The sequence below is a fragment of the Chanodichthys erythropterus genome, chromosome 15, assembly GCF_024489055.1.
Source record: "Chanodichthys erythropterus isolate Z2021 chromosome 15, ASM2448905v1, whole genome shotgun sequence".
NCBI classification, from domain to species: Eukaryota; Metazoa; Chordata; class Actinopteri; order Cypriniformes; family Xenocyprididae; genus Chanodichthys; species Chanodichthys erythropterus.
In genome coordinates, this window is record NC_090235.1 from 31603055 (window position 1) to 31841238 (window position 238184).

At 36.9% G+C, this 238184-nt stretch overlaps 9 protein-coding genes across 16 annotated transcripts; 2 read left to right on the plus strand and 7 right to left on the minus strand.

Moving 5' to 3' along the window:
- Nucleotides 1–1528: 1528 nt before the first annotated feature.
- Nucleotides 1529–7845, minus strand: pex11b (peroxisomal biogenesis factor 11 beta). The gene is made up of 4 exons (XM_067411722.1): nt 7546–7845; nt 4922–5037; nt 3939–4140; nt 1529–2972 (listed from the first exon to the last, which is right to left on the minus strand). Exons 1-4 carry the CDS (start codon nt 7602–7604, stop codon nt 2546–2548), a joined length of 804 nt encoding a protein of 267 aa, XP_067267823.1. The 5' UTR covers nt 7605–7845; the 3' UTR covers nt 1529–2545.
- A 290-nt stretch (nt 7846–8135) lies between these two features.
- rit1 (Ras-like without CAAX 1) lies at nt 8136–23262 on the minus strand. Of its 2 annotated transcripts, none has more exons than XM_067411093.1 (6): nt 23124–23262; nt 20960–21049; nt 18718–18774; nt 14265–14338; nt 12767–12958; nt 8136–9619 (listed from the first exon to the last, which is right to left on the minus strand). In XM_067411093.1, the coding sequence occupies exons 2-6, from the start codon at nt 21039–21041 to the stop codon at nt 9389–9391; spliced, it is 636 nt and encodes a 211-aa protein (XP_067267194.1). In that variant the 5' UTR covers nt 21042–21049; nt 23124–23262; the 3' UTR covers nt 8136–9388. The 2 variants fall into 2 exon arrangements, with proteins under 2 accessions (XP_067267194.1, XP_067267196.1); XM_067411095.1 differs by having other exon boundaries at nt 20960–21075; nt 23124–23220.
- A 2700-nt stretch (nt 23263–25962) lies between these two features.
- On the minus strand, nt 25963–62661 carry syt11a (synaptotagmin XIa). Of its 2 annotated transcripts, XM_067411628.1 has the most exons (5): nt 62418–62661; nt 39025–39061; nt 37099–37988; nt 29720–29840; nt 25963–29448 (listed from the first exon to the last, which is right to left on the minus strand). In XM_067411628.1, the coding sequence occupies exons 1-5, from the start codon at nt 62418–62420 to the stop codon at nt 29138–29140; spliced, it is 1362 nt and encodes a 453-aa protein (XP_067267729.1). In that variant the 5' UTR covers nt 62421–62661; the 3' UTR covers nt 25963–29137. The 2 variants fall into 2 exon arrangements, with proteins under 2 accessions (XP_067267729.1, XP_067267730.1); XM_067411629.1 differs by lacking the exon at nt 39025–39061.
- A 1135-nt stretch (nt 62662–63796) lies between these two features.
- Nucleotides 63797–92633, minus strand: smad10a (SMAD family member 10a). 2 transcript variants are annotated; one of them, XM_067411082.1, is made up of 12 exons: nt 92330–92633; nt 89749–89989; nt 83985–84159; nt 83789–83812; nt 82348–82566; nt 82040–82246; nt 80467–80562; nt 80299–80352; nt 76304–76487; nt 73387–73555; nt 71816–71954; nt 63797–69943 (listed from the first exon to the last, which is right to left on the minus strand). In XM_067411082.1, exons 2-12 carry the CDS (start codon nt 89983–89985, stop codon nt 69732–69734), a joined length of 1716 nt encoding a protein of 571 aa, XP_067267183.1. In that variant the 5' UTR covers nt 89986–89989; nt 92330–92633; the 3' UTR covers nt 63797–69731. The 2 variants fall into 2 exon arrangements, with proteins under 2 accessions (XP_067267183.1, XP_067267182.1); XM_067411081.1 differs by having other exon boundaries at nt 89749–89994.
- A 2604-nt stretch (nt 92634–95237) lies between these two features.
- On the minus strand, nt 95238–98431 carry snapin (SNAP associated protein). Its single transcript, XM_067411764.1, has 4 exons — nt 98177–98431; nt 97834–97880; nt 96335–96453; nt 95238–96252 (listed from the first exon to the last, which is right to left on the minus strand). Exons 1-4 carry the CDS (start codon nt 98290–98292, stop codon nt 96145–96147), a joined length of 390 nt encoding a protein of 129 aa, XP_067267865.1. The 5' UTR covers nt 98293–98431; the 3' UTR covers nt 95238–96144.
- Nucleotides 98432–98920: 489 nt separating this feature from the next.
- chtopa (chromatin target of PRMT1a) lies at nt 98921–106606 on the plus strand. 2 transcript variants are annotated; one of them, XM_067411855.1, is made up of 6 exons: nt 98921–99211; nt 99869–100315; nt 102475–102625; nt 102862–103039; nt 105509–105643; nt 105770–106606. In XM_067411855.1, exons 3-6 carry the CDS (start codon nt 102485–102487, stop codon nt 105967–105969), a joined length of 654 nt encoding a protein of 217 aa, XP_067267956.1. In that variant the 5' UTR covers nt 98921–99211; nt 99869–100315; nt 102475–102484; the 3' UTR covers nt 105970–106606. The 2 variants fall into 2 exon arrangements, with proteins under 2 accessions (XP_067267956.1, XP_067267955.1); XM_067411854.1 differs by having other exon boundaries at nt 99869–99960; nt 105770–106604.
- Nucleotides 106607–107623: 1017 nt separating this feature from the next.
- Nucleotides 107624–121704, plus strand: matcap2 (microtubule associated tyrosine carboxypeptidase 2). Its single transcript, XM_067361350.1, has 7 exons — nt 107624–107678; nt 111104–111771; nt 117111–117254; nt 118619–118751; nt 120688–120993; nt 121091–121188; nt 121355–121704. Exons 1-7 carry the CDS (start codon nt 107651–107653, stop codon nt 121547–121549), a joined length of 1572 nt encoding a protein of 523 aa, XP_067217451.1. The 5' UTR covers nt 107624–107650; the 3' UTR covers nt 121550–121704.
- Nucleotides 121705–134486: 12782 nt separating this feature from the next.
- On the minus strand, nt 134487–174870 carry eepd1 (endonuclease/exonuclease/phosphatase family domain containing 1). The gene is made up of 7 exons (XM_067412055.1): nt 173800–174870; nt 156059–156110; nt 141142–141252; nt 136338–136466; nt 135600–135735; nt 135141–135335; nt 134487–134980 (listed from the first exon to the last, which is right to left on the minus strand). Exons 1-7 carry the CDS (start codon nt 174630–174632, stop codon nt 134784–134786), a joined length of 1653 nt encoding a protein of 550 aa, XP_067268156.1. The 5' UTR covers nt 174633–174870; the 3' UTR covers nt 134487–134783.
- Nucleotides 174871–183452: 8582 nt separating this feature from the next.
- septin7a (septin 7a) lies at nt 183453–232162 on the minus strand. 4 transcript variants are annotated; one of them, XM_067361559.1, is made up of 13 exons: nt 232065–232162; nt 221673–221779; nt 202965–203065; nt 202692–202826; nt 201016–201133; nt 197714–197806; nt 194764–194860; nt 192450–192501; nt 190774–190899; nt 190276–190296; nt 188124–188259; nt 187182–187327; nt 183453–185012 (listed from the first exon to the last, which is right to left on the minus strand). In XM_067361559.1, the coding sequence occupies exons 1-13, from the start codon at nt 232072–232074 to the stop codon at nt 184976–184978; spliced, it is 1179 nt and encodes a 392-aa protein (XP_067217660.1). In that variant the 5' UTR covers nt 232075–232162; the 3' UTR covers nt 183453–184975. The 4 variants fall into 4 exon arrangements, with proteins under 4 accessions (XP_067217660.1, XP_067217659.1, XP_067217662.1 ...); XM_067361558.1 differs by having other exon boundaries at nt 188124–188262; XM_067361561.1 differs by lacking the exon at nt 190276–190296.
- Between the last annotated feature and the right edge of the window lie 6022 nt (nt 232163–238184).

Consider the following 238184-nt stretch of genomic DNA (forward strand, 5'->3'; position numbering starts at 1 on the left):
GTCTATTAACACTGTATTAGGCTTTTGGCACAGATTCATGAAAAGACATGCACTGTTGGCATGAGCCAAACATTACTCATCCTCTCTCTATCTTTATCAAAGGTAGTGTGGGTCCTGGTTTAATGTTACTGTCTGGGGCACTGCGTGTCCAGATCTTTGTTGGTGGGGTGCAAATGTCTGACTCAGACATGACCCTCACTGGATGTCTTTTTGCTGATCTTAATCACATTCATTGTCTCCATGACTACCACATTTTGGGAGCCTAACAAGATAATAGTTTATTTGATCCCACTTTATGTTATGTGTCTTTAACTGTATGTACTGTATGTAATTGTATTGCAAAACACTTTTACCGCTTTTGAGGTGAGAGGCCTCAGAAGAGAAGGTTAGTGACAGGTTTGTAGTGACAATAAGTTCACTGTATCATATGATTAACCGAAATGTTAATATATAGTCAAGACACCTAAAATAAAGAGGGTCCGTTTATGTACCAGTAAAAATAGAAAGAAAAAAAAAACTATAAAGAGTATATTCTGATCAGAAAGGATGTCGTATGAGATATAAACAGAAAGCTAAAGAGCGAGAAAGAGTTGAGAAAGCATCTGCTGCCTGTGGGTGACTGTGGGTGGTTTTGATGACCACTCTTACCCCTTCCCATTCTGTTCATCATTTATGTCATAAGCTTCCTACTGAAAACACTCAAAATCAATAAAAAACCAACAGACCACGTGTACCTAGCATTTCATAGAACTGCTCCACCAATGCCCTCTCTTGAGAATCTGCATGCTATCCGGTATTGCAAACATGTGGACTACTGGATAGTTAAAAGTGATTTTGATCCTGATAGAGAACGAGAGGGCTGGGGGGTAATGCAAACAAATGCAGCCATGTGGGAGTGACACAGAGCATCTGAATCAGTGTGATGTAGCTAATGAGAGAGTAGGAGAGGACAGACCCCCACCGCCGCTCTTTCACAGCAGGAGGGAATGTACTTTCAGTCTGTGCCATTAAACACATAGCCTACATTACAAACTACTATAAGGACAATGCATAAGCATGTGATCAATATTAAACACTTGAAGCAGTTTTCATAAAATCTACATTTTCGCACTTAGCAATGTTTATCTTAATCATTTGACATCAACAAAACCGTATAAGTCACTCAGTGATCTTAAACTAAGTATTTGAGAACTTAAACTCTTTAGCTGCCGCTATTTTGTGTATTTATCTTATTTTCTTGACAGAAAGCTGCTGCCTTAATGAAACGATTTCATGTTTCCGGTAGTAAATGTTGAGTTTTGTTTCCCTCTAGTGTTCAGATGCAACATGGCAAGAAATGGCAAATGCTGCACAATGAGTGATTCACAACACAAGCACAGATTAATCATTGATGAACTTCAAACGGCAGCCTTGACTCTTGCCAGAAAGTTCAAGGAACTTTGATTCGACTCATCTTTTACTGACGTTGTATAAAATGGTTGAGATCTCACAAGGAAAAATCAGAGCACAGAAGTATAAAATTCAAGGCATTATTTATTTCAAAAGTTAGATTCACAGCTCCATCAACATTCAGTAACCCCAGTGATGCATAGCATTAACATTTAGGAAGTTTCAAAATATGGTTAAGTACCATAAAACTCTATAGGTCACATATACATACATTAAAAAAGTGTCAGTAATGTAGTTTTCATTCAGTTATGAGATAAATTATGCAATAACCTTAATTATTAGATAATTTCCCAAAACTTTTTTGGTTGATAATTTCATTAATCACTTAAAAAAAAAAAGGAAACTCATAGTTTTGAAATGAGTTTGGTAACAAATTGCAGAGGTTCACAACTGCAGGAAGAAACGGCTTCAAACAGAGATATATTTAGAAATAATAAATCAAAAATTGAATTTTTAACAGTAACCGTTTCTGAACTGAAAAGTATCATTGTACAATAGTGTTTGATAAGCACAGTTTATGACACAAAATGTAATTTAGGATGAAAACTGTGATTTTTAACCCCAAAATCTAAAGAAAAAAAACATATATGGCTTAAACAGAATGAAACCTAAAGGTCTTACTGAAGGTTTCTTTTGCGCTTTATAAAATTTATAAAGTTCATGGTAGTATTTATTGTACTACAGTTAATTTATGCAGATTTTTCATTAATTTTGGGATGAAACATGACATTTCTTTATGTGGTTCAATCTCAAGAGAAAGATAGAAATTCTGAGTAAGTATAGTATGTGTACCATTTGTAGTTCTGTGCTGTTCTGTGCTTTTACTACATTAGAACATCCCATACTGAAAACTACACCACTATACAGTGACAGACTAGGACATTTTCAGACCTACATTACTTTAAACAGACTTTTTTGCTTGTTTTAATCAGATTAGGTCAGATCTTGTTTTAAGTCTTTCCACACATAGAAGAATTTGAATGTGCAATTAAACTGGAATGAAGGAGCAAACATTCTTCTTTCCACTATCTACAAAACCTCAAGAGAAGTTCTCTTCAGAAACAAAGCAACAGGATATGTTGTTCTGATCTGTCATTCAGGGCTTGAGTTTGAGCCAGGGGTGAACTATAGTGAGAATGGACAGGATAGAGGACGTGAGGCCGCATGCCCCCACAAAGCCCGACCCCGTGGGGTACAGACCCAGCCGGTCCAGCGGTATGAACACGTCGCACAGGTTCTTCAGAAGGTCCAGGAGCAGCGGAGGGTTGTTGCGCAGCACCGTGATCAAGAGACGGAACTGCTTGTTGAGCTTGGCCGAGAGCATCGGGAGGGGCGGCAGTGGAGACATCGCTGAGGAAGGAGACGGGGTTAAAGGGAACTCTCCGTTCTCTGAGGTCGGCGTAAGTGGGGACGGACTGGAGTTAAAGCTTTTAGCTGAACTGCTGCGGGACTCTCTCTCCATCAGAAGACGGATTTCATACGCGTCTCGGGTTAAATTGAGGATGAGAGCGAACAAATAGTATCTGTTTATAGGAAGTGAGAGAAAGTCAGATTATTACATGGTACTTTTCGCAATGTGCTCAAAATAATAAAATATATGCAACCATCTCCATATATTGTTAGTAAAACATTTTAATACATAAATTGATGGGTGATGCAAAATCATTCACAGAAGTTAATCAAATTTTCACCTGTAAAATCAAATTTATTTATTTATATATATATATATATATTTTATTTATTTTTTTTTCATTATTATAGTAAAATAAAACTAAAAGCATAAAAAACATTTTCGTTACTTGAAATAAAATAAACTTTAATCAAAATAAAATAACATATATATATATATATTAACAAACCAACATTTCTAATTGTTTAACTTAATTTATCCTGATGTACTAAAACTAAAATGGAAATGAATAAAAACTAATATATATATATTTATACACATACACACAGCCAAACCAAAAAACACCTTGAACATTGCATTCATTAATACAGTTTATTCACTATAGATTAAAAAAATGGTAATAAAATATGACAAGATTTCAGAGTTAAACCGTATCAGAAAAAATGTATCTTAATTTTGTCAGATAACACATGGTCAGGTCAAAGTGTCTGAATAATTTTAGGTTCCAAACTTTTATCAGTTTGACTGGTAGTCCACTGTATGAAGAATTTCTACTTTAATAATACAGTTTACTTTATTTTGCTATCCTCACTTATATAAATGAACTATAGTGTCCTGCACCCACTAGTAAAAATATATCAAAAATATAAAAAAAAATATCTGAATAATTTTTGGTTTGACTATATATATATATGTATATATATATAGTGTTATGTATAAATGTTATTTTAGTATAGATACTTTTATAGTTATAGTGACTGATTTAAAAAATTTTTTTTTTACTTTTATTTTATTCACATAATTGGAAATTGTTTAAAAAGTTAATTTTTCAAAGAAAACTAACATAACTAGCACTCACCTAAACGACCTCTGGCTCCATTTATTTTGGTCCAGTTCGGGCAGCAGTCCCGTTTTGCCGGCCCAGAGTACATTATCACAGGCGAAATACATTGCTCTGTTCAAATGGGCCACTGTGATGCAGAGACGCAGCACACAGTCGGACAGATGCACAGTGCGTTTCGCTGCTTCCAGAGCTTCAGCTGAGTTCCCTAACCGCATCACTGAGACAAACACACAGACAGACCGTATCAATCACACAATGAGCCACATTAACATAAATAGATTCTGTGAGTAAAAAGAGATTAGCCAAAAGGGGCCACTTTATGGAACCACTTTATTAATATCAGTATTAATAGGCGTAATCAGTCTAAATTAACCCTTAGAGATCCAAGCAATGATTATCACATTGTTGTTGTTGTTTTTTTAACATTTAAAGGGATAGTTCAACCAAAAATGAAAATTATGTCATCATTTACTCACCCTCAGGTTGTTCCAAACCTGTATAAATGTCTTTGATCTGTTGAACACAAAGGAAGATATTTTGAAGAATGTGGGAAACTGAACAGTTCTGGGGCAACATTGACTTCCATAGTATTTTTTTCTACTCTGGAAGTCAATGGTGCCCCAAAGCAGCCTGGTTACAAACATTCTTCAAAATATCTTCCTTTGTGTTCAACAAAACAAAGAAATTTATACAGGTTTGGAACAACTTCAGAGTGAGTAAATGATGACAGAATTTTCATTTTTGGGTAAAGTATCCCTTTAATGCTATGCTGCAACTCTGAGGGTTAACTATGTCATTATTTATATTTTGGTACTAACTTGCATTGGACTTTCTCTTATGAAAATATGTGATTGAGTTGAAATATTTAATACTGCCATTCCAATCTGCATCCTGTCAATTCAAATTCTCTTATCAAAAGCCATAAGTCAAAAGACAGCCAGTTGGGCCCAACCTCGAGTCTTCTGACCATTGCCTTTGGCAGAAGAGCTTAAACGTACATTTTCTGGTCAGGCTCATGTGAGCTTCCAGCTGTTTAATGGTGCTCAGCAGCTCTGCTCTCGCTCCTCCTCTCTGCAGCGTGTAACCCAGCAGTGTGCAGGCGTACTGGGCAGCCCTGTTCAGACACAATTAATTATTGAAAATGAGCATGTACACTGCACCAACATGTATTTGGACAGTTACATCCTTACAAATGCATGAATATTTTAGCATTAGATCAGGGGTTTTCAAACTTTATGATGCCATGGATCCCTAAATATGATGTTCCCTTTGCAAGGGACCCTATTATTAACTATTCATTTACAATTCTGCTCATACGTTTCCATACCCCAAGATGCTAATAATACCTAAAAAAAAAAAAAAAATGAGAAGCAGAGGGATCATTAAAAATTGCATGTTCTATTATTTGCACTGTTCTGAATAAGCTGTTTTGCATAACAGATGTTGTCCACAAGACAAAATTACACAAATTACCCCCTTCAAGTTTACATACCCTTGAATCTTATTACTGTTAGTTGTTGCCTGGATGATCCATGTTTTTTTTTGTTTTTTTTTTTTGTCCTGAGCAGTTAAAGTGTTCACCCAAAAATTTAAATTCTGTCATTAATTACTCACTCTCATGTCGTTCCACACCTGTAAGACCTTTGTTAATCTTCAGATCACAAATTAAGATATTTTGGTCATTCAAGGTCCAGAAAAGTAGTAAAAACATCATTAAAATTGTCCACGTGTCTGCAGTGGTTTAACCTTAATGTTATGAAGCAATGAGAATACTTTTTTGTGCGCAAAAACGAAACAAAAATAACGACTTTATTTAACAATACCTTCTCATCTGTCTTTCTCATACGCTGCTTACAATCAGCGCTTCCAGGTTCTACATCAGAACGCCGACTCACATGCATGTGTCGTGCTGCACACGTGATCAGCTTCTGCCAATACCGAGCCGGCGTTCGGATGAAGAACCTGGAAGCGCTGGACGTAAACAGCGTTCAAGAATGACAGAAGAGAAAATATTGTTGAATAAAGTCATTATTTTTGCGCACAAAAAGTATTTTTGCCGCTTCATAAAATTAAGGTTGAACCACTGCAGTCACAGAGGAGTCATACCTCTTGGAATTCATCAAAAATAACTTAATTTGTGTTCCGAAGATGAACTAAAGTCTTGTGGCCATGGAACGAAATGAGGGTGAGTAATTAATGACAAAATTTTCATTTTTGGGTGAACTAACCCTTTAAACTGAGAACTGTTCTTCAGAAAAATCCTCCAAGTCTCGCACATTCATTGGTTTTCTAGCATCTTCTGCACATTTTGACCCTTTCCCAACCGGGACTGAATGTATGATTTTGATTATTCTTATTTTATTTGAAGATCTTTTTTTTTCCATTTAGGTCTACCCTTCAGAATCTACCTAAGATGTTACCCCAAAGACAAAATAAGTACGCCTGCAATTTACCCCGATCATCCAATTCAAAAAATTAACAACCTCCAAGGAGTAAGGGGTATTTAAACTTATGAGCAGAACCTGTCATTGGAAATCTGAATAAACCTGCAATAATGTCACCTTCTGTAACTTGTTTATTTTGTAATAATTATTTAGTTTTAGGTAACACTTTACTTTACAGTGTCCTTCCTTGTTACATATGTTACACATACTCAGGGTTCCCACTCTAAGCCAAATTTCCTGACTTTTTCCTGACTTTCACTGACTAAAAAGCTGAATTTCCATGACCTATAATGAACAGAAAAACACTGAGCAGACCAAATCAGCCACAGACAGTATTTTTTTCAATCCATCCATTTGCAAGCTTTATTTACTTGTTCACAAGTTAAACACTCATAAACACTACTTTTTTAAATTATTATTATTTATTTATTTATTTCCACTTTCACCCTGTTAAATGCACTTTGATATTATTCTGTACTATTTATACAGAAATTAATATAGTTTTTATTCTTTCAGGGGTAAACGCTCTAGAGGATTTTCTGTTTGTCATCAAGTTCATAATTCAGTCTTTTTATTTCTTCACATTTATTTTTTGCAGACCGTCTTAGATTGTTTGACATTAGGCTATTTCTGTAAAATGGTTATTTAAGTCTGAAATAATTATTTAATAATTATTAATTATTTAAGTCCTGGAAAACCCATAATATTTTACCTTCAGAAGTAATGTTGGTAGTTTTTCCAATGTGCATATATTAATTTATTTATTCATTCTACCATGGTGAAAAAATAAAAAGCCTAACTATAACAAAACACGTGAAACAATGTGACTAAAAAAATGGTATAAAAAATTACATTTTGATAAATGGAAACTACAATTTAAAGCAACAAACAAAAATCCCTAATATTCCATGACTTGTCCACTGAATGTCCAATGTAGTGTTATTAACAAGGCTATTGAATACGGATGTCCGAATGTGCGAATATAAAACCAACTTTACCCAAGTCACCAAAAGCATGTGAACATTATTGTACTTTGTTGTTAGTATTACTAATTGTGAGGTAGTTGGAGGAGAAAAAAACTATTATTTCTATAATGGCTCCAACTTTCAGTGCAGCCCTTTCATGTGGTGCCTGTAGTAGTAGTGCTGTAAACATGCATGCAGTGAGTGTTTGTGTACCTGAACACGCGTTCTTTGGCTTGACTCTGCGCGCTGAATCTCACCCACGAATCCATCATACACACACTGGGCCTGTGCGTCCTTCACGCGCCTTTCCACTGATATTCACGCCGCCAGATACAGGTTAAACAAGCTGACCGTGAAGACCCTTGATTTATTCAGACAAAACGTACTCTTGCGTGTCGTCTGGTGCTGGAATTATGTAGCATACTTGCTCTGTTGCACTTGATGTTTTCGTCGCTTTGACAGTTCATCCGTAAACGGCAGCTGAAGAGGGACACGCCGTTCGCGTTTGGATAAACTGAAATCGCATTATGCACTTGTCCTTGAATAACACGGTGAGTCATATTTTGCCAAATGTGTTTGAGATGTCAGAGATGGCAAGAAGTTAACACGGGAAATTGTCTGTTTATTTTGTATGAAACTAGATAACTAATATGTAAAGACAACAAGCTTTATCTAGCGAATAACAATAAAAAATATCCACCAGGAGTCGCCAAAAATTAGATTTAATATTACAGTTCATAACTATAACTACAATAAATATCCATATTATTTAGAATAATCAGACCATTCAATAGATTGGTAAAGTGAATTTTATTTGACAATCTCAGATGACAATAAATAAAGGAAATATAGTAAAACCATTCTGGTTAAAAATAAAAAATAAAATCTAATAATCACAAGAAAAATAATGACATGAATTTGCATGAAATGCCAAAATGAACAGACATACCATTCAAATTTGATGCGTAGTAAGTGCACAGCATGTGTACGAGGAAATCCACATAAGGACTCGCCTTCCTAAGCGACATTGACTACAGAAACCATTGGAATAAAAATGACCTTGTGTAAAAAGGAAACAATTTTGCTTTCCATCGTAATCAAGTTGGTAAGTGTGTTTAAATGCTTAAAGGTGGACCTGAATATTGCTCAGCAAGATTTCACATAGTCATTCATACAGTGTATTTTGCAGCTACTTCATACAGCTGTTTCCATCAAACGCAGAGTCATATTTCCACATGTCCAAGTCATATTTCATATCAAAATAAAATAAAAAAAATTTTTGATTCAAGAAGAAGATTATGGCTTTTTAGGAGCATTTTTGCATAGTGACGTTATTTTCATGACCCGGACATGTTATTGTGAGATGTATTTTTTAAAGAAGAGTTGCAAATCAAATGCTCAATTTTATTTTAAAACTACAGCATGGTTTTTAAATGCATCTAACAAAACTACAGCCATGTTAAAGGAATGACTTACAGTACTCTTTATAATGGTAGATTAATATTTCTACCATAAACCCTTGCCTATTTACCCACCTCCGCACACACTTCGCTCTTTCCTTCTACTCTGCACAACATGCTCTCTTAAACTCAACTGACCTTCATATTTTCCCACAAGCAAATCTCTGACAAGTGCCTGACATGACCTTTCCTCTCTTCACTTCATTCTTTTCAAAACACATGTGGCAAATCCTTTCATGCCCTGTTTCCTACATTCCCATCAGTTAAAATGAGGTACAACATTCCCCCTGACATTCACTTTCACAAAGTATAATGCTGTCCAAAAAAGAAAAAATAATAACTACTGTCAAGTTTAATAATTCTTTCTTAATCTCTAATATCAGTAAATCAGCCCACGTCCCATATGACGAGTGCGTGTGTCCTGCACAGTGAGGGTTGTAGTCTAACTGAAATGATTAGGAGTGCATCATTGCAAACAATCAAATAGGAACTATAAATACAGTTCTCAAACCATCTGAGAGAGCTGGGACTAATACAGCTGTAGGTGAGAGAACCATCATCTGGAAGGCCAGGGTATCCCAGCACGTCCTTCTCTCTCAGTGCTCAGACTGCTGTTTCTTATGGAAGGGGGCTTTAAGGCGACTCCAGAAAGAATGGCTGCGTCGGGTTTTCCTCTCGCTTCCCCGCACCATCTCAGCCTCATGCTGACGGATCTGACGCACCAGTGCGGCAAACACCTCGTCGATGTAATAACGGAATGCTGCGGAGGTCTCAAAAAATGGGCACTGGAACTCTCTCGCCAACTGTTTGCCCTCCTCAACAGACACCTAAAAGTGTGGAGACAAGTTTGAAGAATTTTGAAGACAAGTTTGGGGTCTGAACATCTGGTGTGTGAGGTCTGAATGCACTCTGACGCCGGAAGTGATCTCTCGCGCTCATTGACATATACACGCGAGAGATCATTTCCGGCATCAGAGCGCATTTTCTGACCTCACCAACCGGATGCTCAAGGCAGTTGGACATAGTGGTGTATTAGAGGTAAAAAATTATATAAATACTGTTCGGTTTCTCGCACAAACAGATCATTTCGTGTCTTAGGACATCAATGTGTCGTCACGAGCCGCAGGATTTAATTTGAATTTGTCTGTGCATGTTTTTTTTATTCTCATAGATGATGTTACCGTTTCAATGCATTATGTGACTGACAGACGGCAACGGTTGGAGTTAAAAATCATCATTTGTGATCTACTGAAGAAACAAAGTCACCTACATCTTGAATGCCCTGAGGGTAAATTTTCATTTTTGGGTGAACTATCCCTTTAAAAGTAATGTATTTCAATATTGCATTACTCCCTAAAAAGGTAACTAATTGCATTACTTAGTTACTTTAAAAAAGAAAAAGTGCATTACTTTTTCTCACCTGGGCTGGGCTTGCTTGTTTGTTTTTTAATAACAACAAAAAAAATGTTCTATTTCTGGCAAATGTTAAGGCCCTTTCACACCAAAAGTGAAATGAATAAGCCTCAGGTTGAAGGAAAATGCATATTTATGCCTGTACAGTAGAGGGCGCCGCTCAAACAAACCTTTCAGCTGTGCTGCCACTCTGGATTAAAGAAGAATAGGATACACGAGAAAGAAGTTCAAAGCTCTTATTTCTAAATCTATTCTAAAGTCATTTTTGCTCATTAGTATGGTTGAATTAGATCATTAAAAGTCAGCAGCAAGACACTGGTTAATAAAGTGAGATTAAATACATAAAGTGTATTTGTGTGATTTTATATATTTAATTATTACAGGTTTGCCTAAAATTCTATGATTGCATTTCACTGTTTTTATTCATTTTGAGGTATACTGAATGTTTTCGTGCAAGTGAAACGAGTAAACGCATGTTCACATTTAGAACTACAATATCCATCAAGTTTACAAACAACGCCTCTGTAGTTACCCTATTTCTCTCAGCATGGGGAAAAAATGGCTCAGTCAATAAATGTGAAAAAGTAACTTGCGTTACTTATTTAAAAAAGTAACTTAGATATTTTGTTATAAATTGAAAAAAGTAATGTGTTCCTTTACTAGTTACTTTACTCAAGTTACTTGTAATGCGTAACCCCCAAAATTGCTCACGAATGATTATGACAGGAGTTTTAACAAGAGTTTTAGCTCTTTCACTGATTAACTTGCGCTGTGTGATTGACAGCTCCAGCGATTATACAGGGAGCATTCTTTGATCGCTTTCTGTATATGATTTAATCACAATTTAAATAACAGATTCAATTTTCAATAGATTTTCATGCTACTAAAAGAAACAATGTGAAGTTGATAGTTTAGTCCCTGGCTTGATTTCTAACACATAAACAGCAATAAATGATTTTGAGACAAAGAACGTCTGACTGTACATGAACCATTACATATCAGAAATCAATGATCACAGAATATCATACACGCGGCACCATTCGCACGTGTTTTTTGCTAGTTTCAGCCCGACGCAGTTATCATTTTCACGTTTTGCAGCATGTTGTTTAAATAGCAAATGCATTTGCACCCATTTGTGCACCAATGGGCATGCTGGTCTTAAAACGAGGTGTGTTCAGGCGCATTGTTGGCACGATACTATTTTGAGGCAACTGAAATAGACTGCGTTGACCAACATAGAGTGCCCCAGGGATGACGCGTTTTTGTAGGCAAAACCCGGAAGCGAGTTAGCATTTTAGGACTTCCGGTTCCAACGCTGTAAAGTCTATGGGTTTTTTGAATGGGTTTTTGCTAAATCGCCTGAAATAAGGTCTGTGGTAAACAAAGCCTCTAAATACTTTCACGTTTTGATCTATGACATAAAACACACCAGTTATAACCCACTTGTGATTTTTATATATATATATATATATATATATATATATATATATATATATATATATATATATATATATATATATATATATATATATGAGTACTATAAAATACTTTCACAGCATGTATTAATCTTGGTTAATTTAATTTTCACAACCACTATCTAGCAACCACACAGCAACGCCCTCACAACCACTCAGAACACTCTAGAATTGTGGCGAAAATGTAGTAACTTTGTAACTGTGAATGTGAAAAGACTGAGACATCCTGTATACATCCAATAAGAACTTTAGTAAGAGAGGCCATCAAGAATACAGCGACTCTTTAGAAGTTACAGTCTTCCAAGACAGAAACTGTCTGGCTTGTATGAAAGAGTGAAGAACTCATGGTATCTTGGCTAGAGTTTGCCCAAAGGCAAGTAAAGACCAGGAAGAGTCTGTGTTCTTCTCAGAAAGCACAATGTTAGACTGTGTTTGTCGCATATCAAACAGAGCACACCACAATGACACATCATCCCTACAGTGAAGCATGGAGGTGGCAGCACTGTGCATTAGGGATTCTTCCCTCTGGCAGAGAATGGAAACATCATAAAGACAGAAGGAACATGGATGGAGCTGAGAACAGAAAAATGACTTCAGGGAAATGACTCAGAAAGATGACTTGAAAGCCCTTATAAAATAATCTAATACCAAGCACTGGTGGAACAGTTTAAATTGCTCCTCTTCCATGATACTCTTCCAGCTTGATAAGAAAAGAAATTAGTCCCATTTGTTTTGTTTTGTTGTAGGCCAAAACTCATAAATTGGTTGCATTTGAGCACTTCCAGTTCCATTGAACTAAAGTCATTGGGTTTTTAAAATGGGTTTTTAGTTAAATACTTGAAATTAGGTCTTTGGATAACACGAGCGTCTAAATGAGAAACTTACAGGTTGGCCTACAAAAATATGTCATCACTGCAGTGCTCTGTAACTGCTGACAAACATATCTATCATTTTATAGTCCATCGCATTTTGTGTCGATGGGATACATCATGGTTCCGTAACATACGAATCTGAGGGGGGTGAATATTTATACAGTATAAACACTTTATTTCTATAGGTACAGAGGTTTCAGGTAAGGTTTCTCACCTGTCTGAGATGGACCAGGTCAGACTTGTTTCCCACCAGTACGACGGGGGTGTCCACGGTGCGTCGCACACGGTAGATCAGCTGCTTAAAGTGCCGTGCCTCCTGGAAACTGCGGCGATCCGTGATAGAGTACGAGATGATGAAACCTTCTCCTGCTCGCATGTACTGATCACGCATTGCTGTGAACTCCGCCTGTTTTAAGACAAATACATGAGGCCTTGTTCATTCACCTACCCATGAATGTGACAATATCAGTTGATAAGTTATAAAAATATTCCAAAGAGTTCAATGCAGCTCAGTCAAGAGCATATATGGCATGTTGTCTTTACCACAGACAGTTTCAACACTTCCCTCAGTTTGTAAACCAACAAAAATCATGTTTACAGTAATTCAATTATAATGAAAGTCTTTTGGCCAAAGACATTCTAGAGCTTCAGAATCGCATATTAACCCTGTAAACCTAACATATGAAATAATAGTAAAAAAAAAAAAGTAAGTGGGACAGTTTATTGAACCTTTAGACAAATACTATAATATAAAAAAAATCTTAAAAGAAAAATTTGGTCATATTGTTTTTTTGTTGAGTATCATATTTAATACATCAGGCTTTTATGGCTCATATGATATATAGTGAGAATATGGAGCTCAGGAAAAATAAACACCTCAATTTTATTTAGAGGCTTTAACATGAAATTTGCAGCAGTTGCTGATATTTATATGGCCAAAAAGTAAGATGAAATTCTGAGAGCTTGTAATTTAAATCAGAGATTTTTATAACAGACTGCTTTCATAAAATACATATAATTATCAGTTGTCAAGCTGCCAATAATGTGCCTTAGTAAGCTACATGCTTAGTTTTATACTCAAATCTCTGTAGTTGTTATTGTGGGGGGCAAAACATATAGTGAAATGCAATACAATGATGACTGAAAGGAGTAGGCTTTATAGGGTAAATTCTTCTTTACAAAAATATTAATTATTAGAGCAGCTACTTGAACAGGAACTACTATTATAGGCAGATGAACATCTTGTTTCGTAAACCAAGTTATAAGTATAGGTTTAAGATTTCTGTCGTAATCAACATTATGCCACAGATGCATTATGAAACATTCCTTGAATGTTTCAACAATGTTACCAATTGAACCGTAAACATTCAATTATTATGTAGGCAAATTTTCATTTAACTCGTGATGAGATGACTAATGTATTTTATAACAGTGCTGAGTTATCCATTGAGGAAAAAAGGCTGACTCAGAGGGAGAAACATGTGCATGAGTGTTTGTGTCGTGTGAAGTGACAACCGCAAAGACAAGACAGAAAGAGGGAAGTGAGACATATTGTTAAAGGAAAATGACCTTCTTATAGTCTGCAAAACAGAGTGTTAAGTTGACTTGATTTCACTACACTTTACAACGGAGGATTTTGCACTTCAGTGTCTGTCTGATTCTTGTTTTGATTTCCATGTGTTCATCTTTAGCATAACACCCCTCCCGCCTACCTGTCCTGCTGTGTCCAAGATGTCCAGGTTTGCTGGCTCATCATCAATGCGGATCTGTGTTTTATAGGCATCCTCTGAGAACAGTAAAAACACATGCATGAACATAATGCAATGGTTGATGAGAGATCGCAACAACATTAAACAGCTCAACTGAAAAACCCTCAAATGGGAAGGGACATTTGTAATGGGTATATTTAGTAAAGACAGAAGATTCACTGCTGTTCAAAAGTTTGGTGTCAGCAATACATGTATATATATGTATATATATATATATATATATATATATATATATATATATATATATATATATATATATATATATATATATATATATATTATATATACATATACAGTACAGTCCAAAAGTTTGGAACCACTAAGATTTTTAATGTTTTTAAAAGAAGTTTCGTCTGCTCACCAAGGCTACATTTATTTAATAAAAAAACAGTAAAAACAGTAATATTGTGAAATATTATTACAATTTAAAAATAACTGTGTACTATTTAAATATATTTGACAAAGTAATTTATTCCTGTGATGCAAAGCTGAATTTTCAGCATCGTTACTCCAGTCTTCAGTGTCACATGATCCTTCAGAAATCATTCTAATATGCTGATTTGCTGCTCAATAAACATTTATGATTATTTTCAATGTTGAAAACAGTTGTGTACTTTTTTTTTTAGGATTCCTTGATGAATAGAAAGTTCAAAAGAACAGCATTTATCTGAAATGCAAAGCTTCTGTAGCATTATACACTACCGTTCAAAAGTTTGGGGTCAATAAGAATTTTTATTTTTATTTTTTTGAAAAGAAATTAAAGAAATGAATACTTTTATTCAGCAAGGATGCATTAAATCAATCAAAAGTGGCAGTAAAGACATTTATAACGTTACAAAAGATTAGATTTCAGATAAACACTGTTCTTTTGAACTTTCTATTCATCAAATAATCCTGAAAGAAAATATTGTACACAAATATTTTGTACAATTGTACACATTAAATGTTTATTGAGCAGCAAATCAGCATATTAGAATGATTTCTGAAGGATCATGTGACACTGAAGACTGGAGTAATGATGCTGAAAATTCAGCTTTGCATCACAGGAATAAATTACTTTGTGAAATATATTTAAATAGAAAATTTTAATAATATTTCACAATATTACTGTTTTTACTGTATTTCTAATTAAATAAATGCGGCCTTGGTGAGCAGACGAAACTTCTTTTAAAAACATTAAAAATCTTAGTGGTTCCAAACTTTTGGACTGTACTGTATATATATATATATATATATATATATATATATATATATATATATATATATATATATATATATATATATATATATTTGTATATATATATATATTTATATATATATATATATATATATATATATATATATATATATATATATATATATATATATATATATATATATATATATATATATATATATATATATATATATATATATATATATATATATATATATATATATATATATATATATATATATATATATATATATATATATATATATATATATATATATATATATATATATATATATATATATATATATATATATATATATATATATATATATATATATATATATATATATATATATATATATTAGGAGTGTAACGATACGCTCAGGTTACGATACGTATCTCGATACGGAGTTCACGATACGATACGTATCACGATATTTTGAACAAAAAATTAACAAATTTCAATAATTGTCCTTGTTGTACACACAAGATCACATTTCAATAAAATAAATAAATATAAAATTTTAATAAAAACCTTCTGTATTCAAATTAACAGTTGAATAGGGCTGTCTGTCACTAAAAAATTTTTTTTTAAATTTAACATGAACTTAGAATTATGAATAGGGGCCGTTCACATATCGCGTCTAAAAACGCGTGGAAGGCGCGGCCGCACCGCTTCTCCTTCTTTCCAAAGCGCTTGCGCTCCTGTGGCGTCGGTCGTTGCTATGCAACCTTGAACTGGGCTCTCCAAGAGGATCAGAGGATGTTTCTGCAAAGGATAAATGATTTCTAGCCCTTGCATTAGTTTTACTACGAGATATATTGATGGAGATAAAATATAAAAACCACCATGTACAGCTATGATCAGCTGTTCGGCTGAGCTTTTGATGTTTTGTTACGGAAAGGCCATAACTGATCGGTTGATTCTTGTCACACGACCTGCGGTGCGCTTGCAGCATTCTGAGAAGTTGAGAATTGCATGCGCGTCGCGACCGTGTTGATCCCATAATGAGCGCGCCTGCCGCGCGGCTACATTTGAAAATAATAACTGACTTGCATTCAGTCAATGCATCGCAAGCGTCTTTTGCTTTTCTGTGAGCACAGCTGTTGCTGTGCACTGCGGTGAAAGAAAGCCACGACTTTTCTACTGAACTACAGAGCTGATTGAGACACACCATCTACGATAAATCGTTACACCCCTAATACTTATAGTAATTTAAAAATGTGGTAGCATTGGATCTGGACAGGAAGGATAACTCTGGGAGTTGGAAGGGGTGTGTCGCGATTCTGCCTTCTCAAATCGTGATACAGGTTCGTGGACCTGCGTATCGCGATTTCGATTTCATATCGCATATCGTTACAGCCCTAATATATATATACATATATATATTATATAAGAATTTAACACTTTTATTCAGCAAGGATGCATTAAAGGGGTGGTTAATTATGATTTTACTTTTTTAATTTTAGTTAGTGTATAATGTTGCTGTTTGAGCATAAACAACATCTGCAAAGTTACGATGTTCAAAGTTCAAAGCAAAGGGAGATATTTTCTTTTAAAGAATTCGCTGTTTAAGGACTACAATAAACAGCTGGTAGGGGCTACAACAAGCTTCTTCCTGGGGTAGTGACATCACTATCCCTAAAATTTACATAAACCCTGCCCCCGAGAACACGCAACAAAGGGGGTGAGGCCATGTTGGGCTGCTTTATAGAAGAGGAGGAGTTGTTGTAGTAGAATGTTGTTAGCATGCCGTCATTTTTTTATGCCAGACTTCTTCACAAACAAGGGTAAATTCAACGCTGGATTTGCACCAAAGATTAACATGACGGCACATGCTAGTCGATGAGTTGAATCAACAACAACTACATAAATTTATCCACTAACCATTCGGAAACGTCCAGTTGCATTATAAAAGTTGTAACTTCTTCCTGAGTCTCTCCATCAGCGCCTGACTCCGGTTTGAACAATGTAAGGCTGAACACCTTTACTGACAATCCTCATTTTGGCTGCATGAGATTCTTTAGCTTTGTTGTTGTTGAGCTACCGAATCGTGAGCTGTTAAAGCTCTGCCCTCTTTTGGAGTGCGGGAAGGGAGAAGCAGCTCATTTGCATTTAATGGGACACACACAAACACAGCGTGTTTTTGCTCACACCCAAATAGGGGCAAATTTGACAAGCTATAATAAATGACTTGTGGGGTATTTTGAGCTGAAACTTCACAGACACATTCTGGGGATACTAGAGACTTATATTACATCTTGTAAAAGCATTATAGGTATTTCTGAAGGATCATGTGACACTGAAAATTGAGTTTTTCCATCACAGGATAAAAAAAAAATATTATATATAATTTATATATATATATATATATAATTATATAACTGTTTTTATAAAGACTGTAATAATATTTCACAATAATATTACTGATTTTATTGTAGTTTTGATGAAATAAAATATAGCCTTGGTGAACATTAGAGACTTCTTTCTAAAGTGTTACAAAATCCTACCAACCCCAAACTTTTGAACGGTGTATGGGACAGAAACAGCAGCTAACAGGCTTAAGAAAAATGAATGAATCTGAAAACAGATTAAACATAGCAAAAAACATAAAAAACATGGCTTGTAAAAATAACCCAATTTACATTGTAAAAATAAATTAGACATCAACTCAAACATAAAAAGTGCAATTTCTGTGACTACAAAAAAAATTTTCAAACAGGTTGCACATTCAACTTGGATAGCAGAAAGTATTATAGCATAAAATTTAATATGTTGACCATCTAGACTAAGATTCACTTGGCCACTTTTTGACAGTTATCGTGAATTCATCCTATTTCTTTATGAAAATTTTTCGGTCATCTATACCAGTGGAGTCACACTATGGCCTGGTTTCACAGACAGGGCTTAGATTAAGCCTGGAGTAGGCCTTAGTTAATTGAGTACATTTTATAAACGTGGCTTATAAAAAAAACATTCTTGAGACAAAACAAAGCCACTGACATATTTTAAGATATGTCAGTGCAAGCTGCTTTCAGTTAAGACAGCTCAAACATGCAGTTTAGTCTGGGACTAGGTTTAAGCCTTGTCTGTGAAACTGGGCAAATATCAATATGAATTGTAAATTAATTGTGTAAATTAATTGTTAAGTTAAGAAGGCATGTTAGTTATTTCCTCACCGATAGTAGGGTCATGATCCTCTGGAAATCTGTGACTTATAAACTGCATGATGATGGCTACGAGACAAAGAGAAAAAGACAAGCAGAGTTCTTACATAATTGTGGTATCATGAAATTTAACAAGAGGAGTGTAAACATCTCCCCCTTCTCCCTCATGCGGAGCAAACACACCCTGCTGTCGGCATGTATTTGCTCTGTATGCGCTCTCTGCTCTGTTCCCATGGAGACAGCGATATAAAGAGAGAATATCAGTCACCTTAAAGAACCTTCTGCAGTGCACTCTCAAACAATGAGAGCAAAGCTCATGCATCCTCACCAGGTGACCTCCTCTCATCTCCTAGGCAACAGACTCCTGGAGGGGAAGGAAGTTGCTAGGCACCTGCTCCTTCATAACGACCAGACTGAAGCACTGAGCCAACACCCACACTTTTATTGTCTGCCTGCCTGGGACTGTATGTCTACAACTGTAAACCAACCCACAGTCTGACCACAATAATGGGCTGCAGTGAAAGAGAATGGACAAAAATAACCCAACGAAAGAGCATAAAGAAATTATGTGCACATAAATATTTCACGTCAAATGCAAATGAAGAAAATGTTGATTTTTTTTCAAACTTTCCATTATTCTGAAGTAAGATCATGTTAAACAGTCAATACTGTAACAAAAGTATGTATAGACAATTATAAACAAGCCACTCAAAAGTTGATTTCCCCAAAAAGTATGAAAATTGTGGTTTTGCTGAGCTTTCAACTACTATTTGAATCAGTCCGTCCCAAAGAGGTCCATAATATCTGGAGAAAGTTATGCATTAGCATTATCAATGGTCAGTTGCTCAGCTTCAAATCTGCCATCTTTGCTTATGGGAAACACTGGATGATGGCACCACAAGAACACATACAGTCCCAAACCCTATTAAAGCTGCAAGCAGAGATGAAAGGGCCCTCGCACACAGGCTCACCGCCACCCAGTGGCCTTAGAAAAACCATGAATGCATGTAAGCGAGTAAATGCAGGAGAAATATTGCAAAGTCATTTCAACAAGCCACACTTCCTTCTGCCAACAGGTGGCGCTTTGACTATAACTGAATATTGCCATGTAGATGTCTTTAGGCCAGGACTATTATCAAACGTGAAGTTTGGAGCAGATTGGACATTGTATACCTGAGTTACAAAAACTTTTTGTGGCGTTAATCGCATACATTAGCACTTAGCCAAGTGTTGCATGATTTAACGTGTTTCTAGTATGTTTGGTATTCGTGGCATATTGAAATGTGTTTCTGGGAATGAATTACAGTGTAATGCATGCCATTTCCTGTTGCCAGCAGGTGGCGCTATGACTAACTGAATATTGGCATATAGATGTCTTCAGGCCAGGACCAGCTAGTAGCTAGTAGTGCAGGTAAACCTATCTCAAGAGGTGCACTGACGACCGCTAGAGAATGCGGTGTTTAGGATCATTGTTAGTGCACTCGGTGAAAGGGGTTTGAGACTGGGTGCAGGGATTGGAGGGTGAGTTTTGGAGGCGGAGCAATAAGAGTGGTGTGTTTTGTTTGGGTTTATTTCAAATATCAGCAATGTCCAACAGCACTTTTGAAATATCGCTTACCCCACCTTTAATGTTAGGATCACAAAGATGGTAATGCAAAGACTGTTTTTCCACAACATTGCACAAAACGTCTTGTAATCCTCAGAGGCATCTCTATCGTTTTGTTGCTGGAGTAATCCTGTGTTTGCATCTTTACTACTACGTACATGACACATGCAAATCAGTGGGTGGGGCTAAAGAGGCAATGATGTAGAAGTAGGCGTTGATCTTTTTCTGAAGAGGCGGTCTTTTGATGTGACAAAATCCGAAACGAGTCGTTTTCTGAGCTTGGTTTCAATAAAAGCTGTTTTTGGACTAATGAGGAAGTTCTGAGTTCTGAAACTTACAGGATATTTTTATAGTACAATGACCTCTTATATATCAAAAGATCAAGGGAAATTTGAATTCTCAATTCATAAACCCTTTAACGCCATAATTTATATTTCTCAACATCATCACTTAAAAATGTTAAAAGCATTAACGCATTAACATAGACATCACAGTATAAATTTCTATAAAGCTGCTTATAAACATGTATTGTGTGGTGTGAAAAGCACTGTAGAAATAAATATCACTTTGAATTTGAAAAAAAAGAAAGAAGTAAGCAATAGAGAGACAAAAGTGAGAGAGAGATGGAGAGAGAACTACATTACTTACCACTTTTGCCCACACCACCCTCTCCTAACATCACCAATTTGTACTCGCGGGAGTGACCCCCTGTGCTCCGCGAGGACTCCATCCAAATAACTGAAACACACACCACACAAAACAAACTAAAATCTTGTTTAAAACTGTTTTATCATAAAATAGTTCATCATAATAAACAATTAGAAGAAATTAGGCATAAGGGTCAATTGCACAAAATCATTTCAAATTCAAAATGTAGAATTTTTTTCATAATTTCCATCATTATAAATTATGATCATGTTAAATTGTCAGCATTGTAGCAAGCAACTCAAAGGCTGAGTTCCCCAAACGGTGTGAAAATTGTGGTTTTACAGCACTTTCAACATTGCTATTTCTTTGAGCATTTCAATCAGTCTGACCAAAGTGGTCCATAATATCTGGAGAGAGTTATGCATTAGCATTATCAATGGTCAGTTTCTCAGCTTCAAATCTAGTTGGATGGATGGATGGATACATAGATACTCATTGGTGATTTGTCAAGCCATCATAATAAACAATGAAACACTCAGCACAGTAATTCCACAGCTGGCCCATAGCAGAACATAGAAAAACCACCCAGAAAAAAAAGCACTTGTCGAGGCTGTATTTGACACCAGAGCTTCTGTTTGATGGAGAAGAGGAAGTGAGTCATTCTGTCGAGCTATTCATGTGACAAAAGCGAAGCATCCACAGGGTGGGTGTTACATTAACCACGGTCAATAATAGATTATCTGCCAGTGTACCCCTGTCTGATGCATTTTCCACTGTCATTGACTGTGATGCTGCATTGGTTACTTTAGTTTAACAGCCCATCTATGTGATTTCCAACAATGGAAATAATAACAGACCTGAGTAGAAAGTTTTGATCAACATGCAGCTCCCCTCATTCTCATTTTATATATCCATATAATGTTATTATTTTGTTTGAATATTTGTGTTGCTGTTGTAATTGTCATTGTTTATGGGAAAACAATAGAAAATGTTATTCATGAAAAAAAAAGGTTTTGTGTTATCCACTAAATGGATTGAAAATTACAAGTTGGTAATAAATGGCTCAGCAATTTATTATCAAATAAACACTAAAAACGGCTTAAATTATTTAAATTGACACAATCATTATTCTACAGCCACTATTATTGTCACTTTCCTAAGACAGACAAACATAAATTCAACTAATTGTGTCCAAATTTTGGACATTCTGTCGCCTCTCATTTACCATGGTAACCATTTGGGGTACCATGTATGTTGAACTTGATTTATATTACAGTATATCTTATGTTTGCTGTTAGAAAATTGCAAAAACACAAAAACTGCTGCACATTTGGTAACAAAGTTGGAAAATTATAAACATAACAGAAAATTAACAGAAAATCAAGCATATAATAGAAGACTTAGTTTGGCCTCTTGAGCTTCAAATAGGCTAATCTTTTACTGACCTTTCAATGACCGAAACCTTCATAATGTTTGTTACATTATTTATTGTTTAGCCTATATATACTGACAGTTTTACTGTAGCTACTTAATTACTGTAGAAGTAACTGTGTTATGTTGGCAGTTACTATAGTACGTTTGAAAGGGAACTTTAATATTAAGGCCTTTGTCATTGAGTGGCACAAATGCACCTTGAACCCAAAGCGTTAAATATGTCAAAATTAAGAGGAAAACTTACACGACCACGAAAAAAAAGTATTTAACTATCAAAAGATGAATAGCTGGTAATGATTTCATGACCGAGTTTGAAATGAACAACACGACAGACTGGATTAACTGCAGTGAAATCATAGTTTGTGATATTAATAGACAGTACGCCAAGATTCCGTGAGTTAACCTCAATGCATCATATGTGTATATAAATAACTTAATTAGTTATATTTACAACGTTTATTTTATAAACTTTTAGTGTTCATCAAAAACGCAGCGAAAGTTTTAACACTCTTTTGAAGTTGGTGAAGAACAGCCCACAAGTCATCGATGTAAGCTTCTTTACTACAGCGGCAGAATAATTGCATTAAAACAAACACTTGAGTCGTTAAAATAAAATAAACTAATGAAACATAGTAGCCGCCGCCGTTACAGTCATTTTGCTTTCAAAAAGTGTGATTCTGTACATGATAAAACTATCGTAAGAAGCCGAATGAGTTACTTGGTGGCTTACCTGTGTCACAGGATCTCTGTCTCCATTGGTACTTTTGTATCGATGCAAATTATGTTTAAATATTTGATGTTAGAAAATTCCTGCCATACAATTCTCACTGTAAACATACAAAGCCATGGACGACTGGAGCAGCGCGCGGATGGGTCCTAAAGCCCGCATCATTACATTCAGGCTATTGACTAAGTATAACATAAAATGTTATAGAATGAAATATAAATATCATAAATAAATTTACATGTAGATTAATCAATTAAACACTATATAGCTAGTACCGTTATTGTTAGCTACTGTAAAACTATAATAAATTAAAAGTGTATAAGTAAAGATACAAATATAGAAGAATGGTATATAATCTACATACTTTAGATGACAATTGTGGCAAAAATACTGTGTTGGTACCATGGTACAGTAATGTAGCACATGATACAGTATTCAAGTACCTATATTTAATTGGTGCTCAAATGTATTTCATAAATACCATGTCCAAAAAAACCTTGGAAGTGAACAGTTTTCTTGTAATGTAACTACAGAGGACATTTGACTAAACACAGCCACTATGTTAAAGAGTTAGTTCACCCAAATATGAAAATTCTGTCATTTATTACTCACCCTCATGCCGTTCCACACCCGTAAGACCTTCATTAATCTTCGGAACACAAATTAAGATATATTTGTTCAAATCTGATGGCTCCCTGAGGCCTTCATAGGGAGTAATGTCACTTCCTCTGTCAAGATCCATAAAGGTACTAAACTCAGTTCATGTGAGTACAGTGGTTTAATATTAATATTATAAAGCGACGAGAATATTTTTGTAAAAAAATAAAAAAATAACGACTTATTTAGTGATGGCCGATTTCAAAACTAGCCCTGCGTTCCAATGTCCATACTATCCATCCTAAATAGTATGTGAGATTAAAATAAGTGTGTCCCAAAGCATAGTATGTTGAAAAGAGTATGCCAAAAGTCCCAGGATGGTCTACTATTTCCGGTAGATTTTCGAAGTGTGGATCCGTGCACACTATAGAGGCTAATATTGCCCACAACCCATTGCGCATTGGACGAGGATTCAGTTCAGAACTACAAACACGAGTAAAAAGTGTTAAAAAACTACAAAACATGGCGGATATATGCAATCGACGCTGAGCGATTTGAGTGACTAATAATCAGTTTAACCTGATAGAAAATATATATTTAATGTTACCCGTGTTATTTTTCATCTGCAAATACCAATGTGGACTTTTATGAAGATCTGATTGGCCATTAACTTTTAAATGCATCATTATGCATTAATATGAGGAGAGTTCTCCACATGAAAGACCCGCGACTGCAGATCAACGTGCTGCATTTCACTCCGATACGGTAGGAAATTAGCTAAATGAAATGTGGAGGATGTAAGATGATTGACAGGCCAGTTTACGGTGACAGGATGCGACAGAGAGAAAAGACGCGATTGTATGACGTGTTAGTATGTCCCAAAGCTTGTCTACTCTTTTACTACACACTCAAAAGTAAGTACTTTTTGTTCACAGAAAGAGTACATACTTTTAGGGCGTAGTATAAGTAGGCGAATTGGAACGCAGCAAATGCTTCAGGAAGCATCGGAGCACAGTGAATCTGTGTATCGAATCTGCTGTTCGGAGCGCCAAAGTCACGTGATTTCAGCCGTTTGGCGGGTTTGAAACGAAATGAGGGTGAGTAATAAATGACAGAATTTTCATTTTTGGGTGAACAAACCCTTTAAAGATTACATGAAACGAAAGTTGTGATAGTCTTTTTTTTCCTTATTGTGAAGTATATCCGAATTAAACAGTGTGGCGACCAGGGCGGGCGAGAGCCGTGAGGGAACGGCGCGAGGCCGGTGACGCGAGTGTTAATGAGCTTCACCTGGGAGGCGCACCGGCCTTGAGTCCCTCACGGAGGAGCTCCGGGAGCATAAAAGGAGGAGCGACTACCGTGGAGGACGAGAGAGGACCAGGCCTGGACTTTATTTTATGTTTTATTATGTTTGTGTGGCCGGCAGATGTCCGCGAGGGTCTGCCGGCATTACTTTCGTTTTGTTGTTTGTTTATTTTTGCTATAATGAACATGTTTTGAAAAACACAGTTAAAACAGCCAAAGAAAAACAAAACTTTAATATAAAATAAACAAAGAATAAACAAGACAAAAATGTTGGCCAGATCTTGAATTTTTATTAGTCGGGAATTGATTGGATGGTTGTGGTTTGCTATTGTTGTGATCTCATGTGATTGACAGGTTGCCCCGCCCTCACACCAGTAAATACATCATCAGAGAAGAGATGATGGTGCAAGTGGGAGGGGAAGTTATTTTGATTGAAGATTATGAGGGTACATTAATTAAAAAATAATAATAATGATATGCACGGATAAAAAGTTTATAATAAATACAATGCAATATTGAATTAAAAAATAATAATAAAAAAGAATGGTCAATTTTGATTTCATGATGACTGTAGAACTGTCATAACTAGTCTGACCAACTAGCAGTTAACCAAAGGGAAATCAGTTTTACTTTTTAGATTCAAATTAGACTAATCTATGTTTTTATGTAAGTGAAGTTATGACGTAGTTGACTAACTTGTAAGACTAGTCTAAGCAGTTTATGCAACCAGCCACAGTTCTTTGTCAAGTGTAGCTGTTAATTTGAAAAAAAAAAAGAAAAATCCTTTTTTTTTTTATCCACCCGCTTATAATGGAAACTTTGCAGTTGTAAATTGAGGGGCGAGTAGGCGACAGATTACAACTCAGGTTACAACTTGAAATGATTTTGACAATTTATCTTTAGAGCAGAGAAAGATCTGAGGGAGATCTGATTTAGTGTATCAGTTTTTATTTTATTTGCACGTCCATTGTGTTAACAACTTCAACATACAGTACAAGTCAGCATTAGTGTAACATACTGTATTTAGCATAAACTCACAGCAGTATGCAGAAAATTTGCCCTCAAAAGCATTACACTTTACACTTTATGTTAGATGTCCCTGAAGTTCATGTAGTGAAATGAGCAGTATTAAGCTAGATATGTAAAGTACATGTTATTACACTGTACTTACATTATACATAGACAACTTGCTTGTACTTACAAATATTGAAAAGGCCAGGTAACAACATGAATCACACTACAGTTGTGGTGAACTAACACTGTTTATCATCTAGGTCGTTTTAGGGACACCTAAAATAAAGCTGAATCACTAACTTCACTCCACCTTCACATATCGACATTGCATTATTCAAATGGACTAATATATTTATTACAATAATTTTCTTCTCAGTTCATTTTCATCTTTGTTCAGCTTTCAATGTATTTGTACAACACACAACAGCAAAAAAAAAATCGAGGGATTTTAGGGACGAGTGGTAGAGAGAGAACGAGGGGCAGATAGTACTTCAAAAGATTGGTTTACACAAAAAGAAACCATTTCCATTCCAAGTAAAACAGTTAAGATACAAGAAGAGCAGAAAGTGCTACTGCCCACCAGTGCATTGGAACAAACACTCATTTACAATTGGTTATATTCTTCTTTATGTAGTTATTGATATAAAACAAGCTTTTTATGCCCAAAAGATCAAAAAAGTTCCAAGTAACACAATGAGCTGAGGGTTAAAATAAAGAAAAACACGCATGTATCATTTCACTTAGGTTGCATTGTGTAATTTGGGTTGCAGTTTTTACAAAAGTGGGTCTTGCTGTCATATATAAACCACTAAAAACTGTAATATATACACCAGTTTTGAAGCAGAAATTTGAATAGTGAATGCATGCAGGGTTAAAAAAAAAACACCATAGAAGGTGGAAGAGTTCATTCTTCTATTGTAAATGTATAGCCTGGAAGTGTAATAGCAAGTCTGGACAAGGATGATGGGCACATGGTTTCTTGATCTTCATGAAAATGTGATTGGAATGTGATTCATGTTTCCTAATAAACAATGGCTAATCTCATTATGTGGTCTTTAAAACTCACAATGAGCTTGACTGCAGAGAATGCTTGGGCCTAATTTACTGCTATATTAATTTCACATGTTAAATACGAAATATCTCTAATGAGCCAGTTGATATCTTTTTCCTCCTCTCACCCTCCCACTTTCTGCTTTACTAACTTAATATGCGCTCATTCGCACTGGGAATATGTGATTTAAATCTGCCTCAGTGGCTGTGGACACCGAATAACATAATTAGGAACACATCCACACACACATCGCATGCCTTCAAACATAGACACCGGGCCTGTGTGAGACTGCAGTGTGAGCTGTTTCATCGCGGTCACCAACACTCAATTATCTCAGGGGGTGCGATATCCACACCACAAAATGGTGGTCCATCTACTTTGGTTAGTTTTCGACAGCTGGCGCTGACTTATGGTTACTGGCTCATGCCAAAATCCTAACTTTGATATGGTAAGTTATTAGTCCTATCATAATTGTTAGGTTTTTGATATACCATATACATATATATATATATATATATATATATATATTCTTTCTTTTGAAAACAAATCATAAAAATAAATACAGTACTCTACGAAAGTGCAAAAATTGGTTTGAATCTGCATATATCTGCTATAATTCATAGACTAGAGAATAGACTAGCTTAATAATCTATCAGGTCACTAAAGTAATCAAGATTTCAAAAGTTGGGGTGGTTAGAGATCTGGCTAAATTGTGTTTCTGTTATTTCATGACACCATTTATGTGTCACAAGTTTGAATGTATATTTGGCGATATTCAATTTAACTGTAAAGAAAAAGAAATTGAAGAGTACTAGTGTTACGCCCTATGATACATTATGTACATCTTGAGACATTAAGAATTAGTTGCATGGCCTTAAGAATTAAGTGTGGCCTTAAAAACACGTTTGATGGTAACAGAAACTGTGATGTTAGGTACACTTACAATGTACAAATTTGCAGACAATACGCACATATGCTAATATCTGTCACATTTGGCTTTGACTGTTATTCACTGTTTCCCTCCAACTTTTTTGACCGAACCTTCCCTGATCTCTGTGTTACAGTAGCACAATAACTGGGTCAAAAATTCCTTTGCAGTTAAATGTGCATAGATATGCCTAAAGAAAAAAAAAATCAGTCAATGATTAGTGGATATGTTAAGATATGCGACAATATGTCATAGAAGTGCTAAGTCATCAAGATGGAGAAATTAACAATGAAGTATAAGTACAGCTACAAATAAATAAAGCAGCTACAGTATGGAGACAGTGTAGACTGGCTTCACTGTATGGAACATTAGAGTGTTTTCATACTTGTTTAATCCTGAGCTGATGATCTAATTTTCATTTGGTGGTTGGCTGAAAACTTGGCCTTAAAACCAGGTATTGTTTAACAGATATTTAGAGTTTTATTTATTTTCCAGAGAATTTACATCTCAATTTCAGCATCATCAGGCTAAGCGTTAATAAAAACTTTTTAGATATGAATAATAGCCATATTTCTACCTTGCTTTCTGTGGTAAATATTAGCATGTTAGCAAAAAATGTTCATGATGGCAATGGCATCCAGTTTATATCACCATTCATCCGTATTTATTATGAAAAATTCAGTCTATTATTTTACTAAAAAGTGTGCTTGAAGCTCACTTTTTCTTACAGCCCTCCTTTATCCTAAATATAAAAGTGTCTCATTATCTCATTATTAGCATGCGGCTAACTGAAAGTAGTGTATGTATATTGTGAATATGCCGGTATACTGGTGAAAGGCTCTGTGGATACTGTGGTACTCATACAGGTATAATTCAGAGCCATAAGTAACTTTTTTTTCTTTTTCTTTTTTTGCTATGGCGAATAAGACTTTTTTGCTATTAGTTCCTTAGAGAACTTTATAAGTGGTTCCGTTAGACTGCTCCTGGTCCTTTGTACTCATTCACTCATACAACTATCTGTATAGGGAAAATGAGATATTTTAAATGGGCTTTTTCTATAGAGGGCCTGACAAGAAGGAAGTGGTATAATACACTTTGCTTTCCCCATGTTTAAGCCAGATACTAGTACTCTGTAAGGTTATGCCACTTGGCAATCTGCCGCCTTGGGTTGTCACAGACTTCCCTCCAGTGAGTCACCCCTGATGGAATGGGGCTTTGACCACCCAGAACCAGGCGACCCACAACCTCATTCTTCGTGGTGCGGTCAAAATCGATGACCAGAAACTCCACAGAGATGTCCGGCATTAGCTCAGCGGGAACATCGTAGATAAATGATTCGTTGAAAACAGGATTAAGTGTGCATTTCTTGACATGCGTCTTCTTCTTGGCTATGCGCTTGCGGCCATAGAAGACGTTCACTTTAACATAAGGGTCTGTAGGAAGAGAAGTGAAATAATGATGTGAGAGGTTAGATACTGATACGTTTTTGACATCATAAACAGGATTATAAATAACCTTTAAAATGCATGGACCTTTCCATTCCATCTTTTCTTTATAGCGGAAAAAGGTTCTTCAGATTATTAAAATGTTCTTCATACTAAGAAAAAAAAAGTGGTTTTCTATGGCATTGCTGCAAAACCCACCTTTTGAGACCTTTATTTTTAAGAGTATTAATTGTTGTGTATATGTATGCTGTGTACTTACTGCCTGACAGACCACTGATGTCCATGGTTGGCAGGTGTTTGGCCTTGAGGACCACCACATTTAGCCTGTGAGTAACAGGCTGGTAGGACAGTGAGACCAGCAATTCTCCGCGACTTTCACACTATGGAGAAACAGAAAAGAAATTGAACAATTGTTTATTAGATGACCTGTCAGTGATCACAGCACTGAAGTAGAAGGATTGCCCCAATGGCTCATGATACTCAGCCCTTTCAGACTCTGTCCCAAAGCCTGGCGCAATTATCCATACTTCCCAGAGCAGTGCCAACAAGGGGAACAATGCCCAACACCCAGTGTTGTAGTCGAGACCAGCTCTTTGGAGTCCAAGTCCATGCCAAGCCCAAGGGCCAGATTTACTAACAGATTCCACCAGCTGACCTTATTGCATATGCATTTGTAGGAGTTTCCCATTTCAGACAGAAAATTTATGGGAGGAGAGTATTTAAATTAATCATGCAAGGTGATTTACTAAGGTTTGTGCTAGTCAATTTACTGGTATTTGCACCTATATTTAATGCCCAAAAAAGCATGTCTTAAACCAGATGCTAATTTGCTCTGCTCTTGGTAGATTGCGTTGGTCATTATGGAAATGATCTGGCTGCGTCTGTGTTCTTTAATTTGTGCATCGTCAGTAGATCACTTGCAGAACTTTCCACTCCCATCTGCGCTTTTGTTTTTAAGTACACTCTCACGCTAATTTGCCCTGTTTAGTAATTCTGGCCTCAAGACTAGAAGAGGGTTGAATCAGAGACAAGACAGAGACCTGAAGAGGGTGTTAATGATTCAGGCAGTGTCAATAAGTTTGGGGTGAATAAAGCCTGGTTTTGCATCAGTGTTACATCATATAGTAAATCATATGTGCAAATCCGCAATGAGTCAAATGCTCTTGGATTGGTCTTGGAGCTCGGGCTTCAGACAGAGGCCATTTTGGGATACTACAACATGACCATCAACCTTGTCCAAGTGCTTGCAATGCCCATGGCCATCATAGCCAGGTCAATGTCTAAGTGTTGAGAGACCTGGTACCCCTGATTCTGGGACAAGGTAGAGTTTGAAAATTATAAGATTAAGAGTTAAGGAAGTGTTGCAATATAGGAACACTGTTCTCCTGGCACTCCTGACCTCTGGGACAAAACCAGACTAAAAGTAAGATGTTTTTTGGAAATTGTCTTTGGAGGGTCCCCTTGCCAACAGCAGGGGTTTCAAATCTTGCTCATAGAGGACCACTGTCCTGCAGACTTTATCCACAATTAAACACACCTGAACCAAGGTAATCAACGTTCACTAGAAATTCCCAGGAAGGTACGTTGGGAAAAACTGTAGCTACACTCTTCAGGATCTTTGTGCTGCTTAGGACAGGATTTGGATACAACTGGCCAAAAGGATGACTGCAAGATGGACTGCTGGTGTCAAGTCTTCAGAAATACTGGCAAGTACCTTCTGCCACTTAGCAAAGTCAGGGCCCTTCAACACTCCAGGAGCATTGAGAGGTATAGGGGCTTTCCTTTCAGTATGCATGGGGTCCATACCTGTCCCATATGATATATCTTTGACAACCTAGATGACGTCATTATCCACCTGGGGTTCTACCATGAAAAACTACTTCATCTTCTGGACAGTGAAATGGACCATAGAGGAGGAGAGGGCATTTGCTGCAATTTCACCAGAGCATGTCCTGCTCACATGATTCATTAAATTGCCACTTATTCTCTAGATGGACAAGTGTGAGGGAGAACTGCAATGGTGAGCCATCTGTGCAGCTGTCAGTTCTCCCTGGGCAATGGTGATCATATGTTCATGTGGGTAACCAAGGTGAAATAATCAAAGGCACCTGTCCATTATCATAAGAGAAGAGGACAAAAAGAACATTGGTGTCTCTGCAAACCATGCTTCAACTCCCACAGGACATTCATTTCTAAACCCGTCTCTACGAATACAGTCTCACAACCTGACACTTATGAGCACTGAAACCTCCAGCAACAAACATCTTAAGGTGACTTTTAACCCAACTCTTTTAACTTTTTTTTTAATTATTATGAGTTATGAAGCTCTGCCTCATAAAAGCAGTGTTAACAGCAAATTGTGATGACACAACAAGTTCTAAATGTAAAACGGCAAGTTGGCAAGTTGTTTAGCAATAAGCAACCAAATATAAATTGTCTTAATATTTTCCTCATTAAATGTTCATGTACTTTTTACAGTTTCTGAGTGTAGTTTCAGTGCTGAACATTCACTGCCCCTCAATGGCAGAACAAGCATCCAGCCTCAACTCGGTTGCTGAGACCACAAAAAAAGAAGAAAAAAAAAAGAAGAAGAAAAGGAAGAAAACAGCTTAAGATATAAATAAAGCCACTCAATACCATTTAAAAGGATATCCTTTTCTAAACTGTTCCTCAAATTAATTTCTGGTCTACACAAATAATTGTTGCCTTATTTTCCAGGAAAAATATCGAAATTAATATGAGCAAAATTGTTGACGAGCAATAAGTTGGTGCCTACTGTTAGATTTATGCTCAAAACAAGAAATAAAAACAATTTTAAATTTATTTTAAACTGTTTAAATGGGATAAGAAAAATTAACTTAATTCAAGCTATTTTTTCAAGTTGTCTTATGGAATTTTGCTACTCAGGTAAATGTATCTTGTTTTAAAGTTGTTTGGATATTTAAAAAAAAAAATAGACTGAAAAAGAAAATGATGCCGATTTAAATTCTTGTTCTGTTTTATTCTTTAAATAGGATATTGTGACTGCTAATATTTTTGGCTTCTTTATCCATGCTTTTCCTCAGTTACTTTGTATCCAAGCATCTGCTACATTTTTTTTTCTTTGACAAAAACCTTCATCCACATCATATGCAAAGACTTTGCTTCTATAACTAGACATATAAACATTGCCTTTTCGCTTGCTTTTCTCTTGCCATCCCTGTCTTTGTTTTTCTCTTCTTTTAGAGTAAAGATTCCAGTCCTGCTCCTGGTTATCACCATGGCAACTTGCATTAGGTGGCATCCTGGAGCTAAACATGGATTTAAAACAGCCTTCACTTTAATGTGTAATGCCTGTAAGTGTTTGTGATTTTCTTTAGCTGTAAAATGAGACACAGTCTCTATGGGTGACTGTGCTTGTTAAATGCTTAAATGGGGGTGTGGATATTTAACAGTGTGCCTATGTTAATGTTACACCATGTTTCACTTATATGCCATACTTTTATGATAATCAAATTTATCCATGTAAAGAGTCCAAATAACTGGATTTAATTTGTACATAAATTAGCTATTAAAAAGTCTTTGTCACGGTTGGTGGCTGTAGAGAAGCACACAAAGACAGAGTAAGAACAAAATTTAAAATTAAGAATCTTTAATCTATGATATTATTTTAAACAGAACACTCAGGAGATGAACTTGTAACATAACCAAATAAACTTAGACGTAAACATTACTGGACAAATAATTAAGGAGAACTTGGTGGTTTCTGTAAATTCCAGGATCTGTTGTATGTCTCTAAAGTTATATAAAAGGGATTACACTTTAGATACATTTAAGTGTCTATTCAAATACAACTATATACATGAACACTTTAAAACAGATACCTTCAGATTTGATTGAGGTCAACCTAGTTTGACCTCAGCTAAATGTCTTTAGGCTACTCTTATTCTGCACACATTCATTTTCTTTATCTTCCATGAAACTATAAGCGAGGGTAACGAGCATGGCGCTGCCGCAGTATGTCACGCACTCTTTATAATCACCCATCTCTCTTTCCACCACTCTCTCTCACTGCACAAACTGCACCCCATCTGTTTCCTGAGCTTTTTCTCCTTCCTTCTCTCCCATAATCCTCTCTCTCTCGCTCTCACTCTCTCTCTCTCTCTGTCTTTCTCTTGGCGGAATCGATTGTCCACCACTCCCAGCCAACACCCTAATGCTCCTGTCTTGTGGAGCCATAGGCACTGATTCAATTTAAGGATAGAAGAGTAGAAAGCAGACAGGAAGTTCTCTGATTTGAACAAGCTTACTCTGCATAGCGGGAACACAATCTCAAATACTCATTTGCCACCAAGCACTAAAGATTTCCTGCCGCCAGAGAGAATGAGATTATGAACATCGCTTATAATGCTATTGTTCCTGTTTTGATGGAAATACAGCAGCGTATTAAACTATGATTACTTGTTATGCAACAACTTTTAACAGTGTTCTGCTTGTGTTTGAGTGAAAATGGATGCAAAGCCTTCATCATGACTCAATCGTGCTTTCTCTCTTTATTTCAGTGGGTGTTCATTTAGGTCTCTTTTACACCTGCTATCTGTCTTGTGTGACCCGTTCACAAGCAGAAAATCGATGTTCTAAATATAGGTGTAAAAGAGGTTCAAAACATTTTGTGATCTCAAAATATAGTACATTACAAGGTAGTCAAAAATGCAAGCGATCACAGTGAAGTGTAGAAACTCATCTGTTCTAATGTCTCTCAGAAATTAAAGGGATAGTTCACCCAAAAATGAAAATTCTGTATAAATTTCTGCTGTACGCAAAGGAAGATATTAGGAAGAATGTTTGTAACCAAGCAGATCTCGCGCCCCATAGTATGTTTTTTCCTACTATGGTAGTCAATGGGGGGAGAGATCTGCTTGGTTACAAATATTCTTCCTAATATCTTCCTTTGTGTTCAGCAGAACAAAGAAACGTATAAAGGTTTGGAACAACTTGAGGGGGAGTAAATGATGATTTTTTGGTTAACTATCCCTTTAACTGCCTAGACACCTATCAATCATCCATTACTAAAACATAAATATTTCCATTTCAAATATATGCTGTTCTTTTGAACTTTCTATTCATTCAAATAATTGATGATATTTAAATGTTTCTTGAGCAGCAAATCAGCATATTAGAATGATTTCTGAAGGATCATGTGACAATGAAGACTGGCATAATGGCTGCCGAAAATTCAGTTTTGCCATAACAGGAATAAATAACATTTTAAGTAATTTTAAATTGTAATAATATGTCACAATATTACAGTTTTTGTAATCTTGTTACCGACCCCAAACTTAGTAGTGTATATACAGTATTGTTAAAACACCAGAGACCCTCCCTTCAAAACACAACCACAAGTGGTTACAGGAAACACATTTTACATCAATAACAGGCATCAATGCCATCTGTAAACAGGCATAAGAAACTACAGAAGCATAGAAAGTATCAATAATTTCCATGAAGTGAATAACTGAAGAGATACTAGTTGTTTTGTGTATGGGTATCATTGCTAATGATGTGAGTATTAGCACTATAGTTTCCACATGGTTGTACTGATGGATGCCCCCCCTGCAGTCTGTAACCTTTATGGCTACATTCTTTGTCTGCAATAATGCCACTTTAATGGGCCATGGATCAATAGACGCTCTCACCAACCATAAAGCCCAGCCCGATATGCGTAAGGAGCAAAATGGTATACAGCTACATAATATTACATCTATAGTATGAAACACAGGATGATTTCAGTAGAAAATATGATTGATGTTTGTTCATGCAAAACTCTTTGCCAAAATGCTAAGAAGTTCTAAGTGGTTAAAAGGGCAATGCTATGTGGTTACTAAGGTGTTCTGAGTGATTTTTAAGTGGTTTCTAATTCCCCTCCCCTAAGTCTCTATGATATTCTGGTCTCTAGATGTGGCTCAGGTAACTTCCCATCACTTCCCATAAAAAAGTGTGCTGAAGTGTGAATTGCACTGAATTTACACTTAGTGTACTTTAAATCTTAAATATATATTTGTAAATATTGTACTTGTAGATAATATGTCAATGAAGTAAGTGTACATAAAGAGAATAAACTTGTTTCTTAATATAAACTGCTTCATAACTCTTGCATTTTATAATAATCTTAAATTAAAACTTTTATTTTAAGGTACATTTTAATGTTTTAATAATATTGTGTCATTCTTTAAAGTACACTTATTTTGATATGCTGACTAACATACCATAGCATATGTAAAGTACTTGATTATAATTTGCACTGGGTTATTCGATAATACAAGTTAATATATTTTAAATGAACTAAACTGTAACTTCATCTTTACAAGTATGTAATTACAAATACATGTCAAATAAATGTGACAAATAAATAAAAAACATGACATGACAAATACATGAAGTTTCAACAAATTGTGTGTGTGTGTGTGTGTATAAAATTACTTTGTATTCTCACATTTACAAATGCAGCTGCAAAGGTCTCAAAAATCACAAGTCGAAAGCTCATATATCATCTAAAATGCAAAAATAAATAAATAAATAAAGTTCAAAATGTCAACACAATAAAATCAGCACCTCTGTGACTTGGTCTCAAAAAAAAACTGTGGGATAATAGCTTCAATGAACTGGAATTGATGGAAGTGCTGTCACTCTGAAACTGCTTGTATCAATCACAGAGACGCTTAACCTGGGGCAAAAAGCTCAAAATCTTTTCTTTTACCCTATTTCCTATATCAGGTTTATGTCTCGAGAAGCTGGAGAAAGCCTTTCACCCACAATGACTGCCACTAACCGTAAAACATCTTGGGAGATCCATAAAAGGTTCGAGCAGCCATCTCATGGGAATGATTAAGTTTAACGATCGCTGCGTCGAATAACAACTGAGGAATATGATGCCTTTTGCAGGGCCAGCAGCACCCAATACTGATATTTTCATGTTTCCAAATGATTTAAGTGTGGTTTTATGAAGATTACAGACATCTAAGGCCACATACAGCTAAATTTGTTTGTTCTGAACACACAAAGTTCGGTAATTTACAGGAGTGACAATTGCATTCTACAAAAAATCTGCATAAAAATCACATGGCTTGACTCATTTTCATTGCCAGATTTTGCTAGAAAAAACACAGAATAATAACAAGCCCAAAATAAACCGAAATATATCCAAATGTTTTATATTGAAAACAAGACCAAAATATCGCACCTTGCACCTGCTTGCTTTAATAACTCCACAAATGTGATCACTTTATGATTGAAACCCAAACAACAATTCTAAAAAATACTTAGAATAAATGGACGTGGCAACACTTTAAGAGAGTGCTCGGTGAAGCAGCTTTTTAAGCAGAAACAAAATACATTGTCTCTGTCGAAAATTACAGAACACAATGAGTCTTTAGTGGCTGGAATATTAAATTTCCTCAAAAATAGCTGATACCAAATACACAAGACACCAGAACTCTGTGGATACCACAAGGTCAATTATCGCAATTTAAGGAGCGAGTCATGTTCCGTACACACACAGAACAATAATTTAGGTGATTCACTTCTGTATTTAAAAGCGGCTGAACTTTACAGTGTGTATGTGGCCTAAGATATCCCTGTGCAAGGTCAAGAAACACTTACCTGTGTGTTCCTCTTGCTGATTTGCTGGGTGATGTGTGCCCGTCCCGTGCTTGGGTCCACGCCCACCAATGGCACGACCGCCTCCCCAATGACATCATCCCGTGCAAAGCGATCAAAGCTGAGCACCAGGAAGTGCAGGGTAAGCTCAGGCAGCGAGCTGTACGGGATGCCGTAGAAGGTGAACGTCTCGTCAAACACAGGCTCCAGAGTCTTCCTCAGTACACGTGTCTTCACTCGGTGCTTCTTCTCGGGTAGGATGGTCATCTTCACGTAGGGGTCAGAACTGCTTGCCTGTTCGTCCACTGCGGGGAGCCCCTGTGCTCCTACGATAGTGACAACGAGGGCCTTCTTGGGGAAGTTGTAGTCAATGGCCAGACTGAGCGTTCCCAGAGAGGGTGAGTTGAGACTGTAGGGTGATGCAGTTTTACTGGGTGCTTCACTGCTGCTTCCTGAGCTGCTCTCCATACAACAGTAGTCCGCCCGGATGGGCAGCGCCCTCTCCAGTCTGGGAGGACCCATAGGGGGGACCAGGTGGTTCATCTGTAGGTGCGCAGTACCACCTTCGGGATCTGCATCCACAAGGAGCACATCGCCATTTCTGGATCCACGACTCCATTCTCTTAACAAGGAACTTGATCCTGAGCGCTGACCCACCCGTACAATCTTCTTGTTGTTGCTGAGGGTCTCAGGGTAGATGCTGATGCCTTTGAGCATGTGGATGAACTTGTAGGGGGGGTCAACGGGTGGGTCGTAGGGGCCGCTGGTCAGCTTGTACGCACCTGTCATTTGACGATATCGCCGCTGACAGCATGTCCACAGGAAAACGGCCACTGTCACGGAGACAACCAAGACCCCTGCACCCAGAAAACCCGCAAGCACTGGGGACACATCTGAAAGAGACAAAGACTGAGAATTAGATCGCCCTTATGGAAAAGAAGTACACTTCTGCATCCTTTTAAAAAGGGTATATTTTTTTACAAATATAATATATGTAAGTGTAATTATTTATATATATATTACATTCAAACTGAATGTAATGTTTTTGGGAGACTTGTGAGAAAGACCAAACAAGAACAAAAGAGTCTCTTGACACTCTCTGTCAAGGAGGATGAAGGATTGGACAAGAATAGCACACAACAAGCATGCGACCTCTATTTTTTATTTTTTTAAAGATAACTTTCCTATTGATATAACTCCTATTGAGTAGGATTTATAGAATAAAAAAAACATCTACAAGTTCATTGTTTCATTTTTCAAGGGAATGGCCCCTTACTTTCCACCTAGATAATAAATAAAATTATCTTTTAACATTATATGTCTTCTTTTAGATACAAATGATGTAATATATATGTAACAAACAAGGAAATTACTAAAATGTCCAGTAAAAAGGTTTATAAAACTATTACCACAGGGAATTTGAGGCTAGACTTGGAGTCTATAGCAGAGAGCTATGAACATGTCTGCATTCACGGTAATAAAAAAAAATACTTCTACACCATACTACAGCAAACTATCTTCTGTGAGTTTGAATAAATAAATAAAGTTTAGATTTAAAAGCAAAGCACAGAAACATTTCACAGTTTGCAGACACTTGCTCATTTAAAAATGGCAGTTTCTACCCTCAGACTGCAGATTTAAGATGCCAGAATATTTCAGAGCAAAGCAAACATTCAGCAAGTGACATACTAAATAAATATACTCAAACTGAAAAGGTCATCATTTTATTTTTTGCCTTTGCATACTGTAATGTGTTGCTTGTACTTTTAATACATATTTTAGACATGCAGTTATATAGAAATGATTGTGAATATGTTATTATTTATAGCCATTGTTTCTAATGTTGTCTTTTGTCTATTCATAAATCTTTATATACAAATTAAAGGGTTAGTTCACCCAAAAATGAAATTTCTGTCATTAATTACTCACCCTCATGTCGCTCCACACCCGTAAGACCTTCGTTCATCTTCGGAACACAAATTAAGATATTGTTGATAAAATCAGAGAGGTTGTTTTATCCTCCATTGAAAGCAATGAAATTACAACATTCAAGGTCCAGAAAAGTAGTAAAGACATTGTTAAAATAGTCAGAGTGACTACAGTGGTTCAACCTTAATGTTATGAAGCAACGAGGATTTTTTTCGTCCGCAAAAAATAAAAAAATAATTAAACAAATTCATCTCTCCCCTGTCTTTCTCCTATGCTACGTTCAGCGCTTCTGTGTTTACATCTGAACGCCGGCTCAGTATTGGCCGAAGCTGTTTACGTGAGCAGCACAATGCAAGTGTGTGATGCTGATGCAGGAGCTGGCCAATACTGAGCTGGCGTTCTGACATAGAACACAGAAGCGCTGGACGTAAATAGATTAGGAGAATGACAAGGGAGAGATAAATTTGTTGAATTTGTTTTGCACACAAAAAGAAAAAAACACCTCTTGGATTTCATCAAAAATATCTTAATTTGTGTTTCAAAGATGAACAAAGGTCTTACAGGTGTGGAACGACATGAGGGTGAACTCTTTAAGTGTGCAGAGAACATCAACAATTTTAACAAGAATGAATAACATTACCAAAACGCAGAATAACATTTCATGCAGAAATCACCAACAAATCTTTGCATATTATTTTTTACATTGAAAAATGGCACATTAACTTCAAAATTTGGATAAAAAAAGCATAATTACTGCTGCAGGACTGTAACTACATCTAACTAAACACTGTGCACAAATAATTTTCTTCATAACTCATAATAGTTTAGTTTGGATTGTGTTTCAAGAGAAAAACATCTGGTCTGAAAGTGAATTAAACAGAACAACAAACATGGCCACCGATGGCCTCAAATTGAGGTAAGAGACTGACCCAGTTAGATGTAGAACAGAGAGTAACAGGGAAGAGAACTCCGAAAAACAGCAGCAGTGCTTCAGGTCAGTCTAGGCAATTGCAAAAACATGAATATGGAAATAAAATAAAATAAAAAATAAAAACATTAAAGATTTATGGAGTATACTAGTTTGTGTGAGAGATTAAAAAATGAGCTTTCTAGGTATTGAAATTATCCGTGGTAATGAAAAACAATTTTCTGGGTATATTGCAGGATAATTCTTGCTCTTGGCTGCAGCTTAGATTCTTTCCTGTTTAATTCATGACTGTTTGTTTCTTGCTAGTTTCACAGCCATTTGCTACCTAATGGGGCTGATGCTGAGCACAGCAGTTATATTTATGATCATGGATTCTTTATTACAGTCCAGGAGAAGATCCAGCAGTAACATTCACCTGGCTGGAGCATTTACTGTTATTCACACAGACCTAATCTCAACACACAGACATCTCTTCTGTTTCATTAAAGGTGACAAAATTGACACTGCCGATAGAATCTGGTCATTTATATGGCTGTCATATCTGGCTCATTAAAACAATTCCCCTGAAACTTTCAAATGTCAGAAACAGACTATAACAAGCTTAACCAGAGCTGGCAGGTGCTACTTTTTCCCCAAGCTGCAGGGCATTCAATTAGGAAACATCACACAGTGGGTTCCCTCTGCCCAAACACCTTTCATAACAGACATGGTAACACGCTATTGTTCGGAGAGCTCTACACATGGCTTTATGACAAAATCAAACAATTGCCACCCATTTTACTTCAATAATATTTGATTAATTGGGAAATGGTTAGTTCCAAAAAAGTTTGTGTTTCACAATATCTCATTTTGTGGGGGCATGGCCTGCGAATGCCGACTCTGATTCTGTCAGGTCAATAGTGGCATTCAGAGGTCAAATATTACGCTGTTGTCCATCATCTAGAGTTTCAGAGCATTGTAAAAGCTCATAAGAATATAGCATGTCAATTTACAGCACCTTTTTTTAAATTGAATAAAAACATAGAGCAGACACTTTTTGTAGATTAAATTTTTTTAATTTATGCAGAAAAGAAACATCTGCATTTTGCTTCAACCAAAATTATTTGAATGTGCCTGACATTATAATTAAGAATTCCCAACTCGTACATATGAACTTCTCAGGACTTGAACGCACAGACTTCAGTCATTACTGCAGTACTGGTGAAGTGTCTTGTTAGTAGGTTGATTGTTTTGGACATTGTTTTTTCTTTGAAATAACAAGATTTAAGGTAAAATACAGATACATATAATTATTACACAGCAAAATCACCAGAGTTAAATCAACTCTGCTCGGAGTACATTAGGTCCCTCTCAAAATAATGTTAAAGTAACACTGAAGCAGAGTTAAAGTTAATGAGATAATTAAGCAATTAATTAAGTGATGATTAAGCATTAGTGATGAACACCTGCTGTTAACAAGCACAATCAATGAAGAAAAGAGACACACAAGAACAACAACTGACTTCAGCCACAGTCTTATGCCAAGTTTACACTACAGGATTTTAAGCCAGATTTAAGCCGATTTGCAAGTTAGCGAGCTCAACAATAGGTCGGGCTGTGATCGGGGGAAATCAGCGGGCTCGCCAATCTTTATGTGTGAACTACTCAACGACGCATCAAAGAGACTCGCTGCCACATCGCCGACACCTCACTGATGCCAGACAAATATCTAGCATGCAAAATATCTGTGGCTGTCAGCCGACTCGATATCCTGTGGTGTCACGTGTCGTGTAACAGCTAATGAAATATACACTGATGTCTATAGAAGCAGCAATAATAGTCCATTCAAATAGCCTATAAATTGCCGACGTTTATTCATATCAGATATACACCGGACACATGTATTTCGGTACAAATGGAAGAATTCACGTGCTGTAGCCTAAAAAACCAACTGACAGGAATCTCTGAACTAAAGTGCAAACAAACAAGGTGGCGCCCATCTCGCGTTATAGATTAAGATCAAGATCATGATGTAGGTTTTTAAATGACAAAACACTCATTTGCAAATACATAAGAATCTGAATATCAGATAGTTGATGACATGGTGAGAAAAGCGATACATCTGTCATACAGTGTGGCTGCGGTGTGTCACGTGACAATCATGACGCGTCATCATGGAAAGAGTAAAGGAAACATTCTAATGGTGGCCTTTCTGGGAGGTCAGCCAGAATATTTTAAACGTAAGGGGCTAGCACACCGGACGCGAAGCTCAGCATCGCACAGCGCCATGCCACGTCTTTAAAATTCGAACACATTGTTTTCTATGAGTGTACGCACACCGGCGGCGACATTCGGCGCCTGTCCGCGGCACCCAGAAAACAACAGAAAACAATGTGTTCGAATTTTAAGACGTGTCGCGGTGCTGAGCTTCGTGTCCGGTGTGCTAGCCCCTTTATGTCTGAAAGGGTTATTTTAATTTATGAATTACCTTTTCTTCAGTGATTCTGCTTGTTAACAGCAGGTGTTCATCACTAATGCTCATTCATCACTTAATTAAATTACTTAATTATCTCATTAACTTTAACTCCTAACTTCTCTGTTACTTTAACACTATTTAGAGAGGGACCATATGTACTCCGAAGTTGATTTTGCTGTGTACATTTCTTGTACACATATTTATTTGTATTTTTATTAAAATTTTTATTTTATTACAATTTATATTTTTATTATTTTATTTTATTTTTATATTTATTACATAAGGCATTTTTTATGACCATTAGATGACACACATATATATATATATATATATATATATATATATATATATATATATATATATATATATATATATATATATGTGTCATCTAATGGTATCTATATATATATATGTTTGTACATAGTCCTGAGTGTGTAAACAGTGGATCAGACCAATCCATGGAGCACCAAAACACTCTTGTAGCCAATCAGCGATAGGGGGCGTGTCTACTCATGATAGGGGAGGAGAGAAAGTGAGGAAGCGGGACATTTGTAGAAAAACTGTAGAATAAGAGATGGCTGAGCCACTACCAAAGAGGAAAAGATCAGAGGAATATAAATGGAAAAAAAAGGGTTACAGACAAGAGCTTGGACCTGCGTTAATATTGGAAAAGCTTTAAAGCGGAGCAATGAACGGAGGGGTGTGTTTGTCAGAAATCGCATTCTGCACCTTTAAATTCATATTTATTTTACATAATACTTATTGAAATAATTAAAAATAAATGATTTGCAGGTGAATCAATTTCAGAAAATAATAATCTGAAGAATCTGTAATATAGATGCAAATTTGAAGATATAATAGATGGAGTTTGCAAGCTGTGACATTAATTGTTTATTAGATATTCAAAGGCTTGTTCATATGATAGAAATGCATATTTGCTGAATGCCGACAGCATATGAAAAAGTAATACAGCATTTGTCTTTCTGTTATAAGACAGAACTGCTCAACAAAGACAATAACCAAATGAAGACTGATAATGGGTGCTAATGTGCGCCTGCACTCAGGCGCCGAGTTCTCAATGCTGCCAAAATAAAAGTTGACCACTATTAACTACTATTAAATTATTGCATGAACTATTCCCTAGAACAATGCCAAAATAGCTATTTGGCCACTTGTAAACCAATTAGCTTGCACAGACATCAGCAGAAAACTGAAGCTGTTTTAGAGATGGAGCATTTCATGTTAACTTATGGAAACAAACTTGTTCGTTTTGTGTGTAGCACAGTCAGTTTTAAGGGCGCATTCTTTGATAGATTTGCTGCCACAAGCTCCATTTTCTTTGCCATTCTCTGCTTTTTCTGTCTCTGTCTCATTCTCTTTCATTTCTCCATTTACTTACTTGACACTCTTCCCTATTCTCTTTTTGTTATATTCCTTTCACAGCCTTCCACCACTCTTTCTTTTCCCCTCTCTCTTCCCTTCCCCTTCTCTCATCTCATCTTTCCTCTTGCCAAACTCCAAAGGCCTGGGTGGTGAAGTGTTCAGGTCACCGTGGCAACAACAGGTCCCTTTCTTTCGTCATGCCAGTCAGAGCTGATTGGAATTCTGAGTTGGGCCCGAGTTCAGTGAGCTGATGAGAACAGGATGTGCTCTCCTGCCCCACACAACAACCTCCTTAAGAAAATGCCAGCCAATGGGAACACAGAAACTAACCACATGCCCGAGCAACAAAATACAACAATAAAGTCTGGGGAGACAAGCCACCTGCTGAAAATGTCATTTTCACAGTCTTAAAAAAAAAAGAAAGTTTCTTTATTTGCATCAGTTGTTCTAAGGAGAACATCTATAGAATTACCATTGTAAAAAAAAAAAAAAAAAAAGGTTCTTTATAGTGAAAAAAACATTCTTTAGATTATTTAAATGTTCTTCACACTAAGAAAAAAGTGTTTATTTTAAGAACTCTTCACTGAAAGATTCTTTGAGTTCTTAACCCAAAATGGTTCTTCTGTGGCATTGCTTTGAAAACCCTTTTGGAACCTTTATTTTTATAAGTGTACAGTATCCCACAAAAGTGAATACACCCCTCACATTTCAGCAACCATTTTATTATATATTCTCAAGGGACAATACTATAGAATTGAAAATTGGATATACTTTTTACAAGCAGCACACTGACTACTGTAAAATATTTCCAAGTTTCATTTCTATAGTATTGTTCCTTGAGAAGATATATTAAAATGGTTGCTGAAATGTGAGGGATGTACTGTATGTCATGAAATAGCACAGTCAAATGTGTTGTTTGTAATTTAAAATAATGATAAAATAAACTAGAAAATTACAAAAAGTAATAATTAAATTACCATTCTAGTTTTAGAAGTTTAAACAAAATTGCTGTTGGCTGATAGATTCTAAAATTCATCAAAATTTTGGGGAAATTTTGCAGACAAAAAAGGTCCATTGCCTTTCGCCAAAAGTGTAGTGATGTATGAAGCACAGCTCACACAGAAGTCGCTTTCAAACCAATCAGATTTCTCTTAGTCTACATGGCCAATTTGTATGACCAACTTGTGCAATTTTTGCATAATTCCAGATCACATGGTTTCCTACTGAAATTTCACTAAACAGATGTAAATGTAACTGAACCTTAAAGGGATAGTTCACCCAAAAATGAAAATTCTGTCATTTACTCACCCTCAAGATGTTCCAAACCTGTAAGAATTTCTTTCTTCTGCTGAACACAAAAGAAGATATTTTGAAGAATGTCGATAACCAAACAGTTGATAGGCCCCATTGACTTTCATAGTATTTTTTTATCCATACTATGGAAGTCAATGGGGCCCATCAACTGTTTGGTTACCCAATCTTCAAAATATCTTCTTTTGTGTTCAGCAGAAGAAATAAATTCATGCAGGTTTGAAACAACCTGAGAGGGATGAGCTCTGCGTTTTACCCAAAGTTGAACATTCTTCAACTCTCTGTAACCAGAAAAAAAAAAAGCAGAGTGCTCAGCTCCTTATCACGCTGCTGGCATTTCAATAAAAGCAGCGCTTTCATTGAAAACAACTGGAAAATCTGCTAGCCTCAAGAAAAAAAAAAAAAAATGGTTTGGTGGACACATGGCCTAAGACTTATGCAAACACAAATTACCTCAATTGTATCTGTCTCAATTTCAGCAAAATATCTTTTCATATTCTTTTCACCATAACTAAGACTTTTGTCTGTTTATCACAATAGAAAGTTTATTATGTCTCACTAGTCTCATTTATAAACTATACAAACATATACAACCACACTCACACACTCCTTCACCCACAGAGTATTCACCACATTTCTGACAGGATTACAGACAGCATAGTTTGTTGCTTTAATGTAAAACATCACTAATGCTCTGCTGGCCTCAATCTGAGAGGAAGATGGTGTGCTGCATAACCTCACCTAAAGAACTCGCCTTTTACTGTAGCTCACAGACTACTCAAGAGTGACTCATCCAAGACTCTACAGGTTTCCTGAAAATGAGAGATGAAATCCTGAGACCTCTATTAAATTAATGTCATAAAAGATTAAATGTAGGTTGTTCTAGTTAATGAATGAAAACTTGTCATCATGGTTGCCGAGGCATTGCTAAGCAGTGTTTATAGAGTGCAACAGTTGGGTTCTGGAAGTAAAATTATTCATTTTCTCCATTAAGAAATTGATTTTGAATGATAACTTATAAACCTTTAAAAACAGACCTACTGTGATCTACAAGGTTGTTAATCTATGGTATTTGCTTCTGCTGAAGCTGTCAGCATGCATTATTTTAGCTTATTTTTAAAATAACAATGTTTAACAGTGGAATTCCTTTTTAAAAACTGCATTACCCATGATGCTGTACAGAAAATTACACCAATCAGAGAGTTGAAATAAGCAACACGCTCCAAAATAGCTCTTTAGCTCCGCCCACTCCCATGAAGCACTCTCAAAATTCTGAAATGTTTGCATATATATTGTATATATATGCATATCTTGCAGTAAACTTAAAATATATTGTTTTTATAATCAACATTTTGTCAAATAATAGTTTTTTATTTTATTTTTTTCGTTTTTAATTTTGATTATGCTGTTTTCAGTGCTTCATGGTATTGTAGTTCTTTCCCTCACTAAAATGTTTTTTTTTTCTTCTTCTTCTTTTTTGTCTTCTTGAATTTTTAGAATCTTTTTGTAGTGTATTGAGTTAAATACATAAACCCAGGAATAAGCACTGACTCACGACTCACGAAGACTGAGGGGTAGATTCAGCACGAAATAGTAAGTGAAAACAGAAAGATGGCAGGATATATCGGAAAGATAGATGCATTCGACAATGCTACGGATGACTGGACTTTGTACTGTGAACGAATCGAGCAGTATTTCAAAGCTAATGACATTGAAAATGACAAGAAGGTGTCAGTGTTGTTGAGTGCGATAGGAGGGAAAGCTTATGCACTGCTAAGAAGCCTCACTGCCCCCACAAAGCCTGCCGATCTTAGTTTTGACAACATTGTGAAAGTAATGCAAGAGCATCTACCGCCAAAACCGCTGCTAATTGCAGAACGATTCAGATTTCATAAATGGAATCAGAACGACGGAGAGTCAATCGCAGTTTATGTCGCCAAATTAAGTTTGGGGATGGACTGAATGACGTGCTGAGAGATCGTCTAGTCTGTGGCATTTCACAAGAGAGTATACAGAAGAGATTGCTCTCTGAGGCAGATCTAACATTCAAATGTGCAGTTGAAATTGCTGTCGCCATTGAAATGGCTGCCAGTCGAACTGCGATCAGAAGTAAAAGTGTCTGTAAATAAGCTGGCCACTGCAGGTAAACCTAAGAAGACAATGCAGAAAGTTGAACTGTGTTACCGTTGTGACCGGGGTGGACACAGAGCAAATCAGTGCAGATTCAAAACCGAAATATGCAGAAAGTGCAATAAAATTGGACACATACAAAGAGCATGTCGATCTGATGTACAATATAGTGAAAAGGAGAGACAGTACAAGGCTCAGAAAAAGAAAAGTAGGAATGTGTATGTTGTCACTGAAAAAAGTGAAGAAAGTGATAAGGGTTTGGCGAATTTAGAAATCTACAGCCTGAAAAGTGACTTGAAACAAGCAATCTGGCTTACACCTCAAGTGAATGGACAGCCAATTAAAATGGAATTGGACACAGGTTCCGCCGTTTCAGTGATGTCCCAGCGAGAGTTTGAAAAACATTTCAAGATGGCTAAGTTAAAGCCATCGCCTGTCAAACTGAAAACATATACTGGTGAGCCCACAATACCTCTAGGAGTGTTACCCGTGACTGTAAAGTACAATAATCAACAGAGTGAGTTGGATCTGTACATAGTACGAACAGAGGGACCAGCACTTTGGGGACGTAACTGGTTGAGAAAGTTGCAGTTGGACTGGAAATCCTTAAAAAGTCTGCAAAACACAGTTCCTGCGTCACCTAGCACGCAATGGAAACTGGAAAAAGTGCTGGATGGAGCTTCACCAGTGTTTCAATTGGGAATAGGAAATCTAAAACATATCAAGGGGAAGATAACCTTGGATGAGAACGCTGTTCCAAAGTTTCACAAAGCAAGGCCCATTCCATATGCCTTTCGCCAGAAATTGGAAACTGAACTGGATCGGTTGGAAGCTGAAGGAATAATGACGGAACTGTAAGACTGTGCGGGGATTTTAAAGTCTCGGTCAACCCTGTATTGCAGGCAGAACAATATCCACTACCGAGAATAGAGGATGTTTTTGCTACACTTTAAGGAGGACAGCTTTTTAGCAAAATAGACTTGGCGGAAGCATATTTACAAATGAAAATGGAGAAGGACTCAAAAGTGTTCTTGACTATCAATACTCACAAGGGCTTGTACCGCTATAACAGGCTTGTTTTCGGTGTCGCCTCAGTACCGGCCTTATGGTAAAAGGCTATGGATCAGGTACTTCAGGGTTGCCCTGGTACCCAATGCTACCTCGATGACATCATTGTCACAGGTGACAGTGACAGTAGTCACTTGGAGAACTTAGCACGAGTCTTAAAGAGATTGGAAGAGTATGGACTGCGTGCAAGACATGATAAGTGTGAGTTTTTCAAGGAAACAATCACATATTGTGGGCACAAAAGTTTCGCAAATGGTCTGTACAAGTGTAATGACAAGCTAAAAGCTATTGCAGAGGCTCCACAGCTGAAAGATGTCTCGCAATTTATGGTCCTTCCTTGGATTTATCAATTACTTCAACAGATTTTTGCCAAATCTAGCCACTGTTCTCCATCCTTTAAATGCCTTGTTGCAAACAGGAAAGAGATGGATGTGGTCAAAGCAATGCATGCAAGCTTTTCAGGAAGCAAAGAAACTGGTGATGTCAGATACAGTTCTGACTCATTTTGACCCTCACAAACCATTAAGGTTAGCATGTGACGCCTCACCATACGGAATCGGTACGGTGTCGTCGCATGTGATGGCTGATGGAATGGAGCGCCCCATAGCTTTTGCATCACGCTCCCTTACTGCTGCAGAGAAGAACTACGCACAGATCGACAGGGAAGCTTTGAGCCTGGTATGGGGTGTGAAACGATTCAATCAGTATCTGTATGGAAACAAATTCACCTTGGTTACAGACCATCAATCAGTGGTTTCCATCTTCAGTCCTCAGGAGTTCCACTGACAGCAGCAGGATGGATGCAAAGTTGGGCGTTGTTTCTGGGAGGACATAGATACCAGATTGATTTCAAAAGAACGCACAAACATGCTAACGCTGATGGGCTATCACGCCTACCATCGGATGGGTGTGATTCAAAGACAGAGAATGTAAGCACACCTTTGGATGTTTTCACAATTGCTCAGCTTGAGAGTTCTCCTGTTACAGACGAAATGATTAGGTGAGAAACCAGGAGAGATCCTGCATTGTCCCAGGTATATTCAGCTATACAGTCTGGCTGGAATGCAGAGCAGAAGCTTCGATTCACACAATTCTATCAGCACCGTGATGAGCTCACTCTAGATGGTGGTTGCATCATGTGGGGTATAAGGGTTGTTGTATCACCTAAGTTGCGAACTCGAGTCTTGGAGGAGCTCCACGTTGGACATCTTGGAGTGGTAAAGATGAAGTCACTTGCAAGAAGTTTTGTATGGTGGCCCGGTATAGATCAGCAGATCGAGCAACTCGCCATGCACTGTTCAGGATGTCAATACGTGCAAAAGATGCCAAAACCTGCACCGCTACATCCTTGGGAATGGTCTGCATTACCGTGGCAAAGGATCCATGTTGACTTTGCGGGTCCTTTCATGGGCACTACATTTCTGGTTGTTGTTGATGGATGTTCAAAGTGGCCAGAAGTGTTCAGCATGACCTCCACAACCGCCACCCAGACTGTGATGGTTCTGAGAGAACTTTTCGCAAGGACTGGTGTACCAGAACAGCTGGTGAGTGGCAATGGTCCTCAGTTTATATCTGAGGAGTTCCAGATCTTCCTAAGGAACAATGGAATCAGGCATGTGACCTCAGCACCCTACCACCCAGCAACTAATGGCTTAGCTGAGAGATTTGTGCAAAGCTTGAAGAACGCACTGCGAGCCATGACACATGAGAAGCTCACACTAAGCCAGAAGCTTCACAATTTCTTGTTTGCATATCGAAATGCAACTCATGTCACCACAAATCGAACACCTGCCATGTTGTTCCTTGGTAGACCCTTACGTTCAAGGCTGGACTTGCTGAAACCCAATTTGAGGAGAACCGTACATGACAGACAGATGAAACAATCACAAGGGGGAGGAGAAACAAGAAAGTTAGAAGTTGGAGAGAGTGTGCTCGCTAGAAACTACAGAGGAGATCACAAATGGACACCTGCAAAGGTCAAGGAACAAACAGGACCGCTCTCACATACAGTTGAGATTGCACCAGATACCATCTGGAGATGGCACATTGATCAGTTGAGAAAATCAAATGTTTCTCTGGAAAGTGGTTCTGTCAGTGTTCCATTTAGCTCTACTGATACTGTTACCAGTGGAAGTGACAAAACAACACCTCAAGATGGCACTGTATCTTCCAGTGAAGCACCACAAACACCAATTCCAACCTGTGAAGAGAAACGTTACCCTACCTGTATACGGAAGCCACCAACCCATCTTGATTTATAAAAGAGAGAGAGTGGAAGGAAAAAAAAAAGAAGAAGAAAACTTAAATGGGACATTATAGTCATAAAGTAGCATAAGTTTATTTCTTTTGTCTGTGGAATGTTTTGTTAAAGGTGAAAGGTTTTTTTCTAGGGGGGGAGGAAGTGTAGTGTATTGAGTTAAATACATAAACCCAGGAATAAGCACTGTTGGCCACTCTGGGTTAGATATTGGTTGGCCAGTGAATTGTTCAAAGAGACACCTGTGTTAACGGAGTTTGTGATTCAGTGATTGCACAGTAAAAACTAAAAGAAGAACTGCCCATCGTTGACCTGACTTTTATTTGTGTTATTCGAACAAACACAACACTTTTTTGCCTCAAATCAATGCTTGTAGTGTTGTGATTCACCTTGTAGCTGATGGGCTTGGTTCATGGCTTATACCTCTTTAAGGAATACTATTTTAAAATCCCTAAAACTGAATGGAAAAAATACTATTGCGTATTGTAAGGTGGTATTCTGGGTACTTACTTACCGGGCCAGGTCAAAAAAGCCCACCCTCAAGTTTCTATATTCTGGTCTTGTGGAAAAGAAGTACACTTTAGCATACTTTTAAAAAGAATATTAATTATACAAAATAATATACTTTAAAAGAATATATTTAAGTACTACCTGAATGTAATGATTTCTGATTCTTAATTGCATGGGCCCTGGGGGAAAGCATTATATGAATATACTGTTAGACAGACAGAGAAGAAAGAGCAAGAGAGTAAGTTAGAGTAAAACAAACAGGGTCTGTCTCCAACTGTCCAACACTGTATGTGTTTGAAATTCCTGATTGAAATCAGCATCTCTGATACAAAACTTTATCTGTCATTTTTATGTAATGTTATCCTGCAGGCTTTATATTTCCTGACATTTTACCTAAATTATTCTTGCTTTCTCTTTCCCTCTTTTATGTCTTTTTTCCACCAACCCCCAGCCTCAGTCGACCCCTCCCTTTTTCTGTCCACACAAAGGCTGTACCCCTCATCGCTTCAGCTAGACACTACCACCCCCAGAGGGATTCAGAGTCAGATGATGTCACTTTTGGCTGCATGTTTAAAAGCCAGCTGCTTCTGTTGCTTAGAAACTACCCCTCTGAGAGAAGAAGCACAGGGAAATATTCATTTCGCCAGCTGATACACTCTGGTAATTGCTTTATAAATGATAAATTAGTGTCACTATTCTAGCTGAAATCTGACATACTAGGTAATAAGTATCTAAATGACTTCTGAAATAACTATTAGCAGTGGATGCTCAAGCTAATACTATTACTGTTGTTCATATTTTAGTTATGGATTGAACAAACACCTAACCATAAGTATAACACCAAACCGTTTCTGCTACAGACATGAATGAGACCTCAAATCATGCAGATTTTTGAGAAGTGTGCTGTTACTTTTCACTAATAGTAATGTCGTCAAACTTATATTATTTGTCAGGTAGATGAAAAAATGTTTGCAAAAATAAAAGAGAGGCTCAAGCCATTATCCCTTGTAAAAAACTTAAAGGTTCCCTAGAACACTATTTCACAAGATGTAATATAAGTCTCTGGTGTCCCCAGAATGTGTCTGTGAAGTTTCAGCTCAAAATATGCCATAGATGTTTTATTATTCCATGTTTTAACTGTCTATTTTGGGGTGGGATTAAAAATGCTATGATTTGGTGTGTGTACACTTTTACACTGCATTCCAAATTATTATGCAAGAGACAAATCAGTAAGATTTCTGTACAATAAACATTCCGATTTTAGTTTTTCTAAGAAAATGTTTGTTCATTTATTTATCCATGTCTTTTTAGATAACTGGTATCAACCTCAGACAAAATAATTTGCCAGATCTATGGAAACCCTACTTAGAGGTTGTTCCACATTATTAAGCAAGTCACAGTTCTCATGCAACATGGGGAGGAAGAAAGATCTTTCTGAAGATGAAAAGCATGAAATGGTGTAGTGTTGTGCAAAAGGCATGAAAACAACTAATACTGTGTGAAACTAAATGGAGATTATCGAATTATCATAAGATTTGTGAGTGATTTATAGCACAGCAGAACTCGGTCAGATAAAGGCTTCAACTCAACTGATCTTTACAAACTGTTCATGATGCAGCATATCAGATCACGTAAGTATGCCCTATTGTGTGGATGTTTACATTTGATTCTGAATGAATTTGATAATGCTGCGTGGCTAAAGCTACACTGTTGGAGAGATTTATAAAGAATGCAGATGCATTTATGAATTATACAGACTACAAGCGAGTTAAAAATTAAAATAACAACATGGCTCTGATCTCCGTAAATAAAGTAAGAAACAATGGGAACTTTAACCACATTTATTAGTACATTAGCAACGTGCTAAAGAAACATTTAGAAAGACAATTTACAAATATCACTAAATATATCATGATATCATGTATCATGAACAGTTATTATCGATCCATCTGCCATTTTTGCTATTGTCATTGCTTGCATACTTCACAATACCTGCATAACTTCTGATGATTTCGGCTGTGCAGCTCCAGACGTTAATACTGGCTTGTCTAATGCTTAGAACATGGGCTGGTATATGCAAAAGCTGGGGGCGTACATATTTATGATCCCGACTATTACATCACAGTCGGTGTTATGTTGAGATTCGCCTGTTTTTCCGTGGTGTTTTTCACGCATGAGATTTACATATGAAGGAGGAAACAATGGTGTTTGAGACTCACAGTATGTCATTTCCAGTTCAACTATGCCAAGGTAAATTCAATTTTAAATTCTAGGGCACCTTTAATTGTACTTAATGGCTTTTGTACTTTTGTACTTCAAATCTTAAAAGTATATTTTTCAAAACTGTACTCGCACATAATATAATATTAATTAAATAAAAAGCCAATTAAGTGTACTTAAACAGAGTACACTTTCATTACTATGTTTCTTAAAACACTTTAGTACACTACTTTGTAATAATATCACTTTAACGGTTCCCTACAGTGCTCAAATTGAATTAATTCTTATAGGGGGTCCCGGATCCCCCCAGCCCACCCCGTAATTCGAGCACTGGTTTCCTATCAGTCAGTCACGTTTGACATAACATCAAATTATTGGGATCTCACTTGACAGCCCAATAAACTTCGAGTGGTAACAAAACAAGCCGATAGATATTGGTGAGTGAGATCTGCATTGCAAGCCACTCCCTAGGACATAAGCTTGCCAGCAACTCACTCATTCAGCTTTTTGCTTTGGAGCCAAACGATTGTTTCTGCTTCCACTATCTGCCTTCACTAGAAAAGAGAGTTGTCCTGTGTTGGATATAACGGAGAGTTGTTCTGTGTTTCACCATACAAGAGCAAACCTTGCACGGATAAGTGCAGTGATCACACCCCTGGGCGCTTCAACAGCTAAAAGAGCTATTTCCCCAAAAGAGCAAGCACGGGAGATGTTGCATCTTTTTAAGGATGGTATTCCACCTCTGTGTTTCTGGATGCGGTCATTTCCGGATTTCACTGCCTCACGTGTCTTGGCCAAAATCATGCTGAGGCAGTGTTCGTTTATGACTATCACAACGTTAAAATTCCTTTTCAATACCTTGAAAAAGGTTTAGTTCCCTCTGCTATTCCCCATTCTGTCACAAGCTGTGGAGTTTCCTAATGAGCCTGCAGGTCCTTCTCATGGGAGACCCAGCGTCTCATTTGGAGCTCCCGCGGATGACCAGATGTCTATCGCTGCATCAGAAGATGGACTTGAGTCCTCTGTGATTATAACTCGGCAGCGCTGCCCCCTTCGGGGAGAGAAGCGCAGGTCGAGTCAGACCCTGAGTTGATTGTCATGTTTTTTCGGGCCCGCCGCGAGCGTCAGGCTCGAGTGGAACCCTCCACCCTGCCCTGACTCTTGTGGTTGGACGACTTGTTTCTCGGAGTGGGGCGTGCTGCAGAGCATTGTCCAGCCCTGCTTCTTTTCTTCCCAAAATTGCATGAGGAGGTCATGAATTTGTGGAAGGCAACTTTCACTGCCAGAAGCCGCTTCGCTGCCTCCTCTGCCTTTAATACCCTCAATGGTGGGGCAGCCAAGGGATACGCAGACATTCTTCAGGTGGAGCTTGTAATTGCGGTCCATTTATTATTCAGCCAGATGATGTCCACCTTGGTGGTCCAGGAATGCCATTTCTGACTGAATCTGACTGAGATGATGGAAGCCAACAAAGTTCGCTTTCTCGACTCCCCCACCTCCCAGGCTGGCCTCTTCGGCAACACTGTCAAGGACTTTGCCCAGCAATTCTGCCTTCCCATCACCAAGGGCATCCCCCTGCGGCATCTACATCTGCTCCAGTGCGGGCTGAGCAGCAGGTACCATCCAGGCTGCACCGTTGAGCCACCTGCAGGAAAGTGACACAGCCAGTCTCAGCTGCTGCTAAACCCTCCAAGCGGTTGGCCAAACAACATCCCTGTGATGGGTGAACCAGAGACGGAGGTAGCTGATCTTGCCTAGGAGGTGGTGAGTGCACTGCTCCTTCCACCAGAGAAGGACCAGGTGGAGAATCTTCAGTTAAAGGGGGGTGTAATGCTATTTCATGCATTCTGACTTATTTACACTGTTAAAGAGTTGCATTCTCATGCTAAACATGGCCAAAGTTTCAAAACACAAGTTGGATGTATGACGGAGTATTTCTGTGCCAAATACACTACTTCCGGTTTCGGACCAGGTTTCGGAGAGTTTTTTCAAGTATGGCCTGTATGACGTCAAAAGAGCGGAATTCTTTGTATAAGCACTTCTCCTTTATATGCGGGCACACACACATCACCCAGAGCAAGAGCATGCCTACGCCTATCAACGTGTTTCGTTCGGGATACGGAAGCCGAGAGATTTTTCAACAATGGCTGTGTCCCAATTCAGGGGCTACACCCTTTGAAGGCTGCATACATCATCAAGGCAGTCTCATTTAAGAAAAATAAGTGTTAGATTGCAACGTAAGAATAAAATTACAGTATTTTACACCTCACAATGAATATCAGTCAATTTTATTACGGTTACTTTTCTTAAATATGACATCCTTGATTAAGTATTCAGCCTTCAAATGCGATCTCCGAAGTTGGCAATCGGCACGCAAGTGCATAAAATGTAAACACAGTGAACATTTTTGTTCCCTTTGTATTTAAAATGATGTCACAGCTAGCAGACGATCTCTACGCAAAAACTGCGAGCACTTGTGACTCTTTAGCTTTGCCCACGGCACTGACGGCAGGCACACCTCCAGGAGCTCTGCTTTTTTTGGAAAGACTCGGTTTAGCACATCTATCTTTTATAAATATGATAAAACTAAAGACTTTTCGGAGATATGAAGGATGCATTGTTATTCTAGATATACTCAAGATTAACACGAGATAGGCAAAAACTGTGTGATACAACGTGTTGCTACAAATGTGATGCTACACTTCCTCACTCTCATCCTCTTCTTTCGCCACAGTGCAGGAGTTTGCGGTTCAAGGATATAATGCCTCCTCACGCACCTCCAGCCACTCCCTTGCGAGAACCAGAGAGCCAGGTAAGTCACACCACACTCACTACCTCTACTTCGGGATGCTACATCTCCCAGTTTTGGCTCCTCTGCAGGTGAATCTGTGATTTCAGCACATCATGATGCAGTAGACGGTAGGTCTGTGGGAAAACACAACCAGGTCATCAGATTCCTAAGAGGTGTCAGGAGGCTAAACCCTCCTCGGCCATGGCTCATTCCCTCTTGGGACCTCTTTATGGTACGTATAGCCCTACAGAGAGCACCCTTTGAGCCACTGCAATCAGTCGAGCTTAAGATCCTGTCTTTCAAGACAGTCTCTCGTCTGTGCTCACCTCTATCAAGAGGGTGGGGCACCTGCAGGCATTTGAGGTCAGTGAATCATACCTGGAATTTGGGCCACTTGGAGTGTTACGTTCTCCTAGTTGTTGGCGCACGGCGCCTCTCTGGCAGACATCTGCAGAGCTGCGGGCTGGGCAATACCTAAAACCTTTGCAAAGTTCTACAATCTCCAGGTTGAGCCAGTTTCTTCCTGTGTGTTGGGTACAAACAGGTAATATGTGGGAAGACTGGCTCAGTGTTTCGCTTGCAGCATCATTCCCCTCTAGGAAGGGGATATGTGCACCTTCTCACTCTCTAGGTGAGTTCCCCACTTGGCGAACCCTGGATGGAGTTTTCTCCAAGCACCCTTCAGCAGTCAGTTGTGGCGGAGGCATCTGACACTAGGCCCAGTACTCGAGATGCATGCCCAGTCGGTCAGCCCCTGTATTGGGCTAGGTGCCCATATGTTGTGATTCCCTTTGGTAGTCCCATATGTGTATTCTTCGACAGTACAGTTTCCCTGTTGGCAAATTCGTGTCTTTCCCTGAGCACATTCCAACTCTGTCCCATCTCTGTGCCGGTAATGGTTCCATTCCTGTCTAGGTAGGACCTACCGCAGAGATCTTCCATATGTAGCACTGCCCAATGGGTCAGTCCATATGTGTATTTCCACATGTTACCTCCCTATGGGCAGGATGTGGCCTCTGTAGCGTCTCTTTCCATCTGGACTCGGCACTAGGGGTGCAACGGATCTTAGTTGATCCGTGATCTGTACGAACCAGGCCTCACAGTTCGGAATGCATGGGATTCGTTGATTAATTGCATTTAGCCATTATATAGTAAAAGTTTATTATTTGCTTGTGTTTGAAAGTCTGAACAATTTAAAACACTCACGTTCTATTTTGCGACTCCTCAAGCTTGAATGGATACATACACACAAAATAATCTCAAAATCTTTGTCTCGACAAGTATTTATGTATGCAGTTGGTTATAAAGTCTTAAATGAACCTAAACAGTTGAGATAACAATGGGGCTGGCTCCAGACGGGGGCCCCGGGCTTCTTCCGGGCAGGGTAACTCCTCTTCTTCTTTGATGTTCCATGGAGTATTTGAACCATTTCTAGTTTGGCCCCTCACCTGAGACCACTTTGCCATGGGAGGCCCTACCAGGAGCACCTGGCTCCAGACAACTCAGCCTTCAAGTTCATAGGGACACCCAAACCTCTCCACCACAATAAGGTGATGGTTCCTGGAGAGACAACCACTTAGTAAAACATTAATATAACTCTAAACATAATGCCCTGGCAACCACCCAGAACACCCTAGCAACTACATGATAAAAGAACTCAGAACACCTTATCAATGACATAACATAGTGATGGCAACATTTTCACAGGCAAACATCACTTTTTCAAAAAAAAAAAATGTAAAAGGTGTATTTTTTTTTTGTTGTTTATTTGTTTGTTTTTTGAATTAATTAGAATTTTAAATCAGACATTTTTTAAATGCTCCAGAATGTGCGGCACTTATCTCAACAGATATTAATGTACGTCAGCACAGATCATTTTTCAAAAAACCAATACATTATCTGCGCCAAACACATAACTCTGATTATGATACACTCTACAGTGTGTCAGAGTTGCACAAGTACACACAACAGTGTGTGCTGAATATGAATGTGTATGCGTGTGGGCCCACATGATTAATAAGCTGGACAAAACTGCCCACAAATGAGAAATTATCCTATTGTCTGTAGTCACTACTGAGCTGTACAGCAGGGTGGGATTCGTGATGAGCAGAAATTAAGAGAAAGCAGGATAGGAAAATGATGAGGTTAAGAAAAGAGGATGTGCTGGTCACGGAGTGGAGAGGTGTGAATAATGATGCTCAGCACTGCTAGATTCTCAGTTTTCACCCTTTCTTTTGTTTTCGCTCATGCGCCACCCACAGTTTTGCTCTCTGTTCAACAGGATCACAAAGAGGTTTAGTTAGCTGCCATGTCAAGATGGTTCCCTCTCTATATCTGCTGTCAGTGATAATCTGTCAGTACCAGCAGGGTGAAAATGAGTATCACCAGCAGTCGTGTTGTAGAGAGACACTGTGTGCTGGATTTCAGCAGGGACAGAGAAGACTTGTCACTCTGACACCAGTCACATGCATAAATCAACCCATTGTTCAATCACTGCAGCTTCACACACCCTCTACACACACAAGAGAGAAAGAGAGAACAAGACATATACACTTTGCAGATATGTGTGATCAAATATAGTCAAGGCTAGAACATCACTTCAAAGCCTCTTAGTCTTCAAAAAACAACTCTTGAATTGAATTATTAATGATTTTTACTTTGGAGTAAAAAGAGTTGGAACATGATCCATTTAATTGCTATATAACAGTACAAAATAAAATAAAATAAAAAATAAGGGCACATAAAAAATTCTGCAACACCATCTAAACTACTGAAACCTGTCTACAAAAATGTTAACCTAAAATGTGTTTATGTGATAATGTCAAAATTATTATTTATATATTTAATAATGTTATAATTATAAAACAATTTAATAATATATTTAATAATTTAATTCAAAGCAAAAATATTATCACAGAATCAACCTAAAGCCATTAGGATAGACCAAAAAAAACCCCAAAAAAACTATAGGTAACAATTGCAGGATGCCAGTGTAGGTTACAGTGTACATTAATGCATACTATATTACGCAGATAATCATTTCTGAATGTTACCACTAAATTAAATATTTTTTAATCAGACTTATTCAAATAACATGACGTCACTCTATCTACTTCTGCTGCCCATATTAATAATCCAAATTAGACTGTGAATCTCCAAAAAAAAAAAAAAAGCAAAAGAGAGATGCTACTGACGTTTGAGACTTGACCAGGTCACCTTCCTTCAAGCATATTCTTGATCCTATTTTGCCCATGAAAATTATGTCCTGAAAGGTCATTCGACTCTCTGCCTAATCAATGAAGGCAATGTTATTATCTGAGAGAACATTTGATTAATATTGATATAGCCTTATTCTGACAGAATTCAGTTTGAATTCAGAAACCAATTGTTTCAGCATTTTCAATAATTTACACCCTGTTAACCAGGTGTGATTTGTCTTTTCACACTGAAAGAAACAATGCTATATAAAGGCAATGCTATAAGCTAAGCTTTCTAATAAACAGTTATGTGGAATGGGATTTTGGATCAATGATATTCCAATGTGGGTGAAGCTACTCAGTGTAAATAGATGGCAAGCTACCAACAATATATCTGGTAGTTTGTGTCGTCAATATCTGTTATCACTTATCAATTTATCATGTCAGACCTGAATAAGACACAGTGATATACAAACTTGTTTGATGTCATATATCAGCAATCTCTATAAAGATACCAATCCTTGTGAAAAGTACACTTATACATACTTTTAAAAAGAGTACTCATTACGGAATTAATATACTTTTAAAGAATATAATTAAAGGTAAGTTAGGCAATTTCAGAGAGGCTAGCAATTGCAAGCTAGCTTTGAAAGCATAAGATCCCAACCTCCCTTCAGAGCGCTCTCCAGAGCCACGCCTTCTCCAAAACACATGAACGCGCACAGCAGAGTCTAATAAGTGGCACAAGAGACGGTGTTACATTGCCTCATGTCTAAAAGTACGTAATATTACAATAATAATGAACGTAAACAACTCACAGAGCTCGGACACGTATCATTACATTCGGACCGAATTCAATGATTAGACTACATTTTTGGTCCTGTGACTTCCACAGAAGATATATGTATGTTTTAATACTTAGAGCACTTTTATTATTGATTGCTATCAGGATGTAAAGAAAGTTTCAACCAGTAGCCTATAACAAAAGTGTTTTAGAAAATTGCCTACTCTACCTTTAAGTGTGAACTGAATGTAATGTTTTTGACACTTAATTGCATATTAATTGTGTCATGTACTATATTTGTAATTACACATTTCTAATGAAGTAATTTAATACATTTAAATTATATTAAATTTCAATATAATATTGAATTACAGAGTTAAAATTATAATCAAAGATTTTACATGTGCTTTAAGTATGTTAGTCAACACATCAAAATAAGCTTACTTCTTTAAAGCATGACAAAAGATTATTAAAACAATGATTTTTTTCCCTTTTATTTTATTGATATAGGCCTATATTATCTGCAAGAATATACTTTTAAGATTTAAAGTACATTACAAGTGTACAGTCAATACAATTTAGCACATTTCTTTTCCACAAAGGTAATCATCAGGATTTCCAAGCAATAAGATATTTTTTAGATGCTTTGTTTCTATTTCTGTGGCGTTGTATTGGATAGCCCCACCCACAGTCTAATCTGTCCAAAATCCCACTTCACAATCATGCATGAATACATCCAACATGTTCTGATTTGCTATTGCTCTGTCATATTATATAGAATTTTCTCTTTAAGAGTAGACAGACAAATCATTGGAAACTTGTAATACTGAAAGAGTATATTCCTATATGTATATTCCTGTATTTATATTCCTACATGGCTTCAGAAATCTTAAATCTCTGTTTATCTGGTTGGACTGGTCCTGATTATTTTCTTTTCGAGCACACATCTTGCTGCTGATTCTGTCTCCAAGCAACTCCCACGTGGTGGATTGTGATCCAAGATGCCTCAGACGTGTTCCTAAAATACTTGACCCAAACTACATCACACACACTCACCAGGAAACGCGTCAAAACTGTCCACCTCCCCCAAGCGTATGATATGATCCTCAGAAAACTGAATCTGACCCTTAACGATTTTAAAACCATTGAATGTAATTTTGAACTCAGATATTAGATTGGGATCATGTTTATTTTTCATTAATATTCTGAGCAGGAGCTATTTTCTGGGCAGTATGTTCATTGACTATTTTTATATTATACTTAGTAAGTTGAAAATTTTTAATATTCATTTTTGCTATTCAAACATTAGTCGTGTTTTTGACAGTTAGGAAGACTCACAACATATCTATTCGATCATGTTAAAATCATATATACTCATATCATATATACAGTTATGACAAATAAAATGTGGTCATAACTTCTTTGTGGCATATCAAAAATTTGATATTAATAATGGGTATCATGTAGGCTACTGGTATACTTAAAGCTTATGAAAATGTGTATTATTCAGTACTTATATACATACTTTTAAATAGTAATATATGATAATATCATGTGTTTATTATACATTCATAACAAGAATAGGCTAGTAGGCTAATGTTTAACTGTAATTTGACTGGGGTTACCACCATCCCTTCTGAAAACATGTAGGCCTAATCGCAATTATACAGATTATTAATAAAATATTGTTATAATACATGATGTATAGAGGTTTCGAGTAAAGTGTAACCCGTGTGCAAATTAGGAATAAAGCAGCAGAGCACAAACTGATCCAGCTGACGCCTCGCGCAGTGAACAGACATGACGTCATGCACGCAGTGTTATCAGGGATGCGAGAATTTTAGTTTATCTAAACGCGCCTTTCCTTAGATAACGAGGCTTAAATTTGTTTCTACTTTGAGACTGATTTAAATTAAATAAACCAGCATATAACACAGCATGTGTGACATAAACACTCTTCGTGAGTCTCAGGTGAATCATCTTCATGTGCGTATTTCCGGTCCTGCACTTTACACTTTACAGTCGACTGGTGAATATTAATATTTACAGTGTCTATTTTATTATAAGCTATTATTATTAAAAATAACCTGCCCTAACTGACTATAATATAATATAATATAAAGTGATAAAAACAGCGTATATTAGGCTACTGTAAATAAACATACTGCCCAGAAAACATTGCTTAGATATGTATTAAAAAAATAAATAAAACAAAAATCTAAAATCTGACTCCGAAATTAATTAAGAACCAAATAATATTTATGTCGAATCATTTAACCAAGTAATAGCATCGACGTTTCTATAGCGTATCTATTCACTAAAAGCTCATCATTACGTAAATATAGATAGATTCACTTACCATAGGTTGGTTTTAAATTAGTAATCTCGGCCATTTTGAAGTCCAATGGCTTGGTTGTGATCAGAAAACAAAAAATAAAAAGCAAAGGGAATTAATTTCTATTTTATTTCCATGAATTTCTTCAGGCCGATCCTCCAGCTGAATGGGTGGCCGAGCTGTAGGATGTTTTCTTCTGTGCCTGCGCGCTCCTCAAAGATGCGCTCGGTGACGCGCCCGCGCTCCCGCCTCCTCCTCCTCCGCTCCAGATGCGAGTGTGAGCGAGAGATGCAGCGCCGACTCAACTTTTATTTATATACAAGCCCTTCAGCGTCCCCTACAGTACATAATGGGGAAAAACAGACAACACTGTGAACCTGAAGTGTTGCACTGCCTATTTCTTTCTTACATTATAGCCTATTATTATAAAAGTTGCATCCCAAACGACACACTATACACTATGCACTTATACGAATCATTCCCTATTCTCTATATAGTGCACTATGTGCCATTCGCCATGTAGAAACTAGTAAATGTGTGTGCAAATGACCGATTTCGAGTGTAGGAGGAGGCGGGACTTCAGATTCTAGAGTGTATTTGATTGGACAGAAGATTTGATGAGCAGCTGAAGTGTGATGTGATGTCAGGAAAATCTGTGATTCATTTTAACGGAAGTGAGAGACTACAGCACACAATTATATTTAATTTTAAAAATAAATATGAATTATATAATATTTGTTTTTATATTAATAATTAAAATTAATTATTTTATTGTATAAAATAAAATATTACTTTGAAATGTATATAAACACTAACTTTTTCACAAATTAATGAATTTTCATGTCTTTTTCAGCTGTTTGTGATTACTAGATAAGTATTTTTAAAACTCATTTTATGGATTTTGCATAGAATTACATGACTCAAGATTCTATTAATTCAAGTCCCGTGAAGCACAATTTTAAAATCGTCTGATATTTCGGTAACACTTTATTTTGATGGTCCCTTTTGAACATTCAGTTGACTAACTTTGTAACTACATGTCAACTAACTCTCATTAGTCTATAAGTAGACTATCTGCTCAGTATCTGCTAACTCTTTATTGTGATGGTCCCTCAACAGACATTCTACTGACTATAAGTAACTATGCAACTACATGTCAACTTATGACCCTACCAGACACTCTACTAACACACTAATGATAGTTAGCAGACATGTAGGTGCAATGTTACTTACAGTCAACAGAATGTGTTAAATGGACCATCAAAATTAAGTGAAAACGATATTTCCAGATTTTCCATGACTTTATAACCCTGTATTTAAAATTATATAACTGCAGACTTTGTATAAGCATAATTTGACCACATGTCACAAAGAAATACAACTCAAAACATATCTGTATCAAAATGATTTTTTTTTTTACTTTGGTGTACAGTCAACATACAGGAGCAGAATGTCCTTTAACAATAGAATAATTATAATAACAACAAGAATTGAAATGACAATATCAATAAAATAGTCAATTCAAATATATTCACACTGGATAACATACTGATAAATACTTGTAAGAAATAGGTTTCATATATGGAATGCTGTTGATTTGACTTCCAGTTGGGTGATTGTCATGTTACTGACATACATGTTGGCTTTCATCATGTAGTAACCTTACACAATACAGTATGCCCATCAGTGGAAACACACAAATTCTAGAAGTTAAAGTGTTACAAGGGGCTAGGCCACATATTTTTGAGAAAGAAAAAAAAGCTGGACTTGAACAAAAATATTTTCTAAACCTCTGATACAATGAAAGAAAGTCTAAATTACAGTACAGAACACAGTAGCTAATGAAGGAGAAGTAAAGTGAAGTTACTCTTCAGTGAAAATAGTAACCGCACGTCTGTCACAATGACATCTGGGGTCGATTGTAACATATTTTCTGTTTTTAAGGCAAAATAAACCATACAATGACTGAGGACCATGTGATATTCAGTGTTGGGTGTAATGCAGTATTAAGTAATTAATTACTGTAATTTAATTACTTTACCCTTTAAAAAGTATTATATTTTTTATTACTTTTGATGTAATTCCATTAAATACACTATAAACTATAGAACAATTTTATATAAAACTATAGTGGATTTAAAATGTAAAATGTTTTTAATGTAACCTTCTCCCTTTATTTAAAAAGAATTAAAAAAGCAGTTTCATGCCTATCCTGGTCAAGGCTGATATGGGATTTAGAAAGTAATTAGTAAAAAGTAATTCATAATAAGTAACGCAATACTTTTTGGGAGAGAGTAATTAGTACAGTAATCCAATTACACCGTTAAAGATGTAATTAGTAGCTAGTAATTAATTACTTTTTTAGAGTAACTTACCCAACACTGGTGATATTTTTGGCAAACTCTTTAAACCAACAAAATGTTTCGAATCATACCTGTAATTCTAATCAATCTATGCACTGAAGTTGCTAATGACATTTAGATACCTGTCTAAGTCTATTATTATAAATGTTTCTATCTTTAAATACAACAAATATGTTATTATGTGTATCGGATGTGTAATGCGAGAGCTTAAATCTATTTCACCCAAAATGACCTCAAGATAGCATACCGGTTTAAAGATAACTCAACACTGATTGCGTACATTGCAAAGTGCCTTTGAAATTTGTATTAAAACTACAGCTTTACTGTAATCAGCCTTTAATTTGCAGTTTATGTATATGTAACACATATCCAATGAAATACAGCACAAAGGCACTCATCAAAACAATGAGTGTACCTGACATCTAAATTCAATGTTTTATAGCATCTGACGTTCAAGAAAAAGAAAGAAAACAAGGCATTATGCTTTACAATAAATTTCCCGAAAGGCTCATAATTCTTAACGTGACCTGAGCCGATGTGAACAACCCTGAAGATGAAGAATTTGCATCTTTTGCATCGCCCAATTTACAAACGTCATGTTTGAAACCCGGAAACACTCTATGACTGTAAGACGACTAAAACATCCCTGACGTATTTCATTGCTTAAAACTATTGGAATATTTCAGACCAATAGAAGGTTTGCTAAGTTTATAATCGACGTGAGAATAACTGGGAAGGGCTTTTTAGTCATTTCAAAATCTATGAACAAAGGAGCACAAAGGGAAAGGCACAAAGATTATCACTGTGGAAACTATACTGGGAACGCAGAATATCGTACAATCCTCTACTAAATATTTTCTTTTAAGTTGTGACTAACCACAGCTAACACTTGTCAAGCGCTAAAAATAGTTAGGATCTGATTAAAGTCAACATAAAATGGCATTCGCAACCCATTTACTTCTGTAACACAGCCAAATACTGTATTACTGTAAAAAGTGGGCGTTACTAAAGTCTTGTTAAAAAAATGCTCACCAAGGATGCATTTAGTCGATCAAAAATACAGTAAAAACTATAGAGCCCCTAAAGGGACATGGTGATGGTAAAAAAAGGAGCACTGAGGATAGCAATCTGCTGAAATGTCTGCTCCTCTGTTTTTAACTCACTTGCACTTTATTGCACCATGCAATGATATAATAAATTTAGAATTTTTCTAGACTTCAGTCTTTTTTTGGATTTAGTGTGCGGCCAGACACTTTTTTTCTGTTTTGCTCAAGTTTATCTTTTTTGGTTCTATGCACCTGAAGGAAAAAATAATTTTTCAAATGAGAGCGCAACAACTTTCTTTGATGGTAAAAAGAAAGAACGATTTATATTTTAAATGCTTTGGCATTCTCTCGCAAAACTTTTGGGTTTCCCAGAGAAACTCTGCATTCATTTGCAAAACTTTTGTGATGGAAAAATATGTTGGAGGAAAAACTACACCGTAAAAAATGATTGCGATTTTAACGGTAAAAGACTGTAAAAATGCAACGGTGAAAAACAGTAAATTGGTTTACAGAAAGTTTACATACTATATACAGTGAAAAACTGTAATAGAGCTAACCGTATATTTAATGTAATTTTACAGTAAAATAAAGCTAAATTTACAGCTTTTGGAAGTGAAAAATGACAAGTCATTGTATAATTTACAGTGAAAAACGGTAAATTGGCATTCCCACAATTCCTTGCGTGACACTTCACATTTGATGTATTTTCGCTGAAATTAGTTGTTTTAAATTGTTGTTAAATTAATGTTTATTGCATTTTTAAAATGTCATGTGTATTACCATGATGGTGTTTAGTGTTTGTGTGAATGGCACTGTGTGCACCTTCTATATATTAGTATTGTCCTTCTCAGCTTTCGGAAAAAGATGCTTGTGATGAATTTTGATTCATTCTGTGACTTTCATCACCACTGTGTTTGGTGGTTGTCAGTGTATTACAAAGGTACAAAATAGATATTAGTACTTCAATAGGTTGGTAAATTAACATTATATCAATTAATGAAATGCGTTTTTTTTTTTTTTACCGTAAATTTAAGTTAAATCTGTAAAACCTAAAATGTTGCTACCATATTTTTTACGGTAAATAACAACCACAGCTGCCAGGTTTTTAAGCATAAATTTAACAGCATTTTTTTTACAGTGTGTAAAATAAACAGTTATGAACCGTAATTATTACAGTATAAACCTTTAAATTATACGGTTTTGAACTGTAAAATAGACAGTAAACTAAGTGCTGTCGCTGTCCTGTAAAACCTAAAATGTTGCTACCGTATTTTTACAGTAAAGTTCCACAGCTGCCATTTTTTTTACTGTAAATTTTACAGGGATTTTTTTTACAGTGTATACTTCAGTGCTTTTGTGAGTGAACAAAGTTTCTCAGAGAAACAATATTTTCATGAAAAAAGTGCAAAAGATCTACAAGCAAATTCAAAAGCATTGAAATATAATTTTTTTTCCCCATCTTACTTTTTTTCCCCTTTTTTTTTACATCACCAGGTCCCCATTGGGACTCTGTAAAAAACAGAACATTTGTGAAATATTGTAATTTAAAATATCAACACATATTTTCAGGATACTACGATGAACAGAAGGAAAGTTCAGGAAAAAGTAAACAGGATGAATGTTGATTTCATGTTGACTTTAACATACTATAATGACGTTCCACTTTTATTATTAGATTTACATTTGTATTGGATGTTCATACTAAATAAACCAATACAAAGGGTCTTTCAATAAATGCATAATTTCCTGTAAGTGTACAGTAAAATATAGACATTTCAATTTGGGAAGGCAGCAAAACAATAATGTTTAATGTTCAAAGTTTGAAGTTTAGATGTTCTACCCGTTTGCAAAAGGTTATAGTAGTATGGGGCTGACTGACTGAATTTTGCTCACAATCCAGACAAAAGTTGTTGGGCGAGATAAATGATAAAGCTGAGTAACTGGTGTTGGCAAAAACCCGTTGTTTGAAATCGGTCAGTCGGTGCATCAAGGCTCTACATTCGGTTCAAGACACGCCCTGTTTTGATTTGGTTAAAGTATGAGGTGAGCATGACGTCCGGAAAGTAGAAGATTCCAGACACATTTTGGCATAAAGAAAAATCCACTGGGTTCATGCTTGATTATCATGAGGTATTCTGGCTTTGGTGAGTTACACCACATGGCAAATGATTTGGTTACAAACACCGAACTGCGTCACAATACTAATACCACCATTTTAAAGCTGAACAATTCAGGCTTGTTTTTTTTTTTCTTCTTCTTCTTTTTTTTTTTGGTATGAAAATAAAGGAGCTGGAAGGCTATTGCAAGTCTAACTAATAAGATGCCTGGATAGTAAGCCGCGTAATAGCTGAGTTGAGGTCCACATGTAGAGGAACACAGCACAAGCACAGAGATGATGAGCATTTTGTTTTGACAGTTTGTCCTGTTATCTGTCTGGTACAGTTTGTCTCTCAGAGGCAGGTTTGCATCTACATCAGCTGGTCCTTTCGAACGGTTCCTGAAGTGACCAGCGCCAACATAGCGATTTGCTCTGAGGCATTTAGTGCTACCAAACCCGTGGATCTCAAGATATTCTGAGTTTTTATGGTTGGAGGTTGAACAGTCTCTTCCTCACTTGTATCGTGTTGTGTGTATGTGTGTGATACCAGAGTCTAATAGAGCACAACACAATGGTTCCGCAAGTAAAAACACCATTCATTTTCTCCACAAAGATTCGAGTCAATCTCGCTACACTCTCAAGCTAGTAAATACTTGAACATATGAACAAATATTTTGCAATAAACTTCAAATATATAGTATGCAAGCTGATTTAAATTCACAATGCATATTTTTTGTAGCTATTTGGTTTGGTTCAAGGCTCAGAACTCTTGGAGCAAGTGAATGGCAAAAATACTTTCGGAACCAAGGCCATTGCAAAAACGGCAGTTTTTCACGCTTTATTTTATGTTGAGACCCTGACCCATAAATTAATTTCTTGCAAAGACAGATTGTAAGCATTTTATACCAGCATTGCAAAACTATTAGGCTCTAATATTCTTAGTATAACTGCATGATGTGCAAAGCTAGAAAGGCATATGAACAATAAAGCTATTTCCCTGAACTTAATCTGCAATCAACCCTGTGTAAACTTGCATTCATTAGTAGACCTGTAGCGCTAAGGTATATACATCTAATTTGAATGGATGAATCTCACGAATCCCATCAAGAACACGTCCAGATCATATTTCACCATAAAATCAATAGAAAGAAATAGAAACAGATATTTTGTTTAAAGTGAAACCTATTTTAGATTTCTTCATTACGACATTATTTTCATAATAATCAAGCATATCCCTTCTAATTATCATTAAAAATATATATATAAAACAAATCATGATATATAATATATGATTTTATATATATTTATTTATTTGTATTATTTAAATTAAGTATTGTACATTGTAGTTACATTGTAACAAGTTACATTGTCATATTTGTTGGACTGCATTTAATTTACACTGATTTTAATAAAACAAAATCACTGTATTACAGTTTTGTTTTTTTAAATAAAAATATGCAGTACTCTCATCAGAATCATCATTGCATAAACTTAAAAATAATACATTTGGAAACATTTCAATAATGTTAATTTGTGGGGAAATTAATTAAAAACAATGTCACAATAAAAAAAATATTGGAGTGAAATATGACCTAGACATGTTTTTGTGAGATTCACCCAAAAAGAAATGCAACACTATAGAACAATAAAATGCGCTGAAATACCTTTCAAAAACATGAATTTTAGAGTAGTGAATTTCTGTGGTGTTTTCATTGGGATTCTAATGACTGATAAAAGCGCAAACCACACTGTAGCTTGTAATGTGGTTCGCACGCTTACTGTAGTGAGTCCAGTATCTGTGTTGTGAGTGTTTTCTGTGTATTGTTCCCTCTCAGTTAGCTGGTCCAGGGTCTGCAAGTGGCATAGTGTGCAGCACCTCATCTAGCAGCTGCAGTGCCCGGTGCAAATGCACCTCCACCCAGCAGGGGGTGTGCTTGATGCTCTGCCGGGGGTAATCAGGCCCCCAGCCCTTCACGAAGCTCAGGCGCAGGATGCACAGCCTCCGGAGGTCATCCACACCAATCCCTGCTGCTGCTGAGAGGCCTGGAAAAAAAACATTCTTAAATTCACCAACCACTCAGTTTTTGAATTTGCACCGATTCTACAAAAACTTTTTCTATAAAGGAATTAGGTAATCTGATAATACCTCAATAAAATTGCTTGACAAAAGTACTTTTTTATCCTATGACTTATTTCCTGTTGAAACAGTAAGTTAGATGCATTTAGAAATGGTCTTATTATTGGTAGATAGTATGGTCCACATTACAGCCTTGATGTCATTGAATTTCTTCTCTAGTTAAAGGGTTAGTTTACCCAAAAATGAAAATTATCCAATGATTTACTCACCCTCAAGCCATCCTAGGTGTATATGACTTTCTTATTTCAGATGAATACAATCTGAGATATATGAAAAAATGTCCTGGCTCTCCCAAGCTTTATAATGGCAGTAAATAGAGGATGAGATTTTGAAGCCCAAAACAATGTAACCATCCATCATAAAAGATAACCACACAGCTCCGGTGTGTTAATAAAGGCCTTCTGAAGCAAAGCGATGCGTTTGTGTAAGAAAAATATCCATATTTAAAACTTTAAAAGCTAAAATAATTTGCTTCCGACAGACATATAGCGTAACTTCTGACCCGACACAAGACGTATTGACGAATGCGGAAGCGCAGAGGAGAGAGCAAAACAAAACATTAGAAGTCTAAAACGAGAATTTTTAAAGAGAAATGTCAGAGGATTTCGATAAAAGAGAAGAGGAGCTTGAGTTTGTTGCCCAGCCCTATTTGTTAGAACAGCAATTCACTACCATTATAAAGCTTGGGAGAGCCAGGACTTTATTTAATAACTCAGATTGTATTCACCTGAAAGAAGAAAGTCATAATTATACACCTAGGATGGCTTAAGGGTGAGTAAATCATGGAGTAATTTTCATTTTGGGTGAACTATCACTTTAAAGATTAGCAGACATGCTGTTAATTCATTAAGTGGTAAGCTTTTTCCTCACAAAAGCAGTTTATTAAGTGTTCTGAAGCCTCTCCTCCATTGACATCCATAAAAAAAAAAAACGGCCTCTGGTCTGTTTGCCTGTGTACCGCTGCGTTACGTTGTTGTTGTTTTTTTGTTTGTTTGGGTTTTTGTTCTAACCTGGGAGGCTTGGCTTAAAGCGGCTTTGTTTATTACATGGCTCGCAGAAATGCTTGATTCTGACTGGTCAGTCACAACATTCTGAGGTCAGTTATTGCCCGATAATGACCATGATCAAAAGCAATGCTGTGTAATGGCGGTCATCCGGTTATCTGAGGCGGGAGCTTCTTTCATGTCTCTCGTATCACATGCTCTCGAGCGCTCTCTCACTTCATTCAAATGCAGCTGCGCCTCAGTTATCAACTGTATTTTCTGTAAAATATACCCGGAGGATTTCAGTATTAATAGTAGGCCTACTATTATTGTATAATAAAGAGATAAGATTTTGAGTTTCTTCTCAAATCAATATTTCATATCCCAGTCATTATTCTTGTGTTGAAGAGCTGTGTAATAAGTAATACTACTGTATATTATCCCTTAAAATCCATCTAGTTTGAACTTGTTTGTTCCTCTATGCTCAAAGTTTCTGTTTTTTTCTTAGCGGAAGCTTTGCGTTTAATGAGCTAATAAAATATTTGAACTCAAATGTCAAATCAATATTCCGTGCATGATTATTTACTTATGTGGCAAGTATCCGTGTAATAAGAAGGATAATGTACATTCAATCAGTTGTTATCGCAAATGAAACCCCTTCAGGGTTACGTAGGGACCTGATCACCCTGTTAGGGTTTATTTTGCTGGATGTACATTATCCCTTAATTGATGACCTCAGAGCTAACAAACATCTCATTTTGATTTCATTTTGTTGTGAATGAGGCAGACACTCACTGACTGCAGGCGCGATTCCGCCAACACTTCCTGGTCCTGGAATATTCCCTGCCACTGCTGCGGCCTGCGCTGCAGCTGCCGCCTGCGCCGTGGCTGCCTGTTGCTGCATCTGCCTGTGGCACTGCCTGAGGTCAAAGACCTGCAGGAACAAAACAACACACTAACTCTTTCTGCTTTCAACACAGCACTGAGGCACACAGACCTTGCTGCCATGTCATAAAACAATGGCTGATGAGAAGTCATTTGGACAGGCTTAAAAAAAGTCAAGCTCTGGATCAAGCAAATCTAATGTGACAGGAAGCAAAAATACACACAGAGCTCTCAAGTGTACAAAGGCATTTACAACCCATCGAGTCTGGCATTAAGGGGGTCATATTATGAGGACTTTTCCTTGATCTTTAATTTAATAATAATAATAATAATAATAATATTTTAATAAATTGATATATTATGAAAACATACTGGGATGAATTCATTAAACACTGCAGCACAAAAGAGGTCATTCAAAAATTAATGCAACTAAATTTATCCATTTATTTGTCCATTTGAAAAATGATTTTTTTCATATTTTAATTATTGTTTTTTTTACATTTAAAAATGCTTTTATTTTGTTACATGTAACTACATTTTACATTTTAACTACAAAAACATAATTCAAAAATGTAAATAAATCACTTTTCAAACTGACAAATAGATATATTTAGACAAGTTACTTATTTCATTTTTGAAATATTGTTTGTGTATATAAAATGTAACAAGTGTAACAATAAAATAAACTTGTCAAACTGATATGTAGACACATGTACAGTATTTAGACAAGTTGCTTGTTTTTTATTTAATAAAAAAATCAATAAGAAAAATATACATATATATATATATTTATTTATCAATATTTTTTATATATTTTTTGAATAATTGTTTTTGTAGTAAATATGTAAAATATAGTTATATGTAACAAAAAAACCAAGCAGTTTTAAAGGTAAAAAAATAAATAATATAAAAATGCATCTTATTTATTCAATATTCACATATATAAAGAGAAAGCGGGAGAGAGAGAGAGAGAGTTGCTTATTTAATATTTAAAATATAGTGGGGTTCTTTGTAGTTGAATTTGAAAAGTGATTTATTTACATTTTAAATTATTGCTTTTTTGGTTACACTTTATTTTAAGGTGTCTGTGTTTCACTGTAATTATACTTTTAAGTACTGAGTAATATTAAGTAACTACATGTACTTACTATAGGGTTAGGATTAGGGTTTGGTTTGGTTTGGTTTAGGGTAAATTGCATGTAACTGGTCATAATTTATACTTTATAATACATGTAACATACGGAACAATGACACTGTAAAATAAAATGTTACCCTATTTTTAGTTAAAATGTAAAATGTGGTTACATGTAAGAAATAAAATAAGCATTTTTAAATCTTTTCAGGGCTATAAACAAATCAAAAAAATTCCTAAATGCCCACAATCTAATTTTCTACAAAAGTCAATTCTATTCACCTACCACACTATTTCTGCCCATAAGTAATTAATAAAATATGATGATGAAGATTTTACGAGCTTTTACCTTTATGTAGGCCCCTGGGTAGATTTTGTGCACTGCATCTCCTGGTGCTCGGCCTGCTTCTCTGTCCAGGTAGTAACTCTGCACAAAAACGGCGTGATCGCTCATGCAGCGCATCCATACGTCACCCTCTCCACGACACTCTAGCTGCACGCCTTTACCTATGTGCAACCTACAGACAGGATGAAAAGACAGCAGCAGAATGAATGACTACAACCATTGCCTTTCCAATATTTTTGGTTCCATCAGAGACTTACATAACACAACTGAACACATGCCACTGAGTTTCATAACCGAAACCAGATGAGCCTTTGTTGACATGCTTGCATTCCATTTTCTCAGGTTTTTAAAACCAGTTATTTCCCGGTTTTTATCCTTGCATAATCTGTTTGTTTATTATTGTTCATCACAGTGTCATTCTGGCACAGTAAGCAGTTTTTGCAGCGTGTGTGTTAAGGCAAACATGAAACCTGTGAAATTCATCTATACACAAAACAAAGACTCACACACACACATATATACACATATACACATATATATATATATATATATATATATATATAGCCATTTGGTCTGGAAAGTATAGCTTGATATTTTTCAGCCTTTTGTTGATATTAAGAGTCTTCATCATAATAATTACAGAAAAAAAAAATGCTTTTCCCACAGAAGAACCAAAATTTCAGCCTTGTCCATTGCTGCCAAGACAATACCATATTTAAATGCACATCATTTTCTAAATAAGGTTCATATCCTGTTTAGACTTTTATTTTGAAAAAGCTTTTTGAAGCTTTTTAAGCTTTAGTATTTTTGCTGTGTGCTTTTATCATTTTTATTAGTTTTAGTAATATTAGGCTTTAGTTCAATTAGGATATTTAAGTAGCTTTTATAAACACACACTAGAAAAAAACATTACCGGTGTGCATCTTGAGACAAAACAATGGCAGTGACATATTTTAAGATATGTCAGTACAAGTTGCTTTCAGTTAAAACAGCTCAAACCTGCATTTTAGTCTAGGACTAGCTTTGTCTGTAAAACTGTGAGGATTGAACTTCAATTTAAAACAACTTATTTCAATAATTTATTAATTTCAGTTAGTTGCCAAAGCAACAATTCTAATTTCCATTTCCTTTTTTTTTTACCTTTTCATCTAATATTTATATTTCAGCTTTATTTCAATTAACAAAAATGATTTTTAATAGTTTTAGAAAACAATAACACCACTGTGCATTCAGTTTTGTCATTAAATAAAACTGAAACTATTAAAATCATTAATTGAAATAAAGCTGAAATCAAATTAAATATAAATATTAGATGAAAATGAAATGTTTAGAAATATTGCCTTAACTAACTTGAATAAATAAGTACTAAAAAAATTACTAAAACAAAAACTAAAACTAAATAGAAAATATGACATAAAATAAAAAAATAAAATATATAATTCAAAATATGAATAAATACTATTAAAGTATATAAATAATACTAAAATAACACTGAATTCATATCCTTAACAACAACACACCAGAGCATGATGAATTACAAAATGTAGTCAATTTGAATTTGTGTAAAATGTTTGTTTTTTTTTGTTTTTTTTGTTTTTTTTTTGTCAGTGTGTCCGAAATCAAATACTTCCCTACTATGTGAAAAACAGTACGCCAACAGAGTAGTATGTCAGAATGAATCGTATTCAAAAAACAGTAGACAAAAAGTCCCCGGATAACTTACTACTTCCAGTGAGATTCTGAAGTGCGCATTTAATGGACACTTTACTATCCCATGGGGCCATGGGAGAGGATTTATGAATGGCAGTGAAGCAACGCATTCATACCAGTACCTGCATTCATACTATATAGAACTTACTTTCTTAATGGTCGCAAATTCAAATGTAGTACCTACTAGAGCCCTGCACAGGACTGTTTTCTTAATCCCACTCCCACTGAATTTCCACTCTTACCCGCACCCTCAAACATTGTGTTATAGCTTGTAGAAATTGTGAAAAAATTAAACCAACATTAGGGCTATGATAAATGTTCAGAATAACAGAGATAAACATTGCATTTAATTAAACTGACCATAAGATAATGCTAGCACCACAAATGACAAACACATTCAGCCAGCATTTTATTAGCTTTTTCAAACTCTATCAACTGCTAAAACAAAAGTGGTCACAACTAGTGGAGCCTATAAACATATTTAAAGGTATGCGTAACAACAACACACACACACACACCTAACCATAACAGTTAAACTCTGTTAACCTAACAAGGCACAATATGTAATTGTATTGAATGTTACTGATTGACTGCGATTAACTTCATTTATTGAATCCTTTCTTGTTACGCTGCATCCTTTCTTGGATCCACGCTGTATTTTTTGACCATCCACTCCCACCAGCAGCAAAGTTAAAAACCGCCCACTCCTGTGAGATTTGCATCGGGTCCCGCGGGATCCATATGATCCCAATCCAAATGCAGCCCTCTAGTACCAACTCAAACAGTATGCTATTTCGGACACAGCACATGTCTCCTCCTTGCTCCAAAACTGTCTTTCTTTACTAGCTGAAAACTGTCTGCATAATATAACACCAAGAATTACCTTTTTTTTTTGATGCCATTAAAACCAGTCATAAGTAACACAGGTATATTTATAGCAATAGCCAACAATACATTGTATGGGTCAAAATTATCGATTTTTATTTTATGCCAAAAATCATTAGCATATTAATTAAAGAACATGTTCCATGAAGATATTTTGTAAATTTCCTACTTATTTATTCAGCTTTCAGATGACGTATAACTCTCAATTTCCAAAAATTAACCCTTATGACTGGTTTTCTGGTCCAGGGTCACAAATGAATCATAAATATTCAAGATATTTTTCACAGCACTGGCTGGAACAGTTGTTGGATTACGGCACGCATACCTGGCCCGCTCACTGGCGTCTGTGCGGTGCACATTACTAAGCTGACCCAGGCAGAAACGGTCACCTCCTGAGGGGTCCACATATCCGTCAATCGTCACCACCGGACAGCTGGACAGGACTTTAAACATCTCCCCCACCTGCACATCCATCTCAAAGTACGAGATGGAACACCAAAACTCAGGACCTGTTGATGTATTGCATATTGAACTGTGAGTCCGAGAGCATGAATGGAAATTAAAGTGTATAAAACAGTTCAAAACTCTGGGGTCAGAGATATGTTTAATGCTTTTCAAACACTTATGCTAAAAGGCTGCATTTATTTGATCAAAATATAGGAAAACAGTAAAATTGTGAAATATTATTACAATTTAAAAGAACAGTTTTCTATTTGAATATATTTTAAAATATAATTTATTCCTGTGATGACAAAGCTGAATTTTCAGCAGCAATCACTCCAGTCTTCAATGTCACATGATCCTTCAGAAATCTTTCTAATATACTGATTTGCTGCTCAACAATCATTTCTTCTTATTATTATTAATGATGTTGAAAACAGTTGTGCTGCTTAATATTTTTGTGGAAACCATGAAACATTTCTTTTCAGGAATCTTTCATAAATATAACATTCAAAAGAACGTACTCAGTTACTAACGTAACCTCAGTTCCCTGAGATACGGGAACGAGTACTGGGTCGCTAGACGCAGCAGGGAAAACTCCTTTTCTCCGATTACTGAAGCCTTTTTCAATCACAGCAGTGCATCTGCACTGCCATTGGTTCAAAAAATGTACAGAAATGAACCAATGATGGCGCGACAGAGCCGCGCAAGTCTATGGCGAAGCAGTGCATCAGAGCCCACCAAATTGAGAGGGACATCTGGCTATATAAGCGGGAGCTTGGCATAGGATCACTGGTTCATATCGACTGAAGTGACAACAGCATCGTGCAGCGTTATAGCACGGTTAGCTATGCAGTACTTATTCCCGTATCTCAGGGAACTGAGGTTACGTTAGTAACAGAGTACGTTCCCTTTCGATACTTTACTCGTACTGCATCTCTAGACGTGGTAGGGAACCTATTCAATCACCCCATGCTATGATAGATGAACGACTTGTAAGTAATTGTCCGGGGCATCCAGAAGGGGGCCCCATAGGTCAAGAAACCCAGATTTTATCGGGGTCAAGAGAAGGCAAAAAAAATCGTTATATAATCGGCCTCATATAATCGTTTTAGAGCTTCGCACAGCCTCGAACTAGATAGGGCCGAGAGCATGCAGGAAGCTAAGCCCAGACATGGGAATTTCAGTGGATTTGAGACATAGTCAGACCCAGCAAGGATTAAATCCAGCCTTAAGGCGGGAATATGGTTCCCAGAGCTTTGAGCTCAGAGAGACAGTTAAGCAGAAAGGACCTGAGCCTGCAGAGCAGGAACATCCAGGTTGTAAAACCTGACAAAAGTGGATGGCGAAGACCAGCCGGCCGCCGCACAAATTTCTACAATGGATACACCACAGGATCACGCCCAGGATGAGGCCATGCCTCTTGTGGAATGTGCTCTGACCCTGATGGGGCATTGAAGGCCCAAGGAGGAGTATGCAAGAGCTATTGCGTCAACTATCAAATGGGATAATCTTTGCTTTGTGACAAAAAGCCCCTTGATGTGGCCACCGAAGCATACAAAGAGCTGCTCCGATTGCCTAAAGGAGGCGGAGCAGTCTATGTAGATTTTTAACGCCCTAACAAGACAGAACAAATTTAGCTCCTGGTCCTCCTACGAGGGAGGAAGTGCTTTTACTTACTTGTGCTCTTAACGGAGTAGAGAACACCTTAGGTATGTAACCATGCCTAGGTTTCAGGAAGACCTTAGAGTCGTTAGGCCCAAATTCAAGGCACGAGGGGCTTACAGAATGTGCCTGTAAATCTCTAACTCGCTTAACTAATGCCGAAGCTAATAGCAGAGTGATAGGGGTTGAATATCGGCAGATTGCAGCGGTTTGAAGGGGAAGCATTTTTAAGCGCCCTCAGAACCATAGACATATACCACGTAGGGACAGTAAAAGGGCGAGGGGGGTTCAACCTCCTAGATCCTTTTAAAAATCGAACAACGAGGTTGTTCCTGCTGACCGATATCCCGTCTATAGGAGCATGAAAAGCTGCTATAGCCGCCACATAGACCTTAAGAGTGGAGGGGGTGCAACCCTTATCTAACAGCTCTTGAAGGAAGGACAATATCAAAGATATGTCACATGTGGGTGGATCTTCACCTCAGTTTGTGCACCAAGCGGTGAAGACCATTTGAGAGCATAGAGGTGCCTTGTGGACGGGGCTCTAGCCTGAGAAATGGTATTTAAGACACCCTCTGGGAGGTTCATAGGCTCCCATCGAGAGGCCATAAGTGTAGGGCCCACAGCTCGGGCTGTGGGTGCCAAGTTGTCATGTTCGTCTGACAGAGGAGGTCCCGTCTCAGGGGTATGGGCCACGGAGCTGCCGTGAGCAGCTGAGACATCTCTGAGAACCAGAGTTGGTTTCTCCAGAGCGGGGCCACTAGAAGAACCTTGTGTTTCTGTTCCCTGATTCACCTGATAACCTGAGGAATCAGGGCGATCGGGGGGAAAGCATAAAGGAGAAGGCTGGGCCAATCGTGGGTCAGCGCATCCTTTTCCTTTGAAAAATAGATTGGGCAGTGAGAGTTGTCTTCTGAGGCAAAGAGGTTGACCTCTGCCTCCTCAAAGATCTCCCATATTTTCCGAACCGTCTGGGGTGGAGCATCTACTCGCCAGAGGGGACGTTGCTCTGAGATAGCATGTCTGCTCCCCGGTTCAGTGTGCCTGGCACATGTGCTGCTTTCAGAGAGCGCAGGTGACATTGTGCCCACTCCAGAATGCGCTTTGCCATCGTGAAGAAGCGTGGGGAGGAATGGTCACCCTGGCAAATTATGTAGGATACCTCCGTTATGTTATCCAATCGGACTAAGACGTGGCATCCCTCTAGATGTGGTAGGAAGGACTGTAAGGCCTGCCACACTGCCAGCATTTCCAGGCAGTTGATGTGCAGTTTTGTCTCTTCGCTCGACCACGTGCCAAAGGCTGGTCTGCCATTGCACAGGGCTCCCCAGCCCGTATTTAGCACATCTGTGAAGATGACCTTCCTTTTGTGTATCAGCTCCAGGGGTAGACCCTGTTCGAACCACGAAGGGTCCTTCCAAGGGGAAAGGGCTGCGACGCAGGCTTGATCCACCTTGATACGAAGGCGCCCGTGACGCCAAACTCGGGATGGAACCAGGGGTTAAAGCCAGTGCTGAAGGGACCGGATGTGAAGGAGGCCTAACTGCAGTACTGGCGATGCAGAGGCCATAAGGCCCAGAGGAAGGGACGCACCAATCGTGAAGGCGGTCATCAGCTGCTGTATAGCCAGGACACGTTCTGGTGAGGCTACAGCTCTAATTTGGGTTGAGTCGAAAACAGCCCCCAAAAATGAGATTAGTTGGCTGGGAATCATTGAGCTTTTGGCATAATTGACCATGAGCCCCAAGCACTCTAAGTGGCTGAGGAGGAAGGATCTGTGGGATATTAGCTCGGCCGCTGACTGGGCTAACACAAGCCAGTCGTCAAGGTAATTCAGAATGTGGATTCCCAGAATGAATCAGTGATCCTATGCTAAGTGCCTGCTTATATAGCCAGATGCCCCGCCCAATTTTGCGGGCTCTGATACGCTGCTTCTCCATAGGCTCACACAGCTGTGATTGGAAAAAGGCTTCAGTAAAGGAGTTTTCCCCGCCGCAACTAGTGAAGCAGTACGAGTAAAGTATCGAAAGGGAATTCATTTATTTGAAACAGAAATCTTTTATAACATTATAAATGTCTTTACTGTTACTTTTGATCAATTTAATGCATCCTTGCTGAATAGAAGTATTAATTTCTTTTAAGCAAACTGTTACTGACCTCAAACTTTTGAACAATGTGTGTTTACATAAAGTGGAGATTATATAAAGTAGAAACCTGGATGGTTGGAGACTGGAGGAGGGAAAGATGCTGAACTGTGATGTTGAGACCCTGGTAGAGGAAAACATTATAATGGATTAAATTAGTTAGATATAAAATAATGGTATATTTGCATACATGCACTTTTAAGTAAAGCATTTGTAGTAATGTTTAAGGCAAACGTACAGAAGTGTGGGTGGTGGAGAGGAGGTTGGTGGCCACGCCCATTTTGCTGGGGTCCTACAGGAGTGTAGGAGGCTGTGCTGCTGCCTGTCCAGGTTGCTGCAGCAATTTAGAGATTAAAAATGTTTAGTATATAAGCAGTGGGTAGTAATGAGATCATAACAGCCAAACAGGCATGATACGACAAGTTTCCAGTGACAAGTATTTTATCCGTCTTCACTGAAAGAGAAAATACCAAACAACATTCCAAAACCACAGTAACTTAGAATATATTTGAAGGTTAATATACAGCTTTGTGGAATGGAATTTGGATCAATGAGATTTCACTGTGGGCATGGTTACAAAAACAGATATCAACTAATACTAAAACTATTAAAAGATTTTCCTTAATTAAAATAAAGCTGAGATAAATATTTTACATAAAATATAAATGTTAGGTGACAATCTATATTTAAATGAAAAATACATTTAAATTTAAAGGGGTCATGAATTTAGAAATCAACTTTTCCTTGAGCTTTTGAAGAGGTCATCATACAATAAGAATATCCTGTACGTTTCAGAACTGAAAACTTCCTTGTTAGTCCAATAAAAGCTTTTACTGACACCAGGCCCAGCGAACGTCTTTCTCTTAGTAGGATGAAAATAATCTGCTATTTAAATGGTGATTAAATTATATATAGAAAGCGATCAAAGAACGCTCCCTTTACAATCGCTGGAGCTGTCAATCAAACAGAGCGAGTTTATCTTGTTTAACTTGCGCCAAAACTCCCATTTTATTCAACAAATCATTTAGTTACATCACGTTTGAACTTTTAGTTATGATGAAAGCATTCATTAGTGTGCAGAAATTGAGTTGCAATGATGAGATCACTGCTTGCATGCGCTCAACATGTCTGTGATCAGCTACAGTGTTTATCACTGCAACCTTTGATGCCATGATCTAAATATAACGTCATAGATCTAAATGTATTGCTATAATTAACACATTTTTTTTATTAGTTAACCTTGAGAGCTGTAGTATTAATAGTAATAATGTGCTAAACGTTTTTGAGAGAGTAATACTTAGCTATTTCATATGCAAAGATGTTAGCCAATCACAGCAGTGGGCATTTACACTAAAGTCTCACAGCAGACACACCACTTAAAACAAATAAGAGGGTTAAAATCAGGGTAGGAAAAAATGCCTTTTATTTCTAAATTATTACAATTCTTGATCTAAAAAACATACTAACTTTATAATTGCACCCCAGGAAACATTATAAAACAATAAAATAATGCAGTTCATGACCCCTTTAAATGAAAATTATAAGTGTTGCCTTGACAAATAACTGAAATTAGTAAGTTCAAGTTGAAATTACTAACTAAAATAAAAATTAAATAACACTTTTTTTAAAAAACTAATACATATGACAAAAGCACATAACTACTAAAATTAAAATTAAAAATAAAAAAAAACAACAAAAAAAAACGCTATAATAGTATATAAATAACACTGGTCAAAAACTCAAATGAACATAAACAGGATTTATCACTTGACGCGTTGTGACTGATTATGAGGACAAAGTGTAATACTTACTGTGAAAGGAGCCTTGTGTCTGGGAGTGTTTGGAGCTGTTGTAGCCATTCTGGTTTGGTGGAGGCTGGGGTGGGACAGGGGTCTGTGGGGGTCCATGTGTGGGGGTGGAGGGGGGAGGTGTAGGGGTCATGACTTGACCCTGAGGAGATGCAATCTGTAGTAAGCCTTCACCATGACCTCCCTGCATCGGCATCATAGAGCCTGAAGCTGAAAGACATGAGAGTTTGGAAGATGACACAACGACACTATTACAACTGCACAATTTAACCTCCTAGAGTTCTCTAATATAGCCAAAGGTCGGCACTTACCAGTGGGGGAGAGGGGCATATTGGAGTAAAGGGTGACTGGTGGGGGTGCGCGGGTGGGTTCTGAAGGCAACTGTAGAGGAGGCAGTGGCTGGCCGTAGTGGTCTGGAGGAGGAAGTTTCATTGCCCCCTGGTGGTCCTGCTGGGGAGGAAGGCCTGGGGGAACGTCCATCTGAATGCAGTCGTGGCTGTACTCTTCCTTTATCAGTCTGCCAGTGGGACCTAGATACCAGCCAGGGGACAAATTATGTTCATTTTTCTGAATCATTTACTGATTCATTTGGGACTTAAAGGGTTAGTTCACCCAAAACTGAAAATTATGCCATAGTTTACTCACCCTCAAGCCATCCTAGGTGTATATGACTTTTTTCTTTCAGTCAAACACAATCGGTGTTATATTAAACAATATCCTGGCTCTCTCAAGTTTTATAATGGGAGTGAATAGTAACCGATATTTTGAAGCCCAAAAAAGCACATCCATCCATCATAAAAGTAACCCATAAGACTCCAGGGGTTAATAAAGGCCTTCTGACCTAGGATGGCTTGAGGGTGAGTAAATTATGGGATAATTTTCATTTTTGGGTGAACTTTAATCAAATGAACTTTAATAAAAATCAGTGAATCTTTTTGAACCTGTGTGGAATATAATAACCTGGTTTACCTGCAAACTCTCACTATCTGGCCACTGTTACACACGCAATGCGAGAGTGGATGTCTGTTTATCACAGATGACACGCAACAAACGCCTCACGAAAAATAAAGCGCAGATGATGAACGAACGACAAGGAAGCACAAAAAAATGATCATACAGTACACAAAAGTAAATACAAACAAGTGTTCATTGTTAGTCGCCAACAGCACAGGAGCTCCAGACAATCAATGACACTCAATCCCAGTGTTACTCACACGTGAAGCGGAATCAAAGCAGCCTCTGCGTCTGTTTTCAGGCCTTCCCACTTAGCTCTCTCTAGTGCTGGAAAGCTTTTCTAATATTAACGCTGGTCCTAAAGTCATAAACCTTCATTGCAGTGATATTCTTTTGAGATGTTTTGTATTGTGTCTCATCATCTCTCTTTCTGCGTTTTTTTCTTTTTCTTTCAAATCTCACGCTTGCTCGTTCTGTCTCCACAACCGCCAATCATTGCTGATTGGTTAGACGTTTGTTGTTGGTGTTGGCCCAACTAACTTCTAAACAGTGTTGTTGAAAAAAATACATACCCCACTTTTAATGTTTTCATTCAAATTAAGATTTTCAAATTATTTAAAAAAATAAATTAAAATCTAAATTAAAACATTTTACATACACTACTGTTTGGGGTCGGTAAGATTTTTTAATGTTTATTATAAAAGTACTATATATATAACATTCAAAAGACATTTATATTGTTACAACAACAACAAAAAAATCAAACAAAATAGAGACATACAAATGTGTGTAACTTACCCGTGTTTTGCAGACTGAGCCCAACTTGAGAAGAGTGAAAGAAAAAAAAGAAAATCATTTTATAAATTGACCAAACAAAGTTTTCCTGCAATGATTAAAAAATGCATAACACTGTATTTTTGAGACACAGAATGTGCTGCGCACAGCTCAGTAATGTCTTTGTTCATGGTAATGAATAAAAAGATAGCAGACTCACCGATCCCTGGTGACACCACTCTCTCATAATGGTAAGGGTTGACACAGACATTATCGTATTTGAGGTCAAATGCGTACTGGCAGAATTTCACGTGCTTGAGCTCATTCTTGTGAAGGTCAGGCCAACGCCACAACCGTGCGTAGATTACATGAGGAAAACCTTTGCGACCGGCAACCTACAAAAAGAAAAAATAAGAAAAAAAGAGAGAAGGGTAAAAGAAATGTTCATGAGGAGTAAAACATAGTGTAATAATACTCAGAGAAAACAGTATAATCTGTGTATATTTGAACTGTGTGAAATACATGTGATTTTGAAATTGCAGATGCAATTTAAATAATGCAGTTTTGGCTAACTATTGATTCCTCATACTCCTCAGCATAAGCATTGTTTTAAATTTTATTTTTAGCCAGTATGTCAGAGAGATGGGAACCAAGATCAGGAACTGAACATTGGATGACGTGAACTATTGCTTGTGACAAACACAAGTCAAATTTCTGCTAAAGACACAGCAACATGACCAAACGTTTTAACACAGCAGCTATTTGACAGGTATGCAGTAGAATGACAAAAGAGCATCACATGATCCTGAAAACACACTGAGCGTAAGGTCATGTGTTGAGTTTTGAGTTCGTATCACAGCTGCCTGTGCTTGTTTAGTGTAGTAGAACAGCAGGGAGGACGTGTGTGTGATATGATAATCCGTTGTAGATTAACACTAGTGGCATGACGCTGCAGTTGTGCGCTAGCAGCATGATACTAGAGCTGAGCAGAGGGATAAATCCAGCTGTCAGTGCCATTTAGGACTGAAGACGGACTGAAACAAAGACAGAAATGTGGTGGGGCTGGTAACCAAAAGAGCCAGGGTTCAAACCCCAGAGTGGACATGAAAGCTGCTGAGTTCCCACTGGTGTGACCTTGAGCGAGACACTACAGTCACACCAGGTGGATATCTCCTTTACACAACAGAATTTCAGAAGTTATTAATTACTAAAAATGATAAAAGACATTGTATGGTTTGTGTTTATAAAACCTACATATTAAAACACATCTGACAAACATTGGTGAACATGTTTTTGTGTTAGTGATTTTACTGCGGTTATGGGTTGTTGTTAGGCATGATGCTTTACAGAGTACCTAAAATCCCCTTAAAGGAACACTCCACTTTTTTTGAAAATAGGCTCATTGTCCAACTCCCCTAGAGTTAAACAGTAGAGTTTTACCGTTTTCGAATCCATTCAGCCGATCTCCGGTTCTGGCGGTACCACTTTTAGCATAGCTTAGCATAGTTCAATGAATCTGATTAGACCGCTAGCACCGCGCTTAAAAATGACCAAAGATTTTTGATATTTTTCCTATTTAAAACTTGACTCTTCTGTAGTTAAATCGTGTACTAAGACCGACAGAAAATAAAAAGTTGTGATTTTCTAGGCTGATATGGCTAGGAACTATACTCTCATTCAGGCGTAATAATCAAGGAACTTTGCTGCCGTATCATGGCTGCAGCAGTGCAATGATATTACGCAGCGTCTCTCACAAACGTCTCCATGGTTGCAAGGCACGTTCCCTGTGCAAGCAGGGGCTCACGGGTGCTGCTTAATATCATTGCACTGCTGCAGCCATGGAACGGCAGCAAAGTTCCTTGATTATTACGCCTGAATGAGAGTATAGTTCCTAGCCATATCAGCCTAGAAAATCACAACTTTTTATTTTCCGTTGGTCTTAGTACACGATTTAACTACAGAAGAGTCAAGTTTTAAATAGGAAAAATATCAAAACTCGTTGGTCATTTTTAAGCGCGATGCTAACGGTCTAATCAGATTCAATGAACTATGCTAAGCTATGCTAAAAGTGGTACCGCCAGAACCGGAGATCGGCTGAATGGATTCGAAAACGGTAAAACTCAACTGTTTAACTCTAGGGGAGTTGGAAAATGAGCCTATTTTCAAAAAAAGTGGAGTGTTCCTTTAACATAGGACTGGGTGATAAAATGACATCGATATGTATGGGGGAAAAATCTACATCTAAGTTTACAGTAAAGTTAAATAGCCAGATAGCCAGCGTTCTGACGTAAACACGGAAGCGCTGAACGTAAATAAACATGAGAATGACAGGGGAGAGATGAATTTGTTGAATAAAGTCATTATTTTTGTTTTGTTTTTGCGCAAAAAAAGTATCCTCATCACTTCATAACATTAAAGTTGAATCACGTGTACTATTTTAACAATGTTTTTACTACTTTTTTTGGACCTTGAATATGGTAATTGCATTGCTTTCTACTGAGGATAAAAAAAACTCTTGGATTTCATCAAAAAATATCTTAATTTGTGTTACGACGATGAACGAAGGTCTTACGGGTGTAGAACGACATGAGGGTGAGTAATTAATGACAGAAATTTTATTTTTGAGTGAACTAACCCTTTCAGTAGGACTTATATGTAATTTTATAATTACTTTTATTGTCTTTGAAACATGGTTAAAGTCTACTGCCGAATGTAATGACAAGCATTTATGGTAAAGTAAAACATACTTCAATGTCATTTCTAATGAAACTTGTACGTCATGGATTTAAATATATTTGTAATTACACATTTTTTAAAGATTAAGTTGCAATTTAGTACATTTAAAATATAGTAACTTTAAATGTAGTATCAAATAAAAAACTGCAGTTAAAATTATAATCAAGGACTTTGCATGTGCCCAGCGCTAATCATGCACAGCTATTTTACAATTGTAAATTAATGTCTCTTTTTCCCCATGGTCTCACTGGGCCTCATTTATAAAATGTGCATATGCACAGATTTGAACTTAGAGTGTTCATATGCTAAAATCCACACCAGCTTTCATATTTATAAAAATGGTCTTTGACGTGGAAAAGTGCTTAGTGCCACATCAGGTTCAGACGTATGCACTTTTCCTTGTAGCAGAAAGTCGGGGTAATAGGCAATTCTTGACGCTCGCCATTCTCAAGTAAAGGATTTGGATGCTGACTGGTGCTTTATAAATGTTAATTACATTTATTAGTCAGCGTTTACAAGGCGGAGATCTGAAACTATTCAACTGCGCACAATTTTAAGATCATTTGTAATTTATAGATTTCACATCTGGAAGAAAGGTGTACGCACATTTTTTTGGGTATGTTCGTTCTCTGAATCACACGTACGCACGTTTGAGAAATGATCATAAGATCAAATGTAGAGCAGTTTATAAATGAGGCCCACTGTCTCTGGCAAGGTCAAAAAAGGTGACGCATTACTACTCACTCAGTAGTTCAGCTTTATTGCACCAGGTTCTCTATTACTGTACATACATGTTTTTTTTCACTTGTGTTGCCTGGATATCATCACATCTTGTGTGTAAAGAATAGAGTGTACTATCTACCAGCAGCCTTTCTACACAGAGGAAAAAATAGACGGCCTTAAGTTAACCCGGCCCCTTTCCTGTGTTTTAGACAAAACAACCTTCACAACCTCTCCTCCACCCCTCCTTCTAAATCTGCCCATACGAATGGGTGGGGAAACTGCGCAGAGACCGTTCTACTCCATATAAACCACCGCTTTAACTTTGAGGTTTACAGTCAAAAGGCCTTGTGATGAATGTCTCTCTTTGTAGCTGCTGTCAATCATCTAGTATCCATGGACACCGACGCTACAGGCAGAAAGCTATTAGCATTGGCTGAAGCTTCGACTGCATCCGTCTCCCATATGAAAGCCTTATGTTCACTTGTGGGTGGTGTGGATGTGATTAGCGCTGGGCCCTAAAGCAACACCCAATCACCAAGTTTATTCAATGGACAATGCCTTGATTATTTATATTGTCTAGCTTTATTTATCGCAGGATTCACAAATAGATTAGGGGAAACACAATTGTGTGAACAATGTAGAAAAACTTTGAAAGTTTTTCTAGGCAGGGGAAAGAGAGTTTATACAGTTGTTGACCGATATGGGTTTTTTAAACAGCCAAAGCCAAAACCGATATCTAGAGAGCAGGGCGGACGATGAATCTCAGGCAGAATCTACAAACGCTCTCGCATTTTGCGCCATTTTTTGAGGGGGAATCTGTGGTATGGATTCATATTATCTATCAAAATAAGTTCTATGTGTGGTTCTGTGAAGTTCTGTGTGCTGCTGATGACCAATATAATACCAACATACACTACCATTCAAATATTCAGGGTTGGTTAGATGTGGGTTGTTGTTGTTTGTTTATTTGAAGGAAATTAATACTGTGATGCATTATATTGATCAAAAGTAATATTAAAGACATATATACATGTATAATTATAAATATAGATTTCTATTTCAAATAAACACTGTTCTTTTGAACTTTCTATTAATCAAATAATCCTGAAAGAAATGTATTATGGTTTCCACTAAAATATTAAGCAGCACAATTGTTTTCAACATTGCTAATAATAAGAAATGTATCTTGAGCAGCAAATCAGCATATTAGAAAGATTTCTGAAGAATTTTGTGACACTGTGACAAAGACATTTTAGCTTTGCCATCATAGGAATAAATTACATATTAAAATACATCGAAATAGAAAACAGGTATTTTAAATTTTAATATTTACAGTATTTTTCATCAAATAAATGCAGCCTTGTCGACCGCAAACAGTAGCGTATATACAATACAATTTACTGATACTAAATGAGATTACATTTTTAAACAATTTGCCACAGATTTCCAGAAATTCAATATTTTAATTATTTATTTATTTATTTTTTTCATGTGACCACTGTTAAGAATTAATGAAACAAATGTGCTAAACATTTCTATTTCCATAAAATATTATTATATGTGTCCCTGGACCACAATACCAATCATAAGTCGCTCGGGTATATTTGTAGCAATAGCCAACAATACATTGTATGGGTCAAAATGACCATATTTCTTTTATGCCAAAACTCTTTAAGATATTAATTAAAGATCATGTTCCATGAAGATATTTTGTAAATTTCCTATCATAAATATATCAAAAATGTATTTTTGTGAGTGAACATGCATTGCTAAGGACTTCATTTGGACAACTTTAAAGGCGATTTTATCAATATTTTTATTTCTTTGCACCCTCAGATTCCAGATTTTCAAATAGCTGTATCTCGGCCAAATATTGTCCTACTCTAACAAACCATACATCAATGGAAATCTTATTTATTCAGCTATTCAATTTCAAATATTATTATATTATATACATTTTATTTCTTGAAAGGTTGAAACCATTCGGGTGTGCAGGGGATGTGTGTTTATTATTATGCTATATTTACTCACATTTTTGAAAATCAAAAATGTGCATTATTCATTGACAGCACTCAGCAGAGTGAACACAAGCAGAAACTACCACTTCTTTTAAGCAGGGAAGAGGGCAAAGTTACTGCCTATGGCCAAATATATACCAAATAATTGGCTTGGACAATCTATCAGTCTATTGCTAGTTTTTTTTGCCTTGGGACAAAGACACATGCTCAATTTACAGATCCCTGAACTCTGATCTTATGAACTCTATAAACACCGTGACCACTGTGTCATGTCCAATGAAACCTACACATTGACAGAATGACAACCTAAACAGCTATAAGTCCATGTCTGATAAACCTATCTAACACTTAGTAATGCAGACAAGAAAAATGTTTTCCAAATGAAGAAATGACTCATCCATTCAGTCCATTCAGCATTAACATTTGGAGGGATTCCTGTAATTCACTTCTAAGAGCATTAAAGCAAATGTTAATGGTTCAGCGTCAATTACTGTAACTGTGGTTCACCTGTAGGCGTCCGTCCAGCGTCCTCTGGATAGTCACGCACTTGCTGGGATGGACTCCGTTGGTGGTGATGGCGGTGATGAGGGAGTCCAGCTCGTCCTTCTTCTCCTTCAGTTTCTTGACCAGGCTCTCGATGGCACGCTTGGCAAAGCCTTCGTTTTCGCCGCCTTGCCTGTGGCACATGAGACTGTGCACGATACTGAGGCAGGCATCATTACTGTTGGGAGGGTTCACGGACATCCTGCTGCTCTGACAGATGGGAAAACAGAACAGCAGCATCAATACACAATACTCTTACACACTGCATGTAGAATGCTAACACACAGTCAGTACTGTAATAATGCTTTGTGGAAATTAGTGGTAGAATACCTTATAATATATCCTTTATAATGTATAGTACTTCTAATTACATTATACACTTTATACTGCCTACTATTTGCTGAATATAGATTTCGAAACAGTAGGCATTGCACCACAAAAAAAATAATTTATGTCACATGATTCATTGCCTTGCATGTAAGTGGCATCCTGTTTTCATCTTGGAAATAGATTATTAGGTTATTTTATATGGAGATAAGCACATGACAGGGTAAAAAAATAGATATCATGACCATAAATTATGAATTTGTGCTCCCTGCTTTTTCATTTGCTTAAACTGTGACCTTGTACAAATTTGTTCCCTCGTTTTAATTAAATCGTGGTTATGTTGTACTTATCTGTTCCCTCGTTTTAGGTAAATCATGGCCACCTTGTACAGATTCGTTCCCTCATTTTAATTAAATCATGGCCACCTTGTATAAATTTGTTACATTATTTTAGTTCAATCGTGGCCGATACTGTATTTGTTCCCTCGTTTTCATTTTGTTAAATTGTGGCCACATTGTAGGCCTACTAATTTTTTCCCTCATTTTAGTTAAATCCTATTTTTCACCTACGTGTCGTGCAAGGCTCTGTAATTTTGCATTTTAAATTATATTTTGTATAAAAATGCCTTCTCTTTTGGCAGTCTGATCAAAAAAGGGATAATTTGTTATGGCAGGACAAGTCGTGTGTATTGGATACACTATTCCATAATGCAGCGTGCTTTGTCATATACTGCACATTTTGACAACATAATAGGTCATCTGCTCCATGTATACAGAAAAAAAGCATACTTTGAACAGTATGCATACTGTATACAGCAGAAATAGTACGAGTAGTAGATTAGTATGCAAGTCCAAAAATAGCAGGCAATGTTTGAAAGAGCCAAAAAGCAACAGCATTTATAATGGGGAGCCACCCAACCAACAAATAGCTTACTTATAGTTCTCTTTGCACATTAAACTGGGATAGGAGAAAGTGTTTTAATATCCAAAAATGTATATGCTACAAGCGACTTTAAATTCGTATTTTGTACATAAGAAGCAGAACTTCATGGAGTTGCTAAAAACCCCTGTGAACATGTTGCAAAAGTGCAAGATTTCTGAAGTGCAGTAATTGAGAGCTGGTGGAGCGCTGACGGATCCTGGCACTTCAGATCTCTGAGCATCATCAACTCTAATCTGGGGGGAGCTTCTCTGAGACCCTTATTATCAGACTCAGTGATGCTCTTCATGTCTGCACAAGTGGCCCTTGAGGCATGAGTGCCAGAGGAACAACTTTACATTAAGACAGAATGTACAATACTGTTCGATGAAGTAACGGATTTCATACACTGTAATATTTGAGAAAGGGGCTTCTTCTTAGTTTTGACTGACACAGTCATGCATTATTCCTTTTTTTTTTTTTTTTTTTTTATCTGGGTGTATTACTCTGTTATTTCATCATATAGTATAGTGTACTTGATTCTAGAGGACATTCAGACCCAGTCCCTGCTTTAGATATCAGCTAGAGTATGATGAAATCCCAAGGTTTATGATCCTATCATAAGATACTGGCCCTGATTAATAGATTTAATATGCAATAATGTCTGTATTAGGTGAAATAACAATGATAGTAGGCCTACTTCTACAGGAAATGAACAGAGCCCTAATGTTTAAACTATATAAAACCTTACCCAAGATATCCCTTCTTACAGTAGAATAACAGTTAGTATTCATAAAATGTCATGCAAAGTTAAAGCCAAACTGTTGATTGCTCTGCGGGCAAACAAATGCAGCGGCGCAGATGCCATATTTGGTCACATGACGTCATCGAGTCTGCCGTCTAAACATTTCACGAGCTCCCGCTGGATATGAGCACAGTTGAGATGACATGCAAAACGTTTATGCGTTCCGTTTAACTAGTCGGGATTCGGATCAGTAAAATCAAGGTGAACTGCTGAAGGCACAGCCTCTTGGTTGTGAACTTGCAGTGAGAAGGTGGACATGTCAGTGTCTCGAGACGGTATTCAAATGCTAGACAGTTACGAAATATTTCAAAGCTCAGACAAGGGCAAAGATGAGTTATTACGACTAGAGCAGGCACACCTTTGACGTCATGTGTTTTTAACGAGCGAAATGTATCGCCAAATCGACAGTCCTGATCAGTTTCTCATAGGGTCTCAAATGGTGCAACGTGCGTTTAAAAATTAATATAATAAACATATACATGTAAAAATACTCACACATCGGTCGTATTGTTAGAGAATAGCAAAAGCAGTCTTCTGAACAAGGACGGAGAGGTAGAAATCCGCGTCCCCTTCCCCCTCCAACATCTAATTTGAGTCTATCGTAGTCGATACCGGACTATCAGGCTCGCTGTCTCCGTCCGCGCATCCTGCCGCTCTCCTCGCGCTCGCTACAATAACAAAAGCGGGTAGACATTGTGCGCGTGAGCGTCTCGTTCGGCTCCAACCAATAGGAGGCTGAGTATCAAAAGGACGGCGGCGCTCATCCAATCACGGCGCGGCTCTCACGGCTGGGCCCCCGGGCCGAGGTCTGTCTGGGTCGCGTCTGGATTGACATATCGGCGCGACTGTTTTTTTAAGGTGGCGCCGCTGAGATTACTCCGCCCCATATCAACTCACCCCGCCCCATTCATCCCTGCTCAGTTTCCATCGATGATTGAAATTTACAACAGCCAGTGATGGCTACTTTTAGACTAGCACCCCAGTGCCGCATGCAATAGGCAGTAGAAAACTTGTATCATATTCTTTTTAAAAGCTCACGGACGGCTTTAATAAAGGAATAAAATATGCAATGGGGCCCAATGGTCTGAGACCACATTGAAAATCTGTGATTTTGTTCATTTAAAACTGGAAATAAACAAAACATTGTAATTATAAAACAAAAACATGCAAAAGAAGACTTAAAGGGTTAGTTCACCCAAAAATTAATCATTAATTACGCACCCTCATGTCAGTCTACACCCCTAAGGCCTTTGTTCATCTTCGGTACACAAATTAAGATATTTTTGATGAAATCCGATGGCTCAGTTAGGCCTGCATAGACAGCAATGGTACTTCCTCTCTCAGGATCCATAAAGGTACTAAAAACATATTTAAATCAGTTCATGTAAGTTCAGTGGTTCTATCTTAATATTATAAAGCGAGGAGAATATTTTTTGTGTGCCAAAAAAACAAAATAATGACTTAGTGATGGCCGATTTCTTGAAGCTTTATGAATCAAATCAGTGGTTCGGAGCACCAAAGTCATGTGATTTCAGCCGTTTGCCGGTTTGATATGCGATCCGAATCACTGATTCGACTCAAAAGATTCATAACACTCTGAAGCAGTGTTTTGAAATCAGCCATAACTAGATATTGTTAAAAAGTAATTTTTGGGTTTTTTTGGCACACAAAAAATATTCTCCTCGCTTTATAATATTAAGATAGAACTCACATGAACTGATTTAAATATGTTTTTATTACCTTTATGGATCTTGAGAGAGGAAGTACCATTGCTGTCTATGCAGGCCTTGATGAGCCATCGGATTTAATAAAAAAATATCTTAATTTGTGTTCCAAAGATAAACGAAGGTCTTACGGGTGTAGAAGGACATGAGGGCGAGTAATAAATGACATTATTTTCATTTTTGGGTGAACTAACCCTTTAAGTTGGGGGTTTTCAATCTTTTAGATCAGGCAGCTATAGATTTTCATATATAAAGACTAAATTAATATTATAAATATGTATATACAAATTTGTAACATTAAGCATGTGAGGACACTAGTACAAAGGATCAGATGTTCCAGCATTTTCACAAATTTTTGACAAAAAAATCTGTGTTTTACAGGAGCAACATACAGTAGCATGTTATCTTTTAGTCAAGTTTGCATGTGCAGTCACCATCAAATATAAACAGACTCCAAATGGCTTTCATTTTACTTTTTGTAGTCACATGATTTCCAGCAATCTGTGTTTAATCTCTCATCAACAGAGCGACTTTTAGGAGGCCCCTCATATAATTCCAACTTCCTCCTTGATAGATTCCCTCCCTTGACCTTTCACCTGTCCTGAAATCTTTTCCTAACCCTCTCCCTTTCAGCTAAAACAAGAGGTCACCTTCATCTGCCCTTTCTCATATCCTCTTACAAAGCATCCACTATTTACATAAGACATGTGCATACCTAAAATTTTACTGCTGATTCAATTATAATGCAATGCAATGATTCTGGGGAAGTTCATTTTTCCCTATGTTATATCTAAACATTTATATTGGCTTGATCTGTGATTTCTGACCTGAATCTATATATAATTATAACACACCAATTTATTATTATAATTGGTAAAACTTTATTTTGAGGTGACATACACATTACTACACGTACTTACTATAGTTATAACAGTAAAGTATGTGTAATTACAAGTAACTAACCCAAACCCTAACCGTAACTCTATAGTAAGTACAAGTAGTTAATTAATATTACTCAGTACCAGACAGTGTTGGGGAAAGTTACTTTTAAAAGTAATGCATTACAATATTGCGTTACTCCCTTATAAAAGTAACTAATTGTGTTACTTAGTTACTTTTTATGAAAAGTAATGTGTTACATTACTTTTGCGTTACTTTTTCTTACCTGGGCTTGGCTGTTTGTTCGTTTTTTTAATAACAACAAAAAAAGTTATATTTTGGCAAATGTTAAAGCCCTTTCACATCAAAAGTGAAGTGAATAAGCCTCAGGCTGAAGGAAATGCATATTTACATATGCACAGTAGAGAGCGCAGCTCAAACAAACCTTTCACCTGTGCTGCCATTCTGGATTAAAGAATAGGATATACAGGAGAAGGAATTTCAAAACTATTATTTGTAAATCACACAACACCTCTGCACTTTATTTCTCTCAACATGGGGACAGTAGAGCTTTTTTTCAATAAATGTGAAAAAATAACTTATATTTTTTTTATAAATTAAAAAAGTAATGTTACTTTACTAGTTACTTGAAAAAGTAATCTGATTACATAACCCGTTACTTGTAATGCCTTACCCCCAATATTGCTCAGTACTTATTTAAGTACAATGTAACTACATCACCTTAAAATAAAGTGTAACCTTATAAATAAATGAACAGTAACATCAATGTCAAAGAATATTATCCAGTCTTCAGAAGACTTTATTTGTAGAAAGTCTTTTTTACATTTCAAATGTTTAAAAAGTTTTCATTGTTTTCTTAAAGGGATAGTTGACCCAATTTGTGACATTTTATCTCACAATTCTGACTTTTTTGTCTTGCAATTGCGTTTACATCTCACAATTATGCCTTTTTTCTCAAAACTGTGAGACATAAACTCGCAATTGCGAGTCACAGAAGTCCATATTGCGAGAAATAAACTCGCAATTGCAAGTTATAGTCAAAATTGTGAGATATAAACACGCAACTGCGAGTTATAGTCAGAATTGAGATATAAGCTTGCAATTGCGAGAAAAATGGTCAGAATTGAGATAAAAAGTCACAATTACATTTTGTATTTTTATTATTATTATTATTATGTGACAGACACAAGCTTGCATATAAAACCAAGAAAAAAAAATATGGTAATAAAATAATTCACTAAACTGCTAAGTGTGGATCATTTCCAGCAAAAAAAGTACAATGATCTGCTCTCACTGACTAAATCAAGACTGGCAGGAGATTTCCTTATCTGGTACATTAAACTGGATACTATCTCTGACAGTACTGATAAATCATTTTATACATTTGCAAATAATTAGCAAATCCACAGCACTGCAATATAAGAGCATTTTTCAGCATCAGTTACACTCATACAGACAAATCCTTTTATTCAAAAAGTCATATGTTCAACAAATAAATGAGTGCATATTTACACTGCTGTCTCCCTGACTACTCTTAAATGAACGGACATTAATTCTGCTGTAGCAGTGCTTTGCATAGCCCAGTGCCCTTTAACAATGTGAGGAAGATTCTGCAAATCTACAGCGTTGGTCCTTGGCATTGAGCACAGTGTAATGGTGCATTCCCAAAATGTGAGATTCAGGACATCATGGTTTGCTAGGAGAGCGTGGAGTAAATGCTCCAGATGCCTCAAGCATGGTCTTCCTGCGTGCTGTCTCCTTAGCAACATTATGGTTCAACCTCCGCAAACGTTCCTGGAATAAAGATTTGAGAAGATGAAGTAGAAAATACCAAACAATACTGTGCATGATGACTCAAAGACTCTGTCTCTTTTACCTGGGCATTCTGGAGTATGTTATTGACAAGCACCACTCTTCTCCTGGCATTAAGAAGTTTTTTAACATATGGGTCTAAGTCTAGTGCCACCTTCTGGTGTTCGTTGATCCTACACAACTCTGCAGAAGAAATGTGCACACATAGCATACATGAGATGACACAATATTCATGAATTCTGCAAAAATGGGAAGGAGAATTGTATTGTATATATTTTGTAATGTGGATGGATTGCTAAATGTGTATCCTGTTAATTTTATTTATCCTTTTAATGAAATTTCCCAGTAAAGAATTACTGGGAAAAGTCCATATTGTAGTACACTAAAAAAAAAAATAATAATAATAATAATAATAATAATAATAATATGCACATTTGTATGTATACAGTAACGGTACATTTAATTTTGTAGCATTGTGTTAGATGTAAACAGAAAATTCATGTTTGCATGTCAAGTTCTACACATTTCCTGGATTCATACAGTGAACAAAAACAAAATGCCACAAAATGACATCCAGACAAGCTCTATGCTTCCAACCTTCATTGGTAAGATTGAGATTAACATTTCATTACCATAGCAGGTCATTTGTCAATTAAAGGTACAATTTGTGATATTTTTTTCCGCTAGAGGTCGCTAAAAGCCTATTCAAAACAAAGGCGTAGTTTGATGACGCCAAGTTTTAGAGCGGAAACTTGGGACATGTGGTCTCCATCTCAACGGACGGTGCAAAAGAATATGGATTTGAGTCTGGAATAACTCATGTTCGTGGATGCGATTACTAACGTTACTGTAGTATGAAGCAGAGCAGGACCGAGTGTTGTGGAGATGAACGAGGAGCTGGAGCGATTGATCAACACACGCCTCACGAGCAGCAGGGCTTTTATTATGACACAGTCGCCGGCGCCGCTTCCGCTTTTCCGGTCATGAGTTTACGGGAGCTGTCCTTGTCGACAGAACCAGCGGCAGATGGTAAACAGTAATTACGTTCCATAAATAAGTAACACAATCCACCATAAAACGTGCAAGAAGTAAATAAGGAACTGCTTGAAGCAAGCTGGTGGTTTGCTGGACGCTAGACTCTACTTCCGCATTTGTCCACGGCACTGTTGTCATGTGGTTTCTACGTCAGTAAAGGCGGTAACAAAGGTAACTGACGTCATTGACAGGCGACTGCACTGCCCCGTGTCACTGTTTAGAAAGGGAATTTTCTCATGATTTACAAGTCGTTGAAAACATTAGAGATATTGTTAGTAATCAGCTGGACAAAATATATAACACTAGCTTAGTGTTTTTTTGATATTTTACTGCAAAAATTTTACATATTGTACCTTTAAGCAGACATCACATCATGCCATATTATAGATATTTACAGAACATACATGTATGTTTGACCAGTTTTGATAAGGGAAAGGATAATTTTGCTTGTGATGGCTCACACACCTAAAAAGGTTTAGCAGTTGTTAATATTATGACATTCATAATATTATGGTCATACCAACTTACCAGATGCCAAATTATCAATGTGTTCCCTAAGTTCCACTTGGCTTTCTCTGTGAAGATAAATTTACAGTATATTGTAAACGATATAGCCGTCAATATTTTGAACACTTAATTCATGACTGTGAATCGTATCTTAAAAGCATGAATCGTGCGATAGTCCTAAAAGTAACAAACGAATAATTGAACGTCATTGTTTTACATGGAGTAAATGGTCACAAGCATCTCTGAGTCACAAGACCTGTCATGTTGACAGTAATTAGCATGCTAGCAAACAGAACTGCCCATTCTAAATTAAACATTTCTTGGTTTTAAAAAAAAAACACATACGTTTCACAAAATATACTACCTGACTGAGTGCACATGTAAGTCAAGTTGCTGGACCGCGGGTCTCAGGAGGTCCAGCAAACCCTCCGCGAGAGCATCTTTCCCAGATGGGGTTTCCACCACTGCTAACGCTGCCATCTTTACTGAGCTTTGATTTTATACAACAGTCACTGCGCCTTTTACACATATTATGATATGTATATTAAAACGGCGACAGTACATGAACAATGTGATGATTTGTAAATCAGCGAATCTCCAAGTGTGCGTCCATTCTGCGTCACACGCATATGGCTGTGTTCAAATACACTAGCGTACTGCTGTACTTACGCAGTATACATGTGATGTATACTGTAGAAATAGCTGGGTAACTGACACAAAATTTCAAGCAGTAAAATGTATATTGTATACGCTCACGTACAGTCATATAATTTAATATTAATTTTTCACAGTATACATTGTAGGATGGGGATCCTTCGCACAAGGATGATTATTTTGGGGGGTTCTTGGCATCGTATATATATATATATGTGTGTGTGTTTATATTGGGTTATACGACATGCAATATCTGTAAAAAAAAATGTAATTTAAAATGGTTAAAACTTCAACTTTACTTAAAAAAGGCTCAGAGTACCTAAATATATCGTTTCCCTTGTACATTTATATACCCTAGTAGCCTACTAGTTGGAAGTATGCTATTTACCACACACCCTTTTACGCTAAAATCTCGCGATATCTGACGTAGTAAGTAGTGCTCCATTTTCCGAGCTCGCGCAGTTGTTAGCACCATTTTGTGATGAATGAGGGGAGGGTAACGTAGGCCGATAGAGTTGCAGATTAAAGTGAATTGGTGTTAAGTAACCTATTCTGTGGGATATAGCTTTGTTTTTAGTTCTTAAATATATTTAGAAGTGTGACGATAGTTGTACAATTTTTGGGCGTCAAATAGGGAATTTTTGAGTGGGGATTTTGTCGAGTCAGTCAGCTTCTTCAGCGACGCGCTAGCTCCACAGCTAACAGATCTGCCCTGACTCAACTGCACGAATCGTCCAGAGAAAAGGTAAGTTAATATATTTTAATTCTTAATACATTTTAAATATGTCTTAAACATTAATGAATATGGTATTGAATTGGTTAATTTGTAAACACGAAAGAGTTTTGTGTGAGTTACGGTGATATTACTAGGGTGGTGAACAGTCAGTTATGCAAGTAACGTAAGTTACATGAAACCGGTAAAACTCGTTGTTGCTTTTTCCATGTTGACGCCTGGTATGGATAACAAAGTGTTTTAAAACCTTTCTGCTAAAAACATTTTTGGTCCTCATTTGTACTGGCAGCCTTCCAGCATGCTACAAACTCTACAAAAGTTATTTCTTTTAAAAGTATTGTTAAAACAGGGTATAAAAAGAAACATAATGACTTAATAGCAACGAAATATTTTCCAATTAATTTTTTAGACCTATTCATAATATAAATTTTCACTTTTCAAAACGAGTCTTTATACAAGAATCTATATAGATGGCATTTAAATTTTAGAATGGGGGTTCCTCACACGAAGGTGATCACATTTGGGTGTTTGTGGCATATGAAAGTCAAATTGTTTGGTTTTAAAATGCAGCCAATTTATTACAATTTGTATCTGACATCCTTGTGTCTGTCTGAAACTTTCACTTTCGTTTCATGCAGTTATGTTACATCTGCTGTGTTTCCTCTACAGGAGAGATCCCTGCAAGTCTGAAGAAACATGAGTGCCCCTTCTTCTCAAAAAGTTGTGCTGAAAAGCACCACCAAGGTGTCCCTGAATGAGCGGTGAGGCGCTACGCATCCTGACAGCATTATCTCAAGGCCAGGGGGAAAAGCATACAGAGATAACTAAGGCATGAAGCCTCAAGACACGTGTACTATGGAGGTCATTGAGGGGGAGACATCAGATCTGACATGGACGCTAGACTGCCCGCACGGTGTGCTCTGCTTACCCAACATGACGGCGGTTACTTGAGTCTGTGTAAAAGATCTAATAATGTGCCATGTTTGGCGAGGCGTCACTTGCGTAAGCAGCGCACACCTGGAGGTGAGAGGGTAATGGTGGTGAGGTAAGCCGACTGCACGAGTTCACTGCAGAAGAGCATCCTCGGCCATGGGAATGAGTTGATAGTGCAGGATGGTATGTGTGCCATCCATATTTCTTGCCCTCTCTCACACAAAACACACTCTCTCTCTCTTAGATGACCTTTTTCTGCTCCTTTGCGTTTCTCAATTTCTCTCTGTCTATGGAATAAAGGTGCCCAGTCCATACTTAGACGTGACCTGTCCCCCAACCCCCTTCCCTTCTTCTCAGAAGAAGCGTCCTACAGAACAATGTACCAGGTCACGGTCTTGGTTGTAAGTGGCTGGGTGGCCGGACACCCCTCTAGCCCTGGGCCAACTCACCGTGTGGTGTCTCGGACTGATGACATCACAGTAGGTTGATGGTGGCCTGTAAGTGGCAATCACTCTGAAAGAAATCTACCTGCCTCTTTTCTGTTTAAGGCTACATCTACATTAATCCGGATACATGGTGTTTTTATTTCAAAACGCTCTACACTCACACTAGTGTTTCCGAAAGTTGCTTGTCCACACTGAACCGTTGAGAAATGCTAAAATCGTCTTATTGCATTTGCATAAAATTCAATAAAAGCTCAGTGAGATGATACCGACAGAACCTATTCAGATGCTATTCTTCTGGCACAATCATTTTATTAGCACAATATCTCAACATTTACTGGTGTGTTCAGGTTGCACTCAAAATTAAGATTCCGTGTATGGTCTAAAATGCAATTGCCCTCATGTTTTGCCACAGGACAGCAATTTTCTTTCTTAACAAGAACGTAGTATGAAGACTGTACAAAGTAATGTTTTTGACACGTGCTGGCAAAATGAGTCACAATGAGCAAATTTTCAAAAATTAGTTATTCTCACATTCTCTATTAAAAAAACCTTCAAAATGATGTATTTGTTGGAATTTGACAAAAAAAAAATGACTGAGCTACACCTGCTTGAAGTCGATAGTCAGCAAAGTCAATTTTGAGAAAAATTGAGTTTTCTGAAGGCTATCAAAATCACCTAGCAACCATACCTTTAAAATCCCTGTTAATAACATGAAATTTGGCACAAACCAAGTCAAAACCCATATCTATAGTGTGTGAAATTTTATATATATATACTTTTTTTTTTCCCCTCCATGATTCCACAATTGTTTGATTAACATTAGTGAAATGGACAGCCTGTATATTAAGACCTACTGTATCACACACATCTAATATAATGTTACATATCAGATGTTTTTCCCTAACACTTAGCTAAACATTCACTTAAGACATAGCTGATCATTTTTTGCGTGAATACTGAATACTCGCCTAGACTTTTTTGAAATGCTGTAATTGTGTATACACGTAGATCGGGATTGCACGCTAAGAGGTGTCTTGGTATGTGTGCACGCGTCAGATCTGTCAGTCAGCGTAAGATCATTTTGTTTACATCAGCATGAATTTGAAAATCACAGTTCAATGGTTCAGAATTCATGCCATCGTGAATTCGCTATGAATATTCACAAAGTTGGAATGCTGCGCTTTACAACAAATACAGTCTTGTGCTGAGGGAAGCGCCAGTCGTCCAGAAGGGAGCAGAGAAAACTGCATTTTTTATCGTCAAAGGAAAGGTACTACTTCAGAAAATGTACAAATAAAGATACTTTTAGATATTCTATTGCTATTTGGAGCATTGGGCTCTATAGACAAATGCTTAATGAACTTGTTTTTATGAAAACCTCAATTTCAACCAACATTGACATTTTTCAATTGTTTTGCCTGTAGCTCGAAATTAGCCCGTGCGCGTTCTGACTCATTTGGCCAGCACGGGTCACACATTTAACACATTCGGTTTTCAAAAGGCCCCATTTTCGCAGGACAGATGTTGTGTCGGTGTGAACGGAAGGTCAAAACATAGAAGGAAAAGATGTTCTCAAATGTATCTGGATTAATGTAGATGTAGCCTCTGTCTTCTCTTCTGCCATCCCTGTGTTCTCGAAACCATATTATAGGCGTTCATTTTAAACCAAACTACTGATTTGTTGGGGTGTCTCCATATGTAACGGAGAGAGAGAGTAAATAACAGCGTGTGTGGTCTAAAAAGGGCATTCACTAGATTGCTACACGATCCGCTGTAGCTGCGTCCATGCTGTGTGAAATGATTTGATTTGGAACCCTCCTTTCCTCGTATCCCCCTTTCCCCCATCTTTCTCTCTCTCTCTCTCTCTACCCTCCTTCTTCTGTTGTATCCCAAAAGCTTCACAAACATGCTGAAGAATAAGCAGCCGACAGTGAGTAGCATCCGGGCAACCATGCAGCAGCAGCACATGGCCAGCGCACGCAACCGCCGGCTCGCTCAGCAGATGGAGAACAGGCCCTCTGTGCAGGCTGCCCTGCAGCACAAACAGGTAAGTAATGAAATGCACAGAGACGACTAAATCAACTGATGGCTGAATCATTAATCTGAAATCGCGTAACTGCATGCTTGTTCAGTTCAGACTTCATTCTAGAAACACTTTTTCTTGCTCATGTTTCTGTATTCTTCAGTACAATACAGATAGGTTACGGAAGCCATTTAATGCTGACTTTAAATGTGTTAATGTGATTTTCCTAATAAAGGAACAATTCTTTATACCACCTGTAGAGCCTGAAGCAGCGACTTGGGAAGAGCAACATCCAGGCCAGACTGGGTCGGCCCATTGGCTCATTGATGCCGGGCGGTGGCAGAGGACGAGGTTTTCCCGGAGGATTGCGTGGAGCTGGACGAGGACTGCGAGGAAGAGCGAGAGGCGGTCCCATGAGAGGATCACTCTCTCTTAGAGGTGACAAACAGTCTTTACTAGGGATTAGGGCTTCCCTCGACTAAAGATTTTTCTAGTTGACTAGTTGTCGTTCAATTAAGTGATTAATCGCATGTGTATATTAATAAGCCATTTAAATCATAATAATGAGCCTTTAATTGCCTGTATATAATACCTAGCCAAACCACTGCTGAAGCTCACGCATAAAGCTTGTCACAGCACACCAGCAAAAGTAATGATTATGAATGTTATGAAAAACGGCAGAGAGACTGTCTAAACATTTGAATAAATTGATAATGTTTTGTGTTTTCGGCTGCAGAGATTAAGTTGGCAATGCTGACTTGTCATCTCCGCAGTAGTGGATATCAATAAAAGTAGATGTATTACTTGTATTATCTGTAAGATAAGATTAGATGTATTATCTGTAAGACCAAAAATTGAGCACTTTAAGTTGTTTCCACTGTTATCAGGAAAAAAATGCAAGTGATCGCACCAGCGCCTTGTGCAGTAAAGTGCGCTATACTTAAGCGTCCACACAAACACTTGGATATGCACTTAACACATTTATCTAGGTTAATGTTAGAGCAAGCAGCCATGCAAAGGTGCTGCTAACATGTTTCAAATAAGCCATATTTGAGGTTAAGTGATGATTTCCTGCCCGACATACTGTAATTACCATAAGGAGGTTCTTTTCTGACCAATAACATTTTTGGTCGACTAATCCTCTTCTAGATGACTTAACGATTAGTTTATTATTAGGGGGCAGCCCTACTAGGGATGCACCAAATTTTCTGCCACCTAAAGTTATCAGTCAAAAATGGCATTTCCGGTTTTTGGCCAAAAGAGAGAAACGGCTGAAAATATATGCAGCCCCTCAGTGTTCAGCTCTCAAGTTTCGCTCTAGCCATTATCACTGTGTGGTGTGACACTGTTTTATGCATGTGCGCTTGGCTCAGTTGCTCATGGCCCATGAAAACGCTCGTGTACCGCTCATGCTCATCTGAAAAGCAAAAAGTCTGCTCAAATAATGCGCCGACATAATTTCTATGTAGTAGTATATTTGTTACTGTTTGCAATAGCCTTACTGTTTTGCAACATGGTGTGGAATAGTTGTATAATTGGTCAAAAAATAAATCTGATTCTGTTGAATACAACCAAATAAAGTATATATTAATATTTAATATTAACATATTTTCTGTCCAATTTTAGTGTTACTTTAAATAAAAGTATGGGTATTTTATTGGCTTGCTTTTTTTTTTTTTTTTTTAGTATCAATAAAATGATTGAATTTCATTAATAAGGCTAATATTAATAGTTAAACAACAACAAAAAAAAGCTCATTTAAAATTAGAAATCATTTTTAAAAAGCATTGTTTTCGGCCAAGTGCATCCAGAATTTTCAGTTTCGGCCCAGAATTTTCATTTCGGTGCATCCCTAGTCTTTTTATGACACTACTGATTTTTTTTTTTTTTTGTTTTGTTTTCTCCACTATAAAGCTTCCTTTTCTGTAGGTGTAGTGTCAGCTTCTTAACATGTCAAAGGAAATTTGTTCTTCATTTGGCGTTGTCAATCATTGCAGTACAGCTGATGCTTTAAAATGGTAATGTTCTTCAGTAGTTTAGTCACCCTCCTTCTAAACTTTGACATGCTGATTGAGCTAAACTGTCATTTTATAGCTGTTGGGAGAACCCCTGGTGTCGTGCTAGATTTGTAGTTCCTGCACCTGTTGTGCAGCCTCTAGGTGGTAACCGAAGGAGACAGCTGAGCCTACTTTACTGTTTCCCTAAGCAATGTAGATGATTAAGAGGTTGTTTTTCAGCTATAATGAAATTAATAGTATCTACTTGTAATTTTGTCCACTTGACTCATTGTCTCCCCTAAAGTCTCTTTTAGCTATTGAGAGAAGTGCATCTATGTTACCATTAGTAGACATGACATGGGCCAACTATGATCCCAACTTACTTGACATTGCAGGTCCTTAGATGTGACTGTCAAGTCGCCTTTATTTATATAGCGCTTTATATAATACAGATTGTTTCAAAGCAGCTTCACAGTACTAAACAGGAAAATAAAGATTCAGTGATGCAAATGGAGTTCAATTCTGTTGTAAAGCAGCTCTAAAAAGAAAGTGTGATTGTTCAGCGGAGGTCATTTCAGTGTTAGTTTCATTCAATAAAATATGAAATTAGTTAAATTTAGCTACTAAATGGTTCTAGAAAAAAACGGTAATTTCATCGCCCAGCATCATGGATGCGTACATCACAATGTTGATACTGAAATCATGAATTGTGCAGCCATACCTTAAATCAGTTGTAAAATTACTCTTTTATAGTATTTCAACTTGTTACTTACCAAGAATATAGGCATGGAAGCTGCCATGGCATTATAACACCAACCAACCAACACTGATTGTATTCTTATGCCTTCTGCATTCTGAAAGTATTTTTCCCGTTAATTTTCCTTTGGTGAAATGATTGTTTATTTCTTAGGTGCAGGTCAAATGAGAGGTAGGGGTGGTCCTGGACGCATCGGTCTCCGTCGAGGCATGCGTCAGCGCGGAGGAGCTACAGGACGAGGAGCTTTGGGTGGCCGAGGCGCAGCACGTGGAGCCGCTGGAGGAAGAGGTAAGAAGTGCCGCCGCTGATGTATAATACTGCTAGATTGCCTAAACATAGAAAAGTTTTTGCCAGTTAGTGTTTTCTGTATTGCTCTTGCATGCTTAAATGTTTGTCTCAATGGTTCTCTCTTAGGCCGTGGAGGTCTGAGAGGTCGAGGAGGGTTTGCTGGAAGAGGTCGTGGACGCGGCAGAGGCCGAGGAGCAGGTCGTCCCATCGTCACACGTGAGCAGTTGGATAACCAGCTTGATGCTTACATGTCCAAGACCAAGGGCCATCTGGATGCTGAGTTGGATGCATATATGGCCCAGGCAGACCCCGAGAGCATGGAGTAACTGCAACTGAGCTGAGGGCAGCTCCCCAAAGATCTGCAAATAATAGACTGAGTGACAACAGACAGAACCATTGAAGCTGTTGCTCTTGGACACTCCCTGATGAGACACTTAAACTTGAAGTTTGTACAAAGTTATGTACCCATCCTAGTTATGTTCAAACATCTGTGAGTCACTGCTACTCACATTTCCTAAACTGAATACTGTACCGTCATACAGCCTCGCAACAACTTGTGGTTCTAAAAGGTCCTCTTAGAAAAGTTTTGGCCGTGAAGTGAAGGAAAAAATGTTTTTTTCCATTGAACTATAATAATAGAGATTGTACTTGACATGAGATTGGCCGAAATTCTGAAAATGATGCAATGAATGAGGAACTGTGAACTCTAAGCAGTGACATTTGATCATCTGGTGGTAAAACATGGTTTATATGGATGAACTGATATTAATTACAGTAATGTTCTACAATTGTCATTTACCTTTTATTATTGTATTTTTATTGTTTTAAAAAGTAGAACTTTTACTCAGTATACACGATCTTGATATGTCATTTTTTGTCAATGTCATAAAAGATGTTTTAAAAGTATATTGTAACCCACAACCTTTTTTTTTTTTTTTTTTGGCTCAAATAAATCTTGGCCAATGAGAGATCTGTGCTTGAAGTGATTTTCCAAACAATATTACCAACATTACATTTCTGGACATTTTCTAATATTCAAATCTGTTTTGTGGTTCAGAATTAACTTTTTTTTTTTTCCTCCCCTTTTTGAAATAATGGAGCCTTTTATGGAAGTGTCTTGCAACCTTCAAATGTTCAATATCTCCACTAGATGGAGGTAAAATGCTGCCGATTGTACCCTTTTTTTTTTTTTTTTTTTTTTTTTTTTTTTTTATAAAGCATAATTTATATTTTAATAATTTAAAGCTTCTGGGGAGTATGGATGCCTGCATGCACAATTAATGAGGACTTTGGATGGTCCAAGTGTCTAATTCTGTTCAGTAGTCTATAAATATCACAAATATTAAATATTGTTTCAATATACAGTACACAGGAGTGTTGTAGCCTTAAAAAACATGAGAACAGAACTTAACCAAAGTGTTAAATAGAAATGATTAATTAAAACATAAAACAATGTCATAATAGTTATAAAATGTTTTTGAAAATTAATGACATTTAAGAGATACTGTATGAAAAATTTCAACTGAACTATCAGGGAAGGCATTTTGTCTTTGTATTAAGTATAGCCTAATTATTTGAAAGTAAAATTATTTAACTTAATGTATTTACAGCGTGGTCAGAACTGTGACTTGTTTTATTAAATACACTATTTAATCTTTTATTTAAAAGTATTAATTCAATAAAATATGAATTCACAGATTATAGGCGCACGACAGAAGCATCTTCGAAACGGAACTGACGTTTTGGGGGCTGACGTTGACAGCGCACCATGGCAACGCTCTTATGCGCTCGCTCAGTGTACACCGAAGCAGCTGTTCTGTCGGAGATTGCCCGCGCTCAGATCTTACAAGCGGAGATTTGCGAACTACAGCATTACTCGGTGCTGGACGTATGCAAGATATTATCACAGTATCACTGGATATTCGTCGTGTCGTTTGGGCGCTTTATTATTTTAAATAAAAACATTTGCTTTACGGTGAAAAGTTGAGGCTTCACAGCGCGAGCGAGATGATGCTTGAATCGATTGAAGTTACAGGTGAGTCTGTCAGTATATGCTAATGTGAAAACACAATGTTATTCAATGTTATTCAATGTTATTGCATAATGACCCACTGCTTTATGGAACTGAAGTGCATATTTAATTAAAATGTGATTCCTTAGAATGAATTGCAGGGAGACTTGTGTGAACTTGAAAGGAACTGATTTCATAGACTATAGGCTATTTACCAAAATGAATGAGAAAAAGGGTGAAAGGTTTGTGTCTAATGCACTGAGATTCAAACATTAGTTTAGTGTGTTCAAATGTGCTTTTCAATTTAACTTTTGCATGCTACATCAGCCAATGAAGCCCCAAAGATATTAACATAACGTTACACAGACAGTTTTATGTGCTTCTTGGCTAGTTTGGCTCTCAGATGCTGAGGCGGTGGTCCTTCTACTTCAGTGCACCTGTCAGAGCTGTTCTCTGTTGAAGCGTGGGATCATTTTGCAGAGGCATGTGCCATTGAGTTGCCTGACATAACTGAATGTATCCTTAGTCTATCCTCCTGAGATTTAAGCAATTACATTCAATGATTTTGCAGATACTTTTATCCAAAGCGACAAATGAAAGCCTGCAGGATCACTGAATGTAGGGAGGGCATGATTGTCCAGAAGTACATATGCTGAATGGGAAATAGTATTTGTTTTGAGTTCTAATATAGGATTAACCTGGTCCATGAAGTCAACTCACTGACTAGACAGTGAAAGAGCTGCTTACAACAAGCTTCATTTCACTATGCTGTTCGGATCTGTTTCTCGTCTTCTGTTGAAGTCAAGGGTAAGTGGGCAAAGGAGATTTTGTTTCCAGGGAAATGGGGACGCAACACTGAACTGACAATGGCGGGACTGGTCTCAAATTTAAGAGTAGTTGTATTTCCTTTACTTGAAATTCCACCTGGTGCTCTCAGCTCTTCCCTCATAATATATTTCACAGTACAAGTGGCTGTGATACTGTGAATATAGTAACAGCTAAACCATTGCTAGGCACATTCACAAAATAAGTATTGTTGTATTAGTACTCGAAAAAGACTGGAGTTCTCTGTCAGCCCACACCACAGGAAGTCTACCATCCTCCTCACATCACCATTGGTGGGACAGAACTGAAAACAGTTCATCGCTTCAACTACTTGGAAAGCGTCATTTCGATGGATGCCATGGTCGATAAAGAAATTGACAGTAGGCTAGGAAAGGCCAACAGGACATAAAATATACCGGAAAAACAAGCACCTGAACAGTAAAAAGAACAAGTGCAGTCTCCAAATCATCCTTAACATTCACTGGTTTGATTTTGTTGCGAATACTGAAATCTTACAATCATTTCTCAGATTTGCGTACATGTGATTCATAGAATGAATGTACACACAGAAAACGGGCGTACGCCTCTCTTTCATATGTGAAATCTATAAATCATTCTCTGCGTTGTAAATGACACCTAATTAATGTCATTTACATAAAAAATATCACCAGTCATCGTCCAAATCTCGTGCACTACGGTGAACTTGCTACTAGTCATCGTGACAAATGAGCACTAATGAAGGGGTTTAAAGAAGAAAACCCTTGGTATGTGTCAAATTGACCACCACCAATGGTCTGCATTAGCCTCCGATCACATAGCCTGGAGACATACCATTCACCCAGTTATCAACTGCTTTGATTCATTCTTGAAGACAACAGAGCTTGAAGAAAAATTGTGTCACTGCAGCACCAAACTTAAAACAGTCTTTCTCTTGTAGTCTGTGGCGGAAATGTCTCGCATTGGCCTCGTCATACATAAAACGCAGACAACCACCTTCCTAATTCTTCATTCGCAAATTAAAGCCATATAGTACTCGAGACCAGGGGCCTCATTTATTAAATGTTGCATAGAAACCGTCCTACATTTGATCTTACGATAATTTCTCAAATGTGTGTATGCATGATTCAGAGAACGAAAGTATGCACAAAAAACATGCGTACGCCTCTCTTCCAGATATGAAATTTATAAATCGCAAATGATCTTGAAATAGTGCGCAGCTTCATGGTTCCACCTTGTAAACCCGCCTATTAATTAATGTCATTAACATATAAAAAGCACCAGTCAATCTCTAAATCCGTTACTTGAGAATCACGAGCTGGAAAAATTGCAAACATTTCCCAATACTCCAAGGGCCTCATTTATAAAATGTTGCGCAGAAACCGTCCTAAATTTGATCTTACGATCATTTCTCAGATGTGCGTACGTGTGATTCAAAGAATGAATGTACACACAGAAAACAAGCGTACGCCTCTCTTTCAGATGTGAAATCTATAAATCAGTTCTCCGTGTTGTAAACGAAACCTAATTAATGTCATTTACATATAAAAGATCACCAGTCATCGTCCAAATCCTTTAATTTAGAATGACCAGCTGCAAGAATAGCTTAGATTTCCAAAAACCTGCAGTAATCTGACAAAGACTGTTTTTATAAATATGAGCATTGGCGCTTTATAAGTGAGGCTCTGACTCTCTACCACAAGGAAAAGTGTGTACGTCTGCTTAGACCCTGACATGGCGCTAAGCACTTTTCCATGTTTTTATAAATTTGAACGTTTGTGTGGATTTTAGCATACGCACACTCTAAGTTCAAATCTGTGCGTCAAACGTTTGATAAATGAGACCCCAAATTTTCATGCTCTTGGTCTTGTCATGGACACTAGAGCATTTGGTCTTGACTCGGATGGGATCCTCTTCTGGTCTCGGACTTTACTCTGACATGATCCTCTTTTGGTTACGGACTTGACTTGAATGTAGCCCTTGTCTTGGACTTGACAAGGAAAATACAATTTGTGTCTCGATCTTAGACATGACCCTCTTGCGGTCTCATCCATGACTCGGACATGATCCACTTCTGGTCTTAGACTCGACTCAGATACAGCCCTCTTTTAGTCTCAGTCTTCATTTGGACACAACCCTCTTCTGGTCTCTGTGATGACTCAGATGTGACCTCTTCTGGTCTCTGTGATGACTCGGATGTGACCTCTTCTGGTCTCTGTGATGACTCGGATGTGACCTCTTCTGGTCTCTGTGATGACTCGGATGTGACCTCTTCTGGTCTCTGTGATGACTCGGATGTGACCTCTTCTGGTCTCTGTGATGACTCGGATGTGACCTCTTCTGGTCTCGCTCTTGGCTCTGACTTAGACTCAAACTTAATCTCTGCCTGGACTCGAATGAGCTGGTCTCAACTACAACACTGAAATATATTATAACACATCCTTGAGTATATATTGTATATGTATATTGTTTTTTTAATGGTTTCTAGAAAATAAAAATATCAAAGAAGCATGACCCACATAGGTTTTTTTCTTCAAGCCATAGTCCTGTTATGCCTCATTGTCAAAGAGCCACTAGAGAATTGAAAAGACTACTCTAGAATTCCATCTTGTGATATTTCCTTCCAGAACTCCTCCATTGGCCAGGGCTGGAAACATCTAAGAGTTGTGTCCTGAGCCCCATGGAGAAGCCTGTGAGCCCCAGTCAGCTGCGTCTGGAGCGCATACCCTCTGGCGTTCTAAAGGACTTGTTTAACACGGCCACCAGCAGCTACAACACACTGCTGCAGAAAGAGTCAGATACTCAGGAGAGCCCTAAAAGCTCCTCCTACAAGTGCCCCAAAAGAGTCTCCACGGCAACGCATCGTGACAGACCCCTGCCGACCCTTGCGCCTCTCACAATGAGTGGGCTGGCTTTTGGTTGCAGAGACACCAGGCACGCTCAGTCTGTGTTCTCCTGTTTCTCCACCAACAGTTCCAAGCAAACAAACAGCATCACTGTGCTGGGAAGTGCCATCCGTCTGTCTCCGTGCCCCATCTCCAGGCCCAAAAACGGCTGCCCGGCTGGCACAAAACTCCCGCAGCTTTCCAAAGTGCTCCCTACGGCACGTGATGGAGAGAACTCAGTCAAGAAGCTGTGCATCCTCTCTGCCATAAAGCCATCCAACGTGGAGAAAGAGAAGGCCAGGTTTTTCAAATCAGACTTTAAATACAACCCTCAGTTTGAGTACAGCAATCCTCTGCCTCCACAAGTACTAGCAAAGCACAGCAATGCTTCAGACCGGTTCCTCACACAGGTAAGTGCACATACTCTCATAAATATCATATTAAGAGCTTATTTCATATCAATAAAGACATTTTTTGTTCACTGTAACTTGTGGTATCCATCATAATCTAGTCATATGCACAATGTGAGGATGAATGATTTCCCCATGCAGATTCTGGTTGAAGTCGGTCACACAAATTTGCCACCCTGACCAACAGAATGGATTTTTTTTTGGCCACTGCACCACAAGTGTGCAAACAAATGCTTGTCCAATGCCTTGCAATTGCACAGTCCCATTGTACATACTTAACACGTGTTCCTGCATTCGTGTGGCGATAACAAACCCCAGTACTCTAGGGGTCAATAGCATTTCCTTCAGTGGTTTTCCTTCTGTATTGACCAACAAGAATGTAAATCATACTTGTCGCATTATGATTGCATTTTGAAACATGTCATGTGAAAATCGTGTGAGATCATGCTAACTAGAAGTGATTACATTCATGAACTTGCATAGATTATGTTTTGGGCCCTATACTAGTATGCACTAAAAGTATAAACTTCACTAGCATGCCATTATTAGGACATAGTACATATTGCATTTTCAACTTGCACACACGTTTGCATTTGCATGGAAGCGTTAACATTTAGCTAATTTCATTACCCTAAAATTAATAATTACTTGATTAAAGATTCATATTCTTTGCCACTTTTTACAACTGATAAAGTCAATGGAGAACCATCCCAACCACATAGTCTTCCATTGTGCAAGGGGTGGGTAATAATAGATTGAAAATTATGCACTGTTGCACACTTCAAAAACTAGCCAAATAATAATCTGGCAACATGTTCTCCAACCAATACGCCTATATAGGTCATTTGTTACTTCCCTGAAATATGACCCATAGGAGCGTTTACTAAAGTTGCGCCCCTATCGACAACAGGACACTTTCATTTTAATGCATTGTTCCCTTTTATCTGCATCATATTTCGGGTTTCGTGTAGCTCAATTGGCAGAGCTTTGAATATATAACAATATGTAATCATGCAATCATTGGTTCGATCCCAGGGAATGCTTGTGCTCATAAAGTGTATATGCACTATAAATCACTAAGGTTAGGTTTAGGGGTGGGGTGGGTGTAGTCGTTGATAAAAAAAAAAAAAGGGTTTTGCTATATGGAAATAGGACAAATGGTGTAAAAAGTCCACACATTGCATTTAAATGAACACGCATTTTGATTGGTAACGACAGTCATACATCATTTCATGACGACAGACGTAACACGACACTGTCATTAATTTTATTACAGCTAGAGGGCGCATGACTTTAAAACGTAAATATATAGGTCGTAATAAGTTGGTTGAAAACGGGGGGTACGTGAGGTGACAAAAGGGGGTACGCGAACAAAATGCTGAGTAGTTCATTTAATTCTACATTAAAATAATATTAAAATAGAGCATGTATTTCTAACTGCCAAACTGTCGTAAATCCAGTACATTCAATCAAATTACCTCATCATTTGCAGTCAAAAATGACTGTATCCACACAAGCAGAATGCATATGATAGATTGCGTGCAGAATCTGCTGCCTTAAATCGCACTAAATTACTGTCGTTCTCAACAGTGCACCTTTGTAAAAGTGGGGATTTAGCACTTACTTGCATGAAGAACAAATATAGACACAGATAATGAATTAATTTCGATTTAAGACTCAAACTTTCTCCGGTACAAAAAAATACCTTGTGTGAGTTCTTGTATTTAATGATGATAACGAGCAAGAATGCAGTTGTTCCCAAATATCCACATGACTGCAAACGTGACATTATTATACAACAGGTCAAAAAATAAAACGTACATTTTAAACACAGTACTGTCAGTATTTACTCTATGTTGCAATGAAATAATAACGAAAACCACAGCAGAAATACAACACAGGTCTGTGTTTCGCGAACAATTCTGCGGCTTTGAACGAATTGTGAGAGTCGATTCAATGATTCATTCACAGCCACTTGCTTCGTTACTGAATGAATGACTCGATGACTCACTCATAAAAACAGTGACTCGCTGCCACCTACTGGCGGTTTTAGTTTAATATTTAAAAGTTTTACTTGGTTTTACCATCATTGCATATTTCTCTATTGAACATTTTTATTTAAAACATTATTTATTTTATAAAGTTATTCATAAAGGTAAAAAAAATGCACTGGAAAATCAATTTAGGGGACAAATATTGTCCCTTAATGGTAAAGGTGTGACTGCAGTCGAAGTGGAAGAGAGGGAGTACACGGAAGGTAGGGCTGGGCGATATATCGCATGTGATTGTCACGCGCATTTTGTCAGTAAAGCCGGTTCCCTGATTGCCGCTAAATTGCCATCACCTGCTTTCAAATGAAGCGGCATTTAATAGACAGAGCCGTAGTTCACTGATAAGCCACGCAAAATCACGTTCATTATCGAAGGAGATACATCTGCGATATGAACGCGATATTGCATGGCTTATCAGTGATCTACGGCTCTGTCTATTAAAAGCCGCTCCATTTGAAAGCAGGTGATGGCGATCAGGGAACCGGCTTTACTGACAAAATGCGCGTGACAATCGCATGCGAAATACCGCCCAGCCCTAGCGGAAGGATGGTAATGCCTTCAGGGGGTACTCTACGCTAAAAAGTTTGGGAACCACTGGCTTAGAGGTAAAAGGTATGAAGTACCTTTGCAGCAGTATACTGTTAGCGAACATCCCAACACCACCCACCCGCTGCTGGGAGCGACGTTTACATGAATATATAAACACGTGCTGTGCACTTTCCTCAACAACAAAATAAACACAGAACAATTCAGAGTCAATGACAATGGCAGTGGAAGAAAACAGCAGTTCAGAAAGCATCTGACCGTAGCAATTTGGATGTTTGCATGAATTTGGCACTCCAATGGTCAAATCAAGTTTATTTCGCACTTTATACAATGTCTTGCAAGCAGCATTACAGTATTAAACTTGAAAAAACAGTATCAGTGTCGCTTTCAATGAGAATTACAACTTTAAAGACAATGAGAATACCTCAGAGCACACCTACCTATTACGTAATGGCCACTGACCAGTGGTAGTTCAAAGGCGTTTACCAGCCAGAGCTACATTTTCTGAAAGCTTTACTTGTGATGTGGTATGCACTAATGCTACTCTATTTAAGATGGCTAGTATTCAAGTTGAGATGCAACCTTTAAGTAATTAACAAATGCTATTATGTCAAATGGCTTTATTGTCTTTTATTGCTCGCTTTGCTTTAAGAAGTATTTGGGAGAGAATTAGCAGATGTACATAAGTACTCTGCCATGTTTGTCTGAGATCTCTGAGCTGACCTGGCCTGAACTTGGTTAAAGTGCTGTAGTGTGCCAACAGTCACAGCAAATCTGCCATCAAGGTCTTTATTTCATTCTCTCCCACGTTCTGCCACATTTAGCACTTGTGTTTATTTCCTGTCATCCTTTTATGCTGATCTCTACTGCAAGGCTTTGTGCTAGTTACTTTCATTCACGTCCCGCAAGGTCACCATCTTCTAAATGAAATGAAATTGAATCACTCCTGAAAAAAAACCTTCTGATTCTGTAGTTCTGTACTATAAATCTGGATTAAGTTAGAAACAGGTGCATTACCTTTATAGCTGCATATGAGACTGAGATCCAGCAGCTTAAAGCAATGTGCTACATTTGTATGTTTTGCCGACAACACAATCAGACTAATAAACCACTTTGAAGGATAAAGAGTTAATTCATTAAATTTAATTCATTTTCCCGCTAGCTATTAATATAGCCAACACAGAGAGGGAGTTTGGAAAGGGGTTACAGAGCACTTTGTAAATTGTGTCAGAGATCCCACGATAGTTTTCCTGGCACAACTGGCTGCCAAATCCAATAACAACAACATAGCAAGTTATATTTTACCAGCAGGTTATAGATAATGTTTAAAAGAAAGTATAGTGGCTGTGTTAGACTTTTGTGTGCTGGAACAGAGAATGAATGGAGTCATTTCAGACCATTATATTGATTATCTCAGAGTGCTGAGTTCACTGTGGATCACCCTCAGGCATGTCCTGACGGATCACAAATCAGTTCTCATAAATCCACACGCACAGCCCCAGAGCCTCAACTGTGGCCTAGTTATTTACTGAGGTCTATACATTTATGACATAACAATTCAGCATTATCGAGTCATGCTTCTGCAAGCATGTCTTATTTCACTTGTGCAGCCAGTGTTTCATCCCGAAGCACAAACAGCAAAGACAACAACAAACACAAAGAGTAGCAAATATCAGTCCAACTATAATTCTAAAGCTAAAAAGGGAATTCTAAAAGGGAACCTTATTTGCTTTGGCTACAAAAGGTGATCTTAAATACCTTGTTACTATGCTTGTTGAAAAATGGATTTTAGTAAAATTATCATAACCTTTTAACACATGACTGGTAATCTCTAATCAGTGTTGCCAAGTCTGCGGTTTTCCAGCGGAATTGGTCTACTTTTACACTGTTGCTGCGGGTTGTTTTTCATGTCCACGGGTTGAATTGACCCAAAATAACGTGATATTTAGTCCCTGGAATGCATATTTTACCAGGGGAGCCCCGCCAAAAAAACCCTGAAATGCCATTGGGCTACTTTTGAGAAGCAATTGGGCAGGTTCTGTTGTGAAAACCTGGCAACCTTGTGTCTAATTCATTGGTTCTCAACATTTTTGACTCAAAGGCCCCCCATTATCAAACACAATATTCTAAGGCCCCCTTTACATATGCTGTATTAATATAAAATGGTTAATTAAATGAATAATAATAAATTAACAAGGATTCTTTCTGTGATTCCAGAGGTTATGTCTGTATCCCAGAACTGTATGTTTTTCTGTGAAAACAATAGTTATTGAGGGCAAATAAAAGGAAAATTATTTTAGTTTACATCTTGATTTTATGTTTTTATATTTTTTGTATTTTAATTTAGATTAAAGTTATATTTAAAATGTATTCATTTAAAAACTACTATCTTGCGGACCCTTGTAAGTTTGCTAGGGTCCCCTAGTGGGCCCCTGCTACCTTTCTGAAGGCAGCATTTTATCCTAACGTATAAATACACATTAATTAGCATTATAGCTATAAATTAAATATATTAACACTTTTCCAAAATAATCATTTAAAGTTTTGTAAAGTAAATTTACATTAGAATCACTTCTCAAATTGACAAGGGGGTACCTGTTTTTCAACAGAATGACCTCTGGCATAGACAGGGAACCATCTAAACCATCAATGAGCCCTTGCTTTGCTGAATTTATTTTTGTTCTAAAATGTTCTATAAGTTGCCTCCTATTGCCTATCACTGAGTGCTTGCTGATATCTCAGGCTGTGAGGATCATGGAGTTGGCCCTACAGAAGTACGGCTCCTATGAGAAGTTTGAGCAGGCTACAGGAGGAAACCTCCTCACCAAGACCCGCATCTGGTACCACGTCAAAAAATACATGGAGAAGGAAGGATGCATAGGAGAGGTGAGAGAGTGTGATAATTAGAAAGAAATGTTTAGATGGATATTCAAAGATTTTAACTGCCCTTTTAAAGGGTTGGTTCACCCAAAAATATAATTTCTGTCATTAATTACTCACCCTCATGTCGTTCCACATGTCGTGTAAGACCTTTGTTCATCTTCATAACACAAATTAAGATATTTTTGATGAAATCCAAGAGGTTTTTTATCCTCAATAGAAAGCAACAAAATTACCATATTCAAGGTCCAGAAAGGTAGTAAAAAACTTTGTTAAAATATACAATGTGATTGCAGTGGTTCAACCTTAATATTATGAAGCGACGAGAATACTTTTTGTGCGTGAAAACAAAACAAAAATAACAGATTCATCTCTCCCCTATCATTCTCCTACGCTATTTTTATTGCAGTGCTTCCAGGTTGTACGTCTGAACGCCGACTCCGTGGCCGACGCCTTTTGAGCAGCACGACGCATTCGTTTGATGCTGACGCAGGAGCTGGCCAATACTGAGCCGGCGTTCAGATGTAAACATGGAAGCGCTGGACTGCGTTCATTGCGTCAACTGCGTAAGAGTCTGACAGAGAAGAAATTGTTGAATAAAGTCATTATTTTTGTTTTATATTTGCACACAAAAAGAATTCTCGTCGCTTGATAACATTAAGGTTGAACCACTGTAGTCACGTTGACTATTTTAGCAATGTCTTTAACAATACCTTTCTGGACCTTGAATGATGGTAATTACATTGCTTTAAAAGGGGGATAAAAACTTTGGATTTCATCAGAAATATCTTAATTTGTGTTCTGAAGATTAACAAAGCTCTTACTGACATGAGGGTGAGTAAATAATGACAGAAATTTCATTTTGGGTGAACTATAAAATTAGAGAAACATACAAGACAATGTACACAAACGTTTAAAAGCTTGGGGTCAGTAAGATTTTTATGTTTGTGAAATAAGTTGTTATGCTCACCATTTGATCAAAATACAGTAAAAACAGTAATACTGTCAAATATTACAATTTAAAATAACTTTTCTATTTTACATGATTTCACACAATCCTTCAGTAATCATTCTAATATGCTGATTTGCTGCTCAAAACAGTTGAAAACAGTTACTGTTATATTTTTGTGGATTTTTTTAAGATTCTTTAATAAATAAAAAAAGTTCAAAAGAACAGCATTTATTTGAAAGAATCTTTTGTAACATTATGAATGTCATTACTGTCACTTTTGGATCAATTTATTGCATCCTTGCTAAATAAAATTATTTCAAAACAAATCTTACTGACCTTAATATTTTGAATGGTAGTGTAGTTTTTTTTAGTTTTTTTTCCGAGCATTATGAAGTTTAAATCTAGAATCTCTCTGTAGATCGTGGTTCATCTTACTGATGACCTCCTGTCCAGAGCGTCTATGACTGTGGTGAACAGCAGACCTACACTGACCATTAACATCTCTACTGCTAGAGAGCAGTGGCTGGAGGGGATGCTGAGGCATGAAATCGGTGTGTGTTTATCTGTATGCATCTGATAGTCAGTTGAGGCTCATATTACATAACTGAATAGAATAGTGAGACCCATTCAAGACTTTCATGGTCCACCAGCTCCACTCTCTTGTGTTCTGTACTTTGGATCGTGTCTCGGTCACCCCGTGAAAATCAGCCATCCGTGTCGGCACCAGCTTGTGTTCCTGCTGTCAGGGACTATTACACCCAGAGCGTATCAGAGCTCAGTGTCAGGACCACAGTAATTACACTCCCACGCTGTGTGTTCTCTGTCTCCTTCACTTTCTCTGCACAAAATTCAGTTTACCATAAATGCTTGCTGGTACATTCGGCAGTACACTTTAACCATATTTCAAAGACAACAGAAGTAATATATATATATAATATATAAGTGTGAACTGAATGTTTTGTTCTCAGACTCTTAATTACATGTTAATAGCAATTAAATGAAAATATATTAGCTATCATTATAGTACATGCAATAAGCTGAACTTTTTAGAACTTTCTAAAACTTTTTAGAGTTTTTTGACCCACTGAAATAGGACTTAAATACATCTTCATTTGTAATCTCATTACTTCTATTGACTATGGTTAAAGTGTACTGCTGAATGTAATAATGCACATCAAATGCAATAATAATCAAAATGTAAAATTAAATAGCACTCTAAAATGTTAAAGTACTTTACTTTAGTATGTTAGTCGACACATCCAAATAAGTGTACTTCTTTAAAGACAAATGATTTTTAAAACACAATGATTCAAAATTTAAGTAGTATTAGTAAAAGTAGTACTTTAAAGTAATACTTTTAATTTGAAATTATTACAAAGTGTACATAAGCGTGTTAAGAAACAGTCATAAAAATGTACTCTCTTTAAGTACCCTTAAGTGGACTTTTACTTATTTTCTGCAAGTACATTTTGTTAAAAATATACTTTTACAAGTTGAAGTACACTACAAGTGCAATTAAAGGGTTAGTTCACCCAAAAAATGAAAATTCTGTCATTTATTACTCACCCTCATGCCGTTCCACACCTGTAAAACCTTTGTTAATCTTCAGAACACAAATTAAGATATTTTAGTTGAAATCCGATGGCTCCGTGAGGCCTCCATAGGGAGCAATGGACACTTCCTCTCTCAAGATCCAGAAAGGTACTAAAAACATATTTAAATCAGTTCATGTGAGTACAGTGGTTCAATATTAATATTATAAAGTGACGAGAATATTTTTGGAGCGCCAGAAAAAATTAAATAATGACTTATTTAGTGATGGCCGATTTCAAAACACTGCTTTAGGAAGCTTCGGAGCACAAATGAATCAGTGTGTCAAATCTGCTGTTCGGAGCGCCAAAGTCACGTGATTTCAGCCGTTGGCAGTTTGACACGCGATCTGAATCATGATTCGATATGCTGATTCATAGCGCTCCGAATCTTCCTGAAGCAGTGTTTTGAAATCGGCCATCACTAAATAAGTCGTTATTTTGTTTTTTTGGCACTCCAAAAATATTCTCGTCACTTTATAATATTAATATTGAACCACTGTACTCACATGAACTGATTTAAATATGTTTTTAGTACCTTTATGGATCTTGAGAGAGGAAGTGTCCATTGCTCCCTATGGAGGCCTCACGGAGCTATCGGATTTCAACTAAAATATCTTAATTTGGGTTCTGAAGATTAACGAAGGTCTTACGGGTGTGGAACGGCATGAAGGTAAGTAATAAATGACAGAATTTTCATTTTTGGGTGAACTAACCCTTTAAGCACACTTCTTTTTCACAAGGGTAGACCGCAATGAGCTTAATCTAGGATCTTGGTAACTATTAATAATTAATACTTATTATAAATCTATTAATTTTGATCTTCTTTTGATCTTTAATTTTGATAAAGTTACAGATTGTTCTGATATTTAATTGGTGAAGTAAATCTTTGGCTCAGGTACGCACTACTTCCGCGGCATCAACAACAGTCACCAGCCGTGGGGCAGCTGCGGGGGCAGAAAGAAACATGGTCTGCGGCCGATCAACCCCACTGAAGAGGGTCTGGCAAGTATCCACAGTGTGCTCTTCCGCAAGGACCCCACCCTGTGGCGCGCCGCCCTGCTCTACTACACAGTCTACCAGGCAAGCCGCATGTCCTTCTCACAGCTGTTTCACAACCTGGGCCGATTCGTCCATGACCCCAACACACGTTGGGACTACTGCGTCAGAGCCAAACGAGGACAGACGGACACGGCACTTCCAGGTACCACATCCTGATTGTCAGAAATACGGACTTAATAACGTCTCACAGAACTATCATTGTGTTTATACATGTAAATAATAAAATGTTTGTTCTTAAGGTTGTTTCAGTAAAGACCAGGTTTATCTAGATGGCATCCTGAAGATCCTCAGACACAGAGACAAGATTGATTTCCAGCTGCTAATGGCTCTGGGAAAGGTTAGTTTGAAGTCAACATTCAAAACTAACCTTTATTAGATAAACAAAGTGTTACGCCCAAAACACACTCTATTTCAGAATGCATAAAATCGTCAGACTTTTGTGTGTGTGTGTGTGTGTGTGTGTGTGTGTGTGTGTGTGTGTGTGTGTGTGTGTGGTTGTCCAGGTGTCTTATGAGGATGTGGAGCGTCTGAAGGGTGTGGCTCTGATGGATCATGTGCGGATTCCTCATTTCCTGCAGGACCAAGTGCGCTACACAGAGCAGCTTCATAAAATCATGGAGGTCAATCAGTTAACCGATGAAGAGCTGTGCTTGATTATTCCTGAACATGTGACCTTTGATGGAAGGTTGTGTTGTTAGATAGGAAAGAGCTGGAGTGTTAATGGGTGAATCTCACAAACCTGTCAAGGTCATATTTCACTTAAAAAACTAAAGAAAGAAAGACCAAATTAAATATTTTTGTATTTTTAGGTTGTTTTATGGCCCTTTCCGACTTCCAATTCTTGTAATTCTCATACCCCAATTGACATAAATGTACAAAAATCTCATTCTGATTACTGTAATGTAAAGATTAATTATATTATATTAGAATTACCATTAACAATAAAAAAAAAATAATAATAAATATATATAATATATTAAAATATATATAATTGGCAAAATTACTAATGTTTCAATGAAAAAAATATCAATAGTACACTTTTTTTTACTAATTTTGATTTTAGGGCATCATGTGACCCTGACATGTTTTCATGCGTTTCACCCTGGGGAGGATTGGAAAATAAAGATATCAGTCTATATAAGGACCTGTGGAGCTTTATTTGCTTTTCTCTGGTAAATGTTAAACTTTTTTTAGGGAGCATTAAGACCCTTCCGAAGGTTCTCATGATGTGTGTGTTGTCCTTTGAGTGGATATTGAAAAGAGAGGCCAAATTACATCATTTAAAAAATGCCAAATATGTTTATATGTACTACAAGTTCTCTATTTCCTGTTTTTTTTTTTTTTTTTGTGTGTGTATGAGTTATAAACTCCTTGTGTGACATAAATGTTTACATCTTTGTGATGGCATGTATTTAAAGGGGGGTGTGGGGTGGGGGTTATCACACACAGTTTCTGCCAATCTCATGTTAATCTTGAGTACCTATAGAGTATCTCCAGATCTCCAAAAAGTCTTTAGTTTTATCATATTTATAAAAGATACATACGCTGTACCGAGTCTTTCCGAAAACATCCGAGCACCATGAGGCGTGCCGTGTGAGCGGAGCTAAAGAGTGACGAGCACGCACAGCTTTTGCACAGCTACAAGCTATCAATATTCAGCTAAACAAATATATTTAAACACGCAATACATCATCACATTATCCATGGATAACTTTTGAATCACTATAATGAATATAACGTATAGTGAATGATGAATAATGAATTTATAAATGCACTACTTTCGTGTTGTTTACATTATATGCACTTAGGCGCCTATTGCCGACAAAACGTTTGAAGCAGTTTTACTCACCATCTGCGGTACCGACTCATGACTGGGATCATTATCGCTGTGACCGCTCCATCTTTCAGTTCCAAATGATCTGTACATCCAGCGCAGAACTGGGCCTTGTTTATAAAACCATAAGCGACAATCCTGAGGGCTCGAGCAGCCACGGAAAAAACAGAAATATTCTCAGTTCATTTAAACCAATAAAAAGTGATTGCAACTATCAATTTCTATGGTTATTTTAATGACAAATATCGAGAGCGCATTAATGTAATGCGTGAGCTCTCAGCTCCACTTAACGCTGGGTTCTTTGGGAAGCAAGGTTATCTTTCCCTCACAACCAAAAACACTTCTTTGGTGACATTGTTGATTTTGTGGTCTAAAAACAAAGTAATAAATCTTTCTCGAGCACGTTCTGTGCAGCGCTGCCGACTACTTCCGTAAAGCCGAACGAAACGTGTTGATGGGCGTGCTCTTGCTCTCTCGCTCTGGTCGACGTGTGCGTGTGCGCTCTTCCAGGAGAAGTGCCCGTACAAGGAATTCCGACCTTTATGACATCACACAGGCCCATACTCTGAAAAAAGATTGCGAAGTTTATGAGGATTTGGAAGAGTATTTTTGGCACTGAAATACTCCGTCATACATCCAACTCGTGTTTTGAAACTTTGGCCATGTTTAGCATGAGAATCCAACTTTAATAGTGTAAATAAGTCAGAATGCATGAAATAGCATTATACCCCCCTTTAACAATATATTCAAATTTTAAACAGTTAATTACAGATCTGGGTGCCAAGATGTTAACCTTAGTTTAAAAGTGTCCTTTATGGAAGTAGACAATTATATATATGTCACATACTAAATATATATGAATAACTTCTCACTAGCACAGCTGCTCTAACTTGACTGTACTGTTGATGTGTATGACCTTCGACTTTGCTCTTTTCCTGCCATTTTCCCATAGATCAAAAAGCACTTTAAAGGAACACTCCACTTTTTTTGAAAATAGGCTCATTTTCCAACTCCCCTAGAGTTAAACAGTTGAGTTTTACCGTTTTCGAATCCATTCAGCCGATCTCCGGTTCTGGCAGTACCACTTTTAGCATAGCTTAGCATAGTTCATTGAATCTGATTAGACCGTTAGCATCGCGCTTAAAAATGACCAAAGAGTTTTGATATTTTTCCTATTTAAAACTTGACTCTTCTGTAGTTAAATCGTGTACTAAGACCGACGGAAAATAAAAAGTTGTGATTTTCTAGGCTGAGCCCCTGCTTGCACAGGAAAGCGTGCCCTGCAACCATGGAGACGTTTGTGAGAGACGCTGCGTAATATCATTGCGCCTGCTGCAGCCATGATACGGCAGCAAAGTTCCTTGATTATTACGCTGGAATGAGAGTATAGTTCCTAGCCATATCAGCCTAGAAAATCACAACATTTCATTTTCCGCCGGTCTTAGTACACGATTTAACTACAGAAGAGTCAAGTTTTAAATAGGAAAAATATCAAAACTCTTTGGTCATTTTTAAGCGCGATGCTAACGGTCTAATCAGATTCAATGAACTATGCTAAGCTATGCTAAAAGTGGTACCGCCAGAACCGGAGATCGGCTGAATGGATTCGAAAACGGTAAAACACAACTGTTTAACTCTAGGGGAGTTGGAAAATGAGCCTATTTTCAAAAAAAGTGGAGTGTTCCTTTAACAGTTGCCTATAAAACACTTTATGGCCAATGACAATTTCCTCTCAATATGATCTTACTATATTTAAATGAATAAAATAAATGTACTCCTCGCATTCAGAATGTTCATTTTTAAGCATGTTAAAGATCATTTTTCTTTTTTACTTTGTGTCTTCTTGATTGTCCATGATCATTCTTTACTTATAAATCATCAGTTTGATGTGACATTATACTGCATTTGACCACAGGACACTGGATCTTTAATTACAGGATGCAATATTGCCAAAGAATGGTCATTGTTTACAAGTAAGCAATGATCAATCTCCATTCCCACAATGCCCTCTCAAACACACTGTAAGTGATCTTTTGGCAAACTCTTTCCACAGGTGTCTGTTCTCGCATGTCTTTGTAAGCAGATCCTGCTGTCGCTCACCTGCTGATTGACACCTACAAGGACGGACAAAGGGTTTCTGTTTTCAGCTGCGCTTCACGACCGACACACATGTGTCAAGGCTCATTAATCTCTCTGAAGTTTTAGCTTTCACACTTCCTGCAATCTGTGGGATTAAACTGGGATTGTGGGTAATCATGTGGACATTCATGATGCTCATGATATATGAACATAAACACCATTATAAATGTTGAAATGGAATATATTTTTACTGTGATTTAAAAGAACTTGATGATGGTGTGTGTGGAAATCCAAGGTTTATATTTATCTGCCACTCTTGTTGTGCATGCAGATGGGTTATCCTCATAATCACATAATAATAAGACTATAAAATCATCCTGTCCTTGATATATCAGCATTAATTAATATCATATAAACATGCAAATCACAAGCACTCAACTTGAATGGAGGATGAGTACCAATTTAAAAATAATTATGTATTAATTTGAAATAAAATGTAAATAAATTAAGCATTTTACAAATTATTTAATTCCTAATGTTTAAAATGTTATAAGATTACAATACTACACTAATAAATTACTACCTTTTTCTTTTGACAACTGCTTTTTTTTATCTATTTGCTATTAAGTTATGAAATGCAAGTTTAGGCAGTGAGGGTAAAGTGTAAAGGTGGCCACTAGAGGACACCAGAGTCACTGCCCTGCAAGAAACAAAAACCCATAAATTCATGTTTTAAATGTTTTTATGTCCATAAAAAACTTTGAAATGCTTTTCCAAGACTTTAATGCTGCCATTTTCAACTGTTGCTTAATTGTTTTGGATAGTTTCTGACTTTAGTCTCCTCTTCAGCTGGTGAAATCCATGTTCAGTAGTATTTAACCCTTTCAAGCGTGAGTTTAATAATCTAGCTGAACCCCCAGAGTGAGTTTTTTTTTTTAAGGCGAGCATTATTTTAGTACGTTTCCATGGCGACACATCATGCGTGTCACGTAACACACCAATCGCTATTATTTTGTTTTTCATTTTTTATTTAAAATATTCACAAACTTGCTTACCATGTCATCAACTATCTGATATTCCGATTCTCAACTGTGTAAGTGAGTGTGTTTTGTCATTTAAAAACCTTTATAAATTATCTTTATCTTATCTTAATGCGAGATGGGTGCCGCCATCTTAGTGTGTGCCGCAGTTCAGACAGTCCTGTCAGTCGGATTTACAGCACGTGAATTCATCAGTTTCTCCCGAAATATATGCAAGTAATGCTGCGTTCCAGGCAGGTTTTTGAGCCAGTAAGTCATGACTTCAAACCACGACTCACGACTTCGTAGCATTCCAGGCAAGTCACACCAAACTGCCTGACTGTAAACAAAGTCCCTTTAAGACAAGTCATTTCACTCGGCGGCCATCTTTGAAACGCCTCTCGGGCATCCTGGGCATCATGCCCTATCTCTTTGAATGGGGAAACATCAAATTCTCCAAAATTGTTCGCCAACCTTACGATTAAATTTCATATTTGAAATCACCAATGAAATCTAACAACAACCGGCTCATAAATTTAGTTTCTAAACGCTCGAATCATGACAAAAAAACTATTTTTCAGGCTGGATCAAGCTAATGCGCATGCGCAGACCTAAATGCGCGTCTCTTCGGAGGCGCGCGTCTGACTGTTTCTATAGAAACCGGCTATTCTAACGGCCGCTGAAGTGACGCGATGACTTTACCAGTCGGCGATTGGCTCTTATTTAGAAGGCGGGACTTATTCCGCCATATTGCGCGTTACACTTTCTCCCATTCAAAACTATACGAGTGACACGTCTTGTGTTATTCTATAGTCTTTGGTGTAAATAAATCCGCATGGCGGACTTATGCTCATCTACAATTATTTCTATCGCCAGATTGCTTACTCCTTGCTCATTTGAGGGAAACGGAGGAGAAAAAACGGCACATAAGGCAAGAGAAGCTGTTATACCTTTTATTTTACATTATTTTACCGTCCATTTGCATTAACACTGCATCCATAGGGGCTGCCATTGTTGTTTCGCGGGGCATGTGACGTCAGCGTGTGGAACTTACGACACATTGATGTCGTAAGACACGAAACGATTGGTTTGTGCAAGAAACCGAACATTTTTTTTTTCATCATAATTTATATTATTTTTTACCTCTAAAACACCACTATGTCCAGTTGCGTTCAGCATTCGGTTAGTGAGGCCTGAACGCACTCTGACAACTCCTTCTGACACTGCCAGAATTTCGTTGGAGAAAAAAGTTGATCGCAATGGTCATTAATCGGCTGTCGGTGTACAGATTTTAGCCTAGGATTACAGGAATCTTTTAGGATCTGTTTCTCTTTAGGATGATGAATGCACTCAAATTGGTCACACCATGACTCACTTCATAAGATTTAGCAAAAAGAATACATTTGCTGTTACTTTCCTTTTATCAAATAATTCAAATATTAACAACACATCATGGGCTTGCATTTTACATGCTTTACAACAGACAAAATAAACTGTGCTGCTTCTGAGTGTGTAAAGTTCACTGATCATGTGTGTCAGAACCTGACGTTCAGCAAACAGGTGAATGTTTGCTAGATAAATAGCGGAAGTCTAAAAGTAGATAGACAGAAACATGACTCTAAGTAGGACTTTAATCTTTAGGCAATTTTTCTACTTCTACATGCTGGAGTAGGTCCTGGCCTCAGTCCTTACCCCAGTTTTATTTTTAAAAGTTTGCCTTTGCACAATTCCAAACTTTAACCAATAAAAACAGGAAAAAAAAAAAAACATTTGTAAAAGAGGGAGAATTGTCACAACACAAGATTAACCCCCGGTTTCACAGACGAGGCTTAAGCTAGTCCTAGACTAAAGCCAGGTGCACACTGTGCGATTTATAACAGTCCTTTACGATTGTTGATTGTCAGACTGTACGAACATGATCGTCATGTCACACTGTGGGATCTCAGCTGTCATTTATGTCAGACTGTATGACAGTCAAGACGCGTTAAAAACTAACGCGCGCATGAAAACTCTTCCGGCGTTTTACATCATCAACCCACACACATTCGGTGACAGTGAGCTGCATTACACGCGGGACTGAAATGGTGGCTAACAAAGACATCTCTAGCGTTCATTTTGATCACGGCTTATCTTGAAAAACGAAGACAATGTGACGTTTGTCGTAGGAGAAGTCACACTGCAGGACTGTGCTCCAAATCTTCTGACACTGCCACAATTTCATCGGAGGAAAAATTTGATCGCATCGGTCATTAATCGGCTGTCAGTGTACATTTCAAACTAGATACAGATTTTAGCCTAGGATTACAGGAATCTTTTAGGATTCTCAAAATTTGTCTCAGACGACCAAATCGTGGCCAAAATCGCACAGTGTGCACCTGCATTTAAATGCATGTTTGAGCTATTTTAACTGGAAGCAACTTGTACTGACATATCTTAAAATATGTCAGAGCCATTGTTTTGTCTTATATGCACACCAGCTACAGTGCTCAGCGTAAATGATTACACCCCCTTTGAAAAGTAATATTTTAAAGGTGTCCTAGAACCAGTTTTTACAAGATGTAATATAAGTCTAAAGTGTCCCCTGAATGTGTCTGTGAAGTTTCAGCACAAAATACCCCATAGATTTTTTTTTAATACATTTTTTTAACTGCCTATTTTGGGGCATCATTAACTATGCACCAATTCAGCGCGGCCCCTTTAAATCGTGCGCTCCCTGCCCCCACAAGCTCTCGACTATAAAACAGTGCATTTACAAAGTTCACACAGCTAATATAACCCTCAAATGGATCTTTACAAGATGTTCGTCATGCATACTGCATGCATGTGTCAGATCATGTGAGTATAGTATTTATTTGGATGTTTACATTTGATTCTGAATGAGTTTGATAGTGCTCCGTGGCTAAAGCTAACATTACACATTGTTGGAGAGATTTATAAAGAATGAAGTTGTGTTCATGCATTATACAGACTGCAAGTGCTTAAAAATGAAAATAGCAACGGCTCTCTTGTCTCCGTGAATATAGTAAGAAACAATGGTAACTTTAACAGTACATTTAGCAACATGCTAACAAAACATTTATAAAGACAATTTACAAAAATCACTAAAAATATCATGTAATCATGGATCATGTCAGTTATTATTGCTCCATCTGCCATTTTTCGTTATTGTCCTTGCTTGCTTACCTAGTCTGATGATTCAGCTGTGCACAGATCCAGACGTTAATACTGGCTGCCCTGAACTGTAATGCCTTGAACATGGGCTGGCATATGCAAATATTGGGGTCATACATATTAATGATCCTGACTGTTACGTAACAGTCTGTGTTATGTTGAGATTCACCTGTTCTTTGGAGGTCGTTTAAACAAATGAGATTTACACAAGGAGGAGGAAACAATGGAGTTTGAGACTCACTGTATGTCATTTCCATGTACTCAACTCTTTTTATTTAACTATGCTAAGGTAAATTCAATCTTTGATTCTAGGGCACCTTTAAACAGTTTCTCAATGAACACAAAAACAATTTCCAAAATGTTGACAAGACTAAGTTTAATATAACATCTGTTTAACTTATAACATGAAAGTAAGGTTAATAACATATCTTAGAGAATAACATTTTCAGTTTTACTCAAATTAGGGTGATGCAAAAATGAGTACACCCCACTGAAAGTCTCTGGAGCAAAGCTAAATTTTAGACTACAAATGTCTAATTTAACAAGAATTCAACCACATGTGATTCTAATTATTCATTACACAGGTGTCCAGCAGACAGCTGACTATAAAAGGGTGTTAAAACCCCTTCCCATTTCATGCTGTCAGCAATGGCACCACATGGAAGAGAAATGTCACAAGACCTGAGAAAGAAAATAATTTCTTTACACCAGAAAGGTGAAGCTACAAGAAGTTCAGCAAAGCTTTACTTATCAGTCAGAATACTGTAGCAAAATTTTAAAAAGATGGAACTGCAACCATCTCACAGAGACGTCCAAGTTGTCCACAGAAGTGAACACCGCGACAGGAGTATCTTCTGATGAGAAGGTTTAAAGAAAATAGGCATGCAAGTTCACTGCAGTTATCTAAAGAAGTAGAAAGCCAAACTGATGTGACTATTTCCCGTGACACAATACGGCGTACATTGCAGAGGAATGACAGGCATGGGTGCCGTCCATGAAAGAAGCCTCTCCTAAAGCCCAGCACAAAAAAAGCCCGCCTAGAATTTGTAGGGCCCATTCTGACAAAGATGAAGACTACTGGGACTCTATACTCTGGAGTGATGAGAACAAGATAGATGTTTTTGGAATAGATGGCTTCAAAACTAAGGTGAGGAATACAAAGAAGGATGCATGGTGCCTGCAGTGAAACATGGTGATGTCAGTGTCCTTATGTGGGGCTGCATGAGTGCTGCTGGTGTCGGGGAGCTGCATTTCATTGATGGCATCATGAATCCACAGATGTACTGCTCTATACTGAAAGAGAAGATGCCACCATCACTTCGTGCCCTTGGTCGTTGTACACGTTTCCAACATGACAATGATCCTAAACACACATCCAAGACCACTGTGGGATTTCTGAAGAAGAACAGGGTGAAAGTGATTCAGTGGCTCCTGATCTGAACCCAATTGAACACCTATGGGGAATTCTGAAGAGACAAGATGAGCATCACTCTCCATCCAGCATCCAGTCTCTACAAGAGGTCATTCTTGAAGAATGGAAAAAGATAAATGTTGCAAAATGTCGGCAACTTGTTCATTCCATGCCTAGAAGACTTGGTGCTGTCATTAAAAATCATGGAGGCCATACAAAGTACTAGATGTAGTAGTTTTTGTTGTGGGGTGTACTCATTTTTGCATCACCCTAATTTGAGTAAAAATGAAAAATGTGTAATCTAAGTTATATTATTAACCTTACTTTCATCTTATAAATTAAACAGATGTTATATTAAACTTAGTCTTGTCAACATTTTGGAAATTGTTTTTGTGTTCAATGTGATAGTTTAAAATGTTACTTTTCATTTACACTGAGTGCTGTATGCATTTTTCTAGGGTACGTTTACAAAAGCTACTTAAATACCCTAATCGAACTAAGGCCTAATCCTGGCTTAGTCTAAGCCCCGTCAGTGAAACCAGGCCTAAGTGTCTTAATCTTCACTAAAAATACATTATTTCAAAGTTAATGAAGTGAGTCATGATGTGACTAATGTGAGTGAATTCACCACCCTAAAGAGGAAACAGATATGACAACCAGTAGGTTACTTATTCTATTAAAAGGGGAAGCATTCAGTTTACAACAGCTCCATTATCCTCCAACAACATGCAAATACACTGATCAGAAGCTTGTAATCATTGGTAAGTGTTCTCTCACAAGTCTATTGCAGATATAGATATTCATACATGCGTCTAACTACGGCTGCAGATGGCAGTCAGCTTGCTCTTGAATGCTAATAGCAACTAATAGAATCTAATAGCTATATCACCCACAAAACACCGGCAACCACACATCACTTGCAAGCAAGTGGTGCTCACTGCAGAGCCAGACATTAGGTGGAGCTTGACCTATTCCAGCTCCACTTCTGTGCACATAATGGATGGAGTTATGTTTAGCGATAAGGAGAAAAACCGTATGTGACAAAATCATTTACAGTACTAATAAAAGAGTAGGCAAAAAGTAGACCAACTACTTCTATGCGCATTCTGAAACGCATATACAATGGACACTTTATTTGCCCATGAGGCCACAGGAAAGGATTTGTGAATGGCAGTGAAGTGACACAACTGACACTGGTAATGATAATGATAATGACAACATGGCGAATGTAGTATGTCCAGATTACATTCATACTACACACACTCTAACAATATACAGTAGAATGTTCTTAGCGGTCGTGAAGTACCTACTCAAGAGAATATGCGATTTCAGATTTGACGTACTGTAACTGATATTCAGCATATTCAAATGAATTGATATTGAATCAAGTTTTGAATCAAATTGCAAGCTTGTGAATCGGAACTGAATCAAATGCCCAGCCTTATTTAAAACTACCTCAAACCAGGCAAAACTATTGAAATGCTGACACACAAAAAGTACAGTTAAGTATTTATTAAAATAACCCACCTTTGCTAACCACCAGTTGTTGCCTTAAACTGCCAGCCAGTCTCCAGATGTTACAGTATCTGTATATATTTCCATATCAGCACATTTAGTCCTGCTTCATCTCTCTTTCAGCATCAGAAGGGATTGCAGTTCTTCTCTCTCTGTGGATTCTCTCTGCTTACACTGACAGTTCTTTTTCTTTTGCCTTCGTTTTCTTTTACTCTTTTAACTCCCTTATTATTTTCCTTCCTTCTGTCCTCTTTTTCCATGTTTGTCTTTCCTTCCTCAAGAAACCTTTTTTTATTCTTGATGACTGTTGAGTTTCTCCCTACATTTCCTTTAGTGTTCTGTTTTCCAACACTCTTTCAGAGGCACTTTTTAACCATATGGACAGCTGAAAAACATGAGCATAAGGGGAATTTCACAATAAAAAGGCCGAAACAGCAAGCTCTGATTAAAAATGTTTTTGTCTGTACTCGGTAATGGGGCTGTACTCATGTCAAACATTTAGATAATACAGACAAATCTAGCATTCACTGCTGCCATTTAGAATGAATTGAGATGGTTCAGACTGATTGTCAGCTCCATCTATTATTGTCACGGTCATGGTGACATGGTGTCGACAAAACCATATTTTGCAAGTCAGAAACCATTTTGTTTGTCTGGTGCTGCTAGCTGATAATAACAAATGCTGAACAGTTTGTTGATAATTTGTGTGATGGAAATTACAAAATATGAGCTCAGCTAACTAAAATGGCAAAAAACATAACACCCACTTGATACTTGTGACCTTGTTGCTGAAATATGAACAGGGGACCTTTGGGATGAAGACTGACACTGCCTGATTTTTATAAATATCTATGTAGCCTATTTTCCTGATTTTTAATAAATATCTGATGGTGTTGACATGAAGCATCTACACAGCTGTGAAAACTTATAAAAGAGGCATGTTTTTAATTTTCAATTGTATTCTTCACACTTTCTTAATAGTGTCTATCTAGTCTATTTTAATCTATGTGAAGTCACTTGAGTACTGGACTGGAAAAATTATATTTATATATTTATATATAATATATAATATATATATATATAATATATAATATATATATAATATATAATATATAATATATTATATATAATATATATATACACACACACACACACACACACACACACTATATTGCCAAAAGTATTGGGACACCCCTCCAAATCATTGAATTCAGGTGTTCCAGTCACTTCCATGGCCACAGGCGTATAAATCAAGCACTTAGGCATGCAGACTGCTTCTACAAACATTTGTGAAAGAATGGGTCGCTCTCAGGAGCTCAGTGAATTCAAGTGTGGTACCGTGATAGGTTGCCACCTGTGCAATAAGTTAATTCCTGAAATTTCCTCACTACTAAATATTCCACGGTCAACTGTTAGTGGTATCATAACAAAGTGGAAGCAATTGGGAACAACAGCAACTCAGCCATGAAGTGGTAGACCACATCAAATCACAGAGCAGGGTCAGCGCAATGCTGAAGCGCACATTGTGCAGAAGTCGGCAACTTTCTGCAGAGTCAATATCTACAGACCTCCAAACTTCATGTGGCCTTCAGATTAGCTCAAGAACAGTGCGTAGAGAGCAATGCACCAAGTGCAATGCGAAGCGTTGGATGCAGTGGTGTAAAGCACGCTGCCACTGGACTCTAGCAGTGGAGACGTGTTCTCTGGAGTGACAAATCGCGCCTCTCTGTCTGGCAATCCGATGGATGAGTTTGTGTTTGTCGGATGCCAGGAGAACGGTACTTTCCTGACTGCTTTGTGCAAAGTGTGAAGTTTGGTGGAGGGGGATTATGGTGTGGGGTTGTTTTTCAGGGGTTGGGCTTGGCCCCTTAGTTCCACTGAAAGGAACTCTTAATGCTTCAGCATACCAATACATTTTGGACAATTTCATGCCTCCAACTTTGTGTGAACAGTTTGGGGATGGCCCCTTCCTGTTCCAACAGTGCACCAGTGCACAAAGCAAGGTCCATAAAGACATGGATGAGCGAGTTTGGTGTGGAGGAACTTGAACGACCTGCAGAGTCCTGACCTCAACCTGATTGGAACACCTTTGGGATGAATTAGAGCGGAGACTGCGAGCCTGGCCTTCTCGTCCAACATCACCTCACAAATGCGCTTCTAGAAGAATGGTCAAAAATTCCCATAAACACACTCCTAAACCTTGTGGAAAGCATTCCTAGAAGAGTGTAGGCTGTTATAGCTGCAAAGGGTGGGCCAACTCCATATTAAACCCTACGGATTAAGAATGGGATGACAGTTTGTGTGCACGTAAAGGCAGGCGTCCCAAAACTTTTGGCAATATAGTGTATATATGGTGCTCAAAGAACATTTCTTATTAGCAGGTTTGAAATATAATATGAATTAGATATTTTGTATCATTTGTAACATTATAAATGTCTTTACTGTCACTTTTGATAAATTTAATGCATTCTTTCTGAATAAAAGTATTAATTTCTTTCAAAGCATAAATAAATAAATAAATAAACTCCCCAAACTTTTGAAACTTATTATGCCATTTCTAACACAGCTTATGTGTTACTGTGCTTAAATCACTGCATGAGACAAACTCAGGTTGTAAATAATGATTTATTGTTTGCACTTAAAAAGTTTTGGCACACTTGTCATTTGTTTCTTCATTTCACTTCATTTTATGTACATGTTTAATAAATCTGTGTTTAAATACCTCATTATATTGCTCTATATTAAAATTAAATGTTTGCTGCTATAGAATCTCTACTGTACATTGAACAGACAAAACAAAAAGGCAATCATGGTGCGTTTCTCGCGTTCTTTCATTTATATTCAGTCAGTCATTGTGTCAGTCCAGAGGTTTGTGACCTTTTCCACAGTGACTATGTAAAAGGTCATCGCTCATGTTTGGACATGGTGTCTCCTCTCTCCACCACTGCCACGCCGTTCCCACTGCACAGGTGCTCCTTCAGGATGATGTCCACGAAGAACTCTGCCACTATAGGACAGTGCTCGGATGCCACCCCACCCCACGACCAGTTATCAGGAATCCAGGGATTGGTCAGGCCCTCCCGCACCACCAAGCAATGACCTGAAGGGGGCAGCAAAACACATACACATATAATAGTCAAAAGTGTGGAATCAAACATGATTTTAAAACTCTCTTCTGCTCTCAGAGCTGACTTGTTTAAAGAGTCTGTTATTTTTATCATATTAAAATATTATCTAATATTAAATCCTACACCACCCACCAGTGTAGATCTTTTTGAGGGAGCGACTGGCCCAGATGTTGTCCAGACAGTGTGAACCCTGCGGGGTGCGAGTGCTAATGTTCGTAAAGACGGACGGTGCGAGGAGGGCGGACAGTTTTTCTTTCCTCAGGCATTCCATCTCAGGGCTGTCGGGAGCCATGCCAAAGTGACCCAGCACCAGCAGCTCTCTCTCACCTACAACAGCAACACCAACAGAGAAATATTGAGGTGGTGTTGGCGTCATTTTTGGTTGCATTTATGTCCTCAACCCTTGTTAATTTCTCTCCTTGCACTAGAACACACAGTAATAGTCAATACACAGCACAAACATACGACCATAAAGACTATGATTCCACCTGATAGCACCATGGAGCTTGCTGACACAGACAAAGAACAGATAAAGGGCTCTTGTAAGAGTGACTTCTGCAATGATGCACAAAGTATCATGTTGAAACAGACCTTTGAGAGTTTCCTGGATACCAGAGCTCAATCTGTAAGCCTTGAGTTCGTCACAAGTGTTTTTTCCTTTATGTTCTGCAGGCGATGGTGCTGCTGTCAGGTGCAAATTGATCAGCGTGAGCTCAGACGATCCAATCTGGTTACAGAGAAAATTGGGTGGGATTTATCATTCAAATGATCAAAAGTGTACACATTATCTGTTATACAATTAGCTGAGATGAAAGAGACAACATATTTAGTTCAATTACATTTATGACGAAATATTTGGGGTTAGAAAGATTAATTTTTAATGTTTTTGAAAGAGTTATTTGATCAAAAATACAGTAAAAACATTATTATGAAATATAATTTCAATTCAAAATTGTCTATTTTAATGTATTTTAAAATATAATTTATTCCTGTGATGACAAAGTTACATTTTTAGCAACATTACTCCAGTCTTCAGTGTCACATGATACTTCAGAAATCATTCTAATATGCTGATTTGCACAAGAAACATTTCTTCATTATTTTCAACTTTGAAAAGAGCTGTGCTTCTTAATTTTGCTGAAACCATTATACATTTTTTTCAGGATTCTTTGATGAATAGTAAGTTCAAAAGAACAGCATTTATTTGAAAATGTATTTTCCTTAATTATTAATTATTTTGATCAATTTAATACATACCATGAAAATCTGCATAAAACAAATTGCTTGGTAACACTAACAGATAAATAGCTGTATTCCAGGTTTACTTACATAAAAATGTCCCAGGTATGGCTGAGGATGCTTCCCATTACCATTAGTCGCACAACTTTCCAAGACAGCGGCATCCTTCATTTCAATCCCAGAAGAGCTGTCCCAAAGGAAACCAGAGTACTCAGCAACCTACAGGATTACAGCAAAACCATAATGATTAGGATCTGACAAATAACATTCATAACCCAACAACCGTACCTACCTACTATTAAAGAGAACAAGCATTTTAATCATGACAACTCTCAGAAAAGTTTTAGCATGTTATTGAATATGGCAGTGTTAATGTATTTGGTATTGGCGGACTAGATCTGCTGCTGCAGAGCAAGTATGTGCTCGCTACTGCTAATAGATACACAAAAACGCTGCAGTAAGCATGTAAGATATGCTGTTGCTGCTGCTTAAATAGACATACATAAATCCCATAGCTGGGGAATGTGGAGGGTCTCAGAGGAACTCTGATAGCGAGCTGCAGGATTAGCTAACAGCAAACAATGAACCAGACTCATTGGCTGCAGGTTTAGCAGAAGCCAACTGAGAGTTTGATTGACAAGCGATCTAACCAATCATAATGGCGAATCCGCCATTTTGTCCGACAGGAGTTAGAAGATTAACCTTGGTGGGATTGAACTTGAAAAATGGTGTGTACTGACGTCTTTGCGCATTTGAAACAACATTCCTTCTGATGTTCATTCATGTTTATTTGATGCTATAAATTAACTAGTAGGAAGACATGATCGGTTTACGAGCCGTTTGAGCTGAGGCGCTACAGCAATCTGTCACAACACATTAAAGAGCCACAAAACGTTTTTTATTGTTCTAATATCTTAAAAAATTACACAATTTGAAAGCTGGGACAATTTGTAACCTGCTCTGTCATGTCTGTCGACGTGTTGTCAGTGTCCTCTTTGCTCCGTGATGTATTTTTCACTCTGTGTGGCATGACAGCGTCATAGCTTGTCGGACATAGCAACAGTAACTAAGGTGGGCAGTTCTTTGCGAAGGGTCAATTGCTTACAGATTGTAAAGGACCAATCAGTCTGTGCCATCTAGAGTTTCATGACTGAACTAGATATGACCATATAAGGAGTCTGTATAAGCCTGTACAAGTTTTCTGAAGTCATATGATAGCTTTGAGTGAGAAAAAGCTGAAATGTAAGTATTACTTCCCTAAGAACTTAAGTATGAAAAACCACAGCCAAGACATTTTGCTAAATATCTTCTTTTGTTTTCCAGAGAATAATAAAAAATAGACAGGTTAGAAATAAATGATGGCTGAATTTTCTGAATTAAATTAAACAAAAATCGTTTTCATTAAGTGAAATAAAATAAGATATAAATAATAGATGAAAAACGTAAACTTAAAAAAACCTAAGAAAAAAAGTACTGAAATTATTAAAAAACAAAATTAAAGCTATAAAAAAAAAATTATATTATATTATATATATATATATATAAATTTGTATATTATTATTATTATATATATATTTATATATATATAAAAATTAAATTACAATGAATACTGAAAATATAAAAATAAAAGCCAATTCAAAATGTGAATAAATACTATAAGAGTAATTTAAAGAATAATACTAAAATAACACTGGTCCAGTACCCTTCGTGACAATGGCTGCTGCATAGGACAAGTGAAGCCTTTCTTTGCAGCACAACAAGACAGCAACTCCATATTTGCATAGGTAAAGAGTGCATGAATTGTGGATCGTTCATGTGAGCTGTGTGTGTTTAACTAAAGGCCACTGAATCATCATGACTGGAGTGTGTCAGGTTGGTTTAACAGCCTTTGTGCCTGATGTCCCATTTATATGCAGTGCACAGAGAAAGCGCCGCTAAGAGATCAGGGGAAAAGTACACACCGTTCGTGTGCATCACAACACATCTCTATTAAAAGTGTCTTCAGGTGTGGCTTTAATAGAGTTCGTATTGAAAGTGGTGATTGTGCTTATTGAGGTGCATATGAGAACCAGGATTCAGCCTACGTACTTTTAAAAACAGGAACCTGAATTATTAGAAAACTACTGTGTCGTGTAAAAGCACATGAGGGCTTATAGACACTTTCTCTCTCTAAAAGCACACTGCAGATTTCACACATATATGGCTCAACTACAAGCAAATACCTGGTCCAATACATCCTAGAGCACCTTGATTAATATTAATATTTACAGTAATGCTCCGTGATAAAAAGCAGACCTCTGTGAGTCAAGAACTTTCACTCTCCTGCGTAATCTCATTCATTTATCCTACATGACAGCACAGTCTCTGTGGAGTTTATATCTGCCACATGTCACTGCAAAGTTTCCTGTGTGGGTAAACAGCGCTATCCAGGGAACATCTTATGTTTGGCCAGACACCTCTAGACAAGGTCAAGATCTTTAACTATCGTTTAAAGCTTTTTTATTATTATTCATGCTCACAATCCTTAAAAGGTAATTTTAGATGAAACATACGCCTTTTTTTTTTTTTTAATGATTAACCAAGACCTTACAGACAAGAACATTGTTTTTTATGCAATGGTCAATTTTAAGATTTTGGGCTCTTTTGCTTCCATAATGTAATCTTTCAGACTTGTTTTATTTTATTTCAATTACAATACATATATTTAAAGATTTTTTTATATTTAAAGTCCAAAATCTCCACTTCAGTAGCACTTAAAAACACCAACCCCTTTTATTCCTAATTATATTCTGAAAGTTCATATAACATTTGCTTGATTTATGTTACATGTTTTTTCTAAAAACATGGTGATTTTGTTGGCTGACAGTATTTTCTGATTTATAGGGTAATAAAAAAAAAGAGATATCCGAAAACCCCCATTAACTCTATTATGTCAATAAAACAAAACAAGACATTTGAAACCTGGCTTTATCCAATATTCAGATTTCTGTTCAGGAAATATATGCAAAGTCATGCATATTTGACTAGTGCCTCAATTATTTAAAGGGATAGTTCACCCAAAAATGAAAAATCTTTTATTAATTACTCATCCTCATGTCATTCCAAACCTGTTCATTCGGAACACAAATGAAGATATTTTTAATAAAATATGAGAGCTTTCTGTCCCTCCATTGTCAGCCTACGCAACTACCACTTTTGGCTCGTTTCTACTGAGCGGTACGGTTCAGTTCAATACAGTTTGGTACGATTCGGAACGGTTCACTCTGATTCAGGCTTGCGTTTCCACCGCCAACAGTACCCTTACTTGATAGGCATGGTGTAGCCAGAAAGAAGAAGAAAATGGCACAGTAAACGACACTGGATACAGCAGATCTTGTTCTTGCTTCTCGGCTTGAGGCGGTCTGTCACAAGAAGACAAGCTTTGCTTGCTGCAAGCCAACATTAGGCGTTTCTCAATACCAAGTACGCAAAGTTCAGACGTCCATGCCGCAGCAACTACCAGCAAGCGTCAATAGCGGAGGAGAAAACCCGCATAATTTAAAAACTACTTTATTGTGTCATGAAATGTAGTTTTAAACATTTTCAGGTGAGAATGTAGTTGTTTAAAGCTCAAATCTGTGGTTTATTTATAAAGATTGCGCCTATTTGAAAATTTGATCTGATGTTGTTGGAGTTGTGAGATCCAGGCAATCACCGCTCGCTCAGTGCTAATGTACCCAGCCGAGAGCAGCTGTACCTCAGCTAGTCCTTCTGACAGTTGTTAAAAACGAGATATCATTCATCTTGTGTATAACGGGCAATCTTTGGTCTCAGGAATTTATAATTTGTTCTCGGGCAAATCGTTTTGGCTGAGGGCAAAGTGAAGTTTCATAACTTTATATATTTATTTAACTTTACCGTTGTACTAGTGCGCTGACTTTGTACGTTTGACTGAATTGTTTGCTTGTCTTTATTGTACAGCTTCTCATACTTTATACGTAAACTTTTATAATGGTTATTACTGATAATTAAAACTGACTTTTAACAAAAAAGAGGGTTGTCTTATTTAATTTTATTATTGGCTACATGTAGGCTACATATACAGTGAAGATAATCAGAGTACATATGCATATATTGCCCGAACCACACATTAACAGGTTTAATTTTTTTTAAATGAAAACGAAAGGAGGCAGGGTTAGGTTTTATATTTTGTTTTGTTATATAGCTTACATAAAGTGAAGATAATCAATGCAAGCGTTGCCTGGACCGCATTTGTGCGGCACCTCTTGTAGCCATTCCTCTTGTAGAACACGCAAGTGACGATTCTATCAACCAATCAATATTCTGCAGAGTGTAGCTCCACCATTGCGCAAAACAAATTTGCCACTATGTTTACAAAATATTAAACTCCAATGTGCACGCCACAATGACTGCTCTTGTGTCAACACAACACCCATGAGCATGTTGTGGTGCTCTTGTAAATTTTTTTTAAATAAATGTGTGTTTTTTTGTTTTTTTTGCGCAAACAAAACACTCGTGTTGCTTCATAACATTGAGGTTAAACCACTGGAGTCGCATGGATTACTTTTATGATGTCTTTACTACTAATTTTCATTTTTAGGTGAACTAACCCTAAACATAACTTTTCAGAAAACTTGTTATACAAAACAATTTTCTTAAAGTACTGTGATTAATCAACTGGGAAAGTATGGTGACATCAGTTATTTCAGCTTTAGTGTCTTGCCTTAAAAGAGATTGAATCAGTGGACAGCTTTCTGTCTGCTGCAGCAGCAGATATTTGCTAGTTAAGGCTGTTGGTAAACATTTTGGACCTTCAACCCCATATCATGTGTATATATATATATATATATATATATGTGTGTGTGTGTGTGTATGTGTGCTACAGGGAACCTACATTACTGGACTGTCCGGTGGGTTTCTCTGAAACGGCACATTTCCACAGGCCTCTGGCACTCTTCCACTTGCGCACGCTGCAGAGAGTGGGCTGATTCAGCTCTGCACAAAACTGACACAAACAAACACAAAGGATAGTTGATTACCAGTGGGAAAAAAAAAAAAGTATTTCACTCCCTTGTGGGGATGCCCTTTCATGATTCAACATATCTGCAAAATGTTACTGAAAAAAAAAATCTTTGTTGTTTATTCACATATGTATCTCTTTAGTTTTTGGCCAATTAAAAAATGTAATATTACACACATGGTAACACTAATTTGTTAACACTAGTTAGATAACATTACTTCTTCAGCATTTATTAATCTTAGTAAATCTACATTTATAAATACATTGGCAACACTTTACAATAAGGTCCCATTATTTAACGTTAGTTAATGCATTAACATTAACAATGAGTAATACATTTGTTACAGTATTTATTAATCTTGGTTAACATTAGTTAAGAAAAATACATCTGTTCAGTATTCAGCTGAGGTCCATTAAATAATATTAACAGATTCGACTTTTTTATGTATTACTAATTGTTGAAATTAACATTAACAAAGAATAATAAATGCTTTAGAAGTATTTTTCATTGCAAGTTCATATTAACTAATATAGTTAACTAATTTTAACCAATGAAACATTACCGTCAAGTTTAAGTAAGGGATAATCCACTGCTAGCTGTGGAATAAATGATTTTAATGCATGACATGGAGGCAAAGAACCACCTGAAGTGCAGCAGAGTGCATTTAAATTGTTTAATGGACAGGTAGCTCTTGATTAACCCCACTTATACCTTGGCCGTTTGCCAGCATTGACACGTTAATGATGTTTGCAGCGCAAACATGGATAAAATTGATAGTTATAGCTCATTAGATCTAGCATTTTGCCGGCTTTAAAGGGCACCTATTATGCAAAATTCACTTTTACATGCTGTTTGACCATAAATGTGTGTTGGCAGTGTGTGAGCAAAACCACCCTAGAATGAGAAAAATCCACCCAGTGGTTTTTTTACAGTCTCAATAATTCATAAGCACTGTCTCAGAACGCCGTGTTCTAAGATTGCTCTCACTGTGACGTAGAATTGCGCTAAGCCCCAGCCATGTGGTTTGATTGACAATCTGGTTTTTGCATAGACCCCGCCGTCGGTGATCTGTCAACCATCCTCCATTGTTTCAAGGACAGCCGGTAATGTCTCCTAAGAAACATAAGTGTTCTGTTGTGGGATGTAATCATGAACATAGTAGTTTTCACTTACTTCCGACATCAGAGCCACTCAAAATCCCAAAATACGTTTATGTTTGCGCGAATAATTTTTTGACTGACTGTTTTGAGAATGAGGGTCAATTCAAAGCAGGTCTTGCTTCAAAGTTAATCCTCAAGTGTGGATCGTTGCCTACTGTTCGCAATCCAACGTCACCTCCAGAAGAAGTAAGTGTATTTAATGTTTTTTGAGCAAATACTCATTTCAGCCAATTCAATAACAGAAATGCGTCTAAAGTTGTTGTCGTCGTCGTAGAATGTCTGTGTATATAATTTAAACCTTGTTTGTATAGTGTGTATCTAACGTACTTAGCAAACGTTATCACAGTATTTGTGTTTGTAGTTTCAAAAAATTGCACGAACGTTATCACAGTGTGTGTGTGTGTGTGTGTTGCACATCCATAATTGCAAAAGGGGCGCGATTAAAACTCTATAAGTACATAAATGTATCAAATAACCATTCAGAGACGTCATGCTCCATTCTCAATTGTGTTTCTTCTGCCGGAGTCTCTTCATCATCTGGGTTTGATTCCGGTTCAAACATGTAAGGCTGAATGCCAAACAAAACAGCGGGTCTCTCATTCTCAGACATTCTGCTTCTACCGACTGTTTATCGCCATATGTATGCAAGTTACGCACTCATCCAAAGGCAGGGCGGGGATATGCAGCTCATTTATATTTAAGGTGGTACACACCAAAACAGCTCTTTTTAAAACAGGCCCCCAAAATGACATTTTCAAATGGTTATAATAAATTAACTGTGGGGTATTTTGTGCTGAAACTTCACAAATACATTCTGGGGACACCCAAGACCCATATTACATCTTGTAAAAAGGGGCATAATAGGTGCCCTTTAAATCAGACACAGAGATAAAGTAGTGCATAAGATTACATTAATTTAAATGAATGAATTTTAGCATTCATTTGACTTATCGAGAGAGAGAGGAGATGAGACATGCGTGTGAAATACCTGCATCTGTGCAGAGTCTCTCTCTACTAACAACTCGTTCTATGAGTTTAATTCCTTCAAAAACAGCGATAATAACAGCGTTTATAAGTTTCTGTGCTCCTGAATGTTTCTGTGCATGTGCAGTGCTTTAATGAAAGCAGCGCATTAATATAGAACAGTGATTAATCTGACTGGAACTACCTGTGCATTAAACAGTTTTAATGCACACCTTCCAGCCAGGTGTTTAGACAGACCATTAACAGTTAATGCAGTGTAACACAAAAAAACAATGAACAATTGCATTTGTATTAAATAAATTAACAAAGTTTAATAAATGCTGTAAAAAATATATTGCTAATGGTTAGTTAAAGGTGCTAAAGAGGATGTTTTGTTTTATTCATTTTTGCAATATTACTTGAAACTGTCTTTACTAACTGATAAAAGACTATTTATTAGGTGCACTGAAAGGAATAATATTAATATACATCATCTGTGCACGAGGTAGGGCCTTAAAAACATCAGCCAATCGTTTACGTGATCATCGCGTAAACGATTGGCCCTCTGGCTTGTCAATCACTGCCGTGACGTTCCTTGTGAGAGACGTGCACGTATTGGTCCTCTGGCTTGTCAATCACTGCCATGACGTTCCTTGTGAGGGACGAGCGCGCTCCAGTAACTTTCCACACTCCACAGGCGCCGAATGCGATGTTTGCGATGTCAGGAGACAGGAATAACAACTGGAGATTATGAGTTACCTGCGGTGAGTCCCACATAAAGAATCCACTAACACGACACAGCGAATACCGGTGGTAAACACTCGTGTTCCAATACGAGTGTTTACCACCGTGCACGAGTGCACGAGTGTTGGGAGGCGTTCCCACGAAAGGGGGGGGGTTGTTGTTACGCATGCGCTCATTTAAAAAACTTACTAACAGTCTTTGGTTCAGTCGACGAAAAGATCCTCTTTAGCACCTTTAAATGTTAAATAATGCATAAACTAATGTTAACAAATGAAAACTTAATACAGTATAAAGCGTTACTGTACACAGAAATCTTAAAATGGACAATTTGACAACATAGTGTAGCTTTTGGACAAGATAACTAATTCTGTGCTTCCTATAGCCATCAGTGAAATTCCTACTATAAATGTATGTTATATCGCTTAACTGTCTGAATTGAGAGATATTAGAAGATGATAATATCAGGGTGTGTTTTTCCCAAATTAAAAATTAAAATTAAAATTTTATTGACTTATTTTGCTTGCCACCTCAGTAAAATGCAAAGAAATTAGTGCTTTTTGAAGAGTTTAGGGTATTTTTCCTACTGGAAGACAATGGGCCTCAGTCATGTAACAACAGCAGAATGAATTTGTGTGTAATTCATTCATAAAGCCATTCTGAAGTAAATTTTCGGATCCACGAACATGTTCGCATTTTCAAAATGTTAGTTGGTACTAAAGAAATTTACACCTGCGCCCTATTTACGAATGTTTGGAATTCATTTATACACACGTTGTATACAAAGCATTTGTGAATCCAATGTATTTTTTCCAATGTCCATTTTATGAGCAAATTACTCCGAATTCAATCCCATGTTTATGAAAATTTCATGAATGAGACCCAATGCCTTTGATGGAGATGCAACTTTCTGATGCTGTAGGCCGTTTTTCATTTTGATCACCTCAAAACAGAGAAACCAAAGCCTCTGTAAGTTTGCAAATAGATATCTTTATCTTCTAGCAAACACAACCTGGCCTTATCCTACCAAAGAGTACGTGCTGAGCACCCTCACTGGTGCTGGGAAATCTGATAACTACATCTGACATTCCCATTACCTCAGACCCCCCCCCCCCCCCACTTAGGTCCTATAATTAACCAGGAGCAGAAGGGGCGAGTTTCCTGCAGGGTACCAGGGGACCGAGCCAGAAGTTCAACAGAAGCAGTGCCATAATCAGCTGATCTGTAAAGAATGCTTGAGGAATGTGCCCAGGACAGAGACATTTAATGCAACACCCGTCTCCACTGACGTCAAAACAAACTAAGAACTAAAACAAGACCCCCAAAAATACTTCAGTCCAGGTTCCAAATATGTATCTGCTTTGCATCTTGTCTTGTTGGTAGTTGTCTTGTCCTGCTGGAGTTCTTCAGAGTTAATGGAGTTTCCATTAAATATGTGAAAAGCACAAAGGGGGACAGGCGGCCGGTAGTCACTGCAACTAAGTACAGGTAATGACGCCAAAGAGGGCTTTGGCATTGTGTTTGTCAATGGATTCGCTAAGGCATGTACAATCTAATTCAGCACAAGATCAAACCACCTGAGGAAGTAGAGTAGGGGATTCCCACACGATGACGGAGATGATGGTGAGCACTAAACTGTTGAACATGCACCATTATGGACATCACTGGCAGCTGTCTGGCATCCTAACCCTCATAAATTATTGATCTGCAACACTCTTCAACTCTGCCCACTGCAAAAATAATGGTCCTAGCTATTAAAAAAATTGTAATAGCTGAATTCTTGGTGAAGAATTACAATACCTAAAAACTTGAAGAGAGATATACCAGAGAACCAGTGTTATTTTAGTATTATTTATAGACTGTTCTACTATATACGATTAATCATTAAAAAACAGCATTCTTGATTCAAACATCCACACAATCTTATTCCTAAATGACAACGAATCACCTGTGTCTATTAAACCTACAACCTACCTACAAAATCACACCGGAACAATCAAATCTGCTTTGGCGCTGCTGCTGACCCAGAGAAAGCAGTTGTCACATATAGTTTTTAAACATCTTCTCAAAGTCTTTTCAGCCACACAGTATCATTATTTCTGTTCAAGAAGTACTGGGATAAAAGTTTCAGATTTAAACGCTCTACACGTTTATGGAAGCGATCAAAAGAAAGAGCAAATTACCTTTTGAAAGTAACTTGGCACTTCTAATATTGATTATATCGTTGAGTCACCAAGTGATGACAAGGTGTTAAAAATATGTATTTATTTATTAATAATAAATCTATTACTCAGAGAGACTGGTCATGCAATTACAGTATAAATGTTAAAATATTTACATATTCTCTCATTTCTAAAGCCACCCACTTATTGACCTCAACCAGTACACCAGGATCAATATATCAATATGTCTGTCTGTATATTTTATAATATATATATATGAGAGAGAGAGAGAGAGAGAGAGAGAGAGAGAGAGAGAGAGAGAGAGAGAGAGATCTACATGTATTATTGATAAAAACCCCCAAAAAAACACAGATTCACACTGATGTAGAGACTTTACTTTTAGTTTCACTAGGCGAATGACTGACAAATTCCATGAGAGCATGCAATGCATTATTTTGATCTGAGAGAGACAGAAACAGAAATTTAGCAAGATGAGGAGAAAGAGACTGTAGAGAGTGCTTTTGTTGTCTTTTCGAGAAGTTCTTTAACGATAGGTCTGGGTTCTCTTGCCCGCTAATAAACTCAATGGTGACGCACAGCTCTTAAGTCTGAGGGAAGTCGCTTGAGTTATGAGAAGTTCAGTGGAAATATCTGTTATAGCCGAGCAACAGCAAAACCACAAACTCCATGGAAACCAAGACAAGCTATAAACAAACAGCCCAAAACACACTCAGCGTTCTTTAAATCTAAGTCCAAGCATCATGGCTTTTTGTCCATGTCTATTAGCTTTGAGGAGATCTATATGCCAGTGTACTCTAAATGTGTAGGTCTGGTGAATGTTTGCTTTAAGTCAATAAAAAATTTGGTCTAACTTTATTTTAAGTGGCCTTAACTACTATGTACTTGCATTTAAATTAATCATTTGATACAATGCACTTATTGTGTACATACATGTTTTTACATTGTACTTATATTTTAAAAACACCTGCATGTAATTACATTTACAATTACAGTCTTGACCCATCCCTTACACCTTACCCCTACCCTTAAACCTACCCATACCACCAAAGCTTTCCCTAACCTTACCCGTATCCACCTCAATAGCTGCAAATGTGTTTTGCAATTCAATATGAACCCAATAAGTACATTGTACTTATTTTTTGATGTAAGTACATAGTATTACTTAATATAAAGTGGGACCAAAATTTGAAATTCACCCTATTTTCTAAATGTTATTATGGCACATTTACACTACAACAATGTACTAAAAGCGGGAACGTTTTTTCTTTTGCTTTTTTCGTGTATAGACGACAACGCTGTCAAAATGATCCTCAATCACACAGATCCACAAAAATGATTAAAAATGCTGTATTTCAAAAGTTTGCATTTTCAGCCTCCAAAACGCTGTCGTCATGTAAATGCATGGCCAAAAAGCATAAAAAGATTTCCACTTTTTATTAACGGCCCCTTAATCTTATTTCTCTATGAAATGTGACATTTTTTTTTAATTGTAATTTTTAATTAAAATATAATGCATTGACAGATTTAAAAGGAGACTCAGCTCTATATATTAAAGAGAGATGGGAAAAGGAAACCAGTTTGGTAATAACAATTGATATGTTAAAATATGTTAACTACAATGGACAACTTCCCTCTCCTTATACTGGAAATAATTTAGCTTTTTTTTACTACTCCTAAACAGAAAAATACATTTTTAGGTAGCATTAATTGTTGGAGACAGTGTGATTGTCAAGATGCCAACCACTTCCACATATTTTGGGATTGCCCTAACAGAAATATTCTAGGCACTCCAAAAGTGACAAATGTAAACAGATGTGAATTCTATACTTTTGCAATGAAAACTTAAATATAAAATATAACATGAAAGGACAGACTTCTCCCTTGTGATGAATGACAGACTTTTGCAACCATGTAGTTTGCTTAAACACCGGCCCTTTCTTACAATCGACTGCAAGCTTGCATTCAGATCTGCCTCCATTCAATCAACAAACGATGCATAAAGCCAAGTCCCGGCCTACATTTTTTTCTTTTTGGATAATATGTTTGAAAGTAACTTGGTGCTTCAAATAACGATTGTATTGTACAATCTATACTGTATAAAACGTTATACAAATAAAGGTGACTTGACTATTGATTACATTTTTACACCACTAGGTGAGGACAATTGCCTGTTAAAAATGTGTTTATCATTTAATCATTCATTGAAGAGATTCCTTCAAAAACACTGATTCATCCAGTATTGACAAGTAATTATGAGCGAGTCATTGAATCATTCTAATAAAGCCAAGTCACGCCCTACATTTTTCTCTTTTTGGATAATATGTTACACTCAGATTGGCGTTACAATACCAAAGTTTATACAATACATTGTGACTTTTACAGTTTTTTCCTCCCAGGAAATCAGACCAAAAATATTTACTGCTCGCACTGTCACACATATAAAACACGATTCAAAATGCGAATGTCCTTCTTATAATACCACCCACAACTGACTAGCAATAGGCGTAGCAAGATGATGGTTTTGCTGAGCTGAGTTTTGCTGTGTCCTAAGCCTAAGCTACTGGCTATTAAAATAAGTACAAGCCCAATTTCCTGTTTCAACAAGAAATGTCAACACAGGAAATTGGGGTTTTAATCTACTACTTTATGCTCTGCTCAACATTTATTTTTTTTTTAAAAAGTGACAAATCAATTAAAATTAAGATCATTTGCTGTCTTTGAAGTCATAATATTAATTAGAAGTGTCAGGATTCGATGGATATTATTTGGGCAATGATGGAATTCCAGACGCTGTCTAAAGACTAAGTCCAGAGAGACATTCAGAACACTATGTCATTTCATTCTGGGCCAAAAGTCAAAGAAGCATGCCTTTCCATCTCTGTCCATCCAGTCAGCACTTGCAAAAACAGTCTGGAGGAAAGAACAGCACTTCGGGTTCACTGCGGCATAACACCAGCAGACAGTAGTGCTGTTAAAATCAGTCATTCACGCCCCATATGACTATACACAATAACGCCATCAAGAAAAAAATGCAAGGAGAAGGAACAAACATGAAGACTGCAAACAGATAATAAAGTAAGTAGTAAATTACCAAACACTTTTATCCAAAGCATTATACAGTACACTATAAAAAATCTATGAATTTCATAAAAAAAAATAAAAAAAACATCAGTTGAGTTTGCCAAAAATTTACTGTTAAAAATGGTAGAAATATTTAACTTTAATTTACAGTAAAAAAATATTAAAAATGATGCTAATATCCAATGACTAAAATAAATCATTTTTTTCACCTCAACAAATCAAAGTTCAAAGTTCATCCCAAGGAGCTTTTTTGTCATGCACACAAATACAAACAACTATCATAGACACATGTAACACTAAAATAATGCAATAAACATTAATTTAACAACATAAGACCCTAATGCACATAACTGATAACTAAAAGCTAAGAAGAAACATAATTATTAAAAAGAATAACCACCAAATGTATTGTAACAGATTCTGGAATTGTCAGTTTACATTTTATTCACTGTAAATTATTAGATGACTTGTTCTTCATTTCCAAAAACTGTACATTCAACAGTGATTTACTGTAAAATTACATAAAATACCCTATTAGATCTATCACAGTTTTTTATTTAGAGTAAAGGAACTCGTTAACCAATGTTTACAGTCTCTTACTGTTAAAACTCTGATCATTATTTACAGTTTATACTTATTAAGGGCCGTTCACATGGAGCGTTTAAACTACTGCGCATTTACAATTGAACTCAAGTCACTCATGTCATCTCAAAACACCCACTCTTATTGAAAAATAAGAATTTCAGTTTACATTGTCATTGATAATTGCTGTCAGTGTGTACACCTCTCCACAGGAATAATTGGCCTGGACCTCAAGGGCGCAATGGTGATCAGGTTCATAGCTTGCACACAGCTGGGATTGAACCAGCAACCTTCCAATCACCAGGCCAGAGCTTTTACCATTATACCACACCAAATCAACATGATGTGTCCCAGAAAGACAAGTAGGAGAGTAAGAACCTCTCTAGTCTGTAGTGATAGAGACAGAACAGGAAGAGAGTGAGAGCGAAAGAAGAGAGAGGAGAAATATTGGTTGACTCAGAACCTTCAGAACCTTTAACCAACGTAATTTTCCCATGCCGGTTATTCCGTTTTTTTAATCCTGTTAATACTTCCCCCTTGAAAACATACTATCGCGTGTGTAGCCACGTGACTCCGTCCTGTCCAGTCAGTGGCATAAAAACAACACGGAGGTGAACGCCGGTTCAACTAGTCATGGCACGCGAGTGGTGAGCCTTGCGTCTTCACTAAACTTTGTCAATTGTATTTGTTATGAGGTGTACCAGTTTATTCAAGCGATTTTAGACAATTGGATATATATTATTCCAAGCTACCCTGCTTGCGCAGCTGCATTGTGGCAAGAACACTCATACAAACAGTAGCTGCGCAAAACATGAAGATCGCGCGCACTGAGAGGAATGCAGAAACTAGTTGTCAGCGCTGTCCTGTGATTTATCACTAAAGTAGCGTAGAAACTCAAAACTAATTTTGGCATATATTTTTCTACTTTTGAAGGAACTATTTACAACCCACAGCTTCACAATTAATAATTGCTAATAATATACTATAATATATAATAATTACTGGCACTGTACTGTACTATATTTATATTTATCTGATTTACAATGAGCAGAAATCTGTAAGAAATGTTACAAACCATAGAAAAAAAAAACTGCTGAAAGTGAGCTGTTATGTCAGATCACTCTCCCACCTTTAATAGTCGAGCATATTTACAGTACAAACCTTGTCGGAAAAAATAAATAAATAAATAATCGTTCATTAATCGTAATCGAGGTAAAATGTTCAATTAATCAAGGTTTTGATTTTAGGCCATAAACGTGCAGCCCTAGTTGACTCTGCCCTTGTCCTCTCACTGACAAACTGCTGCCCTGCTAACCTACTTTACTGGTCTATTTCCAGCATCAGACATTGTGGGGAAGACCTAAAACACTTACAACACACACACACAGCTATTTGTGTACACGGTCATGCTGGTCTGTTCAAAAAGACAAAAGATATAGAACTGTACTTGACTCCTTTAATGAGAGAAAGAACTACAATCTCACGAAGCAAACAAATTGAGAAATATAAACATTGGATTTTGTACATATTATTGTGCAATATGCATATTATGCATGCAATCTTTTAAAGGAATACTCCACTTTTTTTGAAAATAGGCTCATTTTCCAACTCCCCTCGAGTTAAACAGTTGAGTTTTACTGTTTTCGAATCCATTCAGCCAATCTCTGGGTCTGGCAGTACCACTTTTAGCATAGCTTAGCAGTTCATTGAATCTGATTAGACCGCTAGCATCTCGCTCAAAAATGACCAACGAGTTTCGATATTTTTCCTATTTAAAACTTGACTCTTCTGTAGTTACATTGTGTACTAAGACCGACAGAAAATGAAAAGTCGTGATTTTCTAGGCCGATATGGCTAGGAACTATACTCTCATTCCGGCGTAATAATCAAGGAACTTTCCTGCTGTACCATGGATGCAGCAGTGCAATGATATTATGCACCGCCTGTGACCCCCTGCTTGCACAAGGCACAGGTGCCTTGCAACCATGGAGGCATTTGTGAGAGACGCTAAATAATATCATTGCATAGTTGAATAATAAGGGTTCTGTACATGGAAATGACATACCGTGAGCCTAAAACACCATTGTTTCCTCGTTCATATTTAAATCTTGTGCGTGAAAAACACCACGGAAAAACATGCGAATATCAACATAACACCAACTGTGATGCATATCATTAATATGTACGCCCCCAACATTTGCATATGCCAGCCCATGTTCAAGGCAAGCCAGTAATAACGTCTGGAGCTGCACAGCCGAATCATCAGAAGTTATGCAGGTATTGTGAAGCATGCAAGCAATGACAATAGCAAAAATGGCAGATGGAGCAATAATAACTGACATGATCCATTATATCATGATATTTAGTGATATTTGTAAATTGTCTTCCTAATGTTTCGTTAACATGTTGCTAATGTACTGTTAAATGTGGTTAAAGTTACTATTGTTTTTTACTGTATTGACGGTGACCAGAGCCACGTCGTCATTTTCATTTTTAAACGCTTGCAGTCTTTATAATTCAGAAACGCATCTTCATCCTTTATAAATCTCTCCAACAGTGTAGCATTAGCCCCGTTAGCCACGGATAGGCTACTATCAAACTCATTCAGGATCAAACATTCAAACATTCAGGATTAAACATCCATAAAAATAATTACCATACTTGCGTAACCTGATATGCTGCATCACGAACACTTTGTAAAGATCCATTTTGAGAGTTATATTAGCTGTGTGAACTTCTAATGTTTATGCAATGTATTATAGAGTTACTTGAATCACCCTGAAGGGGTTTATTTTGCGATAACATCCGGCTGGATGTACATGATCCAGCTTACTACATGACTACTTGCCACACAAGTAAATTGGACACAAAATGTTGATCCAAATTAAAATATTTTATCAGCTCATTAAATGCCCAGCTTCCGTGAAGAAAAACAGTTCAAAGAAGCTTTGAGCCAAGACAAACAAACAAGTATAAATAATGATTGGGAAACTGTTTTAAAATCTTACTTATTCATTATCTTATAATCCATTATAGTGCACACAAGTTAACCTCTAGTTATATTTTACAGTAAATCCATTCGATAACTGGGCCACAAAATACACCAGCTACATTCGAATGAAACAAGATAAGGCATGTCCACAGTGTGGTACGAGAGACAAGTGCCAGCCTTAAAGGGATAGTTCACCCAAAAATGAAAATTATCCCATGATTTACTCACCCTCAAGCCATCCTAGGTGTATATGACAATCTTCTTTCAGATGAACACAACCGGAGATATATTTAAAATATCCTTAGTCCTTCAAGGTTTATAATGGTTGTGAATGGAGGGGGGCTACGTTTTAAAACAAACAAACAAACAAACAAACAAAAAAACAAAAAAAATGCATCCATCCATAATCAAAGTAATCCATTCGGCTCCAGAGGGTTAATAAAGGCCTTTTGAAGTAAAGGAATGCGTTTTTGTAAGAAAAATATCCATATTTAAAAATAGATAAATTCAAATAACTCGTTTCCGGCGGACAACTGCCTGTACATGCTGCCCTTAGGAGAGATAATTAGGAAGCATGGTGTTAGTTTTCACTGCTACGCTGACGATACTCAGCTCTATATTTCCTCGCGCCCTGACGAAACCTACAAATTCACAAAACTAACAGAATGCATAGCTGACATTAAAAACTGGATGACAAGAAATTTCTTATTATTAAATTCAGAAAAAACTGATATCCTAATCTTTGGACCAAAAATTTCCTCACGAAAAAACCTTGAATACTCTCTAACACTTGACGGGTGCTCCATTAAACCTTCGCCCTCAGTTAGGAACCTGGGTGTGCTCTTTGATACCAATCTTTCATTTGAAAGTCATGTTTCTAGTATCTGTAAAACCGCCTTCTTCCATCTAAAAAATATATCTAAATTACGACATATGCTCTCAATGACAAATGCGGAACAGTTGGTTCATGCATTCATGACCTCAAGACTAGATTACTGTAACGCTCTACTGGGTGGTTGTTCTGCTCGGCTTTTAAACAAACTACAGTTGGTCCAAAATGCGGCAGCTAGAGTTCTTACTAGAACCAGAAAGTATGACCATATTAGCCCAGTTCTGTCAACATTACATTGGCTCCCTATTAAACATCGTATAGATTTTAAAATCTTGCTACTTACTTATAAAGCTCTAAATGGTTTAGCTCCCCAGTATCTAAGTGAGCTCTTGGTGCATTATAGTCCTTCACGTTTATTGCGATCTCAGAATTCAGGCCAGTTGATAATACCCAGAATATCAAAATCAACTGAAGGCGGCAGATCCTTTTCCTATTTAGCACCTAAACTCTGGAACAATCTTCCTAGCATTGTTCGGGAAGCAGACACACTCTGTCAGTTTAAATCTAGACTAAAAACACATCTCTTTGCTCTTGCATACACATAACACATTATCAATACATTAACATTTTTCAAATCCGTTAAAGGATTGTTACGCTGCAATAATTAGGTCGGCCGGAACCAAGAACATTTCCTATAACACTAGATATACCTGTACATCAGAACAAGAATGGCATCTACGCTAATATCTGTCTCTCTGCTTATCCTGAGGTTTGCCGGGTGCTGGATCCAGGCCGTATCCAGATCAGATGGAGAACCTGCGTCTGGACCTGACTACAACATAGCCCAGGAGACAATGGGCCTAAATGGATCCAATTCTGGCTGCATCTATAATTCAGATTTTTAATCCCCGTATCCGCTTACATATATTTATATATAATCGATTTTTAATCTCTATTATAAAAATGTACAATTCAGATTTTGATCTCCATATACATTTACATATATATATATCTTCCAATGGGTTTTTTCCCTCCTATGACTTTTTTCCCAGTGCTAGCACGCTGGGTTTTTCTCCTAGGGGTTTTTTTCCACCCCTGGAAGTCAGCCGACATTGGCTTAATGTAGCACCATCTTGTATATGTTACATATTACCACGCTTGTTTGTACAGTTTTAACCACTTCCCTTTTTTTTCTGTGCTTCTAATATGTAAAGCTGCTTTGAAACAATTACCAATTGTAAAAGCGCTATATAAATAAACTTGACTTGACTTGACTTGACAACTGTACATACTGCGCAAGTCCATTTGGGCGGAAGAGCAACCTTTGACCCGATCTCAATGATGAACACGGAGGAGAGAGCAAAACAACAAAACAACACCAGTCACAAATTAGAAGTCTTAAACAAAAATCTTTATGAGAAATGTCAGAGGATTCAGATATAAGAGAAGAGGAAGTTGAGTTTGTTGCACAGCCTTATTTGTTTGAATCGTGGGAGGAGTTTAAGCTTACAATACTCCAACATCCTGTGTCATACATCGCGTCAATGGATTACTTAAGTCGACTTGCGCAGTATGCGTGGCAGTTAGTTATTTGAATTTATAAAGTTTTAAATATTTTCTTACAAAAACGCATCCCTTCGCTTCAAAAGATCTTTATTAACCCTCTGTAGCCATATGGATTACTTTGCCCACACACGTTCGGTGACAGTGAGCTGCATTACACGCGGCACTGAAATGGTGGCTAACAAAGACATCTCTGGCATCATTTTGATCACGACTTATCTTGACAAATGAAGACAATGTGACGTTTGTCGTAGGAGAAGTCACACTGCAGAACTGTGCGCCAAATCGCAAAAATTTGACTGCAACGGTCATTAATCGGCTGTTGGTGTACATGTCAAACTAGCGATCAAAGACTACAGATTTTAGCCTAGGATTATAGGAATCTTTCAGGATTCTCAAAATTTGTCTCAGATGACCAAATCGTGGCCAAAATTGCGCAGTGTGCGCCCGACTTAAGGATATGTTTAAATATATCACTGATTGTGTTTGCCTGAAAGAAGATAGTCATATACAACTAGGATCGCTTGAGGGTGAGTAAATCATGGGATAATTTTTGGGTGAACCACCCCTTTAAATACCCAGATGAGTGTCATAATACAGCATTGCTTTTGACAACGGTTATTATCGGAGAATAACTGACTTCCGAATGTTGTGATGAAAAGAAGTGTGTTGACTGTTGAACTGTAACACTACCTTGTCTAGAGCCTCCCGATCAGCCAAGTCTTGAACTGCTAGCAGCTTAATGCTGGAGAGAGGGAGAGAAAAACAAGGCATGTGAGACTTATATATATATACCCACTAGTACATAAATCATAATACCCACTAGTACATAAAAATAATTGGATATTTAATCAACCAAATTAACAAGAAATTCTAGGTGTGGTGCATACCATACAAACAGATCAATAACACATTCCCTGTTGTCTTCAACTGCATCATTTAAATAAGCTTGCCAGCACTTTTACCTCTTGCTGTGTGGCAGATTCCTTTAACATAAATTACGTATCTTGCAAACATAATAACAAACTCAAGGTGACGACAGTGGGAAAAAAAAAAGCTCTGGAAGCAGTGTTGATGATGAGCTGTTTGTTTTCAAAAGTAATTCTCCTGGTTATTGCTCAAACAATATAATACAGCAAAAAGCAGATGGTTCTGCGAATATTCCAGTAATAACAAAGACTATAGAATAACACAAGATGTGTCACTCGTATTGTTTTGAATGGGAGAAAGTGTAACGCGCAATAAGTCCCGCCTTCTAAATAAGAGCCAATCGCTGACTGGTAAAGTCATCGCTACTGCAGCGGCCGTTAGAATCACCGGTTTCTATAGAAACAGTCAGACGCGCGCCTCCGAAGAGACACGCATTTAGGTCTGCGCATGCGCATTAGCTTGATCCAGCCTGAAAAATAGTTTTTTTTGTCATGATTCGAGCATTTAGAAACTAAATTTATAAGCCGATTGTTGTTAGATTTCATTGGTGATTTCAAATATGAAATTTAATCGTAAGGTTGGCGAACAGTTTTGGAGAATTTGATGTTTCCCCTTCAAAGAGATTGCATGATGCCCAGGACGCCCGAGAGGCGTTTCAAAGATGGCCGCCGAGTGAAATGACTTGTCTTAAAGGGACTTTGGTAATAATTACTCAAACTCAAACACTCAAGCAGAAATGTCAAAGCTGTGCAAAGTTAATTGGAAGTTAAGAAGGCATAATAGACTGTCAAATGACACAAAAAAATGAAGACATATTGGTGGGACCTAATGTAATATTGTGAGAACGCCACACAGAATGACCACTAATCTCAATATGATCTTAATGTCTATGGCGATTACATCCCTCAGAAGTGTTATTGTACACATAGCAATGCTAAAACAAAACATTCAGGAAGGTCAGCTCTATTCCCAGACACACCTTTGATATAGTCAAAAACTCCGTCCCCTGAACCCAACTGTCTCTGTCCAGACATGAGAACATCATGCCCATTTTTTCGTTTTTGTTTCATGCCATATAGATTGCAGAGCACTTTCCACGACACACTTCGGCCTTTCACCTCACATTTGTTATATTTTTAAATAAAAATAAAATCCATATAAAAGCCTGAGAATTTGCTTCGCCCAGGGCAGTGTTATTTTCTGTATCTTATTATATACTATAGTATCAATATTTTGAGTAGCATATTTTTTACCATTTTAATTTTAGTTGAAGTTTTAGTAATGTTGTTCAATTTTTTCTATTTTTTAGCATTAATTTATTTTTATTTCAGTCAGTTTTAGTAAACAATAGCAACATGCTAATAAATGTAATGTATATTTAAAATGTAAAACTTTTACAATGAAGCTGCAGAAAACATTGTTAAACAATATGTGCTGGACACTGTGTTGAATATGCAAATGAAAATATTCAGGAAATCTTTATTTAAATCAAAATCTCATTAAAAAAAAAGGGGGGGGGGGGGTGTGTAGTGCACAACATAAGCAGTTTTCCCATTTTGAGACAAAATTCATAGAAGTCATTAGAAAGACCTGCCATACCATCTTTCCCACTCCAATATTTACTTCTAACTGCTTTGCATACCACTCATGAATTTTCATGAGCAGATGGCATGACTGACTGGAATTCGGCTCATGGTGGAAATACCCAGGTTTCGGGCACGCAAGCACGATTCAGGTCCATTGACACGCAACTCACAACATGAATGACATGCTGGTAAAATGTATAAGACATACACATTCATTGTCTACTTAAAACATACATACATTGTACATTCTAATGGGTACTACTGAAGTGTATGACTTCATTTTGACCTCTTCTGAGGTCCCCGTCTCTACAGGGATGTTCATCTCCACTGGAGCTATTTGGAGCCACAATGTTGACGTGAACTAGAAGAGCTCAGAGACCAACTATAAAACACAAATCAATTATACTGTACTTTCAGGAGGCACAGAACACTCCTGCAGGCTTTCCCAGAGTTCAATGCATTCACTGCACTTCATTATATAGTAAAATACAAGTGCAACATTCATCCTAAAGCTGAAGGGTTTCATTTTTTCAATGTTAAATACTGTTCCAGTCGTAACTTATGCAGTCAGCATAAGACATATTTCTATATTAGCATATAGACATTTTTTTTTTTTTTTTTTGAAATGGGCTTCAGGTTAAAAGCCTAAAAATGACATATTTTCACATTTTATTCTATGGCATAACAAGTGTCTAAATGGGACTACAGAGGTTGTCAGGGACATTAAACGTCATCACACCGAACAAACAGATAAACTCATCTACTCATTAACCCGCTGTTTATAATTGCATGCTTGCAAACTATTTAAAATGATTTTTATTTATTTTTTATAAAAAATAAAATAAAGACCAAGAGAGTTGTTGGAAGTTTATTGGTGGTGATGTTAAAGTCATCCAACTGCGGTTTAGTTTGTATTAAGCCTACGTTTAGCGTTTTAATTCTGGTGATTGTATTTTAAACTTCATAAAAGTTGTGTTCACAAAACGTGTAAGAATCAAACTTTTGCTGGTCACAGAGCTAAAATGTTTTATTTTATAACCAAAACTTGTCATACTTTGATAACAACTACTGTTAATTATTGATAATCCAATCTAGTGAAACAGACATGGCCATTCATTTGTTATTCTAATGTTATGTTTAGGCTTTACCTAAAATCATGTTCAGACTAGCGCTGCAACGATTAATCGCGATTAATCGTTTGCAAAATAAAAGTCTGTGTTTACGTAATATATATGTGTGTGTTCTGTGTATAATAATTATGTATATATAAATACACACACATACAGGTATAAAGTTTAGAAATATATGCATGTATTATAAATATATATATATTTATATATATTTTATATTACATATAAACAAATATTTTATACATAAATATAACATTTTTCTTAAATATATACATGAATGTGTGTGTATTTATATATACATTATTATACACAGAACACACACATATATATTACGTAAACACAGACTTTTATTCTGTAAACGATTAATCACGATTAATCGTTGCAGCCCTAGTTCAGACGGTGATACACAAATGTGCATATTTAAGCATTTCATACAGTGGGCTTAACCACCTCACTCTTGCAGCAGATTTAGTTCACAAACAACGGACAGTCGTGACCTAAATATGAATTTCATTTACAAATAAATTCTAAAATTCAGCATTAGTAACTTACTTTTCACGCCATCAGTAGCGCACACTCAAGCTAGGAGGATCTCCTGTTCGTGGCTCAGTTTGAGTCAGACTTGTGAATTCAGTGAATTGTTAACTGAAGACTCGCTCTGAATGGATCAGTGAATCAGTGAGTTGTTGAATCGAGAACAGATGCAATCGGATTAATGCGATTCACGAACGACTCATTCAGTGCGATTTGCGAACCAATTTAACAGGTTGATTGAAAAGAATCGGCTCGTTCACTATGCGGACATCACTATCAGGTCACTCAACGGGTGATTATTTCATCAGTTCAAAAAAACTAAAATTTATAGTTGAGTAAAAAGTACAATATTATGCTTTGGAATATAGTGAAATAAAGTTTTCCAAAATAAAAATACTTTGATAAAGTACAGATACTTGAAAAATGTACCCAAGTACTACAGTAACTGTCCACCACTGTAAATTACACACTTCACTTTATCTCTGATAATATTCGCCTAAAATTGTCCTGGTCTTGGGTCATAAGTACAGTTGCAGTGACTAGTATTCAAAAAAGAGAAACACAGAAGAAAAAGATAATCCATCTTTATTTTCCAGCCAATGCTAGAGCCGATTACACAGATCCTGTTTTGAGAACAAACAGTTAGACAACACCCTGTTCCCTCACAGGTGAGCACATGGTGTGTGTGTTTATTTGATTATTTGGTATGCGTGTTATAAAACTCTATGATCTTTTCAAACCTTGACCAGTTATCAAAACTCAGATCAATAAACTTTAACATTGAAAACCAAACAGCTGCTCACTCATAAAATAATAATAATAATAAAAAAATCTCATAAACATTAATGGTCATTAAACAATAAAATGATTATACAACCAACCTTGACAACATTTTCATTTAAACCATCACGTATACAGGCATAAACGGCTTTAATTTTCTTTTCTTTTTTTTTTTACTGTCTGTATATACAACTCTGATTGAGGAGCGAATTAATGCCAACAGTATGCATTCAATTATTTTCTCATTTTATTTTTGATTTAGTAAAATGTATAAAAGGGCATTAACCAAAATTAATTAGTATTGTATAGGTATTGTTTATTGTTAGTTGAGGTTTACTTCATAATGTGTTAAATATTAATCCTCCGGAGCCTTGTGGAATATGTTTATGATGGATGGATGTGGATGGAGATACTTTCTTCAGCTCATACTCGTTTGTAACACTTACTACCATTATAAAGCTCAGATGCGTCAGGATATTTATTAATATAACTCTGATCGTGTTCATCAGAAAGAAGAAAATCATATACACCTAGGATGGCTTGAGGGTGAGTAAATCTTGGGGTAAATTTAATTTGAAAGTGAACTAACCCTTTAACTAATGATAAAGTTTAGAACATCATTACAAAATTTTAACATCTCAATGTTCCTTTCACCTAAAACAGTCATAATTTAGTTTTACATGACCATGTGCCACCCACTCTCTGACCTTTTGAGTTAAATTAGATGTGTTTTGCTTCTGTGCCTTCTATGTAAACACCTTCTTTGCATGTGAATTTGTGAAAAGAGGAACAATGCTTACTGAGCTTCCAATTTCCTCCTTATTCACTTTGATTGAATGGGCCAAGTCTCCGGCCAGCAAACGGGTATTGTCAGAAATCCAATTACTTTTGCAACAAGATATTCCGAAGAATATTTAAGAAAAATAAAGGTAACACTTTACAATAAGGTTCATTAGTTAAACATTAATTAATGTATTAACTAACATGAACAATACATTGTTACTGTATTTACTAATCTTCATTAATGTTAATGAAAATACAGCTGTTCGTTGTTTGCTCATGTTAGTTCGCAGTGTATTAGTAAATGTTGAGATTAACATTAACAAAGATTAATAAATGCTGTAGAAGTGCAGTTCATTATTAGTTCATGTTAACTAATGTTAACTAATGAACCTTATTGTAAAGTGTTACAAAAATAAATATATGCAACTCAAATGATTGTGGATTCTTCTGTTTTATAGGTAACCAATTATATCAACAGAGAACATTTACAATGTTTTACACAGATCTCTAATGTTTGTTAAACAGCTTTTATTATCATAAGAACTGTGACTCATTGATACATTTTATTTGATACATTTTAGTTTTTCAAAAACTTTTTTCTCTCTCTCATATCTTTAGATAACTGGTATCTATGGAAGCTTGTTTCCGCCACTAAATAAAAAATATAAAAGATAATTGCGACTTTTTAATCTCACAATTGTGACTTTATAGCTCGCAATTGTGACTTTATAGCTTGCAATTGTGACTTTATAGCTCGCAATTGTGACTTTATAGCTCGCAATTGTGACTATAGCTCGCAATTGTGACTATACTTTATAGCTCGCAATTGTGACTTTATAGCTCGCGATTGTGACTTTATAGCTCGCAATTGTGACTTTATAGCTTGCAATTGTGACTTTATAGCTCGCAATTGTGACTATAGCTCGCAATTGTGACTATACTTTATAGCTCGCAATTGTGACTTTATAGCTCGCGATTGTGACTTTATAGCTCGCAATTGTGACTTTATAGCTTGCAATTGTGACTTTATAGCTCGCAATTGTGACTATAGCTCGCAATTGTGACTATACTTTATAGCTCGCGATTGTGACTTTATAGCTCGCAATTGTGACTTTATAGCTCGCGATTGTGACTTTATAGCTCGCAATTGTGACTTTATAGCTCGCGATTGTGACTTTATAGCTCGCAATTGTGACTTTATAGCTCGCAATTGTGACTATAGCTCGCAATTGTGACTTTATAGCTCGCGATTGTGACTTTATAGCTCGCAATTGTGACTTTATAGCTCGCGATTGTGACTTTATAGCTCGCGATTGTGACTTTATAGCTCGCGATTGTGACTTTATATCTCGCACTTGTGACTTTATATCTCGCACTTGTGACTTTATATCTCGCACTTGTGACTTTATATCTCGCACTTGTGACTTTATATCTCGCAATTGTGACTTTATATCTCGCAATTGTGACTTTATATCTAGCAATTGTGACTTTATAGCTCGCAATTGTAAAGTGTTACAAAAATAAATATATGCAACTCAAATGATTGTGGATTCTTCTGTTTTATAGGTAACCAATTATATCAACAGAGAACATTTACAATGTTTTACACAGATCTATCTCTAATGTTTGTTAAACAGCTTTTATTATCATAAGAACTGTGACTCATTGATACATTTTATTTGCTTAAGAGGGATAGTTTACCATTAACTGTATAACTTGCTTTTTGTGCCACTGTGCGTCCGCATGATGTCATAAACGTTCAAGTCGGAGCTATGGATTTCCACACAAGTTTTCCAAGTGGTGCTCAATTGCACTTTTCCAAGTAGGAAACTGGAAATTCTGACTCTGCTCGTTGAATAGGAAACAGTATTTTATGTCAAAATATGCAACAAGACCAAACATTTTGTGAATTATGTGAGTCCATTACAGGCAAGTCATTTCACCCGGCGGCCATTTTGAAACGTCTCTCGGGCAGCTAATTCAGTCATGCAAGTATAGCTCCTATCTCTTTGAATAGGGTGACATCACTAACCTCATGATTAAATTTCATATTTGAAATCTCCAATGAAATCTGAAAACAACTGTTTCATAAATTTAGCTTCAGAACGCCTTAAATCATGACCAAAAAAAGTATCTTTCAGGCTTGACCAGCCAATGTGCAGTCATAAACGTTCGTCTCAGAACACTGACTGTTTCTAAGCAAACCGGAGCTTCTAAGAGCAGCTGCAGTGACACAATGACTTAACCAATCAGTGATTGGCGCTTGCGTGCTTCACTGGGACTGCCATTGCGTGCTTCACTTTCGCCCATTCATAGTAATATGAGTCTTTGTATATCTAAAGTCTTTGATATGACTCAACATGCATAGAAAGACAATATACTGTAAATTATCATACAGTAATACAGCCCAAATTAACCAGAGGAGTAATCACTGGTCTTTGACCTCTGCAGTGAAACACACTATTGGTCATCCACCAATCAACACCACCATGTTCTCCATTATCTGGCTAAGATCTCCTGAAACTGTTTGACATTGTGATGTGATTGTGATTACATCGAACGAGAGGTTTGGCAGCATAATTTCATCAAACTCAATTGTCTTTGCAGAATAAAACACTGTTCTTCAATTTAGCTGATGTGTGTGTTTCTGTTTAATAAAACTACTCAGATTCTTATTTAAATAAAAATTAAAAGAAGTTTCTATTGTAGATGCAGTCAGTTCTGAACAGTGCCATTATTGCTAAATAAAACTAAAAAAAATTTTTTGTTAATTGAAATAAAATATAAATACACTGTGTTCTAAATTATTATGCCAGCAACATATCTGTAGGATTTTAGTACAATAAACATTCAGAAATGAGTTTTTCAAAAACTTTTTTCTCTTATATCTTTAGATAACTGGTATCTATGGAAGCTTGTTTCCGCCACTAAATAAAAAATATAAAAGATAATTGCGACTTTATAGCTCGCGATTGTGACTTTATAGCTCGCAATTGTGACTTTATAGTTCGCAATTGTGACTATTGCTCGCAATTGTGACTTTATTAGCTCGCAATTGTGACTTTATAAGCTCGCAATTGTGACTTTATAAGCTCGCAATTGTGACTTTATAGCTCGCAATTGTAACTATTGCTCTCAATTGTGACTATTGCTCGCAATTGTGACTATTGCTCGCAATTGTGACTATTGCTCGCAATTGTGACTATTGCTCGCAATTGTGACTATTGCTCGCAATTGTGACTATTGCTCGCAATTGTGACTATTGCTCGCAATTGTGACTATTGCTCGCAATTGTGACTATTGCTCGCAATTGTGACTATTGCTCGCAATTGTGACTATTGCTCGCAATTGTGACTATTGCTCGCAATTGTGACTTTATTAGCTCGCAATTGTGACTTTATAGCTTGCAATTGTGACTATTGCTCGCAATTGTGACTTTATTAGCTCGCAATTGTGACTTTATAGCTCGCAATTGTGACTTTATAGTTCGCAATTGTGACTTTATAGCTCGCAATTGTGACTTTATAGCTCGCAATTGTGACTTTATATCTCGCAATTGTGACTTTATAGTCCGCAATTGTGACTTTATAGTCCGCAATTGTGACTTTATAGTCCGCAATTGTGACTTTATAGTCCGCAATTGTGACTTTATAGCTCGCAATTGTGACTTTATAGCTCGCAATTGTGACTTTATAGTTCGCAATTGTGACTTTATAGTTCGCAATTGTGACTTTATAGCTCGCAATAGCAAGTTTATATAACGCAATTCAGAGAAAAAAGACAGAATTGCGAGATAAAAAGTCGTAATTATACATTTTTTATTCAGTGGAGCAAACAAGCTTCCATGGGTATCAATCTCAGACAGGTTAGTTAAGTAGTTTGTCAGGTCTTAGGTTAAGTAGTTTGTCAGGTCTTAAAGAGAAACCTACTTAAAGAGGCTGTTCCACATTATTAAGCAAGTCACAGTTCTCATGCAATATGGGGAGGAAGAAAGATCTTTCTGAAGATGAAAATCATGAAATGGTGCAATGTCTTGCAAAAGGCATAAAACATTTAATATTTTGAAAAAACTGAATAGAGATTGTCAAAAAGTTTGTGAGTGATTTAGAGCACAGAAGAAAATGGTCAGATAAAGGATTATTAAGGGAAGTTTCTGTCTAACAAATGAATTGTATTAAAAGGGTCACTGTTGAGCAGCAAACAGGTATTTGAAGCTGGTGTTGTCTCTGGAGTCTCAAGAAACTCTCCATGCAGGCTGGCAGTTGTGTGTAAAGTTGCATTTCAGCACCCCTAACCAAAATGTACAAAGACCGTTTAAATACAAAATGACAAATGCACATAACGTGACTTTTTCCTGCAGCTCTAAAGTGATTAGTCACATGGTATTTATGCATCAGTTGATTGAAAAACAGTATGGGAAAGACAGCAGATTCCAAATCAAAATTTTCCATGGGTTCGTCCACGAGTCAAGTAACTGCCATTTAAAAAATGGCAATGCTAATGGATAGCTTTCAGTTTCTCCAAGTATTACAGACCACTCTCAAGACTACAAGTATTACAGAAACGGCAAATAAACTGCTCAGCGCTAATACAAGAGTAGTGACAGTTCAATCAATAAGAGCATGACTCTGACAAGGTTCAACTCTGTCAAAATGTAACTGGTGAGTCTGCAGTTTCTAACGTGTTTGGCAGTTCATTACAGCACTAAAGGAAAAGAATGGAAAAAATGTCCTATAGACACACACACACACACACTCCAACAAATAGGTCTAAACATCCTGTCACATTGTGCCACTTCCAGTACTTGTTTATAATGCTGCAATGCCGTTTCGTGTCAGCAGAAATGGAAAGGTTTCCAGAGAATTGAAAATGATGACTTTGATCCAACCGCGCATGTGACCCTGAGGTCAGTCTTGGGAATAAATCAACAGCAACTGCTTCTTTCACACAGCCTCTCACTCTCGTCAAACTCTCCGCAACCCACACATGTCAACACCTTGTTTTTGTTGCAAGGAAACCTTTCAAAATCCAATTTATTTTGCAATAAAAATGAAAGCTCTTGCAAAAATGACCGACAATCAACATCCTATGTAGGGCAGGACTTGAATTTTGGGTTGGATTGTGGGTATTGTGCAGAATTTTACTAATTCCCGCAGGTTCCGCAATTGTAATGCAGGAAATTCTTGCAAATATTTTCACTATAGGATATAGGTGGAATGAGAGCATTAAACAACATAGATTGTTAGATCAAATCAGTAATTTGAAAACTTTATGCAAACTTTAATGTCTTAAGTGAATGTCAAAGGTCATTTACAGCATGTTTTCAAAAGTGCTTCTTTACAAAATAGTAAAAATAGTAGCAACTACAGAATAATATCAGAAAGAAAGGGAAAGAGAATTAATAGTTAAATGAGGAGCTTTTGCACAAGCAAGCACCAAGCACTCTTTTTCTCCAAATAATGAAAAAAATATAGTTTTAGTCTCATATTCATGGCAAACCAAAATTATACTTTCAGGACATGAGATTAGAGATCTGAAACTGTCATTTTTGTAGATGGGTCATCATAATGTAGTACAGCACCATGGAGACTAAACACATGACGTGTGCCACACTCACAAAGTAAGCTGACAGATTAGTCAGATTGTTTGGCTTGCTGTGTGTACTGTGAGGTTACTACAGGACGTCTCTGCGTACACTTCTTTTCTCCAGAGTGAACTACAGTAACCTCTGATCAAGAAGTCTGATGGCTTCCTCCACCCTGTGTGTTTATGAAGCAAGATTAGTTTCAGCATTTTACCCAAACATTTCAAGCACTGTGGGTTTTAATGTGTCCTTTTACCCTGATAACAGATCAGACGTCTACTAGATAGTGTTTAACTTACGAAAAAACAACCCAAAACAGACACCAGATCAGTAGCTAAAGAGTCTGTTGTGTTACACAGCAATGGTGAGCATGTTGGCGGCTGACTCAGTTGTAATGACTGGAGACGGGCGGCTTTGGTTGACCTACAGTGACTCCTAGATAGAGATGTTTGTCTGAGATGTTTACCCATAACAAAGTATTTTGGTGTATGCCATTTGGCTATGGATATGAATGATATTGCAAATCATGCAGCTTGGTGAGGAGAGTTAGGATATTACTTTAATGCGATGTGACAAAATGAACGAAAAAATTCTAATTTAAAGTAAATGTTTTCTATTTTAATATACTTTAAATGTAATTTATTCCTGTGATGGCAAAGCTAAATTTTCATCAGCCATTATGTCAGTCTTCAGTGCAACATGATACTTCAGAATTCATTCTAATATTCAGATTAAAATCTTCTTTTTAATGTTTTTGTAGAAACTGTGGCATATTTTTCAGGATTTTTTAATAAAAAAAAGTTCAGAAGAACAGCTTTAATTGAAATTGTTTGTGACATTATTAGGGGTGACCCTAGTTAGACAATGAGAAGAGGCGAATTAGTCGGTTAGTCACATAAAAAAAATTCCTCAGAAAGTGGAGAAGTCTCACAGTCTGTGACGGACAGATAGTAAAAGCTGATTCATGTGGTTTTATGTCAGACAATTCCCAATGTAATACCAAATTTAGCATTTTAAATCAACAGTACATTTTTTGTTAACCTTTTACCATATTTGAAATTGATTAATAAGCTTTCCATTGGTTTGTTAAGATAGGACAATGTTTGGCCGAGATACAACTATTTAAAAACCTGGAATCTGAGGGTGCCAAAAAAAAAATCAAAATATTGAGAAAATCTCCTTTAAAGTTGTCCAAATAAAGTCCTTAGCAATGCATATCCACTCACAAAAATCAATTTTTGATATATTTATGGTAGGAAATTTTCAAAATATCTTCATGGAATATGATCTTTACTTTACTTTATTGTTGGCTACTGCTACAAATATACCCGTGTGACTTGAATGGTTTTGTGGTCCAGGGTCACATATGTCTTAGAGTATCGCAATAATATTGTATCGTGAGTTCAGTATCGTAATATGTACACCCCTATAAAATACTCATTTTTGGTCATACAGATAAGATAACATTTTAAACTGTAAAGGGTCTTCTTTTATTTAAATGCAATAACAACAAGACTTTGTGCTTTTGAAAATAAAAAAACAGAGCGCTTTTCATTCATCTCGGTCTTCGTGTACTGGAGCTATGGCTTAAATGGATGATTAACAGTTGTCTACAAAAATCTTTAGTCAGGGCAGCCCAAGACATTATAAATGTCTTTACTGTCACTTCTAATCAATTTAATGCATCTCTTTTGACCTTCACTCATCTGTTCAAAACTCCTTCCCCAAATCCAATCAGACAGTAAAGTGAGTTTTTATGGTTATCTAGACAAAAGGACAAAGCATCAGAGAGGTTGTATAGATTCTAAAATTTTCCCAAGGGTTATCATACATAAGACCGTATTCATCAACAGATAATGGCACTTTTGCTGTAAATCATTCCTATTTGTATCAATATTTACTTCCAATTCATGTTAAACCTCACATGTTCTATCACTAGAGACCTGGATTTGCCACAGACAGCAGAAGAGTGGCTGATCTCAGGGTTAACCAGAGTCATGCGTGCAGTGGAGAGAGCGACTGTAGTTCCTGCAGAAGTAAACCTCTGATAGGATGTTTGATTTAAGTAGTCATTTACAATTCAAGGTCTGTTTTGATCCAACTGAATTTATGATAGTGTTATTGACATTACAACACTTGCGATTTCTCAAAAGATGGAGTTTGTACGTTTGTAAAGTTGTTCCACCAACACTTGAGTCAATCGACAGTGATAAACCAAACTTGTTGCTGTTTTGCAAGCTGACTTGAGCTTTTAAATGCAGCAATATGCTTGTGCGTCAAAAGGAATATTTCTAGCTCAGCAATATTAAAGTATCTGCATATGACCTTGTGTGGTAGAATTAGGTTTCTATATAGCAGTGTTTCCAAACCTTTTTTCTTACAGCCCTATGTGTAAGGCTCAAGTACCCCTCCATCACATTGACATTTCAGTATTATTTAACTATAGTAGGTGTTATTAATAGTTTGAATGAGCATTTCTTTTTATTTTAATTTGTTGTTTTATAGTTATATACTTTTATTGTTTATTTAGCTTTAATTTATTTTAATTGCTTTATTACTAATTATCATTTAAGTTTTTACTTTAGTTTTTCATATATATGAAAAATAAAATCCTTGATCAAAAACTTGATCTTTTGAAATAAAAGACATCTATGTAACATTAAAACATCCTGCAAATTTCATAGCTTAAAATGTCCTTCTAAATAAAGAATAAAGCGTTTCTTTATTTACGCTTTATTTTCATTTGGATATTTTGGGATTTGGATCAAATGGGCAAATAGTTTTTTCCTCTTTGTCGCCATCTCTGTTTCAAACCTGCAATTGCAGTCATATGCGGAATAGTTGTCTGTACGTGCGTTGTGCCTCGGCACGGCTCGTCAGCACGGATGAATCTAATGCTGTCAGTCACCGCACCAGTGTGGATACTGCACTTCAGAATCACAGATTCTACGTCTTGAAAGTATGACCAATATAAGAATTTTCATTGGAAAATATCGTCCAAACAAGTAAGTAACATTTCTGCCACTTTTGTTCTGACCAACTGAGGAAAAAAGGATTAGGCCTACAATAAATCGCGCTGCCAGTGATGATCAAATCTAACGATTGCTTAGCTTGGATCACGTCAAACCGTGAAATTTATTATTACTGTTATACTTTGTTCTCAAATTGTTAAGTGTTAAAAACATCAGCATTACGTGACTATGTGTATTTAGTGTACATTAGCGTTACCTGTAGATTTCAATTTCTGTAGCCACTCCACAGTCCAAAGTCTTTTGCTTTTTGACTACGGGAGAATAATTGATGATTGTCATTTGGACCTTTCTGGATTACAATCCGCCATCAAAATGATAAGTTTAATTATTCCAGCTGCTGTGAGAACAGGCTATAAATGATCCGCTACAAGCAGCATCCTCACATAATAAAACCGACTAGCCTGGACGGGACTCCTTCCTTTCTGTTTACGGACGTGACGTAATGACACAATGACGAATGGTTGCATGCTCGAATTTCCCGTGGAAATCCACCATGTCGCTCTTATTATAAAACATTAGTACAAGCTTACCGTTGTGAATCGAGACAAGATAATGAGTTAGTTTTGAACACTGGCTGGTTATGTACTTGCTCAAAAATTGACTAATTAATTTTTAACCAAAAAAGTTACAGACTGCAGCTTTAAATAAGCAAAAAAATAACTGATTTGAAATAATAAATAAATACAAAGTTCTGTCATGAAACTATAGATGGCACAGCCTAATAGGTCCTTTAACTGAACCTGCTTGTAATCACTTTATTATCTATAGGGCACAGCTGACAGGCTACTGATACAGCAGGAACCAATAAGCTTGCGTGCTAAACCCTCCACCTTCCCCAGCTCCACCTGCATAGATCTGCTATGGGTAATTCATGTATGCTATATTGTACAGCAGCAGCATGTCTTACTTGCTCACAGCAGCGTGTTGTGTATGTATTGGCAGTACAAGTCCCGTACTTGCTCTGCAGCAAGTTCTATTCCTCCAAGACCAAACACATCAACATTGTCATACCCATTAACATGCCAAACAAGAGTTGTCACGACAGACCTGAAATTCTTAATGAAGTAAAGTAGCACATAATTTTTTCTGCCAGTGTAATCTACACACTCACATTTTTATTTCTTTGTTTAAAACAGAAATAAAAATGAGCAATTATTACAACTTATTATTTTAATTTATTAATAAAACAAAGAAAAAAAGAAAGATCTTTCCAAATGCATTTTGAAAATATTACATGAGCCTCATTGTTGAGAATCACTGCTTTATAGGGACGGTTGCACTACATGCATTGCTGTTAAATAGTGTACAACTTTCAGTGCTGATGTAATTCATAACACTGACACTCTATTCTCCCTTCCAAAGCACCAATACTACTACTATTTCAACCTCTGTCAACACACACACACACACACACACACACACACACACACACACAAGATTATATAACCATCCCTGAGTCATGACAAGAATGAGGGCACGTACCTCAGCAACACCCTGAGTGAATTACAGTGTGTGTGTGTGTGCATGTGTGGGGACCATAAAACAACCAACAGTACAAACATTTATCTTCTTCAATCGATAACACAATAAAACATGGGCAGTGCTGAATTCTGATAACATGCAGTTAGATATGGCTTTACCACGATTATCCACTAAAGACCTCAGTGTACTGCATGTGCTCAGGCTTGCATGTGATCCAGCACTGCAATACAAGCCAGCTGGACTTCTTATATCCACCACACTAATAACCTGCCACACTGTTCCTTCTTCCCTACAAAGATCTTAAAAGTTGCAAAAAAAACAAAAACAAAGTATGTGATTTGAGAATTACGAAATCACACAATTGAACTTTTGCTATATTGTGAGTTCAGAAATTATCATTCTGAATAAATTAAATTTAAACAATCCCCTCCCCCTTTTTATTATATGAGTCATTGACAAATAAGGTTCTTAAAAGTGGAAAAAACATAATGGAAATAATTTATTAAGTGCATTAACAATGCCGTTTTTATAATAAATTAAGGCTGCTTTTATCATTTTTGACAAAATGGACAAAATGTGTCACCAAAATTTCGGTTTTACCGAGTGACTTTTTTGGTTATACCGAATGCCGATATTTTCAAACAATGCTAAAAGGCTCAAATCTAGCTAGCTAGCTAGTTAGCTAGCAAAAGTACAATCAAACATTTTATATTTAGTACAAGTTTTTAAAACATTACATTTTCCATGTTTTATAGCATTTGTACCAAATTACCTGATATTTCGAGACATGCATATTAGCAAGTGAAAACATGAATTTTTCAAATAGTTAAAAGAGACCATGTGATCCTTTGTAGGTGTCTGAATGATGTCACATCCTGTGAGCGTGATATTGACCACATGACTTGATCCAAAATGGTCCTTTTATATTGGTTACTCCAAATGACATCAATGAAATTAATTTTTCCGGACATTCTTTCTTATAACAAAGCAATGACTTCTACACATATTTTTAATACCATTTTTGCACTATGTTGATATATGATGTAATAAAATCATGCCAGAATAAAAATATATATTATTGCATTTTAAGATATTTAAAAAACAAATTAAATGGCTATATTGGCCTTTGGACGGTTAAACAGAATGACCTTTTGACACTTCAAAATCTTTAAAATACCTTTATATGTAGCAAAATGTAATTAAAACTCAATTCAATAACAGATATCTAGTTGTACTACCTCTCATACTTTGGATGTAATATCTTTGTTTTTTATTATTATTAAGGCCTTTAGACAAAAAAAAAAAAAAGACCCGTCACATCATTGACCCATATATGCATATTATAATATAATATAATATAATATAATATAATATAATATAATATAATATAATATAATATAATATAATATAATATAATATGCATATATGGGTCAATGATGTGACAGGTCTTTTTTTTATTTTTATTACATGCATGATTTTATTACATGCATATTATATATTATATATATATTTTATATATATATATTATATATATTTTATATATATATATATTATATATATTTTATATATATATATATTATATATATTTTATATATATATATATTATATATATTTTATATATATATATATTATATATATATATAAAATAAATATAATATATATATATATATATATTATATATATTTTATATATATATATATATTATACATTTTTTATTTATTTATATATTATATATATTTTATATATATATATATTATATATATTTTATATATATATATATTATATATATTTTATATATATATATATAATATATATTTTATATATATATAATATATATTATATATATATATATATTATATATTATATATATATATATAATATATATATATATATATATTATATATATATATATAATATATATATATATATATATTATATATATATATATATATATTTATTATATATATATATATATATATATAATATATATATATATATTATATATTATATATATATATATAATATATATATATATATTATATATTATATATATATATATATATATATATATATATATATATATATATATATATATATATATATATATATATATATTATAACCCTATTCAGGGTCCAAATGTCCAAATACCTTTACAAAGAAGTACTGTGATGCTTTAGGGTGCAGTGATGGTATCAGATAGTAATACCATGGTCCTTTAATATGTAACTGTACTGAATGATTGATTACCATACTCATGTACCATATGTTTACGTGGTACTCAAAGATACTTCAAAAAAACAAAAAAACAACAACTACAGAACATGGCCAAAAACTTGTGTTGCCATAGCCCATGTCCGAAAACATGGTAATATGAGGGTTCCTCCAAGTTCCTTAATACAGTACACATCCAAAAACATGGTATTACTATGGAACATGCCCACAAACCATGATATTGCCATGGTAGTGTGTCAAAAACATGATAATGCCATGGTACAAAAATCTGATATTATCATGAATACTATGGTACTACCGTGGCACATGTCAACAATCATGTCTGAAAAAGGCATTAGTGTTGTAAAACAGTTTACTCACTCATTTTCTAGTAGAGTCATACAGACGACCTCTTTCACCCCAGGGTTGTTGGCCTTCTCACTGGAGCAGCGCTGCAGGTTCCAGGTGGCCACTCGCACCACGGGCTTCCCATCACGCGTGCCCGCTGGAGGCTCCACGCAGGGCCGAACAGAAGTGACAAGCGGCGGTCCTCCGAGCGGAACGTCCATCTCATCGCTGCGGACACTGAAGGACGTGGGGCTCGGGTGCGTGAACCCTCCGTTCGTGTTCGTGGAAGGAGTCCTGGAGCGCTCCACGAACACCTGGAAACGGATCCGGTCCAGCAAAGATGAATTTATGTTGGCCACTTTAACCAGGTCTTCGATGTTTTTGAACGGGCCGTGCACGGAACGGAACTCTACGATGTTCTTGGCGATTTTCTCTGTGATGCCGCGGACGCTCATGAGCTGCGGCGGCGTGGCCGTGTTTATGTTCACGCCGGTGCACGGCAGGTGCTCGTGCTCTTTGCGCAGAGACGAAGGCGAGTGATTAGACGAGCTGTTCTTGCTCGACACGCATATCTCTAGTTTAATCGCCTCTAATTTAGTTGCACCGACTCCACTGACTAGCGCCAGGTCTTCTACTTTCTTGAATCCGCCGATGCATTCCCGGTACTCTACGATGTTCTGAGCCACTCCGCGGTTCACGCCCGGCAGAGTCATAAGCTCCTCTTCGGTGGCGGTGTTGATGTTCAGCCGCTCCTGATTCACTAGTATGTTGCTGAAGTTGCATGCCGCGCTGAACTTGCGCTTGCCCTGGCAGAAATCCGTGGGGTCCTTGGGAATGGACCGGTGGCACCCGAGATTCCCACCCATGTGTCTCGGTGATTCAGTTCGGGAACTGAGAATGAAGCCCGTCCGGATCCAGGTGGCACATGGACTAATCTTGATATTTAAACTTGATATTTAAAGCTATTAAATCTTTAACGACCTCTCGTTAAACATACACAAACAGATATCGCTGTAATCTCTCCTATCTGTGTCAGTTCTTGCAGAATTCCCTGTGTTTTCTCAGTCTCGAAGCAGAAAGAACAGCGTCCATGTCAACGCTCATCCAGGCAGACTGAACTGAAGTGAACTCTAGCGCGGTTTCTCTGTCATGCTGTCCGATTCGCGAACGAACGACTCTTTTTAATGATTCAATGGAATTTATTCAAGCAGCATTACTGTGAATGAACTTTCTGTGAGAAAACTGTAAATGAACCATGGTCAACATAATATCAGACAAGGTAGGTAGGCTAATTTATTTGAAAAACACACAACATAATTAGAATTTATGTGTGAGGAAACTTTTGATACGACAAATATTAGGCTAAATTACGTGCAAAAATGTCCAGGGAACTTTTGAGCGACGACTCAACGGACCGTCTTGTTCGAACGAATCGACTCTCTAAAGCGAATCGCACTTCACAAAGCTATTTGAAAGCACTCCTCAAACCTGAGGGGGGCGTTTCCTCCTGTCTATTTTATTGGCCATTGTCTGTGACTCTCTCGAATTGTGACACTTGATAGAGACACGGAGCTATTGTGATTATTTGATCCCTCATGAACATTTTGTTCAGATTTATTGTACATGCAGTAGCTAATAGGAATGAAAAAGTAGGCTAAGTACAACAAATCTGAGCTTAAATATCCATTCTGGAAGGCTTATGTTTTGAATATTGTCTAAAAACGTTGTCTAATGAAAGTTCCTGTATGTATGACATGTCACAATTTATATAGGCCTATCTTGTTGTCAAAGTAATTATCACAATGTGCATCTGATCTGAATGCCAGATGATTAACTTTGGTTGTGATAGCAGCAAATGGAAGATAAAATGTGCCTCAGGATTTAAAATAGTTTCTTATCAAGGACATGTAGCTGTTTAATAAAGAAAATAAAATATTAAAATAAAACTATACAAAGTCCAAATCCTAATCTCACAATTATTTAAATATAACATTTATTACTTTGCATTTTGGAACACAAATTGCCTATTGTGTTTAAATGTGCCCTAGCAGCTAAACAATTTCTGGAACAAGGTGTGCTTGGGGTTGACCGACACTGGCATTCATGTGTTGAGTTTACATATCTGACATTCTCTATATGTTGACTTGTTTAGGTATGTGGCAATGATCCAGCACCATTTCCTCACAACTAGTACTGAGATGTGTGTTGTGATAGGTCATGACTAATGTCTTTTAGTTCCAGGTTAGAGCCATATTTTTATTGAACTCCATCACCACATCACATGTATGTACTTCTTTTTTTTTTGCTCTCCCCTATTTCCTATCTCATACACTCGTACAACAATACTACAATGCATATAAGAGGTCTGCTCATTTAAAGTAAAGCACATATGCATGGTTATCACACAAGATAATCTGCCAACATGAAAGCCACAAACATTTTGTATGTAATATGTAATTTCACACATAAGTGTGCTGTTGTTTCTGAATATTGAGTAAATTACATTTAAACACAATACTGCCCATAGCATGTGCTGCCCAATGATGCACTCACTTACAGGTGTGTTACTGGCCACTGGTTTAATCTACTTATGTCAAATGCAAAACACATTTCTATGGACGTATTGGATTTTTGGGTTTACTTCAAGTATTGGGTTTACATGAGGTAAAGTTTAATCGATATATTTCTAGTTATAATCGCTTCATGAGGGTGCATGTAAACGTAGTAATTGATGGTGTCCCTGAATGAATCAGTGTTTTTCACTGAATCAGTTTAGTGAAAGATTCATTACTTTCTCACCCATAAAGACAGCGGCACTTGTCGCCATCTACTGGCATAACAATGTAACCTCACTGAAAAATACCCAGTACACAAGACTGTAGTTTTGTTCCAAATTACAGACTATAGACTATGCACCAGGTACTCTACCGTCTAGTGTATAAACGTTATAAAGTTATTTCATTATTCGGCATTGGAGTCTGATAGCTCCTCCCCCTCCCATACGTAATTAAATCTGCACAGTTGAGTGCATTAAGTCAAATCCTCTTTAAGGCAAGCCCCCTAGGTTATCAATAAAATAAAGAAAGAGAGAACGAAAGCGTACCTCAGACTAGAGGCCATTTTTGAATGGATGTCAATGGTGGAGAGGCTTCAGTACACTGAATAAACTGCTTTTGTGAGGAAATAGCTTATCACTTAATGTTAAGCGACAGAGAGGATTCAGTTTATGGCACTATTCATTGTATGGTACCGCAATCTGTTACTGCATCCGAAATCACATATAGCAGTTACTACATTTGTTTTGAAACTTACTTCGTGACTGTTAAAAAAAGTATGTTATATAGAATGAATGTGTGTGGTATGAATGAAATTTGGATGCATTACTTCTGCCATGTTGTCACTGTCATGTGACCTATGTAATAGAAAAGTAGTAGTAGTAGATCATTTAGGTACTTTTTGCCTACTGTTTTTGCATATTATGTACACAGACATACTACTCTGGTACTGTTTTTCGCATACTATATAGTAGGGAAGTATTCGATTTCAGATGCAGAGTGAAGGTCGCACAACTGAAATTCAATGAGGTCAAGGATGTAATATGATTGGCTATCTAGTCATACGTGAACCAAGCTGGCCGTTATGCTCTCTCCAATGGTAGAGTCACATACCTTAGTGTTTCCCAATAATAAGACCAAAGGTGTCTTCCAATTTGTGGACTTTAAATACTTAGATAATGCGCTTAATTAACCAAATTAGCAAAGTGTGGAATGTTGTACACTTCATGCACACAACTGTTGCAGCTTTACTTGTGTAGTGGAGTGGGAGGGGCTATAGAACTCCAGTGTTGACAAAATGACATTTATACACTAGACGGTTGCGTACATAGTGCATAGTATATGTGCATAATGCTGGTCCCCTTACATCAAAGTCGCCATTTTGCGCCGGCATGTTTCTACAGTAGCCCTAAATGGAAAAACTGCTCTATACAGAGCGCGTTTGCTTGACTGGCTACTCTCTTCTGTCTCAGACAACGACATCTTTGTCTGTGTTGGCCACCGTAGTTTCTCTATATTGCAATTCGCATCCTCACTGCTAGATGCCGCTAAAATATACACACTGCACCTTTAAAAAGTATTTTCTATATAGAGTGAATGCATGTAGTATGAATGAAATTTTGAAACATTACATCTATGTTGTCACTGTCATGTGACCTACGGTGTCAGTTGCGTTGCATGACCGCCATTCACAACTCGTGATAGTACACGAGATAGTAAAGTGTCTGTCGGACACACACTTCAGCATTTTAGCGGAAGTAGCAGGTCATCCGGGTACTTTACACCTGCTGGTTTTTCGATATGTATTCAGACATACTACACTGTGTTTTCGCAGTTTATATAGTAGGAAAATATTCGATTTCGAACACAGTTTACAATCCACTGCATGCCTCTTGTGTTTGCAAGCAAATATTTACCAACTAAGTCCTTGTTGAATAGACTTCCAAGTGCACTTGAGGTTCTGAGTTTGTGTGGGTTTGAGTTGAGTTCAGGGGGTTCAGAAACAAGTGAAATGAATGTAACTAGGTGATGTAATTATATTTCTTGGTAACAAAAGGACAGTATCCATGGTGAGAGACTACAGGTGGTGAAACCTAATTTAGACAGGCATGAATATGAACTCATCGATCCTTTTGGATTCGGAGTTTTAGATGTTAGAGCGTATCATATTATACAGCATGGAGTTAAATAATGACTTCATCCTACGGTAGCTGTTATTAATTATATAAAGACACTCTGTGGTGTCTGTAAAAAGTAAGTATCAGATTCATTGGCTGATGAGTCTGCAGATTTGTCTGCCAGCCAGTCATGTTGCACAGAGCCTGATGGGAATGAGGTCACCATTAATCAGGACATTACGATTGGCCAAGCCACAGCAGCAGGCAGAAGCCATTGTCCGCTCTGCTCAATGAGATGTCATGGTAAGGGCTTGTATTTGGCAGGAGGTGTCCAGCCTTGGCATGAAATAAAGAGCTTTGTGTTGGTTACATAAGAGTGATCAGCCAGAGGGCTTTAGAGCGCTGAGGGAACACATTAACAACCTCACACATAGTACAGCCTCCAGACTACCACAGCTGCCAACATGGACACAAGCCTAATCAGACATTAAGTTGAACTTTATAGAGGCCTATATTACCACATACTCTGTGTGCAGGAGGCAAACAGGGGGCCAGTAAATGATACTGTTTATATCAGTGTAGCTGTTTAAAATGCAATTTACTGTGGGCCATTCTCAGGACATGGTGCCATTTGTCTCCCTGACCTATCCACTCCAACTTACATTGCATTCAAGGTGTACATTTTATGAGTTCATGCATTCCCTAGGATTCAAATCAGTCAGTGTACTTTGGTACAGTGTACTTCATTTAAATAAAAGAAAAGCAAGTCTTGACTAGTCAAAACTAATGAACAGAAGATACACGGACCTACGGTGGCCAAGAGAGCTCAACACGCTGCAAATAAAGAAAACATCTTCATCAGTTTGACAACACAAGCGCTGCAAACTCCACAACACTTACAAATAGTGAAACGCGCTGCAAATAAAGAAAACGTGGAGTTTGCAGCGCGTGTGTTGTCAAACTGATGAAGATGTTTTCTTCATTTGCAGCGCGTTGAGCTCTCTCGGCCAACGTACAGACCTATAATTTTATTACTAGATATATGAGTAATGCATATAGAACATTGGTCTCAAACTTAATTCCTGGAGGGCCACAGATCTGCAGTTTTGCTCTGACCCTAATCAAGCACACCTGATCCAAGGTCTTCAGGATTACTAGAAACTTCCAAGCAGGTGTGAGTTGGAGCTGGTTGGAGCTAAACTCTGCAGAGCTGAGGCCCTCCAGCCAGGAATTGAGTTTGAGACCTCTGATATAGAGCATTTGGAGAAAAAAGAAAAAAAAAATTATATATTATCAGAATATATAATAGCCCATTAAAGTTTAATCGATTGAATGGGGACATAATTGGTATATTGTATATTAGTATATTGTTTAAAAAATATATATAATAAATTAAAAACATAAAACATTACTTGACATTTACTAAAATGAGCTTTCTAGATTTTTCTTTTTAGAAAATGCAGAATTTCTCTTTCAACCTCTATACATTTAGAATATAACAAAAAAAACACGTTTGAAAGTAATAATTCCCCAAATTTGTGTAATTTATTTATAATCTTATATTTATAATCTGAGTGATCCTCCTAGAATTTATCTAGATTTAGTTTATTTTAGTTTTGTCTTTATTTTAGTTTTGACTTTAGAGTTTATTCAATAACTATATGAAATCCAAATGTAAAAACACTAAAAGCCTTCCTTCCACCAGAAAAAAATAGTCCCTGAACAGCAACAGAAGTTACATTATTACGCCATAAGATGGCGGCAAAGACTGTCTTTATGAGTGTGTCAGTCAGTAGCGAAGACTTTTACATTGAAAAGACTGAACTGTTGTGAACACGGAACAAGACGCAACTGACAAATGCTTTGACTAGCGCTGTCAGTCACGGGAAAACCCCTTAACTGTTAAAAGGACAAGATATTGCAGTGGACATTTAAGCATATTTTTTATTATGAACATAGGACTGACCTAAAGGAAAATGCTAAATCTGAATGCAGGTAATAAACTCGCTCACTCTTTCTCATACTATTCTACAGAACCGATGGGTGAAGCGGTCATAGCCGTGTTTTATTGTGAATAAAACACAGCTATTGACCAATCAGAATCAAGGACAGGAATTTACAGTTTTATAAGTGCAAATATTACCCTTACTAGACCACGCAGTATTACATTAGATTAAACATATTTTGTTGCAACCAGTGTTTTTTTGTATGGTTGGTTATTTAAAAGGTTCTTTGTGAACTCTTTCTGGTCCATGTTCATGGGTTTGACCAGGTTGCAGTGACAAAACAGATTATCCGATTGACCGATAGCAGGTTATCTGATAATAACTGATTATTATCTGCAATTCTTGTAATTTTAGTGTGAAAAGCTGCAGCATCTCATATCAGATTGAGTTTACTAGTCATACCTTAACACATTATTTACTGTGTCAGTATCCATCTATGAACCTTTGGCACATTGATTTTTCTTTGGAGTCTTCAGAGAGCACCTCTATGCTTTTATTCCAGTCTAAACAGACTGCTGGGGAGTGTTTAGTTTGAACAGTTCTCTCCACAGTAACCCTATGATGTTAAAAATGAGTCAGCACTGATTGGCTGAAACAACATCTATCTTGATGATCAGGGATAACAGTGGGCCAATCACAGAGTCGAGATTAAGTCACATCACCTGATGAGCGAGTTCTCCCAATGATTACTGCAAGACTCCATTAGTTCAAAGTTCTCCATTTGTTTGAGAGTTACATTTAGAATGGGGGCAGAGTTTATACGTGATAGGAAAGACCAAACACACTCAAATGTCATTAGAGGAGCTCCTCTTCGAGTGCAGAGGCCTCAAGACTGTGTTGTCAAGCCTGATGAAATCCCATGACTGAAATTAAACAATTTCTTGGTGAAAGTACTAGTACTAGTGTTCAAGTAAACAGTTTTAATACACGATGAGGAGGCGGCAAACAGCCACGCGGCGACTTTCAATGGCTCTGGTTTCAATGAAAACAGTGCATTTATATAGTGATTACACTGACTTCGAACAACCTGTGCATTAAACGTTTTACACCTTCCAGCCAATCGGAATTGAGTATTCAGACAGACCATAGTATAATAGGAGTTTATAAAAACAAACAACAGTAAAAACAGTGAACAGTACAGCATATATAATGGACATCTAATTTTAAAAACAAAACATTAATTCTTCTGTCCTAAAATGATTTGAGCTCTAAATCATCCTTTTAGCATTAGGACTATTGTTCTGGATGAACTTGAAGCTATGCGCCTCCAATGTAACAACCTGCAGTAACTGATGGCAGTTAACTGTTGCATATTTTGTGAAAGTTACTCTTTACTTGAGTTAAAGATTTCATAACTATGCCCTTAAGTAAATCTGATGTTAACACATAAATTTAAGTCTAGTGCAGTTATTCAACATTTTTGACTCCAAGGCCCCGCCGTTGTCTAAGACAATATTCAAATGCCCTTGTATCTAAGATGATATTTACCTCGGGGACTTCTGCAGTCATAAAAATGTCATTATGTCAACGTTGTACATCTTTTTTTTATGTTAATATAACTTTGAGGCCCCCTAGTGGGCCCCTGGTGTATGCAATGTCATACCCCATTCTTCCATTGCAAGTACATGCATTTTTAACATTAACCAAAAATCAACATTATTTTCAGACAGTATGCCACAGATACTGTCCATAGAGCTTTACTTTCACTGAACCTGGAACATTCCTTTAAGCAGGGTTATTTTCATTAAACTAAAACCATTATTGAAAAAACATTTGTTACAATAAAATAAACTTTAACTGAAATAAAATATTATAAAATCCTAAAACCTATTTTAGTTAGTTGAAGTTAATATACAAAAATAAAACTGAAGAAAAAACAAAACAAAAAAAAAAAAACTAGATATTTAAGGGTCAATGACGTGACGGGTAATTTTTGTTTTTAATTAAGGCTTTAATAATAATAATAATAATAATAATAAACAAAGATTTGACATCCAAAGTATGTAAGGTACTACAACTAGATCTCTTTTATTGAATCTAAAAGGTTTTAATTATATTTTGTTACATATAAAGGTATTTCAAAGACTTTGAAGTGTCAAAAGGTCATTCTGTTTAACCGTTCAAAGGCCAATATAGCCATTTCATTTGTGATTAAAATATCTTAAAATGTAATAAATGTATATATTTTTAATTCTGGCATGATTTTATTACATCATATATCAACATAGCGCAAAATGGTATTAAAATTATGTCAAGTCGTTGATTTGTTATGAGAAATAATGTCCGGAAAAATGAATTTCATTGATGTCATTTGGAGTAACCAATATAAAGGGACCATTTTGGATCAAGTCATGCGTTCAATATCATGTGACAGGATGTGACATCATTCAGACACCTGCAAAAGACCACATGGTCGTGAAGTAAATTAACTAGCTCTCTCTTAGCGCTTTGAAGAATTAATATGTTTTCACTTGCTCATACACATCTCGAAACATCAGGTCATTCAGTACAACCACTATAAAACATGGAAAATGTTGTAATATTTTTAAAACCTGTACTAAATATAAAATGTTTAATTGTCTTTTTGTTAGCAAGCTAGCTAGATATCAGCCTGTTAACACTGTTTGAAAATATCGTCATTCGATATAACCAAAAGTGTCATTGGGTAAAACCGAAATTTTGGTTAAACCAAATGACTTTTTTGGTGACAAATTTTGTCCATCTTGTATATATAAAAAAATAAATAAAAAATAAAAAAAAGACAAAAGCAGTTTTAATTGATTATAAAAACCACATGATCTCATTGTTAACACTTAATAAAATTTCAAAATTAATTATTTTTTGACCTCGTCAATGACCCTTAAACAAATGACACAAAATTACTAAAAATTTTAAAATGAAAATATATATATTTTATATATAATATATTAATTTTAAAAAAAAATTGTATTTAAATTATACTAAATAATACTGCCTTTAAACAAGTATATTAATTCAGAAAGAGACAACAGTGAAATGTCAAGCAAATCAGGTGGGTGAAATATCAAGCAATTTTATATATAATGCTGAATAAAAAAAAAATTACAAAAAGGAAAAAAAAAATTTAAAAATATGAATGAACAGATTACGAATTCAGTCACAAGACAGCAATAGGAGGTTGACACCAAGTTGACCTACATTTCATGCGGTATTTGCTGCCCCCTTCCTGTCAAACCCGTTTCTGAACATGACACTCAGTGTTTATAATTTGCATTCACTGAATAAGCAGCCTCTGTAGCATGATGTCAGATACCACAATACATTTGACTCCGCAGTGCAAAATGAAATGCACTTACAATAGATGCCTATGGCATAGATGTAGCCTATATACACTGTTTAATATCTGTTAATGCATCTTGTTTGTCTTGATCGCTTACAAACAAAACAAAGCAACTCGTACTATTCAAATGGCATCATCACAAGTTTATTGTGACTTTTTACAATAAAAATGAAAAAGCAAAACAAGAGAAACAAAATTATAAAAGAAGCTGCAGAGGTACATGACTGAAAGCTAAGTGTGGTATTGGGGGAGGCCAGCTCAGGTGGAACTCTGTGCCTATAGAGAGAAAAACAAAAAACAACTGGCCAAGAAGGACAGCTCACTATTCCCAGGTCAGTTTACATGACAAAGAACAGGAAACGCACCCGACGGTAGGCAACAGGCATGAACAAATCATTTTAAAAAGCCTCATAATGTGTGATGTATCCTCCATTTTTTTTTTTAGACTTTGCATAAATGTCATACAGCACTTCATTATAGGAGGATCCATAAACAAACCATGTGACATTCATAAACGCTCTGTAGATGACTATGTGCTACCGCTTAAACAGTGAACTGGAAAATTATATGAGAAACAAATTAAACATGACAAAATAATAGTAACTGAAGAAACAATTCATGAATGGCTAAGGTCCATGGCTAAATAATTTAATTTACACAAATACTGGAAGAGCTTAACATTTCAGGAAGGGAAAAGAAGCCACAAAAAAAGTTGTTTAAAGGACAGAAATGCCTGAGGTAAGATTCAGCCTTTAGGTTTTATTGATGTGGCCAATCAATATGCAGTTGGAGAGGAGGAAGTGACCTCTGGATCTAAAAACACTGAACAAACATATGATGCAGGATGGGAATTTGACGTATTACAAATTCAAAACAGACCCAAAGAGGTTATAGTTTCATACAATATTGCATATCTCTGAGAACTTTCTGTTTTTATTCATTATAGATTAAGTGCGCTTCGGCGCTCTCAGTTTCTGAGGTCTGGTAAATGAACCGATGCTTTTAGATGTGGAAAAAGAGCATAATGTGTGGACAGTATTAAGTGTTTCCAGGTCAGCGGGGTGTGCAGAGGCACACTGTCCCACCAAAAAAAAAAAAAAAACCTAACAAAAAACAACATGGGGCTTTAAATGTATGATTTTGGTCGACAGACTGACTGAGGGTCCAGGCTGGTATAATTGGCAACTAGAATATGGTGATGGTCCAAGTGGTTTAAAAGATCTTTTTCTTTTTGTTCTTTTCCAAGGTCCTTTAGGATTGAAAAAAAAAAAAAAAAAAGGAAATTAGAGAAAGCAGTCAGTTTAAAATATAAAGGATTGCACAATATTTTTAATTACATGGAACAAATGATTAAATGAATAAAACATGCATATAATACTACTAATAGTAATAATAATAGTAATAGTAATATGCCACTTTGTTTTAATGCACTGTTATTACATTGTAATTACACAAATAAGTACTGAGTAATATTAAAGTGCCTCATTTTGCTATTTTAAAGGCTTTTAATTTTGTTTTGAAGGTTTCCTACAATGTTTACAAGCATCCAAGGTAGGGCTGACAAGCCACGCAATATCGCGTTCATATCGCAGATGTATCGCCTTTGATGATGAATGTGATATTGCGTGGCTTGTCAGTGAACTATGGCTCTGTCTATTAAATGGCGCTCCATTTGAAAGCAGGTGATGGCGATTTAGCGGTAATCAGGGAACCGGCTTTACTGACGAAATGCGCGTGACAAACGTATACGATATATCGGTTAGCCCTAATCCAAGGACTAAAACACTGTAAAACACATAATGTAAACACATAACACAAAGTTTCTGAAACGATCCGATAAACAGTCAGATGGTCCAATCTGTTGTGTTTGGTTTACCGCTTACAGTGCATGTCAGAAACAAATGTCCATTACCATATTGAATTTCAGCGCCAGAAGTTTCCTCAGCACTTACAAATGGCATCAACATCAACAGACCTTAGTCATGGTAGTGTCATTTTTAATTTTTGACCGGAATGAAAACAAGGATTGTGAGGGATAGAATAAAGTACATTCAATGTACGTATGTTCAACGGATTGTACTGTTGTTTAACAACAATCCGATTGTTCAGTTGATGAAACATCTTTCAGAGAAAAAAAAATACAGCATACACACAAATTACATGAAACACTTATTACTACATACAGATTTCATGCCTTTTCGGGGGATGCTTAATAATTTGACAAACTTTAAATCTACAAAATATCTCTGAAGAACCCGTATAGCTCCATAGACTAGAAAACCCGTCAAAATAGGAGTCCCGCATTTGTAAAGGAGATTCTAAACATATTTAAACTTACAAAAAAATATTAAAATGTATACAAAAGCTAATTAGAATAAACATTACATTAATACATACATTAATATGTATTTAATTTATGCAGTGAAGAATATGCAGTGTTATTTTACATTTGTTTACTTTATTTCTGTACCTTAAACCTACCTAAAAAGCACTGTTTATTTAATATGTATCTTTGTTCTGTTGACTTTATGTAGGCCTGCTGAATGTTAAACGGATACAATCCATGTGCGTTAGAAATTATATGATGATGCAGCAATAAAATTGCTAGTATAATGCTGGTGTTTTTGAGCTTTGCTGATTTAAAACATGATCAATCCATTTTGATGACAAAATTTCAAATAAGAGAGGAAGTGACAAGTATCGGTATTGGCCAATAATTGTTTGTAAAATTGGTATCGGCCCCAAAAAATCCAATTGGTACATCCCTACTGTTAAACAAAGGAAATAAGCGGTATATGAAAAAGTATTATAGCGTTTGCCGTGTGGTTGATACCCAGTGTCGCTAGCTGAGCAGAAATACATAATCATGTTGTTTCGCTTGGTCCCATCAAAGTCATGATGGATTTCCTTCTTAGTGTAAAAATTGAGAAGTGCCAGGACTTCAGCGTCGGTCCATCCATCGCTATTCAAGGAGTAAATATATAGGCTATAAACTGTTTTCACGCTGCTTTTTAAAAAGTGTTTCGCATGCGTTCGGCCAATCAACGTACACTTATGTCACTGATAGTTCCTATAGTGCTGGGTTAGACTTTACTCTGGAGTAGGAGCTAAGTTAGTTCCCCAAAAAGGCGTTCCTAAAACTAAAATCATTCCCAGTTCCTGCACTTTGAACACTCCAAAAAGCGAGTACTTCCACCATTAGTTATAGGAACTATGAAAAGGTTCCTCATTTGTCATGTACTTTGATCTTTGCAGACATTTTACATTCACAAACAGCTATAATACACACTACATGAAAGCTAATATCTGAAAAGCATAATAGAGGCACTTTAACAAACATCATGTACTTATTTTAGGACTAAGGTTTGGTTTAGTGTTAGTTGCTTGTAGTTCACTAGTTTTGTAAAAGTGTGTGTACCTGGAAGCGTCCAGTTTCTGCTGCTCCAGTATGCGCTGTTGGGCCTCCCAGCTGATCTTCTCCTCCTCGAACTGACGTCTCTTCTCCTCCAGCTCCTTGTGCTGGGCCTCCAGGTTCTTCTTCATCTGTTCATGACGCCGCTGTAGCTGAATAAACAAAGAAACCCCACCAGATTTACTAAGAATCATTTATCATGTATACAGCATAATATGTCTTCAACAATTAAATAAACAATTTGAAACAGCGGTACGCTAGTGATGCTAGAGTACATTGTTGTCATATGACCTCATTAAACTTGGATAAATACAATGGTCCCACTTTATATTAAGTGGCCTTAACTACTATGTACTTAGATCAAAGAATAAGTACAATGTACTTATTGGGTTCATATTGAATTGCAAAACACTTTTGCTGCTTTTGAGGTGGGATACGGGTAAGGTTAGGGACAGGTTTGGTGGTATGAGTAGGTTTAAGGGTAGGGGTAAGGGTTAAGGGATGGGTCAACAGTTTAATTATAAATGTAATTACAGAAATTAATTACAGATGTAATTACATGCAGGTGTTTTTAAAATATAAGTACAATGTAAAAACATGTATGTACACAATAAGTGCATTGTAGCAAATGATTAATTTTAATGTAAGTATATAGTAGTTAAGGCCACTTAATATAAAGAGGGACCAATACAATTAATGTGCAATATTAATGAAATTCTGTGAAAAATGTCTTGGGTTGTCAGATTAAATAATGCTAAAATGGTCTTTCATATCACTCATTCATCATACAGGAAATTTGATACCCATTGCGTTGTGGGATAATGTAGTACACCCAGTATCTCATCCAAAAAATCTGCATACTGTGCACAGTGTACATACTGCAGAAACAGTTTGAGTAGCACAGCCAAATATGAAGTATATATTGGGTGTGTGCGTGTGAGATGGTACCTCTGCCTCAGAGTCTTTGAGTTTCTGGATCTTCTCCTTGACCTTCATCTCAAACACCTGCTCCATCTCCATTTCCATCTTCTTCATCTTTGCCACATGATCTCTCCTCTCCTCCTCCATCTGTGCCAGGGGGCTCCTACTTACACCCACACACACGCGCAAAAGCAGCGCAAGGGCAGATGCACAAACACATTCCTTAGACTGTTTAATCAAAAAATTTTGAGTTTTACAAACAAAGGAGTAGTAGTGGAAGAGAGGACCCTGGTGGGAGAGGTTTTAGGACCCAGTGCGGTGCAGTTGTCTGAGGAATGTGAGTTAGTAGGCTGAACTGCGGTTGTGTTAGTGTGAGGCCGCAAGATCAACATCGCTCAGATAGCACAGGGAGCCACAAAGCCAAAGTCACTTATCAAACAATGAGAGCAAATTAACCAGGCAATTAACATGAGCTGCAAAACTACATACAAATAACAAGTCAAGATCATATCCAGATAGTTAGTCCGGAGCTGAATTACAGAGGACGAAAGCCTGTACATACCAAGTGTAATGCGAACATATGGAGCAAAAGGAAATAATTTACACTAAGTTTGATGCACATTATTATTATATTCTGGACAAAAGTTATACACCTGGATAAAACAGGGTTCCTTCTTCACATTTTCCATTTCAAAATTCCACAAATTTTCCACACTCAAATTTCCAAAGATCTCTGTAGATTTTTCCATACCATATTTGATAGAAATGGTTCTTTAAGCATTATTTTCAGCATTATATTTGGTATATGTGACCCTGGACCGCCAAAAATACATTGTATGGGTCAAAATTATTGATTTTTCTTTTATACCAAAAATCATTAGGATATTAAGTAAAGATAATGTTCCATGAAGATATTTGTACATTTTTGTGAGTGGATATGCACTGCTAATGACTTAATTTGGACAACTTTAAAGGGGATTTTCTCAATATTTTGACTTTTTTGCACCCTCAGATTCCAGATTTTCAAATAGTTGTATCTCGACTAAATATTGTCCTACCCTAACAAACCATACATCAATGGAACCTTATTTATTCAGCTTTCAGATGATGTATAAATCTCAATTTCAGAAAAAAAAATTGACCCTTATGACTGGTTGTGGTCCAGGGTCACATAGTACAGTCATCTGTAAATATTTTTATTTAATTGGTTTTCTCAAAGTGATAATATTCTCATTTGATGAGAAGAAACCTAAAACACTTTATAAACTGATAATATATATACCTCTGATATATCAGATTGATATTGTAAATATGGTTTTATGTGACACAATCAAACAGCAAAGTACAGTCTGAATGAAGTTCAAAAGAGACTCACTTATGGTTTTGCATGATGAAATGTGTGCCTTGAATTCAGTCACTAAATGATCACTAAACATTTGCTATGAAATCACTCAGCTTCTATGATACATTTATTTTTTTTATAAATTCTTAATTGTATATTTTAGAAAGCTGAAAAGGGGGAAATAGTCTGGAAACACGATTTTTATTTATCCAGGCCTGGAAATTACTCTAATCAAATTCTATACTTTTCCAAACTGTGTAAGAACCTAAAATGAAAAATGCACGTTTTGACGAACAACCCACAGATAAATTAAAGATAAAAAAAATAAAAAAACAGAACAAAACCAAAAATCACTTGCTCCAAAACAAAAACTAAACAGCTCCCAAATAACAAAACAAACATGTCAGACAGAGGTTTTTGCATCTGAACTCTTCATATGGACACACGTTTCTCATTTGAAAATGATGCTGTGCCAAAAATTTGGTATGTACAGGTCTTAGCTCCCATCAAGCAGCATCCAAGACAGTTTACCATGAACATGTCCAGAGTTACCCAGCTTCTTATACAGTACTAACTTAACAAATCCTTTTAAATTTGTATCAAGACTGCCAGCTAATGGAAAGCAGGATAAACCTTAGTTAAATAAAGGAGGACATAAGAGGTACCACACTACAGAACAGAGGTTTGACAATGTTCCTAACACAAAGCTGGAACTGCAGTTACAGACAATAAGGAACATTGAACTAGATGTCTGACTCTGAACAAACAAGGAGAAAGGGGGAAAACAGAGAGCAGAGGAGAAGACGAGACAAATGTGAACTTGTGCATGACACTTACATGCCTTCAACTGTGTCAGATCTAAAATAAAAACACACACAACACACTTAGCATGCTCACAGTGCATCATGTGTTAGAAAAACAATGTTAGCAGCTGTACTTTTTGGCCGCTCTTATGCTCTGGTTAAGATGGGGACTCTTTAGACAGAGCTGTACACGTGTGAGGGTGGATGTGAATGGCCGGTTAGCGAGCGTTTGGACTGTATTTGAGGGTTAGTGTTGAGGGTGAACAGCTGCGGCTGTTAGGAAGCCTGGATGTGTTGATCGGTTCAGTTTCATGGCACTGACTTCCACACCATTAGCATGTGTCAGTCTAGCTCTGGGGTCCAGACACTCTGGTTTACACTCTGATTCTTTACCGCCATATTTTAACCACAGACCTGACACCATGGTGATCTGCTTCATGTTCAGTAGACTGACATCAGGAAACAGTACTGGTGATGTTGGTGTACACTTAAATAATGGACTCTCAAACTTGTATTAGTAAAAAACACTCACTTTGTGAGTTGGCCTTTGTTCTTGTTGTTGTCTACGCCATTGTAAGTGACAGCAGCCAGCTTCCTACTGCGATAGTTCTCATAATGGACATTGTTGGTCACGTCCTTCAAATCCTGCATGTGAGTTCTACGATTGAGGAGATGCAATAAAACAAATAATTGACAGATTCATTTCACAGCATGTTCAACTCAGACCGTTTAAGAAAAAACTCTACAAGATCCAGTTCTCAAAAATCTTGTTAGCAAATGTTTACTATGTGTTATATAGCCTTATTTCAGTGACTTAAAATGTTTAACCTAGCATAAACATTGTATTCAGCACAAAATGGGCTACAATAATATGTGAGCATCATGTACATTTTTTTGAGAAAATAATGTAATAAGACCTTAGCTATTAATATGTTTATAAGCAACTGAAAAAAAGCACAAATGTCAGGGGATGTCAAAAATTCTCCAGGGCCCAAAAACATCCTCAGACTCCAGAGGGTTAAATTGTAATAATATTTCACAATATTACTGTTTTTACTGTATTTTTGGTCAAATAAATGCTGCTTTGGTGATCATAAGAGACTAATTTCAAAAACATTAAAAATCCTACTGATCTCAAACTTTTGAACACAAGTGTATTAAAAGGTGCCATAGAATGGAAAATTGAATTTACCTCGGCATAGTTGAATAACAAGAGTTCAGTACATGGAAATGACATACAGTGAGTCTCAAACACCAGTGTTTCCTCCTCCTTATGTAAATCTCATTTGTTTAAAAGACCTCAGAAGAACAGGTGAATCTCAACATAACACCAACTGTTACATAACAGTCGGGATCATTAATATGTACGCCCCTAATATTTGCATATGCCAGCCCATGTTCAAGGTATTACACAAGGGCAGCCAGTATTAATGTCTGGAGCTGCACAGCTGAATCAACAGACGTTGTGCAGGTAAGCAAGCAAGGACAATAGCGAAAAATGGCAGATGGAGCAATAATAACTGACATGATCCATGATATCATGATATTTTTAGTGATATTTGTAAATTGTCTTTCTAAATGTTTCATTAGCATGTTGCTAATGTACTGTTAAATGTGGTTAAAGTTACCATAGTTTCTCACTGTATTCTCGGAGACAAGACTGTTGCTATTTTCATTTTTTAAACACTTGCAGTCTGTATAATGCATAAACAACTTAATTCTTTATAAATCTCTCCAACAGTGTAGCATTAGCACTATCAAACTCATTCAGAATCAAATGTAAACATCCAAATAAATACCATACTTACGTGATTAAACATGCTGCATGACTAACACTTTGTAAAGATCCATTTTGAGTGTTATATTAGCTGTGTGAACTTTAAGGCAGTCGCGAACTCGGGGGGCGGGGAGCGCAAGGATTTAAAGGGGCAGCAGCCTGAATCGGCGCATTTTTAATTATGCCCCAAAATAGGCAGTTAAAAAATTTAATTAAAAAAAAAATCTATGGGGTATTTTGAGCTGAAACTTCACACACATTCAGGGGACACCTTAGACTTATATTATATCTTGTGAAAACGTGTTCTATGGCACCTTTAAAGAAGGAAACAGATGAATCTATGATGATATGATAATATGAACAATGATGTTTTTGAAAAGACAGTTTGGAGAAATTATGAGAATTCCACCTCCATCATCACGTATTAGTACCTGATGAGCATGTTTCGTAGGATAGTGAAGTCACAGTGCTCCCCATTCTCCACTAAAAACAAGAAAAGTATTAAAGTGAATAACGAAACAGAGACAACATTACACTACAATATCCACCACTTCCTAATGTGAAATATATACAACAAAAGTTTGCAAATAAATAAATAATTCACACTCAGTTTAATGCACAGTATCAGTTTTTGAAAGTTATACACCTAGATGAAAGGAAAAATTACATGCTTTAAAGGCAAATAAAACGCACAGATAAATCAAAAACAAGAACAAACAAACAAAAAACTAAAAATCACAGAACAAAAACATAAAAACAACCAAAAACAATAAACAAACCAAACTAAACAAAAATTAAAACAAAAATAACAGATTCATTTAAAAAACAAAACAAACCAAGTAAACCAAACAAAATCCTTTGATAACTGAAGTTCTGAAATGGCTCATAGGCACAAATTGGCATTGATCATTACTGTGCTACTGTAATGTATAAACTGAACAGCAGGTGGCACCCAATCTGGCACCGACTTGTGTCTCCTGCTACGTGTGCGTCACTTATCGAATGAATGAAGCAGACCTCTCCTTCCTTCCCAACCACATGCCATCTGTGTGCTTACATGCTGCTAAAAGCATCTCAGGCATTCAAAACTCTCCCTCTTAAAACAGATAACCCTTGGTTTCAAATACAGCAATCAAACCCATGGCCTTCCTGATCACACTCTGTCTAGAGCTGACAACTGTAAACTCTGAGCTCAGACACAATAACCCTGCTCGCAATACGGGTCGCTTGAGAGGATTTGGCTTAACAACTCTGGTGTTATCAGAGGTTGAAAGTCTAGAAAAGAAGAGGAAGTCTACCCTGGCATCAGCTCCAGCCAAACTGATTTGGTGAGTGAACAGATGTGACCGTCAAATCAGCATCCCGATCTTCTGCTTGAAATGCATGAGCTCTGAAGCGTCACTGAACCTTCATCTACAAAGCTTCATTCATGGTCATATTTCATACTGTTGGTTTACAGCATATCATGTGACAGGCCCTACAGGAGCTCTCGATGAAACATCAAAAGACACTCACTTCCTGTTTGCAGATTTGCAGACCCAATGCACACCCTAGAGTGTTGATCACATGACCCCTAAACATGCTATGAAGACAATTACTTCATTATGTCTTTCATTTATTAAATGTCACTTGTTTATTCTTTAATTTCTGTTTTCTAAGAGGATTTTTCAACTAGCACCAGTGTTATTATACTATGGTTATACAGTGTATGTTAATTGAAACCAAAACTATATTGCTAATTAAAAATTAAAAGCTGAAATAAAAATAAATTATTTTGAAATATTAAAAAATAATAATAAAAGTAACAAAAGCACATAAAATGAAAATAAAAACACCCAAATATAAAACCTAATTCAAAAATAGTACACAAATACTAAATATGACATTGACCAGCACTTCAGTTCAGAACTGAAAACATAAAATTTTTTTATTACAGCAAAAACATGGCATTAGTTAGTTATCAGCGGAAATGTTCCTTCTGACAAAAATAAAGTGATGAAAGGTTCCTTTTTATTGTTGATGGGATTGTGAAAGGACCACAAGCTGTTTTTATTTATATTAATATTCAGTTAATATTTCAATTTTTTAGTTGTTTATTTAGATTTTTATTTATTTATTTATTTATTAGATTTAGAATTATTTAAATTTTACATTTTTATGATTTAATTAATTATTAAGGTAATTAATTAAAGTTCCAGTTCAGTTTGGAAAACCCTGAATTAAATAAGAAATAAAATGATAATAAATAAAATTATGAAAAAAGAATCCTGAGCCAAGTTTAATACAGTTGTCCGACATCCCAGCCATCTGACTTTGATGTGTATATAATGAATGCCATTATGATGTAATCAAAAAGAAAATCATTATTGCTGGTATTCATTGATAATTGCAAGTTACTTTAATGCTCTTATGAGCAGAAATGATTTATATTTATCCATCCTGAATGATTCATTGGAGGCTAGACATCATCTGCTGAATGTGTCAGAAGTTAAAGCTTTCTGTGCTGTCACTGGTCAAATGGACTGCTTTATCTTATTCAATCTGCACAATATTGCTGTCCGTAGCACAAACGTTATGAGACGGCAGCAATAGTCTTGGCATACAACACTATACACACATCTCTCAGACTCAGCATTGCTGCGTTATGGGAAAGATCTGCTGTGTACTTGAGTAGATCAACACCCTCAGGTTCCGTTCTACCCTATAAACACACACATCAAGGGGACGTGACCTTTCACCCCTTACCTTCTGCCACGCCCCAGGGGTACTGCCTCCCTCGTACACGCTTCCCATTGACCTCGATGATGGTGTTACTGCCGACCACAGCCAGGGGCAGACGGTCCTGAGGGACACAAATACACAAGCACATATAGTATACAGGCATGTTTAGAGGGAGAGGGAGACTGGGAATGTCAGGTGGCCGATATCGACTCTTAAGGCTCCAGTATACTTCAAACAAACTTCTTTTTCGTTCTTCGTTTAGGGGTAAAACGAGGTCCGAAATGCATGACCAGCGATATACTATAAACGAACATCTGACGCCGCCCACACTGCTAAGAGCGACGTTTAGATGAATATGTAAATATGTGTAATATGTAAATATGTGCCGTGCACTTCTCAGTAACAAAATAAACACAACAAAAATGAGAAAACAGTAAGCATTTATTGTAGAAAGCATAAGAAAAGGGTCTGATCATAACAGCATGGGAATGTTAGCACGAGCTCTGCAAAGTAGCACTCCAGTCACATCACATCTTCATATAGCACTTTATTCAATGGATTGCTTAAAATCAAGCAGCTTTACAGTGTCAAACATGAAAAACAGTGTCAGTGCCTCATTTTATCAGAAGCACAACTTCATTTTGTACTATAAAGCGGCTATCCAGTGTGTTCATGTTTTCACCCGCAGAGATCTTACCTCAACAAAATCCACAGACGAAATGAGTCAGAGACACGCCCACGCAAGTGAAGGCGGAGCACCTCCTGTTATCATCACAGACCAATGGTAGTACAAAGGTGTTTTGGTGCTGGAACAAACTTTTCCTGAAAGTTCCCTTTGGCAAGCCGTTTCGAACTTCCAAAAAGAACACAAAACGAACTTCGTTTTGGCCTGATTTTGTTCGAAATGATGTCACATCAGTTCGTTCTTCGATTTTGGTTGAAGTATACCAGGGCCTTTAATGTGTCTGTGTGTGAGAGAGGTGGGGAATGACGATAATGTGTTCTGTGAGTGAGTGTGTTTCTGCTTGACCTATTTCCCTGATGGGCTGAATTAGAGAGCCAATATTTGAGTAGTTAAGTGTAATCTGTGCAGGGTTATTATCGTTAACTAAAACTATATAAAATATATTGAAATAAAATAAACATTAACTGAAATAAAATATAAAAAGACTTATTTCAGATTGTTATCAAGGAGACTCTCATTTTAGTTTAATTGAAGTACTAAAATAACTAAAACCAAATAAACTAAAAAATAAAATGTAAAATAAAACTACAATAGTATATAAATGATACTAAAATAATGATTGAGTTTCCACAAAAGCAGTCCATAAGTGTTAGGAAAGGGTCAGGATGGTCAATTTGTCCAACAACAAAGTAGTCCATTAGTGAGCTTGACTAGTGAGTATATCTAGATTTTTTTCCCTAATAGTGGTGCTTTAGCACTTAGTCCAGATCTAGCATTTTTTTTAAAACGGTTTCCTAACAAGATGTGACTTGGTGTCAATATGATCCAGTCCATTTTAGTATTATTTATATACTATTATAGTTGCATGGCTTATATTTTTAATTTTCATTTTAAGTTTAGTTTCCTTTATAGTCATTGTTAGTAGTTTGTTTTTGTTTTTGTTTTTTCCAGTTTTAGTTTTATTTCAGTTATACATTTTAATATATCTACTTAAACTTGTATCAATTACTTGCCATGGAAACACTTTACTTTTCATATATAGTTTAAGCTTTTTATCTAATATTTAGATTTTATTTTATTTTAGCTTCATTTCAATTAACAAAAATGTTTTTTAATAGTTTTAGTTAACGATAATGACACTTATCTGATCTATCTAATCTCCATGAGTCTTCTCGACTCCATTCTTGATTGTTTCAATATACATGAGAAGCACTTTGGTCCAATGGGAATCCAAAATGTAGTACAACTCATCACTTGCAGTTGATTGAGACAACAATGGGATCAAATACCTGGTTATCAAACCAGGACAAAGTGTAAAGGCCCCGATATCCTCTCAGCAAAGTTCTTTGCTCAGGGCTAAACCGAAGAGATGGTTGTGCAACGATAAATTGTTGTTATGACTATTGCTGCTGGGAGCGGTGTTTAGATTTAATGCATTTAATACATGCTGAGCGCAATCGTTCTTAACACAACAAAAACAATTCAGCACAATTCTTTTTTTTTCTGAGGCTAACAAGCTGATTCGAACCACTAAAACAACCTGTCGTTTCGGACAGATTTTGTTTGAAATCACATCACACTCATTCCTTCAATATATTTATTATTTTTTAAAGTATGTCGGCGCGTTAAAGGGTTAGTTCACCCAAAAATGAAAATTCTGTCATCATTTACTCACCTTCATGTCGTTCCAAACCCATAAGACTTCCATTCATCTTCAGAACCCAAATAAATATGTTTTTATGAAATCTGAGAGATTTCTTTCCCTCCATTGACAGTCTACACAACTACCACTTTGATGCTTCAAAAAGTTCATAAAGAGATTGTTAAAATAAAATCCATATGAATTGAGCAGTTTAGTCCAAACTTTGCGAAGAGACATAAACACTTTATATGATGAACAGACTTAATTTAGGCTTTTATTCACATATAAACATTGACCAGTGAACATAAACAAAAGCTCAACCGAACCTGCTTGATGCGTGAGAACAAACTTCATTGGTTTTTACGGAAGCTCAAATGTGCTGCTTAACTGTGTCAAAGCGGTAGGTGCATGAACTGTCAATGGAGGGACAGAAATTGCTCAGATTTCCTTAAAAATATCTTCATTTGTGTTTCGAAGATGAATGAAAGGCTTACAGGTTTAGAACGACATGAAGGTGAGTAAATGATAACAGAACACTAACCCTTTAACAGTATCTAATCATTCAAACAACCTACTAATTAGCCAATTTCAGTGTCAGTACAGAAAGAATCATTCATTAACATAAAAATATATATGAACACACAAACCTTAATCTTCTTCACTAGCTTGCTCTCCTCCTCATCATCAGTCTCTGGGAACTCATAGATTTTGATCTTATGTTCCTGGATCTCTCTCATTATCTGCAAACAAGAGGAAACAAAAAAAGACAGAATGAAAAATAAAGAATAAAATTGGTGCTGACAAATAAAAAGACTTGGTATCTCCCAGCAGCCTCTAAAGGTTCACAGTGTCACTGGTCTGAGATTGCATTTACTCTCAAAGGAGTCAGCAAAAACCATGTGCGGAAAGATTTATCGCTCGTGTTATGATGTGTTCTCACTGCAGCCGCTGTGACATGCACACCAGTCACTTCAGATGTTTTGCAGATGTTAAACTGTCCCACATGCATCATTTGAAACACTGGGAATGCTTTCATGATGCTGTGATCTGACATAATTCCTGTATCTCTATGTAGAGCTGTTCAGTGAGGTCAGTCAATGTCAAACTGAATAGAGGCTGAATGTTTGTTCATGCAAATACAAAAAGGATTATTTAATGAAAACAATACTTTCTTTGCTTTTATTAAATAAATATATTTCAATGTAACATGGGCTCTGTTCCAAAAAGTGAAGAGCTGCCTAACTAAAAAGCATTTTAAGTTATCACAGATGCAATAGCTGACACAAAGGCTATTAAGCCAAATTATGATGTGTTATAAGATATTGGGTCTCATTCACTAATAACTGTGTAGATTATTCATAATTCTTCTAAATTTCCACCTAATTCACAACACATGCGTACGTACATTAATTTGTTATAAACCTCATTGTCATATTTTTATATTATATTTTATATTATATTATTTATTTTATATTATAATATATATATATATAATTAATATAAATTAATTATATATATATATATATATATATATATATATATATATATATATATATATATATATATACACACACACACACACACACACACACACACAGTGTTGGGGAAAGTTATGTTTTATAGAAAGTAATGCGTTACATTACTTTTGCGTTACTTTTTCTCACCTAGGCTGGGCTTGTTTGTTTTTTAGGAAAACACCAAAACAGTTCTATTTTTGGCAAATGTAAAGAACCTTTCACACCAAAAGTGAAATAAATACTATAAGCTTCAGGCTGATCACAAATGTGATGTTTATTTAAAGTTTTGCTTATTAGTATAGTTGAATTGGATCATCAAAGGTCAGCAGCAAAGACATTGGTTAATAAAGTGAGATTAAATACATAAAGTATTTTTGTTTAATTTAATATATTTAATTATGGCAGATTTGTGCAATATTCTGAGACTGCACTTCACTGTTTTTATTCATTTTGAGGAACACGTGTTTGTTTGTGTAAGATGTATGAGTGAAATTACATTTAAGATGAAATAAGTAAAAAATTTGATCTTAACGCATTTATATTTAAGGCCACCCAGGGTATGCGAGTTTTGCGTACAAGTGGTTTCAGTTGTTCCTACTTTTTTTTTGTTGTTGTAAATTTAGAATAAATTTTAGTACAAAAGTTATTGTGGAATCATGATTTGTCCGTGAAAAAGTTTGTACACAGATTTCACGCACAAATGTGTGCGTAAGCATGATTGGTGAATTGTTTTACCCATTGTTTTGGGTAAAATTCATAAGGGGCTTTCGCACAGAATAGCTCTAGGAACTCAGTTATAGGAACTAGCCACTAGGATAGATCCCCGAGAACAAATTTCTCCCCTGGGCCATGTTCCTGTTTGCATTCATACCGGGAATAGGAACTCTGAAGCGGCCTACAGCGGCATCTTTAAGCGCAGCATTTACAAACGCTAAAAACCGGTAAATGGAGGAGGCTGTGATCAGAGCTGTTTTTGTTGTGTGTTGTGGGTTTCGTGATAACTGAGATGGAATGTAAATGCATAATTTATGTGACTGAAAGAGCAAAAAGTTGGGCTAAGAGACGAAATCGCCTCTGACAACTTTAAGTACTACATATCATCCAGGTGGAGAAAAGAACACAACTCTGCAGACAAGAAGTAAATCCCGTTATCGCCGTTTTCAATATTCGTGAAATAAATATGTTTGCACAACTTTTTAAAAATGCCAGGTGCTGGTGTTTGACATGCATTTGACCAATCAACATAACTCACATCACTGATCGTTCCAGTAGTGCTATAGATTATGGCTGCACGATATATCGCATGAGATTGTCACGTGCATTTCGTCAGTAAAGCCGGTTCCCTGATTACCGCTAAAACCATCACCTGCTTTCAAATGGAGCGGCATTTAATAGACAGAGCCGTAGTTCACCAACAAACCACGCAATATCGCGTTCATTATCGAAGGCGATACAATTGCGATATGAACGTGATATTGCGTGGCTTATTAGTGATCTACGGCTCTGTCTATTAAATGCCGCTCCATTTGAAAGCAGGTGATGGCGATTTAGCGGTAATCAGGGAACCGGCTTTACTGACGAAATGCGCGTGACAATCGCATGCGATATATCGTGCAGCCCTACTGTAGATCCTACTCTGAAGTAGTTCCCCAAAAGGAGTTCCTAGAACTAAAATCGTTCCTAGTTCCTGCGGTGCAAACATGGCAAAATCAGAGCAGATAGTTCTAGGAACTATGAAAAGGTTTATTATTTCAGAACACAAGTATTCATTTTTGTAACATTGTTGGTGCCAGTCTGAATATTTTTCTAATATTCCAGTGAATTATACTGATTAGAATAGTATCATAACACAGTAATATACTTCTGCAGTATTGTCTCACTTTGACACAGATTTCTTAGGTGTTCCCAATAAACCCTTGAGATTTGAAGGATAACTGAAGGAAAGACTTGTGGTTCTTTTTATAGTTGACAACATTTTTGTATTATGTTTCGATGTCACATTTGTAAAATAACTTGTAGCGGTTAGAAATGTTTGGAATTATGTAAATGTAAAAAAAGTGAACCTGGAGTACTCTGCATTTCACTATGCATGCTATTTAGTGACCTGCACAGCATAATTAAAGCAAACTGTTCTGAGCCTGCTGAAAATCTTTATTTTTTCAATTCCATTTAATTTATTGTTCAATATAGATAGATGCAACTGTGCAGCGCTGATACCAGCACCTATTCAGGATTCAGTAATGTGGCTGGTCTGTTTACAACCAGCTTATGTCTAAGAGTCATAAAGTGGGTGGAAAATGCTAAAAAAAAAAAAAAAAAAAAAAATGAATTATGATATTTTTGTGGCAAGAAGCCTAGTTATAAGTGTACTTTGGGGGAGAGAAAAACCATAAAAACTACAGGTACAGTGTTTGGCATTAGCACACTCTCACCTGCTTCTTGAACTGTTGGCACTCCTCTGGAGTCAGTGTGTCTGCTTTCGCGATGAGCGGGATGATGTTCACTTTTTCATGTAACCGTTTCATGAACTCAATATCCAGTGGTTTCAGTCTGACAGACAGAGAGAGAGAATGTGAGGGTTTAATGTTTCAAACTAAACACTGAGCATGGGTCCAAAAACAGCAGCAAAAGTCTCCTCTGTAGTGTAGTAGTGAGGTATCACATTCACACTGCTGTTTGACAGTTTGGCTGAACTTGTAGCTCGGCTCGTAGTAAAACCACATGTGCTGCAAAAAGAGCAATAAATAAATGGCAGGAAATTCATTTGTGCTTGTCCACTCAGGCCAGTGTAACTTTCACAGCTTTAGCCATTATACAACACACATGCACATACTGGATTCCCACCAGCAGGTGAAAATATACGTTTCAAAAGGAGACATTTGGCATTTTATTTTTGTGAGAAACGCTTGTGTGTGACATTTACATTTTCTGAAAATGTAACTGGTGCATTTACATGCAAAACTAACAACTGAGGTACTGGGGAGTTCTGACTGGTTGGCAAGACATTGCTATGAGTTTGCTAAGGTGTTCTGACTGATAGCTAAGGTCACGTGGTTTCTAGAGCGTCGTTTTTAGCACTTTTCTACGTGGTTGTGTATGGCCCAAAAGAGGTCTTTCAAACCAAACAAAACTAAACAACACCAATCAATCCCCCCCACCCCCCCCCCCCAAAAAAAAAAAAAAAAACACCACCAAACAAATAGACCAAAAACAAAAAAGAATACATCAAACAAAACACCAGGCAAACCACCGAACAAATCAACTGAAAAAACAAACAAACAAAAAAACGACATGTCTCATCATCTGATACATAAAACAGCGTTAGAGACTTCAAATTCAAAGTCTCAAGTATGTGCGACAACAACCTGCCTGACAAACAAACACAGCTAAATATACTTGTGCTTTCTGACTTCCTAGATGAGCAGACAAAAACAGTCAGAGCATGACTTAAAGCCACAGAAAGAATCTCTGTTTTAGGCCAGGTTATGTTTTTTGTTTTTTTTAACCACTGGATGAATACGAGATTTAACTTGTTTTAACAACAATACAATAAGTCATCTGATCAACTTAGGCCCAGATTTACTAACAGCTTGCATCAGCGCAAACCCTTAATAAAGACACTGAAAGGGCGTGGACAGGGTTATTTTAGCAGCTGACCTTATTGCATATGCATTTGTAGGAGTTTCCTAATCCCTAAATGAATCATGCAAGGTGATTTACTAAGATTTGCACTAGTCAATTTACTGGTATTTGCGCCATTATTTTCCTCTTAAACCTGATGCTAATTTGCGCTGCTCCAAGTAGATTGCGTTGGTCATTATGGAAATGATCTGGCTGCATCTGTGTTCTTTAATTTGTCCGTCGTCAGTAGATCACGTGCAGAACTTTCCACTCCTATCTGCGCTTTTTTGGAATTGCGCTCTCACGCTAATTTTTCCCGTTTAGTAAATATGGCCCTCAGTTTGAAAACATCGACAGTGCAATAAATCTTCATGTACTTGGCATTACTTTAGAGTTCACCTCTAAAAGCCTCCACTGAAAAATAACAAACCCACAAGCTGCATATACAGAATTTGTGTGTGTCTAAGGCTTGAAATGGAGTGCCTACCCATGACCAGAGGGAGCGATGAAGTACAGACAGCAGTGCACTCGACTGTCGGGCATCTGGCGTCTATTGACGCGTGACTCCGCATTGAGGTAATCCTCAAATTTGCTGTCAATGTGGTCGGTGACAGGCTGCCAGCTACAGAACACATAATCGACATTGAGTTAACAAGGAAATGTAATATAAACAAATTAGCCAATTATTATTAACGCCAATATGAGGAGACTCTCAGCTTTTTACATGTGAAATGCAGAAAATACACTAAATCACACTTACCAGTTACTGTTATCAACGGCATCTCCAAAGCCTGGCGTGTCCACGATGGTGAGCAGCAGTTGAACTCCACCTTCTTTAATCAGCACCTTGGATTGCTCCACCTGAAAAAAACACAACAACACCATTCAAATGACCACAAAGCAACAATACATTAAATCACTACTAGCAAAACGCATAAAGCACAAAATCATAAATGTTGGTTTCTAAATTAATTCAAGGCTATAATAATAAAAATAAAAAGGTTACACTTTATTTTACAGTGCCGTAGTTACATTGTAAATACTCAAATAAGTACTGAGTACTATTAATTATCTACATGTACTTACTATAGAGTTACAGTTAGGGTTAGGGTTTGGTTTAGGGTTAGTTACTTGTAATTATGCATAATTTACTGTTATTACTATAGTAAGTACATGTAGTAACATGTAACTACGGCACTGTAAAATAAAGTGTTACCAATAAAAAAATGCAATAATAATAATAATAATAATAATAACAAAATTAATAATTAAAACAAATTGAAAAAAACAACAACAACCACCTGGCATTCTAGAATGAACAATCTGCACTGATAAAATGTAGGGCCTGTTCACACCAATCCCAATGTGACCAAAATACATGCTAATTCTCTGGAAAAATTTGCATTCACACACTTAGATGCAAAAAAATACATCTCATCTCATAATACTGATTTCACTTATTTTCATTTAAATACATTCAACAATAGCTTGTCATACCGTCTTATCTCTTATTTTAACTCCAATTGTTTGTAGCCTTGATCTTCTCAAAAACCAACATGTTCAGGTCAATGCCTTCCTTGAACAAGTTTTGGACACATGATCTGAAAGCTAACATCTTACTGGTTGACTGGGTTTTTGTACTAGATATGAAAATACACAAAAATTCAGGCTTGATGTAAACAGACCTTCAGCTTACAATCATGATGCTAATACAAAAAAGTCCTAAACTGAGCACAGTATCTGAACGATATACTGCAGTGGTCTCAATCTCAATTCCTGGAGGGCCACAGCTTTGCAGAGTTCAGCTCCAACCAGCTCCAACTCACACCTGCTTGGACGTTTCTAGTAATCCTGAAGACCTTGATTAGCTGGATCAGGTGTGCTTGATTAGGGTTGGGGCAAAACTGTTCAGAGCTGTGGCCCTCCAGGAATTGAGTTTGAGACCACTGATATACTGAAACCGCAAAAAACCCTCATTAGATCTACATGAATGAGCTGTTTTCAGAGAACAGATATGCAAACAGCATGATGTCCAAAACTCGTGATGAGCACATACGCTCAGATTTCCATTCAATCATGAAGTCAATATCAGGGCCTGCAGGGCTCAAACCATCCATTCAGGAGGTTTTTATATGCACAATTAAGAGCAGCAAAAAAGGGAATTTTCTGCTTCTGACATGAGTGTGGAACAGCCGATTGGCATTAAGCCTAACCCAAACCTTAACCCAAAGTTATTAAACCCTGCCATGAAACTTGCTCTATGGACAGGAATGATAACTCAAATAAAGTTGAAAACTCTTCTATCAAAAACAGGAGCTTCTAAGCCCATTACACATATTTTGAAACAGTCCGAGCTCAACAGATTCAGCCCACATGTGTGTAACCTCAGCTAAAACAAGCTCAAGCCCACACCTTTCCATGTGCACCATAAAGCAGCTGTGGTCTGAGATTGTGGCTTCTGGGTTTGGGTTGTTCAGGGCTGCATTTTATGATTTCCTCCTAAACAGCCCTCAGCGTTCCACAGCTCGGATGGACACCACTAAGCCCAGTGCAGGACATTCATTTCATGAAGCACAACCCCAAAATAAGAAACTTGGCCATGGTCGTCTTCCAAACAGCTGGGATGGAGGATCTACACTCATCTTGAACTGAGGCTGTTTTTAGACAGCATGCAAGCTCAAACTGATGACTTGTGTCCTTCATGTTGTGTTTTAAAGAGTTAGTTCACCCAAAAATGAAAATTCTGTCATTAATTACTCTCCCTCATGTCGTTCTACACCAGTAAGACCTTCGTTCATCTTCGGAACACAAATCAAAAATATTTTTGATAAAATCCGATGGTAGTGAGGCCTGCATTGACGGCAAGTTAATTTACACTTTCAAATGCCCAGAAAGATACTAAAGATATATTTAAAACAGTTCATGCAACTACAGTGGTTCAACCTTAATATTATGAATGAAGTGACAAGAATACTTTTTGTGTGCCAAAAAGACAGTATAATGACGTTATTCAACAATATAATAGTGAAGGGCAATTTCAAAACACTACTTCATGAAGCTTCGAAGCTTTACAAATCTTTTGTTTTGAATCAGTGGTTCGGAGCGCATATCAAACAATCTCAAACAAGATTTCAGTAAACAAGATATTGTTACATCATAAGTGTTTCGAAATTTCAATGGTTCACGTGACTTTGGCAGTGCTCCGAACCATTGATTCGAAACAAAAGATTCGTAAAGCTTTGAAGACTGTGAAGTAAAAAAATTTTTTTACAGATTTTTAAATAAAAATAAAAAATTTGATTCATTTTAAAATAATCTATTTCCCAATTATTTTAACAAGTATCAGGTAAAGAAATATAAAATTAATTAAAGCTGCAAGCAGCGATGAAAGCGCCCTCGCACCCCGGCTCACCGCCACCCGTTGGCCTTAGGAAAACAGTGAACAGTGGTCGACATGCATGTAAGCGAATGAATACAGGAGAATTATGCCAAAGTCATTTAAAAATGCCACACTTCCTGCTGCCAACAGGTGGCGCTTTGACCATAACCAAATATTGCGATATAGATGTGTTCAGGCCAGGACTTATCAAACACGTGGAGTTTGGAGCAGATCGGACATCATATGCCTGAGTTACAACAACTTCCTGTTTCATGGCGTTAATCACATACATTAGCACTTAGCCAAGTGTTGCATGATTTAACGTGTTTCTAGTATGTTTGGTACTTTGTGGCATATGATAACAATTGATGTGTATCTGGTTAAATCTCTATGAGGAGTTAATCACAGTGTAAAACATTTCATTTCCTGTTGCCTGCAGGTGGCGCTATGACTGTAACTGAATATTGTTATGAAGATGTCCTCAGGCCAGGACTCTAATAAAACATGTGAAGTTTGGGGCAGATCGGACATTGTTTGTTTGAGTTACAACAACTTCCTTTTTCATGGTGAAGCATCAGACTTTGTCATGCCACCATGGACACGCCTATCAGTGAAAACTCTAGATCTTCGCAATTTAACATCTCAAAGGCCTTTAGATTAGACTGACCAAAAATGACATTGATCTGATTAAATCTCTAGGAGGAGTTCGTTAAAGTACAACGTCTGGAAATGGCAAAAACTGCACAGATTTTGCAAAGAAAATTCAAACTATCTGACTTCCTGTTGGTTTTCAGATTTCACTCCAAGAGACTTTTTTGTAAGTAGTGGGCTGTTAGATGCGTGTACCAAATTTCATACCTGTATTTGAAACGTAGTGTCAGGGGCACTTTGTTGAACTTTTTTAGGTTGCGCTATCGAGCCATTTTGCCACACTTCATTCTGAAACCCATTTTAGACGTAAATTTTCACCACTTCTGACGCATCTGCAAAGTTTCATGAGTTTGAGTATATTTCGGCCCTCACAAAAGTGATTCACCTTACATGGCGAAACATCAGACTTTGTCGGTCACCACGGACACGCCCTTCAATGAAAACTCAAGATCTTTGCAATTTAACGTCTCAAAGGCCTTAAGATTAGACTGGCCATATATGATGTTGATCTGGTTTAATCTCTATGAGGAGTTAATCACAGTGTAAAACATGTCATTTCCTGTTGCCCCCAGGTGGCGCTATGACTGTAACTGAATATTGTCATATAGATGTCTTCAGGTCAGGACTCTAATAAAACATGTGAAGTTTGGGGCAGATCAGACATTGTATGCCCGAGTTACAACAACTTCCTGTTTCATGGCGAAACATCGAACTTTGTCAGGCCGTCACGGACACGTCCTTCAGCGAAAACTCTAGATCTTCGCAATTTAACATCTCAAAGGCCTTTAGATTAGACTGACCAAATATGATGTTGATCTGATTAAAGCTCTAGGAGGAGTTCGTTAAAGTACAACATGTGGAAATGGCAAAAACTGCCAACATTTTGTAGAGAAAATTCAAAATATCTCACTTCCTGTTGGGTTTACAAACTTTGCACCCAGGGGCTTTTTTGTAGGTATTGGCCGGTTACATCTGTGCTCGGGCCCTAATTAGAGCAATTGTTGTGTTATTTACTATCAAATTAAATATTGTGATATGAATGCTGGCTTTATATCAGCCACACTGCTCACACTGCTTTGCCATCAAAACCTATAATTCAAGTGAATTCCGATTCCACGAAAATCCTCACAAAGCACTCAATGGCTTATTTTAAAGAATTAGAATGGAAAAGGGTAGCGTGAGCATTCTTCAAAAAATCTTTTTTTTTTTTTTGTCCACGGAAGAAAGGCATTATGAGGGCAAATATGAAGACAAGCAAATGTGGACAGTTTGATTTTTGGGTGAATATCCTCTTGCTAGACACACTCTCTCCCTCAGGCACCGCAGTAGCCTACCAATGGAAAAAAACACGCAATATGAGAGCACATTGGCTACATTTCTTTCTTCTCAGTTGAGGTGTTGTTTTCTAAACCATTAGCACTAGCTGAGAGGCCAAGGGGATATTTTGGAAACATGAGCAAGACGAGGCGCAAAGGCATACGTGCAACCACCACAGATCTGTCATTTGGTAAATTACCAACTCCACAGAACCAGGGAAAGAAAAAACCATGCATAAATGATTTTAAGGCTAGGAATGTAGAAGAAATCGCAATATCAGGAGGTCATCGGTTCTGGAATGCAAACTTTTTCCAGGCGAGCGTGATAATGCCTGCTGCCGCACACCTGCTGCTGGGTGTGTGGCGGATTCCTGTGCGCTTTACTGTCTGTGGTCAGCAGGTGACCTCAGATTAATCATACTACACTGTTCTGGTGAGCATTCCACTCAAGTCTCACTGTGAGCACTCGCCAACATACATACATCATATGCAATACTTATACAGCTGACCTCTGACCTGATGCTGATAAAAGTGCAGAGACCTGCTTATCTATAAAATCTAACAAGAACACATTCTTAAATAAATGTTGCATGTGTATAAATAGTTCAGTTTGATGGAATGAGATACGGATGGACAATGTCATTGAATTGAAAAATTCATATAGGTTCACCACTAGCATAACCATTTAAAAGTACAGATTTGTTTGGCTGGACATGAACTTTTTTAAAGACAATAAACAGTTCCATCGAGTCTCAAGGAATTATTTTGTGTGCTGACACGGCACTAAAACGGCACCCACAGAGGTGTACCGCAGAACATTTGGGGTGAAGTTCAGGTTGGCACGTCAAACACTGGAGCTTATAAATGGCAAGTGCAAAGACAGACAGCACTTTAAGTGTGATTTATCGCATAGCAAGACACCTTGCTCACCACCTGCTTGTAAAACGGTCCAAACGAGACACCTTGCCCCAGTAACAAACCCGTAAAGTTTTCTCTAACTTCCTCTGTCTGTACAGTAAACCACATTGGTTTCCATCAGACGCATGCTACTCATTTCATCACAAAAGTTTGTCGCAGAAATAAAAAAAAGAAATATAAACCACAAAAAAAAAAAAAAAAAGCTAACAGCCTGAGAAATGGGCAGAAGTTCTCACCTTTGCACCTTTGCACTTCCTCTAAAGAAATTCAATAGTCTTCATAAAATGATCTCCATCACACATACAGCTGTAAATTTTGTTTGCACAATTCTGTATGTAAAGACCGACAATCTGACTAATGCACAGACTTATATCAGTCCAGTGTTTACAAGTTTTCTTAACAGTTAGCAAGTGAGAAGTAAAAACTAATCATTGAATTTCACAAAGCTAATGAAGTATCAAAGCATGGATTCTAGCATAGCATTAAGATTTGCAAGTGAAGTGATTAAAGATTGCGCCCTATGCAGGGCTAATACCCCTGGGCACTGAAGTAAACATCAAAGCAGAAGCTAGTGGGTACACATTTCAAAAAGTATTCACTTCCCTGAGAATGGTCTAATTCCTTTGACAAATTGTGCCACACTTACTCATTTCAACAAATGAGGTATTTTGGTTGAAGTAAAGTGCTCACAATATGACAGTCAAGACTGTGAGATGCAAGCTGTCGAATGGAAAAAGGTCTTTTTAAAAATTGAACACCAACATTGTTCTTCTATGTAAACATGGCTAGATGCATGTCTGGCCGTTGTGCTTAAATCTTTTGAGGCATCTCATTTAAAAGTGGTACAAGTTAAAAGTCATCCAACTTTTTAAAAAAATGTCTTCAAGACCACAATTCATTTTTACTTTTTGCATTCCACAACAATGCAAAACGCTTTCTGTTAGCTCTTTTCTACCAAAATAGTTTGTGTTCTCTAAGCCAGAGCCTGTTTTTAGTCAGGTGAAGTGGAGCCTGTCGCAAACTGGCCGTATATTTCCAGACATGAGGAACGAACAGTGACATAACGCTGCTACGTGTTGTTTTCCTGACTATAAAGTCCAAAGTATATTTAACTTTTTACACATACCCAAGTCAGCATACAGTGCGCGTGACGCAAGTATGAGTGTACTGTACATGCACAGTCAGATTTTTGTAACTGTGTATACTGTGTACGCACAGGTCGCACATGCATACTTAATTCTTTTTGCAGTAATTAGTTGATCCTCAAGGTGGCAACGGTGTCCTAGGGGTGTTGATTCACAAGATAGACAAAGAAAACCTGCATAAACAACGCATGCAAGGTACAGTGACAATGGAGGCCTACACTGACAACAGATTGTGTGAAGAGGTTAGAAAGTACCCTCATTTGTACAAATACATCATTAAAGAATACAAATATATTTACATGGGTTGTAACCCGTGGCAAGAGATTGCTCAAAACTGCACATGCTTCAAATTCTTGTGTATGTTTACCCAGGGCTTAAACTGTCTAAAAATCAAACAGTGTGCATCACAGTGTTTGTGCAGGCAGTGGGACACTTCTATTTCACAGTACTGGGAATTTGTTTTAGTGGAAGTGTTTTTACTATCATCTGTGCTTTTTGGAGATATATTGACAATGAAACAAAACAGTTGATTCATTCATAGTGGAACGTTATTACATTGCTCAACAAGACTGCCATAAACAGCGATGGCATTTCTCCGCACTCAGTCCCTGGCTCCAAGACTGGCAAGTTTTTAGGACCAGAGTTAAACCAATCTTTCTGGCCCAGAACCCCATTTTCTGCAGTAGAAACGCATGGAACGGTTCGAGAACGGACAAAGGCCGGGAACCCGCACTGGAACCATGTCAATGGAAAAGGGGTATGTGTGAACAGCTAAAAGGGTGCCTACTAGCATTATGCTCAGTCAGAGAACAAGCAAATCCATTGATTTCAAGGCATTGCAAGGATGCAGAGGACAAATAAAACAGTAACCAAAACTTTTGCTGCAATGCAGTTTGGTATTTGTTGACCAATGAGAATTTCAGACAGGCGGGTCAAGTTGTGTTTTGGAAAAACAATTGGCTGTATTCTAGCATCCCTTCCACTCCCTTTAAAAGGGATCGCACACATTCCTATGCTCAGTCTGACTACACAGCAGACATCACATTTTGGTAACATATTCTGATGAATGTAAGTAGAAGTCATGGAGTGATATGGGTCCTGTACAATATGGAAGGGTAAAAATTAACGTGCAGTGACATGTAGATGATATAGCACCGCTGTTATCCAGCTATGCTGAGAAACCAGAAAGACAGTGTTTCCTCTGCAGCCCTCTGATTCCTCTGCAAATAGATGAGCGAAGCCACATGCTGCAGGCAACAACTGAAAAAACATTTGGCTGGGTTTGACACTAAGGAACACTCTGACAGAGAAACTATGGCACTTTGACGTCTATTCAAAAATGAGCTGCCGTTTTAACATCTATTGGTGAAGACTTCAACCGTTTATTCACATCATCATGACAATGTTTGGAAAAGGAAAAAGAACATAAATAACTACATGGGCTTGATATTCACCTTGCCATGTCATAACCTGCCTTTGCCAAGAAACCGCAAGACTAGCACAGTCAATGGTACTTCCTTATAATACTTCCTGTGTTTGATTTTTATCACACCTCTGAGAGCTGCCTGTCTTAGACCTTGCAGTCTGAAACAACACTCGTCTTAGTAACTCAAGAAAGCAGCTGGACTTTAAACACACTTTAAAAAACCCTCTGACCAAAGAATTTCCATGATTTTCTAACAACTTTTCCTGTTGTTTAGATTACTAGATAAAAAAATCTTGACAATTTTATATAGATTGTACCAGTTGATGAACCATTACAGAAAAAAATAGAAAAAAAAGGTGAAAAGAAATGCATACTTTTTCAGTGTTAACTCATTTTCATGACTCTTAAAGGCCTGGAAATCACAATGTTCCTATTTTCCAAACAGAAATACAAGAAATAATACTTCAGCAACATTTTACTTTAAACATTTGTCACTTTTCAAGACTTTGTGTGAGCATGTGACTCAACAAACCAGCATGTGATTGATTGCTGAGATTAAAAGACTTTGTAAACACACCTCTTCATTTATATATGCAGTATCATAGATGTGGCAAATGCAAAGCCAATCCAAAGCATGTTAACATAAAGACAACACACTTGCAGGCTATAAAACATGTGAACAGACAAATCTGTTGTTGAACCAGAACTGTGAAATTTGTAAGGAATAATTGACGATGAACCTCTGAATTATTCGAAAAATAATGCCCAGCGAAGTGGACAATGTTTAGGAGTTTTATTGAGACATTTGACAGGTTTTTGTCCTTAAAATGCTCTTGTGTGTAGGACTAACAGCACACAACAAGTTTCTGTGAGAATTTTTCAGTGTGTCTGTACTGTATGTGTGTGCATTTGAGAGTGAAAGCAGGAGAAAGCATGCTTTCCCATAGATAATAAAGGGGATTTTTTTGAAAAATCATGAAAATAGTTGCTAGAATTATTCGCTCAGTCAATGTCTTTGTGGGTTTTGGTTCTTTTGCTGTTGTAGTCTGTAAGGAGCTTTTAAATAACTGCACACCTTGTCACTGCCTCGTAGTCTAAATTAAAAATAATGTCTGAACTATTAGAAAAGTTTGTTCAAATCCTACTTTTGCAAACATCCCTAGTAAACAAGCACTGTATTGTTAAGCTACACGTTTATTGTAGTAATAAACAATGTTGTTAGGAACTTAGGTTAGATTCATGTTCTTAAACGTTCAGATGCATAAAATGTACCATGTTGGACTGATGTGTCATGATTTTGGTAGATGATGACCAGTTTTATGTTCACTTCAGGACGCTGTTGTTTTAGGAAGTTGCTTCAACAACTGCTTGAACAACAAAAACAAAAAGCATCACAATGACCTGAGGTGTGATCACCCAACCCATGACTTCTGTCTTACGAAACAATTCCAAATCAATGACATCATCCTGATAATTACACCACACCAGTGTAATCACTCAGCAACTATGCACAAATGGTGAGAACATCTTGACTGGCTTTAAACGGTCTGAAATTCCATCTGTGAATGGACTGGAGTGGGAAAACAAGCACAGTTATGACTCGCCAATTTTGATTGGTCTTTGTGCTTCCTGTGTTGATGGAAAAAATGATAGTATTCACCAAGCCACAAATAGTCAGCAGCTAGCGTGGGCTGTCCTCTTCTCACCTGACCTGATGTCAACTGAGGTGGTGAGGTCTGGATAAATGTCTTAAGCAACTGTCAGACATATGGTGTCAGAAATGGCAGCAGAAACCAAGCAACTACAGAGCATCATCAGCACCAGCCCCAATGAAGTCACTAATTTGGGGTGTGGTTTAAAGTCAACAGAAAAACCCACTCGATAATAACATACTTCTCATTTGAACAAGTAAAACTGGTGCACATCACAATGAAACAGAAGTTTCGACAGATCTTTTATTCAGTATTGTGACGTGCATCTGAGTGTAGCAGATTTTCAGAAAAAAGTAAGACAGGGACTTGACAAAAGTGCAGGCAAATGAATGGGAGTTTGCAGTGACAGGGTTTAATTGGACTAAATGATTAGAGAAGTTCAGAACACTTTACCAAAGAAAAGACTGTTGTTTCACAAAAAAGAAAAGATTGAGTTATGACATTTTGATTAAACATTACAAGGTCCAAAAAATTAAAACATTAAATAAATAAATGAATAATAATAAAATAAAATGCATGGACGAATCATTCACAATAACAGCAATAACATCTATTTTCATTTCACTTTAATTCACTTTTCCCAAAGTAATTTGTGTTTTATGTTTGGCAGCCCTAAAAAACTAAAATCAAGAATAAAAAAATAAGTAAAAATAATGATTTAGAACGCACTAAAATGAAAAATCAGTGCCGAAATTTCAGGATGCACTTGGCTGAAAACCGAAACTGAACAACAACTTTCAGTAAGCTGTAATGCATCTTTCAACATACCTTCTGATGTTCAACCATGTTTATTTTGTGATGTAGTAAAGAGGAGATGAGATGATCAGTTCATGTGCTGCTTGAACTAAGTGGCTACAGTGATCTGTCACACCATATTTAAAGAGCATATTAGTGGTGGGCCATTATCGGCATTAACATGCTGCGTTAACGTGAGACTCTTATCAGGTGATAAAAAAAATAATATCGCCATTACTCTATTCTCAAAGTTGGGTTGGGAGCTGGGTCTATACTACGCAAGCTATGATGACTTTCACCTTGACATTTTAGCGCGGATGTACACCTAGCCGAATTGACCCTTCGCAAAGACCCGCCCCCCCCTTAGTTACTGTTGCTTTGTCCCACAAGCCATGGCGCTGTCACGCCACACACAGTGATAAATGCATCACGGAGCAAAGAGGACACTGACAACACGTCGACAGACAAGACAGAGCAGGTTACTTATGATATTAAACAAAGTCCCAGCTTTCAAACTGTGTAGTTTTTTTAAGAAATTCAAACAAAAAACGTTTTGTTGCTCTTTAATGTTGTGACCATGTAGCGCCTCAGCTCAAGAGGCTTGTAAACCGATCATCTCTTACTACGAGTCCATTTATAGCATCAAATAAACATGAATAAACATGAGAATCAAACGGGGAAAGATGTCAATATACACAATTTTTCAAGTTTAACTCAACCAAGGCTTTGTCGGACAAAATGGCGGATTACTTTTAGTCATTATTTGGGTAGCATACATATTCTGAATGTTTTCGGCAGAATTCAAATGAGCCATTTTAATCTAGATTAATTCCAAGATTACAGTGAGATTAATCTAGATTTAAAAAATTAATCTATGCCCACCACTAATTTTTTTATATATATATATATATATATATATATATATATATATATATATATATATTATATTATATTATATTATATTATATTATATTATATTATATTATATTATATTATATTATATTATATTATAATTATATATATATATATATATAATTATATATATATATATATATATATATATATATATATATATATATATATATAATTATATATATATATATATATATATATATATATATATATATATATATATATATATATATATATATATATATATATATATATATATTATATATATATATATATATATATATTATATATATATATATATGAAGAGTTTGGTTCCAAAACGCGATAAACGCCATTTTCAAAAAATTGAGTTTCCGCCAAAATCAGTATTGTATCTGGTCGGTATTGAAAAGTCATTTATTAATTTTGCGCAAAATGCGATATCCGTCGTGTTATTCTGTCATGTTTTCTCCCTTTCTTCCCAAAACGCGACAAACGCCAGTCTCCTTTTTCTGCAGAACGTGATATATCCGCTCTCAACCAATCACAGCGCACCATTCCACGCACTGTAAACATTAAAGGCTTTTTTTAAAAGCCGTTTTTAATACAAATGTACTCGGAAAAAAAGTGTGTTTATTAAACCGTGCGGTGGCACCAGATACTCTTTAATCGGTAATGACAAATAATTCATAACATTAACAAGATGACCATTTTGGGAGCGACGGTTGAATGTATTTTTAGTAACATGGGTGAATATAAGATAAATATTGGCAAAGTTTAGACTCTGTCATATATGTGAATCAACTTACTTTGTTGTGTATTTTCAATTTGAAAAATAATTTTTATATTGACGAATTAATTGCATTTTGAAAAAAAAAAAGTGTCATGGATTTATTGCATTTTGGGAAAAACAAATAATACGTTTTTATAATAAACTTTTTAAAATCAAAATGTAGATTTGATTTTTTAATGTTTTTATATCCAAAAGATGCTATCTGAAAGTTTGAAACAGAAAATAGGGGTTTTCATCTTGCCACTTACTTGGTAAAGAAAACACCTTTTTACTCAAAATAATCAAAATGGAGTTATTGCATTTTGGAACCAAACTCTTCATATAACTATATATATATATATATATATATAACTATATAACTATATAACTATATAACTATATAACTATATAACTATATATATATAACTATATAACTATATATATATAACTATATATATATAACTATATATATATAACTATATATATATATATAACTATATATATATAACTATATATATATAACTATAACTATATATATAATATATATAACTTTAAAATGCAATGATCAACTGTGTGCAGTTTTATTTAATTTTTTAGTTTATTATATATAAATATATATATATAAAATAAACTAAAAAATTAAATAAAACTGCACACATTACAGGTCTTTTATTGTTGAAAAATTACTATAAAGATTTTTTTTAGAAAGATATTAACTGATGAATCACAGCAAAACCAACATGTATTAAAGTAAATGAGGCTGATTTTGATTTTATACTGACTTTAAATGCAATGATCAAGTGTTTGGGATGAAAACAAACTTCTGTAATCTCAGAAAAATTACCACAGGACATTGCCATTAAGAAAGTCTCAGTAAACAAAAAGACATTTTATTTTGAAAATGATCTAAATGTCATTTTGTAGTCTTTCAAAGAGGTCAATGCTTCAGTTATCCACGCTCCAATGAAAAGGTCAGAAAAGGTAGAGTAGAACAGAGGATAAAGACATGATGAAGAGCTTCACTGCACCTTCAAGCATCTCTTGACAGAGTCTGATATCATAGAGGGCAAAACTCTGTTGTCGGTTCAGATGTCCGCAGGTATGAAGTTCTGGACACATCACTGCTCTGCCAAACCCTCAGCTTTCAACACACTCATATATCTGACCGCAAAAGTCTACAGTACTTTTTTTTTTACACTAGTATTTCATTCCAAATGTTGCCATTATCACTCACTGACGATTAGCATTATTGACATACTACTTGAGTTTAATACAAACAGACAAATTTTTGTATTAAGGGATTGAACAGACACACACACTCATCTTTCAAACTGTCACAACATATTCACATCTCAATGGCAAGCATATCCAGTTAGAGAGCTGCCAACACTTTACATAAACAACATAACTAGTCTCAATGAGCACTCCCGAATAAACACACATAAGACTGAAATAGTCAGGACACTGGTGCCAGACCACAGAGAGGGTAGTTAACGTGTGCCATCTTAATCACAGCTATTAGACACACACACACACACACACACGCACGCACGCACGCACGCACACACAGAGCTGTTTTGAGCTGTTCAGTTTGACAAGAGTGATGCAACAGTGTGAAACGTCAGTGATGAAGCTTCTCTTTCTGTTCTGCTCCTCATGTACAAATCACTAAAATACTGATTGTCTGAATCACTTCCCAGAATTCTCTGAGGCAAACAACCACACACAAGTTCATTGTTATTGTGCAGGACAGGACAGAACAGACACCAGAGATACAATCAGTTTTATCTGACAGCAGAGGCTTCAGATTCTTAGACTGGTATTTCATCAGCATGTAAACTCAGTTCACACACTCAAATTGTAATGTAATTTATTCCTGCAATGGAAAAGCTGACTTTCAGCAGCCATGACTCCAGTCTTCAGTGTCACATGATCCTTCAGAAATCATTCTAAAATGCTGATTTGCTGCTCAAGAAACATTTCTTCTTATCAATGTTATCAGATATCGCCCAGCCCTAGTCAATAGTCAATCATGGAACAGACAACATTTAAGGTTATAGGTTTATGTAATATAGTTTGTGCAGTTAATATAGGTCATATAAATCCCCTATATACAGTAGTCACATTATAAATAGATATACTTCTGTTTTATTTATGCTGGTATATTTGATTATTAGATTATCGATTACAAGTACAAATACTTTTTAAATTGGCTCAGTATTGAAAGTAATAACTGTGCAAGTGATTTCGGTTATACATTGTAGTCATGGTTGCCATGGTTACATCTTTTTATGGGGGGAGGGGGTATTAGCATTAATAACACATGGCATCTGTCAATTCACTTGCATGCATTTATGGGCGGATTTTGACCTTTCCAATATGGCAGACTCGCTGATGTAGGACAGCAATTAGCAACAGCTGCCAATGAATCATCTAGTTGTTCATATCTATGGTATAACAGCATGTCATGTTATTCAGTCAGTATGTTAATCTCATGTGGCAGTGGTGAAAAAAAATGAAGGGCATCTCATCAATGGAAACTATGTTTCCCTGAGATTAATCCAGATATAAACCTAGCCCTAATCCTTCACCTGACATTAGCCAAGAGCAGTATGATATCAAAACTGACCCATTTCTACTAAAGTATCACTTCCTGAACTATCAGCATAAACATTATTAAGCTCAATGGAATCATTCTGATTAGAGATTAATTTGTTTAGCCTAGGGCTGCCCGATTATGGCTTAGTGCAATTACCAAATCTCAAACACTGTGATTTAATTAAACATATGCACTGTGCATTTCAGAGTAAAGTGCAGCATTGTGTTCATTTACACGATTATCTGCCGGTGTTATTACTATTATAAAGCTACATTGATATATAATATCACAAAATTTGGGCCAAATTATGAAGCCCTGCAAACAAGCACAGCAAACCTGGATTTAAAAAATGGCTATATGTGACAGCCATCTGCCTGAACATCAAGTATATGTGGTTAATTTCTGTGAGATTGCAAAGCATTTCAGTGCATCATGTGCAAACACATCTTTATGTAACCGTGCTATCATATGACTATCAAGGACACAATGTTACACAATCTTCTCAATCTTTTGCATAGTTTTTCTCAAATCTACAGATTCTAAGAAAAAAAACAACACCTCATGAAAATGGTCCACATGACCACTAAGGCTGCGTTTACACTGGCACAAAAAATCCGATCTTTTGCTCAAATGTGACACAGATCGGAATTAGCGGCACACGTGTAAACACATGAGATCCAATTTTTTCGCATCCGATCTGAGCCACTTCCAAATGTGGTTTTAAATCCAATACAAATCCAATCTCTGGACATGCGACCGAAGCTCAGCGCCGCGTCTCAGACAACTCAAAGGTATCGCACACCGGCTGCGCACATTATATACGCGCGAGCTCAATTTTGAATCGACTCCTGATAAAAGAGCTGCATGATGGGAGTGTTTTATGTCAACTGGGAAACGTTACATATGCCTATGCATTAATATTTCGCACTGAGGTTAGTGTACATGGAAAAATGGCACAATAGAGCAAAATGAAAGAAAAGTCTACACTTATTATACATCTTTAGACTTTATTCAAGCTGTTAAACTAAGAATGTTAAACTGATATATCTTGCAGCACAGGGTGAAGTCAGTATGTACATTAATGACAATTTGAGAGAAATATAATATACATTTAATGTAAAACAATGTACATGGCGCTCTGTGGTGCGGCAGGATTTTGAACAACTTCCTGAGTCGTAGCTGGGCGCCGCGGACAGGTGCCGAATGTCGCTGCCGGTGTGCGTACACTCATAGAAAACAATGCGTTTGAATTTTAAAGACGTGACGCGGCGCTGAGCTTCGCGTCTGGTGTAGATAAAATAACAAACGCAAATTACCTTTATTTTCCAGTCTATATTCGTTCAGTCAAAAGATCGGATCTGTGCATTAAGCCTTGCAGTGTAAATGCAGCCTAAGAAAACACCTGCAAAAACACCTGAAATGTGTGAATAGTGTGACATTGTAATCACCGCATTCTTTACAATAGCTGACATACCACATACCACAAAAGCCTGTGAGGGATCATGGGTAACACCTGTGTTTCATAGTGATTGACAATGCCTGTCAATCCAGTTCTAATGCTCACTGAATAGGTTGTTTGCACATGACGTCACAGCAGCAGCGCGAATGAGTCTGGAGGGCAGGGAGTGATTTTTCTATATAGGAATCCTATTAAAAACTCAAAATTCGTATGTTTTGCGTCGTTTATGGTTGCTCAAATCGATAAAACCGAGAAGCCAGAAGGTGTTTATATCGTTTACATAACTTTTACCATTTTTATAACTTATATCATTTTTTACCTTTTAAAGTTGTCGCCTTTAATAGCGTTTTGCGTCTGCTGATACTGAAATGAATATGGATACCTGCTTACCTTATTTGTTTTTGACTTGGTTAAATATCCACATTCTTCATGGTATCATTTGCAGGGAAGAGAAGCTATTTTATCCCATTGAATGATAATTTGGTGTTTTCGTTTAAGTTTTGTAGTATTCCGTTCACAATATTGATCTGGTTACCATGAGAACAGTGTCAAGCGCTGCTGCTTCAGCCATCATATGGTAGAAAATGTCCAAATAAATAAATGTTTAACAAGCTGACAGAAGTTGATTCAACAACAAAGAAAACACTTTCAAAAACACTCAGCTATGTGATTATTTTATTGAGTGATAGGGAGTGGGTTAAATCAGTGACATTATTAGATTATATATACGGCGTCTTCCCGTCACCTCCTCAACCTGCTTCCCTTAGTGTGTTTTTACACGTAGGCTATAGGCAACAACTGTATTACACCGTCCAGTTTTTTCTTTGAACGATGATGTGAGCTCCTGTTGCAATTCTCGATTCAGCAAAAATGACCAACAATGGAGACATTTTTCACAATCACGACAGAAAATCAAAATATTGCCCTAACTTCACTAGTAGAAAGGCAGCGCGATATAAACAAACACAGACTAGAACTGAACACGTGACGGCAGCTTCACATTCTCTATATCTACCTCCTCGATGGCAGGAAAGTATTTCAATTCAGTGGAAAAAAGTTTGATACTAGGCTGACACCAGAATACTGCTGATTCGGCAAGAGATTCAACTCTACACACAGCAGACTGAGGCATATGTGATCCAGATGCGAGAAACAGCTCTATATAGTTCTGCAGGGATTACATATTATTGTAGGCCAAAACCCAGAAACAAGTTGCATTTTAGCACTTCTGGTTCCATTGTCCTTAAGTCGATGGATTTTTAATGCGTTTTTTGTTAAACACAGACTTTATTTCAGGCATTTAACACAAACTAGTTTCACATCTTATTCTATGACATAAAATACATCAGTAATATGTTTTTTTTCTTAAAAGCTTTTACTCTTTTTGAAAAAGAAAGCTGCTAACAAGTGTCTAAATGGGACTACAGAAGTACAGGTTTTCTGGGACATTAAGGGTGTGTTCACACTTGGTTCGTTTGGTTCATTTGGTCCGGACCAAAGCAGAAAAAAAAAAAACATTTAGTTCTAGTCCGATTAGCGTTCAGATTGGCAATTTTATCACCAGACCAAAAGATACTGAACCTTAAGGCATGGGGATACATTCACAACGTGACTGGATTTTATGACGTACTGCCTATTTTGAGACAGAACTTACCGAACATCCAAAACAATGCTGTGTGCTGAGGTAAATGGGCTTGTTGTGTGTGTGTGTAGCGGTGCGTGGCCTGCATGTGATGGTATTTTGGGCAGCTGGAAAATCGTGAAAGCTTATAAAATGTGTAAAGTAGTCAAAACAGCGGCGGGAATCCATCCGTCATACACACAAACGATCTGCTGCGTGGAGACGCGCGTCTGATGCCTGTCATGGGCAGACTCGCGTCTATGACGAGAAAAACCGACATGCGTGAGGATTCTGTCCATTTTAGGGTCTTGTCTTCCTGTTTTTGGTTCATTACATGTCTTTGGTCCGTGTTGCGTTCATATATCATCCGAACCGAGTTCGTTTGGAAGCAGACCGAGACCCATCTTTTCAGCGGTCTCGGTCCGCTTGTTTGGTGCGCACCAGGGTTCGGATGGCAGCGTTCACATATGTTCACATGAACCGCACTAACCGAGCAATCGCACCAGGGTTCGTTTTAATCGAACCAAACATGACAAGTGTGAACGCACCCTAAATGTCATTACACTGAAGAGGTAAACTCCTAGTCCACTTTCACAGCCTCATTGTGTTTATAATAATGCTTTTGCAAACTATTCTAACTAAACATTTCAGGGAAAATGTTTTTAAATTAAGTTGTCAGAAGCTTAATGGTGGCGAGTTCCAGAAGCCAACTTAAAAATCCTAATGGGTTTTTGTCAAGGAAACCAGGGTGATGCGAACTTATGGACTGGCCAACAAAAATTTAGCACTTTGTAGTGATCTCATGGTAAAAAGAGGATACATCCGTATGCTGAGTGGATCTTACCTGAACAGTTTTCTTGATTCTGTGAGAGGGTCCAGGATACTCTGGTGAATACAAGTCTGTCAGAAACAGGGAGTTGATGAGTGTAGACTTCCCCAAACCTGATTCTCCTGCAGGACAGAGAATAAGACATTACGTCAGGATGTGACTCACTCATCACTTCTGTTGTTTGTGAGGACTGTGTGGAATTTCAGTCTGCAAATTTCCACAGAATCTGAAGAGCCATCATTTTTTCTGGATTCTGTTTTAATGGTTTAATATTACGTTTTAAATCACCAAAATGATTATTTTTTATTATTTTTTCCATGCTTATTTTTTTGCAAATTCCAATTTTTTACATTTTGTTTTAATTTTTCTGTGATTTCTTACAAAGAAAGAAATCAAAAAAGAAAAAGTGATTCAAAAAGAAAAACAATATATAATTGCTTTCCTTATTCAAACTGACTTTTTCTCCTATGAATATATGATTGATCTGAAGAATGAAAGCTGTATTATATACACTTGGAAAATTATATGAGCAATATCACACTCATAGCCATGCAAAATGGCACTATATCTATATCAGATGAGCTGCAGTGTTGATTTTGTATGAAAAGATTACACAAAAACTCGAATTAATGAAAGGCAATAAATGTGAAATTAAAGCACTTTCAAGTACCTTTTCATAAAAATGGCTGTTTTCAAGGGTTTTCCAGGAAAGAAGTCAAATTCAAGTACTTCAAGCTCTTTAAGCACCTATAAGCAACCCTGTACTTTCGATTGTTAATTCAAAATTTGCCAAATTCTGTGACATTTCACGTTACACAATAAATTCTATTTTAAGAACTGGATTCCATGATTCTGTCCACGTTTTCCACATGGCAGAAATCATAGGGCCCTATAAGGAACATCATTGCAAATCTACCAAACTCAGCGCTTGGAATGTCTGAGATTCTGCAGTTTTTTAAACTTTAAAAACAGGAAATCAGTCTGGAGGAGTGGCATAATGTAATCAGCTTTGACATGAACTTATATGGGGTCGCTTGCTGAGTGTGGGAATCGCAGACGGCATTTGAAATTTGTGGAATTCCATGAACCACAAGAGAATACTATTTATCTGGATAGATGGAGAGAAAATCTAAACAGTCTGAAACTCAGACTCAATATGATAAAGTGCAAACCAGGAGAAGAACCAGAGGGTGAGCTGAGAACCAAGATAAACAAAGAGGATGCTCAAAAAACAAAACAAACTTTATTAGTGGTGTTTGCTAAGACAAGCATCACTATCACCATCACTCATACTTAACCTTTGTTGTGTTAAACTGTGCTGGATTAATTGAATTAAAGTTTGTGCTATAAATATGAATAACTCAAATTACCAGGGTTGTTTAAAAAAGGGACACAGTAACCTGTAAAACCAACTAGACTTATGATTTTTCACCTAGTGGACAATAAAATTATAATGAGGGTGAACTCTTATGACTTACACTACTGTTCAAAAGTTTGGGACTTTTTTTAAGTTTTTTTGTTTTTGAAAGAACTCTCGTGCTCACCGAGGCTGCATTTATTTGATCAAAAATACAGTAAAAACAGTTATACTGTGAAATATTATTATAATTTTAAGTAATGGTTTTCTACATGAATAGATTTTAAAATGTAATGTATTTCTGTGATGGCAAAGCTGAATTTCCTCTCTCAAGATCCATAAAGGTACTAAAAACATTTAAAACAGTTCATGCGAGTTCAGTAGCTCTGCTTTAATATTATAAAGTGACGAGAATATTTTTGTACACCAAAAAAAACAAAACAACAACGAATATTCAAAAACAATATTCAACAACAATTGCAAATCGAATCAGTGACTCGGAGCGCCAAAGTCACGTGATTTCAGCAGTTTAGCCGTTTTTTTGATAGGAGATCCGAGTCACTGATTTGATTCGTAAAGCTCCGAAGCAGTGTTTTAAAATTGGCCCATCACTATATTGTTGAAAAGTGTTTTTTGTTTTTTTTTTGCCGCACAAAAATATTCTTGTCGCTTAATAATATTAAGGTAGAACTACTGAACTGTTTTAAATATGTTTTTAGTACCTTTATGGATCTTGAGAGAGGAAATGTCATTGCTGTGAATGCAGGCCTCACTGAGCCATTGGATTTATTCAAAAATATCTTAATTTGTGTTCCAAAGATGAATGAAGGCCTTATGGGTGTAGAACGACATGAGGGTGAGTAATAAATGACTTTTAAAAACTACAAGCAACAGCACAAATAAATACAAATATATATATATATTTGGGTGTATGTATATGGGGCAGACATACAGTCTATGGTGGCAGGGTAAAAAAACTAAATGTAAAAAAAAAATTATATCCGGGGAACGGTGCGGTACGTCGTAACGTCAAGACAGCGCATGTTACAATAACAACACTGCAGCGAGCTAACAAATATTATTAGCATTAGCACCAACTGCCTTGCCCCCAAACAGCCGACCATGGAGTCAAATGAGGTCGAAATTGAGGACGCTCCACCTGGATAGTACAAGTCATATGTCTAGCAGTATTTTGGCTTTCTCATTAAAAAAGACAAAGACGGCAATAGAGTAACTGACAAGACTAAGACTCTGTGTAAGCTATGCCATGCTGTCATTCCATACACCACATCCAACACATCAAACATGAACCACCACCTTCAACGTCACCATAAAAATGTGAAGACGGCCCCAGAGAAAACGAGCCTACCGAAGGGACAGCTGACCATGAAACAAGCGCTGACACCAACTCTACCTCCGTCAAGTCCGCGTGCAAAACAGATAACCAGGCTCATTGGCGAATTCATAGCGGACTATATAGCTCCATTTAACATGGTAGTGAAACAAAAATAAATAAGTTGTTGTTATACAGTAATATTTTCTTCTTTTTTTTTTTCTTTTTTGATATCGTATCGTGACGTATTGTATCGTGACCCTGGCATATTGAGGTGCATCGTATCGTGAGTTTAAGTGTATCGTCCCATCCCTAATACTGACCCCACACTTTTGAACGGTAGTGTATGTCAGCAAACAACTCTGGAACCCCAAAGAATTGTCAACTAATTTCAAACACTGAAAACAACTGACATTTTCTTCTGAAAAATATAAATGTAGTTTGTAATGCGCCAAAACGGAAACTCATCCCACTCCGTGTTATTTGTAAAATATTGCTGACATTTGATTTCCACACACTTCAAGTGCTTCCCCACAATGCACATCACCAACAACAAGTGACTTTTTCACAGAACAATTCCTCCAAGCATCCGTGAACGATCCATCAACTGGATGCGTGGCAACGTGGTTCCTGTAAGGCCTGGAACAAAGAGGACAGTGTGAAGGAAACTGGGTGCATGCTGGCACAAAGCAGAGCTGGGCTTCTCTTCTGACCTTTAACAAGTGCCCAACCCAGTGCCACTTCCACAGAAAGCTAAAGCAGCACGTAAAACAGGGAGAGAACCTTCAAACAAAGAAAAGCTTCTTTTCAAATCCTAAATGTTTTCCAGAAGGGCAGAACAACAGTGACCTCACCATTGCAACTGAAACATCTTCCACTCAGCCTGGAGATATGCAAAATAAACTGCTTTCTTTGAGCAGAATGAGGAAGCGCCCAACAGGATTTATTTTGCTTACTGAATGTGGTCTTTGAGAACAGGCCCATGGTCTTGAGAAAACATCAAGTGAAATACGGTCTTCTTTTAAAATGTCATTATGAATTAGGGAAACAATAAAAAGCAGGCAGCGAGTGGTGGAGGGAAGCGGGTACTGGGATGCACTTCTGCCATTCCCAATGCAGCTGAGAGACCAGAAAAACAGCCAAGATGGTGGAGTTACTCCTGGAAGACACATGACACTGAATATAGGGCTGCCAGAGTGAAGAATTTCCCTGCTAGAAGAAATCCACATAAAAAGCAGAAGATTTTATGGAATCGTAGCTTGCAGGAATTATGGTATCGCAACTTGCAGCAGCTGGTTAAGGAAACTAATTTGGTACAAAATCTTAAACCGATAGTTCACCAAAAACAAACATTTTGAACATTGCTCACAGTCATGTCACTTCAAATCTGTATGACTTTCTTTCTACAGTGGAATACAAAAGTATGATCTGCATTAGGGCTGGAAACTGAAATTCAGAACCTCTAAATGACGTAATTTCCCATGTCGGTTATTTCGTTTTTTTAATCCTGTTAATACTTCCCCCTTAAAAACATACTATCACGTGTTTAGCCACGTGACTACGTCCCGTCCAGTCAGTGGCATAAAAGCAACATGGAGGTGAACGCCGGTTCAAAGCAGTCATGGCGCGTGAGCGGAGAGCCTTGTGTCTTCACTAAACTTTGTCAGTTGTATTTGTTATGAGGTGTACCAGTTTGGACATTCAAGCGATTTTAGACGATTGGATATATATAGTGAACAGCATGAGTAAGATAGAATACATCAATACATCTGGAGACATAGAGTGGGTCAGACATGATTTTGATCACTTCATTGATCACTTCATTTGATCACTTCGGAAATCGGCAGGTCCAAAAATTGTGTCGTATATCACCTCGTCCGTATGATTTTCAGATAAACTCACTTGTGACGTGTGCGTGGACATGCGATCTTCCGACCATCAGAATTCGCACTGTGTATGCCCGCCTTAAAGTAGCTTAGAAACTCAAAACTTATTATAGCATATATTTTTCTACTTTTAAAGGAACTATTTACAACCCACAGCTTCACAATTAATACAGAGACGATATGACTAATTCACACACGCAATAGCTCTCATTACTGGTACTGTACTAATGTATCTGATTTACAACAAGCAGAAATCTGTAAGAAATGTTACAAACCATAGATAAAAACTGCTGAAAGTGAGCCGTTATGTCAGATCACTTTTTCAAAATAAAATATCCCACCTTTAATAGTCAAGCATATTTACAGTATAAACCTTGTCAGTGAACTATGAGGGCCAAAAAAAACAAAATAATCATTAATTAATCATAATCAAGGTAAAATGTTCAATTAATAGAGGTTTTGATTTTAGGCCATAATCGTCCAGCCCTAGTTCTTCATGTTGCTCATTTGCTCAAGTGCTTCCAGGCTCCAAAATGGATAAATGCTGCTGCAATTATGCTAAACTACATTGTTTCTTATGTCTCCCAACTAAAGTGTAAACATTTGTTTTGAATATTGTGCTATCAAATCTTATTTGTGCTTGCTGCGCTTTTGTAGTGTTCCTTTGTTCTTTTTGGAATTCAACAGCAGACATTCATTTTATTGTATGGAAAGGAACAATGTGAATATTCTGCTGCTGATTCTTCTGTGATCCATGTAGGGTTCAAAATTAACAAACGGCAAACATCAGATAAGAGTAAAAATTAGCTTTAGTGAGTAAAAGGGCGGTCACACTACACTTTTCACTCCACTGACTTCCATTCATATGCATTCTAATGCGAGAGACCGGAAACGCAAGCTCATGTAAGCTGCAGGTTGGCAGTGTTGCAGGAGTAGATTGTATATTTAGGGGTCCAAGCACAGAAAACACTGGAACTACTGTGTTTGTAAAGATTTTCTTCTTCTTTATTTTTCTGTCCTAGAAGTGTATGGCCGTCAGAGACCCCAAACTTGGCAGGATGGTCCTAATCAGGCACCACTACTTATGAGCACAGACACACACCCATTTGACACTATAATAAAGCAAAACACATTTTGGATAACTTCATTTCAGTCTATAAAAAACTCTGATATTTTCTTTAAAAAAAAAAAAAATGCTTTTTGGAACTCCTAGGCAGTGGTTTAGATCTTCACCAAATTAAGCACACAGGCACAGCAGCTAGGGATGGTGGTGGCAAAAAGTTATCAATATAATTTTGATTTGCTGAAGTGTTGCACAGTTATTAATGAATAAAAGTCCACAACACAGCTAAAATGATATTGTTGGAATAACTTTCAGCATGTTTTTTCAGCTGATGAATGAACCCCCTGACAGCCAATCAGAATCCACCAATGCTGATGTTCGCAAATCGGTGTCTACAAGTAAAGAAAACATTTGACTGAGCTAAATATATACCATCAAATGTATAAACTTCACTTCTGGTGATCCATATATGCAATATTAAGCCTCCAAAATGAGGAACCACATTACAAAGCAATTGTTACAGGTGCAGGTTCACTTCCTGTGACTGTGTATATTATATTATTACTTTTTTCTTGCATATTTGTAGCAAACGTATTAAAACAGAGACAAAAAAAAAGTTTTTTTTATTAAAAAATTTTCTCCATTTACTTGCCATTGACAATGTACAAAAAGGTACATTCTAGATCCATTGTAGGAAGAAAAGCCATATAAGTTTGGAACAACATTAGAGTGAATAAATGACGAAATATGTTTTTTTTTTTCTCAACTTATCCTTTAAGTAGTTAAACTCTGAATCACTCCATACAAGAGGTGTAAGTGTATATGCAGACAGCGTTTAGCATTAAGGAAGGAGGGAAACACATTGATAAATTAACAAAAAGATGACTATGGGCAGACATTTTACCATGTTAACACTAGAGCTAATTACAGAGTCCTTCATTGAACTCTGCTTCAACAATGATGATAGATCAGGGCTTTCCTGTCAGCCGCCCAAAAATGCAAAACTGCGGTATCTGTAACCCGCCCTGTCCCTGTGCGTTACGAAACTCACTGTTTGTGTTGTGTCAAATCCTTACAGGCCTGCCTTAAGCAGATGAAAAACAACATACAACAAGCATCCATCTAGCCTCCTGTATTTCACAACATTAGCCAATACAGAACACTTCTGAGGCACAGCAAACACTACAGTAAGCCCAAACTGTTTCAATGGAGGCAATCTAAACACAAGAGGTGTTAAGTGTTACAGAAGTCCAGAGAAGAGCGGGGTGAGAGTCACGCCACTGGAGCAGTTCAACCTAAAGACCACCAGGCGGATCGGTAAGGGTCCAGCTCGCTTCCTTTAAAGGAAATATCCCACAGCTGTGTAAACCAGGGGGCTTATTCCAGAGGAACTCCCCATCGAATGATAGGGGTGGGGGAAGCAGGAAAAGCTCAGGCCTGTGCTGGCAGAGAAAGAGTTTACCACGAACTTTCAAAGAACTTTCACTGGCTCGGATAAAACCAGAATGCAGGAAAGAAGATCTGTTTATGTGTGCTGTCACAAAGAGCCATTTAAAGGGATTGTTCACCGAAAAAAAGAAAATTCAGAGAATTATGCTCTAGGGTTGTCAAAAGTACCAGTACTTCGGTACCAAGTCGGTACTGAAATTTTAAAAATGTGATGATACCAGCATTTCCCCCTAGCATTTTGAGCGCTGTTGAGCATGTTCAACAGATATGTCTGTGATTGGCTACAATGATCAAAGCTTCAAAAACATGCTAATAAACATCTTCACCAAGCGTTTGCACAGATACACACGGGAGCGTTTGAAAGCAGGCGTATATTAGCGGATCCACTGATAGATGCCGGATTTCAAATGGATCCTCTGATAGACGCCTGCTTTCAAATGCTCCCGTGGGCATCTATGCAAGCACTCGTTGAAGAGCGTCAAAGATGTCTATTTACAACATGTTTTTGAAGTGTTGATCATTGTAGCCATATCTGTTGAGTGTGTGAACACAATGGCCAATCAGAGGTGTTTAAGTTAGTCAGAATCTGCTCAATAGCACTCAAAAGTCTAAGGGGAAATGCTGGTATCGTCACATTTTTAAAATTTCAGTACTGACATGGTACCAAAGTACCGGTATTTTTGACAACCCTACTAAGCACAATTGAAGATATTTTGTGAAAACCAAATTTCTCTTTTTTTTTTTTGCACCCAAAGCACGTACTTTACATTGCTTCATGAAATTCAGATTAAACTACTGGAGTCACGTTGATTATTTTTATGATGCCTTCATGACCTTTTTGAAAGTTTTGATTTCCTAGATTTTCAATGAATGGAAAGAAAAAAATATCTTAATTTGTGTTCCAAATATGAGCATAAGTCTCATGGGTTTGGAATGACAAGAGTGAGCAAGATTTCGATGTTGAAATTATCAAAATATCACAACTGTACATGTCGTGATATATGCGTATCGAATAACTCCAAAAGATTACAAAAGGTCAAAATTTTAGGTCCATGCAGACAGCAGAGAGCAGACTGGACACATGACTGTTACATATATGACATGCTTAATTTTATTAAATGCATCAAGCGTACATGGAAGCCATCTCTCGGACAAAGCGCAATCCCGAATTCAGTTCTCTTTCCCAGTTTATATGGTCAAATACACATAATTTTATGTCAAAATGCCCGTTTTTGTGAGTATTCACATAAACACCGTCAGTTAGTCTTAAGCGGAGTAAACATTTGAAAAAGGAAGCATGCGTGTAACAATATATTGGATCTTAAAGTGACAGCTGTAGGGATGCTTTCTTCTCACAAAAAGAAAGTGAAACGTATGTTGGTTATATCATTTTAAGTTTTTAAATTGATATTTAAATTTATTATACACACTTAAAGGATTATCGTATCGCATCTCGAATATCGCATTATTTAACGAGTTATCACATATTGCATTTTTTTTTTCAATTTCGTGCAGCAATTGCCTTCTTCAATATGGTGCAGCTCTACAGAAAGGGTTTTTTCCCCATTTTTTTTTTTTAAATATTTGCAGAAGGCAATCTTTTTCTCATATAACATTTGATTGATAAATGAGACTAGACAGATGACCAATGATAAAGAAGGCCAATCATAATTCAGTATGCAAATAGATGCAAAATGGTAGACTAATCATAATTTAGTATGCAAATAAATATATATATACATTTTATAAAGGTATAGGCTGTCTTAATGGTCTAATATATATTAAAAAAAGCCCATTATCAGTACAGTGTTTATTTACAACCACTGTAAAAACATCTTCCTCTCTAACAGTTTAAAACCTAAAATCTGGAATAAAATCCAACCATTATCATAGGAAAATAAAGTTTTACAGAGCTCATAATCCCAAACACTGATAATAAAAGAAAAGAAAAATGAGAAGAAAAATATATGCTTCCACACAAGCCAAGATCAAGGCCAATACTTCCAAGTGGATGGTAAAAGTGTTAATGATTGGTAAATATTGACTTTCACCAGCCTCAAAACTGTACCCCACTGTCAGTCAACAGACAGGTCTGAAACCATAGAAGACCCCAGTGTGCGTCCCGCCGAGAACAGATGAGTGGTCTGAACAACAACATCTGTGTTTTTATCATCCAAAGAAAGAGAGAGAGAAAGAGAGCTGGAAGTGTTTGACAGTGCTGCACTTCTTCAATTATTCTGCGATTCTAATTACATGCTTTACACCAAATTGCCATCTAAAAGCTTGTTTCCTGCCCAGCATGCAGCAGAGGGGGAAACTCCAGGGTGTAGCTTCACCAACACTCCTCCCAAAATCCCATGGAGATGGAATTCTGAAAAGCTGTCAGTAACGCAGCTTCTGCTCTGGATTATCTCCGTTATGAGCAGGACGTGAGGTGACCCCAGGTGGGCGTCAGTGGCAGTTTCAGGTTGTGTTGTGTTTGGAGGCCGAAGAGCTGAAGGTGGAGGTAGATGCGAGTCCTAAGGCCAGGCTGAATGAATGGGATTACAGGAAACTACCCACCCACAAGGCCACGCTCACACATACACATACATTCCAAAGGAGGGGAAAAACCCCAGGTCCATGGGAGAATGGGAAGCACATTTGTTTTGAATGCGCATTTCTTCAAGCTCTGCTCTCTCGTTCTGTTCTGCCATGTGAAATCCATCACAAATGCATTTCAGCGCACAGCTGCCAGCGCCCCGGCATGAAGCGGCCTGCGTGAAACCGTATACTGCCAGACACATGAGTGCATATAATCCACATAGCGGAGCATGCTGGGTCACCAGCCCTCTATTTTTGACACTGCTTTTATTAACGTTTCATTCAAGCTTTTTTCCATATGTCGCAAACCTCAAAAGGACATACGATCTGTTTTTTAAAAGGGATAAATCACCCAAAATGAAAATTTGGTCAACATTTACACTCTGTCAAGTTGTTTCAACCCATATTACCTTCTTTTCTGTGAAACATAAAAGAAGAAATTTAGCAGACTGTTCTAATGATAAAGGCACTGCGCATTTCCAGTGAATTAGAAATGTCAAGCTCCAATATCTTTTGTGTTCCAAGGAAAAAAGGAAATTCAGAACAACACTAAGGTAAGTAAATAATGACAATTTTCTTTTTCCATGTGAACTATCCATTTTAAAGCTTTATGAAAAATGACTTTTAAATGAAAGAAAATGTATAGCAGATAGACCAAAAAGGTTGTTGCATGATTTGGTTATAGTTCTACTCAAATGACAAATTTGAAAAACTGGACTGGACAGAAGTTACTCACCAACGACCATGAGAGTGAACTCAAAGCCCCTCTTCACAGACTTTCTGTACACTTGGTTGGGGAGATTTGCGAATCCCACGTACCCCTCAAGGTTCTTCTGTTGCTGTAGACCAAAACAAAACACAGTTAATGGCTTTGTCATGCCTGTCTGACAAAACACTACAAATAAGAAACAAGTAGGTGGCCATCCTTCATGACTACACATAGTTACTGTTAACAAGATGAATCTTCAAAAATAGAAAAACTGGGTTTGACACTTAAACAATAGCATAGAATATTGGCTATAATTAGTTAAAAGCAAGTGCTTTAAGACAAATGATCATTTAAAAACGTTATTTTTACATATTTGTGTTGGTGTGATAAGTGTATGATAGGGCTGGGCGATATATCGCATGTGATATACACAAGCTACGCAATATCGCGTTCATTATCGCAGATTAATCGCCTTCGATAATGAACGCGATATTGTCTAGTGTAGTGTTGCACGATATACCGGTACTAGAAAGGTATCGCGATACCCTGCTTTTAGAAACGGTACGGTTCTTCATTTTATTAGTACCGGTACTTTGAGTGCCAGCTGTATTTCCTAATGTGCGACAGCAGGGAGCAGTGTGTGCAGCGCGCTGCTTCTGAGGCACATTGAGTGCGTGTTTATTCCTGTCAACTGCGCAACGGCAGATGCACAAAGCAAAATATGGCATTATTTTGCTTGCATTGCCGACAGTCAGGGCAAGCCCACGGACACCACAAAGCCCGTCTGCAAAATACGTTACAAAATAACGCAAGCGAAGGGAGCATCCAACTTGCCAAACATCCCGATTTGTACAGAGAATTTAAAGAGCGACAGGTTAGTGAATGTGATACCAGCGTTATGTTTGTGCTCTCAAAAATTAAATGAGTGTTATTTATATTACTCATGCAAGCAGACATCCGCAAAGAGGTGTATTATTGAGTCTAATAAGTGATATCTGGTTGCTAAAATAAAATTAATTTTAAAAAACAAATATGTGAAGGGACTATACAATTATATTAAACCAATTTATGCTTTAATAACATTGCTCTAATTATTTACAGTAATCAATATTCTCACTGTCAAAACACTTACATGCAGGGCTTGATGACAGCCACTCCCACTAGCCACTTTGGCGAGTTGAATATAATTTAAGTTTACAGCCAAATGGTCGTTGAAGATCGTCGTAGCACAAAATTACAATCCAATCACACAATTCGTTATTTACATGCAGTTAGTGAAGGAGGGATAGGCGGAATTGCGCTGAATGACACACAACAGAAGCGCTCTCTCGCGTGCGCTCTCTCTCGCTCTCTCTCTCTCTCTGTCTGTCGCGCGCGCGATCAGTTTTCCACGCGTCTGAATAGTCAAATACACGTGCACACAGATGTCTAAATGTCCATCATGTGGAGTATCTCGCGTGAATACAGTCGGTTATGGCTTAAGTGGACGTAAACAGGTGGGTAATAACTGGATATTTGTCAGTTACGTCCATGCATTCAGCAGCCCAATTAAATAGGCCTGTCCATCATTAATGTTAATCAAACAACAAAACCTGTTAAATATGTTAAATAAACCTAGTGTATCTGAAAAAAGATTATTTTTAATTTACTACTGTTTTTGTAATTTGCTTCTTTGTTCTTTTATATAGCATAACACAAATAACTTGTTCTCATACTAGCTCATGCTCATATTGTCCACCTCTTGCCCACCTGTACATACCAGCTGATATAAAATGTAATCTTGATTTGGGTGGTCAGTCTGCATTTAAAAGTTTGAAAGTGTTTTAAATCTTCTAAATCAAGTAAAATGACTCAAAGTAATTTAAGCATAAGAAAGTCAGCTTTAATCATATAAAATGTAATTTACCAACATCAAAATTGTGGCCAATAAAAATGCTAGCCACAGTTCTGTCATATGTTATTTATTTACTTTTCCTACTGTTTTAGGTTTTTGCCATAGTATCGTTTAAGTATCGGTATCGTGATACTGAAGTTGGGTATCGTATCGAAGTCAAAATTTTGGTATCGTGACAACACTAGTCTAGTGTATGAGTTTCTTTCGTTAATTTCATTGGCCACCGGGCACAAAATGTAAGTTATTTGTTATCAAATGTTACCACATGAACCACACAATTTAAGGTATTATTCATGTCTGTAGCATAAATAGTGTGGAACAAGTTATACACTACAGTTTAATACTTAGGGTTAATGGTTTGTTCAAATACTTAAGTCTAAATACGAGTGATAGTACTAGTGCTGCTTGCCTTAAAACACCACTAATTATCTAATACTACATTTTGAGCAAACTAGCAGCACAGGCTCCATGTTTTTTTTTTTGATAGCTTTTGGGAATCTAAATTACACGCATGTGTGTTTTGTCAACATGTTTGAAATGATTATACGCATACTTACTGCTACTTTGGTGAGCATTCAAATCATGTTGTTCCACATTTCGATGGATGGATGAATGGATGGACGGATCAGATTCCACCAGGCAGGAAAAGAGGCATCCACATATACAAAATAAAACAGAAAGAGAGAAAATGAGAAAAGCTAACAGCTAAAGTGCATTAAGAGGTTTTCATCTCTAACTGCTGGTCTGTGATTCACTAAGAGGTTCACCACAACCACTGGCTCAGGTTTGATTGACAGCTGATGTTGAGCAGCCAATGAAGCAAATAAATGATAGAACACCTGGTATTAACATTCATCTCAGGTGATCTAATCTCAAGTGGATACAGCACTTTGCGATGTGATCAATCAAACCAAATTTAATGGTCACGTTATAACCAGATCAAACAAGAGACATGTTAATACCAGGTGTAAATGGCTAATGACCTATTATACTATGAAATCAGTGAGACACTCCCTGAGTTTGAGAACAAAACGCATCTGTGGAAGCTTCTGTTAATAATCAGCCTATTTTAGTCCTGATCCAAACCACAAAAATGTACAGCACATAGTGTTTGCCTAATGCTGTACAACTAAACCACTTCTCTAAACATACAGAATTACAGGAAGGCCAGAAAATGGGCTTCAGCACTAGACTTCCACAGTGCTTAAGCTGCCAGTAAAATGGACAGTAAAAATCATCTATGAATAGTATTTTCTTTTTTCTGAATCAGCAAATCATCAAATATACTGGTCTGTGATTGCAAAATACCCAACTCATTTGACTATCAAAACCTTCATATGATTCTGCAAACACTACAAAAGGAAATGTCCTGGAGGGACACGTATGCAGCTGAACAGATGCACGTTTGTGATGATGATTCAGAAAGTATGCTGCAACGTATGGTAAAGTGTCAGACAACTCATGCATTAGAGTATATTCAAGATCTTTTGAAGTCATAAGTTAGCTTTGTGTGAGGAACAGACCAAAATCTTAGACTAAAGTAGTTATTCAGTAATAATCACATTCATAAAATCTGCGAATACAAACTTGTGTTAACAGAAACGTAGAATCCAGTAATAAAAAACATGAATATATATTCAGGGCTCAACACTAATGATTTTTTTTCCTACTTGACCAGTCAGGTCCCAAAAAAAAAAAAAAATCAAATAAAATGGGCCTAGTTATTGTTATTGTTTTCATTGTCTTTGATCCATAATCTTAACAAATAAAGTTATGACACCAAAAACTACTAGCCTAACTAATATAAATATAAAATAATGTTAAAGACAAGTAAACTGTCAGTAATAAAATAAGAACAAATAGTCAAATTATGAGCAATAGCACAAATAAACAACAGAACAAATGAAATAAACAGTGCTTTTCATGTTTTTCAGGTAGGTCTAACAGTAGTTTTAGATACAAAAATGGAATAATCAAATGTAAAATAACAGTGCATAGCCTTCACTTTATAAATTAAATATAGTTTGATCCTTATTAAATTAAGAAAAGTTATTCAGTCAAGAGCAGTGAGTGATTTTTTCTTTGTCCTTTGTTGTTTGACAACATTATAACATTAAAATTAACAGACAGCAGCAGGTTTATTAGGCTGCTGTCGCTTTAAGAACTGCACGGATCCAATATACTGTTACACACGCGTTTTATTTCTCAACTGTTTATGTTCACTTAACAGACTATGTTTACAAGGATACTTGCCAATATGGGCATTTTGATATAATTTTGTGTGAGTATGTCCGTTCAAGTACAAGACGTCAAAGAAATCAATTCAGCATTTGCGCGCTGTCTGAAGCCTTGTTTATACTTTCGCCTGGCTCCGCACCAAGAGCCTCAGCTGAAATAATCACATTTATACAATTCGCAAATACAATTTTTTCTGCAGCGTGATCAGTTATGAAACATGAGAACCAATGCCATTTTACATCATTTACATGCACTTTTAAAGCTCAATTTCAGTAGGAATAAAGCAAAAATTCAACTTTTAATTTTTTACATTAATTTTTTTAGTTGAGCTGAAATCATATCCATCTGATTTTTGCCAAGTCAGACAAAAGTTTCCATTTTGGGTGAACTATCCTTTTAAGATTATTTAATTATAATTATTATTGCACAAAGATTTTGTTCTCTCTTACTCCATTTTCACCACCCACACAATGTATAAGCAATGCTCTTTCTTGAAACTACAAATGAAAGTCTATTTTGAATATCCTGCACCACTTCCTGCTGACGTTATCGTTTGATGTTCTACTAGAGGGCAGGTGTTAGGTGTGAGAAACACTCTAGTACACACAAGCACTCATGCAGGAAATAGTGTGTAATTATAATAATATCTGATCTCACTGGGTAAACGGAGAGGATGTACATGTTCCTTCTTCCAGTCTAAGAGCTTGTCAAAGATGAGACAGCATGTTTGAAGGGGGACATCTGAATGCACTGATGCAAATTTAAATGGACTCAACCAGCAAAAGCCACCTCAGACTGCCATGAGGAACATGCCGAAGACCAAAAAAAGCATAACTGGATTTTTCTGTGGTGTAGCGTTGACAGAAATGGTCTCACAAGGACTCACACAACCAAAAATATATCATGTCAAGGCTTTCACACATATGATATACATGACGACTGTACCTCAAGGTCACATTCCAGGTCACTGATGTGGGTTATTATGGGACAGATGGATTCCTTCATCCAGCATATGGAAAAATTTAAACAGTTAATCAAGATGTGCCAGGTTAAGCTGCTTGGACATTCACATGTCACGTCTAAAATAAGAGGGAAACACTGGAGAAAACACAAAGAATTTCACTAACTAATCCAAGAGCTCCATCTACGATGCAGATTTAAAGCCTATTATAAAGTGGACAAAGACCAGTCTGATGATCTTCTAAGTTGGCCCAAGCATCAGAAAATAGAGTTTCTGCCGTGAAAACCATCTCTCTCCCTCTCTCAACAGCTCTACATTTGTCTGAGGTAATTAGGCTTACTGTAAAGGCAATGTACAGTAGAATAACTTATCAACTGACAACTTTAAAGTCTTAAGGTGATGATACACATGGCAACTTTTTGAGCAATATTGCTGGGCAATGTTGCTGTCAACAGGCAACCTGATGAGACACGGGCAACAGACAGTTGGCAGCAACTAATCAGAGAGGAGCAAATCTATTGCCAACCCAATAAATACCTTATTATAAACACTTTATTTCAACTTTTCAAATATTTTCTTCATTTTTATTAAAAATAAATGCCTTTCTAATCTGATTTGTGTAGAAAAAGGGAGAAGAGCGAGTTCAGCAAAAGGCGGATTCGAACCCGCGTCGATCGCGTCAAAAGCTACATTCATGTACAGCCTACGCTACTACAGACTTTAAACTAACTCCGTCTTTTTAGTATTTAACTGAAAACATTCAGTGGCTTAATTACAGCTTACATGCATTACTTTGGACAGTTGTTGGTATTTTAAGCAATATATGAGGTAAATTCCCTGTTTTGGGTTGACGCATGACAACTTACTAGCGTAAAAAAATATAAGTTCACACTCTTTTTCTCCGCTCCACTGCCGCTGAGAGGCCGCCATCTTGTTTGAATTTTTTCTGAAATATCCGAACCGGTCACGTGATCGGCTGCTAACATTCTGATCCCACAACCGATCTAACTTATCCAGATATAAATTTGTTGCTCATTATCAATGGGAAAGTGCC

Bases quoted from the DNA above. Each gene is read 5' to 3' on its own strand.
- smad10a (XM_067411082.1), bottom strand. From the start codon at position 89,985: ATGTCCGTGAACCCTCCCAACAGTAATGATGCCTGCCTCAGTATCGTG. The intron at 83,813-83,984 runs GTGAGTCTGCTA...ACTCTTCTCAAG, and splicing joins AGTGGTGTCACCAGGGATCG to TTGGGCTCAGTCTGCAAAAC. The intron at 80,353-80,466 runs GTACGTTTGCCT...TTCCTCTACCAG, and splicing joins TCTCCACCACCCACACTTCT to GGTCTCAACATCACAGTTCA.
- eepd1 (XM_067412055.1), bottom strand. From the start codon at position 174,632: ATGGGTGGGAATCTCGGGTGCCACCGGTCCATTCCCAAGGACCCCACG. The intron at 156,111-173,799 runs GTGAGTAAACTG...CCCTCTCTCCAG, and splicing joins ATGACTCTACTAGAAAATGA to CATTAAGCTGCTAGCAGTTC. The intron at 141,253-156,058 runs GTAGTGTTACAG...TGTTTGTGTCAG, and splicing joins ATCGGGAGGCTCTAGACAAG to TTTTGTGCAGAGCTGAATCA.
- matcap2 (XM_067361350.1), top strand. From the start codon at position 107,651: ATGATGCTTGAATCGATTGAAGTTACAG. The intron at 111,772-117,110 runs GTAAGTGCACAT...CTGATATCTCAG, and splicing joins CAGACCGGTTCCTCACACAG to GCTGTGAGGATCATGGAGTT. The intron at 118,752-120,687 runs GTGTGTGTTTAT...TCTTTGGCTCAG, and splicing joins GATGCTGAGGCATGAAATCG to GTACGCACTACTTCCGCGGC.
- syt11a (XM_067411628.1), bottom strand. The intron at 37,989-39,024 runs GTGAGTAATTAA...TGTCTCTTTCAG, and splicing joins GGGTGTGGAGCGACATGAGG to ATGTGTCCCCAGTGCTTGCG. The intron at 29,449-29,719 runs GTAAGTACACAG...CTCTTCCTACAG, and splicing joins CATCAGTGGTCTGTCAGGCA to ACCCTTATGTTAAAGTGAAC.
- snapin (XM_067411764.1), bottom strand. From the start codon at position 98,292: ATGGCAGCGTTAGCAGTGGTGGAAACCCCATCTGGGAAAGATGCTCTC. The intron at 97,881-98,176 runs GTAGTATATTTT...TTATCTTCACAG, and splicing joins TTACATGTGCACTCAGTCAG to AGAAAGCCAAGTGGAACTTA. The intron at 96,253-96,334 runs GTAAAAGAGACA...TCTTTATTCCAG, and splicing joins ACATACTCCAGAATGCCCAG to GAACGTTTGCGGAGGTTGAA.
- septin7a (XM_067361558.1), bottom strand. The intron at 201,134-202,691 runs GTAGGCACTCCA...TCTGTCTGTCAG, and splicing joins ATCGCTCCCTCTGGTCATGG to ACTGAAACCACTGGATATTG. The intron at 185,013-187,181 runs GTACACACACTT...TCAATCCTAAAG, and splicing joins CAGAAACTGGACGCTTCCAG to GACCTTGGAAAAGAACAAAA.
- pex11b (XM_067411722.1), bottom strand. From the start codon at position 7,604: ATGATGGATTCGTGGGTGAGATTCAGCGCGCAGAGTCAAGCCAAAGAA. The intron at 5,038-7,545 runs GTACACAAACAC...GTGTCTGAACAG, and splicing joins GCCAAAGAACGCGTGTTCAG to GGCTGCCCAGTACGCCTGCA. The intron at 4,141-4,921 runs GTACGTTTAAGC...TGTTTGTCTCAG, and splicing joins CATGAGCCTGACCAGAAAAT to TGATGCGGTTAGGGAACTCA.
- rit1 (XM_067411093.1), bottom strand. From the start codon at position 21,041: ATGGAGTCCTCGCGGAGCACAGGGGGTCACTCCCGCGAGTACAAATTG. The intron at 12,959-14,264 runs GTAGGCGGGAGG...GTCTTAAAACAG, and splicing joins TCTTGGACACAGCAGGACAG to GCGGAGTTCACAGCAATGCG. The intron at 9,620-12,766 runs GTGAGAAACCTT...CCACACTTTTAG, and splicing joins ACCTGGTCCATCTCAGACAG to GTGTCTGTTGAGGAGGGCAA.
- chtopa (XM_067411854.1), top strand. From the start codon at position 99,896: ATGAGTGCCCCTTCTTCTCAAAAAGTTGTGCTGAAAAGCACCACCAAG. The intron at 103,040-105,508 runs GTGACAAACAGT...TTTATTTCTTAG, and splicing joins AGGATCACTCTCTCTTAGAG to GTGCAGGTCAAATGAGAGGT. The intron at 105,644-105,769 runs GTAAGAAGTGCC...GTTCTCTCTTAG, and splicing joins TGGAGCCGCTGGAGGAAGAG to GCCGTGGAGGTCTGAGAGGT.